Raw genomic sequence first — 270,855 nt, 5'->3', positions numbered from 1 at the left:
TGAAGCATAAGAATATAGATACAAAAGTAGGCCAAACAGCCCCCAAGCCTCTTCTACCATCAATGATATTGTTGCTCTGTATCCAAACTCCATCTTGTCTCTATGTCCCTTTTACACTCTTGTCAATCTTGGATTTAAAGTTATTAATTGAGCTAGCATGTACTGGTTTTTGTGAGCGACTTTACACCTCTCATACTATTTGGGTAAATTCCTAACCCTCTCCTGAATGGCCTAATACTTTCCTTCAAAACCCCAAAAGACACAATTAAATAATTCCTTCTGCATCTTTGTTGATAATCTAAATCTTGGAGTTCTGGTGAACAAATGTTTCAAGGCTTTATGTAAACCGCATTCCCTGCTTGCAAGCCCTGATCTCATACCATATATAGAACATTAAAATCATTACATTCAGTTGCATCTCGTCTGAAATTCTCACCGTAGAGTGTGATATACAAGACAAATATTTATCAAGCTGAATTAATCTTTTCCCCCTACAGTCAAAATTACTAAAGAGAGAGGTGACTTTGCAGGTTGTCGATATGAAATTGGCATAATTTAGAATAAAATGTATAATTCAACCCATGCTGTTTCAATAATATTTAAAAATTGGGTGATACATATTCAGATAATGCTACAATTATGAACTGTCACAATTCAAACATTCTTCATGCTATATTCATGCTGCCCCTCGGCAACATCATCTGAAGACAAAGTCAATATCTAGGCCCTTTGGAAATGGTCTGCGAGAAGGAAAGACTGGTAATATGGCAGGGGATGGTGTTGCCAGGGTAGGTGTGGAGAGGAGGACTAATGCTTTAAGTGACCAATCGGGTGCCCTTGGTGGACTTTTTGTCTGCATTGGGGGGTGGGGTTTGGGGGAGGGGAGCACCGCCATGTGGGGAGACAACCCAGTGAAACCTGGTAGCCTCTCACAGGATTTTCCTTTATGGGGATTCCATGGTCCAGGGAGACCCACCCTCCAATGGCATTATTTACCCCATCCACTACTTCTCCACCACTACTACCTCAAATCCCATTTATCCATCAGTCCTGTGCTTATTGGCCTACATAGGCTTTTGGGTAAGTAACACCTCGATTTAAAAATTCTCACTCTTGTTTTCAAATACCTCTATGGCCTCGACCTTCCCAATCTCTGCAATTTCCTTCAGCCCTACAACTCGCCAGGACATATGTGCTCCTGAAATTCTGGCCCCTTGATCATCACAATTTTATTCCATCATCTGTGGCCATACATTCAGATAGCTGCCTAGGCTCTATGCTCTGGAATTTCTCCTTTAAATTCCTCTAATTCCCTATCATTCTCACATTATTTAAAAGGCTCTTTAAAACCTAGCTGGGTGACAAAGCTTTGGGTATCTGGCTGATATGCCATCAATGAACACAAGACGAGCAATGAACGTAACTGAGGCTCTAATAAACTAAACAGAAAGCTTCCTGGCCTCGGATCCTGAACTGGGGCAGAGGTGGAGACCAGCCACCTTTATACCGAGCCCAAGGGGAGGCGGAGCCAGCAGGCAGTGGGTTAGCAGATTACATATAATACAGTGGCAGTTTACCACAATACACATATTATATACTACAGTGGTTCTGAGCCCGCAGGGACAAGCCCAGGCATGTAGCAATACAACAGTACAATACAGTGGTTTACCACATTCACCTCCTGTTAAAAAAGAGTCCGGCGGGGGTGAAGTGGACTTAAAGATCAAGTCTGTCGGGGGCCTTGACCTTCTGCCGTGATCGCCTCAGTCCGGGCTGTGGTGTGGGCACCGGTGTCGAGACCTGCGCATCCGGGAGTGTGTCGTCCTCTTCTTCACCCAGTTGTTGAGTCGGTGGAGGTGGGGCGGTGTGCGGGCAGGGGTGGTGGTGACGGTCGCCAGTGGGCCTGCGGGTGCCAGACCTTGAAGTAGCCGAGAAGTCGGTGTAGGGTTGGGGGTGGTGGTGATGGTCGCTGGGGAACCTGCAGGTGCCAAATCCCGAAGGGAGACTGTGTCCTGTCGCCCGTCATGATGTGCCACGTAGGCATATTGTGGATTGGCATGGAGGAGCAGGACTTTCTCGATGAGGGGATCTGATTAATGGTTCCTTGCATGCTTCAGAAGGAGGTCGGCGCTGGGACTGTCAGCCAGGATGGGAGCAGGACCCTGGAGGTGGACTTCCTGGGGTAGGCAAACATACATTCGTGGGGGGTCTCTTTGGTAGCAGTGCACAGAAGCGACTAGATGGACTGGAGCACATCGAGGAGGACCTCCTGCCAGCAGCAGACTGGGAGACGTCTAGGCCACAGGGCCAGGAGGACAGCCTTCCAGACCGTCGCGTCTCCCTCTCCACCTGTCTGTTGCCCCGGGGGTTGTAGCTGGTCGTCCTGCTCGAGACGATGCCCTTGCTCAGCAGGAACTGACCCAATCCGTCGCTCATGAAGGATGAACCCCGATTGCTGTGGATGTATGTGGGGAACCCGAACAAGGTGAAGATATTGTGCAGGGCCTTGATGACGGCGGCAGAGGTCATGTCAGGGCATGGGATGAGAAAGGGGAATCTTGAGTATTCGTCAACAATGTTGAGGAAGTACGCACTACGATCAGTGGAGGGGAGGGGCCCTTTGAAGTTGATGCTGCGGCGCTCAAAGGGGAAAGAGGCCTTTACCAGGCGCGTTCTGTCTGGCCAATAGAAGTGCGGTTTGCACTCCGCGCAGACCTGGCAGTCCCTGGTCACGGTCCTGACCTCCTCGATGGAATAAGGCAGGTTGCAAGCCTGGAGAAAATGAAAAAAACGGATGACCCCCGGGTGACAGAGGTCATTGTGGAGGGCGGAAGTAGATTTACTTGTGCGCTGGCACGTGTACCATGGGATAGGGCATCTGTAGGCTCATTGAGCTTCCCCGGTCGGTACAAGATCTCGTAATTTTAGGTGGAGAGCTCGATCCTCTACCTCAGAATCTTGTTGTTCTTGATTTTGCCTCGCTGTGTATTGTTAAACATGAAGGCAACTGAACGCTGGTCAGTGAACAGGGTGAATCGCCTGCCGGCCAGGTAATGCCTCCAATGTCGCACAGCTTCTACAATGGCTTGGACTTCCTTTTCGATGGAGGAGTGTCGTATTTCGGAGGCCTGGAAGGTACGGGAGAAAAAAAACCACGGGCCTTCCCGCCTGGTTGAGGGTAGTGGCCAGAGCAAAATCCGACACATCACCTTCCACCTGGAACGGAATGGACTCGTCCACAGCGTGCATCGCGGCTTTGGTGTATTTAATAAGTGGACGGGCCTTGTCCGAATAAATAGGGACCCACTGGGCATAGTAAGAGAAGAACCCCAGGCATCTCTTCAGGGCCTTGTGGCAGTGGGGGCAGCGGGAGTTCCATGAGGGAGCACATGCGGTTGGGGTCGGGCCCTAGGACTCCATTTTCCACAACGTAGCCAAGGATGTCTAGGTGGGTTGTGCGGAAAAGGCATTTTTCTTTATCGTAGGTGAGGTTCAGGAGTTTAGCGATGTGGAGGAAGTGCCGGAGGTTTTCGTCATGGTCCTGCTGGTCATGGCCGCAGATGGTGACATTATGTAAGTACGGGAACGTGGTCCGCAGCCGTACTGGTCAACCATTTGGTCCATTTTTCGCTGGAAGACCGAGACCCCAGTGGCGACTCCGAAATGAACCCTGAGGAAGTGGTAGAGGCGGCCATCTGCCTCGAAGGCAGTGTATTGGAGGTCCTCCGGGCTTGCGGACTTCAAGTCAACTGTGAAGAAGACTCAATACTGCGCAATCTGGTTGACCATGTCAGATATGTGGGGGAGGGGGTACGCATTTTGCTGTGTGCACTGGTTAATGGTCTGACTGTAGTCGATGACCATCCAGTGTTTCTTCCCAGTCTTGACGACAACCACTTGGGTTCTCCAGGGGCTGGTACTAGCCTCAATGATCCCCTTTCGTAGGAGTCGCTGGACCTCCGACCGGATAAAGGCCCTGTCCCGGGCATTGTATCGTCTGCTCCTAGTGGCGACGGGCTTACAGTCTGGGGTAGCGAAGAGCGAGTGTGGAGGGACCTTAATTGTCGCGAGGCTACAGACGGTGCGGGGGGGGCGCAGGGGTCCACCGAACGTTAAAGTAAGACTTAGGAGGAGGTACTGGAAGTCAAGCCCCAGTAATAGGGCAGCGCAGAGATGCTTGAAGTTAGTGTACTCGACGCCTTGAACAGTAAGAGTCGTGACACAGTACCCCCGATTTCTACTGAATGTGATCCGGAAGCCAGGGAGATTTTCTGGGGCGCAGGTAAAATTGGGAGGGAGCAGCGCCTCACTGTATCTGGTTGTATGAAGCTGTATGTGCTCCCAGAGTTGAAAAGGCAGGCCGTCTCGTGCCTGTTGATCTGGACGGTCATCGTAGATTTTGGGAGGTGATGAGGCCGGGACTGGTCGAGCGTGATGGAGGCGAGCTTCGGAAGGTGATTCCGAAGTGAGGACACCCACAATAGACCCCACCGAGGGGAACAAGACATGGGCCAGAGAACCTATCACTGACATTGCTAATGGCAGCCTTTGGTACCCCTGCTGACAGCAATGGATGATGCGGATAGAGGGTCCCCACATCACAGGCCAAGTACCACTCACTGATGGGGGCAGGGATGCAGTGAGGATGTCAACAGATTGAAGGGGCTGGATGTGGGGTGAGGGTTGAGTTGGGGCGGGGCAGCATGTGGAGGATGGTGCAGCCATACAATTCACTCTGACCATGTAACCTGGTACCTTTGGGTGGTCAAGGGAATATTCATCTTGCTAACATTCTCCATCTCTGGTAGGGATGTCCAATATAGCCCCAAAAGGATATTGTGCATTGTGCTGGCCTGCTGCATCCTGCACAACCTTGCGTAGCAGAGGAATCGCATGCTGGAAGAGGAGGAAGAACGGCAGGCTCCATCTGACAAGGAGGATGTACAGGAGCATCTGGGCGTGGACCCCAAGCAGGCAGAGCAGGCCACCCAATGTGTGCTCCAGGGCCACAGCACAAGAGACAACCTCATCAACTCCTGATTTGCCTACTCTGTCGAGGAAGTACAGACAGTCACTAGGGACTGCCAGGTCTGTGCGGAGAGCAAGTCGCACTTCTACCGGCCAGACCTTGCGCGCCTGGTGAAGGCCTCCCGCCCCTTGGAACGCCTCAGCGTGGATTTCAAAGGGCCCCTTCCCTCCACCGACCGAAAAACGTATATTCTCAGTGTGGTCGATGAGTACTCCAGGTTCCCCTTCGCCATCCCATGCCACGATATCACGTCTGCCACCGTCATCAAGGCTCTCAACACTATCTTCGCTCTGTTTGGTTTCCCCGCCTACATCCATAGTGACAGGGGATCCTCATTCATAAGTGATGAGCTGCGTCAGTTCCTGCTCATCAGGGGTATCACCTCCAGCAGGACGACCAGCTACAACCCCCGGGGGAACGGGCAGGTAGAGAGGGAGAACGGGACGGTTTGGAGGGCCGTCCAGCTGGCCGCACGGTCTAGGACCCTCCCAGCCTCCCGCTGGCAGGATTTCCTCCCTGATGCACTACACTCCATCCGGTCACTACTGTGCACCGCTATGAATAACACACCCCAAGAATGTCTTTTTTCCTTCCCCAGGAAGTCAACATCCGGAGTGTCGCTCCCGACTTGGCTCGCAGCTCCAGGACCGGTCCTGCTCCGTAGGCATGTCCGATTCCACAAGGCGGACCCGTTGGTGGACAGGGTACACTTGCTCCATGCCAACCCCCAGTATACCTATGTAGCGTACCCCGACGGCCGCCAAGATACTGTCTCCCTCAGGGACCTGGCACCAGCAGGTTCCACCCATACACACTTCCCCGGCCAGGCACCATCCTCCCCTCCCCCGGCGCTTCCAACATTAACCCCACCAGGACCATCCCTCCTTCCCCTGCCCACGCAAGAGGATGAAGAGGATTTCGGCACGCTCCCAGAGTCACCCAACATCAGACCAGCACCGAAGTCACCAGCATCGACATCGCCGCCACTGTTACGTCACTCCCAGCGGAACGTCAAGGCACCAGACCGGTTGAGCCTCTAACTGGCACCGGACTTTCAAAATACATTTTTTTTCTTCTCTTTCTAATAAAACACTGTACATAATTTTCACTACTGTACATAGTTCTACACCACCCCCGCCGGACTAATTTTTAATAGGGAGTGAATGTGCTAAACCACTGTTACACCCGTATTAGGTGATGTAAGGTAGGACCTGTACTATAGGTTCGCCGGTAGCCCCTGCCTGCTGTCTCCACCCAGGAAGAGGAGTATAAATATGCGTGTCCTCCATTCCACTGCCATTTCGCCAGCTGCTGTAGGAGGCCATGCATCTTACTGCAATAAAGCCACAGTTGTACCCAATCTGAGTCTTTGTACAATTGATCGCGCATCAAAGGGATATGGTGGGGTTTTGTTGGCCACCAGGAGATTGGTGAGTGATGTGAGGAGTGAGGGGCAGGTGTGATGCCAGGGGCACAGAGGTGGTAACTCAACCAAGCAGCCTACAAAGATCATTCATCTTCTTCCTACATTGGGTGCGGTCCTCTTGGTGATGCTGCCTGCCCTGACAGCCTCTTCCCATGTGCTGTTCATGGGGGTGGGTTTCAGTTGACACACCACCTGGGATGGGACCTCCTGTCCTCCACAGCATCCAGCATTCTGCCCACCTCAGATTCCTGGAATTGGGGTGCAAGTCGTCTTGCAGCCATTTTCTTGGCTGGAATGAGTGTGTGGTGAAGCGCTTGTAAGCAGCTCGAGCGTGTCAGGCTCTTTAGCTTCAATTCTGGCCCCAGCCAATTAGACACCAGCGGTGATGGGAATTGCTTCCAATCCACTTTGGCAGAGTGTTAACCCATTTGCATGTCCTGATTCTCAGAACGAATAGCAACCTCAGCAGGAATGCAAATTGTACGAGATACAGTTCTGGTGAGAACACCTAGGGCGTGATTTAACCAAATGGGAACTATGTCACACAGTGAGCGCATTTAGCCCCTTGTTTTCCTGTGCCTGCAGCATCGATAAACACATTATCTAATGTGACTCTGGTTAGATATGGGGCCTCAGTGGGAAACGCGCAGTCGAGTGTCCTGTGTCCCGTGTCCTGCACTGAGGAGCTCCACTCACCAAAACTGAGGAGAAATTTCTTCACCCAGAGAGTGGTGAATCTGTGGAATATGTTACCACAGGAAGTAATTGTATGTGATGCACTATCAATTACACAAAGACGAGAGTAGGATGTAATCGAGGCTTTATTACACTGAGTTTTCAGAGATGGACCTCCACATCAAGCCAGATTGCCTGCAGCTGCATCCTCAAGCAGACAACGCCAAAAAGGACATTGAACATTGGCTAGCCTGTTTCGAAGCGTAGATCAGGTCTGCGCCAGACGCAATTCCAGAAGCACAGAAGCTCCAGATCCTTTACACGTGGCTGAGCTCCAATGCCTTTCCACTCGTCCAGGACGCGCCAACCTACGGTGAGGCTATGGCGCTACTGAAGGAAAACTACGATCAGCGGACTAACAAAATCTACGCCAGACACCTCCTCTCCACGTGGCGCAGCTTCCCGGTGAGTCAATGGAAGATTTCTGGCGCGGCCTTCTTGCCATAGCTAGAGACTGTGACTGTGAGGCCATTTCGGCCATGGAACACTCGGATTTGCTGATGAGAGACGCATTTGTTACGGGTATAGGGTCTGACTACATCCGCCAGCACCTCCTAGAAGGGGCCACGCTCAACCTCGCGGCGACCAAAAAGCTAGCGCTCTCACTTACGGTCGCATCACGCAACATTCAGGCCTATGCCCCCGACCGCGCGGCCCACCTCTCCTGTGCATCGTGGACTCCGCAGACGGCCGCCCCATCATGGACCCCATCAGCGACCACCCTTAGCCAGCCCACGCCTGTGCGCGCAGCAGCCAACCAATCCCAGGGGTGTCAAATGCTACTTCTGTGGGCAGTCAAAACACCCCTGACAGCGCTGACCGGCATGGAGCGCCCTCTGCATGGTCTGTGGTAAGAAGGGCCATTTTGCTGCAGTGTGCCAGGCCTGCTCAATCGCCGCTATTGTCCCGGCACCCCTCACGTGCGGCCAGTGGACGCCGCCACCTTGCTCAATTCGCAACACGTGCGGCCAGTGGGCGCCGCCATCTTGTTCCTCCCAAAACCAACGGGCGCCTCCATCTTGCCTTCCTCACGAAACGTGTAGCCTCAGGGGGCCGCCATCTTGCCTCCCCCACGACACTTGAAGCTCGTGGGCGCCGCCATCTTGCCCGACTCAGGACCCCTGCCCGTCGGGCACCTCATCAGGCCACTCATCATCTGCAACCACCGATGACCAGCCATGTCTCGCCTCGGTCACGATTCACCAGTCTTGACCACACAACCTCGCGACTGCTTCAACTAAAGTGAAGGTCAATGGACACGAGATCTCCTGACTGCTGGACTCCGGGAGCACTGAAAGCTTCATTCACCCCAATACGGTAAGGCGCTGCTCCCTCGCGGTACACCCTGCTAATCATAGAATCTCCCTGCCTTCCGGATCCCACTCCGTGGTGATCCAGGGGTACTGCATCGCCACTCTCTGTGATGAACGGTATTAATAACTGCTGTAAACGGTACCTGACCTTTAATACCTTGCCCCTTTAAGATGCTTGGAACCCTGGGGGACTCCGCCTCTGGCTACACCCCCAGGAAACGGTATATAGGATAAGGCTCCATGTGGTGAGCACACTTCTCTCGGATGCTGTTCAGTTCTCTGCAGATTAAAGCCTTTTGATTACCGACCTCGCTCTTGCGTCGTAATTGAGGGTGCCTCACTCTCACTGTCCAGGGCGTGGAGTCCAGCAGCTTCCACCTCTATGTCCTCCCCAACCTCTGCGCTGCCTTGCTACTCGGCCTGGACTTCCACTGCAACTTCCAGAGCCTAACCCTGAAATTCGGCGGGCCCCTACCACCCCTTACTGTGTGCAGCCTCGTGACCCTCAAGGTCGACCCACCTTCCCTTTTTGCATACCTAACCCCGGATTGCAAACCCGTCGCCACCAGGAGCAGACGATACAACGCCCAGGATAGGACCTTCATCAGGTCTGAAGTCCAGCGGCTGCTTCGGGAAGGCATCATCAAAGCCAGCAACAGCCCCTGGAGAGCCCAAGTGGTCGTAGTCAAAACTGGGGAGAAAAATAGGATGGTTGTGGACTACAGTTAGACAATCAATCGGTACATGCAGCTCGACGCGTACCCAGGTCTTCTCAAAAGTGGACCTGCGGCCACGATCAGCAGGACAATCACGACAACCTCTGTCACCCAGGAGTAACCCGTTTTTTCCATTTCATCAAGGCCCGCAACCTGCCCTACTCCATTGAGGAAGTCAGGGCGATCACCAGAGACTGCCAGGTCTGTACCACAGTATATTTTCAAGAAGCAGTTAGATATAACACTTAGCGCGAAGGGAACCAAACGATATGGGGGAAAGCGGGATTAGGCTATTGAGTTGGATGATCAGCCGTGATCATAATGAATGGTGGAGTGAGCTTGAAGAACCGAAGGGCCGAATGGTCTCCTCCTGATCTTATTTTTTCTGAGTCTTTTCTATGTTTCTATGCCCTTGGTACAACTCTCCACTGTCCGCCCGGGTGATCCTGCATACATGGTGGCCATTCCATCTCACGGTCCCATTGAAACCCTAGGGTGGCGGAAGTGAGAACTGGGACCGGGAAGGGTGGCAAGAGGGGAGGAGGGGTCGGAGTGGGAGGGGGCGGGACCAGGTATTGAGGAGGTGAACGGTGGCTGCCTTGGGGATCCTGGCCCATGCCCACCTCCAATGCCCATGTCCCACAGCAGTGGACTCCCACCTCCTCTGCTCCCAGCCCAGCCCATCCCTCATTCCCTTCAGATACAGCATTGAGGCAGATTGGAATATTGATGCGCAGGTGTTTATTGTGCTATTTACAGGTATTATGTCCCAGTTCCTATCGCTAACCTATATGCTTCACCTGTGCCAACGTAACTGATGTCCAACTTTCTGGTTGGCTCCATCTAGGTGGTTCCCAATCCAGAATCCATCGTCAGGAGTGGATGCGGCCCGCTGTGTTTCCCGACCTGTGACCTGGGACTGTGCCATGTCACCGAGGGAACCGCGCCATGTCACTCAATGACTGTGCCAGGTCCCTCTGTGTCTAGTTAAGGTCAGTGATGCACTATCAATTACGACGAGAGTAGAGAGTATTCGAGGCTTTATTACACAGAGATGTGTGGCCTCCTACAGCTGCTGCCGAAATGGCTATAGCTCGGTGAGCACACACATTTATACTCCGCCTCCTGGTACAGGGGCCTTCCCGTAATACCCTCATATGCAGTGCAGTATATACAATATAATACAACAGCTAGGGGCTGTTTAGCACAGGGCTAAATCGTTGGCTTTGAAAGCTGACCACGGCAGGCCAGCAGCACAGTTCAATTCCCGTAACAGCCTCCCCAAACAGGCGCCGGAATGTGGCAACTAGGGGCTTTTCTCAGTAACTTCATTTGAAGCCTACTTGTGACAATAAGGGATTTTCATTTCATTTTTCATTTCAGTGGTGACTACCACATTTACCCCCTGTTAAAAATGAGTCCAGCAGGGCTGATGGAAAACTATTTACATACAGATTGTCAGTAAAATTTCAGAGGAGGTTACAAATTTAGACGATCGGGCACCTTGATCCGTCATTGAGAGTGCCGCAGTGTTGGTGGCAACTCAGGCGTCAAATCGGTCATCGGTGACTCCGGGAGTGTGTCGACATCCTCTTCATCCCCGGGTGGGACCAAGGGGAGGACGGATTGTCCTGGAGCGGGGGCTGTGGCGGGATGGGCCAGGCAAGGGAGGGTGGTGTCTGGGCGGGGCGGGGGGTGGGGGGGGGGGTGGGTGTTTGCGGGGACCCATCTGGTGCCAGGTCCCAAAGGGAGTCTGTGTCTTGACGGCCATCGGGGTACGCTACGTAGGCGTACTGCGGGTTCGCGTGGAGTAGCTGTGCCCTCTCAACCAATGGGTCCGCCTTGTGTAGCCGCACATGTTTACGGAGGAGAACGGGTCCTGGAGCTGCCAGCCATGTTGGGAGCGAAACCCCGGAGGTGGACTTCCTAGGGAAGGCAAAGAGACGTTCATGGGGCGTTTTGTTAGTCGCAGTACACAGGAGCGACCGAATGGAGTGAAGGGCATTAGGGGGGACCTCCTGCCAGCGGGAGGCCAGGAGGGTTCTGGACCGTAGGGCCAGCTGGACAGCCTTCCAGACCATCCCATTCTCCCGCTCCACCTGCCCGATTCCCCAGGGGTTGTAGCTGGTCGTCCTGCTCGAGGCAATGCCCCTGTTGAGCAGGTACTGGCACAGCTCATCACTCATGAATGAGGATCTCCTGTCACTGTCGACGTAGGCGGGGAAACCGAACAGAGCGAAGATGGTGTTAAGGGCTTTGTTGACGGTGGCTGACATCATGTTGGGGCATGGGAGGGCGAAGGGGAATCTCGAGTACTCGTCGACCACATTGAGGTAATATGTGTTGCAGTCAGTGGAGGTGAGGGGCCCTTTGAAGTCCACGCTGAGGACCATGGGAGGCCTGGCCTTCACCAGGAGCGCGCGGTCTGGCCGGCAGAAGTATGGTTTACACTCCGCGCAGACCTGGCAGTCTCTGGTGATAGCCCTGACTTCCTCGATGGAGTAGGGCAGATTGAGGGTCTTTATGAAGTGATAAAAGCAAGTGACCCCTGGGTGACAGATATCGTCGTGCAGGGTGCGGAGCAGGTCTACTTGTGCGCTGGCACATGTACTTTGGGATAGGGCATCGGGGGGCTCATTGAGCTTCCCCGGGCAATACAAAATCTCATGGTTACAGGTGGAGAGCTCGAACCTCCACCTCAAGATCTTATCGTTTTTGATCTTGCCCCGCTGTGTATAATTGAACATGAAGGCAACCGACCGTTGGTCAGTGAGGAGAGTGAATCTCCTGCCGGCCAGGTAATGCCTCCAATGTCGCACAGCTTCTACGATGGCCTCGGCCTCCTTTTCAACGGAGGAGTGCAGAATTTCGGAGGCATGGAGGGTGCGGGAAAAGAAGGCCACGGGCCTGCCTGCTTGGTTGAGGGTGGCGGCCAGAGCGATGTCTGATGCATTGCTCTCGACTTGAAAGGGGAGCGTCTCATCGACCGCGTGCATCGCGGCCTTGGCGATGTCGGCCATGATACGGTTGAAGGCCTGTGAGCCTCGTCATCAGTCGGAAAACGGTGGATTGAATCAGTGGGCGGGCCTTGTCCGCATAGTTTGGGACCCACTGGGCGTAGCACGAAAAGAATGGCAGGCATCATTTGAGGACCTTGGGGCAGAGGGGAAGGGGGACTTCCATGATGGGGTGCATGCGATCGGGATTGAGCCCCAGAACTCCGTTCTGATCCACATAGCTGAGGATGGCTAATCGGTCCGTGCTGAACACACACTTCTCCTTTTTATAGGTTAGGTTAAGGAGTTTGGCGGTGTGGAGAAATTTGGAAAGGTTGGTGTTGTGGTCCTGCTGGTCGTGGCCGCAGATGGTGACGTTATCCAGTACGGGAAGGTGGCCCGCAGTCCGTACCGGTCAACCATTCGGTCCATCTCCCGTTAGAAGACCGAGACCCTGTTAGTGATGCCGAATGGAACCCTAAGGAAATGATAAAGGCGGCCGTCCGCTTCGAATGTGGTGTAATGGTGGTCCGACTTGCAAATGGGGAACTGGTGGTAGGCAGGTTTCAGGTCTACTGTCGAGAAGACCCGGTACTGTGCAATCTGATTGACCATATCAGATGTGCAAGGGAGGGGGTATGCGTTGAGCTGCGTGTACCGATTGATGATCTGACTGTAGTCAACGACCATTCTGTTTTTCTCTCCAGTTTGTACCACTACGACTTGGGCTCTCCAGGGGCTGTTGCTGGCCTCGATAATACCTTCCTGTAGCAGCCGCTGGACCTCAGACCTGATGATGGTCCTGTCCTGGGCACTGTACCGTCTGCTCCTGGTGGCAGCAGGTTTGCAATCCGGGGTGAGATTCGCAAACAGGGAAGGTGGGTTCACATTAAGGGCTGTGAGGCCGCATCCAGTAAGGGGTGGTAGGGGCCCACCAAATTTCAAGGTTGGGCTCTGGAGGTTGCACTGGAAGTCCACGGGCTGCACGTGTCCTGAGCCAGACAAGATGGCGGCGCCCACGGGCCGCACGTGTGAGGTGAGCAAGGTGGCGAGGAAAATGGCAGCGCCCACGGGCCGCACGTGTTGTGAGGAGAGCAATATGGCAGCGCCCACAGGCTGCACGTAGTCTGCGTTGAGGAAGATGGCGGTGCCCGGGGGTCGCACATGGGGGGCGCCGGGAAAACGGCGGCGACCGAGTGGACCTGGCACACAGCAGCAAAATGTCCTTTCTTACCGCAGGCCTTGCAGAGCGCGCTCCGTGCCAGACAGCATTGTCGGGGTGTTTTGACTGTCCGCATAAGTAGCACGTGGGTCCCCCGGGATTGTTTGGTTGCCGCACGGCGCAGGCCTGGGGATGGCTGGGGGCGGTCGCTGACGGGGTGCACGGTAGGTCGTTCGCTGGTGGGCCCACAATGTCCAGGAGGGGTGGGCCGCGTGGTCGGGGGCATACGCTTGAATATTGCGCGAGGCGACCGTGTGCAAGAGCGCTAGTTTCTTGGTCGCCGCGAGGTCGAGGGTAGCCCCTTCTGAGAGTTGCTGGTGGATGTAAGCCAACTCTATGCCTGTAACGAACGTGTCCCTGAGTAGCAAGTCCGAATGTTCAGAGGCTGAGACGGCCTGACAATCGCAGTCTCTCACTAGGATTTGGAGGGCACGCCAGAAATCCTCCACAGACTCACCGGGGAGTTGATGCCGCGTGGCGAGGAGGTGCCTGGTGTCGATCTTGTTGGTCTGCTGCGTGTAGTCCTCCTTCAGTAGCATCATGGCCTCAGCGTATGTTGGCACGTCCCGGATGAGGGGGAAGATGTCCGAGCTCAGGCGCGTGTAGAGGATCTGGAGCTTCTGTGCCTCAGAGGGTGGGTCAGTCGCAGATCCTATGTCTGCCTCGAAGCAGGCTAGCCAATGTGCGAAGGCCGACTTGGCGTTGTTTGTTTGAGGGTGCAGCTGCAGGCGATCAGGCTTGATGCGGAGATCCATCGTTTTAAAATCTCTGTGTAATAAATTGATGCACTATCAATTATGACGAGATGAGAGTAGGGAGTAATCGAGGCTTTATTACACAGAGATGCGTGGCCTCCTACAGCTGCTGCCAAAATGGCTGCAGTTCGGAGAGCACACACATTTATACTCCACCCACTGGGCGGAGCCAGCAGGCAGGGATCTACCCCCGTACCTGTAGTACAGGGGCCTTACCCCGTAATACCCTCGTATGCAGTGCAGTATATACAATATAATACAGCAGTGGTAACTACCACAGTCAGCCAGTGCCAGGCCAATACCCTCAACACCCGCAGCCATGGCCTGGGTGGTACGCATGGTTGGCACTGCCTCCTCCCTCTGCAAGCGGTTGGACTCCTCCAACTTCACTTGCAGGTGCTGGATGGTTGCTGACACCCCCTCATGCAGCCCCCAACTCTGTGCCTGCATCTCCAACATTGATGGGACCGCCCTTTCCAGAATCCCGAGATCTGTCTGGACAGCAGCTAGTCCCTGGGGTTGGACCGCCCTCCGACCTTCCACCCCCTCGGCAGTTCCTACCTCCAACTGCTGTACTGTGCATGTTTGTGGTGTGCATCAGATAGTGCCCCAGGAGCCTCTTCACTAACATGCCGGTAGCATTGTGGTTAGCACTGTGGCTTCACAGCGCCAGGGTCCCAGGTTCAATTCCCTGCTGGGTTACTGCCTGTGCAGAGTCTGCACGTTCTCCCCGTGTCTGCGTGGGTTTCCTCCGGGCGCTCCGGTTTCCTCCCACAGTCCAAAGACGTGCAGGTTAGGTGGATTGGCCATGATAAATTGCCCTTAGTGTCCAAAAAGGTTAGCAGGGGTTATTGGGATAGGGGGGATAAGGTGGAAGTGAGGGCTTAAGTGGGTTGGTGTAGACTCTATGGGCCGAATGGCCTCCTTCTGCACTGTATGTTCTATGTCTATATATATGTTATGCCCAACTGAAGTGAGTGTCTTTGGAGTACCTCATCGCCAGATGAGTCTCGGGGTTGTGACAAGAGCGGGGGTTGCCAGATGGTCCCAGTTCATCGCAAGGCACAAGTCAAGACATGTGGTTAAGCCACGGTTGAGGGTGATGGGGTGGTGTGGTGGTGGGGAAATGGGGCTGGTGGGGAGGGGCGGGGGGTGGGAGTGGTGGGAGGATCAGGACCTAGGGGAGGCAGGAATAGTGGGGACGTGGGGTGGTGGGGTAGCTGGGCCGGGGGCGCCACATGTGCCATAGGGACAGCGTAATCCTTGTGGGGTTCACTTGCTTCCCCGAACCCGACCTCTACTTTGGCGATTGCCGGCTTTCCGTGCCAACTGATTAGGTCCAACACCTGCGACAGTGAGGGGTTTCAGGTCCGATGGGCCCCCTCTGATTTTCTCTCTTTCCTAGTGTTTGCAGCCCATCTTGTACTTGGGGGGACAGATAATGCACAGCGTGAGATACTTAGATGCAGCATAGGGAGTCTGCGGCTAGTGGCCTGTATGTGCAGGGCTGCTGGCCATGGCAGGTGGTCTGGAGGTTGGCATGTGGTGCAGGGTGGAGTGCGCACGGACTGTCGGCGGGTAGGGTTTGATCATTCTTTAAGGGGGTGGAGGCAGGGGCTGAGGCGGGGGTGGGAGGGTACTATGGGTGTGTGGCATGGGGATTGGTGCCAAGGTCATAATAGTGGTGGTGGTTCACCCTGGCTAACCTGGAGGGTTGCTCACCCTCACCCAGCAGTGTTTGCTGGTCCGCCTGGTGGGGCCACGTGGGCAGGTGAGGGTATGGGTGTAGGGGGTATATGCAGGCAGGTGGGTTTTGATTGGCCTCTATGGGAGCGGGGGTGTGATGTGAGGAGTAAGGGAGAGGAGTGATGCCAGCCAGGGGAACAGAGGTGGTGACTCACCTGAGCTGTCCTGAGGAATACATTCATCTTCCTACACTGCATGCTGGTTCTCTTGGTGAAGCCACCTCCTCCCAGGACTGGGCTGGTGCCATTGCACGGAGTTGGTGACTCCGTTGTACAGCTGAGGATGTTGTACAGCTTCTTCCTGCTTTGCTGTCCAGTCCTGGCGGTGATGCCCACGACGTTCATGGCCTCTGCCACTTGTGCCGTGCTCAGGCCCGGTTTGTGTCGACGGGTTCTTTTCCATCCGGGGGAACATGGTGTCCCACCTCTCCTCCATAGCGTCCAATAATGCCCCAAACTCCACTTCTGCAACTCTCAGTGCTGTTCTTTGGGGTGGCACCTTCTTGGCTGGACTGAGTGTGTGTGGAGAGTAGGGTATTTATGTGTGGCTGCAACTTGTCAAGCTATCGAGTGCCATTCCGACCATGGTGAATTAGACGCCATTGTTTGTTGGAATCACATTGATTCCATGTGGGGCCAGTGCCAGCCCATCAACCAATCCTTCATTGTTCCGGAACCGCCACCACTTTCCTGAACGTAGAACGTAGAACACCACTGATTCGGTCCCTGCTGCACTTAGTCTCCCAAATGGAAAATCCTGGCCGAAGTGTTGATGCCGGGACTGAATTGCGTGATTTCTGCATTTCCATTAGGGGCGCTGTTTGTGGAGAAATTCAGGACATGCTAATGGGCCAGCACTCTGCCAACATGAATCTAGAGCAATTCCCATTCCTGCTGGTGTCTGATTAGCTGGGAATGTCTGGTCTCAGACATTAACAGGATGCTGATACAGTGGAGGAGAGGTGAGGCACCCTCTTCCCCAGGGTGAGCAGAACGCTCCAGCCCGCTATTGCGAACCAGTCCTGGGAGGAGGTGGCTGAGTGCTGCCAGCTTCACCAGGAGAACCAGCATGCAGTGTAGGAAGATGAATGTCCTCCTCAGGACAGCTCGGGTGAGTCACCACCTCTGTTCCTCTGGCTGGCATCACTCCTCTCCCTTACTCCTCACATCACGCCCCCGCTCTCATAGAGGCCTACATCACCTCACATCCCACCCTATACCAAATCCCGACACCTGGATTGTCCTCTTTGGCCAGGTGCCTCGCACACACATGCCACTAGCTCGGGCAGCACGGTAGCACTGTGGTTAGCACTGTTGTTTCACAGCTCCAGGGATCCAGGTGCGATACCCAGCTTGGGTCACTGACTGTGGAGTCGGTATGTTCTCCCTGTGTCTGCGTGGGTTTCCTCCAGGTGTTCCGGTTTCCTCCCACAAGTCCTGAAAGACGTGCTGTTAGGTAATTTGGACGTTCTGAATTCTCCCTCAGTGTACCTGAACAGGTGCCGGAATGTGGAAACTAGGGGCTTTTCACAGTAACTTCATTGCAGTGTTAATGTAAAGCCTACTTGTAACAATAAAGATTATTATTATTAAAAGCTGCAGCGCTCCCATGGAACTTGCCTTCATGCTTCTCACCATGTCCATCATGTGTCTCCTTGGAAAAGGCAGCCCACAATCACCGGGAGCAGGAGAAGACTCCGGAGGGGGAGACGCTGATATCAGGGCTCACATCTCCGCGGAGCAGAGCGAGCTGGACCTAGCTGGTGTAGTTCAGGAGAGGGTTATGTCAGATGTGCAGATCAGTATGTGTCAATCAAGTGAGCCCCTAATGCCAGGTTGATGTCTATGTCCCTATAGCAAGTGAGACACCTCTCTCCCCTTCCCTACAGCATGTGAGTTATCTCTCTCCCCACTCCACTCTCCCACAGGCCACTCTTTCCCAAGATTGGTGGCACAATGTCAACAAGGAGGTCAGAGGTGTTTGGACGCCTGTCAGCAGAAAGCGTGCTTTCAGTAATAGCGTCTAAAGTTGAAGCTCCTCTTGGGTTGCAGCCTGACACACAAGACGGAAATGAAGAATTGGCACCTCAAACAGGAACAGTATCTGAAATGGTTATACTTTCTTATTCCCTATTTGTGGCACAGTGGTATGTACTGCTGCCTCACAGTGCCAGGGACCCAGGTTAAATTCCGGCCTTGGAAAACGATCTGTGTGGAGTTTGCACGTGCTCCCATGTCTTTGTGGGTTTCTTGCGGGTGCTCCAGATTCCTCCCACAATCCAAAGATCTGCGGGTTTGTTGATTGGCCATGCTTAATTGCCGTTAGTGTCCAGGGATATGAAGGTTAGGATATGGGGTTATAGAGTAGGATGGACATGGGTAGGGTGCTCATTCGAAGGGTTGGTGCAGACTTGATTGGCCAAAAGGCCTCCTTCTGCACTGTAGGGGTTCTATTATCTCACCATGTGTCTGTTTTTTTCCTGCAGGATCATCAACAGACCAGGCTGGCCCATCTGGGGTACCTTGCCGACAGCAAGATCCACAGTATACCCTGGACTGGCACTGAGTTCTCATCATTGCTGTCACCTGCAGCATCCACCATCACAGAGACCATCACCTCGGTCGGACGTTTTAGTGATGAGGCTCCTGGGTTACCTTCAGGTGTGAACGTCACAAATGCTGCAGCACATCAGTTGGAGGTATGGACTCCCGAGGGAGCGGACAGTCGGAGGGCTGCCCAAGCCCAGGAAGCAGCTGCAGTTAGGACAGGTATCACGCTTCTGGGAAGTATGATTCCATTACAGGTGGAGATACAGACGCACAGGCAGGATTTACAGGAGGGGGCGTCAGCAACGTTCCAACGCTTGCAGGTGCAGCTGGACGAGTCCAACTGCTTTCAGGTGCAGGAGATGATGCCACCAATGCATGGTAACCAGGCCTACACTGAACGGATGGCATCCACGGTAGAAAACCTGGGACAAGACGTCAGAGCCATGGGTCAAGACATCCAAAGCTAGGGCTGCACGGCGGTGCAGTGGTTAGCACTGCTGCCTCACGGTGCCGAGGTGCCAGGTTCGATTCCGGCCCTGTGTCACTGTCCGTGTAGAGTTTGCATATTCTCCTCATGTTTGCATGGGTTTCACCCCCACAACTCAAAGATGTGCAGGTTCGGTGGATTGGCCACGCTAAATTGCCCTTTAATTGGAAAAAATTAATTGGGTACTCTCAATTTATTAAAAAAATAAAAAAAATACATCGAAAGCTTGCAGCACACTGTGTTCAGGACAGGGGAACCCAGTCACAGGCAGACATGTATCAGGCCCACATGGACATTGCTGCGGTGCTCCAGCTTGGCCCATTCACAAAGGGTCATGGCTGACGGCATCAAGAGCATTGGCCAGCCATTGACTGAGCTGGGCGAGTCAGAGAGGGACATGACTCACTTACGTACGAATGTGTCCCAGTCTCAGTGCTCCATTGTTGAGGGATTCAAGACCATAATTCAGATGAGGGTGGGCCAGGTGATGAAGCCTAAGGAGCTCACTCCGGCTTCAGCACCGTCCTATGGAGTAGCCCAGGTTTCATCGAACATCCCGAGGGAGGAGGAAATGAAGGGAACTATGCTGGTGCCACCCGCAGGGGAGGTGCTGTAGCTCCAGAGTGCTTTCAAATTCCCCACACCTGAGACTGCCGCATGTCATGTACAGCGACCTGAACAGGGTGGCACCTCGTCACCTGTCCCACCTGAAGGTGGGCCGGGCCCACAGAGCTCCAGGCATCTTAGGGTCAGAAGGCAAGATGCACAGCAGGCAGCCTCCACGTTTGATGTGCTGTCTGGTGTCATACCAGAGAAGAAGAAGTAGGCCACGTAAAATAAGGAAGTTAGACTGGAGTTAAGTTGGCATAGGTGCAGCACATAGGTGAGAGGTAGGGGTCAGGGCACAACAATTTTAAAAATATATATATTTTTATTAAGGCATTTATATAAACAGTAATCATATAAACACGAGCATGAACAAACAGGAACATCATCATAAATAAGATGTCCAAAGATGTGCGGGTTAGGTGGATTGGCCATGCTAAATTGCCCGTAGTGTCCTAATAGTAAGGTTAAGGGGGGAGTTGTTGGGTTACGGGTATAGGGTGGATACGTGGGTTTGAGTAGGGTGATCATTGCTCGGCACAACATCGAGGGCCGAAGGGCCTGTTCTGTGCTGTACTGTTCTATAAAAAATTCTAAGAAGCTAATCAACACCCAAACCTCCTTGTCCTTCCCACCTCCTGTCCTGCCTTCCCCATTTAACTCCTTTATCCCCCACCCCTCTGCTGGCACCCCAATCCTCCTTGAAGAAGTTGATGACCGGTTTCCACCTATGACAAACCCATCGACCAACCCTCTCAAGACGAGCTTGATATTTTTCCAACCTCAGGAATTCTGCCAGGTCGCTCACCCACATCCCCGCTTTCGGTGGCTCCGTGTCTCTCCACCCAAACAAAGTCCATCTCTGGGCTATCAGGGAAGCAAATGCCAGGACCTCAGCCTCTCTCGCGTCCTGGACTCCCAAAGGTGGCAAACTGGGAAAGGACGGCACCTGCTTCCTCATGAAGTCCCAAACCTGTAAGTAATTCAACCCATTCCTTCTGGGCAACTCATATTCTTGCTCCAGGTCCACTAAACTTGCAAAGCTACCCCCCTCACAAAAAGGTCCTCAAACTGCTCGATCCCTGCCTGCCGCCAACCATGAAACCTCACATCCAGCCCTCCCCCGGTGTAAATGTCACAGATCGGTGCCCACACCAAGTCTCCTCCAACCTCATATGCTGCCCCCATACCCTCCGGGCCGCCGCCACCACCGGGCTCACGGAGTACCTGGCCGGTGAGAACGGTAGCGGTGCCAACAACAATGCACCTAAACCCATTCGCCTACGTGAGGTTGACTCAATCCGCCCCCACGCTGACCCCTCCCCCCATTACCCACTTCTTTAACATAGCTATATTAACTGCCCAATAATCATTAATTATATTTGGCAAGGCCAGCCTTCCCCCACCCTCACCCCTGCTCCAACAACACCTTCTTAACCCACGGGGTTTTCCCCACCCACACAAACTTCTAATCAAACCTTCTTGAAAAATGATTTAGAGATGAAGATCGGGAAGCTCTGAAAAACAAGTAAGAGCCCTTGGCAGAACCGCCATTTTCACTGTGTGCACCCGCCCCGCCAGCGACAATAGGAACACATCCCACCTCTTAAAATCTCCCCTCATCTGCTCCACCAAACGAGCCAGATTCAGCTTATGCAGCTGCACCCATCCCTGCACCACCTTGATGCCCAAGTATCTGAAGCTCACCCCCACCACCTGGAAAGCCGACTCTCCCAACATCCTCTCTTGCCCCCGGCCTCGATCGGGAACACCTCACTCTTCCGCATATTTAACGTGTATCCGTAAAACCGTCCAATCTCCTCCATGACAATCATGATTCCCCCAATGCCCCCCAATAGTTCAGAGATATACAGCAACAGGTCATCTTCATACAGTGAGATCCTGTGCTCAGCACCCCCTTCCCCCCAACCGCTAATCCCACCCCGACTCCTCGATGCTCTAAGCGCTATTGGCTGAGGCTCTATTGCCAAGGCAAAAAGCAACGGGGAGAGTGGGCACCCCTGCCTTGTCCCACGATGTAACCCAAAGTACCCCAAGCTCACATGATTCATCTGCACACACTCGCTGCTGATGCCTTGTACAGTAGCCGGACCCAGTACACAAACCCCTGCAGGAACCCAAACTGTCCTACCACTTCCCACAGATACTGCCACTCCACCCGAGCCTTCTCTGCATCCAATGCCATGACACTCCACGTCCTGTCCCTCCGGGACATCATTATCACATTCAATAGCCTCCTAATATTTGCCGACAATTGCCTCCCCTTTATAAACCCAGTCTGGTCTTCCCCTATCACCCCGGTACACGGTTCTCAATACACGAGGCCAGGATCTTCGCCAGCAACGTAGCATCCACAATAACGATGACAATATGGGGCTGTATGATCCACACTGCTCTGGATCTACATCTTCCATCAGTATCAGGAATATGGACGCCTGCGATAATGTAGGGGGGAGCTCCCCCTTTCCCTCATTATATGCCCCCACCAGCCGGGGCCTCAGCTCCCCCCCACAAACTTCTTATAAAATTCTACAGGGAATCCATCCATCCATCCATGCCCGGGGCCTTCCCTGTCTGCATTGCCCCCACACTCTCCATCTCCTCTACCAGTCCAATGGGGCCACAGCCCCTCCACCAGGTCCTCATCCACCTTGGGGAACTTCAACCCATCTAGGAATCGTTGCATTCCCTACCCCCTCCCCCCTCCCCGGACCTCCTGCATAACTCCTCAATTGTCCCATTAACCCCCACCACATGCAGTACCATTCTTCCCATTCTGTCATTCACCCTTCCAATCTCCCTCGCCATCTCCTGCTTCCTAAATTGGTGGGTCAGCTTCCTACTTGCCTTCTCCCCATACTCATTCACTGCCCCCTGACCCTCCGCAGCTGCCCTACTGCCTTCCCCGTGGACTCCATCTGGAGCTTCTGTCTCTCCTTCAGCAACCCTGCCACTGGGACCTCTGAGTACCTCCTGACCAACCGCAAAATCTCATCCATCAGCCGTGCCATCTCTGCTCGTTCCTCCATTTCCCTATGCGCCTGGATCGAGCTGAACTCCCCCCTAACCATTGCCTTGAGCACCTCCCATAGCGTAGCGGCCGAGACTTCCTCTGTATAATTCAGTTCCACATACCACCTGATGTTAGCCCTCACCCGCTTACACACTTCCTCATCCACCACAAATCCCACATTCAACCTCCACTATAGGGGCTGTGCCTCCCCTCGGTTCACTCGCAAATCTACCCTGTGTGGTGTGTAGTCTGAACCCACATTCACCGAGTACTCCAAGTCGATCACCCCCACCATCAATATCTAGTCCACCACGAAAAATTCAATCTGGGAATACACCCAGTTCACATGGGAGAAGTACGAGAACTCCTTCACCCTCCGCCTCCCAAACCTCCATGGTGCATCCCCTCCATATGTTCCATGAACCCCTTCAGCTCCTTCGCCACCGCCGTCACCCTCCCCGACCTCAGGCTCGACCTGTCCAAACCTGGCTCAATCATCGTGTTAAAGTTCCCCCACCCCATAATAAACTGGTGCGAGTCCAGGTCTGGGATCTTCTCCAACACCCGCCTCATAAACTCCACATCATCCCAGTTTGGGGAATTAACGTGAACCAAAACCATTGGCATCCCCTCCAGCTTCCCACTTCCTATTATGAACCTCTCCCCCAAATCAGTCACAATGTTCCCCACCTCGAACGCCACCCACTTGTTTACCATTGTCTACCCCATCGTCTCCATGTCCAACCCTGAGTCAAGATCTGCCCTACCCATGCTTTCCTTAACCTTGTCTGATCCCCGATCTTCTGATGTGTTTCTTGTAAAAACTCCATGCCCACCTTCAAGCTCAAGTGCGCGAACACGCTCGACTATTTGATTGGCCCATTCAGCCCTCTCACATTCCATGTGACCAGCCTGATTAAGGGGCTCCCCCCCCCCCCCCTCCCCTGCCAATCAATCATACCATTTTTTGGGCCAGATCCAAGCCCGTGTCACACAACCTTCCAGGCCCACCTTTGGATGCCCATCTCCTTTTCTTGCTGTGTCACAGCAGCCACACCATTGTCAGCAGCCACCTTCCCAGCCAAAACAACAACCCCATCCCCCTCCACCTGGCCATCCCCCACTGCTCTCCCGTTAGCTACCCCGCCCAGCTAGCCTGGGCCACTGAACCTCCGAACTCCCACAGAAAAACAGAAAAAAGATAAATTCTGACTCCTGGAGCTATTCTGCAGATCCTCCACCTTCCCCTTTAGCCCCTTCTGAGTCTCCTGCATCACATACATGCCTAAATTTCTCTTTACAAATTGCAGAACCTCTCACGTTTCCACATTATATTTAATTTGCCACTTTATTGCCCACTCTCCTAGCTTGTCCAAATCCTTCTGCAGTCCCCTTGCTTCCTTAATAGTACCTAGTCCTGAACAGATCCTGTCTCATCTGCAAACTTAGCAACAGTGCCTTCAATTCCTTCTTCCAGATCATTAATGTATATTGTGAAAAGTTGTGGTCTCAGCACCGACCCCTGAGGCACACCACTAGTCACTGGCTGCCATCCTGAAAAAGACCCCTTTATCCCCACTCTCTGCTTTCTGCCAGTCAGCCAATCTTCTATCCATGCCAGGATCTTACCCTTAACACCATGAGCTCTTAACTTATTTAACAGTCTCCTATAAGGCACCTTGTCAAAGGCCTTCTGGAAATCTAAATAAATCACGTCCACTGGTTCTCCTTTTTTTAATTTGCTTGTTACTTTCTCAAAGAACTCTAACAGATTTGTCAGACATGAGCTCCCTTTGACAAAGCCGTTCTGGCTCGCCGGCCTATAGTTTCCTGGATTATCCCTTCTATCTTTCTGAAACAGCGGTAGCTATTCTCCAGTCCTCTGGTATCTCACCTGTAACCAATGAGAATACAAAGATGTCCGCCAAGGCCCCAGAAATTTCCTCCCTTGCTTCCCTCAGTACTCTGGGGTAAAGCGTATCCGGCCCAGGAGACCTATCTTCATGTCTTTTAAAACACCCAATACCTCCTCCTTTTTGATGTCAACATGACCCAGACAGTCCACACACCCTACCCAAGAATCATCTTCCACAAAGTCCTTTTCTTATGGTGAACACTGATGCAAGTACTTATTTGGTACCTCACCCATTTCCTCTGGCTCAACACATAGATTTTCCCCACTGTCCTTAAGTGGGCCAATCCTTTCCCTGACCACCCTCTTGCTGTTTACATATTAATAAAAAGCGTTGGGATTCATGTTAATCCTACTTGCCAAGGACCTTTCATGACCCCTCCTAGCCCTCCTAATTTCCCGCTTAAGTACCTTCCTACTTTCTTCATACTCCTCAAGGGTTTCGACGGTCCCTTCTAGACCTTACAAAAGCCTCCTTTTTCTTTTTGACAAGGTACGCAATATCCTTCCTTATCCAAGGCCCCCTAAACTTCCCATGCTTATCCTTTGTTCTCTCAGGAATGTGACGTTCCTGAATCCTAATCAACTGTTGCTTGAAAGATTCCCCCATGTCCGGTGTTGATTTACCCTCCAACAGCCACACCCCACCAAATTCTTCAATCCCTTTCTAATGTTATCGTAATTTGCCTTTCCCCAGTTTAGCACCTTAACACGAGGGTGACCCTCATCCCTATCTAAAAGTACCCTAAAATGTACGGAATTGTGGTCACTACTTCCAAAGTGTTCCCCAACTGAAACCTCGATCACCTGCTCAGGCTCATTCCCCAATACCAGGTCCAGTACTGGTATGTAAATCCTAAAATAAAAGCAAATGCTAAAGATGCTGGAATCTGAAACTGAAACAGAAATGTTGAAAAACCTCAGCAGGTCTGATAGCATTTGTGGAGGGATACAATAGAATTAACGTTTCAAGTTTATAAGATTCTTTTTCAGATAGCCAACCTAGCCAACCACAGGGTTAACATTTCCACAGTTCAACAGTGACAACAGTTCAAGAGTATTTAATTGGTAGTCAGATGCTTTGGAACATCCAGAGGTCACAAGCATGCTATACTAGAGCAAGTTCTTTCCTTAGTTCTTTCATTTGACTCCGATCTACTTTACCCATTATTCACATAGTTGGAAAGACCATCAACAATGTGAAAGTTGACTGATTTCATTTTCCATAGAACCCCGACAGTGCAGAATGAGACCATTCTGTCCATCGAGTCTGCACTGACCTTCCAAAAGAGCATTCTACCTCGGCCCACTCCCCTGCCCTATCCCCATAATCCTGTGCATTGATCATGGCCAATATACTTGACTTGTACATCTTTGGACACTAAGGGGCAATTTAGCATGGCCAATCCATTTAACCTGTGCATCTTTAGACTGTGAAAGGAAACCGGAGCACCTGGAGGAAACCCACGCAGACTAGGGGAGAAAGTGTAAACACCATACAGACAGTTACCCAAGGTCGGAATCGAACTCGGGATCACAGTGAGGCAGTTATATAGGTATCTGGAATTCAGCACAGAGCACATATGGAATCTCATTGTTATGTTCTTGTTGCATGGCCTGATTTATTACAAGAACACTTGTAGTTAAAGCTGTAAACAATTATTAACATTATTGTGCATAAACTATATACAAGATAACAGATGAACAAGGAGGAGCATGGTGGTGCAGTGGCTAGCAATGGGACTGCAGCGCTGAGGACCCAGGTTCGAATCCTGGCTCTGGGTCACTGTCCGAGTGGCATTTTCACATTCTCCCCGTGTCTGCGTGGGTTTTGGCCCCACAACCCTAAAGAGGTGCAGGTTAGGTGGATTGGCCATGCTAAATTGCCCCTTAATTGGGAAAACAAAATAATTGGGTACTCTAAATTTATAAAATAATTTTTTAAAAAAAGACAATAGATGAACAACCGTAAGATCATGCACAGGCATTCTCTCTCCAGCTTCCTCCAGCCAGTCTGAGGTCAGCTGACTTTAACATTCACTTATTTACTAGTGAGACTCCTAGTGGTCAGTTGTGAATTACAACACAACTATGCTATCATTGCACTCATAAAAGACCTTTGACAAAAAGTCATCCAGACTCAAAACATTAGCTTCTTTCTCTCTCCACAGATACTGTCAGACCTGCTAAGATTATCCAGTATTTCCAGTATTCAGTATTGGCAGCACAGTAGCCCAAGCCAAGTGGATAGCACTGTGGCTTCACAGTGCCAGGGTCCTAGGTTCGATTCCCCGCTGGGTCACTGTCTGTGTGGGGTCTGCATGTTCTCCCAGTGTCTGCGTGGGTTTCCTCCAGGTGCTCCGGTTTCCTCCCTTAGTCCAAAGACGTGCAGGTTAGGTGGATTGGCCATGATAAATTGCCCTTAGTGACCAAAAAGGTTAGGATGGTTTATTGGGTTGCGAGAATGGGATGGAACTGAGGGCTTAAGTGGGTCGGTGCAGACTCAATGGGCCGAATGGCCTCCTTCTGCACTGTGGGTTCTATGTTCTCTGTTCTGATGTGGAGATGCCGGCGTTGGGCTGGGGTGGGCACAGTAAGAAGTCTTACAACACCAGGTTAAAGTCCAACAGGTTTGTTTTGAATCACTAGATTTCGGAGTACTGCTCCTTTCTCAGGTGAATCCAGTATTTTCTGTTGTTGTTATGGAACCTCGGACTTTCCAGATGTATAAATCCTTACTTTAGATATGTGTTGAGACTTTTTAAAGTTTATTAATCTATTTACTAGTTGCAATATATTCAAGGAAAAGTGGCAGCACAGTAGCATAGTGTTTTTTTTTATAAATTTAGATTAGCCAATTATTTTTTTCTAATTAAGGGGCAATTTTAGCATGGCCAATCCACCTACTCTGCACATTTTTGGGTTGTGGGGGCGAAACCCACGCAGACACGGGGAGAATGTGCAAACTCCACACGGACAGTGACCCAGAGCCGGGATCGAACCTGGGACCTCAGCGCCGTGAATCGGTTGTGCTAACCACTAGGCCACCGTGCTGCCCTACAGTAGCATAGTGTTTAGCACAATTGCTCCACACCTCCAGGGTCCCAGGTTCGATTCCCAGCTTGGGTCACTGGCTGCGGACTCTGCACGTTTTCCCTTAGTGTGCATGGGTTTCCTCCGGGTGCTCCAGTTTCCTCCCACAGGCCAAAGATGTGCAGGTTAGGTGGATTGGCCATGCTAAATTGCCCTTGGTGTCCAAATTTTCCCTCAGTGTTGGGTGGGGTTACTGGGTTATGGGGATGGGGTGGAGGTGTGGGCCTGGGTGGGGTGCTCTTTCCAAGAGCCGGTGCAGACTCAATTGGCCAAATGGCCTCCTTCTGCACTGTAAATTCTATGATTATTTCTATGTACCAATCAAGCCCTAACACTGGGGACTTTGCAGGAAGTCGGTCAAGACAATTTAAGAGACTAATGACCCTTAATTGTAAGTATACTTCTGCCTACATGCATGGGTCTCTCATAAAACTAACTGCTAACTGCAAACTTACAGTCTCTGTTCCTATTCTGGTTCCCAATTGTTTCTTCATGGAGGGAGGAATTGGAAACAATCTGGTTTTGAAAGATCTCAGCTGGAACATAAATTAAAGTATTTTGTAACAAGTTATTGAGTGGAACGAAAAGCCAAGTAACAGGAAAAAAAATGACAAAATCACAAAGGATTGTTCCTGTAAAACTGTTAAAACTCAAGTGAACAGTAAATCTATTTTGTTTTTGTAAATATTGGCCAACCCAAGAAATTCTCCAGTTTTGCTTCCAATAGTTCAAGAGCTAATCCTTACCTCAGCTCCTGCAACATCATTACACTGAGGAATCAAACAAAATGACTCTCTCCTGTCTTAGGTGAGGCAACTTGAAGGTCAGGACTCACACCGGGCAACTTTGAAGCTAATTCACTTGTCCCACCTTGCCCACTCCATAAGAGCATCCTTATGCTCAAACTACATCTTTTAACCTCTTTTAACCCTGCTCTCCCTTATGTCTCTCTACTCTGCACCATGTGCATCATGCGGCAGCACAGTGGCACAATGGTCAACACTGCTGCCTCACAGTGCCAGGGACTCAATTCCGGCCTTGTCTGTGTGGAGTTTGCATGTTCTCCACCGTGTCTGTGTGGTTTTCCACCGGGTACCTTCCACAGTCCAAAGATATGCAGCTTAGGTGGATTGCTACAATCCAGGTGGTGGGTGTGATGTGTTTCAAATCAACACTGTGTGCTCACTGAGTGTCTCCACTGGTAAGAGGAAGATCATGTGTGCTGTGTCCTTTTATATGGGTTGGTGTAATGCCCTCCTGTGGTAGTGTCACCTCTGTGTGTATCATGAATGCCCATTGGGGACTTCCGGGTGCGGCTATGACTAGCTAAGTCGCACACTTGGAAGCTCCTGCGACAAAGGTGTTTTCGGGCCAACTGGAGGGCCCCAAAGGTGCAGTAACGACGAATCCCGGTGGGGGAAGGTCCCCTGAGGAGAACTAGACCGATTTTATGGTCGGTACCCGGAGTGGAGCGGCAAGAAAAACGGCAGCAGCTCCCCAAAAAAAGCGGGGGAAGAAAATCAAAATGGCGGCCGGCGGCGCATCGGAGGAATGGAAGAAATGGGCGGAGGAGCAGCAGGCCGCTCTCCTCCATTTTTTCACGGAGCTGAAAGTGGAGCTCTTAGAGTCCATGAACGCGACGACCACCAGGTTGGTGGGAGCCCAGGCGACCCAAGAGGCATCGATCAGAGAGCTGCAGCAGGAGATGACCGCGAGGGAGGAGGAGGCCACAGTCATCGGGGCAAAGGTGGAGGTGCACGAGGCACTCCACATGAAGTGGCAGAGCCGCTTCGAGGAGCTGGACACTCGGATGAGGAGGAAAAATTTGAGGATCCTGGGCCTGGAAGAAGGCCTGGAGGGGTCGGATCTCCCGAGATATGTGGCAGAGATGTTGAGCTCCCTGATGGGGGAAGGGGCCGGTCCGGCGCCCCTGGAACTGGAAGAGGCATACCGGGTCATGGCCAGGAGGCCTAGGGCAAACGAGCCCCCGAGGGCGGTGCTGGTGCGGTTCCAGCGGCTAAGTGATCGAGAGAAAGTCCTGAGGTGGGCAAAAAGGGAGAAAAGCAGCAAGTGGCAGAACTCGACGGTAAGGGTGTACCAGGACTGGAGTGCGGAGGTGGCAAAGCGGCGGGCCCGGTACAACCGGACAAAGGCGGTGCTACACGCGAAAAAGATCAAATTTGGAATGCTGCAGCCGGCGCGCTTGTGGGTCACCGACAAGGACCAACATCATTATTTCGAGTCCCCAGAGGAGGCCTGGACCTTTGTACAAGAGGAAAAGTTGGACACGAACTAAAACCTGGGAGCACCGGCGGTCGTAGCCGCCTGGGGACTCTTGATTGAGCAAGTGGCCCTTTTCTTTTTCAGGCCAGGTCGGAACTGGGTAACAGTTTCGTGGATTGTTTGGGGTGTTTTTCCTCGAACGGTTGACTTTTCTGAATATCTTGAAGGTTTCGAGTTGTTGGGTGTCTCTGTATATTTGAACTGTTGAAATCTCTATTGTGGGTCGTTGGCTTCTTATGGGGTGTTTCTTCCCGTTTCCAATTTCGCTTAGTTATTTACCCCTTTTACCCTTTTCCTCTGGGTGCTTGTTTTTTTGTTCTTTCTTTCTTTTCGGGTTATGGTTATCTGTGGTTATTTATACTGTTTGATGGAGGGTGATGGTTGAGCACACTGTTAGTTGATAGCTAGTTAATTATTTTGTTATTTAAGTATGTAGTTAAGTATTTATGTATCTATTTGCCATTGGGTATTTATATCGTTAAGTTGGGGAGACGGGACGGGGGGGAGTGGGCTGATTATGCGGGTCTTTCTCTGGGGTTTTAAGGGGATCTTTCACGGGCGCAGATGGGGTGAACCGGGAGGAGTCGGAATGTGGCAGGAGCAGCCGGGTCAGCGGAGACCAGCTGACTCTCGGGAGTACGATGTTGGGTACATCGCGGCTAGGAGGGGTCCTAGCCGGGGGGGGGGGGGGGGGGGGAGGGGGGGAGGGGGGGGGGGCTGGGGGGGGACACCGGGTTGCTGCTGGAAAGACCAGGGACGAGAAGGGGAGAGCCGGGGGGGGGGGGGGGGGGGGGGGGGGGGGGGGGGGGGGCCATCGCTATGGGAAGCGGGTCAGAAAAGGAGGGATGACCCGGGGCGAGCAAGGGACAAGACGTGGCTAATCGACAGGGAGTAGGGACGGGTTGCTCAGCGATCCGACTGATCACGTGGAACGTAAGGGGGCTGAATGGGCCTGTTAAAAGATCAAGGGTCTTCTCACACCTGAAGGGACTGAAGGCTGATGTAGCAATGCTGCAGGAGACTCATTTGAGGGTAGCAGATCAGGTCCGCCTGAGAAGGGGGTGGGTGGGACAGGTGTTCCACTCAGGCTTGGATATCAAGAACCGGGGGGTGGCGATTTTGGTGGGAAAGAGGGTGACGTTTGTGGCGGCAGAGGTGGTGGCAGATAAGGAGGGCAGGTATGTGATGGTGAGGGGTAGGTTGCAGGGAGAGAATGTGGTACTGGTAAATGTGTATGCCCCGAACTGGGACGACGCGGGTTTTATGAGGCGCCTGCTGGGCCTCATCCCGGGACTGGAGGCAGGGGGCCTGATCATGGGAGGGGACTTTAATACGGTGTTAGACCCTGGGCTGGATAGATCGAGTTCCAGGACGAATAGGAGGCCGGCAGCGGCAGAGGTGTTAAGGGGGTTCATGGAGCAGATGGGAGGGGTAGACCCATGGAGATTTGGTAGGCCTAGGGCGAGGGAGTATTCTTTTTTCTCCCACGTCCACAGAGTGTACTCTAGGATAGACTTTTTCGTATTGAACAGGGGGCTGATACCGAGAGTGCAGGACACGGAGTACTCGGCCATTGCGATATCGGACCATGCACCACATTGGGTGGACGTGGAAATGGGGGAGGCGCGGGATCAACGCCCGTTGTGGCGCCTGGATGTAGGGCTGTTGGCGGACGAAGAGGTGTGCAGAAGGGTGAGAACGGGCATTGAGAACTATCTGGGTACGAATGACACAGGTGAGGTGCAGGTGGGGACGGTCTGGGAGGCCTTGAAAGCAGTGATTAGAGGAGAGCTGATCTCCATAAGGGCACACAGAGAGAGGAAGGAGAGGCAGGAAAGGGAGAGGCTGGTGGGGGAGCTCCTAGAAGTAGATAGGAAATATGCGGCGGCACCAGAGGAGGGGCTATTAAGGGAGCGGCGTAGCTTGCAGGCCAAGTTCGACCTACTGACCACTAGGAAGGCGGAAACGCAGTGGAGAAGGGCGCAGGGTGCGGCGTATGAGTACGGGGAAAAGGCGAGCAGGATGCTGGCACACCAGCTTCGTAAGCGAGATGCAGCCAGAGAGATTGGGGGAGTGAGAGAGAGGGGTGGGGACGTAGTGCAGAAGGGGCAAGAGGTGAATAGGGTCTTTAGGGACTTCTATAGGGAATTGTATAGGTCGGAACCGCCGAAGAGGAGAGGGGGAATGAAGAACTTTCTCGACAAATTGGGGTTCCCAAAGGTACAGGAGGAGCTGGTAGAAGGGTTGGGGGCGCCGATAGAGCTGCAGGAGCTAATTAAAGGGATAGGCCAGATGCAGGCGGGGAAGGCGCCGGGGCCGGATGGGTTCCCGGTGGAGTTTTACAGGAAATTTGTGGACTTGGTGGGTCCAGTGCTGGTGAGAGCCTTTAATGAGGCGCGCGAGGGGGGGGTTCTGCCCCCAACAATGTCGCAGGCCCTGATCTCCTTGATTTTCAAGCGGGACAAGGACCCGGTCCAGTGCGGGTCCTACAGGCCCATCTCCCTCCTAAATGTTGACGCCAAGCTGTTAGCAAAGGTCCTGGCAACCAGGATAGAGGACTGTGTGCCAGGGGTAATCCATGAAGACCAGACGGGGTTCGTGAAGGAACGCCAACTTAACACAAATGTCCGGAGATTGTTAAATGTGATCATGATGCCAGCAGTGGAGGGGGAGGCGGAGATAGTGGTAGCGCTGGACGCGGAGAAGGCATTTGACAGGGTGGAGTGGGAATACTTGTGGGAGACGTTGGAAAGGTTTGGGTTTGGGGAGGGATTTATCAAGTGGGTAAAACTGCTCTATTCAGCTCCGATGGCGAGTGTGGTAACAAACGGGAGGAGGTCAGAATATTTTGGGCTCCATCGAGGTACTAGGCAGGGATGTCCCCTATCCCCCTTACTCTTTGCATTAGCGATTGAGCCGTTGGCGATGGCACTGAGGGGTTCAGGGGGGTGGAGAGGACTGACAAGGGGAGGGGAGGAACATAGGGTCTCGCTCTATGCGGATGATTTGTTGTTGTATGTGGCAGACCCGGAGGGGGGAATGCCGGAGGTAATGGGGATACTAGCGGAGTTCGGGGACTTTTCGGGGTATAAATTAAATCTGGGGAAAAGTGAGGTCTTTGTAATACACCCGGGGGACCAAGGGGAGGGAATTGGGAGGCTCCCCTTCAAAAGAGCAGTTAAAAGTTTTAGGTACTTGGGGGTGCAGGTGGCAAAGAACTGGGGGACCCTCCACAAGTTGAACTTTTCCAGACTGGTGGAACAGATGGAGGAGGAGTTTAAGAGGTGGGACATGGTGCCGCTGTCGCTGGCAGGGAGGGTGCAGTCAGTTAAAATGACGGTCCTCCCGAGGTTCTTGTTTTTGTTCCAGTGTCTGCCCATCTTCCTCCCCAGGGCCTTTTTCAAGAAGGTAACGAGTAGTATCATGGGGTATGTGTGGGCACATGGCACCCCGAGAGTTAGAAGGGTCTTTTTGGAGCGGAGTAGGGATAGTGGAGGGCTGGCGTTACCCAACCTTTCAGGATATTACTGGGCGGCAAATACATCGATGGTACGAAAGTGGATGATGGAAGGGGAGGGGGCAGCCTGGAAGCGCATGGAGAGGGCGTCCTGCGGCAACATAAGCTTAGGGGCACTGGTAACGGCACCATGGCCGCTCCCTCCCACGAGGTATACCACGAGCCCGGTGGTGGCGGCCACCCTCAAGATCTGGGGGCAGTGGAGGCGACACAGGGGGGAAGTGGGAGGTCTGATAGGGGCACCATTAAGAGGGAACCACAGATTTGCACCGGGAAATACAGGAGGGGGATTCCAGAGCTGGCAGAGGGCGGGTATTAGACAACTGAGGGACTTGTTTATAGAGGGGAGGTTTGCGAGCTTGGGAGAGCTGGAGGAGAAATTTGGGCTCCCCCCGGGGAACACGTTCAGGTACCTCCAAGTGAAGGCATTTGCCAGACGACAGGTAGAGGGGTTCCCCGTGCTTCCCGACAGGGGGGTGAGTGATAGGGTGCTATCAGGGGTCTGGGTCGGGGAGGGGAAGATCTCGGACATCTATAAGATTATGCAGGAGGTGGAGGAGGTACCAGTAGTGGAGCTGAAAGATAAGTGGGAGTTAGAGCTGGGGGAACAGATAGAGGATGGGACATGGGCAGACGCCCTGGAGAGGGTCAACTCGTCGTCGCCATGTGCGAGACTAAGTCTCATTCAATTTAAGGTACTGCATAGAGCCCACATGACGGGGACAAGGATGAGTCGGTTTTTCGGGGGTGAAGACAGGTGTATTAGATGTTCGGGAAGCCCTGCGAATCATGCACATATGTTTTGGGCATGTCCGGCACTGGAGGAGTTCTGGAAGGGGGTGGCAGGGACGGTGTCGAGAGTGGTGGGGTCCAGGGTCAAGCCAGGATGGGGACTTGCGATCTTCGGGGTTGGGGTGGAGCCGGGGGTACAGGAGGCGAGGGAGGCTGGAATATTAGCCTTTGCGTCCTTGGTGGCTCGGAGGAGGATCTTGATTCAGTGGAGGGACGAAAGGCCTCCAAGTGTTAACACCTGGTTAAACGACATGGCAAACTTCATCCAATTGGAAAGGATCAAATTCGCCCTGAGAGGGTCGGTGCAGGGGTTTTTCAGGCGATGGCAACCCTTCCTGGACCTCTTAGATCAGAGATAGAAACTGAGGTCGTGACAGCAGCAACCCGGGGGGGGGGGGGAGGGCGGGGGGGGGGGGGGGGGGGGGGGGGGGGGGGAGGGGGGGACAACAACGAAGGAAGTACGGTAGCGGTGGTGGCACGGGCAAGGCCTGCCCGAGGACACTGCCAGAAATGATAAGTTGGTCTGACTGTCGGTTCGCCGGCGGGGGTGGGGGGGGGGGGGTGGGGGGGACGCGCGCGTAGGGGGGTGGGGGGGACTTTTTTTGTGTTAAGTAGGGGGGTTTGACTTTGTTTGGATATAATTTAAATTTAAATGTAGGGGGGGTTAAAATGTTTGTATTTTGAAAAATTTCTTCAATAAAAATTATTTAAAAAAAAAATGAATGCCCATTGGTCGTGTGCTATCTTATTGACCTATTGGTTGACTGTCTGTGTGTCATATCTCTGGTGCTCCCTCTAGTGTCTATCTAGTCTACGTGTATTTACATTAACCCCTTGTGTATTTACAGTGATGCATATCACCACATTCACGTAGCCTGATCTATATCATGTTCCTCCTACGACACCTTCTCAAAAGTCTCTGAAAGTCCATGCATACCATAGCTTCAGCTTTACATATGTCTACACTCTCTGGTATTTCTTCAAATAATTCAGTGAGGTTTGTTTTTAATTCTCTGGCACTGTTCTTTTCTTAGTGAATTTGACATTTAAATTTCAGCTTCGCAATCTCATTTCCAGTTACTGTGAGTGTCCACAGGTATGATCCATCTGGACCTGTGGAGTTGTCCCTTTTTAAACTTGATTATCATCTCCTTTCTTTCCATCTGATCAGTTATAATATCCATCTTGATTTCTTCTACTTTTCCATTTTCTCTTCTGAAAACAGATGCAAAGTGCATTTTGAATATCACTGTCATTTCAGGATCATCTCTTGTGAGTTTATTTTTCTCATCATTTAATGGCCCTATCCTTCACTTAATTCTTCTTTTGTCACTTGTGTGTACATAAGATGCCATACAAATACTGTGGTTACAAGTGCAGATCAGAGGTTACGAATCATGTGGCGAGCAATTCACCTCCCGACTCCCCACCACTTACAACGCACAAGTCAGGGGTGTGATCCACTTTCCTGGATGCGGCAGCTCCAACAACGTTCAAGAAGCTCAACACCATTCAGAACAAACCAGTTTGCTTAATTGGCATCCCTTCCACATGCATTCACTCCCTCCACCACCCGACAAACAGTGGTGGCTGTGTGCACCATTTAAAAGATGCACAGCAGGAACTCATCAAGGCTCCTTAGGCAGCACTTTCCAAATCCACAGCCACTGCCATCCAAACGTTTTGGACACTAACGGGCAATTTATCACGGTCAATCCACCTAAGGGCAGCACAGTGGTTAGCACTGTTACTTCACAGAGCCAGGGTCCCAGGTTCAATTCCCGGCTTAGGTCACTGTCTGTGCGGAGTCTGCACGTTCTCCCCATGTCTGTCTGGGTTTCCTCCGGGTGATCCGGTTTCCTCCCACAAGTCCCGAAAGACGTGCTGTTAAGTCATTTGGACATTCTGAATTCTCCCCCAGTGTACTCGAACATGTGCTGTAGTGTGGAGACTAGGAGATTTTCACAGTAACTTCAGTGTAGTGTTAATGTTAGCCTACTTGTGAAAATAATAAAGATTAAAATTTAACTTGCACATCTTTGGACTATGGGAAGAAAGCAACACAGACACGGGGAGACGCACAAACTCCACACAGACAGGCACCCCAGACTCAGATTGAATTGAGGCCTCTGGCACTGTGATGCAGCAGTGCCGCTCACTTCTCATACTTTAAAAAAAAATTCATTCATGGGTCTTTTACTGCTATTGCCTTTATATTATTTACGATTAACATAAAAATCCCACTATCCCTTCCTCTGTTCCTAAACAAAATGTAATTTACAGTATTTTAAGTAAAATTCCAGATGGCCATAGGCTGCTTCCCTCTTTGAGGGATTTAACTTGAAGATTACCACACCTCAGGTCATGAGCAAGGTTGAGAAGAAGGGCCTTCATGAATAACCTTTGCTAATACAGGAATTGAACACGTGCTGTTGGCCTTGCTCTGCATCACAAACCAGCTGTCCAGCCAACTGAGTTAACACCCTATCCTATCCCAGCCTGTTTGAAATCTGTGTTTGGATTTTCTGTTACATCTATTCCTCAGTTCATTTAGGTATTTATATCTGTTGTTGCTCATGGCTGTCCTCAAGTGGATGATTGTGGAACAGCTGTTTTAGTCACTTCAATCTTATTCCACATAATACTGTGAGGTGTCAATGATAATTAATTTTTGAAACAAGCTAAAATTGCATGTCCTACCCAAATATGTTTTGGGAAGTCTATGCCGTCAACAACAAACCAACTCCAATGTTAAATGGGCATCATTCTGACTGATACAGAGAGTGGAAGGGTAAACACACTTTTATACCGTCAATTCACTGTGAGACCGTGAGAACGAGTGAACATGAGGCTTTATTAACCATGAACTTGCCTGCCAGAGTCGGCTGTACAAATGAGTGCCACCCACGGGTGGCCGGTCTATATATGGCCCCGATGAGGGCGGAGCCAGAGGCCGCAGATGGTAAAATGGGCAGGCACGCAGCCACATTGCGGGGTTTGTGGGCCTGCGAGTCTATGGGTCAGGCCTGGTGCGTTTTCGATTTCTGGGCTTTAGGTCGGCCCAGACAGACTCTGGCGAAGTGTCCCTTTAACCCACAGTCGCTGCACGCCGCTGTGCGGGCTGCGCAACACTGCCGGGGGTGTTGACCCTGGCCGCAGATGTAGCACTGCGGTTCACCGGGCTGGATTGGCAGCCGCGCGGCACAGGCCTGTCACGTAGTCGAGTTCGATGGGGGGCCGCGACGATGGTGTCCATGAGGGGTTTGCCAGGCCAGCGGGGAATGCACTGAGGCTCTGGTAGGCCACCTCTAACGAGGTAACTAGCTTTACCGTGTCCTACAGGTCAGAGGTCCCGTTTTCCAGCAAGCGCTGCCTGATGTAATTCGATCGCACCCCAGCCACGTAGGTGTCCCGGATCTGTAGGTTCATGTGTTCCTCCGCTGTCACATCCCGATAGCTGCAGTTCATCGTGAGTAGGGTCCAGGTTTCCAGGTACTCGTCTAGCGATTCCCCGGCGCATTGGCGGCGAGTAGTGAGAAGGTGTCGGGAGAAAACCTCATTTACGGGCTTCACAAAATGCGCCTTGAGGGTTGCGACCGCCGCCTCGTACGTGGCAGCTTTCTCGATCATCACGGAGATTCGATGGCTCACCTGAGCGTGCAGGAGTCGCAGCATGAGGGTTTCAGTAGGAGGCGTTGTGGAGGAGTCGAGGTAGGCCTTGAAGCAGCGAATCCAATGTTCGAAGATCTCCTTGGCATCTGACGCGCGTGCGTCGAGTTCGAGCTTATCTGGCTTTAGAGCGGCTTCCATGGTGCTGTTGATGGATAATAAATTGTTATACCGTCAATTCACTGCGAGACCGTGAGAACGAGTGAACATTCGGCTTTATTATCCATGAACTCGCCTGCCAGAGTCGGCTGTACAAATGAGTGCCACCCACAGGTGGCCAGTCTATATATCGCCCCGATGAGGGCGGAGCCAGAGGCGGAGGCCACCTGGCTTCCAGTACGGTACCTGGAAGTAGCCCGTATCATCACTTCCAGGTCATAGGTCACATCATTATACAGACAGCTCATGCAGCAGGTGAATACATTCACCACACACACACACTCGTGAGGTATTGATCTGCAGTCAGCTCGATTGTACATTGTAGCGGATCTTCCATGTCATCTCCCTCCAGTCAGGATAATGTCCATTCCTGTAATCTCAATGCATGAACACAGTCTATCCTGAATATATCTTTTACCACATCAAAGGTGCACTGAAGCTACAATGAATACCCCTCCCCTCCAACTATCATTCTTTGGTCCACAGTGCTCTGGATTTCATCTGAGATGGTTACGACATCTTGGGCTACTGAGCGGTCAATTCCAGCCACAAATGCCCCCCCCGTGTCTCAACATAAGGGAATTAATCAACAATTCATATATTTCCCTGAGACCTGTAACCCTTGACTGCTCCAAGGACTTACAGGCACCAGAGTTGCAAATTAAACATTTAAAAAAATGTTTATTTATAACAAGAGCAGAGATACAATGCAATGGAAATAATGGTCTACTAATCTAACTATTCCCTAAACCCTGTCCACCCTTCACCCAGACACACACAAGACAGGCACATGGTGGGTGCATAGGAAAGGTTCAAAGTCACAGGGATTAAACTGGGGATGAGAGATGAGTATGTTCATTGCTGTGGCTGTGGTCTTTGTAGATGATGATCTCCGAACGTGAAGTGTTGCAAACCACCGGTTGGCTTGGGTTGTTTAGTATCTACCTGCATTTAGAACTCTCAGGATGTAAGACTTCTCTGGAGTCATCTTCACTGCCACTGACCAGGGCTTTCACAGAGAAGATTCCCCTCAGACCTGTGCAATTCTAACTTGTATCCACCAGATGGACTATCAGCCGCACTGAGTCAAACTGAAGTTCTCAACATGGGAATTTAAAAGAGTGTTTTTAAACCACTGGCCTTGTCTGCAGCTGCTGCTGGACTACACTTACTTGGGTCAATCTGACTGCAGAGAGAGAAAGGTCTTTACTTTGCATCTTCCGACAGAGACCCATCAGATCAGAGAGATCATGTGTTATTCCTTCCAGCATCTTAATCGAACCGAAAACTAACTTTGAAAAAAAGTCACACAGAGAATACCTACCAGCTCATCATCATCGGCAGACAGAGAATCCCGCCCAGAACTGGAAGTCAGAACTGGAACCTCATTTCCCTCTATCCATCCCTCTCATCTCCAGAGATAAGGGCTAATGTAGAGTTCTTCCCCAATAGCATAGCTACTGCCACAAGATTCTGCACCCAGCCAATCTCAGGTCAGACCAAGGATAATCTTAGTTCTTTTTGCTTTGTGCTGCCATGTGTGTTGTTATGGGAGAGACGTTTTCAGAACCTCAAAATGTATCATGGAGTTCAATCAACCTCCCCCTTTAATGTATTGTTGCTTTTGAAGCACACAGCTTGGTCTCCAGGTGTGGTATTACAATTATGGACATGTGGGTTTTTAAACACAAAACAATGTTTATTCGATGAATTCAACTTAACCTTTTAAATAAACATTGGATCCCTCAACACCCCTTACTTCAAAGATAATCCTGAAAATAATACAACACTAAATAATCCTTCAAAATGTTCCTTCAAGCCTCCAAAAGACTTCACCTTTAACAACAGAAACACCATCAGGTTAACGACATTATTATTATGAGTTTAAATCACCCAAATGATTCAGAGATAGTCTTTCATGGCAGAGATCACAGCAGATCCAGCTTATTGCAAACACAGACACACTCAACTCTTTTTCTTCATGCAGCTCTCAGCAAACCAGCCAGGCACTTTTCAGCTGCTCTCTCTCAATCTGAAAGTAAAAGCAGAAGTGAGCTCAGCTCCCCCCGACCCTCTGACATCACATCAGTAATATGAGCTGCTTTATTTCTTAAAGGTACATTGCTTAAACATGCATTTCGTAAAGGTACTCTCACATGACTGTGTTGACACCTACCTAATCACAGAGGAATTTGATTTGATTTAGATTTATTGTCACATGTACCGAGGCACAGTGAAAAGTATTATTCTGGGTACAGTCCAGACTAATCATTCCATGCATGAAAAAACATAGGACTTACATAAATACACAATGTAAATGCATAGGCACAAGCATCAGATGAGCATACGGAGTGTAAGATACTTAGTAGAGAAGATGTGTGAAGAGATCAGTTCAGTCCATAAGAAAGTTATTTAGGAGTCTGGTAGCAGCGGGGAAGAAGCTGTTTTTGAACCTGTTCTTGCATATTCTCAGACTTTTGTATCTTCTGCCCGATGAAAGAAGTTGGAAGAGAGAATAACCCGGGTGGGAGGGGTCTTTGATTATACTGCCCGCTTTCCCCAGGCAGCGGGTGGTGTAGACAGAGTCAATGGATGGGAGGCGGGTTTGTGTGATGGACTGGGCTGTGTTCACAGCTCTCTGAAGCTTCTTACTCTCTTGGGCCGAGGAGTTGCCATACCAGTCATCACAGATTTAAAGCTAATTTTAGTAATGGTGATCACAAAGCTATCATCGATTGTTGTAAAAACACACCCAGCCCGGTTCACTCATGTTCTTCGGAGAAGGAAATCTGCCATCTTTACTTGCTCTGGCCTACATGTGACTCCAGATCCAAAGGAATGTGGTTGACTCTTAACTGCCATCTGAAATGACATTGCAAGCAACTCAGTTCAAGGGCAATTAGGGATGGGCAACAAATGCTGGCATTGCCAGTGATACCCGGATCCCAGAAAAATAATCAATTTTTAAAAAGAGGTCACCATAAACAAATTCAAACTCATCCTCACCAGTTAATCATGCCCAGTATCTTCTTGCAGGGGCTACTTAATGGTCATCAGAAGCTGCTACCCTGGGCGGAATTCTCCGACCCCCCGCAGGGTCGGAGAATCGCCTGGGGCCTTCGTAAATCCCGCCCCCGCCGTGGCTGGAATTCTCCGCCACCCGGGAGCCGGCGGGGGTGGGAATCACGGCACGCCGCTCGGCGTGCTTCCCGCGGCGATTCTCCGGCCCGCGATGGGCTGAAGTCCCGCTGCTGTCAGGCCTCTCCCACCGACGTGGTTTAAACCACCTCTGGTGCCGGCGGGAGCAGGCGGTGCGAGCGAGCCCCGGGGTCCTGGGGGGGGGGGGGGGGGGGGGCGTGGGGCGATCTGACCCTGGGGGGTGCTCCCAGGTGGCCTGGCCTGCGATCGGGGCCCACCGATCGGCGGGCGGGCCTGTGCCGTGGGGGCACTCTTTTTCTTCCGCTGCCGCCACGGCCTCCACCATGACGGAGGCGGAAGAGACCCCCTCCTCCGCGCATGCGCCAGTGGTGACGTCAGCGGCCGTTGACGCTCCGGCGCATGCGCGGACTCACGCCGACCGGCGAAGGCCTTTCGGTCAGCCCCAACGCCGGTCGGCGGGGCGCCAAAGGCCGTTGGCGCCGGTCGGCAGAGCGGGAGGCACTCCGGCGCGAGCCTAGCCCCTAAAGGTGCGGAGAATTCTGCACCTTTGGGGAGGCCCGATGCCGGAGTGGTTCTCGCCACTCCGGTACGCCGGGACCCCCCGCCACGGCCTCTACCATGGCGGAGGCGGAAGAGACCCCCTCCTCCGCGCATGCGCCAGTGGTGACGCATGTGCGGACTCACGCCGACCGGCGAAGGCCTTTCGGCCAGCCCCGACGCCGGTCGGCGGGGCACCAAAGGCCGTTGGCGCCGGTCGGCAGAGCGGGAGGCACTCCGGCGCGAGCCTAGCCCCTAAAGGTGCGGAGAATTCTGCACCTTTGGGGAGGCCCGACGCCGGAGTGGTTCTCGCCACTCCCCTACGTTGGGACCCCCCGCCCCGCCGGGTAGGGGAGAATCCCGGCCCCTATCTGATTTTCCTATACTTTATCACTGCAGGCTTTATTTGTGTCCTTGTGACTGCATATTCCATCAATATAGATGGAATATGCCCAGTTACATACTCCTTAGAAGTGAATGTCACACTTCAGATTTAAAACACCCTTATAAAAATGGAGAAAAAAAGTGAAGTAATTCTTTGTTCTTTCACTGAAATATATGGTGCCGGATTCTTCGTTTTGGGGACTAACTCCCCATGCCGGTATGAAAACGGTGGTCTTTTAAGCCAGAAAAACTGCGTCAAAAGGCCACCGATTACCCATTTTGCTGGGGCTAGCAGGGAAGCAGTGTTGAGCTCGCAGCTCTAGCTGACGATATGGCCCCTAGCTCTTCCGGTTTGGAGGCCGCACATGCGCATGGCAGACTCAGTCCGCGGACCTGGATCGCTAAAGTAGTGCCCCCCCTAGGCGACACGCACACCCTGGACCGCCTGCCCACAGAGCCCCCAGCCCCGAATGAAGCTTCCCCTTTCGGCGATCGGCCCTCCCCGACTGTGGCGGCTCCGGACTGAGTCCGCAGCCATCGCGCGATGTTCCCGAGAAGCTGGGACCATGAGAGTCCCACACCATCGGGAATTCGGTCGGTCGGGGACGGAACATTGTGGGGCGGGCCTAAGGCAATGACCTGAGGCAGTGGATAATCGGCGCGGTGTACTCCTAGAGTGTGCCGATTTTCAGGGGCGGAGAATTGAAAAACTGGCGCCGCTCCCAATTTTGGTGTCAAAACGGATACTCCGCCCCATCGCCAATAGCGATTCCGGCATTGGGGCGCAGAGAATCCAGTCCAAAGAACTTCCAAACAATGGTTGCTTGTTTCACGTTTCTCTTTTTAATTCCTGTCCTGCGCAAAATTACAAACTTTTGGTTTTGAGCTGACACCCCCCACTGCTGCAAGCTGCTATGTGGACTGTCTGGCAGGCACCTTTAATTCAGTGTGCTCTGTGGTATAGCCCATGATGTCATTTAGATGGACTCAGCTACCATTCAATCACCTCTTTTAATGTTCCAGACCTTTTCACATTTTCACTGGTGATTGGTCAAACATTTCAGAATGTTCTGGCGAACACAGGGAAGCCATTTTGAAAAATAGGTTTCACTTTTGTTGCTTCGACCTGGAAGGCAGTACAAAGTACATCTCTCTCTCAGCTCTCAGCTTGGCGATTTGAACTGATTCCAGCCAGGCATGTGGACATTACTCCTGTTTAAAAGCCTGCAGGCAATAGTCAGTCTGTGAGAATTTAAAATCTCGTTTGCAATGGCTGGTGATGTAAAACACTCTATCGGCTAACGCAAGCAATTAAAATACCCTCCAGCCTGTCTGTGAATGTTGCACTTCTGAGTAAAAGGCTGGGGAACTGAAACTGACCTTTCTCAGCTGATGACCTGTGGTTAAAGACGTAACGGTGGCGGCGATGTCGGTGCTGGTGTCACCAACGTAGGTGCTGGCGGTGGTGGTGCTGGCCTGCTGTCAGATGACCCCGGGAGCGTGCCAAAATCTTCTTGCGTGGGCAGGGGACGGAGGGATGGACCTGGTGGGGATAATGTTGGGCGTGCCGGGGGAGGGGAGGGTGGCGCATGGGTGGGGAAGTGTGTTTGGTTGGAACCTGAAAGTGCCAGGTCCCTGAGGGAGCCTGTACCGTGGCAGCCGTCGGGGAACTCCATGTAGGCATACTGGTGGTTGGCGTGGAGCAAGTGTACGCTGTCCACCAACGGGTCCGCCATGTGGAGTCGCACGTGCATACGGAGCACGACCGGTCCTGGAGCTGCGAGCCAAGTCGGGATCGACACCCCGGATGTGGAGTTCCTGGGGAAGGTAAAAACACGTTCATGGAGTGTGTTATTCGTAGCGGTGCACAGTAGTGACCGGATGGAGTGTAGTGCATCAGGGAGGACCTCCTGCCAGCGGGAGGCTGGGAGGTTCCTGGACCGTAGGGCCAGCTGGACGGCCCTCCAAACCATGCCGTTCCCCCTCTCTACCTGCCTGTTCCCCGGGGGTTGTAGCTGGTCATCCTGCTGGAGGCGATACCCCTGCTGAGCAGGAACTGACGCAGCTCATCACTCATGAATGAGGATTCCCTGTCACTGTGGATATAGGCGGAGAAACCGAACAGAGCGAAGATTGTGTTCAGGGCCTTGATGACGGTAGCAGACATCATATCAGGGCATGGGATGGCGAAGGGGAAACTGGAGTACTCATCGACCACACTGAGAATATTCATGTTGCGGTTGGTGGAGGGGAGGGGCCCTTTGAAATCCACTCTGAGGCGTTCAAATGGGCGGGAGGTTTTCACCAGGCGCGCATTGTCCAGCTAGTAGAAGTGCGGCTTGCACTCCGCACAGACCTGGCAGTCTCTGGTGACTGTCCGTACTTCCTCGATGGAGTAGGGCAGGTTGCGGGCCTTGACGAGGTGGTACAGTCGTGTGACCCCCGGGTGACAAAGGCTGTCGTGCAGGGCCTGGAGTTGGTCTACTTGTGCGCTGGCACATGTACCTCGGGAGAGGGCATCTGGGGGCTCGTTGAGCTTGCCAGGGCGATACAAAATCTGGTAATTATAGGTGGAGAGCTCGATTCTCCACCGCAAGATTTTATCGTTTTCGAACTTGCCCCCCTGCGTGTTATTGAACATGAAGGCTAACGACCGTTGGTCAGTGAGGAGAGTGAATCTCCTGCCGGCCAGGTAATGCCTCCAATGCCGCACAGCTTCAACGATGGCCTGGGCCTCTTTTTCGACGGATGAGTGCCGAAGTTCAGAGGCATGAAGGGTGCGAGAAAAAAATGCATCCCGGCGTTGGCTATGTCTGCTCTGATACGGGCGAAGGCCTGTTGTGCCTCGGCCGTGAGGGGAAATTGAGTGGACTGTATGAGTGGGCGGGCCTTGTCCGCATAGTTTGGGACCCACTGGGCATAGTACGAAAAGAACCCCAGGCAGTGTTTGGGTGCCTTGGGGCAGTGGGGGAGGGGAAGCTCCATGAGGGGGCGCATGCGGTCGGGATCGGGCCCCAGAAGTCCGTTCTGGATTACATAGCCGAGGATGGCTAAGCGGGTTGTGCTGACCACACACTTCTCTTTATTATACGTAAGGTTGAGAAGAGTGGCGGTGCGGAGGAATTTAGCGGGTTGGCATCGTGGTCCTGCTGATCATGGCCGCAGATGGTGACATTATCTAAGTACGGAAACGTGGCCCCCAAACCGTACCGGTCGACCATTCGGTCCATCTCCCTTTGGAAGACCGAGACCCCGTTAGTGACGCCAAAGGGAACCCCAAGAAAGTGATAGAGCCGACCGTCCACCTCGAACGCAGTGTATGGATGGTCTGATTTACGGATGGGGAGCTGGTGGTAGGCGGATTTCAGGTCAATTGTTGAGAAGACCCGGTACTGCGCAATCTGATTGACCATATCAGATATGCGTGGGAGGGGGTACGCGTCGAGCTGCATGTACCGATTGATGATCTGGCTGTAGTCCACGACCATCCTGTGTTTCTCCCCAGTTTTAATTACAACCACTTGGGCTCTCCAGGGGCTGTTGCTGGCCTCGATGATACTCTCCTGAAGCAGCCGCTGGACCTCGGACCTGATTAAGGCCTTGTCCTGGGTGTTGTACCGTCTGCTCCTGGTGGCAATGGGTTTGCAATCCAAAGTTAAATTGGCAAAGAGGGAGGGGGGGGGGGGGGCAAACTTTAGGGTCACGAGGCCGCAAACGGTGAATGGAGGTAGGGGCCTGCCGAATTTGAGGGTGAGGCTCTGGAGGTTGCACTGAAAATCCAGGCCCAACAATAGTGCAGCGCAGAGATTAGGAAGGATGTAGAGATGGAAACCGCTGAATTCTATGCCCTGGACAGTGAGAGTGACTGTGCAGAACCCTCGGATCGGGACAGAGTGGGATCCGGAGGCCAGGGAGATCCCTTGATTGGTGGGTTGGACCTCGAGGCAGCAGTGCCTTACCGTATCCGGGTGTAAGAAGCGTTCGGTGCTCCCAGAGTCCAGCAGGCAAGAGGTCACGTGGCCGTTGATTTTCACCGTTGTTGAAGCGGTGGCCAGGTTGTGTGGACGAGACTGGCCCAGCGTCATCGAGGCGAGCTGCGGGTGATCGTCAGAGGTTTCAGACGGAGATCGTTGGCGGCCCAGGGCGTGGGATGTCGTTGGCATTCCTGCCCCGTGGGGAAGACAAGATGACGGCGTCCGGAGGCCCTGCGGGGAACAAAATGGCGGCGCCCATGGGGCACACATTGCGGGGACAGGAGAAGATGGCGGCACCATGGGCCGCACGTTAGTGGCACTGGGCAAGATGGCTGCGCCCATGGGCCGCACGTGGCCAGGAGGAGAAGATGGCGGCGCCCATTGGCAAGGGGGCGGGGGCGATAGTGGTGGCTGTGCGGGCCTGGCACACTGCGGCGAAGTGGCCATTTTTGTTACAAGACTTGTAAGTGGCGGCGCGGGCCGGGCAGCGTTGGCGGGGGTGCTTCTGTTGGCCGCAGAAGTAGCAGCTGGACCCCCGGGGTGCGCGGATTGGCGTGCGGCGCAGGCGTATTGGCTAGGCAGGTCCCCAGCTGGGGGGGTCGCTTGCGGGGTCCAGGAGGGACAGGAGGGGTGGGCCGCGCGGCGAGTAGGGTAGACCTGGACGTTACGGGAGGCGGCCGTCATGGAGAGTGTTAATGTTTTTGTCTCCGCTAGGTCGAGCGATGGTCCCTTCCAGCAGTTGTTGTCAGATGAGGTCCGACCCATAAGACCATAAGACCATAAGTCATAGGAGTGGAAGTAAGGCCATTCGGCCCATCGAGTCCACTCCGCCATTCAATCATGGCTGATGGGCATTTCAACTCCACCTACCAGCATTCTCCCCTTTACGAACGAGGAGATTAGAATGTTCGGGTGGCCGTAATGGCCTGACAGTCTCAGTCCCGTACGAGTGGGATTAGGGCCCACCAGAAGTCTTCGATGGACTCACCAGGAAGTTGAGAGCGAGTGGTGAGTACGTGCCTAGCAAAGAGCGTGTTTGCTTTCTGCACGTAGTTCTCTTTTGGGAGTGCCATGGCTTCCGCGTAATTCGGGGCATCCTGGATCAACGGGAACATTCTTGAGCTCAACCTGGAATACAGGACCTGTATCTTCTGAGCCTCCATCGGTGTGGGGGTCACTGTGTTGATGTAAGCCTCAAAGCAAGCTAGCCAGTGATTAAAGTCCTTTCTGGCGCTGGGCGAGTGCGGATCCAGCTGCAGGCGATCAGGTTTGATTCTGATATCCACCTTGTTGAAAATCTGACTGCAATAAATTGATGCACGATCAATTGCACAAAGACTCAGATTGGGTACAACTACGGCTTTATTGCAGTCAGATGCGTGGCCTTCTGCTGCAGCTGGCGAAATTGCAGATCAATGGAGGACACGCATAATTATACAACTCCCAGTGGGCGGAGTCAGCCAGCAGGGGCTACCGGCGAACCTGGAGTACAGGTCAGCGCCGGCCCTAGGGTTGCTGGCGCCCCGGGCAAGCTGAACTTCGGCGCCCTTGGGGGGGGCGGGGCCGAGGGGGGGGCGGGGCCGAGGGGGGGGGGACGAGGGGGGGGGCGAGGGGGGCGGGGCCGAGGGGGGGGCGGGGCCGAGGGGGGGCGGGGCAGGGGGACCCAAGGGGGGGGCGGACCCAAGGGGGGCGGAACCGAGGGGGGGGGCGGACCCGAGGGGGGCGGACCCGAGGGGGTGGGCGGACCGAGGGGGGGTGGGGGGGCGGACCCGAGGGGGGGGCGGACCCGAGGGGGGGGCGGGGGGCAGACCCGAGGGGGGGCGGGGGGCGGACCAAGGGGGGGGCGGACCGGGGGGGGGCGGACCCGAGGGGGAGGCGGGGGGAGTGGACCGAGCCGGGGGGGCGGACCCGAGGGGGGGGGGGAACAGAGGGGGGGCGGACTCGAGGGGGGGCGGGGGGGAGCAGACCGAGCCGGGGGGGCGGACCCGAGGGGGGGGCGGACCCGAGGGGGGGGGCGGACCGAGGGGGGGGGCGGACTGAGGGGGGGGCGGACCCGAGGGGGGGGCGGGGGGAGCGGACCGAGCCGGGGGGGCGGACCCGAGGGGGGGCGGACCCGAGGGGGGGCGCGGACCCGAGGGGGGGCGGGGGGGCGGGGGGGCGGACCGAGGTGGGGCGGACCCGAGGGAGGGGCGGACCCGAGGGGGGGGCGGACCAGAGGGCGGGGGCGGGGGGGCGGAACCGAGGGGGGGCGGGGTGCGGACCGAGGGGGGGGGCGGACGAGGGCGGGGGCGGACCGACGGGGGGGGCGGGAACGAGGGGGGGTGGGGGGAGCGGACCGAGCCCGGGGGGGGGCGGACCCGAGGGGGGGCGGACCCGAGGGGGGGCCGGACCGAGGGGGGGGGGGGGGAGCGACAGAAGCGGGGGGGGCGACCCGAGGGGGGCGGGGGGGCGGACCCGAGGGGGGGGCGGACCCGAGGGGGGGCGGGGGCGGACCCGAGGCGGGGCGGGGGGCGGACCGAGGGGGGGGCGGACCGAGGGGGGGGGCGGACCGAGGGGGGGGCAGACCGAGGGGGGGGCGGGGGGGGAGCAGACCGAGCCGGGGGGGGCGGACCCGAGGTGGGGGCGGACCCGAGGGGGGGCGGACCTGAGGGGCGGGGGCGGACCCTAGGGGGGGCGGGGGGGCGGACCCGACGGGGGGGCGGACCCGAGAGGGGGGGGGGGGGCAGAACGAGGGGGGGAGGGCGGACCGAGGGGGGGGCGGGGGGCAGACCGAGGGGGTGGGCGGACCGAGGGGGGGGGCGGACGACGGGGGGCGGACCGAGGGGGGGTGCGGACCGAGGGGGGGGCGGACCCGAGTGGGGGGCGGGGGGGAGCGGACCGAGCCGGGGGGGGCGGACCCGAGGGGGGGGGGGGCGGACCGGGGGGGGGGGCGGACCCGAGCGGGGGTGGGGGGGCGGACCCGAGGGGGGGCGGACTCGAGGGGGGGGCGGAGACCCGAGGGGGGGGGCGGACCCGAGGGGGGGCGGGGGGGGCGGACCCGAGGGGGGCGGGGGGGCGGACCGAGGGGGGGCGGACCGAGGGGGGGGGGCGGACCGAGGGGGGGGGGAGGACGAGGGGGGGGCGGGGTGGGAGCGGACCGAGCCGGGGGGGGCGGACCCGAGGTGGGGGCGGACCCGAGGGGGGGCGGACCTGAGGGGCGGGGGCGGACCCGAGGGGGGGCGGGGGGGGGCGGACCCGACGGGGGTGGCGGACCGAGGGGGGGGGGCGGGACCGAGGGGGGGGGCGGACCGAGGGGGGGGCGGACCGGGGGGGGCGGACCCGAGGGGGAGGCGGGGGGGAGTGGACCGAGCCGGGGGGACGGACCCGAGGGGGGGGCGGACCAGAGGGGGGGGCGGACCCGAGGGGGGCGGGGGGGCGGACCGAGGGGGGGCGGACCCGAGGGGGGGCGGACCCGAGGGGGGGCGGACCGTGGGGGGGGGCAGACCGTGGGGCGGGCAGACCGAGGGGGGGGGCGGACCGAGGGGGGGGCGGACCCGAGGGGGGGGCGGGGGGGGCGGACCGAGCCGGGGGGGCGGACCCGAGGGGGGGGGGGCGGACCTGAGGGGGGGGGCGGACCGGGGGGGGGTGGGGGGGCGGACCCGAGGGGGGCGGGACCGAGGGGGGGGCGGACTCCGAGGGGGGGGTGGACCCGAGGGGGGGCGGGGGGGCGGATCCGAGGGGGAGCGGGGGGCGGACCGAGGGGGGGGGCGGACTGAGGGGGGGGCGGACCGAGGGGGGGCGGACCGAGGGGGGGGCGGGGGGAGCGGACCGAGCCGGGGGGGGGGGGCGGAAACCGAGGTGGGGGCGCGGACCGAGGGGGGCGGACCTGAGGGGCGGGGGCGGACCGAGGGGGGGCGGGGGGGCGGAACCCGACGGGGGGGCGGGACCCGAGGGGGGGCGGGGGGCAGGACCGAGGGGGGGGGCGGACGAGGGGGGGGGCGGACCGAGGGGGGGGCGGAACGAGGGTGGGCGGACCGAGGGGGGGCCGGACCCGAGGGGGAGGCGGGGGGAGGGACGAGCCGGGGGGGCGGACCCGAGGGGGGGGGCGGACCAGAGGGGGGGCGGACCCGAGGGGGGGCGGGGGGGCGGACCCGAGGGGGGGCGGACCCGAGGGGGGGGCGGACCGAGGGTGGGGCGGACCGAGGGGGGGCGGGGGTGCGGACCCGAAGGGGGGGCGGGGGGCGGACCGAGGGCGGGGGCTGACCGAGGGGGGGGCGGACGAGGGGGGGGCGGACCGAGGGGGGGGCGGACCGAGGGGGGGGCGGACCCGAGGGGGGGGGCGGGGGGGCGGACCCGAGGGGGGGCGGACCCGAGGTGGGGGCGGGGGGCGGACTCGATGGGGGGGCGGGGGGCGGGACCGAGGGGGGGGGGGCGGACCGATGGGGGGGCGGACCGAGAGGGGGGGGGGCCGACCGAGGGGGGGGCGGACCGAGGGGGGGGGCGGACGGGGGGAGGTGGCGGGGGGAGCGGACCGAGCGGGGGGGCGGACCCGAGGGGGGGGGGCGGACCAGAGGGGGGGGCGGACCCGAGGGGGGGCGGGGGGGCGGACCCGAGGGGGGGCGGACCCGAGGGGGGGCGGACCCGAGGGGGGGGCGGACCCGAGGGTGGGGCGGACCCGAGGGGGGGCGGGGGTGCGGACCCGAAGGGGGGGCGGGGGGCGGACCGAGGGCGGGGGCTGACCGAGGGGGGGGCGGACCGAGGGGGGGGGCGGACCGAGGGGGGGGCGGACCGAGGGGGGGGGCGGACCCGAGGGGGGGGCGGGGGGGGCGGACCCGAGGGGGGGCGGACCCGAGGTGGGGGCGGGGGGCGGACTCGATGGGGGGGCGGGGGGCGGACCGAGGGGGGGGGGGCGGACCGATGGGGGGGCGGACCGAGGGGGGGGGGGCGGACCGAGGGGGGGGCGGACCGAGGGGGGGGGCGGACCGGGGGGAGGTGGCGGGGGGAGCGGACCAAGCCGGGGGGGGCGGACCGAGCGGGGGGGGGCCGCCCTGGGGGAGGGCGGCCACCGCGCATGCGCTGGTTGGCACCGGCCCAACTGCGCATGCGCGGGACCCGAGTCTCTGGCGCCCCCCTAGCACATGGCGCCCCGGGCGACTGCCCGAGTTGCCGGTGCCTTGAGCCGGCCCTGGTACAGGTCCTACCTTACATCCCCTAATACAGGTGTACAGTGTTTCACCACAATGGTTAGACTGGTAGGGGTCCTAGAAATGCAAGTGACTCTCTGGAGAGTAATCTACCACCTCTATGCTCTAGTTGAAGACAACCATTAGGAAAGGCAAGCAGATTGACACTTTACATCCTTGGAAGCTCACAAACCACAAAAACCATAACCTCAGTAGAGAAGATCCTCAAATCTCTCATACATCTTAATCCCTGTTATTTTTTAACCCTTCTTCCCCCCTCTACTGTGTATCTACCTTGTGTGTGTCTGGGTGGAGGGTGGGATGGAGTTTTATGAATAGTTAGACCAGCAGACCATTGAAATGAAAAATGAAATGAAAATCGCTTATTGTCACGAGTAGGCTTCATTGAAGTTACTGTGAAAAGCCCCTAGTCGCCACATTCCGGCGCCTGTCCAGGGAGGCTGGTACGGGAATTGAACCGTGCTGCTGGCCTGCTTGGTCTGCTTTAAAGCCAGCGATTTAGCCCAGTGAGCTAAACCAGCCCCATTGTTTTATTATTTCCATTTTACACATAGAACATAGAACAGTACAGCACAGAACAGGCCCTTCGGCCCTCGATGTTGTGCCGAGCCATGATCACCCTACTCAAACCCACGTATCCACCATATACCCGTAACCCAATAACCCCCCCCCCCAACCTTCGTTTTAGGACACTGCGGGCAATTTAGCATGGCCAATCCACCTAACCCGCACATCTTTGGACTGTGGGAGGAAACCGGAGCACCCGGAGGAAACCCACGCACACAGGGGGAGGATGTGCAGACTCCGCACAGACAGTGACCCAAGCCGGGAATCGAACCTGGGACCCTGGAACTGTGAAGCATTTATGCTAACCACCATGCTACCGTGCTGCCCTCAGTTTTCTTAATGTTTAACTTTTACATAGGGGGCAGCCCGGGGCCGGGCCGGAGAATCCCCGCGACCGGCGCGAATCGCACTGCGCTGCCCGATGTGGTTGGCGCGCACCGTTCGGGGGCCACTCTACACAGCCGGCCCGCCGATTCTCGACCCGGGATGGGACGAGCGGCTGTCGTAAAGATGCCAAGTCCCACCGGCGCCGTGCACACCTACTCTCAGTCGGCGGGAACCCGGCATGGAAGGGTCGGGGGGCCTGGGGGGGTGGGGGGGGTGGGGACTCCAATGTGGTCTGGCCCGCGATCAGGGCCCACCGATTGGCAGGCCGGCCTCTCTCGCCGGCCTACTTTATACTGCTCTGGCCCCTGTAGTCCTGCGCCATGTTGCATCGGGGCCAGCGCGTTGAAGGAAGCCACTACGCATGCGGGCATTGGCGCCGGTGCCACTGTGCATGCGCGGATCCCGCGATGGCCAGTTCTCAACAGGATCAGCAGCTGGAGGGACGTGGATCGCTCCAGTGCCGTGCTGGCCCCCTGTTGGGGCCAGAATTGCTGACCCTGAGGCCGTGTTGACGCTGTCGAGAAACATAACGGCATTTCCGACGGCGTCAACACTTAGCCTCAGGATCACAGAATCCCGCCCCTGGTGCCAGTAACTCATTGGAGCAGTCAAGGATTAAAGGTCTCAGGAAAATACATAAATTATTGGTGAATACATTTATTTTTTTTGTTTTTTTTTATAAATTTAGATAACCCAATTATTTTTTCCAATTAAGGGGCAATTTAGTGTGGCCAATCTACCTACTCTGCACATTTTTGGGTTGTGGGGGCGAAACCCACACAGACACGGGGAGAATGTGCAAACTCCACACGGACAGTGACCCAGAGCCGGGATCGAACCTGGGACCTCAGCGCCGTGAGGCAGTTGTGCTAACCACTAGGCCACCATGCTGTCCTTGGTGAATACATTTATGTTAGGACTCTGGGATTGGTGGGGCTGGAATTGACCGTGCATTCAGCCAGGGTGTCGTAACAGAAGGGAAAACAAGAATGAGTCGGAGGAGCTGATGTGTTATCACCAGCTGCCAAGTTACATTGACAGAATTATCTTTTGTTCAGCTGAGCATAAATTCCATGGCTGCAACAATTAGACCTTTATGTCTTCATCATGACAACCCAACTGACACTCACCTTTAATTCAGCAGTATTGATTTTGGAAGTGCAATTCTCAACCTGACAATTGGGTCGCAAATTATCCATTTGCCATGTGCACTGCTCCGAGAGACATACTCATTCCCCTTGTCGATTCTAGTATTTCAATCTCAGGTGTGGCAAACTGCAACTTAGTCAACCATTTCATCAGGAACAGGGTCATAAAAGCATAATTCTAACTCGAGGAAAGGAGTGGAATATCAGTTCACAGTATCAAATGTTTGCTCAGATTACCACATCAAATTGTTAAATCTATGCGAGGAGCTGGTCAATAAGTTTTTTTTTTGTCATTTTCAAATCTGTTTTTTGGAGTTTGTGAAAGTTGGCTGGTCATCACGAGGAGAAATGAACAAGGGGAAGCCTGCTCTCAAATGCTGCATTGGACTTGTAGCTGCAAGGTCCCTGACTTAATATTCCACCAAATCTTCCTGTGATAGGTTTTGTTTTAACTCAGCAATTAGAGTTAGAAAGAAAAGCTCACAGTTCAAAACAGAAAAGGGCAACATGGTGGCATGGTGGTTAGCACTGCTGCTTCACAATGCCAGGTACCCAGGTTGAACTCCGGCCTTGGGTCACTATCTGTGTGGAGATTGTGCGTTCTCCCCATGTCTGCGTGGGTTTCCTCCAGGGTGCTTTGGTTTCCTCCCACAGTTCAAAGATGTGCAGGTTAGGTGGATTGGCCATGATAAATTGCCCCTTAGTATCCAGGGATGTGCAGGTTAGGTTATCGGGTTACTGGGATAGGGTGGGTGGATGGGTAATTGGACATGTGTAGAGTGCTCTTTTGAAGGGTCGGTGCATACCCAATGGGCCAAATGGCCTTCTTCTGCATTGTAGAAAGTCTAGGATTCTAAAGGAGAAGAGGTGAGACATTCAGAATAAAGTAAGTGCAGTAAGACCTCTCATCCATTATTAACGACCTGAAGATTATAGGAAGATTGCAACACAATTGTTCAAATATTGAGATCCTGGAGAAAAAGGAATAAGGTGGCAATGAGATAATGTTACATATTCAACATGCAGAAAGTGGTAGAGGTTTGGGTATAGTACAGATGGTAGGTATTTGGGAGCTTGGAGGAGAATGGATAAGACACAAAAGACGAGGTTATGTCAAAGAGTCTGATATTGGGACAAGCCCCAATATCATATATTTAGAGCTTTTTCCAAGAGTACCATAAAATTGTACCTAAATAATGCAGAGTTTTGAATTCTGGCAGCTTTTTGTGTTACAGAAGCAGTCTATGGCTGGTTTAGCTTAGTGGGCTAGACAGCTGGTTTGTAATGCAGAACAAGGCCAGCAGCATGGGTTCAATTCCCATACCAGCTGAGAATTCTGAATTTGTGTGCTCAAACAGGCACTGGAATATGGTGACTAGGGGCTTTTCACAGTACCTTCATTGCAATGTCAATGTAAGTCTACTTGTGATAATAAAAAGATTATTATTATTATGTATTTCTAACAGGAAAGATTGCATTTAGTACAATAGAGGAAACAACTTTAGATTGAAATGAGTGAGTGAGAAACAGTGAAAAAAAGAGTTTCACGCAATCTGAATGAAGTTAGTGAGAAGATTAGTGAGAATTAAGGATGAGTGCAGGAAGCCAAATGTCTGAGCAGAGAACAAAATGGGAGACAAGAACAGATCCTTGCGAGACAACTGAATTAATGGGAATTGAAGTCAGAGCCAGCAATAACAGCAGAGAGCAATAAAAGGAAGTTATATAACTAAGTTTATAGTCTGAGGGAAAGGTCACTTCAAAAGATTCTTGGAGATAGCCAAGACAATGATAAATAATTCACCCAAATGTCATGAGTTGAGTTAATGGATCAGATCACACAACAGGATGACTCATGCAAATGTCATGACAAATACAATGCAGATGATCATGGAATAATCAGGAACTTTCAAGTTAATGGATAATTTGATCATTGTTAGCAAATATAATACAAACTTCCCACGGGTCAATATTACACCTGTATAAATGCAATGAGAAAGGTTTTAGAAAAACCGAACACCAGTAATGTTTCAAAACCAAAGTTGGTGGACTAAAATAAAGTTAATTTTGGAGCCACACATTTGAGAATGGAGAGGCTATCCCAGTTCACAACCCAGAATAACCAATAGCTCCTTGGTCATCCTGGGTCAGTACGAATGTCATCTTTTTGTGTCAGTCAACATAAAAGTATTGAGGTAAATCACAAACTATTATCTTGCAGAAAGGAGGATCACTTACATTGTAATTGGTAATTTGAAAGTCTGATATGTTGTGCTAAGGGTTTGGGGTTTTTGAGCTGCCATTGTGTATCAATAAAATTTACATCTTGAGTGTTCTAATGGGAAATCTCTTTACATTTATTGGGAGAAGTAAAAGAGATGTAGAGGAAGGATGCGTGGGAGACGAGGTATGAAGCCACATCACCCTTATCACATAAAACCTACATATCTAGACATAGATGCATTCAGCTGAATGTGTCATAGAAGTTGTACCTTTTTAGACCATTCACTATAGAGGCTGTGATAGGGTTATGTCACATGCTGGAACCTGAGCTCCAGTCAAATAGGGTTGGAGCTGTTTGTGTCTGTCAAAGTCCTCACAACACAACTCAACAATTATCTCTGAAGATCATTTCAAAGTGTTATGAATAACTTTAGCTAATGGTGTCAAATCGTGCTGTCATAAAATTACAGTTTTTCTTGCATAGAAAGAGGCCATTTAGTCCATCAAGTTCATTCTAGCTCTGTAGAGCAATCCAGTCATTTAGTCCCATTTCACTAATCCATCTCCATAGACTGACATATTTATATTGTTCAAGTGCCTGTCCAGTTTCCATTTGAAATCATTGATCTTCTCGTGGACAGCAAGTTACAGATCATTATTACTGGCTGTGTACAAACATTTTTCCTCAGATCTTCCCATGTCTCTTGCTCAAAAAATTGAATCTCTGTCCCCCAGTCCTTGTACCATCACCTAAAGGGAGCATTTTTCCCTTGTCTGCTTTGTCCAGCCAGGTTATAATGTTGTACACCTCTCGCAAACCTCCCTCAATCTCCTCTGCTCCAAGGGTCATTACTCCAGCTTCTTCAATCTACCCTTGTAGCTAAAATCCCTCATCACTGGAACCATTCTGGTAAATATTCTCTGCAACCTCTCGAGGATTTTCACAATTTCAAGATCTTGGCAAAAGACATTCAGCTAAATTCTGTGTCTGCCTATTCATGTGTAATCTCCTCCACATCTTCACCAAACCAAGAAAAAATAATCAGAATAGTGGACTCAACCAAATGTTATTTCCTTAAACATGGAGTGAATTCTTTCTACTCTTGTTTTTGCTCCAGTCTATCATTTGTGCAATCACAGCAATGTGGCTGACACTTAAATCCCCTCAGGGAAGGGCAATGAATGCTGGCTCAGCCAGTGACGCCCATAATCCATGAACGAATAAAAGAAAATCAAGCGAGGTACTGCAACTTTTTTTCGGATATTGATGGAGTTGACTGTCCTTAATTGTGCTGAGCTGGTAAGATTACGAGATTGCAAATCTGCCCTTGATTGTTCCACAGATGTAAACAGTAGACTCTTCCAAATAAAATCACAAGTGAGTCAACACGCCCTGTAATCACTGGAATATTCAGAAAACATTTTTCTTTTTAACTATGGCCTTTTGAGATCAGCATCCCAGGGTTACAGCTGAGAATGGATAGAAAGTACCTATACAAAGCTGGTTCCTGCTCCTCCCCGACCACCACTTTATTCTCCTGCTCAGCTGCTCACCGTTCAGCTTTCTCCTGTAACATTATTCCCTTAGAGTTGATGTATCTGAGATAGAGCTGATACAGGTAGTGTGGCTGATGCTGGATTCTGTATGGCATGAGAATTTCCATTCCTATAGTAATGTCCTGGAGTTCAGTGCGGAAATTGAAGAGAATGTGTTAGAATTCATTCATTATACACCCATTGAGTTAGAGTTGCACATGAAATGGTACTGAGGATATTGAGCTTTGGCTTGGGTCAGTAGGAATTAGGGGAGGAGGAAGGAAGGTGCAGTGTGATAGTTGGAAGGGATATGAGAGTAAAGGACTTGCCTTTACATCGGATGTCTCCAAAGAACTTCAAAACAAATTAATTGTGGTCTTTTAAATGTTGCTTCATAGATAAGGTATGGCACCAGTAGTCAGCCTGTGGGTAGCTTTCATCTCTTTCAATCCCTGCTCTTTCAAATAAAAGCAAGATGCAGATGCTGGAATGTGAAACCAAAGAGAAAATGCTGGAAAATCTCAGCAGATCTGAAAGGAGAGAAAAGAACAAATGTTTCGAGTCCAGATGACCCTTTGTCAAAGCTAAGAGGCATAGAAAGTGGAACATATTTATACTGTAGGGTGAGGGAATGAAAGATGAGTCATAGCTACAGAAACCAAGGGAAATTATTACTAATCAAATCAGCTACATTTTCCTCCAAATCGTTTATGTGCACTACAAACAACAGAGGCCCCAGCAAAGATACCTGTGGAAGATCACTAGTCACAACCTTCCACTCCAAAAAACACTCTTCTACTGCTACGTTCTGCTTCCTGTGACCGAGCCAGTTCTGTATTCATCTTACCACCTCACCTCTGATCCCGTGTGACTTCACGTTTTGTACCAGTCTGCCACGAGGCAGCTTGTCAAAGGCTTTACTTGTAAACAACATCCACTCCCCTCCCCATATCAATCATTTTTGTCACCTCCTCAAAAAACTTGATCAAGTTAGTGAGGCACGACCTCCTATTCACGGAACCATGCGGTCTATCGCTAATAAGCCCATTTGTTTCCAAATGGGTATAAATCCTATCCCCAAGAATTCTCTCCAATAATTTACCTACTACCAACGTGAGACTCACCGGCCTATAGTTTCCTGGATCATCCCGGCTATCTTTCTTAAACAACAGTACCACATTAGCTATTCTCCAGTCCTCTGGAATCTCACCTGTAGCCAGTGAGGATACAAAGATGTCAGTCAAGGCCCCAGCAATACCCTCCCTTGTTTCCCTCAGTATTCTGGGGTAAATTCCACTCATCCCAGGAGACGTATAAACCTTAATGTCTTTTAAAACACCCAATACCTCCTCCTTTTTCATGTCAACATGACAGACAATCCACACAGCCTAGCCAAGAATCATCTTCCACAAAGTCCTTTTCTTTGGTAAATACTGGTGCAAAGTAATCATTTAATACCTCGCGCATTTCCTCTGGCTCAACACATAGATTCCCCTCACCATCCTTATGTGGTCCAATCTTTACCCTGGCCACCCGCTTGCTTTTTACATATGAATAAAAAGCTTTGCGATTCACCTTAATCCTACTTGTGAAGGACTTTTCATGACCACTCCTAGTCCTCCTAATTTCCCGCTTCAGTACCTTCCTACTTTCTTTATACTGCTCAAGGATTTCGACTGTCCTCATCCTTCCAGACCGTACACAAGGCTCTTTTATCTTTTAGACGAAGTTCACAATATCGTTCGTTATCCAAGACTCTCTAAATTCCCATACTTATCCTTCGTTCTCTCAGGAATGTGACTTTCCCCAATCCTAATCAACTGTTGCTTGAAAGACTCCCACATGTCCGATGTTGATTTACCCTCCAACAGCTGCACCCAATCCAAATTCTTCAATTCCTGTCTAATGTTATCATAATTTGTCTTTCCCCAGTTTAGCACCTTAAAGCGAGGGTTACCCTCATCCCTATCCAAAAGTACCATAAGACGTACTGAATTGGCCTCTGCAATAGACTAGCAAGCCACTTAGTTCAAGGGTAATTCGGGATGGATATAAAATGCTGACCTTTCCAGTGATCTCCACATCCTTTAAAATAATAAAGGAACAAAAAAGATGGAGCTGATGATCTCATAGGCGTTTTCTCTTTAACCTCTGGTCTCTAACATTTTCTCCATTGCATACAACTTTTTTATACTTTCCAGATGGTATGGTGACTATTGTGAAATTGTAACAATGCCAATGCTGACAATTGCCGGAATTCTACTGTCGTTGCAATTCACTTTTTCCCGGGGTTCCCGGCAGGGTGGGATGGTTTCAATGGGAAATCCCATTGACAAGCGGTGGGAAGATAGCCCAATGACATGTACCTTGAAGAAGCTGCATAGCGATATCACTATGCCAGCACTGGAGGATAAACAGTACAGTCTCCGTGTTAGATGTTCACTATTGCCTGTGATCCCCACTGCAGATGTTTACTGCTGCCTGTACTCTGTGTCAGTAAGACTCCATACTTACCTCATGAGCCAGGCATAGAATCAAATAATCAGCCAAGGTCTGTGCAAAGCTGTATATAGTTGTTGCTAGCAATAAACTTCATGTAATTGTGTTGAACCAGGACCCTTGTCATTCTCAATAGCATGTTTAGCATAAATAGGGTACAGACAGATCCCTTGAGGTCTATATCGAGACCTCAACATATATGGAGGCAGTTGAATGTTAAGAGACCCTAATAATGTTGTATGATCCTCTGATTTCCTGTTTTGTTCCGCTGGGGGTGGAGGGGTTAGATATCACTTCTAGCCTGGATATAAAATTGGTTGTAAATTATAATACAGCCTGTCCCTGTTTCCTTGCTAACTTCAGTGGAAATGAAACGAAAATTACTCCCAGAGAATTTTATACAGGTGAATAATACTGTGAAAGGGCAAATTGATGTCAAATGCTGGCTAATAGTTTCAACCAAAAACATGGCACATTATTTACTTGGAATGAGCAGCAGCATGGGTGGTCAGATGTTGAGTAGGATTCAAGAGGGTTGTGCGGAGTTGGAAAGTTCCTGGTCTGCTCGATGTTATGGTGAGGTGATGGGTTTACTGTCAGGGCAGAGCAGACACACAGGAAGGAGGTCCATCTGTTTTGATAATTCATCAGTTTCAAGCAAAGTCCACATAATATTCCTTTCAACTGACAGATGTCCCGCAGATGTTTACTTGTCCAAAATGCAAAATCAAAGCACACTTCTTCTTGCCATTAGTGAAGAGGGCAGGACACGTCAGAACTGCAGATAGCCCTCAGTAACTCGGCAGCAGGTTGGGCACACTTATCATGAAGATTAAGGGGATTTGTGCGATCAGTTCTGAGTCTTATGGACATAAAGCATTTGTCCTCTGGGCAACCAAAAGTTTCTTGCATAATGTCTGGGAATACGTTCCAGGAAATTGCTTCATTAAGCAGGATATAAAGCATTTATCCCCTATTCCAACTAAATCCCTGTTTTTCAGACTACAGCATGAGTTTGATAGTGAATCTTTCAGTTGGACTTGATTGATATTTCGAAGAGATTCCTTCTAAATCCATCATATCATCTTAATGCCATGACTGTGAATTTCCACTCTGAGGAATTGACACTACTAATCCTATTTAGTCAGTGTTTGAAACCTGGATGGCCTTTGGGCCTGTCAAAAAGTTCAAAATAACTGGAATGCTGTGCTTTTTAAGAGCATGAACCATAATTGATAACAGATGGTTAAAGGAATGTGTTGAAGTAAATTAGAGATGGTGGACATCCTGCCAGATCTCTCTGAATGAACAGCAATGTGTAACTTTTTAATTGGACAGTAAACAGATTAAAATCAGGTCGAAGGAAACTTTTAGATAAAACTTTGGTTTTCTCACATTTCAGGTGCAAGATTCATGCCGTCTCTCATTTGTGTGATTTTAACGTTCAGCTGAGCACAGCCTGCGCTGCTGGCTGGCTGAATACTCAAGTAGGCTAGCACATGTTTCAGCTCGTCTGCACCTCTTAACAGGGAGCATTGCCTCTTTAAGGGAGCTGCAGTCATTAATGGAAAGCGGTTGCTGACTGCCTCTGGTACAATTAGCTTCAAGCAGAAACTGAACAAGTGGAGCAACAGCCAAGAGAGAGGGCTCCAAAGTTCATTGATTCGGCGCTTGAGGCCTTTGTGATGGAGGATGACATGAGGAGAGAGGCTATGTTTCTGCGGTGGGGGAGGGGCGATGGAGGAGTCAGGACAGGGCGCCCTCAAGGAGCACCGAGAGCAGGTAGCAAGAGAGCTGAATTCAAAGAACAAAGAACAAAGAAAAGTACAGCACAGGAACAGGCCCTTCGGCCCTCCAAGCCTGCGCCGACCATGCTGCCCGTTTAAACTAAAATCTTCTACATTTCCGGGGTCCGTATCCCTCTATTCCCAGCCTATTCATGTATTTGTCAAGATGCCCCATAAGCATCACTATCGTCCCTGCTTCCACCACCTCCTCCGCCAGCGAGTTTCAGGCACCCACTACCCTCTGTGTAAAAAACTTACCTCGTACATCTCCTCTAAACCTTGCCCCTCACATCTTAAACCTATGTCCCTAGTAATTGACGCCACTACCCTGGGAAAAAGTCTCTGGCTATCTACTCTGTCTATGCCCCTCATCATTTTGTAGACCTCTATCAGGTCACCCCTCGACCTCCTTCCCAGAGTCGTGGCCTGAGGATCTGGCAGCAGTGCCTCAAGAAGTTCAATGACCTCAACATGGTGGCGAATTTCAGTGAATGCATCTTCACATGGCCCCCCATAACCTCCACACAGTCAGCCTCAAGGGTTGTGCAATCCACCACATTCCCGTTCACTGAGTATCTTTAAGACAGAGATAGGTTCTTGATTAATAATGCGAACAGGGGTTACAGGGAGATGGCAGGAGACTTTGGACGCGAAACATATCAGTCATGATTGAATAATGGAGCAGAATCGATGGACGGAATGGTCTAATTCTGTTCCTGTATCTTATGACACTAAGATGAGTGGTAAAGCGAAAAGTGCAGAGGATACTGGAAGTCTGCAGAGGGATTTGGATAGGTTAAGTGAATGGGCTAGGGTCTGGCAGATGGAATACAATGTTGACAAATGTGAGGTTATCCATTTTGGTAGGAATAACAGCAAACGGGATTATTATTTAAACAATAAAATATTAAAGCATGCCGTTGTTCAGAGAGACTTGGGTGTGCTAGTGCATGAGTCACAGAAGGTTGGTTTACAAGTGCAACAGGTGATTAAGAAGGCAAATGGAATTTTGTCCTTCATTGCTAGAGGGATGGAGTTTAAGACTAGGGAGGTTATGTTGCAATTGTATAAGGTGTTAGTGAGGCCACACCTGGAGTATTGTGTTCAGTTTTGGTCTCCTTACTTGAGAAAGGACGTACTGGCGCTGGAGGGTGTGCAGAGGAGATTCACTAGGTTAACCCCAGAGCTGAAGGGGTTGGATTATGAGGAGAGGTGAGTAGACTGGGACTGTACTCATTGGAATTTAGAAGGATGAGGGGGGATCTTATAGAAACATTTAAAATTATGAAGGGAATAGATAGGATAGATGCGGGCAGGTTGTTTCCACTGGCGGGTGACAGCAGAACTAGGGGACATAGCCTCAAAATAAGGGGAAGTAGATTTAGGACTGAGTTTAGGAGGAACTTCTTCACCCAAAGGGTTGTGAATCTATGGAATTCCTTGCCCAGTGAAGCAGTTGAGGCTCCTTCATTACATGTTTTTAAGGTAAAGATAGATAGTTTTTTGAAGAATAAAGGGATTAAGGGTTATGGTGTTCGGGCCGGAAAGTGGAGCTGAGTCCACAAAAGATCAGCCATGATCTAATTGAATGGTGGAGCAGGCTCGAGGGGCCAGATGGCCTACTCCTGCTCCTAGTTCTTATGTTCTTATGATCTTATGGGCTTATTCTCCCATCACCAGTCCCTAGCAAATAGGCATTCTGTTTGAGCTGCAAGTAGAAAAATACTTTTCACTGTACCTCGGTACACGTGACAATAAACAAATCCAATCCAATTTAATCCAGTCCAAGGCTATGGGCAAAGTGCTGAAAGATGGGATTAGAATAGATGGGTGGTTGTCTTTGACCGATGCAGATGCGATGGGCCGAAGGGCCTTTTCTATGCTGTAGATCTCTATGATTCTATGACTCTATGACACTACCTCAGGTTTAACATTCAGATGCCTGACTTTACTCTCACACATTTCCAATGATGTAATGCTCATACCCAACTCCCACAATCTCCCCGTATCTCCAGCTGGACACAGTACTCAAACACAGTGCAATGTAATCACTAACATTCCTCTTGCTCATTCTTGTATAACAGGGTCAATTGAAGGTGCAAGGGATGTAAACATCTCTTTAGCCCTCTGGAAGGACTAGTTCCCTAGATTATGGAGATGGAACAATGCATCTCATTGTACAAAGCATTGCTAGAAATATTGAGGATGGTGGTATGTTCCGGCTTATGTTCATTCTGAACTCCCACATCATCCTGCTGTCTGGAATGAGATTAAAGCTGCTTATAAAGCGACTAAGGACCTCTTGCTTTTTACTTCAAATCTCTATTTACCCCATCTCAATATGCCCATTCGGCTTTTCTGCTTTCCGACACCAGCCACCTCCCAGAAGCCTAGCGGGGAGGTGGCAAGAGGAATACCACAGCGCTGCTGAAGATGCACTTAATTGGATACTCAGCCAGTAACTCAGATGCTGACATTGCATGATGAACATTAGAAGATGGTATAGGGTGAGGATCTTTTTCTGGTAATTGGGCTGCAGCCAGGGCAGGGGGACAGGATCATTCATTAACTAGCTCAGCTGAGGGCAACATTGCACATGAATTTTGCTGCAGGTAAGGATTTTGATTCATCAGCGCTTGCATACACGAGAATGCTGATGAACATGCATACTAAGAAATATGGCACATTGGCAGACCTGTCAGACAGTTCCTTTTCACTGTCATGGGACAGGGAGAAGTCCAGTTTCAATGTGGCACAGGGCATTTGCAGACTCTGGAGTTCATCCTTTCCTTTGACTAAGTGGTGACCAACACCACAGCAGCATATGTGGGCCCATCCACAATGCAGCACTGGTAACTGCTGCCTCAACATACACTGCAGCATGGGCAATAGTCACCCAATGACTAAGAATTGCAGTGGAAGCATGGTCAGCACCGTGGCACAGTGGTTAGCACTGCTGCCTCTCTGCGCCAGGGACCCGTGTTTGAATCTGCCTTGGGCGGCTGTCTATGTGCATTTTGCACGCTCCCCCCATGTCTGCATGGGTTTCCACCGGGCGCTCCAATTTCCACCCACAGTCCAAAGATGCGCATTTTAGGTGGATTAGCCATCTTAAATTGCCCCTTAGGGCAAGATGTGCAGGTTAGCAGGGGTTGCGGGTTACAAGAGATAGGGAGGGGGAGTGGGCCTAAGTATGGTGCTCTTTCGATGGTCAGTGCAGACCCGATGGGCTGAATGGTCTCCTTCTATACTGTAGGGATTCTACGACTTCTATGATAGTTATCTTGGGACCATTGCCTGTGGTGAGTCTGGCTCAGAATACTGTGGACCTCAATGCTCTAATTGTCACACAGGCTCTTGTGGAAACACAGTGATCTGTCTGGCAATGGATCACTGAGATTGCTGAGATATCAGTCTGGGGGAATGGCAGAGATACTGTGGTACATGAACCTGTTTTCCTTTCTCAGGACTACAGCATTTGCATTGTTCCCACTATTGCCACTCCACCAAGGCCCTTCTTGTTGCCTGTCAGCCAGTCAGCCTAGAGTCTCAAGGTTCAGAATTGATAGTGGATTACAAATGCAGCAACATTTCTTGGAAAATCAAACAACTCACCACAACCCCTTTAAAAAGAGCTCCACAGTACTTCCAACAAAGTTTGAAAGAGCAGAAGTAAGTCACCTGTGTGTTTGATATCTGGTCCAACGAATAGAATTAGTGGGAGGTTCCCTGTGCAAATCAATGCATGTTCAGCTGTGATTGGCCAACACAATGTAATTTTCAGAAATGTGTAGTAAACTAGCCAGGAAGACTGTTTAATGTCATGATCTGCACATGTCAAAGACCTCTGGTACATACATCACACGCCCATGCTAATATTCTTCCCAGCATAGGACACCACAGGGACTGTGTCACTGGTACAACGCAGGCTAGTCTGAGGTCCAGGCACCATGGCAGTTTGGAGCCTAATCTTTCAGCCCAATTCTATATACATGACCAAAATTTTAAATCACGTTCCAAGGATTGACCTATTTCCCTCATAGACTCTAATTCTTTTTAATCACATTTTAAACATTATCTAAACAGTTTTAAAGTGAAATATTGGAAAAACTCCTCCCAATAGAAAGTCAAGGCATTACAATAAGTTATTGTGCATGACAATCGGGGGCTGTATTCTCCCCTACCCGGCCGGGCGGGGGGTCCCGGCGGGATGGAGTGCCGTGAACCACGCCGGTGTCGGGCCGCCCAAAAGGTGCGGATTTCTCCGCACCTTTAGGGGCCAAGCTCTCACCTTGAGGGGCTAGGCCCACGCCGGAGTGGTTGGTGCCCCGCTGGCCGGCGGGGAAGGCCTTTGGCGCCATGCGCCACGTCCGCACATGCGCCGGAGCGTCAGTGGCTGCTGATGTCATCCCCACGCATGTGCAGGGGAGGGGGTCACTTATGTGTCGGCCATCGTGAAGGCTATGGCCAACGAGGAAGGAAAAGAGTGCCCCCACGGCACAGGCCCGCCCGCGGATCAGTGGGCCCCAATCGCTGGCCAGGCCACTGTGGATTAACCCCCCGGGGCCAGATGACCCCCCCCCCCCCAGCAGAACCCCGAACCCGCGCACGCCGCCAGTCCCGCCGGTAAAGGAGGTGATTTGATTCACGCCGGCGGGACCGGCATTACAGCAGCGGGACTTGGCCCATCGCGGGTCGGAGAATCGTCGGGGCGGGGGGGGGGGGGGGGGGGGGGGGGGGGGCGTACACCGACCGGCACGGCGCAATTCCTGCCCCCGCCGAATATCCGGTGCCGGAGAATTCGGGCGGGATTCACGCCACCCCCCCGGCGATTCTCCGACCCGGCAGGGGTCGGAGAATCCAGCCCCTGGTTGTGAAGCTGATGGTTGGTGCAGGAGAGTAGGAGCAAATGGCGAGATAAAAGAGTGTTTTGTGTAAAATGTGATCATTCTCTTTTCAGATGGCACTGTAAAATATCCATCTGAGCCAAATGTAGGGGCCAAAGGCTACAGGATCCAACCTAAAGACGGAAGCTTGCAGGAACTAACTGTAGGACAGTTCCTAAATAAAAGCAAATTCCTGCGGATGCTGGAATCTGAAAACAGAGAGAAAATGCTGGAAAATCTCAGCAGGTCTGGCAGCATCTGTCGGGAGAGAAAAGAGCTAACGATTTGAGTCCAGATGACACAAAGGTTAGCTCTTTTATCTCCCTACAGATGCTGCCGGACCAGCTGAGATTTTCCAGCATTTTCCCTTTGGTTGTAGGACAGTCACACCTCTCCACACAACCTCCTGTCTTTGTAATTAGTGGAGGTAAGATACCAGTTTCTATCTCCTACTCTGACCATTGGGATAATGTAGTGCTGAGGGTGGTAAGTAAATAAGCCTCAGGTTCAATTGCTGAGCTGTACTGCTCTAAATTTTAAAAAATAGTTCTGTCAATTGGGTATTGCTGGCAGGATTAGAATTTACTAACCAACCCTGGTTGCCCTCTGTGGCATCAATCCTTCTTTTTGAACAACTGCAGACATTGTGGTGAAGGGAATCCCACGGTTCGACAGTTCCGGTATTTTGCCCCAAAGACAAGGGGCAGGAATCTCCTTTGGCCGAACCTGGAATCAGGAAATGCATTTGTGTGGAAATCACTTTTGGCACCAAAATCATGTCAGGTGCCGCTCTCACGCCAAATTGCAACTCTCTGGTGCACGACAGTAATGTCAATGCTTTCCACTCCACACGTACAGTAAACACTGTTGGCATATCATTAACATGCCGGGGCCTCCGTGATTCTCTACCTCCACCGGGGGGAATTCCCGATGGTAAGGTTCACTTGTGCTTTTAAAAATTGAGAAACAGGCACCGTGGCTGATGAGAGAGAGAGAGAGGAGGTAAGACACGGCGAGGCCCAACCATGGGCTGCCATGCTGCACTCGACAGACTGGGGGGGGGGGGGGAGGTCCTGCCAGGGACGGAAGGCAGGGGTGACCAGGGGGAGGGCCGAGGAGCCGGGGTGACCTCCCATGGGACTGGGCTGTGTCCAGGCCCAGACCTGCATTGCCACGGTCTGCAGGGCAGCCATCTTTCTGTGCACCCCACTGATTATCCACCTTGGCTCTTGGCTCTGCAGAGTGACACCGGCCGTATAATTGTTTCCACCCCACCACACCACAGCCCACTCTCTGCTATGCCCCCCACCCCCAATTGGCCACAAATCACCGGCGGGGCATCACACGGCCCATCCAAGGGCAAACCCCAGACTAGCTCTTAAATAGGGGGGCATCAGACAGGGGCCGCGGAGCATACCATTGGCAAAAGCAGTGCTAGCCAACGATATCCCTGGCAGCAGGGACAGACACCAGGGCCAGAGCTCGCCGGGCACCGACGAGGCCAGGGGTCTAAGAATGGGGGAGTGGGAACAGGCAGGACAGGGCCTTTAGTGCCAACCGGAGCCACTGTGTAGCCCATCAGACCTGGTTGGGCACAGGGGTATGCACCATGCTAACATGTCAGCCTTTCACCCCCTGCAGACAATGGATATTGGAATATGGCCAGCAATATTGGCCTTCCTTCGAGTCGGAGCAGACATGGGGGAAGCACTGTGGTCGTACAAGCTGAAGGAGGAGGTGGAAGCTGCAGCAGCGCATCCTGCCACAGAGTAACAGGAGACAGCCGCTGAGGATGGAGAGCCAGCCGGCAACTGGCTGAGGAGCAGGAGGAGGAGGATGTGTAAAGGAGGCACCACATGAGGCCTCCTGTGTACTGGCAGCGCCTGTCATTCGAGAACCTGCCGAGCCGGGCATGCCATCAAAGACTCTGGCTGAGCAGGGAGACAGTGCAACATATCTGCCAGATGATGGCACACCTGGCACCGTGGGGGAATGGGGTAGACACCCACTCCATCAAGGAGATGGTTTCTCTGAACTTTTATGCCATGGGCTCCTTCCAGACGGTAAGTGGGGACCTGTCTATGGTCTCAGAGCTCGCTGCACAGGTGCATCCGTGCTGTCATGGAGGCTCTATATGCTCAGTACAATACAATGCACAATACATCCATTTCAATGTTGACCAAGCCCACCAGGATACAATCGCCAAGATGCCCCAGGTCCAACGGGTGATTGACGGGATGCATGTTGCCCTGCCGCACCTGCAGATAACAGGCCGCTCTACACAAACTGAAAGGAGTTCCACTCGGTGAACGTGCAGCTGGTGTGTGCCCATCAGATGCGCATCATACACGTCTGCGCCCGAAACCCGGGCTGAATGCAAAACGCCTTCATCTAGGCACAGTCAACAATTCCTGGTCTCTTCAAGGTGCCACCCCCCACCCGTCTCATGCGTGCCAGGGGTTGTCCACTATCCGCAGGCCACAGATCGACGTGGAGATCCACTATAACAACGCCAGTGCAGCGACCAGGAGCGTGAATGAGTGGTACTTCGGCCAATGCGGTTCAGGTGCCTGGACTGCTCTGGAGAGGCTATCCAATATGGCTGGGAGCGTCGGCCACATCATGGTGGCCTGCTGCATCCTCCACAGCACCATGCAACATAGGGGTAACGTGCTGGAGGAGGAGAATGTATGCTGTTACCGTAGGAAATTGCTATGTGTGTCAGAATTGATATAATAATAATAAAGATATCTCAAGTATTATAACAGCACAGGTCAAGGGAAAACTAGGCAAGGAGTTAAAATGTTGGACCTTAAAGAAAAGCCTCCTGCACTGGAGATAATTCAATCATCTCACATGGCATTAGGATAAGAAAGGGGAACCACGTCACAGAAATCATGGCTTCAGCCTGTCTGTAGAGATTCATTGTCAAGCCCAGTGTAGGGGATTAAAAACACATGAACACCCCATCCAGAAGTTCAGGGTAAAGGAGATATGTTGAACAGATTCCAGGAGATTGCAAAGAAGCATTGTTTTAGCTGATCGTTTTCCCATTAAAGTGACCAGAAAATATGCATACTGATCACCTTGTATTGTTCCGACTGAATTGATGATGTCAATACCTACTTGTAAATCTGAAAGAACCTTAAATATATATGCGTGTAATTCTGACTATGATCAGAGCTGACTTTTGCGAGTTAAGGCTAGCTGCAAAATCTTGTCTCTCCTGTGTGCACACAACAATTTTGAACAAACGCAATTTTTACAACTCCACGCAGTCGAGAAAAGACTCTAAGCTTTACTTCCCTCCAACATTTGGCATAGTTGGGCAGGATATCAGCACAGGACGACTAGCAACTATGTGGCTCCAAATCAGATGAGTGTCTTTTATGTACCACCCATAGTTAGGGAGCGATTTCACGTTGATCGTTGGCCGACCGTAGTTGCGATTCCTAAGAACGAAGCAGAGGAAAAGTCTGACCGCCTGAGGTGGAGTAAAAATCGTTGGGGGAGACCGGGGTGTGGGATCAGGTAGTTAAGTTAAGGAAAACTTGTCAAGGAACTTGCTTTGGAGTTTGTAGTTCCCGGTCATAGGCAAAAACCCACAAGACGAAATACCAGGGGAGAGAAAGTTAGAAGGATCTCACCTAGTATGAGAAAGGAATAGCGGCAGGAGTAACCGCGAGAGTGTAGAGCTGCGGAGGAGGAACCCCACAGGAGTGGTGTGTGTGTGTGAGAGTGAACGGCAGAGATGGCCGGATCCGATAAAGCAGGCAGCAGGAGCAAGGCAGAGCAATATAGGTGGGGGCCTGAGGGATCGATCGTAGAGATGAAAGTAACCCACAAATAGTAAGTTAATTGCAAAGATGAGGGAGAAAGGATACCCAGATGCACCCGCGGCTGAGCAGAAGGCCTGGTGGGCAGGCCAAACCAAGAATAAATATGTGAAGGGGGTAATAATATGATAACCATCAATTCAGTCGAGTCGGTTGTTATCGAAGACCAGTGGTTTTAATCAAATAGAAATGTGCCAACCAGTAGCTCCTCCTGCACTGAGAGCCTGTCCCAGATCAACTAGTTATATACCTCCTCAGAGGGGCGGAGCCACACACGGAGCCAACAGCAGCATCAATGCAACAACAGCAATAACTAGCAATGGAACAACAGTAACAGTGAGTATATACAATAATAGTGACAACGATAATAACAGCAAAGGGTCAACAGTGAATATATACGATAGCCATACGTGGCTCGCCACATAATTGCAACTGCGATGTTAAGGAACCTAGGGAGTAAAGAATTGCAGGAGGCAAAAGTAGCAGCTGTAAGATGCGCGCAGAAAGGGGACAGGAGAAAGCTGCAGGGCAGATTTGTGGGGACGGTTACCCCGACCGCACCACGTGTCATGGAGGAGAGTGACTATGAGGATGACTGGGACAGTTTGAAGGAGGGAATGTATGAGGATTATGCATCCTCCCTCCTTATGAGGAAAAGGATGAAGTATGGACCACTTGGGCAGCACGATAGCACTGTGGCTTCACAGCGCCAGGGTCCCAGTTTCGCTTCCCTGCTGGGTCATTGTCTGTGCGGAGTCTGCCCTTTCTCCCCGTGTCTTCATGGGTTTCCTCCGGGTGCTCCGGTTTCCACCCACAGTCCAAAGATGTGCAGGTTTGGTGGATTGGCCATGATAAATTGCACTTAGTGACCAAAAAGATTAGGAGGGGTTATTGGGTTATGGGGATAGGGTGGAAGTGAGGGCTTAAGTGGGTCGGTGCAGACTCGATGGGCCGAGTGCCCTCCTTCTGCACTGTATGTTCTATGTTCAATGTATGTTCACTGGCTGTAGCCCCAGTGCATGTAGTGAGGAAAACGGTGGAGGGGCAAACCACTGAACAGCATATTCAAACTCCCTGCACAACTGGGGAAAAACAAATAATCCTGAATGAACTGCCCTCTCTAAAATGACAGGATGATAATGGCTCTTTTTGGGATAAACTGGATGACTTACGGGAGGCTCATGGGTTAACCAATGATGATATCCATTTATTGTTAAGGGCAAAGATTCCCGCACCGTATGGGCAAGCATGCCACAACCATATAGGGATCGCACGTGGGTCACGTAGAGGGAAGGGGGAAACAAAGATGCCTGCTTTGCAACCTTTAGAATGGCAGTGCAAACTGCCCAGGGAGAGGTAGCCCAAATTGGACATTGATCACCTTACTTAAACAGGGAACAAAGGAAAGGGTTGAGGATTAGAAAGAGAAGAAATTTGAGGCATTTAAGCATCATTCAGGGACAGTAGCCCCCAGTAGAGATGAAAAAATATTTTTAGAATGTTAACGGATGGAATGGGTCCGCACCTAATTAGGGTCGTAGATATGGGACTTCCGGTAAGGAGCGACTTTAATCAGGTCTTAGCATGGGCCATGAAGGCAGAGGCTAACATAGGAAAGGGGTCCATGGTGAGCTCCGCAGGAAAATTAGAAGGAGGAAGGCAGTGCTACATCTGCAGGAAAGAAGGGCCTTTCGCAAGGGAGTGTAAAAGCAAGAGCCTAAGCAATGACCCCTGATGTGTCCGAATTGCAGAACAACAGGACACGAGCAGGAAAATTGCTGGGCAAAGGGAGGGGACAAGGAAGGTCAGGGACCCAAAGCCCTAAAGGACAGTGGAGGGTCGAGTGCACCAGGATCGATAATACAGGTTTCAGCGGAGGATTTTTAAAAAAAATGTTTTTTTAAAAATTTAGATTAGCCAATTATTTTTTCCAATTAAGGGGCAATTTAGCGTGGCCAATCCACCTACTCTGCACATTTTTGGGTTGTGGGGGCGAAACCCACGCAGACACGGGGAGAACGTGCAAACTCCACACGGACAGTGACCCAGAGCCGGGATCGAACCTGGGACCTCAGCGCCGTGAGGCGGTTGTGCTAACCACTAGGCCACCGTGCTGCCCCTCAGTGGAGGATTTAGCAAAAATGTTCGCACCCTAATTCAATGACACGTTTCAGCCTTCACTGGCGAAGAAAGGGACTCCCGGATATTTGTTGATGCGCTGTTAGGGGGCAGCCATGCACAATATTGATAGCTACCGGGGCTGCAATATCCATCACTGATATAGATTTACCATTAACCGGTCACACAACCCAGATCAGTTAGGTGGGGGATGGGGTCCATGTAGCCACATTAAGCAAACCACCCTTTTGGAAATCAGGGATTTTACTGTAAGAATCCAAATCTACATATGTAAGACTGCTGAGTGTGGTGAATGTGATTCACACTGGATTGTAATCTGTATATACATGTGTCTGTATTGTAAGTGCAGTTGCACTACCTGTCCTCCAGGGGGAGTAGCTCTGGGAATGCTCGAGTTGTATGGGGCTTCTCCCTTGGCTCTGCCCAGGACTCCTCCCCCAGAAGCTCCTGTATAAAAGCTTAGTGCCACATGGTCAGCCGGCCAGTTCACCGACAGTTCAATGGCTAACCGGCTGGCTCTGTTGTGAGTATATTAAAACCGCTATTCTAATCCTACAAGCACGTGTCTGTAGAATTGTTGGTTCCAACAATTTAATATACTCAGGAAACAGCCGAAGAAATCATGGAAGCAGCCCTCAATCCCGGACGCCTAGAACTCGACCCAGAGGATGCAGAGGCTAAGGAAATTTTTTCCCACTGGCTGAGATGTTTTAAAGCCTACCTGGCAGAAGCCAGCACCTCCAGAACAATGGAGGAACAAAAACTCAGCCTACTGCACGCGAGGGTAAGCCACAGAATATCCACACAGCTAAATCCGGCCGGTTCTTACACCTGGCAATATTGAACAAAATGTACGTTAGGCCCATTAACGAGGTTTATGCACGCCACGTGTTTATGACCCGCCGTCAGCGGCATACAGAAACGCTAGCCGAGTTTGTAAGGGAATTGAACAATCTTTCCAATGACTGTAATTATCAAGCCGTTACCGCGGCGGAACATAGGGAGCTTGCTGTGCGGGACGTTTTCGTGGCGGGCCTTAGGTCTAACTATGTGCGCCAAAGACTGCTAGAAAAGGGGGCCCAGGACTTAGACACTACTGTGGAGGCTGCTACCACTATGGAAGTTTCCTTCCGCAGCCTCACCTTGTTTCCCGCGGACCCCGCGACCTCATCGTGAACCCCGACCAACAGTCCCCCCAAACCTGTGCCGCACGGCCCCCCAGCTACCAGCCTCTAACCCTCCCACGGCTCAAAGCACCTGTTCCCTGAATTCACAGGCCTGCAGGCCCCAAAATGCTGCAGCCTGTATGCCGACTCCGCCCCGACCCGACATGTGTGACTCATGGGGGCGGCAATCTTGGTAATCCTCCTCCATGCGGCCGGCCAAGTGCGACTCATGGGGGCGGCCATCTTGGGATCCATCCCCTTCAAACTCTGAAACTCACCTCGACGACTACGAACTCAGAGGGCAGTCATCACGGGGCCACTCCAGCTCAGCTGATCAAGCCGCCGACTACCCGCAACTCAGCGCAGTCACCCTGGATCAATCCCGCCCCAAGCACCTACGAAGTTCGATGGCGGAGGTCCAGATCAATGGGTACAGCACGCCATGCCTCTTTGACTCCGGGAGCACCGAGAGCTTTATACATCCAGAGCTGATAAGACGCTGTTCGCTTTCTATTTTTCCGGTGAGCCAAACTATCGCCCTCGCTTCGGGCTCCCACTCAGTCCAAATCCAAAGACGCACCGTTGCTACGCTCACAATTCGAGGCGCTATTTATTCTAAATTTAAACTTTATGTCCTGCCTGACCTCTGCGCACCACTCTTATTAGGCCTGGATTTCCAGTGCAACCTCAAGAGCCTCACCCTCAGCTTCGGCAAGCCCCTGCCCCCACTCACTATCTGCAGCCTAGCCACGCTGCGTGTCTCCCCCCCTCCTCCCTTCGCCAATCTCACTCCAGATTGCAAGCCAGTAGCTACTCGCAGCAGGCGATACAGCCTACAGGATAGGGTCTTTATCTGATCGGAGGTTCGACGGCTGCTCAGTGAGGGGATCATAGAGGCCAGTAATAGTCCCTGGAGAGCTCAGGTGGTGGTCGTCAAGACCAGGGAAACATTTCGCATGGTCGTCGACTATAGCCAGACCATAAATCGCTTTACGCTCCTAGATGCGTATCCCCTCCCCAGAATTGCAGACATGGTTAATCAGATCGCCCAATATTGGATATTTTCCACGGTGGATCTGAAGTCTGCATACCACCAGCTCCCAATCCGCCCGGAGGACCGCCACTACATGGCATTCGAGGCCGATGGCCGCCTCTTCCATTTCCTCCGGGTCCCTTTCGGCGTCACTAACGGGGTTTCGGTGTTCCAACGAGCAATGGACCGAATGGTAGACCAGTACGGGCTGCGGGCCACGTTTCCGTATCTGGACAATGTTACCATCTGCGGCTATGACCAGCAGGACCACGACGCCAACCTCCACCATTTTCTCCAAACGGCACAGAAATTAAATCTCACTTATAACAAGGAGAAATGCGTTTTCCGCACAAACAGACTGGCCATCCTCGGCTACGTTGTGGAGAACGGAGTCCTGGGCCCAGACCCGGACCGCATGCGCCCCCTCTTAGAACTCCCCCTCCCTCATTGCCCCAAGGCCCTCAAATGGTGCTTGGGGTTTTTCTCATACTACGCCCAGTGGATCCCTCAATATGCGGACAAAGCCCGCCCACTCTTTAAGGCCACACGATTTCCCTGTCAGCTGAGGCGCGCCAGGCCTTCAGCTGCATCAAGATGGACATCGCCAAAGCGGCCATGCGGGCGGTGGATGAATCCACCCCATTCCAGGTAGAGAGCGACGCCTCAGAGGTAGCTCTAGCAGCCACATAAAATCAGGCAGGGAGGCCCGTTGCATTTTTCTCCCGTACCCTATCCGCTTCAGAACTCCGACACTCCTCAGTCAAGAAGGAAGCACAAGCCATCGTGGAGGCTATTCGTCACTGGAGGCACTACCTCGCAGGTAGGAGGTTCACCCTCATCACCGACCAACGATCGGTTGCCTTTATGTTTGACAACTCGCAAAGGGGCAAAATAAAAAGTGATAAAATCCTTCGGTGGAGGATCGAACTCTCCACCTACAGTTACGATATTAAATATCGACCGGGGAAGCTCAACGAGCCCTCGGATGCCCTATCCCGCGGGACATGCGCCAGCGTGCAGATCAGCCGTCTGAAAGCCATCCATGTTGATCTCTGCCATCCAGGGGTCACCCGGCTCGCCCACTACATCAGAGCCCGAAACCTGCCTTTCTCCAACGAGGAGGTAAAAGCGGTCACCAGGGACTGCCCGATCTATGCAGAGTGCAAACCGCACTTCTATAGACCAGACAGGGCCCACCTGGTCAAGGCTTCTAGGCCCTTTGAACGCCTTGCGATCGATTTCAAAGGGCCACTCCCCTCTACTAACAAGAACATTTATTTCCTCAACATCATCGACGAGTTCTCCCGATTCCCTTTTGCCATTCCATGCCCTGATATGACCTCCCACACAGTCATTAGGGCCCTGCATATGTCTTCACCCTGTTCGGTTTCCCCAGCTACGTGCACAGCGACCGGGGTTCGTCCTTTATGAGCGACAAGCTGCGTCAGTAACTGCTCGACAAGGGCATCGCCTCGAGCAGGACTACCAGTTACAACCCCAGGGGGAACGGGCAGGTGGAGATGGAGAACGCGACGGTCTGGAAGACCGTCCTGCTGACCCTCCGGTCTAGAAAACTCCAAGTCTCCCAATGGCAAGAAGTCCTCCCAGACGCGCTCCATGCAATCAGATCCCTCCTCTTTACAGCTACAAATCAAACCCCTCACGAGCGACTCTTCATTTTTTCTAGGGGCACTACCACGGGAGCCTCACTTCCGGCATGGCTGAGGACACCAGGCCCGGTCCTCCTGAGGAAACACGTCAGGGGGCACAAAACTGACCCCCTTATTGAAAAGGTGCACCTCCTCCATTCCAACCCCCAGTACGCATTCGTGGAGTTCCCGGACGGTCGCCAGGACACAGTATCCCTTCGGGACCTGGCACCCGCTGGATCCAGCCCCCCCCACCCCTGCTGAGGAACCCCTTACCCCGTTCCCTATGCTGCCGCCCCCTCGCGCCCCTGAATCTGCAAGCTCACCCCACCGGTTCCACGAGCCAGAACCAGCCCACCCCCAGCGCCCCCAGTCTCCGGTCGAGCCAGAGGTGTATAAAGTTCGGATGGGACCCGCCCCGGAGTCTGCCATCGTACCCCAGCTCTCAACACCCACCCAGCCACCGCAAGAGGCTGCAACCCCGGTGCTCCACAGATCGAAAAGAACAATTCATCCACTGGACAGACTAAATCTGTGAGCCACCACCCCCGCTGGACTCGATTTTTCACAGGGGGTGAATGTGGTGAATGTGATTCACACCGGATTGTAATCTGTATATACATGTGTCTGTATTGTAAGTGCAGTTGCACTGCCTGTCCTCCAGGGGGAGTAGCTCTGGGAATGCTCGAGTTGTATGGGGCTTCTCCCTTGGCTCTGCCCAGGACTCCTCCCCCGGAAGCTCCTGTATAAAAGCTCAGTGCCACATGGTCAGCGGCCAGTTCACCGAAAGTTCAATGGCTAACCGGCTGGCTCTGTTGTGAGTATGTTAAAACCGCTATTCTAATCCTACAAGCACGTGTCCGTAGAATTGTTGGTTCCAACACTGAGGGAATTATATTAGGGATAGATTGGCTAGAGCGATTAGGAGCAGTAATAAATGCTAAAGCACAGGCCATTGAGTGGAAAGGGCCATACAATGTAGGTCGGTGGGGAAGGAAGGCCTGGCATCGCATCCACAGCATGGCTTCAGTCACCATTGACTGGATGCAGCAGGGGATGTGGGGAATAATAGCACAGGCATACCCAGCAGTATGGGCCAGAAACAAGCAAGATTGTGGGAGCCTGGAGGTGACTTCAGTCACCATCACAGGAGACCCACACCCACCATATAAACAGTATCCCATAAAACGGGAAGCAACCGAGGCAGTAAGGGAGACAGCAAGAATTAGAAGCTCAGGGGATAGTAAAAGAGACCCATTCATCCACTAACTCCCCAATTTGACCGGTGAAGAAGCCAGATGTTCGAACTGACTGACGGTAGATTACACCAGTTTAAACAAGCACGGGGTAAGGGAATACCCCCTTGTGACAAATCTGACCACTATTTGGAATAACCTTCACCCAAAACAGAATGTGTTCTCAGTATTAGATATAGCCCACGGGATCTGATCTATTACAGTGTGGGAAAAGCATCAGGACCTAGCTTTTACCGTAGGGGAAAAACAGTATACTTGGGCTAGGCTACCCCAAGGCTTTCACAATAGCCCAGCCATTTTTCATAGGCATATGGCCGAGGTGGTCGCCCAAGTTAATCATAGTGGGACACAGAGTACCATACTACAGTATGTAGATGACGTCCTAATAGCTTCAGTAGGGGGTTGGTTAGTAGGCATATGGGAGACAGTGGGAATAGGGATAATCCTGTGTACATGTGCTGTACTGATATGGGCAACAGCTACGTGCTGCAAGAAAAGAAAGGCAGTGGAAAAGCCAATTGCCCCTCAGTACATCCCAATGTCATTCGTCCGAGACAGGAGAGAGGAGGAGGAAGGAGCTTCTGAATTTACAGCCATGTAGTTCAGGACACGTTCTGTGGAACCGGAGGGCTGGTCCTCGACTCTGAGCATTTCTTCACTCCGACAAATGCCAGGCCTCATCCAACAAGGAAGATGCGGGGAAGGGCAAGGATGGACAGGACATGGGGCCCAGGCAGGCACGGGAGGCCACACAACATATGTGCCAGAGCTAACACGCAGGGGACACACTGATTGCCTCCAGATTCACCGACAAGGCAGGGCACTGACACCACATCCCCCCCCCCCCCCCACCCCAGCCCCACGGCCACCCCCCCACCCCTCCCCCCTCTGAAAACCTATGGGGTGCGGGTTCTGGGTTGGCAGCAATAGCGGGACACCGGAGCGGTCAGTGTTAGCTAAGGAGCCTCTTCGCTAAAGTGCCGAACCGAGGTGAGTGTCTCTGGGCTGGCAGAGGGTTTTGGAGACAGCTGTGACGGGAAGTCAGTGTCATCATCGGACTAAGCTCCGTGTGTCCTGGGTTTTGGGTTGATGGCTCTTGTCCGTTTCGGTGTCCTAATCACTGCTCGACACTTGGGGCTGTGGCTGAGTTTGGGTGTGGGGGACATCAAAAGGGTCCGCTCCATCACCAGCGGCTCCAGCAAGACACAAGACAAGATGCATGAATAGACCGCGAGCGGTGGGCAGCCGATAGTGAGGGGGTGGTGTGGGTGTGAGGGTGGTGCGAGGGTGGTATGGGGGTGAGGGTGGTGTTGGGGGTGAACTGCAATTCAGCGCGACCTCGCTTCCTTACCCGACGCCGATCTCCACCCCAACGACTGCCCTTTCCTCAGACCAGCCGACCGCTGCCTTTGCTCTCTGTTCTGTTGCAGTGAGGAGCTGCTGGTCAGGCGGTCACCTTCCAGTATTTTCCCGCTCCTGATGGTTATGGGCAGCCTTCTCCGGGGGGTTGGAGGGGGTGGGTTCAGGAAACAGAAAATGCACAGTGTAAGACAATCAAAAGCCTGCAGTCCAGAGGGTGGGTAGCTGGTGTCTTCAGTGGACATGGTACGAAGCCATGGCGGCCGCAATGGGGGATGGCATTTGGTGCATGGTGGCCCTCCGGATGGGCAGGGATAAGGTCACCGGTGTGTGGAACGGCGAGTTGGTACACTCGGGGCACAGTGGTGCCCACTCACCCCGGCCGACCTGAGGAGGTCTTGCAGAAATGTTCGCCAGTCCAGATGGTGTCGGTGATGGCGCTCACAGCCTCTGCCACCTGCACCCAGGCATGGCGAAGGGCGGCAGGTGGCAGCCTCCTTCCTGGGCTTCAGTACAGGGACTCCTGCCTCTCCTCCATGGCGTCTAGCAGGGCCTCAAGCTCGGTATCTGTTAAATGGGTTAGCGCTCTCCTAAGCTACTATCTTGATGGCTGGGATGGTGTGTTTGGGGAGTGAAGTGTCTTTATGTGGCTACAGCTTGTTGTCCTCTTGAGTCCTTTGAATCTGGCAAATCCCGCACCGTTACTCATTGAAACCAATTGTGTTCCACGTGGCACTGGTGCTAGCCTGTTAATGGTTGTTGACTCGCTCCAGGTGTGGCTCCAGTTTTGCTGTCATAGAAGTCCACTAATCCTGCCCCGGTGTCAACACTTAGTCTCAGGAACGTCGAATTTTACAGAAAGGGAAGTGGACCCAATTGAAGATGTAGGCGGGATTCTCTCAGCCCGGGGACGCGCCGCAGAATCCCCCGACCGGCACGAATCGCACCAAGCTGTCCTGACGCCAGCATGCGATTCTCCGCTCTACCATTTGGCCGATTGTGTCTGCACTGACCCTCTGAAAGGGTACTCCACCCAAGCTCACTACACTGCTCTATCCCAGTAACCTCTAAACCTAACCTACAGGTCTTTGGAAATTAAGCAGCAATTTATCATGGCCAATCCACCTAACCTTCACATCTTTGGACTGTGGGAGGAAAACAGAACATGTGGAGGAAACCCACTCAGACATGGGGAGTGATGCGCGATCAATAACCACAGTAACGAAGGAGTAGTCCGAATTGAAGGCTTTAATCTACAAGATGTTTCCCCAGCAGCTTGAGTACAGAAAGAACGATGACTGCTGGGAAACACGGGTTCTTATACTCCGCCTCATTGGGCGGAGCTACCTTCGTCTCGACCAATGTGAAAGCAACACTTGGGCCATTGAGCAGCAAGCCTTCTCCACCAATAGCAGCTCACACGCCCAGGTACCGTATTACCTCTAGTCATACTACCACATTCACCCCTTGTTGTGAAAGGAACCGGGGGGGGGAGAGGTGCTCGTTGAGAAGCCGGGGAGGGGGGAGGGGGCATCCAGCCAGGGCTGGTGGTCCGATGCGGGTGGGACAAGATACTGGTAGTATGACTAGTGATATGGTATTATACTTCTCCAAAGGTGGCTTCCCACTGGCCCGTAACTCTGTACAGAGATGTGTTATCACACGGCAAATTATTTACAGAGTCATAAAAAAAAGGTCCATTAAAAGTTCATATCGACTCGATCAGATGATCAGGGGCCTTGGACGTCCTCTGCGACCTGCGGAGTTTCGTCGGAGATGTTGGAGATGCGGGCGTCCATGACTCTGGGAGCGATGATCCGGTCCACATGGAGGTTTCCACATGCCTAGACGGAGCTGGTGAAGGCCGGGCTGTGGGGGATGCGTCTAGTCCTCTAGGCAGCGTGGGTGAGGGGGTTGGCGGGTCAGGGAAGGGAGCGCCTGCGGGGAGCAGTTGCAAGGGGGTGGGTGGGGCTGGTGCCGGGGGCGATGGCGGGGATCCGGCGGGCGCCAGGTCCCGTAGGGAGACCGTGTCCTGTCGGCCGTCGGGGTACTCCACATACGCATATTGCGGGTTAGCGTGGAGCAGCTGGACCCTCTCGATCAAAGGGTCCGATTTGTGCGCCTGCACGTGTTTCCGGAGCAGGATGGACCTGGGGACTGCCAGCCAGGTCAGGAGCGGGATCCCTGAGGAAGACAGGGGAAGACAAGAAGACGTTCATGAGGCGTTTGATTTGTAGACGTGCAAAGTAGCGACCGGATGGAGTGGAGGGCGTCTGGGAGGACCTCCTGCCAGCGGGTGACTGGGAGATTTCTGGATCGTAGGGCCAGTAGGATGGTCTTCCAGACCGTCCCGTTCTCCCTCTCGGCCTGTCCATTACCCCAGAGGTTAACTGGTCGTCCTGCTTGAGGCAATGCCCTTACTGAGCAGGAATTGACGCAGTTCGTCACTCATAAAGGAGGACCCCCTATCACTGTGTATGGAAGCGGGGAATCCGAACAGGGAGAAAATGCTGTGGAGGGCTTTTATGATGGTGGGTGTGGTCATGTTGGGGCAGGGGATGGCGAACGGGAAGCGGGGTAGAGAGGGTGCGGGGTCGAGACTGGTCCAGAGTGTCTGAAGCGAGTCGTGGCAGATAGTCGGAGTCGTCATTGGGCGGTGCGTAGTCACCCGCGGGGTCCTCGGAGCCAATCCAAGATGGTGGCACCCATCGGTCGCACATGGTGGGGGGTGGACAAAATGGCGGCACCCGTCCCCTGCACGTTGCATCGGAAGCACAAGATGGCGGTGCCCGGAGGCCGCACATGGCGTTGGGGGATGGGGGCAGAGAGGTTCGCGTGCCGCACAGGGCCCTTGGAGAGAGAGGAGGAGGAGTCCTGCGGTCGCTGCCCGGGACTGCAGCGACCGCCTTGGCCTGGCAGACGGACAAAAAGTGGCCATTCTTTCCGCAGCCCTTGCAATTTGCCGATGGGGCTGGGAAACGTTGCCGGGGGTGTTTCGCCTGGCCGCAAAAATAACAGTGGGGCCCAGCGGGTTTTTCGGGGCATCCTGCGGGCAGGCCTGGGGGGAGTCCGAGTCCGTGGGGGAGAAAGAGGCTGAATTCCACATTGCCCAGGAGGCCACCGTGCGGTCGGGGGCGTATGAGCGGGCGTTTCTGTTTGTGACATCTAGGGAGGTAGCGAGGAACCGTGCCCCCGTGAGGCTCAAGGTTTCCCTTTCTAATAGTCTCTGGCGGATCTGTGGGGACTGCATGCCTGAAAAAAAAGCGTCTCGGATGAGGAGTTCAGTGTGCTCACTAGCCGACACTTGTGGGTAGCCGCAGTTCCTCCACAGTACGAGGAGAGCACGGTAAAAATTGTCCAACGACTCACCAGGTATCTGCTGCCTCGTGGCCAGTAAGTGACGAGCGTAAACTTGATTTACCGGCCAGATGAAGTGTCCTTTGAGCAGTTCCATGGCTGCGTCGTAGTCGGTCGTGTCCTCGATGAGCGTGTAGATGGCGGTGCCGACGCACGAGTGGAGAATGTGTAGCTTCTGCTCCCTTGTCGGTAGGTTTTCAGCCGTACTGAGGTAGCTGTTGAAACAAGCCAGCCAGTGCTTGAATGTGGCTGCTGCATTAGCTGCATGGGGGCTGAGTCGTAGACACTCCGGTTTGATGCAGAGCTCCATCCTTGAAAATCTTGTAGATTAAATTGATGCACGATCAATAACCACAGAAACGAAGGAGTAGTCCGAATTGAAGGCTTTAATCTACAAGATGTTTCCCCAGCAGCTTGAGTACAGAAAGAATGATGGCTGCTGGGAAACACGGGTTCTTATACTCCGCCTCATTGGGCGGAGCTACCTTCATCTTGACCAATGAGAAAGCACCACTTGGGCCAATGAGCAGCGAGCCTTCTCCACCAATAGCAGCTTACACTTCCAGATACCGTAGTACCTCTAGTCATACTACCACAGGGAGAATGTGAAAACTCTGCACAGTCACCCGAGGCTGGAATATAACCTGGGTCCCTGGTGCTGTGAGGCAGCAGTACTAACCACTCTTCCACCGTGCCGCCCCCTATACCACAATGCCACCCAGTCCTCTATAACGCCTTCGGTGCTTGATCATAACTCCTATGACATGCTCTTGTCTCTCCCTGCATCCACGTGACTGAAATCAAACCGCAATGCAAAATTTCCTACTCTATCTGGTTCTCTTCCAAATTCTCAAAACTGTGCAACTTTGGAAACCCCAAGATTGAGGATGTCACTAACATTTTTGCATTTATCTGGATTTCAATGTTTTTTGTGTCCCATAAATGAACATTTCTGTTCACAACCAACTTATTGGCATTGTGCTTTATCCCCCAGTCTGATGGAATTACTCTGTTTGCTAGTAACCATGCATTCAGAGAAAAATATCATCCAACTTCAGCTATTAAGATGCACTAGATTGCAAAACAGCAATTTATCATCTCTTGGTAGCAAGTGAATGAGGTCAACACATGTCTACAATTAAGAAATAACTTTGCAACTGAAAGCCGAAACAATGTGCGTGAAAATTATCCAGCTCTGAGACTTTTCAAACTTTAGTGATAGTATTTCGAACCAATGACAAGCACAAATTATAGAAGCTCCTCTTAAATTTAACTTCATGATTTTGGTGATTCTGTCATCGAAACACAACACCCCGTCCTCATACGTTGTCCTCTAAACATTTCAAATTAAATTTTGATTGTACCAAAGTTTTTCAAGTAATTTCTAAACATAATCTTTGAAAACAACCTCCAATGTGCTTTAAAAATAGGGAACCTTGGTGTGATGTTACTATTGATCAGTACTGCTGAATGCAAATCTGAATAATTTTTATGCTCTGCTTCCTGGAGTGGCTCAGAGTGGTGGACTGGTGAGTGCATAAAGTAATAACATTTTTACAAAGTACTTTGAAAAACAAAGATTTCCATATTTGAATGGTGATCTTTGGAGATGTATATCTCAGTTGGCTAGATGAATGGCATATGATTCAGAGTAAAGCCAACAGTGTAATCTCCTTTCTGGCTGAGGTAGACCAGGGTCCTGCATCCTCTCCCTGCTTCCCTGAGAGTGGAAGGCAATGCCAAACAACCCATGCCAAAAACGTCCAAGAAAAACAGCTCAGGATTAAGCATCAGTGGACAACGAGCCTGCCTTCAAGCGAAGTGCTACTATTCAAATAGGTCAATCGATAATATGCTAAATTTTAAGAATTATGTACTGAATCTTGCTTTGCTGCTGTTTGGTTTTTGTTGATATCTGGAGTCACATTAATTTTCAAGTATTAAAATGGGGATATATTTTGGGAAACAATGACCCAAACGCAGCCTGCATCTTGTAAATAATAGCACTGTGGTCAGTGCGTGAGCTGAATGTGTGTTTAAATATAATGGACAATGGATATTGCAGTGGAGGCCTTGGTGTAAGCCATGGAGAGGAAGAGAAACATGCTGTATGTGCAGGGGGACAAGATGTGTTAATTGTATTTAATTGAATGTTCATGCAGGTGGTGGGCATGAACTGGAGATTCATTTGTGATTCTTTTAATAGGAACAGTTAATTGGTTGCACCCAAAAAAATATTATTAGCAACAGACAGAAAATATGATTGTAGGGTTAGGAGATGCAGGCTTGTAATGTTGAACTCTGTGAATAAATGCTTATAAAAGTATGTAAGGCGTGGCTGTAGTTCTATCCTTCACGCCTGGTTTCCTGGAGTATGACATGATAGCAGATGAAAGTCACAGACCTGAAATGTTAACTCTATTCTCTATCCACAGATGCTGCCTGACTGGTGAGTATTTCACCGTGGTACAGTGGTTAGCCTCACAGAGCCAGGGACCCGGATTCAATCCTGGCCCTGTGTGACTGTATGGAGCTTGCACGTTCTCCCCGTTTCTGCGTGGGTGTCCTCCAGGTGCTCCGGTTTCCTTCCACAGTCCAAAGATATGGAGGTCAGGTAAACTTGCCATACTAAATTGCCCCTTAGTGTCCAAAGATATTCAGGTTAGGTAGATTGGCCATAATCAATGTACAGGATTAGAAGGATAGGACAGGGGAGTGAACCTAGGTTGAGTGCTCTTTTGGACGGTCAGTGCAGACTTGATGGGCTGAATGGCCTCCTTCTACATTATAGGGATTCTATGGAGAATTTCATGTTCTTATCTCAGATTTCCAACAGATACAGTGGGTGGTATTCTCTGACCCCGGGGCAGGAGAATCGGCGCCATTGGCGCCGGCACGGTTGGTGCGACGCCGGTTGGGACCGTTTTACGTGGCCTCCCTGGCGATTCTCCGTACGGGATATGCTGAGTGGCCGCTGTGATAGTCCGAGTCCTGACGGCGCCGTTAACATGTGATCTTACCCGGCAGGACCTCGGCATCCATCCTGCGGGCGGCGGCCTGGTGTGGGGGGGGGGATCCAGCCCCAGGTGGGCCTCCACCGTGGCTTGGCCCGCAATCGGAGCCTACCGATCGGTAGGCTGGCTTCTCCTGGTGGGTTCCTATGTTCCTCCGCGCCGGGCCCCTGTAGCTCTACACCGTGTTGCGTCGGGGCCGGCACGGAGAAGGAACCTAGCACGCATGCGCAAGTTTGCACCGGTCGCAGTGCGCATGCTCAGTCCTGCGGCGCCCATTTGACGGCAGTATTGGCAGTTGGAGCTGCGTGAGTTATTCCAGTGCCATGCTGGTCCCCTGCAGGGCTCAGGATCGCTGCTCCTGGGGGCCTGTTGGCGCCATCGTAAAACGCGATAGTGTTTACAATGGCGTCAACACCTAGCCTAAGGATCAGAGAATCCCATCCAGTATTTTGCTTTGGTGTTGTGGTAGCAGGTGTTGGTTGTCTAAAGGTGAAGTTTGAACACCAAGAAATATTTTTCAGGCAGAAAATGACCATTCTAGTGGTCATTGGGGAAAACGACAAAAAGCAAGTGCTAAATGTCATGTTATAATTAGAACATAGAACGATACAGCGCAGTACAGGCCCTTCGGCCCTCGATGTTGCACCGACATGGAAAAAATCTAAAGGCCATCTAACCTACACTATGCCCTTATCATCCATATGCTTATCCAATAAATTTTTAAATGCCCTCAATGTTGGCGAGTTCACTACTGTTGCAGGTAGGCCATTCCACGGCCTCACCACTCTTTGCGTAAAAAACCCAACTCTGACCTCTGTCCTATATCTATTACCCCTCAATTTAAGGCTATGTCCCCTCGTGCTAGCTACCTCCATCCGCGGGAGAAGGCTCTCGCTGTCCACCCTATCTAACCCTCTGATCATTTTGTATGCCTCTATTAAGTCACCTCTTAACCTTCTTCTCTCTAACGAAAACAACCTCAAGTCCATCAGCCTTTCCTCATAAGATTTTCCCTCCATACCAGGCAACATCCTGGTAAATCTCCTCTGCACCCGTTCCAAAGCTTCCACGTCCTTCCTATAATGAGGCGACCAGAACTGTACGCAATACTCCAAATGCGGCCGTACTAGAGTTTTGTACAACTGCAACATGACCTCATGGCTCCGGAACTCAATCCCTCTACCAATAAAGGCCAACACACCATAGGCCTTCTTCACAACCCTATCAACCTGGGTGGCAACTTTCAGGGATCTATGTACATGGACACTGAGATCCCTCTGCTCATCCACACTACCAAGAATTTTACCATTAGCCAAATATTCCGCATTCCTGTTATTCTTTCCAAAGTGAATCACCTCACACTTCTCCACATTAAACTCCATTTGCCACCTCTCAGTCCAGCTCTGCAGCTTATCTATGTCCCTCTGTAACCTGCAACATCCTTCCGCACTGTCTACAACTCCACCGACTTTAGTGTCGTCTGCAAATTTACTCACCCATCCCTCTGCGCCCTCCTCTAGGTCATTTATAAAAATGACAAACAGCAACGGCCCCAGAACAGATCCTTGTGGTACGCCACTTGTAACTGAACTCCATTCTGAACATTTCCCATCAACTACCACTCTCTGTCTTCTTTCAACTAGCCAATTTCTGACCCACATCTCTAAATCACCCTCAATCCCCAGCCTCCGTATTTTCTGCAATAGCCGACCGTGGGAACCTCATCAAACGCTTTACTGAAATCCATATACACCACATCAACTGCTCTACCCTCGTCTACCTGTTCAGTCACCTTCTCAAAGAACTCGATAAAGTTTGTGAGGCATGACCTACCCTTCACAAAACCATGCTGACTGTCCCGAGGATGTTCTTGGTGTCAGGCCACATTAAAAAAAAAATCATTTATGGGTTAGGCCAGGATTGGGCAAACTACGGCCCACGCCAAAGGTCTTTATGCGGCCCACCAAGATCAAGTCATTAAAAAAAACTTTTTTAAAAAACATTTTTTTTTTTAATTTTAAGGTTAATGGGGGGGGGGGGGGCTGTTGGGTTACTGGTATAGGGTGGATACGTTGACTTGAGTAGGGTGATCATTGCTCGGCACAACATGTGTTTCATGTGAAGTTTCTACTTTAAAATATTAATTAATAAAAATTAATTGCTTTTTTCTTTAAAAACCTTTTATTTGGCTATTTTAAATATTAATTATTTTACTTAATATACTATGCGGCCCCTTAAAATTGTGAATTTCTGAATGTGGCCCTTGCACGGAAAAGTTTGCCCACCCCTGGGTTAGGCCATTACCATCTAGAAGGACAAGAGCAGCAAATTCCTGGGAACCCCACTTCCTGGAGGTTCTCCTCCAAGCCACTCACCACCCTGATCTGGAAATATATCACCGTTCCTTCACTGTCGCTGGATCAAAATCCTGGAGCTCCCTGGCTAACAGCATATTGGGTGTGTCTACAGCTGAAGGACTGCAGCAGTCCAAGAAGGCAACTCACCTTCTGAAGGGCAATAAATGCTGGCTTAACCAGCGACGCCCATATCCCGTAAATGAATAAAAAAAGAAGTGCTGTCAACCTTGGTGAGTTACTGCAGTGCATCTCGTCATGAGAAGTTGAAGAATAAAGTGGACATGATAATCTCCCTTCCAAAGAAAAACATGATTTGGTCTTGGCATTGTTACTGCCAACAAAAATTATAATAATAATATAATAATAATTGCTTATTGTCACAAGTAGGCTTCGATGAAATTACTGTGAAAAGCCCCTAGTCGCCACATTCCGGCACCTATTTGGGGAGGTCGGTATGGGAATTGAACCCACGCTGCTGGCATTGTTCTGCATTACAAGCCAGCTGTTTAGCCCACTATGCTAAACCAAAATCATAAGCCAGGTATTTTGTGAGAAGGTTGACCATCAGTTGGATAGCGTTGAAAGTTAAACCTTCTAACCGATTTCTTGGCTGGAATCTGCAAGAAACATGGGGCGGGATTTTCTGTTGGCTGGCGCCACAATCGGTAAAGGCGATTGGGCGGAGAATTGGTTCCGACGCCAAAATCGCGGCAGGCGGAGATTTGACGCCAAATTCGAATTCTTCATCACCTCAACCAAGCCGTCAATGCATACAGGAATGCATGTCCAGAAAACTCCGTTTGCATGTCATTAGTGAGCCCAATCCAGGATTCTCCGGGACCTTTGTGATTCTCCGCCTTCGATGGGCATAAAAAGCAAGAGGATAGTCAGGGAAAGGGTTGGCCCACTGAAGGATAGGCAAAGGAATCTATGTGTGGAGCCAGAGGAAATGGGCGAGGTACTAAATGAATACTTTGCATCAGTATTCACCAAAGAGAAGGAATTGGTGGATGTTGAGTCTGGAGAAGGGTGTGTAGATAACCTGGGTCATATTGAGATTCAAAAAGACGAGGCGTTGGGCGTCTTGAAAAATATTAATGCAGATAAGTCCCCAGGGCCCGATGGGATCTACCCCAGAATACTGAAGGAGGCTAGAGAGGAAATTGCTGAGTCCTTGACAAAAATCTTTGGATCCTCACTGTCTTCAGGTGATGTCCCGGAGGACTGGAGAATAGCCAATGTTGTTCCTTTGTTTAAGAAGGGTAGCAAGGATAATCCAGGGAATTACAGGCCGGTGAGCCTTATGTCAGTGGTAGGGAAATTACTGGAGAGAATTCTTTGAGACAGGATCTACTCCCATTTGGAAGCAAATGGACATATTAGTGAGAGGCAGCATGGTTTTGTGAAGGGGAGGTCGTGTCTCACGAACTTGATAGAGTTTTTCGAAGAGGTCACAAAGATGATTGATGCAGGTAGGGCAGTGGATGTTGTCTATATGGACTTCAGTAAGGCCTTTGACAAGGTCCCTCATGGTAGACTGGCACAAAAGATGAAGTCACACGGGATCATGGGTGAGCTGGCAAGGTGGATACAGAACTGGCTCGGTCATAGAAGGCAGAGAGTAGCAATGGAAGGGTGCTTTTCTAATTGGAGAGCTGTGACTAGTGGTGTTCCACAGGGATCAGTGCTGGGACCTTTGCTGTTCGTAGTATATATAAATGATTTGGAGGAAAATGTAACTAGTCTGATTAGTAAGTTTGCAGACGACACAAAGGTTGGTGGAATTGCGGATAGCGATGAGGACTGTCAGAGGATCCAGCAGGATTTAGATTGTTTGGAGACTTGGGCGGAGAGATGGCAGATGGAGTTTAATCCGGACAAATGTGAGGTAATGCATTTTGGAAGGTCTAATGCAGGTAGGGAATATACAGTGAATGGTAGAACCCTAAAGAGTATTGAAAGTCAGAGATATCTAGGTGTACAGGTCTACAGGTCACTGAAAGGGGCAACACAGGTGGAGAAGGTAGTCAAGAAGGCATACAACATTCTTGCCTTCATTGACTGGGGCATTGAGTGCAAGAATTGGCAAGCCATGTTGCAGCTGTAAAGAACGTTAGTTAGGCCACACTTGGAGTATAGTGTTCAATTCTGGTCGCCACACTACCAGAAGGAACTGGAGGCTTTAGAGAGGGTGCAGAAGAGATTTACCAGGATATCGCCTGGGATGGAGGGCATTAGTTATGAGGAGTGGTTGAATAAACTCGGTTTGTTCTCACTGGAACGACAGAGGTTGAGGGGCGACCTGATAGAGGTCTACAAAATTATGAGGGGCATAGACAGAGTGGATTGTCAGAGGCTTTTCCCCAGGGTAGAGGGGTCAATGCGGGGCCTCACGGTAGCATGGTGGCTAGCATCAATGCTTCACAGCTCCAGGGTCCCAGGTTCGATTCCCGGCTGGGTCACTGTCTGTGTGGAGTCTGCACGTCCTCCCCGTGTGTGCGTGGGTTTCCTCCGGGTGCTCCGGTTTCCTCCCACAGTCCAAAGATGTGCGGGTTAGGTGGATTGGCCATGCTAAATTGCCCGTAGTGTAAGGTTAGTGGGGGGGATTGTTGGGTTACGGGTATGTGGGTTTAAGTAGGGTGATCATTGCTCGGCACAACATCGAGGGCCGAAGGGCCTGTTCTGTGCTGTACTGTTCTATGTTCTATGTTCTATGTTCTAATTACTAGGGGGCATAGGTTTAAGGTGCGAGGGGCAAGGATTAGTGTAGATGTACGAGGCAAGTTTTTTAATCAGAGGGTAGTGGGTGCCTGGAACTCGCTGCCGGAGGAGATGGTGGAAGCAGGGACGATAGTGACATTTAAGGGGCATCTTGACAAATACATGAATAGGATGGGAATAGAGGGATACAGACCCAGGAAGTGTAGAAGATTGTAGTTTAGGCGGGCAGCACGGTCGGCACGAGCTTGGAGGGCCGAAGGGATGTTCCTGTGCTGTACCTTTCTTTGTTCTTTGTTCCGGATGGAGCGGTTCACTTGTACTTTGAAAAATCGTGAAACCGGCGTGGTGGCTGTTGAGGGAGAGAGAGAGAGGAGGTCGGAGCCCGGAGAGGAGCGACTGTGGGCTGCTGGGATGGGGGTGTGCTGTTAGGGCCAGGGAAGAGGGGTGATGGGGGAACAGGCTGGTGGCCGGGTGACCCCCTCACAGGACTGGGGCGGTGTCCAGGCACGGTCTACCAACATGCTGGTTGCTGCAGCCCAGTGGGATGCCCTACGGTTGTACAAGTGGGGGCTGCTCGAGGAGGAGTAGGAAGCAGCAGCAGTGGGGCGGGCAGCAACTGTGGATTCAGCTGAGGGGCAGGTAGCAGCTCAGCCACCCAGGTTGGAGGGCCGGCTGCCCAACAGGCCGAGGAGATCCCAAGAAGGAGCCTCATGAGGCCCCATTTCTACCGGCATCGCCTGTCATTCGAGGACCTGCCAGACCGGGCATGCCGTCGAAGACTCCAGCTGAGCAGAGAGAAATTGCGACATATATGACAGATGATGGCACACCTGGCACCACGGGGGTATAGGGGAGGACACCTTCTCCCAGTGACTGTCAAGGTGGCGGTAGCCCTGACCATTTATGCAGCGGAGTCCTTCAAGGCGCTGAGTGGGGACCTGTCTGGGATTTCACAGACCTCGGTGCACAGGTGCATCCGTGCCGACACGGAGGCCCTATATGCAAAGGCGGATCATTACATCCATTTCAATGTGGACCGAGCCCACCAAGATGCTCAGGCAGCGGGTTTGCTGCCATCGACGGGGTGCCCCGGGTCCAGGGGGTGATGGACGGGATGTCTGCAGGTGACAGGCCACTCTACACAAACCAAAAGGAATTCCACTCATAGATCATAGAATTTACCGTGCAGAAGGAGGCCACTCAGCCCAGCAAGTTTGCATCATCCCCTGGAAAGAGCATCCCTCTCAAGCCCAGCCTATCCTCATAACCCCGTAACCCAACACAACCAGTTTGGACACTAAGGGCAATTTATCATGGCCAATCCACCTGACCTGCACATCTTTGGACTGTGGGAGGAAACCGGAGCACCTGGAGGAATCTCATGCAGACATGGGGAGAACGTGCAGACTCTGCACAGACAGTGACCCAAGCTGGGAATCGAACCTGGGACCCTGGAGCTGGTAGGGGTAATATTACTGAAATAAAAACTTAATAAAAAATAGCCCACATTGGGAAAAATGAATATTGAAGATTGCAAGAATAACTTGAAGGAACGCCAGATAAACCCCTACTTGATAAAAAATATAAAATAACTTACTTACACTTCAATAGGCTATGTTCATTAGTCAATACTACTGTCGCCTATGCAGCTTCAGAAGAGGAGACAATCCACTGTCCAGTGTTCACACCAGCAAGCAACTGAGACAACTGTTGAAACTTAGAAGTTTGGTCCGACTATAGTAAGACATTAAGAATGGTCCCACGACTAAAGTTAACATGTCCAGTTTGATTCCAGTGTAGTGTTACAAGTCGCAACCCTTTGAGTTTACCGATCATGGCTTATCACTTCAATATCTTTGACCTCATGATTCACGGTCAAAGGTGCCGCTTCTCATTTTCGGTGACCTCATGACCCTATGTACTGCTTGATATCCTTTAAAGTTGCCCACCATCTCAAATCACGAACTGTAACTTTATTTTTAAATTCACACACTCTTGCTGAAAACGTGGATTTCCAACTATGTCCGACCCGGGTGAACCAGCCCCACCCCCCCCCAACTCCTTTTCACATCCGTTTAACACTGCTTCGTTCCTTCATACACTGAGTGATTATTTGTTTGTTTCTTTATTGCATTTTTATTTGGTATTGCTTTTTTTAAAAACAATTATATTTTATTAAGTTAGAATACAAATCTCAGGAAAGAAGTAGGAGATTTATTTATCTAATTAATTATAATTTTTAAGGGCCCTTCAGAGATTCACGGGCACCTTCTTGGCTCTCCGGGCCCCGGACCGATGTACCGGCTGAACCAAGACTACTGCTTGATATCCTTTGAAGTTGCCGACCATCTCAAATCACGAATTGTAACTTTATCTTTAAATTCACACACTCTTGCTGAAAACATGGAATTTCCTTAATTATGCTCGACCCTGGCCCCCCTATTCCATATCCTTCCACTACCTCCCCTGCTTCGTTCCTTTTCATGCACTGCTTATTTGTGTCCTGTTCTCTTTTTTTTCTTATTCCTTTTTATTACTAAAACAGTTGTCTGTGTTTGTTTCTTTATTGCATTTTTATTTGATATAGGGGACCCACTTCATCAGGGGCCCACTTGCCATCGGGCAAGCTGACACCCTGGCCAGTCCGCCACTGCACGGGAGAGGAGTGTAAAAGTCTGGCCAGAGTATATATTAGTCCATGAAATAAAGGCCACAGAACAGTCTGACAACAGAACTAGATGCAGAAATCCTCAAGACCATCTGTTTTGGTGGCTGCTAATATTACTTCTTTTAAATTTAGGGTACCCAATTCATTTTTTCCAATTAAGGGGCAATTTAGCGTGGCCAATCCACCTATCCTGCATATCTTTGAGTTGTGGGGGTGAAACCCACACAGACACGGGGAGAATGTGCAATCTCCACACGGACAATGACCCAGAGCTGGGATCGAACCTGTGACCTCGGCGCCGTGAGACAGCGGCTGCTCATAATCCTGAGGATAAACTAATACGGGAATCAAAACAAAAAAAAAAGTTAGCTGGATGGAGAACATTTGGAGTTTATTCTGAAGTGTTAGATAAGGAGCAATTTTATCATAGAGGTAGATTTGTCCTGAAAATGTCCATGCAGATAGGACTTAGAAGGCTAAAGCAAAGCTAGTTGCTTTTAAAGAGCAACTGGACAACACAGATGTCAGAGTGGATTATCCCACAGCTGGAAATGTAATCTTAAAAATATTTTTGAACTCTTTTGGCCACATATTCATACAAATGTAGATCTATCAACATAAAAGTCACATTGCTGCAGGGCAATATTTTTCAGAGAAGTGTTTCTGAAACTGCCACAGAAGCAGCAGATGCAAAAGGAAAACCATGGAAACTAAACAAATGTATCTATGGCCTGAATGTTGCCTCCAGGGAATGCTTTATTTGGTGATAGCTGTTTTGCTGTTTTGCTGAAATTAGGTTGAGCTTAATGAAAAGCAGATTGCCGAATTCTTTGAGACAGGATCTACTCCCATTTGGAAGCAAGTGGACTTTTAGCGAGAGGCAGCACGGTTTGAGAAGGGGAGACCATGTCTCACGAACTTGATAGAGTTTTTCGAGGAGGTCACAAAGATGATTGATGCAGGTATGGCAGTGGATGTTGTCTACATGGACTTCAGTAAGGCCTTTGACAAGGTTCCTCATGGCAGACTGGTACAAAAGGTGAAGTCACACGGGATCAGTGGTAAGCTGGCAAGATGGATACAGAACTGGCTAGGTCAGAGAAGGCAGAGAGTAGCAATGGAAGGGTACTTTTTTGATTGGAGGGCTGTGACTAGTGGTGTTCCACAGGGTTCAGTGCTGATTTGGAGGAAAATGTAACTGGTCTGATTAGTAAGTTTGCGGAAGACACAAAGGTTGATGGAATTACAAGGATGCTGGCTTGTATGGAGGGCATTAGCTATGATGAGAGGTTGAATAAACTCGGTTTGTTCTCATTGGAATGAAGGAGGTTGAGGGGTGACCTGATAGAGGTCTACAAAATTATGAGGTGCATAGACAAAATGGATAGTCAGAGACTTTTTTCTAGGGTAGAGGGGTCAATTACTAGCGGGCATAGCTTTAAGGTGCGAGGGACAAGGCTTAGAGAGATGTACGAGGCAAGTTTTTTACACAGAGGGTGGTGGGTGCCTGGAACTTGCTGCCAGAGGAGGCGGTGGAAGCAGGGACAATAGTGACGTTCAAGGGGCATCTTGACAATTACATGAATAGGATGGGATACGGACCCCGGAAGTGTAGAAGATTTTAGTTTAGTCAGGCAGCATGGTCGGCACAGGCTTGGAGGGCTGAAGGGTCTGTTCCTGTGCTGTACTTTTCTTTGTTCTTTGAATGTTTATTGGTGTCATAACGAAAGACTTTCAGGCATCTTCATGATGCCTGTTGATAGTTTTTTGTGGAAATTTGACAAAAGTATAAAGGTACTCTTGGTAATAGTGACCATAAAGCCATTGTCAACTGCTGTAACAATACATCCCGTTCACTGATGCCCTTTAGGGAAGGAAATCTGCCTTCCTTACCTGGTCTGGTCTACATGTGACTCCAGACCCACAGCAATGTAGATGTCTCTTTGAAATGGCTTAGCCACCAAGTTGTACTAAACTTAACCAAAGCCCACAAAAAGGAATGAAACCAGATGGATCACCAGCCCTGAGTATGCTGAAATGTCCTCCTGACTAAAATCCAGAATTTGGAGAGCTGTGAACCATCAGCAGCAGCAGAATTGTAGACAACCAAAGGCTGAAATCTCATGGGCCACTCGACCACTACCATAAAACCAGGGGATTAACCCAAGCTCAATGAAGAGTGTAGGAGAGCATGCCAGGTGCATACATAAAACTGAGGTGTCAACCTGGTGAAGCTACAACACAGGACACAAGCATGTCAAACAACAGAAGCAGCAAGTGACAGACAGAGCTAAGTGATTCCACAACTAGCGGATCACATCTAATTTCTGCAATCCTGCCACATCCAGCCGTGAATGGTGGTAAACAATTGAACAACTCACTGGAGAGGAGGCTTCACAATATCTCCATCCTCAATGATGGAGGAGCAAAGCACATCAGTGCAGGAGACAAAGCTGAAGCATTTGTACCAATCTTCAGCCAGAAATGCCGAGTAAATCTTCAGCCTCCCCCTGAGCTCCTCAGGATTGCAGATGCTGGTCTTCAACCAAGTTCATTCACTCCACATGATATGAAGAAACGGCTGAAGGCACTGACTACTGCAAAAGTTATAGACTCTGAATACATTCTGGCAATAGTCCTGAAGACTTGTGCTCCAGAACTAGCTGCGCCCCTGGCCTAGCTGTTGCAATGCAGCTAAAACATTGGCATATTTCCAGCAATGTGGAAGACTGCCCAGATATGTCCTATCCACAAAAAGCAGGAGAAATCCAATGCAGTCAATTGCCACCCCATCAGTCTATGCTCTTGATTTATCAGCAAAGTGATGGAAAGTGTTGCCAATAGTGCTATGAAGAGGCACATATTAAGCAATAAACTGCTTGCTGACAATCAATTTGGGTTCCATCAGGTCCATTCAGCTCCTGACCTCATTGCAGTCTTTGTTCAATCATGGACAAAAAAGCTGAACGCCAGAGATGAGGCGAGAATATCTCTTCCTGACATCAAGGCTGGATTTGACAAATTTTGGCATCAAGGAGCCTTAGCAAAACTAGAGTCAATGGGAATCAGGGAAAGATTTTACTGGTTGGATTTATCGCTAGCACAAAGGAAGATGGTTGTGGTTGTTGGAGACCAATCATGTCAGACCCACGGTATCATTGTAGGAGCTCCTCAGGGCAGTGTCGTGGGGCCAACCATCATTGCTTCAGCAATGATTTTCCCTCTATCATATAGTTAGAAGCAGGGATGTTCTCTGATGATTACATAATGTTCAATACCATTTGCAACTCCTCAGATACTGATAGAGTCCATGTCAATATACAGCAAAACCGAGTCAACATTCAGGCTTGGGCTGATAAATGGTAAGTATTTTACATGTCACACAAGTGCCAGGCAATGACAATCTCCAACAAGATAAAATTAAACCATTTTCCTTTGACATCCAATGACATTACTATCATTGAACCCCCACTACCAACATTCTTGGGGTTACAATTGACCAGAAACTGAACTGGACTAGTCATATAAATACTAATTTAATGACTCCCCAAAGCTTGCCCACAATTTCCAAGGTACAGGTCAGGAGTGTGATGGAATACTCTCCACTTGACTGGATAAGTGCAGCTCCAAAAACATGCATGAAGCTCAGCGCCGTCTATGACAAAGTAGTGCATTTGATTGGTATCTTATCCACTGCCTGAAACATTCCCTCCCTCCACCACGAATGAACACTGGCAGAAATGCCGTTTGTACCATCTACAAGATACACTGCAGCCACTCACTGAAGGCCTCCTCAACATAACATTCCAACCCACAGCCTCTACCACCTGGAAGGACTCTTCTTCAAAGCTCTGAAGAGTCATACAGACTCCAAACATTAATTGTGTTTCTCTGTCCACAGGTGCTGCCAAACATGCTGAAGTTTTTGCAGCATTTTCTGTTATTTCAGATTTCCAGCATCCACAATATTGTGCTTTTATTTTAGCCACCAAGTAGTGTTTTCTCTGAGGAAAAATGTTTGGAATATTGTCTCAGATTGGGTTAAATATCTGTTCTTTGTCTGACAGAATAGTCTCCTCTATTCTGTCAGACAGCGGCAGACACCATCATAGCTTCTGTCTGCTTTGGAAGATTGGACTCAGTCAGCTCCCACCCCTGACAGCATCCAGTGTCTCTGATTAGGCAGCGAGCTTGATGCTGGCCTAATTAGGCATCTTCATATGAAGCTAGCTTTGTCTGAAATGCACTGAGTCAGGACCCAGATTTATCTGAGCACAGGTTGGTGACCACAGATTGAAAATTATGGTTGGTAGTTCCGGCTGACTGCATTGCTTGTTTTGTAAAATAAATGCTTTGCTACCCTTCCTTCAATTAATTCTTAATGAAAAATTGAACAAGAAATGTTCCAATGTAGAATCAACATCTTGGGGTTACCATTGATTGGAAACTGAACTGGACTAGCTATATTAATACTGTGGCTACCAGAGCAGATCAAAGGCTAGGAATCCAACAGCGAGTAACTCACCTTCTGACCCCCTAAAGCCTGTCCTCCATCTACAAGGGACAAGTCAGGAGTGTAATGGAATACGCTCTACTTGCCTGGATGAGTTTAGCTCCAACAACACTCAAGAAACTCGACACCATCCAGGACAAAGCAGCCCGCTTGATTGCTCTCCCTTCCACAACATTCAAACCCTCCACCACCGACGAACAGCAGCAGCTGTGTGTACCATCTAAAAGATTCACTGCAGTAACTCGCCAACGTTGCTCAGACAGCACCCTCCAAACCCACAACCGCTACCATCTAGAAGGACAAGAGCAGCAGATTCCTGGGATCACCACCACCACCTAGAGTTTCTCCTCCAAGTCACCCACCACCCTGACTTGGAAATATATTGCATTTCCTTCACTGTCGCTGGGGCAAAATCTTGGAACTCCTTTCCTAACAGCACAGCGGCTGTACCTACACCTCAGGGACTGTAGCGGTTCAAGAAGGCAGCTCACCACCTAATTCTGAAGGGCAACTAGGGGTGGGTGTTGCTACCTTTATTTGCAAACCACAAGCAGCGAGTATGTTTCTTGTATTAACCAAATGACCACACAACCAGTATGTTAGTTCAAAAGACAGTTTATTATTAAACACAAGACTTATCTCTCTGTGCAATGATACACGCGGCTACATATTAAACTACACTGAGCAACTAAGATGACCTTCACTTAGCTTCTGGATGACCGGCTCTGTGCAGGTAGATAAGGCCTTTATCTGAGTCCCCACGTGTGTCGGCTAGATATTGTCAGGTTCGTCTCGGCTGCGGCTCGTCTCTCTCAGGTAGCAATCGTTGCTCTTGAATTTGGCTAGTCGTTATGCTGCGATTGGTGTGGGCACAGGCTGGTCCCAAAAGAGATTGATCCCTAGTGCGCAGGGCCTCTTATCCTTCTTCTCTTTCGCGCCCATTTGGGCGGGGTTAACACAGAATCCAATGGATCGATGGGGTCTAGATCACTCGAATAGATACTGGCCAATTAGGGGCGGATACTTTGATGGCTGAGTGGGTCCCAGTCATTATTGTTCCAAGTGCGTAGGCCTTTCCAAATATGGGAAGGTGGCACCGGGGAGCCTGCTACTGTTGCTATTCCTTAATTTGAGTCTATTGTCCTGGGGAAATCAGTGATTGACCTTTAACAGGTGCAAGTTTCAGTTCGGTCTGGTTTTCCTTTGCTCAATACGCAGAGGCTGTGTATTGTCTGTGTCCCGACTTGACCACAATTCCCTTTATCATTTGCGGGTGGCCAATTTAGATGCCCACATATCCTTCCTCTTGATCCTGAACGCGAAGCGTGGTGGATCACAGACTCGAGCCCATGTCTACCTTGTTGTGCCAGTCACCTGTCAGTCAGTTCTGGTCCTACTCTACTCTGTCCTAGAAATTCATTGCATAGCTTTACCTAATTCATTATGATTACATACAGTTTTCAAAATTAAATCCATTGCTCATTATTATCTCATTTTAAATTAAATTCATACACACTGTTCATTTCTAACTATCTCTAAGCTAACCTACTGTCATGCTGCTTGCTCACATATTAAAGAACTTTATTTACAACACAAAATTTAAAGCAGCAGCACCTCAGTCATTCTACCTGTCCTTATCTTTAATATAAAGGCACAAATGGCTCATTTCAGCAGCAGTTGTTACATTTGATTATAAGTTGACGTTCTTAGGATACCTTTTTTATTGAATTCCAAAAAGGGGGAGTCCGGACCGTGTATATCTGAGGGTGGGAGGCTTTTGCTTTCCATTTATGGAGTTGGAATGTGAGGATGAAAATGTATATTACTGCAATCAGGAGGAGGATCTCCACTATGCAGGAAAGGGGGTTCCATTTTGCAAAGTTTTCCCACCAGGCAGGGGTTTTGGTCATGATCTCTAACAGTTGCTGGGTGGTGTCCTGACTGAAGGTGGTCTGTCGGGTGCTGGTGTTTGGGGCTGGCTTGTGTCCTAGTTAATTCTGTGCAATACCAAGTTACCTTTCGTGGGTGTCCCGGGGCAGTTTTGTCCGACTCCTAATGTGTTCCCTGAGCTTCTCCTCAAACATCCAATTTTGGGACACCCTTCATTCATAAATTCCCACCAATTCCTTTTCCAGTTGTGCTGATCTAACATGTAGATGTGTTCCCATTGGGCCTTTTGTACATTGCCCTTTGATTGTTACACCCAAATAGGATGCTTCTGTTGGGTTTTACCCATAAAATACTGTCTTCATATTCCCCTGCACTTGGTGGTGCGTACCACAGTTGTCCAGCATGGAGTAAGCCCATGTTTTGTTGCGCTCGGAGTTCAGTTAATCCAGTGATGATCATTGCGAGGAATAGGAAGTCCTGGATTCATTCTATCGGTTGACTGTCTTCCGTGTATTTCTGTGTATTCCCAGGGAATCAAGCATGGTATTTTGTTATTATCCTTGGTTAACATCTGTATTTATTAGTTTTTCTCTCTTAATTCCAATTTACACTTTATGATTGTCACCATGTGCGACTCCTCCGTTTTATTTTCAAAGAATTTTGGAGAGAAAACCAGAAATGGAAATTAAAGTGCAGAATTTGATTGTTCAAGTATCTCACAGCGTGTGTGGTCGTGTTTAGAGTGGGCGGACACTTTCTTCGACCAGTCTCCATCTTAATCACAACCATGGGAGGTTGAGGCTTTGCTTAACTAGCCGAATTTTAGGGCGGCCAATTTGATAAAGTTTTGTCCCGGGGCACAGAGGGATTCCATGCATAGCAGCAGTAATCAGCAACCATTGTGTATAACGTGTGAATAGCAGATGGGAGTGACCAAAGGGGTCTAGAGAAAGGTGGAAGAGAGAAGGGTTTAGAGTGCGGACCGTTGTGGAACACATTCTTGATCCCACAACCAGAGGGGAGAGAGTCAGGTTGGACTTGAAGATTAAGTCCTGCCCAAGGCAATGAAGCGTGCAGAAAAGCATTCCAGCGAATTTGAATAAAGAACAAAGAAAAGTACAGCACAGGAAGAGACCCTTTGGCCCTCCAAGCCTGTGCCGACCATGCTGCCCATCTAAACTAAAATCTTCCACACTTCCTGCGTCCGTATCCCTCTATTCCAAACCTATTCATGTATTTGTCAAGATGCCCCTTAAATGTCACTATCGTCCCTGCTTCCACCACCTCCTCCGGCAGCGTGTTCCAGGCACCCACTACCCTCTGATTAAAAAAGCTTGCCTCGTACATCTCCTCTAAACCTTGCCGCTCGCACCTTAAACCTATGCCTCTTAGTAATTGACCCCTCCACCCAGGGAAAATGCCTCTGACTATCCACTCTGTCTATACCTCTCATAATTTTGTACACCTCTATCAGGTCGCCCCTCAACCTCCGTCGTTCCAGTGAGAACAAACCGAGTTTATTCAACCGCTCCTCATAGCTAATGCCCTCCATACCAGGAAACATTCTGGTAAATCTCTTGTGTACCCTCTCTAAAGCCTCCAAATCCTTCTGGTAGTGTGGCGACCAGAATTGAACACTATACTCCAAATGTGGCCTAACTAAGGTTCTTTGCAGCTGCAACATGACTTGCCAATTCTTATACTCAATGCCCCGGTCAATGAAGGCAAGCCTGCTGATGTACCATCAATTGGACACGAATTGAGATGAAGATCCAAACATTAGGCTTTAATCGACTAGTTGTGTGCCCGGCAGTCGACTTACAGAGAAAGACCGACTGCCGGGTCCTACGGGTTCTTATACCCCGCCTTGTAGGCGGGACTACTTGCCTCCCGACTAATCGGTGAGCAATCACATGACTCGTCACAACCAACCAGCCGAGAGGCACATGACCAGCCTGAGCCATTGGGCAGCGAGTGTTCTGCACCAATGGCAGATAGGTACCGTAAACCTCCTAGTCATATCACCACATTCACCCCTTGTGGAGAAAGAAGCTGGGGGGGGGGGAGGGAGTAGGAAGGTGGGGGGCGTGCTGTAGAACTGGTGATATGACTAGAGCTTGTGAGGTGTACCAAGGTAATTGGTGTCTGCCCACTGGCTCGCGACGATTGTGCAAAACAATGAACAGTATACAAGTAAAACGAGAGAAAACAAATGTGCAACATGTACATTGGAACTCTGAATGACACGAGGAGTCTGATAAAAGTCCAGTGGAACATCAGATCGACACGATCAGTCTGTCGGGCGCCCTCGATGTTCTGATGGACCGTCGAAGCGGTGCAGGTGACGTCGGGCCAGTGACCGTCCTTGACTCCGGGAGCGGCGGTTGTGATCCTGTGCCCATACCCCTGGTCAGTGCCAGTGAAACTCTGGCTGGGGGAGCGGGTTCCTGTGCACTGGGTTGCGGGGGCGTCGGGGGGAATGGGGACTGGGAGGAGGGCGTTGGTGTGGGGGGTTGAGGCCGCACGCCGGCGGGTGCCAGGTCTCGAATGGAGACCGTGTCCAGCCGACCGTTGGGATACTCCACGTACGCATACTGTGGGTTAGCATGGAGTAACTGGACTCGTTCAACCAACGGGTCGGACTTGTGCACCCGCACATGCTTCCGGAGCAGGATGGGCCCGGGGGCGGCCAGCCAGGTCGGGAGTGGGGATCCTGCGGACGACTTTCTAGGGAAAACAAGAAGACGTTCGTGAGGTGTTTGGTTTGTGGTAGCGCAGAGGAGAGACCGAATTGAATGGAGGCCATCGGGGATGACTTCTTGCCAGTGGGAGATAGGGAGATCTCTGGACCATAGGGCCAGTAGGACGGTCTTCCAGACTGTGCCATTCTCCCGCTTAACCTGCCCGTTACCCCGAGGGTTATAACTGGTCGTCCTGCTAGAGGCGATGCTCCTGCAGTTTGTCGCTCATAACAGAGGACCCCCGGTCGCTGTGGATGTACGCGGGGTAACCGAACAGGGAGAAAATGGAGAGGAGGGCCTTGATGACGGTTGTTGTGGTCATGTCAGGGCAGGGGATGGCGAAAGGGAAGCGGGAGTACTCGTCGGTCACACTTAAGAAATAGGTGTTGCGATTGTTGGAGGGGAGGGGACCCTTGAAGTCCATACTAAGACGTTCAAAAGGGCGAGACGCCTTTACTAAATGCGCTTGCTCGGGGTGGTAAAAGTGTGGTTTGCACTCTGCGCAAATGTGGCAGTCGCTGGTCACGGACCTGAACTCCTCGATGGAGTAGGGCAGGTTGCGGGTCTTGATAAAGTGGTAGAAGCGGGTTACCCCTGGATGGCAGAGGTCCGCATGGAGGGCGCGGAGACAGTCAATCTGCGCGCTGGTGCAGGTACCGCGGGGCAGGACATCAGGAGGCTTGTTGAGCTTCCCAGGACGATACAAGATATCATAGTTGTACGTGGGCAACTCGATCCTCCACCGCAAGATCTTGTCGTTCTTGATCTTGCGCCTCTGTGCATTATCGAACATAAAGGCCACTGACCGCTGGTCTGTGAGGAGGTTGAACCTCCTGCCGGCCAGATAGTGCCTCCAGTATCGCACAGCTTCAACTATGGCCTGTGCCTCCTTTTCCACCGAGGAATGGCGGAGTTCAGAAGCGTGTAGGGTCAGGGAGAAGAAGGCCACGGGTCTGCCCGCTTGGTTCAGGGTGGCCGCCAGAGCTACATCAGACGCGTCGCTCTCACCTGGAATGGGAGGGACTCATCGATAGCATGCATTGTGGCCTTTGCGATATCCGCTTTGATGCAGCTAAAGGCCTGGCGGGCCTCCATCGACAGTGGAAAAGTATTTGATTGGATGAGGGGGCGGGATTTGTCAGCGTAATTCGGGACCCACTGGGCGTAATAGGAAAAGAAGCTCAGACAGCGTTTGAGGGATTTGAGGGAGTTGGGGAGAGGGAGTTCCATCAGGGGGCGCATGCGTTCGGGGTCGTTACGCATTACGTAGCCGAGGATGGCTAGACGGTCGGTGCTAAACACGCACTTATCCTTATTGTAAGTGAGGTTAAGGAGTTTTGCGGTACGGAGGAATTTTTGGACGTTGGTGTCGTGATCCTGCTGGTCGTGGCTGCAGATGGTGACATTATCAAGATATGGAAATGTCGCCCGTAAGTTGTATTGGTCAACCATTCGGTCCATCTCCCATTGGAAGACCGAGACTCCATTTGTGACACCGAATGGAACCCTAAGAAAATAATAGAGGCGCCCATCTGCCTCGAACGCGGTGTACTTGCGGTCACACGCGTGGATGGGAAGCTGGTGATAGGCGGACTAAAGATCCACCGTGGAGAAGACTTTGTACTTCGTGATCCTGTTAATCAGGTCGGAGATACGGGGGAGAGGATACGCGTCCAGCTGCGTAAACCCGTTGATGGTCTGACTGTAGTCAATGACCATTCGGTTTTTCTCCCCAGTCCGAATTACCAGCACTTGGGCTCGCCAGGGACTGTTGCTGGCCTCGATGACTCCTTCCTTCAATAGCCTCTGGATCTCAGACCTCTTGAAGGTCCGGTCCTGGGCACTGTATCGTCTGCTCCTAGTGGTGACTGGTTTGCAATCCGGGGTGAGGTTCGCAAATAAGGAAGGGTGGTCCACTTTGAGGGACGCAAGGCTGCAGACAGTAAGTGGGTGAATAGGGCCGCCGAATTTGAAAGTCAAGCTCTGCAGGTTGGACTGGAAATCCAGTCCTAAGAGTGCCGGTGCGCAGAGGCGGGGGAGGAAAAGGAGTTTGCAGTTTTTAAAAACTCTCCCTTGGACCGTGAGGTCCGCTACGCAGCACCCGGTGATGTGGACGGAGTGCAAACCTGAGGCTAGAGCTATCTTATGCTTGACTGGGTGAATGGGGAGCGCGCAGCGTCTTACCGTATCAGGGTGGACAAAACTTTCTGTGCTCCCGGAATCTAGTAGGCAGCTAGTTTCGTGTCCATTGAGAAGTAACTGTGTCGTTGCCGTAGAGAGCGTGCGTGGTCGCGACTGGTCGAGAGTCACTGCAGCGAGTCGTGGCAGTAGATCTGGGTCATCTTCATTTGCAGAGTAGTCACTGGTGGGGTCTTCTGTGTTGGGCCAAAATAGCGGCGGGGGTGATTTGCTAGGCCACAGAAATAACAGTGGGGCCCCGTGAGCTTATCAGGGTGCCCCGCAGCGCAGGCCTGGAGGGGGTCGGAGTTGGCGGGGGACAAGGGGGTTGCATGCCACGTTGTCCAAGGGGCTGCTGTGCGGCCGGGGGCATATGCGCGGGCGTTTCGGTCGGCAACCTCCAGGGAGGATGCGAGGGTCCGTGCCTCAGCGAGGCTAAGGTGTCTTTCTCTAGCAACCTCTGCCGAATTGCAGAGGGTTGCATGTCTGCAACAAAGGCATCACGGATTAACAGTTCTGTGTGCTCTGCCGCAGTAACTTGTGGGCAGGCGCAATTTCTCCCCAGGACAACGAGGGCCCGATAAAATTCGTCAAGGGACTCACTGGGAAACTGTTGCCTTGTAGGTAGGAGATACCGTGTGTAAACTTGGTTAACAGGCTTGAGGAAATGTACTTTGAGAAAGTCCATGGCCGCGTCATAATCTCGTTCGTCCTCAATCATCGAGTGGGCGGTGCCCACGCACGAGTGGGGGATGTGAAGTTTCTGCTCCTTGGTGGGCTGGCTGTCTGTGGTGGAGAGGTAGCTGTTGAAACCCGCCAGCCAGTGTTTAAAAGTTGCTGACGCGTTTGTAGCGTGCGGGCTGATGCGGAGGCAGTCTGGTTTGATCCATAGCTCCATTTTAAACTTCTAGTCGATTAAATTGATGTACCATCAATTGGACACGAGTCGAGATGAAGATCCAAACATTAGGCTTTAATCGACTAGTTGTGTGACCGGCAGTCGACTTACAGAGAAAGGCCGACTGCCGGGTCCTACGGGTTCTTATGCCTCGCCTCGTAGGCGGGACTACTTGCCTCCCGACCAATCGGTGAGCAATCACATGACTAGTCTCAACCAACCAGCCGAGAGGCACATGACCGGCCTGAGCCAATGGGCAGCGAGTGTTCTGCACCAATGGCAGATAGGTACTGTAAACCTCCTAGTCATATCACCACACATGCCGTATGCCTTCTTGACTACCTTCTCCACCCGTGTTGCCCCTTTCAGTGACCTGTGGACCTGTACACCAAGATCTCTATGACTGTCAATAATCTCGAGCGTTCTACCATTCACTGTATATTCCCTACCTGCATTAGACCTTCCAAAATGCATTACCTCACATTTGTCTGGATTAAACTCCATCTGTCATCTCTCCGCCCAAGTCTCCAAATGATCTAAATCCTGCTGTATTCTCTGACAGTCCTCATCGCTATCCGCAATTCCACCAACCTTTGTGTCGTCTGCAAACCTACTAATCAGACTAGTTACATTTTCCTCCAAATCATTTATGTATACTATGAAAAGCAAAGGTCCCAGCACTGATCCCTGCGGAACACCACTAGTCATGGCCCTCCAATCAGAAAAGCACCCTTCTATTGCTACTCTCTGCCTTCTATGCCCTAGCCAGTTCTGTATCCATCTTGCCAGCTCACCCCTGATCCCGTGTGACTTCACCTTCTGTACCAGTCTGCCATGAGGGACCTTGTCAAAGGCCTTACTGAAGTCCATATAGGCAACATCCACTGCCCTACCTGCATCAATCATCTTTGTGACCTCTTCAAAAAACTCTATCAATTTAGTGTGACACGACCTCCCCTTCACAAAACCATGCGGCCTCTCGCTAATACATCCATTTGCTTCCAAATGGGAGTAGATCCTGTCTCAAAGACTTCTCTCCAGTAATTTGAGGGTGACATGGGGTGCATATGGGCCGCTACAGGTGATAAATGTGTGGGATCCCCAGGTAGGGCGGGGGAAATTTCATTATTCCACTACACAAGCTTGACTTGACCAGTTTTTGGAATCCTCATGTCGGGTGGGAATTGATGCCATATCTTCCTACCTAGGTGACCATGATGAACGGGAAGAGTTTGTATCATGTGAAATCTTTCTCCATGGGGATAGCAAGGCTGTGCCCACAGATTGTGTCTTTGACTGCCATTAGTCAATATACTGCGTCTTTGACTGTATAAACAAATTCTTATGCGATGTGATATGAGGCCGACAGGAATTAAAACCATGCATTAAAAAGAGAGGTGAGGAAGAATAAGAATAAGAATGAGGGCAGGCTCCATCAGAAATTGCACACCTTACTTCTTAGTAGGCATCCGCTTGTCTTCATCTGTTCACCTCAGATATTTGCGTACATCAATTGTTCCGTTAAATCATTTCCCAGAAGAGGCTCATTGTCTGAATCATCTGTACCTCCTGGCTGCCAGACTCGCGTCTGCAGGTTCATACTGTTACTCTGAGTGTTTGCAGCGTGGGCCCATGAATTGTCTGAACAGTCATGTCGTACCAATCGGTGGGAAGGGTAGTGGTGCCATAGTGGAGGATTGGGGTTGTGGCGTGTCGGAGGGTAGTCATGGTCTGGGGTCCTAGAAGTGGAAGCAATGCTGCGTGGGGAGGGCAGAAAGCCAGAGGGGGGTGCCAGGCGGGCATAGGGCCTAATTTAACCAAGTCGTTACTCTGGGGAGAGTCAAGCCAACCATGTGTCTCAAGTAGGTCCGGCAGATCGGTGTCCTGTAGGGGATCTAGAACAGTGGGGAGGTCGCTGTCTGCAGAGCAATCGAGCAAGTCATCAGGGTTATTAGTTAAATCCAGTAGGTCATCATCCAAGTCTAGTTCAAGTGCAAAGTCTGCATGTATGGGCGGAGTTAATGGAGGGTGTCGTCATGAGGGGTGAGTGGTTGGATCGGGGACGGGGCGTAATCTTCAGTGGGTGTGGTGTCTTCATTCCCATTGCCAAGGTGACATGGTGAGCATGGTTACGTTGGGCTCCATAGTCTTTGAGTTGGTTGATGTGGAACCAACCAGTCTTACCGTTAGGGTATGCTATTTTATAAATGGAGGGGATTACTTTGTCAGAAATGGAGTAGGGGCCTGCGAATTTAGGGGATAGGAAGGACCTTAGGTTGTACAACGAGATCATAACTTGCTGGACGACTGTACATTCTATGGGGTGGATGTTTTTGTCAAAGCTGGCTTTTCTCTGCCTTTTTCTGGCGCCTAGTCGGTCAGCAACAGCCAGTTGTGCCGCTTTAATGTTTTCTGTGACCTGTTGCATTTTCATGGGTGAAAGCGGTTACTGTGGGATTGGCCAAATCGAGTCCTCGTGAATATTCAATACCTTTCATGGGTCTCCCAGTCATGAGTGTGTGTGGGGCGGGGGGGGGGGGGGGGGGGGGGTGGGGGGGGGGGGGGGGGGGGTGCCGGGGGGGGTGCCGGGGGGGGGGGGTGGGGTGGGGGGGGTGAAACCTGTGGAACTGGAAACCGTGTTTCTGATGAACATGAGGGTGAAGGGAAGTGCTGCAACCCAAGTGGGGTTGTTCTGCTGCACCGTTTTCCTTATAGTCGTTTTTAAAGTGCGGTTCATGCGCTCTGCTCTGCTGCTGGACTGGGGGTGGTATGCTATGTGAAATTTCTGTCTAATGCCAAATATTGTCATTACGTTCTGCAATACTCTGCTATGATGTGGGAACCTTGATCCGACTCAATGCTGCGTTGAAGACCCCAGCACGTAAATATCTGATAGGTCAAGATTTTAGCGGTGGCCTTTGCTGTGTTGGAACGAGTGGGAAATGCCTCAACCCACTTAGTGAATGTATCGATAATGACCAGAACACATTTAAAACTATTTCTGAAGGGGGGAGGGGACCAATGTAATCGATTTGAAGATTTGTCCAGGGGCCCTCTACAGGTTGGGTGTGTCTTAATTGTTCCTTCTTTGGACAATGATCCGGATTGTTTTGAGAACAAATGAGGCAATTCTCCACATAATGGGTGACATCGCTTTTCAATTCAGGCCAGCAACACAGAGATTTTAAATGGGCAATGGTAGTGTCTATTCCCTGATGTCCGTCATGGAACTGGTATATTAACTAGTTTCTGTCCTGGATGGGGACCACATAAATTCTGTCCTTTAAAACTATGCCATTCTGTATAGTGAGTATGCCCTTCCATTTATCATAAGGGATAAGGGGCTGGGTGGATGCTGTTCAAAACCTGTTTAAGGGACTCGTCTGCCTACTGTGTTTGGGATAAATCTTCAATATTGGTTTGGGATACCTGGAATATATGCATCTGCTCGCCTTCGGGTGGTCGCCAGAAGTGACCATTGCGGGCTCCAGCTTTAGCTGAGGCGTCTGCCTTGAGATTACCGGGTGGGGAGGTGTGATGGCGAATTTTTACTTTAATGATGCCATATGTGCGGCCGGCTGCTTCTTTAAGGATGTGGTTCAGTACAGGGGCGGAGGGTAGGGCTTTTCCGTTGGCGGACAAAAAACCACGAGCTTCCCATAGGGGGAGGAATTTGGTTAAACTGTTACAAACATACAGGCTGTCTGAGTGTATGTCTGAAGGTATTGAAAAAGAGTCTGGGTGGTCAATTACATAGGCTATGGCTGCGAGCTCTGCTGCCTGGGCTCCTAAATGTCCTGGCAATTTTAAAGATATCTCTTTTAGTGAACGTCCCTTTGAATCCTCCATATAAATCCCGCATCCAGTGATCCTAACACCATCCTCTACAGTGGAGGAGCCATCCACATAGAATTTAAATATGTCCCCTGAGTTTTGGGAACCAGGGGCGGGATTCTGTGATCCTGAAGCTAAGTGTTGACACCGTCGGAAAGGCCGTCGTGTTTCTCGACGGCGGCAACACGGCCCCAAGATCAGCAATTCTGGCCCCTACAGGGGGCCAGCAGGGCGCTGAAGCCGTTCACGCCGTTCCAGCTGCTGATCTGGCTATGGAATGGGTGCTGGGGGATGGGCGCATGCGCAGTGGGTCCGGCACAAACTCACGCATGCGCAGTCCCACCAGCGCGATTTCCACACATGCGCGATGTCTCCCTTGTCCGCGCCGGCCCCGACCCAACATGGCGCAGCAGTACAGGGGCTGCCGTGAAATAAAGGAAGCCAGGACACAGAGAGACCGGCCCGCCGATCGATGGGTCCCGATCGCGGGCCAGGCCACATCGAAGGCCACCCCTGGGGTCGGACCCGACCCGTCAACGCCGAGGTCACGCCGGCTCAGAGCAGGTTAGAACGGTGCCAGCGGGACTCGTTTTTTTTTTACGGCTGCTTGGCCCATCCGGGCCGGAGAATCGCGGGAAGGGACGCGTAGAACGGCCCCCGATAGGTGCCGCGCTGACCATGCCGGACCCAATGGCGCCGATTCTCTGCAGAGAATTGCGTCCGGGTGCCGGGGCGGCGTGGTGCGATTCGCACGGCCCCCTGGCGATTCTCTGACCCGGCGCGGGGTCGTAGAATCCCGTCCCTGTTTCTTGCTGCCTGCATGTGGCAGTAGTGACTTGGGAATAAAGGGTCCTGTGTGGTGTTTGGCTGTAATGACCTGACACTCATGTGGGGTCCCTGCATATTGCAAATTGTCTGCTAAGAATGTATGGATCTTGGTCTGCTTTACGGAGATGTCCCTGCCTTGCAGTAAAAGTGTCCAGCGAGCTGCTCTTACCTGACTAACTGAACCGTCCTTTAGTCTGCCCTCTAACAAAAGTTGAGTGGGGGTGCGCTCGGTGAGAATAGTGACTGGGTTGAGGCCTGTAATGTATGCAAAATATTGAACTGCCCAAAAGACTGCAAGCAGGAGTTGTTCACAACCAGAATATCCCTGTTCTACGGGGTCGAAAACTCTGGAAGCATAGGCCACTGGTCCTAATCGGTCGTGGCGTTCCTGTAGGAGTACTGCTGATAGCGTTTAGTCATTGGTTGCTACTTCTATGGCATATGGCAAGTTAGGGTCGGGACTTGTAAAGCAGGGGCTGTTCCTAAGCACAGGGCTAAACAGCTGGCTTTTAAAGCAGACCAAGCAGGCCAAGCAGCGTGGGTTCAATTCCCGTTACAGCCTCCCCAAACAGGCGGCAGAATGTGGCGACTAGGGACATTTCACAGTAACTTTATTTGAAGCCCACTTGTGACAATAAGCGATTTTCATTTCAGTTTTTTCAGATCATTAATGGCGTCTGTGTGCTGTGGAAGCCAATTCCAGGGTGTGTTCTTTTTCAAGAGCTCTGAGAGTGGGGCGGCTTTGGTGGAAACCCATCTATGTGATTCTTAGAGTACCCACTAAACCTAGGAATGAACGGAGTGCACTTACATTATGGGGCAGGGGCAATTTGACTACATAGAACATACAGAACATACAGTGTAGAAGGAAGCCATTCGGCCCATCGAGTCTGCACCGACCCAATTAAGCCCTCACTTCCACCCTTTCCCCGTAACCCAATAATCCCTTCTAACCTTTTTGGTCACTGAGGGCAATTTATCATGGCCAATCCACCTAACCTGCACGTCTTTGGACTGTGCGAGGTTACCGGAGCACCCGGAGGAAATCCACGCAAACACGGGGAAAACGCGCAGACTCCGCACAGACAATAGCCCAGCGGGGAATCGAACCTGGGACCATGGCACTGTACCCTGGTGCTGCTAAACCACAGTGCTATCCACTTGTGCTACCGCACTGCCCACATGGACTATGGACTATTCGCTTCTGTTCAATCTCTCTTTTGCCATGTGTGATAATCGTCCCTAAATAGAATACCTTTTCCCTCATTATTTGAGCCTTTTAGAGGTTTACTTTACATCTGATGGACTGGAGCAGGGCTAGCAATTCGGCGAGCGGAGTCACGTGCTCTTCCTTGGTGTCTGTTAGCAGGAGCAGGTCGTCTACATATTTAACTAGACATTCGGGGCGTGAGATTTAGAGAGACCAGCAGCTATCTGTCTGTGGACAATGGAGGGGGAGTTATGGAATCCTTGTGGGAAACACGTCCATGTGTACTGCTGACCTTGAAACGTGAACGCAGATTTATATTGGCAAGCTTGGTCTAGGGGAATGGACCAGAAACCATTGCTAATGTCCAGCACGGTGAAATATCTTGCTTGCACTCCCTGTTTAAGCATGGTCATGGGACTCGTCACAACGGTAGGGGCTGTGAAAGGGGTAACTATTTAATTCACGATAGTCAATTGTGAGTCACCATGAGCCGCCTGGTTTCTTTATTGGCCAAATCGGGGCATTGTTAGTGGAAGCAACGGATCAAATAACTCCTGTTTAAATCGACTGCTGAAGACTTTTGAAATCTCACTCTCAGCCTGCTGGGGGAAACCGTACTGCCTCTGAGGTTTGGGCTCGGGACCTGAAATCATAACTGAACTGGTTATCTACCACAATCATGCTTGTGGTGTGTGAAAGTGTCTTTGTGTTTGGCTAGAACTTCCCTAATGGTCGCGTCAGTGCTAATTGCTGAGGAATTAAACCAATAGTCCACTATTGAGCATATACCGTGTGCATCATTTCCTACTGATAGCGTTGTGGGGGCCATTGTTGCTTTAGACATCTGCCATACACACATATTTACGGGAAAAAGGAAAACTTATTGGAGTTCATGAAATCCATATTGAGAATGTGTTCTGTGGTTGGGGGTAGATCGACTAAAATGACAGGTGGCTTGATGGCTATGGTTTCAACATGAACAGGTATAGGGGCTGTAATGTATCCTTCCTGCATGTGCCCAGTGAATCCACTTAGTGTAATGGTGTCTGTAATTGGCCAGGGGGTTTCTAGGAATAGGGTTGAGGAATTTAGAGTGGTTTGGGAACTTCCTGTGTCCGAGATTAAATCGACGGAATGTCCCCGGACGTTATCTGTGACTACTGGTCTTCCGACATTATCCCAGCGCGTGTCACAGACCCAAGTTGGAGACGCTGGACACCGTCAATCGAGGGAGTTATATGCGAGTTATCTGAGTGGGAGTTTACGGCATGCATGGGGCGCGAGTTAACTTATAGCTGGCGTGGCTGGTGATCGTGATCTGGTCTATTGTTTATGGGCAGGGGGTTGGGTTGTTCCTGTGGTCTCTGGTATCGGTAATTGGGTGGGGAATTTTGTCTACAATTGCGGGCGAAGTGTACCGTTTGTCCACTCATGCTGTGTGGGGTGAACCTTGTGCTCTGGGATACTGTTCTCTGGGGTACTATTCCTCTCTCCTGACGCCATTTATCCATGCGGGTTCCTGGCTAGGTCTAACTGGGTGCATGGTGCCTTCTAATCCGTTCTGTTCTATCTGTTCCTGTAGTGACTGTTCCCATGCCCTAGAGAGGTGTCTGAGTACCCATGCCTCATTGTGTGTGTGATCTGCCAGGTCATAGTTTGCACAAGCCCTTTTACCTGCTTCTGTTGCATGCAAAACTAACGTGTGGGACCATTTAGTGGTTTCCTCAGCAATGAGTTTGGCGCGGTTTAATTTCCCAAAAACTACCTTGAAATGCATCTAGAGGCGACCGGCAAAGTCTGTCGGGGGCTCTCCCTTCTTCTGCCTACACTTGTTCAAACCCTGTACTGGATCCCCTTTATTATACCCGATAGCAGCTAATATTGAGTCCCTCATTTCGTCTAGGGTTTCCCCTCCTACATTTTGGGGGTCAGGTAAAGCTGATCTCATGGACTGTCTAAGGCTCATTATGATTAATTTTGCTTCCTCCCTCTCATCTAAACCACACATAACCTTTTGTTGGCGCACCTCCTCAAAGAAGCTATGCGGGTCTGCAGTGGGCTCGAATGGTGTGATCTTATTGCAGGCATCCCTTAACTGGGTTATCGTGAGTGGGGTCATGTAGGTGATAGCTGGACCTATATGATCCCTCACCCTTCTTTCTGTAGTGACCGGATTCATGGGTGCCGGGGCGTTTTCACTGCTCGTATGGGTTGGTGTGACCTGTTCAGTTGGGCCTGCTGGTGCTTTTCTTTTTGGGGATGGGTGGCGGTTGCTTTCCACCTTCAATTCTGTCTACGCGTATGTTCGTGCTTTCTTTTTACACTGCCCAATCAGCCATCACTTCCTCCTCTTTCCATCCTGTCCCAAAGGCACACATGAGGTAATTTTGAACTGAAAGTAGTGATTGGAATTTTTCTATCTCTCGCTGGCACTTGGTGTAGTCAGCGGTACCTTGCCTTTGCTCCTTAGTGGCCTGGTGGAGCGCTCTTAAAGCTGCCTGTAAATCGGCACATTTGTTCATTAATTGAGTGACCTTTTGTTCAGTCTCCTCTCTTACCTGGACCACACGTTGTGTGTCTTGTCAGACTGGGTTTGGAAACTGCTAAGGTGTACTATACAGGACTGGTGGGCGCATTTAACATCGGCGATTTCCCTGTCCTTAGCGGCTAACATCTCCCGGAGTTCCTCATTGTTTCTCTGATTCTCTTTCTCCTGCTCTTTTAACTGACCATGGAGTGTCTGTACAACCTCCTCGGTTCCTCGTAACGGTGCCAAGCAACACACTATTGCCATTGGCTTTCTAAATTTCACTGCATTCTTCTTGTAAATCTCACATAGATTCTTCCACCAAGTTTGTCCTGTTTTTCCTGCACCTGTCTCAGTGTGTGCACACAAATTCGACCAAAGGGGCCATCCTTTCCCCTTCAAATACTTCCTCAACACATCCTCCCATATGGGGCACTGCTCTGATTTAACAACTACTGTAACCTCGGTTGCTACTGCAGATTCATCATCTTCTCTACCAATTACACTGCCATTTCGTCTCTACTTCTAATTTGGAGCAGGGGGAATAAGGAGTCGATCGAACAATGGGTACAGCTTAAGGCTGTATTCCGGTTCACAATCCCTCGATATTTGCATGCAAGCCTGACGGGTTTACCTTACCCTTCCCTGTTAGTTACGCATGCACACTTAGTTAGTGCACACTTCCGAAATTCGGTTATTTGGCCAATACGAAACTTGCTCTTGCGGTTCGTTTTCCCTTTTCCAATTTAATTCAAAGTTATGGGCTCTTTCTCGGAGTAACAAAATAATTTCTAATCGAGGTCCGGTCAGAGTTGCCAATAATGTTGCTAACTTTATTTGCAAACCACAAGCAGCGAGTATGTTTCTTGTATTGACCAAATGACCGCACAACCAGTATGTTAGTTCAAAAGACAGTTTATTATTAACCGCAAGACTGATCTCTCTGTGCAATGATACACGCAGCTACGCATTAAACTACACCGAGCAACTAAGATGACCTTCACTTAACTTCTGGATGACCGGCTCTGTGCAGGTAGATAAGGCCTTTATGTGAGTCCCCACGTGTGTCGGCTGGAAATCGTCAGGTTTGTCTCGGCTGCGGCTCATCTCTCAGATAGCGATCGTGGGTCTTGAACTTGGCTAGTCGTTATGCTGCGATTGTTGTGGGCACAGGCTGGTCCCAAAAGAGATTGATCCCTAGTGCGCAGGGCCTCTTATCCTTCTTCTCTTTCGCGCCCATTTGGGCGGGGTTAGCACAGGATCCAATGGATCGATGGGGTCTAGATCACTCTAATCGATACTGGCCAATTAGGGGCGGATACTTTGATGGCTGGGCGGGTCCTAGTCATTATTGTTCCAAGTGCGTAGGCCTTTCCAAATATGGGGAGGTGGCACCGGGGAGTCTGCTACTGTTGCTATTCCTTGATTGACCCTTAGCAGGTGCAAGTTTCAGTTTGGTCTGGTTTTCCTTTGCTCAACATAGAGGCTATGTACTGTCTGTATCCCGACTTGACCACAATTCCCTTTACCCTTTGCGGGCTGCCGTTTTAGATGGCCACATGGGCAATAAATACTGGCCTAACCAGTGACGTCCACATCCTGCAAATTAGTTTTTTTTAAATGATAATTATTGTGGATAAAGCTAATTGAGCATTAGTTGAAATGCAACCCAGCTGATGGTACTTTGTGAGGGGCCTAAGGGCTTCCAAACATATTATTGTATGCTAACAATTATAATTATTGTCTGGGGGATCATTGTTTTGTTCTATTTTATTATATTGTCCAGTTTATGGCATGATAAGGAATAGAACAGTTTGTCCATTTGCACCGAGTGTCATTCTGACCTGATGATTCAATAATCTGCGGGTCAAATACAGGTTAAATTCCTGCTTCTCTGTTGCTACAAGAGAGTGAGATTGATCTTCAAGTCCCAGGACCGTACAAAATAAATTAATTTATTCACTCATCCAGTGGAACGTCGGGGCCTTAAGGATGGCCGCAAAAGTTTAAAGGGGTGGGACAATGAAAAACCCAAACCAGCAGGTTAAACAGCCTCTCTGGAAGAGTGGTGCTTTTCTTTTTTTAAATCCGGAAACTCACTACTGCTAGAAACTGGATGTTGCCTGTTAGTGAACCATTGGCATCCATTGCAGGTTCTGTAAATATGTTGATGCTGCTGTGCCATGGCCACACCAACTAGAATTTGCCTTAGAGGGATCTGGTGAAAGGTCCTGTGGAACCAAGCAATATGTGTACAAACAAGGAAAACAAGTGTGGCATGCAGAATTCTGATATAGAAATAAAATGGGGCCCAGCTTGACTGTGAGGCTTAACCAATGTCACTTGTCCCTTATAGTTTCTATAAATATATAAAACAAAAAAGAGTGGCTAAGGTAAAAATTGGTCCTTTAGAGCATGAGAAGGAAGTTTTAATAATGGGAGATGAGGAAATGGCTGAGGAACTGAACAGGTTTTTTGGGTCGGTCTTCACAGTGGAAGACACAAATAACATGCCAGTGACTGATAGAAATGAGGCTGTGACAGGTGAGGACCTTGAGAGGATTGTTATCACTAAGGAGGTAGTGATGGGCAAGCTAATGGGGCTAAAGGTAGACAAGTCTCCTGGCCCTGATGGAATGCATCCCAGAGTGCTAAAAGAGATGGCTAGGGAAATTGCAAATGCACTAGTGATAATTTACCGAAATTCACTAGACTCTGGGGTGGTCCCGGTAGATTGGAAATTAGCAAACGTGACACCACTGTTAAAAAAGGAGGTAGGCAGAGAGAAGGTAATTATAGGCCAGTGAGCTTAACTTCAGTATTAGGGAAGGTGCTGGAATCTATCATCAAGGAATTTTTTGAGGACATTACCAGAGCAGTAGATAACGGGGAGCCAATGGATGTGATATCTGGATTTCCAGAAAGCCTTTGACAAGGTGCCACACAAAAGGTTGCTGTATAAGATAAAGATGCATGGCATTAAGGGTAAAGTAGTAGCATGGATAGAGGATTGGTTAATTAATAGAAAGCAAAGAGTGGGGATTAATGGGTGTTTCTCTGGTTGGCAATCAGTAGCTAGTGGTGTCCCTCAGGGATCCGTGTTGGTCCCACAATTGTTCACAATTTACATAGATGATTTGGAGTTGGGGACCAAGTGCAATGTGTCCAAGTTTGCAGACGACACTAAGATGAGTGGTAAAGCGAAAAGTGCAGAGGATACTGGAAGTCTGCAGAGGGATTTGGATAGGTTAAGTGAATGGGCTAGGGTCTGGCAGATGAAATACAATGTTGACAAATGTGAGGTTATCCATTTTGGTAGGAATAACAGCAAACTGGATTATTATTTACATGATAAAATATTAAAGCATGCTGCTGTGCAGAAAGACCTGGGTGTGCTAATGCATGAGTCACAGAAAGTTGGTTTACAGTTGCAACAGGTGATTAAGAAGGCGAATGGAATTTTGTCCTTCATTGCTAGAGAGATGGAGTTTAAGACTAGGGAGATTATGCTGCAATTGTATAAGGTGTTAGTGAGGCCACACCTGGAGTATTGTCTTCAGTTTTGGTCTCCTTACTTGAGAAACGACGTACTAGCGCTGGAGGGTGTGCAGAGGAGATTCACTAGGTTAATCCCAGAGCTGAAGGGGTTGGATTACGAGGAGAGGTTGAGTAGACTGGGACTGTACTCGTTGGAATTTAGAAGGATGAGGGGGGATCTTATAGAAACATATAAAATTATGAAGGGAATAGATAGGATAGATGCGGGCAGGTTGTTTCCACTGGCGGGTGAAAGCAGAACTCGGGGGCATAGCCTCAAAATAAGGGGAAGTAGATTTAGGATTGAGTTTAGGAGGAACTTTTTCACCCAAAGGGTTGTGAATCTATGGAATTCCTTGCCCATTGAAGCAATGGAGGCTCCTTCATTAAATGTTTTTAAGGTAAAGATAGATGGTTTTTTGAAGAATAATGGGATTAAGGGTTATGGTGTTTGGGCCGGAAAGTGGAGCTGAGTCCACAAAAGATCAGCCATGATCTCATTGAATGGAGGAGCAGGCTCGAGGGGCCAGATGGCCTACTCCTGCTCCTAGTTCTTATGTTCTTATGGTGGAAACCGGGTACTTAATTTTGTGGTTGGAAAACAGTCATAGATCACTTTGGATAGACAGTCATTACAAAATGTAAACTTATTTTTTATTCAAACAGTATAAAATAAAGATCTTTCTTAACAGTACCAAACTGTCCTTTAAAACAGTTCCTTAAACTAGTGCCTAAACTGCTACTCTGCAATCAATGGTGACAGATTTTAATGGGGGAGTCTCTCCTCATCTGCTCTGAGGGTTATTAGAGGAAATCTGTGTGCAGAACTAGCTGGTAACTAATTGTATAAAATGTATATAGCGATATCTACTCCTGCTGAAGTTCAGGAAAGCCAAACAAGAGCAGGATGTGGAGATGCCGGCGTTGAACTGGGGTGAGCACAGTAAGAAGTCTTACAACACTAGGTTAAAGTCCAACAGGTTTGTTTCAAACACTAGCTTAACCTGAGGAAGGAGCAGTGCTCCGAAAGCTAATGTTTGAAACAAACATGTTGGACTTTAACCTGGTGTTGTAAGACTTCTTACTGAAACAAGAGCAGGGTTCAGGAACAAAATTTAATGGTTGTGAGAGAATGTCCAATGTTTTCTATGTAATCGCCAGATCTTCAGGTTATTATATGAGAGTATGGCAGAGGAAAGTTGGCCCCAATGTATCACGGGGAGCAGCCATGGAAAGGGCAAGAGTTAAAGCATAAAGTTTTACTTGGCACCGGGAGGCAGGCAGGGAGGTGGGTCTTCAAGAGGTGAATATCCATTTACTGAATTAGGCAACAGAATTCATCCTGATGTTTCACAATTGTTGCATTGTGAAACAATAGCTCAGCATCAACATTGGTTTCCACTCAAAAACAGAAAATGCTGGACAATCTCAGCCGGTCTGACAGCATCTGTAGAGAGAGAACGAAGCTAACATTTCAAGTCTGGATGATTCTTTGTCAAAGCTGGAGATAATTAGAATGAGAAATAGGATCGTTCCGACTGACCCTTCTGGATTGTCTCCCTTTCTCCCTGCCTCCCCAACTGGAGAAAAACCCAGCTTCAATCAGCATCACTTGCTCTTAATTCACTCTGAAGCTAGTCCTAGCTGTGTCTTAAAGGGACCTGCATGTTCTAAGTGGAAAGAGATTGGAGGAGAGATCAGAAGTAGCAACCAGACTGCAAGCTCGTTGATCAGTGTTTGAGGGTGTGGGGTGGTTCTCCGTGTTTGAGAGTTTCTATGTTCACTAAAATTCAACACACATAACTTAAATGGGATTTGAGACTCAGTATTAAATATAAACAGTTCCATGCAGGCTATGTTTTTTCAATTAAATAATGTTTTATGTCCACAGGCTAAAGATACAAGTCGTTCCCTGGTGATGCAATTCTCTGGTCCAGCGAGTAGCGCACCCTATCCATGGGGTTCCTGGCGGCGGGGGTGGCCTCAATTGAAATTTCTATTGACAGCAGCAGGAGCAGGGAATACTGCTGCTAGCGAATGGTGCACTGCCTCCCACTGCCGAGAAACACGTGGCTGGGAGGTTGGAGAATCTCACTCATAGTATTTTAACCAATGTCCCTTTTACTGTGCAACAAATAAGGACTACCTATTTATGGAAATGAAAAATGGTCATCTTTTGTGAAAGCCCCAATAACTGTTTCAGTAACTGAAAGTGATAAACCTTTTTCACCATATTGTTACAGCACCCCGGGTGAGTCCATGGTCAACTCCAGCCCCACAGGCCCCAAAGTCCCAACATAAATGAATTAGCCAATAATTTGTATATTTTCCTGAGATTTCTGACTTTTCATGGGCAGCATGGTGGCACAGTGGTTAGCACTGCTGCCTCGCAGCTCCAAGGACCCGGGTTCAATTCCGGCCTTGGGTGACTGTTTGTGTGGATTTTGCAATTCCTCCCTGTATCTGTGTGGGTTTCCTCCAGGGTGCACTGGTTTCCTCCCACAGTCCAAAGATATGCAGGTTAGGTGGGGTTATGGGATTCCAGAGTGACCCTATGCCATATGCATGCTATAAAGACAGCAACTAGGGCACCGGACACTTAGATAATGTGCCTACTCTTGTGGGACAACTGACATTCCTCTTCCATGTGTCCAAAGGAGAAGAGCCTAAAACATTAAACACTGTGGTGCATCACACTTCTCACCAACATGACACCCATGAGAGCAGGCAGGGCAAAATGGCAGCCATTCCATCAGTATGGTGAGGCTGGAATTCAAGAAAGTGGGTAGCCTCATAAGTAGGCACACGGGAGCCTTAGGCAAGCATGACAAATGCTGTTCCTCTGATCCTCACTGGAGAAACATCGATCTGATCATCAGTCAATTCTGGAGGCTTGCGCTTGGAGGGGCAACAATTGTTGATTTTTGTGTTCTGTCTCACATGTCATTTACAAGAATGGAGAGTTGCAATTTTTGGGGGTCATCTCTCCAGGAGGAGAAGATTCAGAGAGTGTATTCCACTGCAGCCTGTGCAGATGATCTCATGTCAGTGCATTTGAGCTCATGATTCGATTCAGGGTCACAATCTGATGAGAGCATTCCACAGGTGCCAGTCCAGCTGTCGGATGCTGTGATAGCCAAAGCCAATGAGTGTGGGAGGCTGGGCACCGGGCTCATGATGCCTTTGGAGTTGTCAGTACGGCAGTAGTGTGAAGATCTGACAGAAATGCCAGCGGCTTTGCAGATCCTGCCTTGGACATCCAGACCATTTCCCTCTTGTATACAATTTGACCTTAGTGTAGGGCCTTAAGCAGACCTGGGTCTGAAAGGCCTGACTTCAGACTGCAGCACCTCAGCCTGGGATGTAGCAGTCCGGACTAGCTGAGAAATGGCAGAGTAGCTGGAGTGAGAGCAGAAAAGCTGCAAGTTTGTGTTTCCTGGAACTGCTCTTCCAGTGTGATCCCTCAGCAATTCTACTCATCTGTTGTAGAACAGTTTCATGTGTTCACCCGGCAGCCTTATTGAACAGTGAGATCCAAAAGCGCGATGGTAACTGTTTGAACTCCCAATGCAACATTCAGATTTTTGATGCTGCCATGAAACTGTAACATTGGCCATCACACATAACATCATGGTCAGTTCCACAGAGGATGATGATAGAGGTTATCACACATTCCATTTTTGGAAAGATTTTTCAAAATCTGAGTAAAACCTGGGGCAAAATTTTACCCTCCCCCATTGGTGGGCTTGCATACTTGGGGCCGCATACAATTATCCAGTAGGCCTCCCCATTACCTTCCCGCCTGCCAACCCCACCCGACCCGTCAGGAATTTTACAGTGGATGGATAAGGTCTAGTGAAGTCAGCCCACCTTTGCCTCAATGGAGGCCCTTAAGATTGATATTAATAACATTTAAAGGCAGTTCCTTGACTGCCCTCAATTTCGAGGCTGGTGGGACAGGTTCAGAAGGCCCCGCAGATCTCCCTGCTCGGTCCTCAGGGAGGAAGAAGGGGCCCCTCACTTAATGGCCTCCTTTCTACATTGGGTGAGCCCCCCCACAACATATGTCCCCCATGGGGGCTTCCTCACCTTGAACAAATCCATCAATACCCCTACCCGTCTTTTCCATCCCCACTAAATGCTTACGGCACAGAAGGAGGCCATTTGCTCCTTACAGGGTAGATATTCATTCACACCCCATAGGCTCTGTGTGGGCTATTACACCCAAGATCCCATAATCTTTGCTAACTACTCTCACAATATGAGCTGCCACCGCCCCTCCACATCCTCCCACCCCACTACCATACTCTCCCACCCTCAAGTCCTGGCAAGGTGGCACAGCATCATGACAGTGGGAAGATAATAAGCATGCCACCTTCACATTCCCACATTGCTATAAAGGGTTCCCACCTCCCTCCATGTCTCCAGAGGGTTGGAAAAATTCTGCCCTACGTTTTAGGTCAATACCTTTCATCTGAACCTGTAGCCATCTAAGGTGGCCACCTGAAAAGGACCATGGTAATTAAGGCCAAGCCAGGACTCAGATAGATACACAGCCTATGTTACCTAAAACACAGGTAACCAGACCTGACCGAAACCCCTGTTCGTTTGCATTTTAATGGCCCATTTCCCAGGACAATAGAACTCCAATCAAGCAACTGGTACAGCCACAGACTGATCGGCGCCACTCCACTTACTCAGAAAGCCCAACTGCCAAGGTCAATGACCGCTAAGGACCCGCCCAGCTACCAAGGCACCCGCCCCTTTATTGGCCGAAATCGAAGAGAGTGATAAGAGCCCTGTCGAACTATTGGGTCCAAGGTTAAGGACCACCCCAAAGAGCACAAAATCCCAGAGGGATAAAAGAGAGCGCAGCCATGTGTTCTGTCTCTTTTGGATCCGGCCTGTACCTAACCCAATTGCAGCAGGAATAGTCAGCTAAGTTCAAGACCAATGATCGCTACCTGACGGATGAGCCCAGCAGAGACAGAGCCACTTTCTTCGAACCAGCCAAGTGAAATCCAGATAAAGGCCTTTATCCATTTGCTCAGTGCCAGTCACCCTGAAGTTAAGTATGGGTTATTGTCGCTGATAGGTGTAGCTTAACTCGTATTAGATAATGTGTTTGCATGTCGACATAACTCTTGTGTATGTAAATAAACCATCTTTTGAACTAGCTAACTGGTTGTGTGGTCATTTGATCGATATAAGGGGAGACTTGTGGTTCACCGAGATAAATAAGTAGAGCAACAAACCCTTTACACATTTTTCTTAGAATGCATTTACCGAGATGCACATTGCAAACATTCACCTCATTACTCAATAAACAGTTTCAGACTATTCCTTTTTTTTTTTTTTTTTTTAAATTTTTATTGAAAGAGTTTTTCCATACAAACATTTACCCCTACTAATTTTTTTAATTATTTACAACACAATCCCTCTAGGCAAATGTCCCTCCCTCGCCCGCCCTCTCGCGCGCACCAGTCCTCCCCCCCCCCCCCCCCCCCCCAGGCAACCTTAACAAACAAGGCAGCCTACAGTTTCAGACATGAGCAGCGAGCAGACTTGCCCGCGTTACAGTCGTGCATGTCCCCCCACGACCCTTGCTGCCCCCCCCCTCCCCTCCCCCGCCTCCCTCCCCCCCCCCCCTCCCCTCCCCCCCCCCCCCTCCCTCCCCCCCCCCTCTCCCGGGTTGCTGCTGCCACGACCCCGAACGTCTACCTCTGATCTAAAAAGTCAAGGAAAGGTTGCCACCGCCTGGAGAATCCCTGTACCGACCCTCTCAGGGCAAATTTGATCCTTTCTAGCTGAATATAGCTAGCCATATCGTTAATCCAAGTTTCAACGCTTGGAGGCCTCGCGTCCTTCCATTGAATTAATATCCTTCGTCGAGCCACTAGGGACGCAAAGGCCAGTATTCCGGCCTCCCTAGCCTCCTGTACCCCCGGTTCTACCCCGACCCCAAAGATCGCAAGCCCCCATCCTGGTTTGACCCTGGACCCCACCACCTCCGACACCGTCCTTGCCACCCCCTTCCAGAACCCTTCCAGCACCGGACATGCCCAGAACATATGCACATGGTTCGCTGGGCTTCCCAGACATCTGACACACCTGTCCTCACCCCCAAAGAACCGGCTCATCCTTGTCCCCGTCATGTGAGCTCTATGCAGCACCTTAAATTGAATGAGGCTCAGCCTCGCACACGAGGAGGAAGAATTGACCTTCTCCAGTGCATCCGCCCACGTCCCGTCTTCTATCTGCTCTCCCAGCTCCCCTTCCCACTTGGCTTTCAGCTCCTCCCCTGATGCTTCTTCCGCCTCCTGCATTATCTTGTAGATGTCTGATATCTTCCCCCCTCCAACCCAGACCCCCGAGAGCACCCTATCACTCGCCCCCTTACTGGGGAGCAGGGGAAACCCCTCCACCTGCCGCCTAGCAAATGCCTTCACTTGTAAATATCTGAACATGTTTCCCGGGGGGAGCTCAAACTTCTCCTCCAGCCCTCCCAGGCTCGCAAACCTCCCCTCTATAAACAGGTCCTTCAGCTGCCGTATGCCCACCCTGTACCAGCTCTGAAATCCCCCGTCGATGTTCCCCGGGATGAATCTATGGTTCCCTCTTATTGGCGCCTCCAACAGACCTCCCATTTCCCCCCTATGTCGCCTCCACTGCCCCCATATCTTGAGGGTGGCCGCCACCACCGGGCTCGTGGTGTACCTCGTGGGGGGGAGCGGCCATGGTGCCGTTACTAGGGCCCCCAGGCTTGTGTTGCCACAGGACGCCCTCTCCATTCGTTTCCAAGCTGCCCCCTCCCCTTCCACCATCCACTTGCGCACCATTGACACATTTGCCGCCCAGTAGTACCCCGAAAGATTGGGTAGTGCCAGCCCTCCACTGTCCCTACTCCGCTCCAAAAAGACCCTCCTCACCCTTGGGGTGCCATGCGCCCACACGTAGCTCATGATGCTACTCGTCACCTTTTTGAAGAAGGCCCTAGTGAGGAAGATGGGCAAGCACTGAAATAAAAACAAGAACCTTGGGAGGACCGTCATTTTGATTGACTGCACCCTCCCCGCCAGCGACAACGGTACCATGTCCCACCTCTTAAATTCCTCCTCCATCTGTTCCACCAGCCTGGAAAAGTTCAACTTGTGGAGGGTCCCCCAGTTCCTTGCCACCTGCACCCCTAAGTACCTAAAGCTCTTTCCTGCTCGCTTGAAGGGGAGTCTCCCAATACCCTCTCCCTGGTCCCCCGGGTGTATCACAAAAACCTCGCTTTTGCCCAAATTTAGTTTGTACCCTGAAAAATCCCCAAACTCTGCTAATAGTTCCATTATCTCCGGCATTCCCCCTTCTGGGTCTGCCACGTACAGCAGTAGATCATCCGCATACAGCGATACTCGATGTTCCTCCCCTCCCCTAGTCAGTCCTCTCCACCCCCCTGAACCCCTCAGTGCCATCGCCAACGGTTCAATCGCCAGTGCGAAAAGTAGGGGGGACAGAGGACATCCCTGCCTGGTCCCTCGGTGGAGCCCGAAATACTCCGACCTCCTCCCGTTTGTCACTACACTCGCCGTCGGGGCCGAGTAGAGCAACTTCACCCACTTAATAAACCCTTCCCCAAACCCAAACCGTTCCAACGTCTCCCACAGGTACTCCCACTCCACCCTATCGAATGCCTTCTCCGCGTCCAGCGCTACCACTATCTCAGCCTCCCCCTCCACTGCCGGCATCATAATTACATTCAGCAATCTCCGCACGTTCGTGTTGAGCTGCCGCCCCTTCACGAACCCCGTCTGGTCCTCATGGATTACCCCTGGCACACAATCCTCTATTCTAGCTGCCAGGATCTTTGCCAGCAACTTGGCATCCACGTTCAGAAGCGAGATAGGCCTGTAGGACCCGCACTGCACGGGGTCTTTATCCCGCTTCAATATCAGGGAGATCAGTGCCTGCGACATTGTCGGCGGCAGAACCCCCCCCTCTCGCGCCTCATTAAAGGCTCGTACCAGTACCGGTCCCACCAAGTCCACATTTTTCTTATAGAATTCCACCGGGAACCCATCTGGCCCCGGCGCCTTCCCCGCTTGCATCTGACCTATTCCCTTGACTAGCTCCTCTAGCCCTATTGGCGCCCCCAGCCCTTCTACCAGCCCCTCCTGGACCCTTGGGAACCTCAATTTATTTAGGAAGTCCTCCATTCCCCCTCTCCTCGTCGGCGGCTCAGACCGATACAACTCCTTGTAAAAATCCCTGAAGACCCCGTTCACTTCTTGCCCCTTCTGCACTACCTTCCCGCCCCTCTCCTTCACTCCCCCAATCTCCCTAGCCGCATCTCGTTTGCGAAGCTGGTGTGCCAGCATCCTGCTCGCTTTTTCCCCATACTCATAGACCGCGCCCTGTGCCCTTCTCCACTGCGTCTCTGCCTTCCTGGTGGTCAGCAGGTCGAACTTGACCTGCAGGCTGCGCCGTTCTCCCAGCAGCCCCTCCTCTGGTGCCTCCGCATATCTCCTATCCACTTCCAATAGCTCCCCCACCAGCCTCTCCCTCTCCTGCCTCTCCTTTCTTTCTCTGTGCGCCCTTATGGAGATCAGCTCTCCCCTGATCACTGCCTTCAGGGCCTCCCAGACCATCCCCACCTGCACCTCACCCGTGTCATTCAAGTCCAGATAGCTCTCGATGCTCTTCCGGACCCTTTTACACACCTCGTCGTCCGCTAACAGCCCCACATCCAGCCGCCACAGCGGGCGCTGGTCCCGCGCCTCCCCCATTTCCACATCCACCCAATGTGGTGCATGATCAGAGATCGCAATGGCCGAGTACTCAGCTTCCCGTACCCTCGGGATCAGCCCCCTGCTCAACACGAAGAAATCGATTCTGGAGTACACTCTATGGACGTGGGAGAAAAAGGAATACTCCCTCGCCCTCGGCCTACCAAACCTCCATGGGTCTACTCCTCCCATCTGCTCCATGTACCCCCTCAGCACTTCTGCCGCTGCCGGCCTCCTATTGGTCCTTGAACTCGATCTGTCTAGCCCGGGGTCCAGCACTGTGTTAAAGTCCCCCCCCATGATCAAGCCCCCTGCCTCCAGTCCCGGAATGAGGCCCAATAGGCGCCTCATAAAACCCGCGTCATCCCAGTTCGGGGCATATACGTTGACCATCACCACTTTCTCCCCCTGCAGCTTACCCTTCACCATCACATACCTACCCTCCTTATCCGCCACCACCTCCTCCGCCACGAACGACACCCTCTTTCCCACCAGAATCGCCACCCCCCGGTTCTTTGCGTCCAATCCAGAGTGGAACACCTGTCCCACCCACCCCCTTCTCAGGCGAACCTGGTCCACTACCTTCAAATGGGTCTCCTGTAACATTGCTACATCAGCCTTCAGTCCCTTCAGGTGTGAGAATACCCTTGATCTCTTGACCGGCCCATTCAACCCCCTCACGTTCCAAGTGATCAGCCGGGTCGCGGGACGACCCGCCCCCCTCCCCTGCCGATTAGCCATGTCCTGTTCCCTGCTCGCCCCGGGTCGACCCTCCCCTTCTGACCCGCTCCCCATGGCGCTGTCTCCCTCCCCCCACCTCTCCAGTCCTCCACTTCCCGTTTCTGGTCTTTTCAGCAGCAACCCGGTGTCCCTCCCTAACCCCCCCCCCCCCCCCCCCCCCCCCCCCCAGGCTAGGACCCCTCCTAGCCGCGATGTACCCTCCATCGTACTCCCGTAAGTCAGCTGGTTCACGCTGACCCGGCTGCTCCTGCCACACTCCGACTCCTCCTGGCTCGGGGGGGGGGCCTCCCCCCCCTTGCCACTCCTCCCTGGCCCCGCTCCAGCGCGGGAAAGGTCGCCATTGCTAGCCACGCCCCGCACTCCTCCCCTCCCCCTCCTCTGCCCCGCGCGCGGGAAAACAGAGGAAAGCCCGCGCCTTCGCCCTGCCACACCCCACCCCGCCATCTTCAGTTCCACCCCCGTCCCCGTCCATGCCTGTAAAGGACCCCCCCTAGGAGCCCATATCCCCGATCTGCTCTCCCCCCCGTCCCGCCTCCCCAACTTAACATTATAAATAACAGATAAATAACAAATAACATTGTACTTAACAGTCGCCCTCTACCAAACAGCATAAATAACCATAAATAACCATGAATAACCACAATAACAATAACTAAGGGAAGTTGGCAAAGGGGGAAAAAACATCAGAAGAAAAACCACAGCAAGAGTTCAAAATCCAAACAAAGAATTCAGCTGAAAGTACCCGAGCGGCTACGGCCGCCAAGTATCCCCTGGGTCTAATTTGAGTCCAGTTTCTCTTCCTGTACAAAGGCCCACGCCTCCTCTGGGGACTCAAAATAGTGGTGTTGGTTCTTGTAGGTGACCCACAAGCGCGCTGGCTGCAGCATTCCAAACCTGATCCGTTTTGCATGTAGCACCGCCTTCGTCCGGTTGTACCGGGCCCGCCGCTTTGCCACCTCCGCACTCCAGTCCTGGTAGACCCTCACCGTCGAATTCTCCCACTTGCTGCTCCTTTCCCTCTTGGCCCACTCCAGCACTCTCTCACGGTCGCTGAGTCGCTGGAACCGCACCAGCACCGCCCTCGGGGGCTCATTTGCGCTTGGCCTCCTAGCCATGACCCTGTAGGCCTCTTCCAGCTCCAGGGGCGAAGGGACGGCCCCTGCCCCCATCAGGGAGCTCAGCATTTCTGCTACATATCCCGGGAGGTCTGACCCCTCCAGGCCTTCTGCCAGGCCCAAGATCCTCAGGTTCTTCCGCCTCATTCGGGGATCCAGCTCCTCAAAACGGCTCTGCCATTTCAGGTGGAGTGCCTCGTGCACCTCTACCTTTCCCACGAGGACCGTGGCCTCCTCCTCCCTCGCAGTCATCTCCTGTTGCAGCTCCCGAATCGACGCCTCTTGGGTCGCCTGGGCTCCCATCAGCCTGGTGGTCGTCGCATTCATTGACTCCAAGAGCTCCATTTTCAGCTCCGTAAAGAAGCGCAGGAGAGCGGCCTGCTGCTCCTCCGCCCATTTCCTCCATTCCTCGGGTGCACCACCGGCCGCCATTTTGGTCTTCTTCCCCCGCTTTTTTTTGGGAGCTGCTGTTGCTTTCTTTACCACCCCACTCCGGGTACCGACCATAAAGTTGGTCTGGTTCTCTTCAGGGAGCCTTCCCCCACCGGGATTTGTCCTTACAGCGCCGTTGGGGCCCTCCAATCGGCCCGAAAACACCTTTGTAGCAGGAGCAGCCAAACGTGCGACTTAGCTGGTCATAGCCGCAACCGGAAGTCGTTTCAGACTATTCCTAAGGGTACAAGTGAATCTCCAGTTAATGCCCACCACATGCATCCAATTAAATACAACCAATGTACAATTAACAATCATCTTTCTCTCTTTGAATAAAAATTAAATTTCAAAACATTGGTAGTACAAGGGTCTAACAGATGGGATAGGCTAATAAATGGTGATGTACCACTGACACTATAGTCAGTTATCTGTTAGATTCTTGAGAGAGAGGTTGGAATCATGCCTTGGAGCTCCATGCCTACACTGTAACCTATTTAGATGTACTACTAACAAACAAGTATTAAACAGAAACCAGGGTATGTCTACACTCTAAGAACCCAGCCCTATCTTCAGGAGTCCAAGGCAGAAGGACTCAATCTCAGAAAACAAATTAAATCATAAACTTCCTTATTCAGTGCTACAGTGAGATCACTGTGCCACCATGTCGCACCTCTTTTGTTGGAGATGGTCATTGCCTGGCACTTGTGTGATGTGAATGTTAATTGCCACTGATCCGCTGAAGCCTGAATGTTGTCAAGACCTTACTCCATTTGGACATGGACTGCTTCTGTACCTGAGGAATCATGAATGTACTGAACATTGTGCAAATTGTGTAATGATCAGTGAACATCCCTACTTCTGACCTGATGGAAGGAAGATTATTGATACAGTAGCTGAAGATTGTTGGGAACTCCTGCAGTGATGTCCTAGAATTGAGATAATTAACCTCTGACGACCACAATTATCTTCCTATGTGCTAGGTATGACTCCAACCAGTGTAGAGTTTTTTCCTGATTCCCATTAACTTCAATTTTGCCAGGGCTCCTTGATGTCTTACTAAGTCAAATGCTGTCTTACTATCAAGTACAGCCATACTCACCTCACCTCGCTCTTTTTTCCATGTTTGGACCAAGGCTGTAATGAGGTCAGGAACTGAATGGCCCTGACGGAAACTAACCTGAGAATCAGTGAGCAGATCATGCTGATTACATGTCGCTTGATAGCACAGTCAACGACACTTTGCTGATGATCGAAGAATAGACTGATGCGGCAGTAATAGACTGGATGGATTAGTTCTGCTTATTCTGCAATTTTCCACATTGTTGGGTAAATGTGGTTGTAGCTGTATTAGAACAGATTGGTAGGGGTTTGACTAGTTCAGTAGCAGACGTCTTCAGTATTATTGCCGGAATATTGTCAGGACCATAGCCTTTGCAGTATCCAGTGCCTTGAACCATTTCTTGATATCACGTGGAGTGAAATGATTTGGCTAAAAACTGACATTTGTGATGCTGGGGCTCTCCGGGGGAGGCCGAGATGGATCATCCACTCAGCCCTTCAGGCTGAAGATTGTTGCAAATGTTTCAGCCTTATCCTTGGCGCTGATGTGCTGGGCGCCTCTGTCCTTGAGGGTGGGGATATTTGTGGAGCCTTCTCCTCCAGTGAGTTGTTTAATTGTCCACCGCCATTGACAACTGAAAGTGGCAGGACAGCAGAGCTTTGATTTGATTCACTGGTTATGGTATTGTTCACCTCTCTTTACTGCATGCTGCATCCAGTGTTTGTATTGTAACTTCACCAGGTATCTCTGAAGCTATACTCGTCATTGAATCAGGCTTGATGTTAATGGTAGAGTGCAGGATATGCCGATAATTGTGATTATGGTTGAGTAGAATTCTGCTGCTACTAATGGCCCTCAGGATGCCCAGTTTTGAGTTTCCAGATTTGTTTAAAATTTAACCCATTTATCACACTGGCAGTGCCCGACAACCAGATGGAGGCTGCTCAGAATGTGGAAGCAGACCTAATTCTGCTCCTATATCTTATGAACAAGGATTGTGCAGTGGTCAATCCTACCAATAGTGTCATAGACTGGTACCCCTGAGACAGGTAGCTTGGTAACAGTGAGGTTAGGAAAGGTTTCCCTTCTTGTTTGTTCCCTCACCACCTGCTGCAGACCAAGTCTAGCAGCTATATCCAACAGAGCTCAGATTGTTTAGCCAGTAGTGGTGCTTGATGATGAAAACATGAAGCTTTTTGAGGACCTATTTTAAAAATACATGAACTGTTGTTTAGTAGTCCAGAGCTTGATTATTGCTGAAAAAATACATTTTGTTGAAGCTTTTCGTCTTACACTCATCAGGACTATCGGGACAAAACTAATGACAGGGGGAACAACAATTTTATACTGTATAAGAATAGTGCTGATTGGTTGGCTGGTGGACTCTGAATGGTAGAGGCATTGCCATGGAGAATGGATCAGCTGATGGTGACTGACTGTTAACCGCCAAGCATTGGTTGAAATTTAAAATAGGCAGCTTGATTGATCCCCTGAGGAATGAACCAGCAAATTGTTATCACTTATTTTGTTCATTGAAACAGGTGCACTGTATGTACATGTGTGTTCTGTTTGCACAGAACAGAATCCTGTGTATTAATAAATACATTATACCAGTATTACTGATTTCAATTTTAGTTTAAAGTGATGGGAGGGATTGAGTCTATGATGTTGACAGATGTTTTGTGGAACCAGTCTAAAGATGTGCAGCTTAGGTGGAGTGGCCATGCTAAATTGCCCTTAGTGTCCAAAAAGGTGAGGTGGGGTTACTGGGTTACAGGGGTAACGGGGATAGGGTGGAGGCGTGGGGCCTCTTTCCAAGGGCCGCTGCAGACTCGATGGGCTGAATGGCCTCCTTCTGCACTGTAAATTCTATGATTAATTCTATGAAAGCAGTTCTACTCCTTCAAATCTGCAAAAGACAATGGGGTAGATTTTGCTGCAAACTACAATGTTGAGGCTATCAGCATTCACTGCTGTTATTGTGCAAATTGAACAGTAACTTTTTTGTGTTTCAAAACTGAACAGTTTGGCTGTTATTGTGCAGCTCCTGGAGGAGCAGGTTGCTAATCTAACAAACTTTACTCAATAAAGGAGGGAGGCAGAAAGCAGGAACCTACAAGGCAGTTATCCTAATATCTGTCATTGGGAAAGTGCTAATCTCCATTATTAAGGAGGTTGTCGCAGGATACTTTTCAAACCACAATGTGACCAGGCAGAGCCAACATGGCTTTGCAAAAGGGAAATTGCGTTTAACTTATTGATTAGAGGTTTCAATAAATTAGCATTCAAGGTGAATAAAAATAAATCAGTAAATGTGATGTCCTTGGAATTCCAAATACCATTCGATTGGATGCCACATCCATGATTACTACACAAGACAAGAGCACAGCTGTAGGGGGGTAACATATTAGCATGAATAAAAGATTGGTTTGTTAACAGAAAGCAGACAGTATGGATAAATGGGTATTTTTCGGACTGGCAAGCTGCAACTAGCAGAATGCCACAGCGATCAGTGCTGGTTCCTCAACTATTTACAATCGCTATTGTAATTATTGACTTGGATGAAGCGACCGAATGTCTGGTCACTAAATTTCCACATGACACCAAGATAGGTGGGAAAGTAAGTCGTCAAGAGGCGGTGGGGAGTGTGCAAAGAGATATAGACAGGTTAAGTGAATGGGCAAAGAATTGGCAGATAGAGTATTAAGTAGATAAATGTGAACCTGTCATTTTAACAAGAAGAATAGAGGGTGGGATTCTCCAACAATGGGGCTATGTCCCCACGCCGGTTTGAAAAGTGGCGACAACCACTCCGGCGTCAAGACTCCCCAATAATGGGGACTGCTCCCCTTCCTAGGGGGCTAGGTGAGCGCCGGAGTGGGACCCGCAGCTCCAGCAGGTGCGGAACGGCCGGCAGGAGTTCGCCCATGCACGGAACGGCCGGTGTGATTCCGCGCATGCACGGGGCTTCCCTTCTCTGCACCGACCCTCGGGCAATATGATGGAGCCCCACAGGGGCCTGGCATGGAGAAACATAGGCCCCCACTGAATCAGCCTGCCTGCCGATCAGTAGACCCCGATCGCGGGCCAGGCCACTGTGGGGGCTCCCCCCAGAGTCGGATCTCCCTGCCCCCACCTCCAGGACAGCCCCCGCAGACACACCTTCCAGGTTCCGCCGTGTGGGACCTGAGTAACCCACGCCGGCAGCCACTCGGCGCGTTGGGGCCCAGAGAATCGCCGGGGAGGGGCACTTTCAATGGCCCCCGACTAACGCGGTGGAAATCCCACGGGCGCCTGAGAATCGGCGGGGGAGAATCGGGAAGCTGGCGTTGGGGGGTGGGGCGCGATTCTCGTGTCCCCCCGGGTAATCTCTGACCTGACGCGCGGTCAGAGAATCCCGGCCAGAAAAACAGTATACTATTTAAATGGAGAGAGATTGCAGAACTCAGTGGTACAGAGGGGTCTGGTGTCCTGTACCTGAATCACAAAAAGCTATCTGCAGATACAAGTGATTAGGAAGACAAATTAAGGGCGGAATTCTCCAACCCTCCGCGCTGGAATCGCGCCCGGCGCAGGGGGAAGAGAATAGCCGTTCATGCCGGAAATGCGGCACGACGCCGCTTCCGCGATTCTTCGCAGACCCACCAGGCATGCGTGCGGTGACCCGGCGCCGGTTGGGGGCCGTTAAAAGCTGCCCCCACGGCGATTCTCCACGCTCGACGGGCTGAGTGTCCGCTGAATCCCGCTGGCGTGGTTCATATGTGGTACCATCCGGCGGGACCTCGGCATTCTGGCTGTGGGGGCCATCCTGGTGGCAGGCGGGGGAATCCGACTCCGGGGAGGGGGGCCTCCATGGTGGCCAGGCCCATGATAGGGGGCTACTGAACGGCGGGTGCACTCATTGCAGGCAGGGTGGGCCTATGTTCCTCCGCGCCGGGCCCCTGTAGGGCTCCGCCATGTTGTACGGGGGCCGGCGCAAAGACAGCACCCGCGCACATGCACAACCCATGGCTGGCCGCCATGAGCTACTGGCGGGGCTCTGCTAGCCTCCTGGAAAACAGAGAATCACCCTGGACCTTTGAAGAAAAAGTCCTGGGTGATTCTCGCCCGTTTTCCGGTGGGCGTGGGTACTTAGTCCCCAGAAGGGAACACCCTATCCTAAATGTTTGTACTTATTGCAAGAGGAATGGAGGGCCGGATTCTGTGATCCTGAGGCTAAGTGTTGATGCCGTCGGAAATGCTGTCGCTCCGACTGCTGATCCCGGCGTGAACTGGGTGCTGCGGGATCCGCGCATGCGCAGTGGCACTGGCACCAACGCACACATGTGCAGTGGCTTCCTTCAATGCGCCAGCCCCGACACAACATGGCGCAGGACTACAGGGGGCGGTGCTGAGGAAAAGAGGCCCTCAGCCAGAGAGGCTGGCCCAACGATCGGTGGGCCTCAATCGTGGGCCAGGCCACATCGGAGCGCCTTCCCCTCCTCCCCCACAGGCCGCCCACCCAGACCCTTCCACGCTGAGTTCCCGCCGGCTGTGAGCAGGTATGGACGGCGCCAACGTTTTCACAACGGCCGCTCGGCCCATTTGGGCCGAGAATCGGTGGGCTGGCCGCGTAGAGTGGCCCCCGACCGGCGCCGCGCCATCCATGCCGGCGCCAATGGCGCCGATTCTCCGCTCTGCCAATGATTACAGGTTAGGTGGATTGGCCATGATAAATTGCCCCTTAGTGTCCAAAGATATGTAGGTTAGGTGGGATTACGGGGTTCCAGGGATAGGTTGGGGGGGTGGGCCTGCGTGGAGTGCTCTTTTGGAGAGTTGGTGCAGGCCCGATGGGCCAAATGGCCTCATTCTTCACTATAGGAATTCTATGATTCAATGGTGAATATTGGAGCAGGCTCCAGAGCCCAATCATCTACTCCTGCTTCGAAGTTCTCCGTGCCTATGAGTGTAAAATAAATAGAAGGATACGATGACAGTGTTTAGTGAGAAGAATACGAGGCTTGTGTGAAGCCTGTGCCTGCATAGGCATGTTGGATTGTTTCTCTGTTTCTCTGCTATAGACTTGCTGACACTCAACACAACTGGATGGAAAGGATAAAAATACTAATATTAGAAGGCTTCGTGACAGGAAATTTAATTTTGAATGTTAGACACATGGGACTGTATTGCAAAATCTATAGACACTTTTTGAGTAGCACCAAATGTTGAAGAATTAATTTACCCGGATCAGTTCCAAATTGGTACAGGTTCAACCTTTTCTATTTACATAGTATGAATGTTATGATTAATTATTCTACCTTGGATAAGTTTCAGAATTCTACAATTTAATTCTAAACAAGTGTTCTGATTTGAATTAGTAGAAGAAGTTAGATTGATTCACCTAACCAAACAGTATTTTGATTTACATAGAATATACAGTGCAGAAGGAGGCCATTCGACCCATCGAGTCTGCACCGACCCACTTAAGCCATCATTTCCACCCTATCCCCATAACCAAATAACCCCATCTAACCTTTTTGGTCACGAAGGACAATTTATCAAGGCCAATCCACCTAACCTGCACGTCTTTGGACTGTGTGAAGAAACCAGAGCACCCGGAGGAAACCCACACAGACACGGGGAGAACGTGCAGACTCCGCACAGACAGTGACCCAGCAAGGAATCGAACCTGGGACCCTGGCGCTGTGAAGCCACCGTGCTATCCACTTGTGCTACCATGCTGATTTACCTCATCCTCAGTGCCAATATTTCAAAATATCCCTCACCAAATTCTTATTAAGAACATAAGAACATAAGAACATAAGAACTAGGAGCAGGAGTAGGCCATCTGGCCCCTCGAGCCTGCTCCGCCATTCAATTAGATCATGGCTGATCTTTTGTGGACTCAGCTCCACTTTCCGGCCCGAACACCATAACCCTTAATTCCTTTATTCTTCAAAAAACTATCTATCTTTACCTTAAAAACATGTAATGAAGGAGCCTCAACTGCTTCACTGGGCAAGGAATTCCATAGATTCACAACCCTTTGGGTGAAGAAGTTCCTCCTAAACTCAGTTCTAAATCTACTTCCCCTTATTTTGAGGCTATGCCCCCTAGTTCTGCTGTCACCCGCCAGTGGAAACAACCTGCCCGCATCTATCCTATCTATTCCCTTCATAATTTTAAATGTTTCTATAAGATCCCCCCTCATCCTTCTAAATTCCAACGAGTACAGTCCCAGTCTACTCAACCTCTCCTCATAATCCAACCCCTTCAGCTCTGGGATTAACCTAGTGAATCTCCTCTGCACACCCTCCAGCGCCAGTACGTCCTTTCTCAAGTAAGGAGACCAAAACTGAACACAATACTCCAGGTGTGGCCTCACTAACACCTTATACAATTGCAACATAACCTCCCTAGTCTTAAACTCCATCCCTCTAGCAATGAAGGACAAACTGTGTTACACACTGTTATTCAGAAGATGTTGCAAAGCACTGGTGGGTTCTCTGCAGCAGCAACTCAAGATGTATTTCTCAAGGTTGAGATATCCAGGTAAATGCTCAAAGGCCAGATTTCAAGGATAGTAAAGAATTAGGTTGAAGATTAAATGAATTGGATGTGGTGAATGTGTAACCACTATAATTCACACTGTACATTACTGTGTCCCTGTGGCCTCCATCTGTGAGCCGTTGCGCGGCTCTGCCCACAGGGGGGGATAAGGAGCATGTACAGGGCTCCGCCCTCGGCTCCACCCCCTTCAGGAAGTATAAGTGCTGCAGTCCTGCGAGTCCGCCTTCAGTTCAGCATAGTTGCAGGCAGGCTCAGTTGTAAGCCGATTAAAGCCACAGTTTACTCCAACTCATGTCGACCATCATTGGAATTAGTGATTAGATTACACAAAGACAGATTTAAAAGGCCCAATGACTCACAGAAGGATATTTTCAGGGTGAAGCCATAATAATCAGAGCCGCGAGTGGAATGAATTAGAACTGCATTCTGTCTTAGTTGTGATTCAATATTATAAGGATATAGGGAGGGGGAAAGCAGAGGGGGAAACTAGTCCGACTCTAAGTCAAAAGGGACAATAAGAGAAGTACTTAAAGCAATGGACTGAGGCAAGTCATATAATTTTGTTCTGTTGTAACTCAGTTTAAATTGTGGATATCGATGATGGGTAAATGGGGATTCTTTAGGGATTAGCGTTTCTGTGAGTTGATTTCCTCAGACCTTTTTCTGAACGGTATTTTGCCAAAAATAGCCAATTGTAAAGTATCTTAAAATGGTTGTATGTGATGACATCACTGTTCCAAGCCAGAATGAAGACGATTGGTAAAATGGAGCCTGCTCAGCTTTGAGGAGTGGAACTAAATTACATCCATTATTTGTATATAGTTAAACTCCATTCATTGCATTTTGCTGGAGAGGTAATTCTTTTATTGTCAGGAGACTTTATAAAGCTTTGGTCATGAGTTCTGTTTGCTCAGTGAGTGAGTTGAAGCTCATTTCAATAGACTGCTTATGAATTATACATTGTTTTCTAGAAAATAGAATTACAGAATCATACAGTACAGAAGAGGCCCTTCATCCCAGGCAGTGCATTCCAGATTCCTACCACCCTCTGGGCGGCATGGTGGCCCAGTGATTAGCACTGCTGCCTCGTTGTGCCAGGGACCTGTGTTCGATTCCAACCTTGGGTGACTGCCTGTGTGGAGTTTGTACATTTTCCCCGTGTCTGCATGGGTTTCCTCTGGGTGCTCCTCTCAGGTTAGGTAGATTGGCCATGCTAAATTGCATCTTAATGTCCAAAGCTTGGGTGGGGTTGTGGGGAATTGGGCCTAGATGGGGGTCTTTCGAAGGGTTGGTGCAGACTCGATGGGCCGAATGGCCTACTTCGGCACTGTAGGGATTCCATGATTCTACGATTCTATCTCTGGATGAAGAACTGTTTCCTCACTGTCTTTCATGTTATAATTATGCTCCCTTGTTATTAACCTTTTAACTAAGGGGAACAGCTGCATTCTATCCACCCTGCCCATGCCCCTCATACTCTTATTCGCCTCAATCAGATCCCCTCTCAGCCTCTCTGTTCCAAAGAAAGCAACCCAATCTTATCCCGTCTCTCTTCATAGCTAAATATGCTCCATCCCAGGCAATAACCTGGTGAATCTCCTCCGCACCCTGTCTAGTACAATTACATCCTTCCTATTATGTGGTGACCAGAACTGAACACAGTACTCCAGCCATGGCCTAACTAAAATTCTGCTCAGCTCCAACATAACCTCCCTGCTCTAATAACCTCCGCCATGACTGATAAAGTCAAGTGTCCTGAATGCCTTCTTAACTACTCTGTTCACCTGCCCTGCCAATCTCAGCAAGCACCCCGAGATCCCACTGTTCCTGTGAGCTTCTGAGTGTCTTGCCATTCATTAAGTAGTCCCTTGTCTTGTTACTCCTTCCAATGTGCATTACCTCACACTTTTTAGGGTTAAATTTCATCTGCACTGATCTGACCAATCGGTCTACATATCCTCCTATAAACTAAGACCTTTTTCTTTACTGTTAACCACCCAGCCAAGCTTCATGACACATGCAATCTTACTTATCATCCTCCCCACATTTTCTTCCATATTGTTTATATATACATCACAAACAATAAGGACCGAGCACTGATCCCTGTGGTATGCCACCGGGCACCTGCCTCCAGTCACACAAACACCTTCCATCACCACCCTCTGTCTCCTACCACTAAACCAGTTTTGGCTTCAATTTGCCACATTATTCTGGATACCATGTGGTTTACCTTCTTTACCAGTCTCCTGTGTGGGACCTTGCCAAAAGCTTGGCTGATATCCATATAAATTACATCAATTGCACTACCCTCATCTACATGCCTGGTCACCTCCTCAAAAAATGTGATCAAATATTGTTAAGCATGAACTCACTACGACAAAGCCATAGCGACTGCCTCTAATCAAACCTTGCCTCTCTAAGTGGAGATCGATTCTGTCCTTCCAAATTTTTTCCAATTGTTTCCCTACCACTGATGTGCCACTCATTGTAATTCCCTGGTTTATCTCTCCCACCCTTCTTGAAAGTGAAACCACATTAGCTGTTGTCCAGTCCTACGGAGTCACGTGTGGCCAGAGAAGAATTAAAAACTTGGGTCAGAGCTTCTGTAATTTCCACCCTCGTCTCCTACAGCAGTCTGGGATGAAACTCACCTGGACCTGGGGATTTTGCCACTTTTAAGTCTGCCAAAACCTCCAGTATCTCCTTTCTCTCTATGTCAAACTGCTCAAGAACCTCACAGTCGCTTTGTTTGAATTCTGCACCTACATCCTCCTTCTCTAAACTGAAGGGGCTGGATTCTCCGTGCGCCATATTTCTGTTTCACACCACCAGCGGGATGCTCCGTTACGCCGGCTGGTCAATAGGGTTTTCCATTGTGGGGCAGCCCCACACCGTCGGGAAACCCCCGGGCTGCCGGCAAAATGGAGCATCCAGGATGTTGCCTGCGCTGGAGAGTTTTAGTTATGGAGAGAGATTGGATAGACTTGGATCATTTCCCTTGGGGCAGAGGAGACTGAGAGAGGACATGATTAAAAAGTATAAAATTATGAGGGGCATAGATAGAATTGACAGGAAGAAACTTTTCCCCTTGGTAGAGGGTTCAATGCCCAGGGAGCATAGATTTAAGGTAAGGGCCAGGAGGTTTAGAGGGGATGTGAGGTTTAGAGGGTAGTGGGAGTTTGGAATTCACTGTCTGCAAAGGTGGTGGAGGAGAGGCCCTCATAACATTTAAGAAGTATTTTGATGTGCACTTGTGATCCTAGGGCATACAAGGCTATGGGTCCTGGAATATGGGATTAGAATAGTTAGGTGGTTGTTTTTGACCAACCCAGGCATGATGGGCTGAAGGGCCTTTTCTGTGTGTATGATTCTTTGACTCTATGACTATGAGCTTGCGGACCTGCTCACTGTTGCCACTTATGAGCGGAAGACTGCACACAGCCTTATTTCCTTCTCATTTAAAAGGCGGCAGCAGCCACCATTCTCAAGAACAATGGTTGTACCTGCCATTGGGCATTTCTACCGTGATCAGGACCACCGCTGGAATACCGCAACCCGCACTTTGAAAAACCCTGCTCTAAACCCTTTACAATGTGACTATCTCATTTAATGTTGGGAAAGCTGAAATCTCCCAATATATTTTCTCTATTATTGTTTTTACACACCTCAGTGAATTGTCGACATATCTGCTCCTCAATTGCCCACTGGCTATTTGGTGGTCTGGAATACGCTACCAGCAATGTGACTGCCCCTTTTTTATTCCTAAACACTAACTACAAAGACTCATTCAAAGATCCTTCCAAGATATCATCCCTCCTTAATGCAGTAACAGACTCCTTCATTAATAATGCAACATCACCTCCTCTTTTATACCCTCCCCTGTTCTGCCTGAAGATCCTACACCGTGTAATGTTGAGCTGCCAGTCCTGCCCACCCTATAACCTATGATGACAAAAACATCATAACTCCACTTGTGTCATGAGAATGTCGCTTTAAGAAATGTTTGGCTGTGGGTGGAGCTGGGCTGTCTGTCAGCTTTTTACTTTTGTTTTAGGCTGTTTGCTGCAGGGTGTGTTTTAGTTTCGTTTTCAGTGTTGGAGCTGAAGCCAAACAGAGCAGGTGTACTGTTGATCTCTCTGCCATGAAAAGATTGTCTCTTGATTATTTGGTGAATTCAGAATTATCATAGAATTTTTGATTATCATAGAATTTACAGTGCAGAAGGAGGCCATTCGGCCCATCGAGTCTGCACCGGCTCTTGGAAAGAGCACCCTACCCAAGGTCAACACCTCCACCCTATCCCCATAACCCAGTAACCCATCCAACACTAAGGGCAATTTTGGACACTAAGGGCAATTTATCATGGCCAATCCACCTAACCTGCACATCTTTGGACTGTGGGAGGAAACCGGAGCACCTGGAGGAAACCCATGCACACACGGGGAGGATGTGCAGATTCCGCACAGACAGTGACCCAAGCCGGAATCGAACCTGGGACCCTGGAGCTGTGAAGCAATTGTGCTATCCACAATGCTACCGTGCTGCCCTTAATTATAAATGTTCTGAGTAGTGACTTTAACCTACGTGCTTCTGTTAAAGGTTATGTTTTTATAAGTCTTCTGGATGTTAAAAGGACAGCATATGCATTACTTAGTGTTGTATTCTTTGAGGGTTGTATTTGAATTGCTGGTTGCTAAGATGTTCATGGTATGTTTTAAAAAGGTTAACTTGAGTTCATACAATAAACGTTGTTTTGCTTTGAAAAATACTTTTCCATTTCTGCTGTACCATATCAGTAGAGTGGGCCGTGTGCTCCCCATACCACAATCTATTAAAAGTTGTGGGTCAGGTGAATTCCATGCTACACTTTGGGGTTCTCTAAACCCTGGTCCATAACAATTGTCAGAAACACCCTTAACTCATTTGTCTGATCTATGAAACGTTACAAGGGAGAAAATCCAGCCTCGTCTTATTCCCATGAAACTCTGTGTCCCTACTGCGTAAACACTCTGTCCCCTCCCCCTGCTGAACTAGTTCAAACTCCTCCCAACACCACAAGCAAACCCACCCACAAGGATGTTGGTCCCTTTCAGGTTCAGGTGCAGGCCGTCCTGCTTCTTTATACAGGTCCCACCTTCTCCAGAAATGATCCCAGTGATCCAGGAATCTAAACCCCAACGTCCTGCACCAGCTCTTGAGCCACACATTCATCTGCCCATGTCCCATATTTCTGTATTTGCTAGCACGTGGGAGTAATCCAGAGTTTACAATCTTTGAGGACCTGCTCTTCCATCAATTGCCCAGCTCCCTAAATTCTAGATACAAGGCCTAGTCCCCCATTCTACCTATATCATTGGTACCAAAGTGTATCACCTCCGTCTTCAGGATGCCCTGCAGCTACTCAGTGATATCCTTGACCCTGGCAACAGGGAGGTAACACACCATCCTGGAGTCATGTCTACAGCCACAGAAACACCTGTCTGCTCCCCTAACTAATGAATCCCCTATCGCTATCACTCCTGCTTTTTATTTTTCCCCTCATGTACCGTCAAGCCATTTGTGCTTCCAGAAGCTCGACTCTGTCTGCACAACCTTGAGAAACCAGCCCTCATCAGCTTCCAAAATGGAAAACTGGTTTGTGAGTGGGATCCCAGGTGACTGCTGCACTATCTGCCTGTTTCTTTTTGACTGTCTGGTGGTTACCATTCCCTTTTTTCCTCAAGTCTCTCAAAACGTGCAATCCACGTAACTCTCAGCCTCACAAGTGTGCCATAGTGTCTCCAGCCGCCGCGCAATCTCTGAAACCCGGAAATCAATTTTTTGCATTCGGGAGCTCTTCCTACAAAACGTGGTCATCTAGTATGTCGGCAGGGTGCATGACGTCCCACATATGACACACGTTCCGCTCATCTGACCTCATCTGCCATCACTCAAACTTGGACTTACTGAGTCTTACGCGCTAACTTCTCTTAGTCTCTGATCTTTTACTTATCCCTGGTGCTTCTCAGTTAATCCCTTAAGAATCTTCCAGCTTTTTGGGTCTTGGTTTGCACTGCCGCTTCTGGCCTGTGAAAATAGTTAGGGAAAAAATAATAAGAATAATCTTTATTGTCACAGGTAGGCTTACATTAACATTGCAATGAAGTTACTGTGAAAACCCCCTGGTTGCCACACTCCGGCACCTGTTCGGGTACACTGAGGGAGAATTCAGAATGTCCAACTTGCTTAACAAGCACGTCTTTTGAGATTTGTGGGAGGAAGCCGGAGCACCTGGAGGAAACCCATGCAGGCACAGGGAGAACGTGCAGATTCTGCAGACAGTGACCCAAGCCGGGAATCTGGGACCCTGGAGCTGTGAAGCAACTGTGCTAGCCACTGTGCTACCGTAAGACAACAGAAAAAGAATCCCTGCTGTAAATCATGCCTCACCACCAGCTCTGATTGGTACAACCTAACTCATTGTCTGGCACGTACTGCCAATGCGTCATATTATAATCTCTTTTCTTTAACTAGAATGGTTCAACTTCAACAGATTAAGTGTTCAGTGGAATCTTGTTGAGGTGTTGGAGGTCTAGCCTTCTGGCTCGAGTGCTGAGGAGAGCCTGCACAGTCTCTTCATGGGAAACCCTGCTGAACCACAAGCCAATCAGGCAGTGACAAGGCCACAGGTAGGCCTAAATCAAGACATGCCTAGTGTAAGCTGCTGCTCAATCAGAGGCTGGCATCTCTTCTATTCCACCTCACCCCTGGAGTCCCAGGATCAGGAGCGACCACAAGGTTGGGGGTGGGGTGAGTGATGTACCATCAATTGGACTCGAGACACGATTAAGATCCGAACTGTGGCTTTAATCAGCTAGTTGTTAGCCCGGTGGTCGACTACAGAGTAAGGCCGACCGCCGGGAACTCTGGATACTTATACCCCGCCTCGGAGGCGGGGTCTACTTGCCTCTCGACCAATTGGTGAGCAGTCACATGACTAGTCCCAGCCAATCAGACAAGAGGCACATGACCAGCCAGAGCCAAAGGGAAACCCATGCTCTGCACCAATGGCAGTGCTCACATTCATACCACCACAGTGGGTGATGGGCAGTCTGTGTGTGGGGGTGATGGGGAGACTGGTCTGGGAATTGGAAGCATGGGCAGGGATGGTGGCTCTCGGTACACCCCTCATCCCTTGCCCTCGATGTCCTGTCCCTCAATCAGGCATGGATTGTCTTTGACCGAGGGAGCTGCCACCAACCCACTCCTTTCACTTCCCAGGTAACAAGCAGCCTCTGTAAATTCACCTGTTGTGCACACTGCATGGTGACCACCTGCCTGTAGCTGGGTTAATCCCAGTGGCGGTGGAATTAAGCCCTTAAATGGTCATGAATCGGGAGCAGGCCGGATAGGTAAACCAGGGCTTTCCTGCCCAAAATGTAATTCTAGTGGAGGTGGAAATGTAGCAGGATTCCGGTATGTCACCACCTCCCCTAAGTAAATGCCCTTCTCGCCTCCAAGCCAGACACCAGCGAGAGCGAAAGGTTCTTCTCATCAACACAGTTTCTACTCACTGCCTGACCTGATGAGAATTTCCATCATTTTCAGTTGTTATTTTATAGAAGCTGCCCTTTCTAAAGTGTCAAATAGCAAAAAACAGAGTAGAGCCGATATTTTGTGGGTAAATGTTATATTATCGTATTCATGGGTGTGAAAATTTACAGCTGGTAAATTCACATTTCATTCTTGCATTATACCGAGAGTTGAAATTATACAAGGTAAAAATTTAACTTTGTATCTCTTTCTCATTTCTGCATGGCAGTCAGTCAACTATTTAAGCTCAGAACTGATTGCATCTGTACTCATTCGGGAAAAATGTCGATAGCGATTTCCATCGGCCTACCACCATACACATTGAAAGCTGGAGCAGTGGGCAGGAAACATGTTGAAAACTACCACCCACTGGCTGATGAGCCCTGCTTGAATCAAATTTTGAGTGGGTCCCGGATCAAAAGTTCGCTGTGGATCGGGAGTTCTAAATGACAGTTTATATCAACAAAGTGTATAATATAGGCAAAACATCTTATCATAAGGTCTGCACGGCCTGTAATTGGCACCACCACCCGAAATTCTTCTGTACAATCCTCATTGCCCAGCCAGCATGGCAATATCAATTTATGTGCTGCTCACTTTGATGCTTCCAGTCACTGCATTCTCATCTTCTTCCCTAGCGAGTAGTGAGATCTGTGGTGATATGCATCACTGTTAATACACAAGGGGTTAATGTAAATACACTAAGACTAAGTAAACACTAGAGGGAGCACCAGAGACATCACGACACGCAGACATAAAGCTAATGAACACATAGAATAGGACACGGCCAATGGGCAGTCAAGACACCCAGAGGTGACACTACCACAAGGGGGCAACCCATATAAAAGGGCAGGGCACACATGCCCTTTCTCTTTCCACAGGCGACATTCAGAGATAAGCACAAGGGCAGATCAGAAGCATCACACCCACGGCATGGATTAGAGCAGACTGGTTAGTTAGATTGAGTTACTACAGCAAGATTAGCAGGAGAGTCGAACTCAAGTCGGAGAATTGTTAACTGTTCAATAAATGTGTTAAATCTATCTCCAAGTCTGAACCTTCCTTTGACACAGCATACATCAAGGAAGCAGCTTCTGCTACATGAAGAAGCATAACACAAGATCCAGTTGGCAAACTGTGCCACATTACTAAGTTTCCCCGATCACTGATGGCATAAGCACACCCTGTATGTCACACAGTGATTGCGTTTATGTTCCAGTGATTTGATTTGATTTGACTCTTGGAACAATGAGCATTGCAAAACATTCCATTCTAAGTTGTAGCTTGAATATGTGCCTAATGGAAATGGGAGGGTGTACAAATGTAATGTAAGATCTGTAGCTGTGTGTCAGTGGAACAGATGTACAATGCATTTCTGATGGGAATTACTAAAGATTACGAAAATATGTTTGGTTATCTGTTTCATTAGATTTGCTTTGTCATGAAACTCACCTTCAAAATTTTTGAAAGCTTCACATGCCTTCCTTACACCCCTCATGAAACTGCCCAGCAGGCTAACAGTTGGTTCTTGCAATTTTTTTTTTTGAGGGGAGAGGAGAGTGCAATGTGCAGGCTGAAGCTAACGTCAGGAGCATGCAAATTTAATGCTGCCAAGGGGAGAGCAGGATTAAACCGGCTACAAGCAGGCCGGTTGCCAAGCAGTGTGCATGGCAGGTGAACCAACATGAACTGCCTGTCACCTGGGGAGGATGGACGAGTGGATAGTGCTCTCGCCAGCTTTAAAGCTCATCAGGAGTCCTGATAGAATCTTCCCATCTCACATGGCACCTTGGTTCATCTCTTAAAGTGAAGCTGCTTCGAATAACAACTTCAAGACTTTAGTAATGGAGGTGGACAGAGGAGAGAAGCTATGACTCCGGAAGGGGCCAAGAGGTCCTCAAGGATCATCCTCAGAAGGGATTGGCAGCAGATGGCCAGGGGTCAATCCCTGGTATGTGGACCAGAGGGCCTACAGCAGAGACATAAGGGAGTGGATTCTCCGCTTCCCTTGTCACATGTTTCTCGATGTTGCACATTCACTGGCGGCGGGATTCTCTACTCCCACAGAATTCCGGCCAAGAAATCTAATGATCACCCGTGTCTGATATCTTTGCAAGACATTTCAGAACATAGAACACACAGTGCAGAAGGAGGCCATTCGGCTCATAGAGTCTGCACCGACCCACTTAAGCCCTCACTTCCACCCTATCCCCGTAACCCAGTAACCCCTCCTAACCTTTTTGGTCACTAAGGGAAATTTATCATGGCCAATCATCTGAACCTACACGTCTTTGGACTGTGGGAGGAAACTGGAGCACCCGGAGGAAACCCACACAGACACGGGTAGAACATGCAGACTCTGCACAGACAGTGACCCAGCGGGGAATTGAACCTGGGACCCTGTGCTGGCACAGTGCTAGCCACTTGTGCTACCGTGCTGTCCAAAGGACGGGACAGGAGATAGGAGATTTCCTGTCCAAAACACAAACCTCTCACACTACTCAGTGTATTCAACACTCATCACTCAGCTAGCATCAGTCTCTGGCACTCAGAATTCACGTGTAATATTCAGACTCTCCATCTCAGCCTTACACAACTTACAATGATGTCAGCTCCATATCCACCTCCTGCTACTTCCACATACCTGGAGCTATTTGGGCACATCACCCAAACACAGTACAACACTATTACATACATTCCAGCTTCCTTCTTGCTGCAGATGGTACACAATAGAAAGGAGCAGAGTAGAACCAGGACACAGATGTCTGCCTCTCCCCTGAGGAAATGGTTCTGTACATTATGGTGCTGAATGTTACACAGCCCATGGTATCCAGCGTTGCTGCTAACATCAGATATGATGGTAGTTATGTTCCTGCGTTATGCCCTCTCTCAACTCCCAGCTTTGACATGAAAGGGCAGCGGAGGATGATGTGATCTTGCACATCTTCGTTTTCAACCCACCGCCTTTCAAACCAAAGGCTGCTGGTGCCAGCTTCCACCTAAGCTGTCACTGCCTTTATTCTTTCAAATATCAATTCAAGTTGTACCATCAAATAATTGTCACTTTCAGCGACCAACGTGCTTATTGAGAACTGGAAGAGGAAATGTAGGAAATGCATGCAGCATTTGAATTGATATTTGAAAGGCTAAAGGCAGTGACAGCTTAGGTGGAACCTGTCACCAGCAGTCTTTGACTCTGATGAAACTGGTTTTGTATTTTCCAGTTCTGATTTTAGCTTGGGGTGGAATTTGGGCAAGAGGTTGTAGCTTTTAAATAGTTTTGGCATTGGCAGCATGAGACCCAGACAATTTTATCACTTACTCAGCTCCATATGGTTCCCAGTCAATTGTACATCCTCTCCTAGATCTTATCAAGCTGGTATGGATTGTCCCTCACTCTGGCACCAGAAGAAAAATATACCATGTGATACTCTCAATTCTGCTTACAAAAGACTGATTTCTCCCCCTAATTATTATACACCTTACAAGCACCACATGACAATTCTTCTGCTCCACGTTGCACAAGCGTGTTCTCACAGAGAGGGCATGAGAGACGCAACGCGAAGAAAATTAAAAAGTTGGAAATTTGGGAAGGGTGAGAATCCGCATCAGAGGCGGGAGGATCTGCTGCTTTGGCTCCAAAACTTGTATTGGTTCATATAAGCTTGGGACAATAAATGCTTCAAATATATTTCCTGCTCAGAGTGGAGAAAAAAAACTCAGAAAATAATAAGGAAATATAACTAATCAAGATTAAGATATGGCAGGACAAGCTGTGACCATGGATTTTAGGGTGTGGGAGTTTGTGGATGGCAAAAATGTCCTGAGCAAACACATCTGGGGTAGATGTCTTTGTCTCGAATCTTTCTGGTATGGAGTCATTACGCTGGAGTGCGAGTTGGAGCCACCCTGATGTACAGAGAGCGGAGCAGTATCTGGACAGTTAGCTCTTGATTTTGATTATATGTTACAGAGAGGGTCAGGTTTGGAAGAGATTGGTGTGTACAGAGCAAAGGGGAATCAGGTGAGATAGGGAATGAGGAGAGCCTCCACCTATCACTGGCCCTCTGTCCAGCTCTTACTGCTACAACACCCCCCCCCCCCACCCCCCCATCACAACAGGATAAACTTCATCCTATTTTCAATTGTCTCTAGCTCTGACAAAGAGTCAAGCAGACTCGAAATGTTAGGAAATAGAAAATAGAAGCAGGAAGAGGCCATTTGGCCCTTCGATCCTGCTCCGCCATTCATAATGATCATGACTGATCATTAAGTTCAATACCTTGATCCCGCCTTCCCCCCTTATCCCTTGATTCCTTTTGCCCCAAGAGCTATATCAAATTCCTTTTTGAAATTACACTGTTTTTGTCTCAATTTCTTCCTGTGGCAGTGAATTCCTCAGATTCACCACTTTCTGAGTGAAGAAATTTTATATAATCCTGACAGTGCAGAAGGAGGCCATTTGGCCCATCTATTCTGCACCGGCCCTTGGAAAGAACACCCTACCTAGGCCCACGTCCCCAGCCCATCCCCATATCCCCATCTAATCTTTTGGCCACTAATGGGCAATTTAGCATGGCCAATTCACCTAACCTGCACATCTTTGGGCTGTGGGAGGAAACCGGAGCACCCAGAGGAAACCCACACAGACACTGGGAGAATGTGCCCACCATCCGGAACATTAACTGTGTTCTCTTTCCACAGATGCTGTCAGACCTGCTGAGATTTTCCAGCATTTTCTGTTTTGTGTTAGAGAATGAGGATTGGCAGAAAATGATCCTCTTCAATGGATACAATGTACTTGTGACCTGTGAGGATGGGAGTAATGAATGACAGAAGGACACCGAGAATGCAAACCAGGAACCCTGAAGGAAAAGGAGGGTCATGTGGTACTTGTAAAGGATTTAATAACTAGGAGGGCAGATACCATTCTTTGTAAGCAGAATTGGGAATATCACAGGGTGTACTGTCTTCCTGGTTCCAGGGTGAGGGATGTCCTAAATCAGCTTGAAAGAATTTGTGAGAGGGAGGTGAGGGGCAGGGGAGGATCTAAAAAGCAAGACATCAGCGGTTGTAACCCCAGATTATTACCAGAGCTATTTACAAATTGTTATAGGGATAGGAGGGTAAACAGGACACCTTGGATGGAGAAGGAGGTAGAAGGTAGAAATGATGAAGAAACAACAAAGGAGGGTATATAATGCATTGCTGGTGAATTCTTCCGCCAGAATTCTCCCCCCCCCCCCCCCACTCAGCCCTAGTGCCAGGTTTCCCCACTAGGGACGCAGCGAGCTATTGGCCACTGGTGGGATCTTCTGGTCCCACTGAAGTCAATGGCAATTTGTATGGCTCGCCAACTCCGTTGTTGGGCAACCCACCGTGGGAGGGTTGCTTCGGCGGGATCAGTCAGAAAATCCCACCCTTCCAAGTGAGAACCAGTTCAAATGCGATAGGTTGAGAAGAGAAGTGAAGAGGAAAATAGTATTGGCAAAGAGAGAATCCGAGGAGAGAATGACAGTCAACATGAAAGGTAACCCAAAAATGTTCTCCCAGCATGTAAATAGGAAGGGGGTCGGAAGAGGTGGATGGGTCCTTGTAGGAATAAAGAGGATGATATATATTTGAGACTTAAGAGAAGGCTGGAATATTAATGAATTCTCTGCAATAGTGTTTGCTCAGGAAAGCAAATCTGAAAAGATATCAGTCGAAATGGAGGTGGTGGAGGAAATCCATAGTCTGAAAATTGAGAGGGAGAATATGCTTGCGCCGTCGGGAACTCGGTCCATCGGTTAAAGAGGATCGTGAGTAGGCCGGCCGATGAGGCAGCAACGGCCTTGCGACTGCACGTGGCATGCGTCGTGATGACACCGGTTTGGAGGGGTTGGAGAATCGCAAACCGGTGCCCATGGGCAATGTCACCCCCCACACACGTGGACACTACCTCACACCTCCCCAAGTGAGGATGCCTTTCTATGGGGTCCCTGGGGCCTCCCCTCTTCAGAGGCACCTACTTACCTGCTCTGCAACCCCCACACTTCAAACTCATCCTCCATGCTCCTTTCAGCTGTATGGCCCCCTTCAGGCCCTGACCCTTGGCAGAGCCACCCTTGCACCTGGGCACCCTTGCAGTGCTCCTGCCAACTTGCTAGTGCCCCGTGGAAGCTTGGCAATGCCAGGGTGGCAGTGCCAAGATGCCAGCTGGGCAGTTGCAAGGTGCCCGAGTTCCAGGGGGAGGACCAGGGAGCCACCCTGCACTATCCCTGGCCACCCAGGGGTTTCAGGTGGACTGGGAATTACTCAATAACCTTATAAAGCGGATGAGCCCTTGATTGTTATGGGCGACACGGGAGCACAGTGTTTAGTACAGTTGCTTCACAGTGGACCATGGTTCAATTCCAGGCTTGGGTCACTGTCTGTGTGGAGTCTGCATGTTTTCCTCGTGTCTGCATGTGTTTTCTCCGGGTGCTCCAGTTTCCTCCTCCCACGTGCTTGTTAGGTGAATTGGACATTCTGAATTCTCCCTCTGTGTATCCAAACAGGCGCTGGAGTGTGGCAACTAGGGAATTTTCACAGTAACTTCATTGCAGTGTTAATGTAAGCTTACTATTGACACTAATAAAGATTATTATTATTTGGAAGGAGTGGTGTGGGAAAGAGGGGTTCCATTTCATTGGACACTGACATCAGCACTGTGACAAGAAGCAACTGTACCATTGGAATGGCTCCACCTGAACGAGGTTCCTGACAAAAAGGATAAAATGAGTGGTCACAAATAATTTAAATGCTTAATTGGGTGGGGAAGTAGAACTTGGTGGAAAAAGTAGCATGAATAATAGTTCAATGATAAACAAGAAACGAGTGGAATAAATGTCAGAAATTGTGCTTTAGACAAAACTACAAAATGCAAAGCGATTGAAAAGGGGAGAAAAATAAGAAATGTGTGCATAAAACATTTCTTGAATGTGTCTCAGAATGTTTTCAGCAGAAATATGCAGGTGAGAGATAACACAAAACTAAAAGAAAATATTAAAAATGCATTTTCTAGCAGATGGGAAACATACAATGAGCAGCAAAGGTGATGATACAGATTGTTAGAGTTACAGAAAGGGAGTGTTAAAATAAACTTGCAAGGGATACCAAAACCAACACAAAACATTTTTAAATCACTTATCATAGAATCATAAAATTTACAGTGCAGAAGTATTCCATTCGGCCCATCGAGTCTACATCGGCCCCTGAAAGAGCACCTTACCTAAACCCACACCTCCACCCTATCCCCTAACCCAGCAACCCCACCAAATATTTGGACACTACAGGGCATTTTAGTGTGACCAATCCACCTAACCCGCACATTTTTGGACTGTGGGAGGAAACTGGAGGAAACCCACGCAGACACGGGTAGAATGTGCAGACTCCGCACAGGCAGCAACCCAAGCCGGGAATCGAACCTGGGCCCCGGCACTTTGAAACAACAGTGCTAACCACTGTGCTACCGTGCCGCACCCTTCTCGGCTTCTCGATCTTCTGGCTATGATCAAGCATGAGATCAGGTTTAATGCCTGTTCTTGTCAGCTTGGATCTGATACATCTCTCTTGTGGCGACCATGAATTAAATTCAGTTTGATTTTGAATTGGTTTTTGGAGCAAGTTAGGAGATGGATTAGGAGTTTGCCTCTGTCCATTCTGCATTTTGTCTATGAGAACTATGAGAAAGGAATAAAATTTAACATCGTATTTGGGTCAGAAATGCAAGCAAAATAACAGTAAAGAAGAATCTGATGTCACGAAGTCTGACAAATCCCCAGGACCAGGTGGTTTCCATCTGGAGTTTAAAGGGAGATGGTGATATGACTGCCGACGCCTAAACTATAATCTTCCGAAGTTCTCTCAATATCAAAACTTTTCCCATGGATTGTCAAATTAATCATGTCATTCAGTTATTTCAGAAAGGTGAGAGGGAAATATAAACCAATGAGGAAATGACCAGAGTTTATAATTAATGGGGTGACTGAATACCTTGAGGATTTCCAGCTGATCATAGAAAACCAGCATGGATTTGTAAAGCGTTGGCCTGTGAATCTGGTTTAAATGTTTTGAACAGGTGACTAAAGTGACAGCCAAAGAAAGGAAAATAGAAATTATTTATATGGACTTCCAAAAGACAAGAGACTGCTAACTGAAGTGGGAGCTCATAGAATTGACTGCAAATTTGGTGACTGGTAAGTGGTAAGGGACAGAGAGTAGGGACAATGGCAGAATTGGCAGAATGTGACTAGTGGCATCCCGCAAGGATCTGGGTTGGGTTCTCAATCATTCATTTCCAATGATTTAGATGATGGGCTAGTAGACCAGTGCATCCAAATTTGATGTTGACACAGAGGTCTCAGTGTTATAAACAGTGTAGAAGGAAGCATGACATTACAAATAAAAGTTGACAAATTAAGCCAATGGGTAACATTGTGGCCAATGGATTTCAACGAAGGCAATTGCGCGGTCTTGTAAAAAAAAATTAAATTAGCACTCTCCGAAGGGTAAGAATCTAGAAAACAGTGGAAATATCAAATGAGATTTTGGGAACCAGCTACATGGGTCATTGAAATGTCATGAACAGTTACCTAAAATAGTCAAAAAGGCTAAAGGAAGGGCAGCACGGTGGCGCAGTGGGTTAGCCCTGTTGCCTCACGACACTGAGATCCCATGTTTAATCCCAGCCCTGGGGGACTATCCGCATGGAGTTTGTACATTTTCCCTGTGTTTGCGTGGGTTTCTCCCCCACAACCCAAAAGATGTGCAGGGTCGGTGAATTTGCCATGCTCAATTGCCCCTTAATTGGAAAAATGAATTAGGTACTCCAAATTTATATTTTAAAAAAAGGCAAAAGGAAAGTCTGTCTTTCAAAAAATCAGGGCATCGTTTTTAAACAGAGCTCTGATTGAAAAGAAATAAAAATTTAAAAAAGGATCCTCCCTGAGATCACAGACACCCCTGCCACAGACACAGGGCTCCCTCCCTTTCCCAGGATACCCCCCTCCCATGGACACGCCCCCTCCCACAGAGACCACTTCAAGTCACCTGCTACTGCCGCCATAGCTGTCTTGACTTAAGTGGGGAAGGAAGGATCAGTTGAGAAACTAGAGAGCCAAAATCATTCAGACCATGAGTGGAAATGTCTATTATTGGTAAACTAGACCCATTTAACTAAGGGACTGAGGATTGGAGTTGGAACATTGAATGGCTCCCCTATTTTTTAGTGCGAATGAGATCACAGGTGAGGACAAACAGAAGGTGACATTTCTGACAGTTTGCGGGCTACAAACATATGACTTTTGTGTGTCCCCAATGAGTTGAGGGCCGTTCAAGTGTCCCAGTACAAGGGGCAATTTAGCACGTCCAATCCACCTACTCTGTACATCTTTGGGTTGTCGGGGTGAGCCCCACGCAGACAAGGGTAGAAAGTGCAAACTACACATGGACAGTTACCCGGGGCCGGGATCGAACCTGGGTCCTTGGTGTTATAATGCAGCCGTGCTAACCACTGCTCCACCATGCCGCATCTTACATTTGTTGTTGTGCACCTCAATCCCCCATTCCACGACAGGGGTCACACCCGCTGAAGTTGTTGTCTCATAACATTTGTATGTAGATTTTTGGAGTAGTGTAATAAGGGACTTCAGCGGGAGGAATGTGGTAGAGTGGTCCCTTCATGGGGGTGGGTTCTGAGACCATGTGACTAACTCCGTGCCAATCGCACAGGAGTGCGTGAACCTTGGCCAATAGGTATTTTGTGCGGGGCCCTGGCAGCAGGACCGCAGGGAGTGTTGTCCAGGGAGCCGAAGTGTTAAGACCTGTTGTATAGTGTTCTGTGCCTGTTACCAAACTGCCTTTGCCTTTCATCAATAAATCCCTTTCTTAACTACTTGGAAGCTCCCAGTGTATGTCTCGAGCCACCACAGGATTATTGGTCATCTTGCCTTCATAGGGGCAGCATGGTAGCATTGTGGATAGCACACATGTTTCACAGCTCCAGGGTCCCAGGTTCGAATCCCGACTTGGGTCACTGTCTGTGTGGAGTCTGCACGTTCTCCCCATGTGTGCGTAGGTTTCCTCCGGGTGCTCCGGTTTCCTCCCACAGTCCAAAGATGTGCAGGTTAGGTGGATTGGCCGTGATAAATTGCCCTTAGGGTCCAAATTGCCCTTAGTGTTAGGTGGGGTTACTGGGTTATGGGGATAGGGTGGAGGTATGGGCTTGGGTAGGGTGCTCTTTCCAAGAGCCGGTGCAGACTCGATGGGCCAAATGGCCTCCTTCTGCACTGTAAATTCTATGAAATAAAGGGCAGGATTGTTCATGCCTATGGCATGTCTTACAGTGCCAGAGACGGTCTGGCCTGCAGTGGAATCTTCCAATCCCGGTGCTGTCAACAGGGTTTCCTGTTGTCTGCACTCTCCACAGCCAGAAAACCCATGGCGGGGGGTCACCGTCAGTGAGACTGGAAGATCTCGCTGGCTCGAACGACCGGAATGTCCCACCCAAAGTTTTAACACAGCTTTTGGATCCCTTACTTCCATTAATCTCTCCTATTAGGAAAGAACAAAGAACAAAGAACAAAGAAAATTACAGCACAGGAACAGGCTCTTCGGCCCTCCCAGCCTGCGCCGATCCAGATCCTTTATCTAAACCTGTCTCCTATTTTCCAAGGTCTACTTCCCGCCCATTCATATACCTGTCTAGATGCTTCTTAAATGATGCTATCGTGCCCGCCTGAAAGGTACTTCCTTTCATAAAATAGCCCCTGTTGTCAACAGTATATTTTTAAAAAAGCACCTCACTGGTTTCCCTTGTTAATCTCTTCCTCCTCAACAATTTGCAGCAGTCAGGAAGGGAGCAGGATGTCAGCAGGTACGTCTCTGGGGAGAGCAGGATGTCAGCAGGTACGTCTCCGGGGAGTGTTTAACTGCCTGACTGTTCAGCTTCCATGGGGCAACCTGTGTTAAAATATTTCCTTCAGTATTCATCGTGATCAATACTTATTTCACCCCTAGCTTTGGCACTAGTTAGTTGCACATTGGACAGTGGACAAATTAAACTTTGAAGCATTTTCCATTTGAATGCCTGATAACATAATTCTAAAATCCAAAACAAGGAGGAAGGAATCAAGGAAAGTAAAAGCAAGAGAGGGGATATGTTTAATCTGTTGAACACGGAGTACCATTGCCTTAATGCAGAACAATAAAAATAATGGTATTTTTTCACATTTGGCAGATATCAGTAGAACATTTAGTCTCGCAACTACACATTCCTAACAGACTACTTGCTGCATAACAAATAGCTCAATTCTGGATACGGGAAGACAGGCAAAGGCAGTAAGAGGTGCAAACGATCAAAACAGCCAAAAAAACAGGAAAAATGAATTCTGTCAGAACCTATAAGTATTGCAAGCATTCCCAAAATATCTACCAATGAGTGGATGGATTCTCGCACTCAACTCATTACATGCCTCTTGTGCCGAGTTAAATAGAAAAGAATTACAAATAATATTGTTCAAACGATAAGAAGCAGCACTGACTCGACATCCTTCACCAGAAGAGTTTAGCAGATATACATCTTCTTATTTACTTCATTAAAGCTGTCATGACGGTAAGTGGCTATTTCACAGATCTAACTGTACAGCAGGAAGTAATTTCTTTAAGAAGCAGCAAAGATTCAAGAATGTTTGTTATTTTGTCGTGTAAGATTTTACTGAGCTTTCGTTTTTTTCAAAAACATATCAGCATTACCTGAGATCGTATTTTAAAAAGCTAGGAACCATTTAGACTGATTGTAAGCAATTTAACTATTTAGTTTTACAATTGCTATTTCACCTTTCTGCAGCTAATATAATACATTTGCTCCAAAATACCTTGGAAGAAAAGATTATAATTTTGTAAAGATTAGTCATAAGTGGCAAAATTCTCCGCGGACCGTCGTGACGCCGATTTCCGGCGAGCAAAAGCGGTGCAGATGACTCCGGCGTCGGGGCCTTCTTTTAGGCCGCTAATCTCCGTTCCCGGAGGGGCCAGCATCGGACCGACGCCATACGCGTCATTTTAATGCGCTGCAGAAGTGGCGCATTGAGAGAGAGAGGACGGGTACCAACGTGGGGAGAGGAGGAGAGGGAGGGGGGAGGAGAGGGAGGGGGGAGGAGCGGGAGGGGGGGAGGAGACGGAGGGAGGAGGAGAGGGAGGGGGGAGGGGGGAGGAGAGGGAGAGGGAGGGGGAGGGGGGATGAGAGGGAGGGGGAGGGGGAGGAGAGGGAGGGGGAGGGGGGAGGGGGGAGGAGAGGGAGGGGGAGGGGGAGGAGAGGGAGGGGGAGGGGGAGGAGAGGGAGGGGGAGGAGAGGGAGGAGGGAGGGGAGGAGAGGGAGGAGGGAGGGGGGAGGAGAGGGAGGAGGGAGGGGGAGGAGAGGGAGGAGGGAGGGGGAGGAGAGGGAGGAGGGAGGAGAGGGAGGGGGAGGAGGGAGGATAGGGAGTGGGAGGGGGGAGGAGAGGGAGGGGGAGGGGGAGGAGAGGGAGGGGAGGAGAGGGAGGGGGAGGAGAGGGAGGGGGAGGAGAGGGAGGGGGAAGGGGGGAGGAGAGGGAGGGGGAAGGGGAGGAGAGGGAGGGGGGAAGGGGGAGGAGAGGGAGGGGGAAGGGGGAGGAGAGGGAGGGGAAGGGGAGGAGAGGGAGGGGGAAGGGGAGGAGCGGGGGGAAAGGGGGGAGGGGGGAAGGGGGAGGAGAGGGAGGGGGAAGGGGGAGAGGGGGGGAGGAGAGGGGGGAGGAGAGGGAGGGGGAAGGGGGGAGGAGAGGGAGGGGGGAAGGGGGGAGGAGAGGGAGGGGGGAAGGGGGGAGGAGAGAGGGGGAAGGGGGGAGGAGAGAGGGGGAAGGGGGAGGAGAGGGAGGGGGAAGGGGGAGGAAAGGAAGGGGAAGGGGGGAGGAGAGGGGGGGGAAGGGGGGAGGGGGGAGGTGAGGGAGGGGGGAAAGGGGGAAGGGAAGGGGGAGGAGAGGAAGGGGAGGAGAGGAAGGGGGAGGAGGGGGGAGGGGGAGGAGGGGGGAGGGAGGGGGAGGGAGGGGGAGGGGGAGGGACGGGGAGGGAGGGGGAGGGGAAGGGAGGGGGGAGGGGGATGGAAGGGGGAGGGGGAGGGAGGGGGGAGGGGGAGGGATGGGGAGGAGGGGGGAGGGAGGGAGGGGGTGGGAGGGGGGGAGGGAGGGAGGGTGGAGGTAGGGAGGGGGGAGGAGAGGGGGTGAGGAGAGGGGGGAGGAGAGGGGGAGGAGAGGGGGAGGGGGGGAGGAGGGGGGGGGAGGAGGAGGGGGGAGGAGAGGGGGGAGGAGGGGGGAGAGGGGGAGAGGGGGGGTGCGTGTTTACCGACCTTCAGAGTGAGGGGGTGTGGGTACCGGCCTTCAGAGGGAGGGGGAGGGGGGTGTGGGTACCGGCCGTCAAAGGGAGGGGGAGGGGGGTGTGTGTACCGGCATGAGAGAGAGGGGGGGACGGCGTTGGAGGGGGGTAGGGGTGGTGGTGAGGGGGGTAGGGGTGGTGGTGAGGGGGGTAGGGGTGGTGGTGAGGGGGGTAGGGGTGGTGGTGAGGGGGGTAGGAGTGATGAGGGGGGTAGGGGTGGTGAGGGGGGTAGGGGCGTTGGAGGGGGGTAGGGGTGGTGGGGAGGGGGTAGGGGTGGTGGGAGGGGGATAGGGGTGGTGGGGTGGGGGCAGAGGGGGGGGCGCCGCTGCCCCCAACCCCCCCCCACCCCTATCCCTACCCCCACCTCTACCCCCCCACCCCTACCCACCCCCACCACCCCTACCCCCCTCCCCAGCACCCCTACCCCCTCACCACCACCCCTACCCCTCTCACCAGCACCCCTACCCCCCTCACCACCACCCCTATCCCCCTCACCACCACCCCTACCTCCCTCCCCACCACCCCTACCCCCCTCCAACACCACCCCCCCCATCTCTCTCAACGCCGGTACCCCCTCTCTCTCTCAACGCCGCAACCCCCCCCTGTCATCGCCGCACCCCCCCCCTCAACGCCGCACCCCCCCCCTCAACGCCGCATCCCCCCCCCCCCCCCCAAGACACTCTCTCTCCCCCCCTTTCCCCCACCCCCAAACGCCGGTACTCTCTCTCTCTCTCCACCCCCCCCCCCCCCGCAAACGCCGGGACACTCTCTCTCTTCCCCCCCCCCCCCTCCCCCGCACTCGCCCTAGGTCACTGATGATTGACGCCGTATTAAAGCTACTCTGTTTTTCGCCGACGTGACCCATGGCCACGTCGGCGGGACTCCGGCTCATCCGGGCCGGAGATTTGGTGAAAGTAAAAATATAATGAAATCCCGCCGGCGCCAGCTGTTCTCAGAGGCTGCCGGCGGGATTTGCACAACGTCGGTTTTTGGCCGGTCGGAGATTTAAAAACCCGGCGGGAGCGGGAATAACACCGCCGCTGGCCAATTCTCCGACCCTGCGTGGGGTCGGAGAATTTCGCCCCAGGTTTCTAAATTAAAATACTTTTTAAATGTTGTGTCTCTGACTAAAATTATTTCAGATATAATTATTTCCTCGATTTGACCAGATTAGTTCTAGCTAAGACAGTGGTTGGGTAACGGCTCCTTGGATTCTTAATGCTCCATGAGACTGCAGAAGGGATTATTTTCCTTTATCTCAATGGGAAATTATGTGAAATCCTCATTTTAATAATAATAATCCTTATTAGTGTCACAAGTAGGCTTACATGCATACTGCAATGAAGTTACTGTGAAAAGACCCTACTTGCCACATTCCGGCACCTGTTCGGGTACACTGAGAGAGAATTCAGAATGTCTAATTCATCTAACAAGCATGTCTTTTGGGACTTGTGGGAGGAAACTGGAGCACCCGGAGGAAACCCACGCAGGCACGGGGAGAGCGTGCAGACTCCGCACCCTTGACATGTCTGACAACCGTACCTCAAGATGCTCAGGGTATTTAATTTGAATTACTGCACACATTTGGGCCATAACTTCCCCCAAACAAAACACTTTTGCATGAATGGACCATTTCCAGACTGTTAAATGTTGACAACCAATTAGCGTTGGTAGGTGGGCAGTGGACAGGGGAGAACCAAGCAGAGTGGCTGAATGGGGCTGGCAGGTCCACTGAGTGCTGTTCAGGTATTTGGAGAAGGAGCTGGTGGCTCAAGCTGGAAGGTCGATACTGATGCTGCAAACAGCAGCCACATCCTGACTCTCAACACAATTCATTTGAGCTGTCTGCAGGGAAATGTTTCCAGATAAAAACACTTTGCAGTTCATGTGCTGCAAATATGATTTGGCTCTTTCAAAGTCTTCTCAGCGTGCACATGGACACAGAGGTGATCAGGAGGCACTTTGGCCTCCTGTTCACCTCTTGTCTTCTGAGAGACGACAAGCTGTCCTGGTGTCATTAGATAGGTCCCCTTATCCCCCAAGAGCTTATTGAATAAGCGCATTTACTTCAGCAGCTTTTCCCCGGCGGCTTTTCAAATATGCCGGTTATGGTTCCGGGCACCTCATTGGCGGGCCGCATAAAAACCTTTGTCGGGCCGCATGCGGCCCGCGGGCCATAGTTTTCCCACCCCTGTTCTACGCCCTCCTCTAGATCATTTATAAAAATGACAAACAGCAGTGGCCCCAAAATAGATCCTTGTGGTACACCACTAGTAACTGGACTCCAGTCTGAACATTTCCCATCAACCACCACCCTTTGTCTTCTTCCAGCTAGCCAATTTCTGATCCAAACTGCAAAATCACCCTGAATCCCATGCCTCCGTATTTTCTGCAATTGCCTACCGTGGGGAACCTTATCAAACACTTTACTGAAATCCATATACACCACATCAACTGCTTTACCCTCATCCACCTGTTTGGTCACCTTCTCAAAGAACTCAATAAGGTTTGTGAGGCACGACCTACCCTTCACAAAACCGTGTTGACTATCTCTAATCAAATTATTCCTTTCCAGATAATTATACACCCTATCTCTTATAAACCTTTCCAATACTTTTCCCACAACAGAAGTAAGGCTCACTGGTATATAGTTACCGGGGTTGTCTCTACTCCCCTTCTTGAACAAGGGGACAACATTTGTGATCCTCCAGTCTTCTGTCACTATTCATGTAGACAATGACAACATAAAGATCAAGGCCAAAGGCTCAGCAATCTCCTCCCTAGCTTCCCAGAGAATCCTAGGATAAATACCATCCGGCCCAGGGGACTTATCTATTTTCACACTTTCCAGAATTGCTAACACCTCCTCCTTATGAACCTCAAGCCCTTCTAGTCTAGTAGCCTGTATCTCAGTATTCTCCTCGACAACATTGTCTTTTTCCTGTGTGAATACTGACGAAAAATATTCATTTAGCACCCCTCCTATCTCCTCGGACTCCACGTACATCTTCCCACTACTGTCTTTGACTGGCCCTATTCTTACCCTAGTCATTCTTTTATTCCTGACATATCTATAGAAAGCTTTAGGGTTATCCTTGATCCTACCTGCCAAAGACTTCTCATGTCCCCTCCTGGCTCTTCTTAGTTCTCCCTTTAGGTCCTTCCTTGCTAACTTGTAACTCTCGAGCGCCCTAACTGAACCTTCACGTCTCATCTTTACATAAGCCTCCTTCTTCCTCTTGATAAGTGATTCAACTACTTTAGTAAACCATGGTTCCCTCGCTCGACTACTTCCTCCCTGCCTGACAGGTACATACTTATCAAGGACACGCAGTAGTTGTTCCTTGAACAAGCTCCACATTTCAATTGTGCCCATCCCCTGCAGTTTCCCTCCCCATCCGATGCATCCGAAGTCTTGCCTCATCGTATCATAATTGCCTTTCCCCCAGCTATAACCCTTGCCCTGCGGTATATACCTCTCCCTTTCCATCGCAAAAGTAAATGTAATTGAATTGTGGTCACTATCACCAAAGTGCTCACCTACCTCCAACTCTAACACCTGTCCTGGTTCATTACCCAGTACCAAATCCAATATGGCCTCGCCTCTCGTTGGCCTAGCTACATACTGTGTCAGGAAACCCTCCTGCACACATTGGACAAAAACGGACCCATCTAAATTACTCGAACTATAGCGTTTCCAGTCAATATTTGGAAAGTTAAAGTCTCCTATAACAACTACCCTGTTACTTTCGCTCCTATCCAGAATCATCTTTGCAATCCCTTCCTCTACATCTCTGGAACTTTTTGGAGGCCTATAGAAAACTCCTAACAGGGTGACCGCTCCTTTCCTGTTTCTAATCTCAGCCCATACTACCTCAGTAGACGAGTCCTCATCAAATGTCCTTTCTGCCAACGTAATACTGTCCTTGACTAACAAGAGATGGGTGTCTTAGTGTACATGGTTCTACCATGCCAACCTCTGGATCCATGTGTGTTCCTGTTTCCGCGGGCAACCACAGCCCCTGCCCGCCTGCCCCATTGACCGCCCATAACTCCCTCTGACCGTGGAGGCTTCTGACCGCGAAGCTGAAAGCTACAGGTAATAATTGGCAATTGTACTTAAGTGAGCATTTCCAACACTCCAAGTGGGTAGGCGTGGATAGGCGTGTCAAGCAGCATGTGGGAGCTATTGCCTGACATCCCAGCAGCCAACATCCGAACCCCCAGGGACTGGGCCCCAGCACCTGGAACATTCAGCACCCAGAGCGTGGGTGTGTGCACCGAGGAGAGGACCAGCGCCTGGTACAGGTAACGTTACATACATGTGTCTGGGGTGCAAGGTGTGGGGGTCTGGTGAGTAGGGGCCCCACTGTGGCCATGGGTTCATGGGTAGGGCTGTCAGGTAGGCGGGGGGAGGGAAGAGGGTTCCAAGACCTCGTGTCTGAATAGATGGGGCAATGGGTCATGGGAATGCTGCTCGGCCTGAATTGCAGAAAAAAGTGCCAGAGATGTCATATTGGTTGAGGTCAACGATATTTATTATATAACAAATGTGTCCCCAACTGCCCCAAACCCCGATGGTGCCCCCTTCTCAACCCCCCCCCCCTCACCCAACCACTCCTTACCTCCTCCCCACATCCTTCTCCCCCCGTGCCCTCTCGCTGATCCTCAACCTACTTTTTGCTCTACTGCTGAACATATGTGTGCCCCCATGATGCACATCAGAGGTGGAGGCAGCCTACCACCTACTGCGCCCTATGTCATTCGATGACGCTGGAGGGTGTCCTCTGGGGGCTCTGAGGCTGGAGGGTCCGGGACGTTCTCAGGAGGGCCTCGGCAATGCCAACCTGAGACTGGGATATATGCCCCACAGCGCCTCATCATGGTCCACCTGCTACTGGGTCATGCCTCCCAGTGACTGGGGCAAGCTGTTGAGGTGCTGAGCTGTGGCTGTCACTGACTGAGCCACACCTTGGGCATTTCCACTCATGCTGCCGACGTCGTGCTCCAGGCTCTCCACTGCAGTCACGCATTGCTGGTGCCATCTCCTGCTCCACAGCCTCTAGGCCTCCTCCAATCAGCTATGGATCTGCTGGAGGGTCGCTGACACCCCCCTCGGTATCTTAAGGCCACATTCTACCATCTGCATCAGCTCCAGGTAAACCTGGTCCAGAGGCTTAGCATCTGACAGGGACCCAGCTGGGTCCTGGAATCCAGCAGACCTCCGACTGCTGTCTCACCTGGGAGTTCCTGCCTCCACTGATGTACATCAGCAACTGTGTGGTGTCACCAGAATGTGCCCCAGAAGTCTGACCACTATCTTTGGGGGTGAAAGCTGCGACACTTTGACGGTGGTCCCCTCTGGCTCTCCTTGGCTCAGATTGGGCCATGGAGGGGAGGTGGTGGAATGAGGAGAATGGCATTGGGGAGTGTGGTGATCCTCATTCATGAGTGATGAGCTGCGTCAGTTCCTGCTCAGCAGGGGTATTGCCTCCAGCAGGACAACCAGCTACAACCCCCCTGGAAATGGGCAGGTAGAGAGGGAGAACGGGATGGTTTGGAGGGCTGTCCAGTTGGCCCCATGGTCCAGAAACCTCCCAGCCGCTCGCTGGTAGGAGGTCCTCTCCATCCGGTCACTACTGTGCACTGACACAAATAACACACCCCATGAACGTGTTTTTACCTTCTCCGGGAAGTCCACATCCGGGGTGTCTCTCCCAACTTGGCTCGCAGCTCCAGGACCGGTCCTGCTCCGTAGGCACGTCCGACTCCACAAGGCGGACCCCTTGGTGGACAGGGTACACTTGCTCCACGCCAACCCCCAGTATGCCTACGTGGAGTTCCCCGACGGCCGCCAAGATACTGTCTCCCTCCGGGACCTGGCACCGTCAGGTTCCAGCCAAACACACTTCCCCACCCATGCGCCACCCTCCCCTCCACCAGCTACCAACATTAACCCCACCAGGTCCATCCCTCCTTTCCCTGTCCACGCAAGAAGACAAAGAGGATTTTGGCACGCTCCCGGGATCATCCGACTACTGGCCAGCACCAACACCGCCAGCACCAACGTCGGTGACACCAGCACCGACATCGCCGCCACCGTTACGTCGCTCCCAGCGAATCGTCAAAGCACCGGATCGACTGAACCTCTGACGGGCACCGGACCTTCAAAATGGACATTTTTGTCCTTCCCCACTCATTCTGTAAGATACTGTACATAATTCGTAACATTGTATATAGTTCCACACCACCCCCGCCGGACTCATTTTTAACAGGGGGTGAATGTGGTGAACCACTGTACACCTGTATTAGGGGATGTAAGGTAGGACCTATACTACAGGCTCGCCGGTAGCCCCTGCCCGCTGGCTCCGCCCACTAGGAGCTGTATAAATATGCATGTCGTCCATTGATCTGCCATTTCACCAGCTGCAGTAGGAGGCCACGCATCTGACTGCAATAAAGCCACAGTTGTACCCAATCTGAGTCTTTGTGCAATTGATCGTGCAACAGGGAGGTCGAGGCCCAACTCACCCATGCGGCCCGATGGAAGTCGCTGACCTCCTTCCGGCACTGGGTGCCGGGCCTCCTGCTCACACTCCCCGAGCTCACGGCTGTGGCAGCTTCCTGCCAGGCAGCACTAGCTGCCCTGTGGCTGACCCTCTGAGACCTTTCCATCTGGCCTCTACCACGTTCAGTAATCTGCCCACGTCGGCGTCCCCGAATCGTGGGGCTGGTCTCCTCGGCGGCAGGGCTGCAAGCTGTGTGGGGGTGACTGTACAGGATTGGTTTAAGTGCTTCTCTCCATTGTTAGTGGGGGTGGGCGGCAGGTATATTCCCAGCGAATCAGCCGGCTGGACCAGCGTTTGTGGCGTGAAGCCCATGGGGCCTCGTTAAGCGGACCCATTATCGTTTTATAGCTGTGACAGCTTCGCCGGGCCGTGCGTCGGGAAGCTCTCGGATGTTTCTGCTCGCTACCACACTTAGAAACCTTTTGGTCAAATCTGTCCATTGTGTTTCTGTTTCTGCTTTACACAAACTCACCAATCTCACATCAGCCCTGGTAGATTTTACATAGGTTTGGTTTATTTGAAGATGGATCACAGATGGCTCAGCGGACATCTCATTTATGGAGCCAGTAACTATTAGTCACAAGGGTAACACAGCTGCAATTCCTACACACACAATACCAGCTACTGGTTACATGCTGCTTTATAGCTGGTTACTTACTTTTCTCCACATTCCCTGAAAATAATAATCACGGCATGCCCTGTTTTGCACCCAAGATACAATTACGTACTTTAAGAGTAGAAATACCTGCACAGTTGGGCGATTCTGAAAACTATTCATACAAAACATAGATCTCTGTTTCAGAGATAGAGGCCGGGATTCTCCCCTACCCGGTGGGGCGGGGGTTCCCGGCGGGATGGAGTGGCGTGAACCACTCCGGCGTCGGGCCGTCCCAAATGTGTGGAGAATTCCGCACCTTTAGGGGCCAAGCCCTAACCTTGAGGGGCGAGGCCCACGCCGGAGTGGTTGGCGCCCCGCCGACTGGCGGGAAAGGCCTTTGGCGCCACGCCAGCCGGGGCCAAAGGGAATTTGCCGGTCAGCGGGAGTCCGCGCATGCGCCAGAGGGTGAGCGGCTGCTGACGTCACCCGCGCGCATGCGCAGGGGAGGGGGTCACTTCCGCGTCCGCCATCGTGAAGGCTATGGCAAACGCGGAAGGAAAAGAGTGCCGCCACGGCACAGGCCCGCCCGCCGATCGGTGGGCCCCGATCGCGAGCCAGGCCACCGTGGGGGCACCCCCCCGGGGCCAGATCGCCCCGCGCCCTCCCCAGGATCCCGGAGCCCGCTCGCGCCGCCTGGTCCCGCCAGTAAGTTAGGTGGATTTGATTCCCACCGGCGGGATCGGCATGACAGCAGCGGGACTTCGGCCCATCGCAGGCCGGAGAATCACCGGGGGAGGGGGGGTGGGGGACGCCGACAGGCGCGGCGCGATTCCCGCCCCCGCCGAATCTCTGGTGCCGGAGACTTCGGGAGACGGTGGGGGCAGGATTCACGCTGGCCCCCGTCGATTCTCCGACCCGGCAGGGGCTAGGAGAATCCCGCCCAGAGTCTGTATAATGTTCATGTGGCTTGTTAATCCTCCTGGATCTCATGATGGTCTGACCTTCCTTAGGTATTGTTGAACTGTGGGTGCGTTGTCATCCTGTGTGTTATCAGAATGATATTCCGCAATTTCACTTTCTGAGTTTGGATGTGTCTTCGATGCAGTTGGAGGCCAGAGTGTTATCCGGTTGTACTTCTTTCTTGTTATGGCAGGCTCTTTTCTCCTGTTAATATGGAAGAACATCTCCTTCTGGATCCTTACACGGCGCAACATCAGCTCCAGGGAGCCAGCTGTGAACTGAATGACAGTTTTGTCACGTTGAAAATCCATTAGTACAGTTGCTTCCACGACTCATTCACTTTGACCACCGTCCAACATTCCTTTAAATAATTCTGCTGAAATCTACTCATGTGGGTCACCTCCCTGCCCACTTTGGCCAATTATTTGGGAAACCCACAAGTCAGCTGCAAAGGCAATGACTCAGTTAAAAAGCTAACGACAGACATATTGAAGCTATTTCCAAGCTGTTAAATGCTCTCCACCATGACTCAAAATTTGCATATTCTCTGTCCCAAAATGTTGTTTTCTGTATATTCAGCACTTGAAGAGGCAGATAAGATTCAGTGACAGATTCGGACAATCTTCTTCTGACTGGCCACACTGGTGAAAATATGGTCCAGGTAGTAATTTCCACCACTGCCTGATTGTTTTTGGAATACGAAAGTAAAGCTGAACTGCAGTGTGCTGAACCAATGGACAGCTGATACCTCATCTGGCAGCAGCTGCTGAGGACCACCCCTTCCAGTAAACACTGATTGAGAATTTGCAGCCCAGAAGCACTTAATTTTCTACCTATTTCCATTAATGACAAAACATCAGGAGCTGCGAGCTATTGAATTCAGTAGCTAGGGGAGGGGGCTGACAAGGTACTACCCGGGAAGTACCCTGCATGAGCCTCCCCCCCCCCCCCCAGAATGCTGTACTCACCTGAGCTCCCCTGGTAGTTCTGCTCGCCAGGTGCACACCTTCAGAGACCAGTCGGGCTTCATGCTGTTCTGCCGTCAAGCTGCCGTGGATGGATTATTTGACAGGGGGAATGATTCCGGCGTCCGGGCCTGATAATTACAAGGTAATGTATTCAAATGAGGTTGAAGGTCACTGACGGGGGGAATGGGACAAAGCATCATGGCTACATGCCAGTACAAAACGTGACTTTGCACTTCTCGCGATATTTTCCACTTCAATCGCGGGACCCACTTGACATGAACAGGAACGGAAAATCCTGCGCTCCGAAAACTAGTGATTCAAAACAAACCTGTGGACTTTAACTTGGTGTTGTAAGACTTCTTACTGTGCCAACTCCAGTCCAATGCCGGTGATGCACGATCAATTGCACAAAGATGAGAGTTGGATACAACTGAGGCTTTATTGCTCTAAGATGTGCGGCCTCCCACAGCAGCTGGCGAAATGGCTGCTATACGGAGGACACACATATTTATACTCTGCCTACTGGGCGGAGCCAGCAGGCAGGGACTACCGATGTACTTGTAGTACAGGTCCTACCATACATCACCTAATATGGGTGCAACAGTGGTTTACCACATTCACCCCCTGTTACAATTGGGTCTGGCGGGGTGGTGAGGAACTATACACAACAAATGAGTTATACCTTTGCAATATTGGAGAGAACAAAATTGTCTTTTGATGTCCAGTGGACCAGTTAGAGATTTAACCGGTCCAGGGCCTTGATATGCCGCTGGGAGTGACGCAGTGGTGGCGGCGATGCCGATGCTGGTCTGATCTTCAGTGACTCTGGGAGCGTGCCAAAATCCTTTTGATACTTGGGCGTGGGCAGGGGGAGGACGGATGGTCCCGAGTGGGTTGCTGCTGGGAGCGCCGGGGGAGGGGAGGGAGGCGCCGGGCCGAAGGGGTGTGTGTGTGTGTGTGGAACCTGCTGGTGCCAGGTTCCTGAGGGAGACAGTATCTTGGCGGCCGTCGGGGTACGCCACGTAGGCATACTGGGGTTCCGCATGGAGCATCTGCACCCTCTCCACCAACGGGTCCGCCTTGTGGAGTCGGGCGTGCCTACGGAGCAGGACGGCTCCTGGAGCTGCAAGCCAAGTCGGGAGCGACTCCCTGGATGTGGACTTCCTGGGGAAGTCAAAAATACGTTCATGGGGTGTGTTGTTAGTGGCGGTGCACAGTAGTGACCAAATGGAGTGGAGTGTATCAGGGAGGACCACCTGCCAGCGGGAGGCCGGGAGGTTCCTTGACCATGGGGCCAGCTGGACGGCCCTCCATACTGTCCCGTTCTCCCTCTCTACCTGTCCATTTCCCCGCGGGTTATAGCTGGTCGTCCTGCTGGAGGCGATACCCCTGCTGAGCAGGAACTGACGTAGCTCATCGCTCATGAATGAGGATCTCCTGTCACTGTGGATGTAGGCGGGGAAACCGAACAGAGCGAAGATTGTGTTGAGGGCTTTGATGACGGTGGCAGACGTCATGTCGGGACTCCCGGGTGACAAAGACTGTCGTACAGGGCCCGGAGTTGGTCTACTTGTGCGCTGGCATATGGATCTCGGGATAGGGCGTTTGGGGGCTCGTTGAGCTTGCCGAGGCGATACAAAATCTCGTAATTGTGGGTGGAGAGCTCGAACCTCCACCTCAAGATCTTATCAGTCTTGATCTTGCCCCGCTGTGTGTTGTTGAACATGAAGGCTACCGACCGTTGGTCAGTGAGGAGAGTGAATCTCCTGCCGGCCAGGTAATGCCTCCAATGCTGCACAGCTTCAACGACAACTTGGGCCTCTTTTTCGATGGATGAGTGCCAAATTTCTGAGGCATGACGGGTGCGGGAAAAGAATGCCACGGGTCTGCCTGCCTGATTGAGGGTAGCAGCTAGGGCGACGTCTGATGCGTCGCTCTCTACTTGAAAGGGCAGTGTCTCGTCTACTGCGTGCATTCCGGCCTTGGCGATATTGGCTCTGATGCAGACGAAGGCCTGTTGTGCCTCGGCCATCAGGAGAAATGGGTGGGCTGTATGAGTGGGCGCGCCTTGTCCGCATAGTTTGGGACCCACTGGGCGTAGTATGAAAAGAACCCCAGTATGCCTACAGGCCTTGGGACAGTGGGGGAGGGGAAGCTCCATGAGAGGGCGCATGCGGTCAGGATCGGGCCCCAGAACACAGTCCAAAGATGTGCGGGTTAGGTGGATTGGCCATGCTAAATTGCCCGTAGTGTAAGGTTAATGGGGGGATTGTTGGGTTACGGGTATACGGGTTACGTGGGTTTAAGTAGGGTGATCATTGTTCGGCACAACATCGAGGGCCGAAGGGCCTGTTCTGTGCTGTACTGTTCTATGTTCTATGTTCTATAACCGGCGTGAGCGGGCACAGCCATCTGGAGTCATGCCAGACCTCAGATACCTGATGCCCTTTGCTGAAAGGGCCCTTGAGCTGGCCGGCGCTGAGCAAAACCAAAAGTGAGAACCCTCAAGACACGCAGTCATAGTTCAAGCCTCACGTGAGTAAGCTTTCTTCCATCACTTATCCCTGAGATGCACTAATCCATCTCCTTTTCCTTGTAGGACAATCAGTTGACCGACCCGAACTATCCTCGGTCCCTCTGGATACCACAGATACGAGCAGCTCTGAGGAAGACAATTTAGAAACAAGCATCAAGGAGGCATCCCAGTTGTCACCCGTATCCACCACCAGCGCAGATAGTCTCATGTCGGTGGGATTAAGTAATAGGCAGGCTTCTCGGTCAGGCACTGGTGATCACCTCATCACTGAAGATCCACAACAGGCAGGGGCAGGACGTCCCAGGGATCCAGCACTCAGAGGGATACTGGAGCCCAGGACTCTGCTGAGCCCCTGGCCAATGACATGCCCCTTGGTCTGGTCATCCTAGAGCTGCAGCGTCACGAGCATCAAGAAGGGATACCAGGGACTGTCAGGCTGACCGGAGGAGTTGCCAGCACCTTCTGTCTGAGTAGATAATGCCATCACTCCAATGCAACAAGATCAAAACTGTGAGGATGGCATCGACAGTGGAGACCTTAACCCAGGGCATGCACGCCATGGTGGGTGATGCCCACTCCGTTGTTCAGCCCAAGACCTACATGGCTGAGGGTGTGAATTTCATGGTGCAGGACTTCAACTGCATGGTACAGGCACTAGTGGGAATTCACGACTGTCGGCTCCAGAGGATGGTGGGGCTTCTGGATCTCACTCCAGCTGCCCCTCTATCCCACGGAGGAGCACAAGGGCCCCCAGATACCAGAAGGTTAGACGATCAGCAGGAGCGCAGCACGGGACCTTCCACCCATGAAACACTGAAGCCTATCTGACACCCCGCTTCCTGCGAGTGACACACCTCTAGCCCCACGCACCGAGAAGGGCAAAACTGATACACCCGTGCGGGATGCCCGCCTAGGTAATCGCAGGCACCAGGATATGTAAGGCAGCAGACCACCTCAACCTCAGCTGTGGATTCTGCGAATACATCTAGATGTAGTGGGAGGGTGAGGAAGAGTAAGAAATTATAGCCACCTAGTGGGTATGGTTGTACCTAGGCACAAGTAGATAAAAATCACCATAGTAATAGAGCTCTTGTATTAAGCACACCTTGGTTCACCTACAGATCCTCCATCTTGTCATTTCATGGCACCATGCTCTGTAAACAGCCGCTCACACTCAACACTTCATCCCTACAGAATCAGAATCACAGCACTATGTGTCTGCATTTCCTATACTGATTACTAAGTAAGGAAGCACAGCTGCTGGACATGCCCACCCCTGGACCCACTCCTCAACCCCTCCATCCACAGAAGATGACACCAACCGCTAGCATCACTGCTCAGGCACCACGACCTGGATTCTCCGGTTGCCGACTACACAATCGCGTTCGGCAATCAGCCAAAGAATCAGAGTTCCCAACTAAATCGGGGGCGCCGCTGTTTTCGCCTGAGGCCCGCCCCCCGATGCTCCGCCTCCGACTGGCCGAGTTCCCAACGGCATAGGTCGTGCGTGGTCTCATCCCTCCGGAACACGGTGTAGCGGCTGCGGACTCAGTCCAGCGCCGCCGCAGTTGGGGCAGGGCCGATCTGCGAGCAGGGGGGACTTTATTAGGGGCTGGAGGTACTGTTAGGGGGGTGGTCCGGGACGTGCGAGCCGGCCAAAGGGGGGACACTATTTCACTGGCTGGGTCCACGAGCGGCCTCCACCATGTAGCACGGTGCAGCCCCTGCAGTCCGCCGCCGTGCGCATGCAGCGTGGGAACGGTGATGTTTTACACCAGAAAGATCTGGGGAATCTGTGGCCGTTTTACGCCAATTTTTCTGGTGTAAAACACCACCGTTCCCACGCTGGAGTGGGGACATAGCCCTAGAATCGGAGAATCTATCCCCACATGTCTACCAGGCTTCTCCAGTGATGAGGAGGCCAAGGTCTGACAAAGTGTTGAGAGATTGCCCACCTCAAATGTAAGTTGGATGGAAAAAAACAGGAACACCTGACCTCGGAGGGGCCTGTAGTAGATAAGGTAAATCATCCAGCATTTCTGAACCTCATGATAAGGCCATTCATTGGAAGGATGCGTCAGTTCATTGTCAGGTAGAAGTCAGACAAACCGCCGAGGATGAGAGGAGCATCGCGCTCTGTCCACTATGCAAGTCAGCATCATTCTCCTCCAGCATGCAGCCAATGGCTCTAGCGCCCTGACCATGAATGTAGGAACCATTACAAGGACTTCCCACTGGCACCTCAGTGGTGAGTTGATGTCACACACATGATGGGAGAGCTCTTCACTCCCTGGTTCTGGTCAACCCGAACTACGCAGCTTTGAGGGAATCCATAATCCTACGCCCCATGTAGGCCCTGGCTATCATCAGAGGTCCTTTCTCTTCTTTCTCCGTGGGTTGCCCCTCACCTCCCTCATATGAGGTGATGTGGCACTCCTCCATCTCCTTCTGGTCTCTTCACTGCAGCACCAGGAAATGGAGAGCAGAGCAGACCACAATGTTGCAGGACACCCACTGGGGGCCATACTGGAGGCTACCCCAACCAGTCAAGACACCAGAATCACATCTTGAATAGCCCAATTGCCTATTCGACCAACACGTGCGTTGATACATGAGACTCGTTAAGCGAGTCTCAGCGGATGTTTGTGGCAACAGCAGTGGTGTCATCAGCCACATCCTGAGAGAGTTCTCCCTGCCCCCAAGGAGCCACCCCTCCAGCCACTGTTCTCCCTCAATGACGGCTGGGATCTGCGAGCATCCCAAGATGCTCCCCAGGAAACGGGCACACACCTGCGTAGTGCCGCATCATGGTGGTCTCAAACGAGTTGGACATTTAGGGAGTTGGATCCCTTGCGGATCATGAATGGTGCCGCCTGCCACCATGAGACTGCAGGGCCACGTTGGGCGTAGTCAGTGTATCCTGCACCTGGGGCATATCTACTAAGTGGTCAAAACCTATGGACCTGAGGTCCTGGCACGCCTGGTCCCGGCTCAGGTTGATGTACATTTGTGCTCTCCGGACAAGCCACAGGCCCAGCCTACCCTCCTCTGCAGGATGCTGGTCCGGGCCATGTGCTGCTGGTTAACAGCAATGAGTAGAATTGCCAACTCAACTGGCTCCATGTTTCTCCAGAATCATTCACTGAAAAAAAGAGAACATCAAAACTGAATGATGAGGATTCTAGACTGTGGACTCTCAGTCCTACCCGCTTCTGGGACATCCACCCATGTGCTTCCCCCTCAGTGAGTTCCTCTCCACTAAGCCTCACAGTCATAGAATCTCTACAGTGTAGAAGGAGGCATTTGGCCCAACGAGTCTGCACCGACCCTCTGAAAGAGCTCCCTCCCTCACAACCCCATAAGCCCACCTAATCTTTGGACACTGAGGGGCAATTTAGCATGGCCAATCAACCTGAACTGCACATCTTTGGACTGTGGGAGAAAACCGGAGCACCTGGAGGACACCCACGCAGACACAGAGAATGTACAAACTCCACACAGGCAGTCACCCAAGATCGGACTTGAACCCAGGTCGCTGGCACTGTGACGCAGCAGTGCTCACCTCTGTGCCATCACGCCGCCCTCACTCCCTTCCCTTTCACACAATAGCCACTTCCCCACAGTTGTCTCTCTCAACTCTGTCTGGGTGAAACACGTCGACACTCAAGAGTCTCAGTGGTACCTGACCCTTGACCATTCATTCCCTGCAACCCCTGACCATCCCCCCCCCCCCCCCCCCCCCCCCACTAACCCCTGACCATTCTTCCTCCTCCCCCCATCAATCCCAGTGTTAGGTGATAGGGCAGTTGTGGGCATGCATTGGATAAGCGATTGCTCCTCATGAGGAATGTCATTGATGCCCCCTGTCATGACCTTGAACGTGGTGAGTGTTGAGAGACATCACCATCATGACTTGCGTAGGGATTCACATTGATGTAATCTGTTTAATGCTCGAGGTCAACGCTTCCAAACTGAGCGACAAATTAAAGGCACAGCCCCTTAAAGGGAAAAACAAATCACCAATGAAACTTAGAACATCAAACAAAATATGATTAAGGGGGTCGAAAAGGCCGGTCCCTATGGTGCCCACCTGGCATGGAAGGCCTCGAGGTTTAGAAAAGGGCTCCAACAATTTTGATTAAACCAAATAAACTAAATTGAATAAACTGAGGGACAAAATAAAAGGCGCAAATATAGGGATACTGCCTTAAACAAAAACAAATCGCAAATGAAACTTAAAACATCAAACCAAACTGTGATTAAATAGGTGGCTAAAGCACCTTAGACCCTGTGGGGCCCATTGGGCATGGAAGGCCTTGATTGTGAGCGTGGACACTGCTTGCTCCCTTTCTGGAGACACCTGGCTGTATAATTATAGCCAGGGTAGAGGGGCAGACAGTTCGATTGGACGACCTCCTTAGTCGTCCACTGCCTGGGCTGGTTTATGTCAAGTTTGGCCAGGCCACGGAGCAGGTTCATGAGGAGGTCCTCCTCCCTCCCTGTCCCTCTCCGCACAGGGTATCCATTGGTCAGTAGTATGTGGCTGATGAGCAAACAACACTGCAAAAAAACGTTTTTCAAAAAACTTAAAAGGGGTGCAGCCTGAAACAACCTTGATAAGCATGGTCCACAGATACCACAAGGCCACAAAAAAGGCAGGCATCTTGGGAATCCATGAATTAATGCAGTCTGTTAGAGCCCTCAAAGCAAAAGCAATAGAGCATTCCATGCCATCGTCCCATCTGTGGGCCAGCATCTCCATAATGCCATCGGGGGAGACATCACATATCAAGACTAGCGGTCGAGTTAGATTATAATGAGTGAGGAGTTGCGAGGATGACAGACGCTTCTTCACCACACCGAATGCTTCTTGTAAGGCAACGCAAATCCAGTTCTGGATCTTCTGTAGCAGTATGTGGAGGGGCGCCAACAGAGAGTTGAGATGAGTTTTCCATAATAATTCACCAGGCCCAAAAATGACCAGAGTTCAGTGGCGTTCCTTGGAGTTGGGCCACTTCTATGGCCTGAACTTTCTCCTCCACAGGGTGAAGGCTATCTTTGCTCAGCCTGTACCCCAAGTACATTACTGACTTTTCCCTGAACACACACTTGCTCCGTTTTAGCCGGGTACCCACTTACCATCTGAGCACCTCCTGCGGGTTGTCCATGTGCTCCTTATCAGTGGCACCTGTGATGAGCACATCATTTAAGTATACAGTTACCTTCGGCAGACCTTGAAAAATACCTTCCATCACTCGTAGAAAGATTGTCAGAGCTGACAAGACTGCAAACGGGAGGTGGGTGTACTCAAATAACCTTCTATGGGTGTTAATAGTTACATATTTCCTGGATGCGGAGTCCAGTTTCACCTGTAAATAGACATGGTTCATGTTGAGCTTTGAAATGGGTGGCATGGCAGCACAATGGTCACAACGCCAGGGTCCCGGGTTTGATTCCCGGCTTACACCGCTGTCTGTGCAGAGTCTGCACATTCTCCCTGTGTCTGTGAAGGTTTCCTCCAGGTGCTCCTGTTTCCTCCCACAAGTCCCGAAAGACGTGCTGTTAGGAAATTTGGACATACTGAACTCTTCCTCCGTGTACCCGAACAGGCACTTATCACAGTAACTTCATTGCAGTGTTAATGTAAGCATATTTGCGGCAATAAAGATTATTATTATTAAAGGAACACCCTTCAGCCAGTTCCGCTTATAAATCTTCCACCCTGGGCATTGGGTAATGGTCCAGGTGTGAAGCCCTGTTCACCATGAGCTGATAGTCTCCACAGAGTCGGTCAGACTTGTCAGTGGGTGCGGCTAACTCTGCAAACTATACTGGGCATATGATTCTCAGATCCTTTAGACACTGCATTCTGTATCAACTTTGGTGACTAAGGCATAGAGAACAGGCATTGCCCTAAAATATCTGGGTTGAGCCTCTGAGTCTATGTAAATACAAGACTTAGGCCCCTTTATCCTGCCAGACCCTCCTGGAGCACTTCCGGGTATTTGTCCAGTACATCATTGAAGTTTCTGGTGTCCATCTGGAAAATTTGTTTCCAGTTAAATTGGAGGACATGCAACCAGTCATGCCTCAGGTCCAAGCCCTGTGCCATGGCCAAGAGAAGCCTGATAGATTGATGTCTATATATAACTGGAGTCAGGGTGGTCTACACGATACTCTGAGCTTCACCTGTATAGTTGCCAATCTCGCCTTGGTGTCTTGCAGTGTTAGTGGTAAGTTCTCTGCACAAAGCCGGCGAAAGGTCTGTGGTCCACAATGGAGAGAGAAGCTCCAATGTCCATCTCCATCACCAGAGGATGCCCAATTACCTGCAAAGTGACCCGGATTTGTGTCATCCTTTGGGACCCTGACGAACTTCAGCTGCATCATACCATCTTCTTCTGGAGGAGCCACGTGCAAGGCCCGGGCTAATGGTGCCCTCGGTGGTTGCACTGGGTGGTGTTCTCTTTGCCAGTTCCCTGACCACCACATGCTCTCCGTCTACACATCTGGCAATTTGGTCAGCTCTTCAGATCGTGCTTGGGGGAGGTACCCCACAGGTATGCAGTGGCTCCTGGGTACTGGGTCCAACTGTGGAATTGCACCTTGGTTTACCTTGAGAGAGAGAGAGATGATCTCGTCAGTCTGGCACTTCCTCCTGATGCTGCTGGAGTCCGATACGGAGAGTGGGTCAAACTATGACCCATAGTCCATAGAGCCCTGAAGCTCCTTTATGCCTTTCTCTATTTTCACAGGATAGTGTCACACTGATGGCCCCTTTCAAATATAAAGTGGGCTCTGCTAACAGGTTCCCGTAAGTGGCTGTATTATTTATTCCTCAAACAAGCCTACCCTCAACATCTCCAAAAGGGATGGCCCAAAACTCACAGCGCCGCTTAAGACAGGTCAAAAAGTCACTTACTGATCCATCCAAATACAGCACAGCTGTATATAACCTATGAAGTTGCATTATAATGGAAGATTTTGGATCATAATGTTCAGCCACTAACTCATCGAACGATTTGCAGTCTGGTGCAGTTGGGTAAATTAAGCTCTTTATAATTCTGAAGGTTGGAGCTCAGCAGGTGGTAGGGGGGGTCACTTTTTGATGGCCTTCCCCCAAGATACCATTGGCCTGAAAGAAGTACCTCATATGTTCTGCTTATTGGCTCCAATCTTCCAGAGCTGTGTCGAAGGCCTCTAGCTTGCCAAATAAGGATATTTCCAAACTTTACATCCTCGTGTTCCTGCACGGTAGTTGTTCTGGGTGGTTGTGCATTTTAACACGCTAGGCCAAAGTCTCCTATGTCCTCATCGGCAGTTTAATGACCAAGGAGGCCAGTGGTAGGAAGGAAAGGATTTATTTTACTTTTAACAATAATCTGCTCATGGCAGTAGCTATCTACAATTACAGTCCTCTTGGGACAACCAACATGCGCTCCCTGCTTGGCCAACTTTTATGCTCAGTTCGAAGAACCCCAGCTGGGTGAGAGTCGAATTTCTGAGACCCATTTTGTTTTTCAGGCAAAAATTTCAGGGATCGCCTTTTATATAGGTCTTGTTTTCAAAGGGCTTATTTTCAACTACAGGGTAAGGGGGGAAACCATCACTGAGATTTACTGAAACACCAATTGGCACTCTCACCATCTGGTATGTCTATGAACAGTCCAAAACCATAGAACCTTCCTTGGCTTCCAAACAGGGTGTGAGGCTTCCATCAGTCTATGAAGATTCCTTTCTTCAGCATCATGAACATTGAACCGGACATGGTGCTCTTAATCTTTCAGGGAACATGCCACCTGGTTCCGGATTGATCCACTTTTGCTGCGCTCATTGGATGTTAGGAGCGGAACAATGGTGCTCCCACCAAAATCCCACAGAGGCATAAAGCCTGAGCCCAATCCCTGATATACTTTCATCAGGCTGTACTCCCACGTCAGGGACCCTCACCAGCAACCCCCAGCCTGGGTGAGGAAGTAATGGTATCGACTGGGTCTGCAGTTTCAATGTTGCTCAGAGGTGAGGGGAAGCAAAGGAAAGGGAAGGGCCATGTCATTGGAAAATGTCATGTTTGCAGTATTTCAATGAACATTGTCCAAATACTGTTTAATGAATAATTAATTGAAGTATATCACAAATTAAGGACATTTTGATCAAAAGTTGGGAGTGACCTTCACACGAGATCAACTATTATTCGAGTATATGATGCTTATCAGTATCCTGACACTGTCTGCATTCACGTTTTAAATTTAGCGTCTGTAACTAACCTCTCCTGAAACATCAATGTTAACAGGAGGCACTTTAACTTTGTCCTGTATTTTACTTTGGACGCTGCTTATGAATTTGAATGAGTAGGACAGCAATGGTTCTGTTGCTGCCCACTTAGTTATCTGTTCATGCCACATTTTTATGTAATGGATCCTGAAGCCTCACCACAAGAGCTCACAGTGCATGCATGAGGCTTCACTGAGAGCCCATAAATCCATTGCTTTTGTTGAAACACCTGAGCCTTAGGGTAAAACATTGCTTGATTCACAGCTCTGGCTCTCTGGTCTTTGCTGTCAATTTCACACTATTTACACGTGGTGAAGTGATTGCAAAGGCTTGTGTTTCTATTATTGACACTTTAAAGGGTCTGGATGATTGACACTTGTATTGACTTTAGTAAAATTGCTTTTTTTAAACATAGTAGAAAGTAATGAATGTTATTTTAAAGTCATACAAATGTATGAAATAGGCACAGAAGTAGGCCATTTTGCCCTTCAGACGTCCTCGGCCAGTCAATAAGATCACAGTTGATCTGTTTGTGTTGAGCTCCACATTTCCCATTGATTGTTTACAGTGTGACAATGGGCAGTGAAGTGCCATAGCTTGGTCTTGGAGGCACGAGGGGTCATGGGGGTAGGCAAAGTGCCATCCATAGCCTAGCATAGGGGAGCATGTTTGGGGGATCATTGGGGGTGTGTGGAGTATCATAGCTTGTTTTAAGGGACATGATGGGTGAATTGGGGTGTGTATGAAGTGCCATAGCTTGTCATGGGGGCACAAGGGGCCAGGGGGGAGGTGAGGAACGTACCTTGTCATGGGGGCATGAGGTGCCAAGGGGAGAGTGGGGGCCTTAAACTGGCATAAGAAAGACCTATTGAAGTCATGTTTTAATTGCTCCTGCAATCTAGGGTTCATGACTCTTCTGAGCAGACTGTGAACTGGGACTCTTTCAAAAGCTGGCTAGACTCCACAAAAGTTATTGAGTTGTTCATGTCCATCCCCACAATGAAGCCAGCCAGGTCGGGAGTGCCGGATGAGATCTTCTGACCTGAACCAGCCTGTACCCCTTAAAGGCACAACCAATAATTAGATAGCCCAAATTGCGACCATTTTCCAAGTCATCCCGACTCAGTAAAAATCCAGCTCTTTACCCCAGTTGCTTTGTTAAATTTTGGGCCCTCTAGGTTTCCCCATCGCACCCTCTCACACCCTACTCCCAATGCCCCATCCAAGCTAACTCATGCCAACCCCCCATCCACCTACCCCAATAGCCCCTAAACCCTCCATGTCAACTTATAGCTCTTCCATGCCCATTCAGTACAGTCTGTACTGAACCAATAACAAAGGCAATTATGGAAATGTTTTAAAAACAGCCATTCATTGCTTTCTTTAAAACCTGCTCTAACAACCCTAAAAATGTGTCAACCAACCAGACCTTTAAAGCATCAACAGCAGAAGCTGTAAGCACTTGGCACCTCTTTATCTTGTGTTAATAAACCTAGAGCCAATGACAAAATAGATCACAGAAAAATAGCTTGCAACTTCTCAATCAAGCAATGTTTCCCCTACGTACCTATTTCAACAAAGGGAACCTTCATGGAAGTCTGGGCTCTCAGCCTCATTATGTATGCATGCTTTCTTAAGATGAGGCCAGTTTGAGGCTTGTGGCATGATCATACTCAAGTATAAGGTTGAAGGAGACCTGGTTTTCCATCTTTGCAATCTGAAGGCCTGTTAAGAAAACAACAACATTGCTAATAAACCTGCTGACAAGGTTGGAAATGTTAGAGTTGAACCTGAGAGAATGGAGAGCTTCAAGTTCGGGGAAGTGTTAGGTTAAAGTGAGTCTGGCCTAACTGGTCTTTGATTATGTTTATACTCTGCACAAACCTCCTCCAATGTGTCTCCTCCAACCAGGTCCTCCTCTGTTTCATATGGCTCTATTCCCTTCTCCCTTGTGTAAGTATCAAACCTGCTCTTAAGTGCATTAATGCTATCTGCGCCAACAATGAGTTTCACAATCGCATCACTCTCAAAGAGAATTGCCTTCAAAATGATTTATTTGATCTGTCAGTGACTTCTGTATCTTATGTTTATGTCCTCTTCATAATCATGTACAACAAAATAAACAAAATGGTTGCCTTTTGGCAAAAGTTGTAAGTTTTATATTAACAATTTTCCTGTTTGTTCCAGGCCCTGTAGAAAGTGTATGGTAACAACAATGAAAATGCACCGCTCTGTGTTCCAGTTGGCCGTGCTTGGTCTAGTCCTCTCGTACTCCGTGACTCAAACACAGCAGGGTAAGGAGTCACTAAAATTAAAGTCAAGCATGAGTTACTATCTGGCCTTGACATGTGAAGAGTAAACATGATGAAAGACTGTGAAACTGGTCAGTGGTATATTGCCATCTGATAATAATGAAGAGATTCAAATTAAATAAGCAGCAACATAAATGTAAAACATAGGGGTCAATTCTTCAATACTTGTACATTGGTGATTGAGGTTCTGCAGATAAAGGTGTTGGGAGGCCCTCCCGCAATTCTCCCACGCCGCGTGTATCTTTTGAATGTTAAACAGTCTGGTTGGTTGTGGCTAAACTGAAGAATAGCTGTAGAATTGTCCAATTCACAACCTGCTCGAACCCTGACTTCAGCTTTCTATCCTGTTTAACTTTATTACACTCACACAACTCTGCACCTTGCCTCTTCTGTTCTCCCCTCTGTTACAGCTCTCCTTTGTTCTACAGTAGTTTTAGCTTTTCTGACTGTCTGCTCTCACAGGGGATTTTTTTGTATCCTAACTTCCTTCCTGTTGATATATATTGCTTCCAGGTCAACGGTCGCCATGTCACATGGATTTCTTATCATCTAAGGAAATTACAATTAATCCCATTACAATTGGTGGAAACTCTGAACAACCCTTTTATTCCAACGATTGCTGTCCTGACATTTTAATGAAGTTTCAGATTTACCGTACTGTATTTCTTTCGGATCAAAGATTGTCACATCTAACCAATCAAAATCTTTCCATCTATTCTATAATATTCCCTTAATGTACTGGAGATTTCAAACTTACCTACATTCTGGGGGACAATTTAACCCTAATTTGTATATTTTTGCCTTGTAATTTAATCCTGCTGCCTTGGTCCTTACATGCTGTCTGTAAACATATTTTCTGTGTTAATACTCATTAATTATGCTGGGTGGTGGAATCCGCCCACATGGAGAGTGCTCAGGTGCTACAATGCCTTAAAAAGGAAGATGTCTAAAAGAGAGGGGAAATGCTCCAAATAATTTCTTTACATTTTAAAAATCCTCTAACCAAACTGTGGATCACCAGCTGCAGCAATGCCCAGCATAAGCACGTCTTCCTCCAACTTTGACAATAAAGCTAGGCCCAGGCTGTATTTCCACCCAATCTCCTGGTGCTCCTGGGTCAGTGGTCATTGAGACCCCACACTCCCATTGTTATTTTACTGTGGTGGTTGTCCAGAGGCAAGTAGTCATGCTGCTTGCTCAGAGTGCGTGCATGGAACCATCTGACATCAGGGGCGAAATTCTCTCATAATGGAGCTATGTCCCCACGCCCGTGAGAAAACAGGCGCGAATCACTCGGGACTTTCCTGGAGAAAGTCCAGAGTGATTCTCTGTTTTGAAGAGGACGTGTATGGCCTCGGAGTGCTCCGCGCAGCTCCGGCTGCCGATACGGGGCCCTAAATTTCCGGCCGCAGGTCAGCAGAACAAGGTGGACCCACACAGTGGGTCGGCCTCAACAATATAGCCCCCCCCCCAGATCGCACGCGCCCACCGATCGGTGGCCCACGATCGCAAGCTTGCCCGACCTGGAGGACCCCCCCGGTGACTGATCCCCCCCCTGCCAGGACAGTTGCAGGCACAGAAACTCCGAGTGCCCGCCAGGTGAACCCATGAATGAACTAAGCCGGCGAGAACTCGGGCAGTTGGAGAATCGCCGCAGGGGCCACTTTCAATGGCCCCTACCAGCGCCGCGTTGACCGCACACGTGCAATTGCCGGTGAAGGCATTGGAACCGATCACGGATCTGATGCTCCATTCTCTCCCCCCCCCCCCCCACCAAGCACGATTGCAGCGCGGAGGCTCGGAGAATCCCGGCCCAGGGTCTCGCCATCTATGGCTTTTTTGTTTTACGTTGTTATATCAAAGCACTGTAGCAGAAAAAAAGCCACGGTTCTTTGACATGTACAAATGCGGAGTAGAAAGTCAAAGTTATGACACAATTGGGGAGACAGTGTGCAGTAATTGCAGACTCAGACAAGATTTTGCCCTGCATCATTTTTACTGCCAGAAGTGCATCATGGTATTACATCCATCTGCTGTGGCCACATCCTATTCTGGTTGCTCAGGTTATTCAGGGCAGGCTGTGAGTGATTAGATTGTGTCCTGGGAGCTTGCTCCTGGATGAGAGGGTCATACTCTATCGGCTGCTGCAGCTTAAAGAACCAGGGCATCAACGTAGCACTGGGGCATAAGAAATATGAGGAGCCCCCATGTTTACAGTCTCCTGCTCAGAAGTTCCTTTGGTTCAAATAACGGAAGGATGCGACGAGCCATATGGGACTAAAGGAAGGAGACCAACTAAGGCATTGCTCCAAGTACAGTGAAAGGAAGTGCCTTGGCAGTTATCATAGAATTCATAGAATCATAGAATTTACAGTGCAGAAGGCGGCCATTTGTCCCATCGAGTCTGCACCGGCCCTTGGAAGAGCACCCCACTTAAGCCCCACGCCTCCACCCTATCCCCGCAACCCAGTAACTCCACCCCAGTTAGAATCATTGCCAATGAACCCACACAGCAACTCAATGGTGAAGAAAGTTTGATGAAGCCATGGGGCTAACTAAGGTAAGAGAAAAACTCTGAACTTCTAACAATGCGCAGCAATAGGCTTTTTTAACGTGTGCAGTCACCTTTCGTTCTATGGTTGAACCCTTAACATCAGACGTATGCATGAGGCAACACAAGACCCTTTATATCCTCTTCCTTTTCTTGTACGTATTCTGTCATTCAGCGCCTAACATATATGGAAGCAATAAATCCTAACTAGCATCCTATCTGGCTGCATCACAGCCTGGTATGGCAACTGCTCGGCCCAGGACCGCAAGAAACTTCAGAGAGCTGTGAACACTGCCCAGTCCATTACACAAAACTGCCTCCCATCCATTGACTCCATCTACACCTCCCGCTGCCTGGGGAAAGCGGGCAGCATAATCAAAGACCCCTCCCACCTGGGTTATTCTCTCTTCCAACCTCTTCCATCGGGCAGGAGATACAGAAGTCTGAGAACACGCACGAACAGACTCAAAAACAGCTTCTTCCCCGCTTCTTCTAAATGACCCTCTTATGGACTGACCTCATTAACACTACACCCCTGTACGCTTCATCCGATGCCGATGTTTATGTAGTTACATTGTATACCTTGTGTTGCCCTATTATGTATTTTCTTTTATTCCCTTTTCTTCCCACGTACTTAATGATCTGTTGAACTGCTTGCAGAAAAATACTTTTCACTGTACCTCGGTACATGTGACAATAAACAAATCCAATCCAATCCAATCCAAATATATCATCCCTGTTAAGGAATGCTCATTGTCATCTGGGCCGCCTTACAGTATTTGTTTTTCTTTTAATAAAGAAGAAAGAGACCCATAACCAATGGCAGATCAGTTTCATGGGACTGAAGGCAGGAGTCTAAACAAAGATTTGCTCCCAATATAACAAAAGTAAGTGGCCTTGGCCACAGATATTGGTATACAGCTCCAGGCACATTTTGGCTAATGGTACATTTTCCTGACCTCATGCTGCATATCAAAGGACAACTATAAAAATCTTGGGAAGACACATAAGAGAAGCAAAGTAGAATCTTACCCCTGTGGCAATACTTTGAACTATATCGCTGTTCCATCACAATCGCTGGGTCAAAATCCTGGAACTCCCTTCCTAACAGCACTGTGGGTGTATCTACACCACAGCGGTTCAAGAAAGAAGCTCACCATCAATGTCTCAAAGGCAATTGTGGGTAGGTAATAAATGCTGGCCTAACCAGTGATACTCACATCCTGTGAATGACTAAAAAAAATGCTATATTCATGAACTTTCTTCTCTGAAAGTGACAACAGCAGCTTGAAGCACCCATCCAAAGATTGTCCACTCTGTGTAAACAACATTTCAATGGTGCTGTGGTGGCAGCTGCCCTTGACCACATTCAACCGATAGTTTGTCCATTTGTAAGATCTGTGGTATATAGCAGGACTTCAGTGATGTCTGGCAGCCACTGAATGGGAATGCGCATGATTTTTTAAATTGTATGAAGTAGTTTTATGCATGCTGCACATTAAACAGAAGGATGTAGTAAAATCTACTCCACTGAGGGTTCAGTGAAATGTACACCAGTGGATACAGACACGGGGGCATAATGAGTTCATTATGCATCATCCTTAGAAGTGAACTGATAAATTCACATGTTACTGTGCTTTAGAAAAGAGGAAAATAGCACAGCAAAAATCTATTCTTTAATCTATTTAGTTACAGTATTTATTTGAAAGCCTTATTTGTAAGGTCATCGGGTGAGTTGTTAAAACATACATAGAAAAATAAGGCTCTTTTCTTGTTTGAGCTGTGTACATGTTGCAGAAGTATAAACTGATCATTCTACAGCAAGGCCTGAATGGAGAGTAAACCATTTCTCCCTGGGGACAGAGCCAGGGCAATGCCACGAGGAAGAGCCAGGGCAATGCCAGGGGGATGAGCCAGGGCAATGCCAGGGTACTAGCAGCAGTGGCAGGGGACAGTCACAAGCTCAGTGCCCATTGCAGCACCAGAGCAGCCAGGGCAGTGCCAGGGCTAGTACCAGGGGCAGTTCCATGAGGCAGTACCCAGGGCAGTTCCAGGGGCAGTACCCAGGGCAGTGCCAGGGGGCAGCACCTGAGGGCAGTACCCACAGAAATTCCAGGGGGCAGTGCTAGGGCAGTACCGGGTTCATATCCACAAGGCAGTGCCAGGGGACAGTTACAAGGAGACAATTACAAGGAGCAGTACCCAGAGCAGTGCCAGGGGGCAGTATCATGGGGGAAGTGCCAGGGGGCAGTACTCACAGTGATGCCAGGGGGCAGTGCCAGGGGGCAGATCCAAGAAGCAGTGTCAGGGGACAGTTGCAAGGAGACAGTTACAAGGGACAGTACCCAGGGCAGTGCCAGGGCAGAGCCAGAGCAGAACCAGGGAGCAGTACTTGGTCATGATCTGCACCCCCTGAATGTTGCACTCACCTGAGCTTCCCTGGGAGATCTGCATGCCAGGTTCACTACTTAGGAGACCAGCCCTGATTCACACCTGTCTTTGCTCAACTGCCGTGGATGGATATTGTGACGGGCGGGGATTATTCAGGCACAGGGCCTGATAATGATATGATAATGTTTCAAATAAGGTGTCAGGAAATGTGCCCCGTCACTGATGGGGGAAGGGACAATTGCATCATGTGATTACGCCAACATAATTCACAACTTTGCAGTTCTTGCGATATTTTCTTCTCCCGGTGTCAACCTGCCAAACACGAATGATTTTGAATCGGGTAATCAATAAAATCAGTCGGGGCACCATTTCTGCAGGTGAAATGCGACCTCAGTTCCTGTGGGTTTTGCACATTTGAAATAATGGATTCAGTGTTCTCCTGCAGGGCTCCCTAGAGACAGGCCAAACTGCTTCAGGCACCGACAAGTGCCTCTTGACATCTGCTATGGCCAACAGTTGTATGCAACAGTTTGGTCACAGAACAATGGAATTATAGATCAGAAGTCAGTTTCTGTTCTTTCAGCTTGCTCTTAGCCAGGCAGGGTTGATGGTCAGTAATAGCACTGCCATTACCCTTTGCAGTTCACTGAGCATATTCATATGCCATTGACTGCAAATCAATCTGATTTTCTAGCCCAGAGTTACTGCCAGTTGACCAAAGTGTACCGGGGGCCTTGCATTCAGGACAGAGTTTCGCAAATTCGACCTGTTCATTTTCGGTTCGTGCACTGGTGAAATATGTGGAAGGGTCCAGTTTGGAGAGCAAGACATTCCTGACATGAACTTAAAATATGTCACCGGAGCAAAGAACATCTGGCCGCAGGCACCTTCCAGCGCATTGTGAAGGAGAAATCAATCAGTGTAATACTGTAACTTCATCCACAGAGGGCAGCATTCACTTCCATTTTCAAAATGATCTGGTTTCAGACAATTCTGGATAGCAGGATTTTAAACTGACCAGCCTGTAGTTACTAGCAGCGTCTTTACCCCCATTCTTTTTTTAAAATAAATTTACACCCAATTCATTTTTTCCAGTTAAGCGGCAATTTACCGTGGCCAACCCACCTCGCTTGCACATTTTTGGTTTGTGGGGGCGAAACCCACGCAAACACAGGAAGAATGTGCAAACTCCACACGGACAGTGACCCAGTACCGGGATCGAACCTGGGACCTCGGTGCCGTGAGGCCGCCGTGCTAACCCACTGCGCTATCGTGCTGCCCATTTATCCTCATTCTTGAATGATGGTGTTATATTTACCACTCTTCAAGCCTGATTGAAGGATTAGAAGACTGTAGCAAGCTCTTCCATTATCTCCACCCCCCACTTCTTTTATAATAATAATCACTTATTGTCACACGTAGGCTTCAATGAAGTTACTGTGAAAAGCCCATAGTCACCACATACCGGCACCTGTTCGGGGAGGCCGGTACGGGAATTGTACCCACACTGCTGGCATTGTTCTGTATTACAAGCCAGCTGTTTAGCCCACTGTGCTAAACCAGACCCTCACCAGACCCAGTTTCAGCAAACTGGAGTGCAAATAATGTGACTGTCCAATCTAAGCATAGCCAACCTTTCCAGTGCTTCCTACCTATCAATTTTCACCCCATCCATTATCACTACCCTCTCTGCTACTTCTGATACTTTGTCAGCATCCTATTCCCCAGTAAACACAAATACACTTTAGGTATTCCACCCTTGTTTTGTGCCTCTAAACATGTATCATTCTTTGGCTGCGATTCTCCGCAACCACGATGGGTGGGAGAATAGCGGGAGGTCTGTTCCCGCACCTCCCGCTATTCTCCCACCCACCCCCCCAAAATGGCGTGTCTGGTTTTGCGACACGCCGCTCGGAGAAACGCGGGCCGCCATTTTTCACGGCAGCCCGTAATTCTCCGACCCGGATGGGCCGAGCGGCCTGCCGTTCCCGACCTGTTCGCGACGGCGGCAACCACACCTGGTCGCTGCCATCGTGAACATGGCGCGCCAGGTAAGTGGGGGGCCTAGGGGGGGCCGATCGGGGATCGAGCACCACGACCGTGCTCGGGAGGGGACTGGCCTGCGATCGGTGCCCACCGATCGTCGGGCCGGCATCTCAAGGGGACGCACTCTTTCCCCTCAGCCGCCCCACAAGATCAAGCCGCCACATCTTGCGGGGTGGCTGAGGGGGAAAGACGGCAACCGCGCATGCACGGGTTTGAGCTGTCCAACCCGCGCAAGCACGGCTGAAGTCATTAGGCTCCGCCGCGGCGTCATTCTTGGCGCGCCGGGCCTTGAAGCCGAGTTTCCCGGTACGGCCTGCCTATCCCCCTGGGTAGGGGAGAATAGGGGGCCGGGAGAGGCTTCCGACGCCGTCGTGAACCTCTCCAGGTTTCACGACGGTGTCGGGCCTTGCGGAGAATTCCACCCTTTGTCTATAAAATGATCCACCCCACCTTTTATTACCTACATACGAGTAGGTAGAAGATTTTCAGCTGCCTTTTATGTTAACCACCATTCTATTCTCAGATTCTGTCTTTGAAGTATTATTTTCCTCTTCCTTTCCCTCTCAATTATTCTATTTGGTTTGTTTATTGTTTAAAGTATACATCTGACATGTATCATACGCACTCTTCATTGCTGCATCATATTCTCTATCTCTGTCCACATCCAAATAGCTCTGATTCCCCTAGCCTTTGTCCTTGCTGGAAAGTGCCCAGCCTATACATGAAACATCTCCTGCTTAAAGATGTTGTGTTAATCTTTTCCTGTCAGTCTTTGCTTCCATGCTACCAAGACTGACTTCCCTCTCATCCAACTGAACTAACCCTCTTCCAATTTTAGAATTTCTTCTTTAAATTGTTCCTTCACTTCTCCATTACAATTATGCAACCCCCTCATGAGGACTTTCCTTGCCGGATTGATGCTCTGTAACTCAAAAACTGAAAAATAAATTGTTTTCATAGAATCATAGAATCCATACAACACAGAAGAAGGCCATTTGGCCTATTGAGTCTACATAGACTCTCTGAAAGAGCACCCTACAAAGGCCCGCTCCCTCGCCCCATCACTATAAACTCATAATCCCAACTTTGGACACAAAAGGACAATTAAAAAATGGCCAATTCACCTCAGCTGCACATCGTTGGATGGGGGAGTCGGTTTAGCTCAAAGGGCTGGACAGCTAGAACAAAGAACAAAAAAAAATTACGATGTGGAGATGCCGGCTTTGGACTGGGGTGAGCACAGTAAGAAGTCTTACAACACCAGGTTAAAGTCCAACATGTTTGTTTCAAACACTAGCTTTCGGAGAACTGCTCCTTCAACTGAGGAAGGAGCAGTGCTCTGAAAGCTAGTGTTTGAAACAAACATGTTGGACTTTAACCTGGTGTTGTAAGACTTCTTATAAAGAAAATTACAGCACAGGAACAGGCCCTTCAGCCCTCCAAGCCTACACCGACCATGCTGCCCGTCTGAACTAAAGTCTTCTGCCCTTTCAGAGACCATGGCCGGGATTCTCCCCTACCCGGAGGGGCAGGGGGTCCCGGCGTGTTGTAGTGGCGTGAACCACTCCGGCGTCAACCTGCCCCAAAGGTGCAGAAGTCTCCGCACCTTTAGGGGTCAAGCCCTCACATTGGTTCCCGCTCCGCAGGCTGGTGTGAATGGCCTTTGGCGCCATGCTAGCCAGGGCTGAAAGGGCTTCGTCGGCCGGCGTAAGTCCACGCATGCGCTGGAGCGTTGGCGGCTGCTGACGTCATCCCGGTGCATGCGCAGGGAAGGGGGTCTCTTCCGCCTCCGCCATGGTGAAGACCATGGCGAAGGTGGAAGAAAAAGAGTGCCCCCATGGCACAGGCCCGCCCGCCGATCGGTGGGCCCCGATCGCGGGCCAGGCCACCGTGGGGGCATCCCCGGGGTCAGATCGCCCCACGCCCCCCCACCAGGACCCCAGCGCCCGCCCGCGACTCCTGCACCCGCCGGTAAGGTAGGTGGTTTAATCCACACCAGCGGGAGAGGCTTGTCAGCGGCGGAATGTCGGCCCATCGCGGGCCAGAGAATCCCGCCCCGATTCCCGCCCCGCCGAATCTCGGGTGGTGGAGAATTTGGGACACGGCGTGGGCAGGATTGACGCCGGCCCCGGGCAATTCTCCAACCTGGCGGGGGTCGGAGAATCCTGCCCCATATCCCTCTATTTTCATCCTATTCATGTATTTGTCAAGATGCCCCTATCAATTTCCTGCTGTATCCTTTGACGGTCCTCATCGCTATCTGCAATTCCATCAACCTTTGTGTCTTCTGCAAAGTTATTAATCAAACCAGCTACATTTTCCTCCAAACCATTGAGAAATATTACAGACAGCAAGGGTTCCAGCATTTATCACAGAGGAATTTTGCTAGTCATAGCCCTCTGATTCAGAAATGCGCCCTTCCCTCTGTCTTCTATGACCGGGCCAGTTCTGTATCCATCTTGCCAGCTCACCTCTGATCCAGTGTGACTTTACCTTCTATACCACTCTGCCATGAGGGATCTTGTTAAAGGCCTTACTGAAGTCCATATAAACAACATCCACTGCTCTAACCTCATCAATCAACTTTGTCACTTCCCCAAAAAATGCAACCAAGTTAGTGAGATACGACCTCCCCTTTACAAAACCATGTTGCCTCTTGCTAATACGTCCACTTATTTTCAAGTGGGAGTAAATCCTGTCTCGAAGAATCCTCTCCAATAATTTCCCTACCACTGACGTAAGGCTCACCGGCCTGCAATTACCTGGATTATCCTTGCTATCCTTCTTAAACAAAGGAACAACATTGGCTGTTCTCCGATCCTCTGGGACCTGCCCAGTAGCCAGTGAATGTACAAAGATTTCTCTCAAGGTCCCAGCAATTTCCTCCCTTGCCTCTCTCAGTATTCTGGGGTACATCCCTTCAGGCCCTGGGGATTTGTCTACCTTAATGTTTTTCTTGACCCCCAATACCTCCTCCATTTTAATCTCAACATGACCCAAACTATCTGCACACCCTTCCCCAAACTCATCATCCACCAAGTCCTTATTTTTGGTGAATACTGATGCAAAGTATTCATGTTATACTTCGTACATTTCCTCTGGCTCCCGCATAGATTCCCTCCCCTGTCTTTGAGTGGGCCAACCCTCTCCCTGGCTACCCTCTTGCTCTTTATATATGCATAAAAAGCCTTGGGATTTTCCTTAATCCTGCTGGTCAATGACTTTTCGTGACCCCTTTTAGCCCTCCAGACGCCTTGCTTAAGTTTCTTTCTACTTTGCTTGTATTCCACACTTGCTTCGTGTGTTCCCAGCTTCCTAGCCTTGACAAATGCTTCCTTTTTCTTTTTGACTAGGCTCACAATATCTCTCATTATCCAAGGTTCCCCATATACTATACTTTGCTATGCTTATCCTTCATCCTCACAGTCAGTCCTGAATTTCTATCAACTTACACTTGAAAACCTCTCACATGCCAGATGTTGATTTGCCTTCAAACATCTGTCCCCAATCTATATTCTTCAGTTCCTGCCTAATATTGTTGTAATTTGCCTTCCCCCCAATTTAGCACCTTCACCTGAGGGCTACACTTATCTTTATCCATCAGTACCTTAAAGCTTAGTGAATTGTCACTGTTCCCGAACTGCTCCCCCTCTGAAATATCAACCACCTGGCTGGGCTCATTCCCCAATACCAGGTCCAGTATGGCCCATTCCCTCATGCGACTATCTACATATTGCATCAAGAAATCCTCCTGAATATCCCTTACAAACTCTGCCCCATCTACGCTACCAGCGAGTCAAATGAGTCCCAGTCAATCTAGGCGAAGTTAAAATCATCCACTTCAACAACCTTGCTACTTTTACACCTTGCTGAAATCTGCCTACATATCTTCTCTTCTATCTCCCACTGGCTGTTGGGAGGCCAAGAGTAAACCCCCAACATTGTGACAACACCCCTCCTATTTCTGAGCTCTATCCACATTGCCTCTCTGTATGAGCCCTCGAGGTATCCTCCCGCAGTATAGCTGTGATATTCTCCTTAACCAGTAGTGCAACTCCCTCACCCCTTTTACATCCCCCTCTATACCACCTGAAACATCTGTATCCTGGAACGTTAAGATGCCAATCCTGTCCTTCCCTTAACCAAGTCTCTGTAATGGCAATAATATCATAGTTCCAAGTACTATAATAATAATCTTTATTAATGTCACAAGTAGGCTTACCTTAACACTGCAATGATGTTACTGTGAAAATCCTCTAGTCGCCACACTTTGGCGCCTGTTTGGGTACACTGAGGGAGAATTCAGAATGTCCAAATTACAAGTCTTTTGGGACTTGTGGGAGGAAACCGGAGTACCCGGAAGAAACTCATGCAGACATGGGGAGAATATGCTGACTCCGCACAGACAGTGACCCAAAGTGGGAATCGAACCCGGGTCCCTGGTGTTGTGAAGCAACAGTGCTAACTACTAACTAATCCAAATTTTAAGATCATCTGCCTTACCTCTTCCACTTCTCTCATTCAAGCAAATGCACTTCAGTCCACCAGACCCTCTTTGATCAGTAACCACACCCTGCCTGCTCTTTCTCTAAGTCTTATTGGCCCTACTCTCTCGTTTCCCTTCAGTTAATTTACCTTTGCTTTGGTTCCCACCCCTCTGCCAAACTAGTTTAAATCTCCCTGTGTGACACTAGCAAAACTCTCAGCCAGAATATATTTGCCCCTCCAGTTTAGATGCAACCCATCCTTCTGGTACAGGTCCCACCTGCCCCGGAAGAGATCTCAATAGTCGAGATATCTGAAACCCTCCCTCCTACATCAGCTGTTTAGCCATGTATTGAGCTGTACAATCGTCCTATTTCTAGCCTCACTGGCACGTGGCACAGGGAGTAATCCTGAGATTACAATCCTAGAGGTCCTGCTGTTTAACTTTCTACGTAACTCCCTAAACTGCTGCTACAGGACCTCGTCACTCTTCCTGCCCATGTTGGTAGTACGAATGTGTACCATGGCCTTTGGCTGTTCACCCTCTACTTTCAGACTGATTTCTGCCTGTTCAGAGACATCCTGGACCCTGGCACCAGGGAGGCAACATAACATCCTACATTCTCTTTCACGTCCACAGAAGTGCCTATCTGTACCCTTAAGTCTAAGTATAGAGTCCCGTGTATCTATTGCTCTAGTGCTCTTTGTCCCTCCCTGCGTCACAACAGAGTCAGCCGTGGTGCCACATCTCTGGCTGTTGCTGTAAATTTCAATCCCACTCTGGCTGCCTCACTCAGGCCGTCTCCCACTTCACTTGCACAAAGGTTACTCAGTGTGTGCTTATGCCGCTCTCTCATATAGAGCTCAGTTGGGCTGAGATGATTCACATACTAGTTAGGCTTCAAACAGAAGAATCCAATTTATACCTTTTGCCTCCAATCAGACTTCAGGTGGTTGACAGATAACTGCCACTCAACTATTTGGGTGGGGCAGCTTCTTTTTACCAACTAACTAGACCACTAAACTTCTAACTGAATAAAAAACAGGAAAATTAGATTTACCACTTACCCCTTTAATTACCACACTGCTCCACATTTCCAAATTTCAATCCCATTGTGGTTGCCTCACTCAGGCTGTCTCCCACTTAGCATGCGCAAAGCTAGTTTGTGATGCAGAGCATGGCCAATAGCACTGGTTCAATTCCTGTTCCAGATTAGGTTATTCATGATAGCTTACCTTGCCCCTCGCCTGAGGTGTGATGATCCTCAGGTTAAATCACCACCAGTCGCTCTCCCCTTCAAGCAGCCTATGGTCATCTGGGCTATGGCGATTTTACTTATTTACTTACACCTTTGGACTGTGGGAGGAAACTGGAGCACATGGAGGGAACCCTCACGGACATATGGAGAATTTTCAAACTCGGCACAGCCACCCAAGGCTGAAATTGAACCCGGTCCCTGGCGTTGTGAGGTAGCAGTGCTAACCACTGGGCCACCATACCATTATTTTGTTCAAAGATTCCATCTTATTGACGAGGCTTCAGGATAATCTAGGCCAAAGATGAGAGAATGAAAAGAGGACACGGAGGTAGTGAACACATCAAGAACAGCGATCCAGTCCAATCTTAGGCTCAGGAATGGAACAGCCACATTCTGAGAGATATCTAAGTTGGACATCACAGGAAGACAGATAAGTGATTGGTTGGTGAATATGCTGCTTTTTTATCTTAAAACCCTGAGTCATTTTATTCGTAATTGTCAGGTTTTATTGATAAGTGGTTTTATGAGCTGCAGTAAATGTTATTAGGACTAGCAGTGTTTATTAATTATAAACTAATTAAGAAATTAAATTAATTAACACATAACAAAGATGGCACAGCAGTTGATGTGTTGCAACTGACTGCAGAATGTGGGAGCTCCTGGTTACTGGTGTGATTCTGGGAAAACATGCCTGCTGCTTGTGGAGCTTCAGCTTAGAGTCACTAAGCTGGAGATTGAGCTGCAGACACTGCGATGCATCAGAGAGGGAAAAGTTACCTGGACAATTTGTACCAGGAGGCAGTCGCACCCCTTCTGGTTTGGTTAGGGATAGGAAGGTGTGACTGTTAGTGAGGCAGATATGGGAAAAAAAGATAGAAGTGGAGAAGCCTCGGCCTTTGCAATTGACTCACATGTTCAAGGTTCTTGAAATCTGTAAGCATGAAAGTGGTGGCTGCAGGGTGGATGAGAAAACTGTCAACAGCACCAAGAAGCCATTCATATTGTGGGGTGGGGTAGGTGTGGGGGCAATTAATAGGATTGTAGGGGAGGATATCATCAGGGGGATAGACACAGCTCTCTGCAGCCAAGAGTGGGAATCCAGATGTCTGCTGCTGTCCAGTTCAAGGGTTTGGGACATCAGCTCTGGGCTGAAGAGGAACTTGCATTGGGAGAGAGGATCAATTATGGTCCTCACAGATACCAATAACACAGGTAGGACCATGCAATAGGCTCTGCTGAGGGCATATGAGCAGCTAGGGTCTAAATTAAAAAGCAGAACTTCAAAGGCAATAATTTCTGGATTTCTACATGAGCCAAGAGCAAATTGGCAAATGGTGGATAAGATTAGAGAGTAAAATGCGTCACTCAAATATTGGTGTGGGAGAAATGAGTTTTGATTCATGGGGCACTGACACTAGTACTGGGAAAAGGGGAAGCTGTATCATTGGGAGGGTCTTCACCTGAACCAGTGCTCTTGGCAAGTCAGATAAACTGAAGGATTTCAGACAGCTTGTGGCTGGCACAGACTCAATGGGCCAAAGAGCCTTTTCTATGCTGTAGATCTCTAATACTCTATGAGTACACCCTTGTTCAAAAAGGTTGTAAGGATAGACCCAGCAATCGCAGACCAATCAGTTTAACTTCAGTGGTGGGTAAGCTTCTATAAACAGTTATTCAGGATATAATTAATAGTTGCGTGGAAAAATATGGGTTGATTAGGAAGAGCCAGCATGGATTTCTAAAGGGAAAATTGTGTTTATCAAACTTGCTGACATTTTTTTGAGGCAGTAACAGAAAGAGTCAATGAGGGTAATGCTGCTGGACTTTCAGAAGGGATTTAATACAATGTCACACAACAGACTTGTTAGAAAGTTTAATTAGGTCATTGATTAAAAGGGACAGTGGCAACATGGATACATAATTGGCTGAACAATAGCAAATAGCACGTAGAGCAGGGGTGGGCAAACTTTTCCGTGCAAGGGCCGCATTCAGAAATTCACAATTCACAAAGGGCCGCATAGTATATTAAGTAAAATAATTACTTCACCCGGTTATGATTCTGGGCGCCTCATATAGAACATAGAACAGTACAGCACAGAACAGGCCCTTCGGCCCTCGACGTTGTGCCAAGCAATGATCACCCTACTCAAGTCAACGTATCCACCCTATACCAGTAAGTAACCCAACAGCCCCCCCCACCCATTAACCTTTTAAAAAAAAAAATTAAAAAAAAAAAAAAAATTTTAAAAAAATTTTTTTTTTTTTTTTTTTAATGACTTGGTGGGCCGCAGAAATACCTTTGGCGGGCCGCATGCGGCCCGCGGGCCGTAGTTTGCCCACCCCTGACGTAGAGAGTAATGGACGAAGGATATTTTTCAGGTTGGAGGAAGGTTTGTACTGGAGTAGTGGTGTTCTTCAGGGGTCAATATTGGAACCCTTTTTTTCCTGATATATGTTAACGGTCTAGATCTTGGTGAACAGAGGACAATATCAAAGTTTGCGCATGATACAAATGTTGGAAACATTGTAAACTGTGAAGAGGGCAATGTAGAACTTAAAAAGGACAGAGGAAGGCAGATGTGGGCAGATAGGTGGTAGATGAAGTTCAATGCAGTGTAGTGTGAGGTGATGCATTTTGGCAGAAGAACATGACAAGACAATGGGCACGATTCAGCAGACTGAAATGAAAGTGCGCTGTTGGGTGCATTTAGCTGAGAAACACCCCGCAATCCAATGGCACTCTGTCATTTCTTTTGGCCTTGGGGAGATTCTACCCATTTAGGCCCCACTTAGACGGATTTCCTGCTGCAGGAAGAGGTCCTCACAGATCAGGGTGCTCTTTTGTTCAGCACAGCCGCTCTGCACCCTCCCTCAGGCCCACCCTCCAGCATCATTGACCACCCGCTCACGCTCCCCCCTCCCACCCACCGAAGCTTGGGGAGGATCCCGGGAAACATCCCTCACTCCCCCTACTTGGAAAACCCTCTGGACCTAACCCCTGGCAGTGCCAACCTGGCACCTGGGCATCCTGGCATTGACTGCCTGGCACCTAGGGTGGTATTGCCATGGTGCCATTTGGCACAGTCAGGGTGCCAGGGTGGCAGTGCCAGGTGCCCATGGGCCAGGGGGAGTGCCAGGGTGTCACCCTGCCCTGTCCCAACTACTTGGGGTCTCCAATGGCCTAGAAGACGCCCCCAGGTACCATTAAGACTGGTTCACATTTGACAGTGAGTCCTGTGCGCTGGGTGAATCCTTCTGTTAGGCTCATTTAAATATTCAGATCTGGATCTCGCCCAGTGAGAGCGAGATCCAGATCCAACTGAATGGAACAAGTCGGGTGACTTGCAATCGGCTCGACACAGAGCCGGTTATAGGGCTCACGCCCGATTCACCCATTGCACCTGGCTCCGTGCCGGGGCAACGGGGTCACTGAATCTTGCTCAATATAAAATAAGGGGTACAACTCTTAAAGGGGTGAAGGTATAGAGGGACCAGGGAGTATAAGTGCATAGACCTTTGAAGGTGGAAGTATAGGTGGAGAGAGCAGTAAATAAATCGTACAGTATTCTGGGCATTATTATTAGAGTATAGAGTACAAGAGCATGAAAGCTATGCTGATGGCTGAACGTATACAAGTCACTAGTTCGGCCTCAGCTGGAGTACTGTGTACAGTTCTGGGCATCACACTATAGGAAGAATGTGAATGCATTGGACAGAATGCAATAGAAGTTTACAAGAATGGTTCCAGGGATGAGAAATTCAGATATGAGGAAAGTTTGGAGAGGTTGGGACTGTTCCCCTTGGAGAGAAGAAGGTTGAGAGGAGGTTTGAGAGAGTTGTTCAAAATCGTGAGCGAGCTGAACAGAGTAGATAGGGAGAAACTGTTCCTGCTCATAAACAGATCAAGAACGAGAAGGTACGAATTGAAAATGATTTGTAAAAGAAGCAAATGCGATGTGATAAAAAGCATTTTACACAATGATTGGTTCGGGTCTGGAATGCACTGCGTGGAAGTGTGGCAGAGGCAGATTCAACCGAGGCATTCAAGACGGCATTAGTTGATGATTTGAATAGAAACAATGTGCAGGAGTACAGGGAAAAGGCAGGGGAATGGCACTAAGTCATGATGCTCATTTGGAGAGCCGGTCAGACATAATGGACCGAATAGCCTCCTTCTGCAATGTAACAATTCTGTGATTCTGAGTTGTAAAACTAAGGAGGTAGAGACAATGTTTAATTAACTAGTGAAGGATCATGTTTGGGAGATGTAATAAATTAAATAGAGAAGACAAGACAAAAGAATAAGGCAGGAATAAGGGAAGTGATAATTATAGTATGGCAGGAAGGAACGGAATTTACAAATCTGAGTGCACCAACAGATAGTGTTAAAGTTGACCAGAATGATAAAAGACTGAATAAAAGGCTTTATATTGGAGCACATGTAGGATGTGTAACGAAACAGAAGAACTGACAGCTATTATGATTCCAGTTGATGTTACTACTGGACCGGAAGCTCCCAGAATGGAACTCTGGCTCAAAAGATCATAACTTTTACTTGTGGATGAACAGAATCACAGACCTGCCAGAAAAATACATTTATTATAGTTGAAAAGTTTGACTATAATGCAATACTCCCTCACTCTCATTTATCTTCACAAATATACAGAGATTTTAAGGATAACACATTCCAAAGTATGTCTTACACTACAATGTTCTCAGTAAACACACAGCCCCTGTAACCCAACAGGCTAACTGTAGTCAGACCTACTCTGAAACCCAGGGGCAGATGTCACCTAATCAGACTTTTATGGATTACTCCTCAAATTACTCCTAGCTGATTGTCACATGAGGGTTTCCAAACTCCACTCTCAAAATACAAGCTTCAGAATCTTCTTACAAATAATGCTTTCTCTCTGCTGCTTTCAGCAGGCTTCCACCTCCAAGATTTCCAACTCTCCTATCAGTATTACATTGTCTTGAATAGCCACGAGCATTCTTGTTTTTTTCACACAATCTCTCAGGTACTCAGTCGCAAACCAAATATTATTGCTCCAAAGACTGGAATAGGGACATCAACCTTACAATTGCTTCAGGTATCTGGCTTTTCCCTTGCCAATTTCACCCAGGACTTCGCTTTCAACTCTTTCTGTTTTTAACTTCTGCAGCTAGTACCCTGCTCAAATTCAACTTTCTGTTTTCCATTTCCTTTTCAACTTTCATGGAAAACTCTCTTTTCATTACCTAGTTTCTGGAACTAGCGGTGCTTTAGTTTCTGGAACTTTGTTGGCCATTACTCCACATAATGGCTTTCCTGCTTTGAGTAGAGCACTGGGAGTTGTTCACTCTCTCGCTGCCAAGCTCCAACTGGTTTGAATTCAGTTGTACGCAATCACTAAAGTGACCACTGGTTGTTGAACAATATCTCACCCTTTCTCCAAGCTCATGTTTACATTTCATGTGGTAACCTCTCTGAGCACGATACTGACAATGTTAAAATTAAACCACAATTCCCCATACATTCAAAGACCTTTGCTTCGCATGAATCTAACTAGAGTTTTACCCTTTCTTATACAGCAATTCTAAATTAAACTTACTTCAACTTATACCTTGTTTCTAATATCCAACAATACAAACATAGACCACGTAAAACTACCTTTGCTTCCCGACACAGCTCAAGTAACAATAAATATGTATGATCTGATGGCCATGACAGAGGCGTTACTGCAGGCCGTCATAAACTGGGACATCAATACTCAAGGGTACATGACATTCAGCAAGAAGTTAGGTAAAGGGGTAGCGGGAGCTCTACTAATCAAGGATGACATTGGTACAATAGAGAGAGATACCTTAGTTTTGGAGATCATGATGTAGAAACAGTTTGGATATAGATGAAAAATAGTTAAGGGGTGGAATTTTCCAGTCCTTCCCGCCAAGGGGATTTCTGGTCCAGCTGAAGGTGATCCCCCCCCCCAATGGGTTGCCTGGCGGAGGGTTGGGAGAGCCATACAAAATGGCGCAGGCATCGGCGGGATCTTCCAATCCTGCTCGTAGAGAATGGTCTGCCTCCACTGCCAGAAAATATGCCATGGGGGGAGCCAGAAAATCCTGTCAAAGTTAAGAAGTCACTTGTGCTAGTTATTCATATTCCCCGCTAACAATAACCACACTGTTGAATGGGATATATAGAAATGAATAATGTGGGCTTGTGAAAAAGATACAGCAATATTCATGGGTGATTTTAATTTACATTTAGATTGAACAAATCAGAATGGCAAAGGTATGGATAAGTTCATAGAGTATTTTGGGGACATTTTCCTGGAGCAGCACATTATAGCATCAACTAGAGAGCAGGCTGGTAATGTGCAATGAGACAAGATTAATTAATACCACATAAAGAAGGTGCCACTAGGTAGCAGTGATCATAATATAATTGAGTTTAAGGGAGAGAGAAATGGATCTAAGTCTAGTGTTTTAAACGTAAATAAGGAAACAGTGGATGAAGTGAACAAATATTTTGACTGGAACTTTATGGCTGTTCATGCCAGTGGACTGTTCCCCCCCACATCCCATCCCCACTGTGGGTTGCCCAGTAGCAAGGGGTGCATTCAACAGGAAACCCCATTAACAATGATCAATCAGAAGATCCTGCCACTGGCTTGTGTGGGTTGCAATGGGTTGCGTGGACAATTCCATCCCAAGTGTCTGTTTTCACTGTGGTGAATACAAATGACATCCCTAAAATGATGGTGAATCAAGAAGAGGGGGAAGGAGCTGAAAAGAGTTACAATTACCAGGAAAAGGGTACTGAGAAATTTATTAAACAGTTTAATGCTGAACGTCCCCCGGTCATTATGAATTTTACCCTTGGGTCTGAAAGAAAGTGGCTGCTGATATGGCAGATAGGTTGGTTTTAAATTTCCAAAATTTCCTAGATTATGGAAAAGCCCCATCAGATTGGAAAATATTCAAGCAAGAAGGGAGATAGGAAGCAGAAAACTTCAGGTCTGATAGCTTAATATTTGTCAAAGGGCAATTTCTGGAATCAATTGTTTTTGTTTTATTAATTTAGAGTACCCAATTAATTTTTTCAATTAAGGGGCAATTTAGCGTGGCCAATCCACCTACCCTGCACATCTTTGGGTTGTGGGGGTGAAACCCACGCAAACATGGGGAGAACGTGCAAACTCCACACAGACAGTGACCCAGAGCCGGGATCGAACCTGGGACCTCGGCGCCGTGAGGCATCAGGGATAATCCACTGTGCCACCGTGCTGCCCCTGGAATCAATTGTTAAGGAGGTTATAGCAAGGCACTGAAAAAAATCTAAATGCAATTACGCAGAGTCAGCAGGTTTTATAAAAGTGAAATAGTGTTTGACTAATTTATTGGAGTTCTTTAAAGAAGTAACAAGCAACATGGAGAAAGATGAACCTGTGGATTTGCTTAGATTTCCAAAAGACATTTGACAAGATAATACATCAAAGGTTACTACGCGAAATAAGAGTTCATGATATTGGGAGGGAAGGGGTAACATAGTAACGTGGAGAATAAATTGGTTAGCTAACAGGCAGTAGAGTATATTAAAAATTCAGAGTATTACTTAAATGGAGAACACCTGCAGAGTCCCGAGGGATTTAAGTGTTTTCGTACTTGAGTCACAATAAGTTACTGTTCAAGAGCTGCATGCAATCAAAAGGCTAATGGAATACTATCCTTTATTATGAGAGGAAGTGAACATAAAAAAGGATGGCATGTTTTAGTTATTCAGGGTATTGGTGAGCGTGCACCTCAAACACTGTGCAGTTTGGGCCTTTTTTTGAGGAAGGATGTAAATGCATTGGAGGCAGTTCAGAGGTGGTTTACTAGATTGATACTGGAAGTAGTGGGTTGTCTTATGAAGAAAGGTTGGAGAAGCTGAGCTTGTTTCCACTAGAGTTTAGGAGAGTGAGGGGGTGACTTAATTGAAGGGAATAAGATCTTGAACTGTATTGACAAGGTGGATGTTGAAAGCATGTTTCCTCTTGTGGGTGAGTCCAGAAATAGGGGGCACTGTTTTAAAATTAGGGGTTGTGGGACAGAAATAAGGAGAATATCTTTCACTCAGAGGGTTGTGTGACTCTAGAACTCTCCGTCTCAGACGTCAGTGGAACCAGGCTCACTGAGCATTTTTAAGGTGGAGGTAGATAAATTCTTGTTGGCCAAGGGGATCAAAGGTTATAGGAGGTAGATGGGAATGTGGAACTCAGTACAAACAGATCAGCCATGATCTTATTGAATGGTGGAGCACGCAGATGGGGCCAAATAGCCTACTTCTGCTCCTATTGTGTATGTTCATATATGCTCATATGTTCATAGGGTAATCATAAATGGGTCATATCCTGTTTGGCAAGATGAAACGAGTGGAGTGCCACAAATTAGTGCAGAGGCTTCAACTAGTTATAATTTATCTCTTTGACTTCGATGAAAGGACCAAATGTATGGTTGCTAACTTTGATGATGACACAAAGATAGGTAGGAAAGTCAGTAGTGAAGAGAACATAGGGGACGGGATTCTCTCAGCTCAGGCCTGCGGTCAGGCCTACCGATCGGCGGGCCGGCCTCGCCTGGTGGGGGCCTCTTTTACTCCGCGCCGGCCCCTGGTAGCCCTACGCCATGTTGCATCGGGGCCGGCGTGGAGAAGAAAGCTACCGCGCATGCACACATTTGCGGCGGTCGCAGTGTGCATGCGCGCATTCGCTCAGGTCGCAGCACGCATGTGCAGACCCTCTGTGCACTTTTGACGCCGGTATCGACAGCAGGAGCGGCGTGAGTCGCTCCAGTGCTGTGCTGGCCTTCTGTAAGGCAGAGGATCGCTACACATAGCGGTCCAATTATGCCATTGTTAAACTATCCAGTTCTTACGACGGCGTCAACACTCTGCCGTTAGAAGGGAGAATCCTGCCCATGGAGCCTAAAAAGCATCATCGATATTTTAAGTGGGCAAAGATTTGGCAGGTGGAGTAAAGCCTGGGGAAATGCAAATGTGTCCATTTTGACAGGAAGAATAGAAAAGCAGTATATTATTTGAATGGAGATTCCAGAACTCTGAGGTACAGACAGTACTACGTGCCCTGGTACATAAATCACAAAAGGTTTGTTTGCAAATTCAGTGCGTACTTTGTGGAAGAGATGAGTATGAAGGGCACAGTTTCAGAAAAAGAGTTTCCCATTTAAGATAGAGATCAGCGGAGGCAGGGTCTTTGAATATTTTTAAGGCCGAGCTGGATAGATTCTTGACAATGAAGGTGTTTAAGGTTATCGAGGGTAGGCAGTATGTAGAGTTGAGGCCTGCAGCTAAGATAATCCACAACCTTCCAAAGCAACTCCCAAATTCTGAAAGAAAAAGTCAACTCCACCTTATCCCCCAATGTGAAGTGACCCTTTAAAAAAAATGCAGGATGCAGATCTGCATCTTTACCAAAAAATGGGTCGGCACGTTGGCACAGTGGTTGGCACTGTTGCTTCACAGCTCCAAGGTCCCAGGTTTGATTCCCGGCTTGGGTCACTGTCTGTGCAGCGTCTGCATGTTCTCCTTGTGTCTGCGTGGATTTCCTGCGGGTGCTCCGGTTTCCTCCCACAGTCCAAAGATGTGTAGGTTAGGTGGCTTGGCTATGCTAAATTGCCCTTAGTGTCCAAATAATGGTTAGGTGGGGTTACTGGGTTACGGGGATAGGGTGGAGGTGTGGGTTTAAGTTGGGTGGTCCTTCAAAGGGCTGAATGGCCTCCTTCTGCACTGTAAATTCTATGATTCTACTCAGGTCGTGCTGGGAGTACATCCTATCCGTGTATCCCACTTCATTGAAATCCATCCATTAGTTTTTGAGGTATATTGTTTACAGGCAAACAGACTAACAGGGGCAGAAACATCACCTCTGGCTACTTTTAGAGGTTGAGGTAAATTATGCACAAGGTCATCAGAATCCTCAGACACAGCTCAAATAGGACCTCTGTAGCTAACACTCTCAGTTAGAATTATACCCTGGGCCCTGAAATGAAATGATCCTCCAGCTATATAATCCCAATCCCTGCTTTCCCTACTAGATCCTCTGTAATAGTACAAGTTCTTCAGGGAATTTTTCAATTTAGACAGAATTGATATTTCCACAAAACACTTCCAAGTTCATCATACTTATCGGAGCACTGTGACCAAAGCTTTCCACTTTGACAAGCCAACATCACTAATGCTATTTTCAATATTTGAAGCCTAATGTCATTTGGACTTGTCAAAACATCTCAAAATAACTAGAATGCTGCATTTTCATGAGTGGTAACAGATGTTTGAAGCAGCATGTATAATAAACCAAAAATGTTGATTCTTTCTGGCTGAACTGTGATTTTACTTTTAAATTGTATATAATGTTTCTGTGAAAATGCACCCAATCTGACAGGTTAAAACAAGATCACTACTAGTTGTGACAATTTTGATGATGCATTGTTTACTGACATTCAACGCGGATTCTCTGGTCACATTGTGTTCTGGTTCAAATGTAACAAGGCCGATGAATAGCGGGAGAGGCCAAAAATGAGATCTACAGCAAACAGTTTGAAATGAATGAAAATGAAAATCGCTTATTGTCACGAGTAGGCTTCAATGAAGTTACTGTGAAAAGCCCCTAGTCGCCACATTCCGGCGCCTGTCCGGGCAGGCTGGTACGGGAATCGAACCGTGCTGCCGGCCTGCTTGGTCTGCTTTAAAAGCCAGCGATTTAGCCTTGTGAGCTAAACCAGCCCCAGTTTATGATGAAACCGGCTCGTTCCCATAGTTGAAATTGGGATCTCGCTATAGCGTGGCGCGAAGCCATTTATCCCCACTGAAGCTCCATTTCCAAAGAATTAACGAGAGCGACCCCATATCCAACGGCCTCCCATCATTCAGCGGCCTCCCCAGCAAGTGCTCATGCTGGGACCGATTAGTACTCCTTTTGAAAAACACGAACCTGGCGGAAGGGCTTCTGTGGGGAGCTGAGGAAGTGAGTAGCCATCTCTGCTCACAGGAAAAGAGCCCGGGGGCACTGGACGTGCCACCCCAGTGCTCGCTGGAGGTGTGGGACCCTCCGCAGGGGTTGGTCACCATGAGAGTGTAAGCGGGAAGTACTGAGGAGGCGGTGGGGGCAATCGTGGGGCAACCGCTCATTGCACCACCATGCCAACCCCTCGATCATATGTAACGGTTCCCCGGCCAACCTTAGCCTTGCTTATCTTTCCCACTGATCACCCATAACCCCCACTGCTGAGGCCTCTGGCAGCACAGCTGAAGGCTTTTGCTGATAGAGAATTGCCAGTCGTTGTGAAGTGAGCACTTCATACATGCCAAGTGGATTCCCGTGTGTGGGCGGGCCATGTAACATGTGAGAGTCATTGCCTAGCATCCCAATGACACCCTGATCCCTGGACACTGCGCTTGAACACTACGGGAGGCAACACCACACACGCAATATCCAAACACCCAGTGGATGGGACACAGCTCCGGGGTCATGTCCGCGGCTGGATGGTGGGTGGGCACCAAAGGAAGGAGGGGGATGCGTGGAGAGATAGGCAAAGGGTTCGGAGGTCAGCCCACATTGTGGAAGAAATTGACAGGTGTCATAATGGTTGTGCTTAAAGGAGTTTAATGTGCTGTACAATACCCCACTCCCAACTGTGCCAGCCCACCACCCCCCAACCCCTAACCTCCATCCCCACCCCCTACGTACACCCCACCCCATTCCCTGTCCCCTGGTGCCCTCAGTGATCCTCAACTTATCTGGCCCTCATAGCTCTACCACTACGTCTAGGTGTTTTCCCAGGATACACATCTGAGGTGGAGGCTGCCAGCTACCTACCTCATCCCGTGGCCGTTGATGCCCCTGGCGGACGTCCTTTGGAGCTCTGGGGCTGGAGGGCTCCGGCTCACTTCTAGGCAGCACATATACACCCCTCAGGGCCCTGGGGTCCACTTTGGGATGGAGGGGTAGCCCCGGCTGCTCCTGCATCATCTGGCTCTGCCAGCTGGTGGTTCCCCATAGTCCGCACCATCGTGTCACCGCCCTCGGCGATGCTCCTCAGTGACTGGGACATAATGTGCAGTGCCTCAGCTGTGCCCATCTGCGATTGGGACAAGCTCCGCAGTGCCTTGCCCAAGGTCGGCCTAGTGCAGGGTGACATCCTCCAGCAAGACGTTCATTCTGCCGAGGCCCTCAGCAATGGCCGTCACCGACTGCGCGACGCCTTGGATACCTTCACTCATGGTGCTGACATTATGCACCAGGCTCTCCACGGCAGTCACCACCCTAGCAGTGTTGGCCTCGGTGCCACGCCTTACCGATGCCATTCCCTACATCCGTAGACCCTGGAATGTCTCCAAGTGGCTATGGGTCTGCTGATCGATGCTGTTATCTCCTTCTGAATGTCCCGGCCTCTCCCTATCGTCTCCATCAGTTCTGGGTAACCCACTTCCACAGGCTCCGCATCAGGCTGGGACCCAATTGGGTCCTGGTATCCAGCAGCCTTCCGACTGCTGTCTTGCTGGGGGGTTCCTGCCTCCACCTGATGTACATCATCAGCAGCTGTGTGGTGCTCACCAGATTGTGCCCCAGAAGCCTGACCACTAACATTTCCACATAACAATTCACACCTCTTTAACCTGGGATTATCCCTCTCTCTGGATCTGTAATGATTTGATTACCCGCAAATGCTCGCATTCCAAGCATTGTCTGGCATCTCTGATTTTGTCTATATAAATGTTCCTGGAACATACCTCTCCATTCACCTGAGGAAAGAGCAGTGCTCCGAAAGCTCGTGTTTGAAACAAACCTGTTGGACTTTAACCTGGTGTTGTAAGACTTCTTACTGTGCTCACCCCAGTCCAACGCCGGCATCTCCACATCATGACTAACATTTCCCGCCAAGGTATGTGTATCTGCACTGATGGAGAGTGAGAATGGCATCTGGGCCGCAACCACGGTTGCATACTCTGAGCTCTCCTCCAAGATGTTCTCCTTGGAGTTAGGAGAGGGAGACGTCCGGGATGGGCTGGATTCATCGGTTGAAAACCTGCGGGAGAATGAACATGTGGTCAGTGGGAGGGATTCGTCAGTCAGTAAGGCAATAACAACTCACCTTTGACAGGTTCCCCTAGTGTAACCCGATGGTTCCTCATCTCTGCGGCATACGCCAGCCTCCGCGTGGGTGACAATCTGTCCTCGGTCACCTCCCGGGCCTGCTCCTTAAAGGAGGTGAGGATTCGTATGTCCAGCACCCCACCGTCAGTCTGGGTCCTCTCCCGCTGATTGTGGGAGAGCTTTTCCTGCAGAGAGGGCATCGTTAGCCACACAATTGTGGCTTGTCAAGTGGCCTCGCTAGGCCGAGCACCGGAGGCTTGCGGCAATTCCCACTCGCGACCACACTTGGAAATTTTTCCGGAGAATTTGGCCCTCAATGTCTGGTCCAATACATGTAGAACCAGATAGAAGTTTATCATCTGCACTTCTGAGAAAATACCCGAGCCAGCACATTCTGGCATTGTGCTTGCTTTGATTGAGTTCAAAGTTGCAGTCAGGGTCGGTTCCACATATATAGGTTTTCTTCATAACTCCAATGTATTAAGTTCTAGCTGTAGTTTTATTTTTCTTTCAGCACTCAGGTCAAAGTAGCTCTGCTCATAATTGCCTTTGTTATCATGCTTCTGAGATTACTCTGCACATCATTTTACTATCCAGTCATAGCAGCCTTCGCCGACAGTAGTGACATTCCTGACCTCTTTATCTTTACAGATTATAGCCATAGAGACACTACGGCACAAAAAGAGGCCATAATATCCAGCAAATGCTCTCTGTGAAGCAATAGAGCCAGTGCCATCCATCCACTCAATCCTGGTAGCCCTGCAAATCTGATTCCCTCAAGTGTCATTCCAATTTCCTTTTGAAATCATTTACCATTTACGCTTCCATCATCCGCGTATGCAGTGAGTTACAGGTCATTACCACTTACAAGCACACAAACAAACAAACTAGGACCAGGCGCAGGCCATTCGGCCCTGTGGTAACTTGACCACACAAAAGTATCAAAGTAACAGTCCCGCATGGATTCAGAAAGTAGCAGCAGCGATACACAGCTATACACAGGTCCCTCGTGGCAATAATAAAAAACCAGTGCAAGCCCATGCTACCAATGATGTTACTCATGCATGCACACTTGCGAAAGACGTATGTATTTATTGAAATCAGAAGATGCTTCTCTAACACTTCGCTATTTGATAAGACCACGGCTAACCTGATTGTGGCCTCAATTCCACTTTCCAGGCTACCCCTATACCCTTTGACCCCCTTGTCAATTAATAATCTACCTAACTGAGCCTTAAATATTTAATGACCCTGTCTCCACTGCTATCTGGGGAAGATAATTCCATGGACCAACAACCTTTCAAAAGAAAACATTTCCTCTCATCTCCAGCTTAAATGCGAGATCCTTTATTTTTAAACTGCGGCCCCTAGTTCTAGCCTCTCCCACAAGGGGAAACATCGGCCGGGATTCTCCCCTACCCGGCGGGGCGGGGGTCCCGACGTGTTGGAGTGGTGTGAACCACTCCGGCGTCAGGCCGCCCCAAATGTGCGGAAGTCTCCGCACCTTTAGGGGCCAAACCCTCACATTGGGAGGCTAGGCCCACGCCGGAACGGTCCCTGCTCCGCCAGCTGGCATGAACGGCCTTTGGCGCCACGCCAGCTGGGGTCGAAAGGACTTCGCTGGCCGGCGTAAGTCCGCGCATGCGCCGGAGCATCAGTGGCTGCTGACATCATACTGGCGCATGCGCAGGGGAGGGGGTCTCTTCCGCCTCCGCCATGGGTGAAAACCACAGCGAAGGCGGAAGAAAAAGAGTGCCCCCACGGCACAGGCCCGCCGGCCGGTCGGTGGGCCCCGATCGCGGGCCAGGCCGCCGTGGGGGCACCCCCCCCGGGGTCAGATCGCCCCCCCCCAGGACTCCTGCGCCGCCTGCTCCCGCCGGTAAGGTAGGTGGTTTAATCCATGCCAGCAGGAGAGGCTTGTCAGCGGCGGGACTTCGGCCCATTGCGGGCCTGAGAATCGCCACGGGGGGTCCGCCGAATCCCGGGTAGCGGAGAATTCGGGACACGGCGGGGGCGGGATTGACGCCGGCCCCGGGCGATTCTCTGACCCGGCGGGAGGTCGGAAAATCCCGGCCATCGTCTTTGTATCCACTCTTTCAATCCCCACAGGATCTTATATATTTCAGTAAGATCTCCTTTCATTATTCTAAACTACAACGGCTACATGGCGAGCCTGTCCATCCTTTTCCCTGGCATTCAAAGTATCATCCTGCATCATTGGCTTTGTCTATATATGTGTTTGTCTAACCTACCTCTTTACTCACCTGGTGAAGGACGACGCTCCGAAAGCAAGTGATTCCAAGCAAACCTGTTGGACTTTAACTGGTGTTGTAAGACTTCTTACTGCAACCTTTCCTCAGAAGATAGCCCCTTCATCCTCAGGCATTAGTCGAGTGAGCCGTCTCTTTACTGCTCCAATGCTACTATATCTTTTCTCAAGAAAGGAGTACAAAAATCGAAACAATACTGCAGATGTGATCTTCCCCAAGCCCCATAAAATTGCAACAGCACATTTGTACTTTTATATTCCATTCCCCTTGCAATAAACAGCAACATTCCATTTGCCATCCTAATCACTTGCTGTATGTATTAAAGTTTTGTGATTCATATACCAGAATACCCAGATCTCTCTGTACTGCAGAGCTTTGCAATCTTTCTCCATTTAAATAATAACTGCTTTTCTATTTCCATAAGTGTGGACGAGTTTGCATTTTCCCACATCATACTCAATCTGCAAATTTGTGCCAATTCACTTAACCGAGCTATATCCCACTGAAAATGAAAATGAGAATGAAATGAAATGAAAATCGCTTATTGTCACAAATAGGCTTCAAATGAAGTTACTGTGAAAAGCCCCTAGTCGCCACATCCCGGCGCCTGTTAGGGGAGGCTGGTACGGGAATTGAACCCACGCTGCTGGCCTGCGTCTGCTTTACAAGCCAGCTATTTAGCACACTGTGCTAAACCAGCCCTGAAGAGGGTGTAGACCCCTCCTCACAATTGAGTTTTCTCCCTATCTTTAAGTCAGCAATGGCGACACGGCAATAAAGTGGTTAGCATCGTTGCTTCATAGCGATAGGGACCCGGGTTCGATTCCCAGTTTGGTCACTGTCTGTGCGGAATCTGCATATTCTCCCTGTGCCTGTGTGGGTTTCCTCCGGATGCTCCAGTTTGAATTATAGCATTTACAGTGCAGAAGGAGGCCATTCAGCCCATCAAGTCTGCACCGGCCCCTAGAAAGAGCACCCAACTTAAGCCCATGCCTCTACCCTATCCCAGTAACCCCACCTAACCTGTTGGACACTGAGGGGTAATTTAGCATGGCCAATCCACCTAGCCTGCACATCTTTGGGCTTTGGGAGGAAACCGGAGAACCCAGAAGAAATCTACATAGACACGGGGCAAAAGTGCAAACTCCACACAGTCACCTGAGGCCGGAATTGAACCCAGGACCCTTGCGCTGTGAGGCAGCAAGTGTAAACATATTTTAACAATTATACTTCTCTTGTCTCACTTTGCTTATCTTTGACAGAAGATTCTAGAGGTCCTGGAAAGAAAACAGCTTATTACCTAATCAAATTTAAACTTATTTTGATGTTAAAAACTCTTAACTCCATTAAGCTAATTTTGTACAAGAATTGCATACTGCTTCCTAGCCACAGAATTCTGCAAGGAAGCCTTTATCTTCTCAGCTTGTCTAGTCCTAACCTTTCTTGACCCTTTCATACTGTTTTATCAATAATGCTTCCCTTGAAATGTATTTTGTCCTTTCTTACAAACTCACCATTCTACACAAACTTTCTTCTTCCTCCATTATGTTGAATTCAGGGCTAAGTCTACCACATCTTCTCTGAACTATTCTTTCCTATGTTTTGAACACATTTGAACTCATTTTCACCTCAATCTACCATTTCTCTTACAATCTATAAGATGTATTTAGTTTTCTTTCTTATTATTAGTTCTGTGCATTACTATCAACATCCTGTGGGCTATCATTGACCAGAAACTGAATTGGATCAGCCATATAAATACAGTAGCTACAAGAGTTGGCCAGAGGCTGGGAATTCTGCAGCGAGTAACTCACCTCCTTTCTCTCCAAAGCCTGTCCACCATCTACAAGGTGCTAGTTAGTAGTGTGAATGAGAACTCTCCTCTTGCCTGGATTAGTGCAGCTGCAGCAACACTCAAAAAGCTCAACACCATCCATGATAAAGACGTCCATTTGCTCGGCAGCCTATAAACCACCTTAAACACTCAGACCCTCCAACACTGATGCACCGTAGCAGCAGTGTGTACCAAATAAACAATGCGTTGCAGCAACTCGCCAAGACTCTTTCGAACACGTTCCAAACCTGTGGCATCTACCACACAGAAGAACATGGGCAATCAGCACGTGGGTACACAACCACCTGCAATTTCCCTCAAGCCACACACCATCTTGACCTGCCGTTCCTTCACTGACAGATGATCAATATCCTGCAGCTCCCTTACTAACAGCACTGTGGGAGTACTTACACCTGAATGATTGCAGTAATTCAACAAGGCGGCTCACCATTTTAGGGATGAGTTACAAAAGCTCGCCTTGTCAACAGAGCCACCATCCATGAAATAATTTTTTTTTTAAACTTCTAAGCTTTTATCTTAAATAGATTTTTCTGTAAAGCGTGATGTGTTTCCCTATATTACCACAGTGATAGCATGGCAAAGCTTGACTGTATTATTGATTTTGAAGTACACTGGGACATTCTAAGGATATGTTATATAAATATAACAGCAGGGTATACAGCAGGGGCAGCAGGGTAGCATGGTGGGGGGCAGCAGGGTAGCATGGTGGTTAGCATAAATGCTTCACAGCTCCAGGGTCCCAGGTTCGATTCCCGGCTGGGTCACTGTCTGTGTGGAGTCTGCACCTCCTCCCCCTGTGTTCGTGGGTTTTCTCCGGGTGCTCCGGTTTCCTCCCACAGTCCAAAGATGTGCGGGTTAGGTGGATTGGCCATGCTAAATTGCCCGTAGTGTCCTAATGAAAGTAAGGTTAAGGGGGGTGTTGTTGGGTTACGGGTATAGGGTGGATACGTGGGTTTGAGTAGGGTGATCATGGCTCGGCACAACATCGAGGGCCGAAGGGCCTGTTCTGTGCTGCACTGTTCTATGTTCTATGTTCTAAATACAAGTTTTTCCTTTTTACTGTACTGTTTTACTTTATCTGTTTTAACATGTTCATATTTTATCTTTCTCTTTAAAGTGCAGGGATCCGCTGACCTAATTTTCCTAATTGATGGATCAGGACATTTGGGAAGTAATGAATTTCAGCTCATCCAGTCTTTCATCGTAAATTTCATTCAAGATCTCAATATTGGCCCTGATGCCATCCAAATTGGCTTGGTGCAGTACAGTAACACCCCCAGTACGGAGTTCTATTTAAACACGTATCCCACAAAAAGAGGAGTCCTCAATGCCATGAAAAATCTTTGGCAGAAAGGTGGAGACCAAGCCAACACTGGAAAGGCTCTTCAGTTTCTGATTGACAATCAATTCATTCCATCGGCTGGGAGCAGGGCAGAGGAGGGGGTTCCTCAGGTGATGGTCCTCATGACTTCACGACAGTCCACTGATGATGTCAAACGGGGAGTGTTCTCAATAAAGAAGCGTGGCACGTTTACATTTGTTGTTGGGGTGAAAGATGCCGATGCGGCCGAAGCCCAACTGATAGCTACCGATCCTTCATTTGTTATGCTCATTCCCGACTTCCAAGGCATGGCTACCGCAAGACAAGGGTTGATGTCACTGTTTTCATTAGTGGCCACCAAACAATTGGTGATTGAGGTGGGAGAACCGAAGGCTGAAGGTGCGTAGCTTCCATCTTTTGTAAAAACTTGTTTTATTGCATATATAATTATATAAATGGCATTCAACAAAATTGATGACATTTTCCCTGGTCAAACAGCTTTCCTATAACACAGTATTTCGCTTTGGAAAGACTTTGGCCTTTTCAAAGATACTTTGACAAAGTTTGCACTGCTGCCTTATAGCTGCCTTTATTCTGACTTTGGGTGACTGTAGGATTTTGCATATTATCCCATTGTATACATGGAATTCTCTGGGTGCTCCAATTTCCTCCCACAGTCCAACGATGTGGGGCGCGATTCTCCGCAAATTCAGAGAGTCGTGAAGGCTGCCGTGAAACCGGCCGTGTTTGACGGCAGCCTCCGCGCCATCGACCGGGAACCGATTCTGCTCCCCGGTCGGGGTTAGCATCGCGCGGCCGTGAACTCCGGCATGGCGGGCTTAACGAATTTCGCTAAGCCCGCGCGCCAAAGTTAGCGACGGCTGACGCGTATGATGACGTCAGCCGCTCATGCGCGGATTGGACGACTCCAACCCGCGCATGCGCGGATGACGTCATCACGCATATGCGTGAAACCCGCACATGCGCGGGCCATTATGCCCCTCAGAAGCCCTGCGGACGGATCCATCGGGGCGGCGGAGTAAGAAAGAGTGCGCGGGGTAAGTACCCACTGCCCGCGATCGGTGGGCACCGATCACGGGCCCATGGGACCCTTGGCATGGCCGTGGTGCGGCCGTGCCAATCGGTGCCATGGTTCCCCAGAACGGCACTTTACGGCCGTTTTTACGAACGGTGAGAGCAGGTGTGTTTTTAGTTCGTAAAAACGACCGTAAAGGCCTTGGAAATCGGCCCATCGGCCAGGGGAGAATCGCTGCTCGCCGTAAAAAAACGGCGAGCAGCGATTCGTGTCGGGGGGCGGCCGTGGGGGGGGGGGGAGAATAGCGAATAGCGGGAGGGCGTCGGACAGCGTGGCCGTAAAAATTTGCGCCGCCCGCTATTCTCCGACGCGTCGTGAGTCCGGAGAATCGCGCCCGTGCAGGTTAGTTGGACTGGCCATGCTATATTGCCACTTTGTGTCGAAACGATTAGGTGTGGTTACGGGGACAGGACGGGACATGGACGGAGGTAAGGTGCTCTTTCAAATGGTTGCCATGGACCCGATGGGCTGAATGGCCTCCATCTGCACTGTTGGGATTCTATGATATCTCTCGTGATTAGGTTGTTTGGGCTTAGGCTACCCAAAACTTTGAGCCTAGACTTTCTACTCGACTAAATTTGGACAAGTTGTCGTGAAATTAAAACAAAGTGCTCCACCGGCCAGGCAGCATGTATGTGACAGACAGTTTATATTTCAGGCAGGTGACCTCTGGTCGGAACATGTTTCTCCCTCCACATGGGCTGATATGTCTGACTTGCTGAGTATTTCCAACATTTTCTGTTTATATTTCAGATTTGTGGATCCGTAGTATTTTTCCCTTATATTAATGCTTTCCACTATTCTGCACACTGTTTGCCAAAAAAAGGGTATTTATTCCCATTTAGAGACAATTCAGTAGCAGATTTCTATCTGCTATGTAGTGATGGACGTAAACATTGCTACTGCTTTATGTATAATCTACAATTATGAGTTGACCCTTTTATTGCTCTTTGTTAGACTCATTTATTTTCTATGCTGAAGATTGTCTAATTTTGTGTTTTATGTATGTTTATTTATTAAATAAGTAACAATTTATTTAAGCACTGAATATAAATTGTGAAAAACAAATTTTCAAATGCTTTGGTATTTATCATTGTGAAAATTGATTTTAAATTTCATACCCCTGAGCGTGTTAGACCCGATCATTTACAGCTATCATTTGGAAAATCACATCGGGCATATGCTTAAATGAAATGCCACTTCTTTTCTCCCAGAATGGAAAGCTGTGGGCTGGGGTTTTACATTTTGCAGATGACTCAAAGATTGGTGGGAAGGCAAGTGGTGAGGAGCAGCACGGTAGCATTGTGGATAGCACAATCGCTTCACAGCTCCAGGGTCCCAGGTTCAATTCCGGCTCAGGTCACTGTCTGTGCGGAGTCTGCACATCCTCCCCGTGTGTGCGTGGGTTTCCTCCCTTTGTGTCCAAAATTGCCCTTTGTGTCCAAAATTGCCCTTAGTGTTGGGTGGGGTTGCTGGGTTATGGGGATAGGGTGGAGGTGTTGACCTTGGGTAGGGTGCTCTTTCCAAGAGCCGGTGCAGACTCGATGGACTGAATGGCCTCCTTCTGCACTGTAAATTCTATGATTCTATGACACGAGGGATATAGATGGTGATGTGGGTGGAATATAATGTAGGATACGTGAAGTTCTGCACTTTGGTAGGAAGAATAAAGGAGTTGAATATTATTTAAATATAGAAAGCTGGAGCACAGAGTGCATAAATCACAAAGAGTTAGCATGCAAGTTCATTAGATATACAATCTGTACAATTCTCTGTTGTGAGTCATGATTAGCCATGGTTCAATCAGTTCAATATTGTTCTAACCCTTTACATGAAAATAATCCTTCACTTTATGCTGCTAACTACAAATACAAATTTATTATTTTGGATGATGCAATGACTTCAAACACGCATTTCAACTAACCTAAAGTTATTTTGCAGTTCAAATCAGCAAGAGGGACATTGTATTCCTGATCGACGGCAGTTCCAATGTGGGAAGAGCTAACTTTTTGCAAATAGGCAAACTTATCATGAGTATAACTGACAAATTTGTAATTGGACCAGACTCTGTTCAGGTTGCTGTGGTACAGTACAGTGATGTTCCAAGAACTGAATTTTACTTAAATACCCACGCAACACAATCTGCTTTACAAACTGCTCTGCAAAGCCTGAGTTTGAGAGGTGGTTGGACACTTAACACTGGTGCAGCTCTGGATTACACCTCCAAAAACCACTTCACCAGAGCTGCCGGAAGTAGGAAGGAGGACAGTGTTCCCCAGTTTTTGGTGCTGATCACTGGCGGAAGGTCTAAGGATGAGGTCAAGCACCCTGCAGACACCCTGAAGCGAGCGGCTATAATGACCTTTGCCGTTGGAGCCGGGGATGTAGATCCAGCACAGTTACACGAGATTGCGATTGACCCCAGTTTAGAATTCCATGTTGATGATTTCCATTCTCTACAAGAGTTACAAGAACGATTGATGACACCCCTGTCAACATTGGCTGGTGTAACCATAGTTTATGAGAAACCAACTGTTCCAGTTAAAAAAGGTATCCACTATTTTAGCAACTACTCTGGGTTTGGGTGTTTTAAATAACTATTATTGAACACAGTGTTGAGAAATGTAATTATTGTGCAAAAACTTATTCTATGTTAAAGTATTCAGATTTGCTCAAATAAAACAGCACTGGGGGAAAATGCATTCCATATAAAGTGCTTACTAATTTTTGCTCTCAATTGCCATCGTGCGTTTAAACTACTTTTAATAAGCGATTATCAATGGTAGGTTTCCTGGAGTAAGGTTCCCCTAGAGAAAGATATTTCATTCACATCAATCACGCAATATGGCGCATTTAAAAGACAATAAATTGCTGTGTGATAATTGTTGCCAATCAATGTGTACATTCAACATAAGGCAGCACGGTGGCACAGTGGTTAGCACTGCTGCCTCACAGTGCCAGGTGCCCGGATTCAATTCCAGCCATGGGAGACTGTGTGGAATTTGCATGTTCTTCCCGTGTCTGCCTGGGTTTCCTCCAGGTGCTCTGGTTTCCTCCCACAGTCCAAAGATGTGCAGGTTAGACTGAGACAACGCTAAATTGCACTTTAGTGTTCAAAGATGTGCAGGTTAGGTGGATTGGCTATGATCAATGTGCAGTGTGTTACGTGGTTAGGATGAGGTGTGAGCCTCGGCAGAGTGCTCTTTCGGAGGATGCAGACTCGTTGGACTGAATGGCCTCCTTCTGCATTGCAGGCATTCTATGCACATATTTGACATCAGTTGGACTTTGGTCTGATTCAAGAAATATTTAAGTGAATCAGCATTTCAATTTTATGTTGTGCAAGCCTTTTTAACAAGATTAGGACTTTCTTGTTTATTCATTTACTGGTTGAGCTGTATCAAGTAGCTGAAAGTAGGCCAGTTTATATGAAAAATTGGTCCTTCCACCTCTCCTACAATGGTGCCTGTTGCATTTCCACAGACACCTCACCGAATGAAGAATCATTAATAGTCACCTCAGATAAGTTCCTAGAGGGAGTAGGGAGAGGCCAGTGGGAAAGGGCTTGATTGCAATCAGCAGCGACCGCCAGGCTTCTTACTAACCGTAATGTCTGTCATCTGTCTGTCTCTCCCTGTTTAATAACAGTTCTGTTTCTCCTAACAAATGCATTAAACTGTGATATACGAAAACCTTGGCCATCATCATTATTTGGGCTCTGCCCAAAGACAACTCCTTGGCTCATAACGGTAAAAGCTTCGATTATTCTCACAATCTAACAGAAACACTCAGAAAAATGAAAATAGCAGGTTACATTTCTGAAAGGTAGCTTACCGAAATAGAAGAAAATAAATAACAGCTGAGAGAAAGACTCCAGGGTTCTTTCTGACTCATGAGGTTCCATTTTAACCCAGAGTGGGAATGGGGCAGGCGGGGATGAGGTGAGAGGCAACTGCATCAGCAGTGAGAAGCCAGGTGATTTAAACTTCTGGATTTCATGTGTCTGCCCAAAAAGGTTTGAAACAACTCATGATCTGTGGGCATAGAACATAGAACGATACAGCGCAGTACAGGCCCTTCGACCCACGATGTTGCACCGACATGGGAAGTCAAAAACTAAAGGCCATCTAACCTACACTATGCCATTATCATCCATATGCTTATCCAATAAACTTTTAAATGCCCTCAATGTTGGCGAGGTCACTACTGTTGCAGGTAGGGCATTCCACGGCCTCACCACTCTTTGCGTAAAAAACCTACCTCTGACGTCTGTCCTATATCTATTACCCCTCAATTTAAGGCTATGTCCCCTCGTGCTAGCCACCTCCATCCGCGGGAGAAGGCTCTCACTGTCCACCCTATCTAACCCTCTGATCATTTTGTATGCCTCTATTAAGTCACCTCTTAACCTTCTTCTCTCTAACGAAAACAACCTCAAGTCCATCAGCCTTTCCTCATAAGATTTTCCCTCCATACCAGGCAACATCCTGGTAAATCTCCTCTGCACCCGTTCCAAAGCTTCCACGTCTATCCTATAATGAGGCGACCAGAACTGTACGTGTGATGATATGATCTGCATACTCGTCTGCCATTGGGCCAGAACGTCGGCTTACCATTGGCCCTGGTCGGTCATGTGCCTCTCGACCGATTGGCCGAGAGGCTGAGTTAACCACGCCTCTATCAACGAGGTATAAATGCTCAGAAGCCTGACGATCGTTCCTTTCCACTGTAGACGATCGCCAGGCTGTGTTCTAGTTAATTAAAGCCTGACATTGGTAAATCACTCGCCTCGCGTGCAATCGATGGTGCATCAATTTAATTAACTACAACTTTGAAGATGGAGTTCCGCATCAAGCCCGAATGCCTCCGCATCAGCCCGCAAACTCCGAACTCTACAGAACTTTTCAAACTCTGGCTGACTTGCCTCGAAGGGTTCCTGGCATCTACAACCACCCCCCCCCACCGGGGCACAGAAGCTGCACGTCCTCCACTCCAGCGTGGGTATTGCCGCTTACTCAATAATCGAAGACAAAACAGATTATGATGACGCTATACGGAAGCTAAAAGGACAATTCCTCAAACCGATCAACAGGGTATTCGCTCGACATCTGCTGGCCACCAGAAAGCAGGTCCCCGGTGAGTCTCTAGACCAATACGCCCGGGCCCTCTGTGCCCTGGGGAGAGGTTGCGCCTGTGAAGCGGTGTCCGCTACAGAGCACATGGAGCTACTCGTCAGAGATGCTTACGTGGCTGGGATGCTGTCCCCCGTGATCCGCCAGCGGATGCTGGAAAGAGACGAACTCAGTTTAACGGAGACACTGACTCTCTCCGCCTCCCTGGAGGTCGCAGATCAAAGCGCTCGCACCTATGACCCTGGCCAGGCCGCCTCCTGGCACGCTTCCCACCAGCTACCCATCGCTCCCGGCCTCCCTCAGGCTTGTGCCGCGGGGCGCCCCGATAAATCCGCGGGGCCCCGCTGCTACTTTTGTGGGTACGCTAAGCACCCTCGCTCGCGCTGCCCAGCCCGCTCCGCCCTCTGTAAGAGCTGCGGGAAGAAGGGCCACTACTCCACGGTCTGCCAGGCCAAATCGCTGGCTGCAGCGCTTCTGGAAGCTGCACAGCACTCTCCCCCCCTCCCCCAGGCCTCTGCAAACGGCCTGTGTGCCTCCCTCTCTCCCCCAGGGCCGCCCCAGCTGCTCCCGACTCGCGCCCCGCCGGCCGACATGCGCACCTCCCCGGCCCCTCCAGGCCTCTGCCTGCCCGCCGCGCACGTTTCTCCCCCCCGCCCCCGGGCCCCGGCGCCCGACCGGCTCGCCTCTCCGGGCCCCCCTGGTCCCTGCCTGCCCGCAGCGGCCCTGCTTCCCTCGCTCCCGGACCCCGGCTCCCCCCACCCCCTCTGCTCATCCACACTGCCAAGAATTTTACCATTAGCCAAATATTCCGCATTCCTGTTTTTCTTTCCAAAGTGAATCACCTCACACTTCTCTACATTAAACTCCATTTGCCACCTCTCAGCCAAGCTCTGCAGCTTATCTATGTCCCTCTGTAACCTGCAACATCCTTCCACACTGTCTACAACTCCACCGACTTTAGTGTCGTCTGCAAATTTACTCACCCAACCTTCTGTGCCCTCCTCTATGTCATTTATAAAAATGACAAACAGCAACGGCCCCAGAACAGATCCTTGTGGTACGCCACTCGTAACTGAACTCCATTATGAACATTTGCCATCAACCACCACCCTCTGTCTTCTTTCAACTAGCCAATTTCTGATCCACATCTCTAAATCACCCTCGATCCCCAGCCTCCGTATTTTCTGCAATAGCCGACCGTGGGGAACCTTATCAAACGCTTTACTGAAATCCATATACACCACATCAACTGCTCTACCCTCGTCTACCTGTTCAGTTATGCCGTTTCCATTGGAGTTGGTGCTGGTCTGAACTGAAAGGGCAGCACAGTAGCACAAGTGGCTTCACAGCACCGGGGTCCCAGGTTTGATTCCCTGCTGGGTCACTGTCCGTGCAGAGTCTGTACGTTCTCCCGGTGACTGGGTGGGTTTCCTTCGGGTGCTCCGGTTTCCTCCCACAGTCCAAAGATGTGCAGGTTAGGTGGATTGGCCATGATAAATTGCCCTTTGAACCAAAAAAGGTTAGGAGGGGTTATTGCCTTACGGAGATAGCGTGGAAGTGAGGGCTTAAGTGGGTCGGTGCAGACTCGATGGGCTGAATGGCCTCCTTCTGCACTGTATGTTCTATGTTCTATGTATGTAAGGACAGCTGCTAGCAGTCCATAAAATCATCAGACATGGGAGCAGGAGTAGGATGCACAGCCCATTGAGTCTGCTTCTCCATTCAATTAGATCATGACTGATCCGATATGATAATCCTCAATTCCACTACCCCACCTTATCCAGAACCAGGGGCAGAATTCTCCCCAGGGGTCGGGGAATTGCCCGGGACCGGCGTAAATCCCGCCCCCGCCGTGGCCGGAATTCTCCGGCACCCTGAAATCGGTGGGGGCGGGAATCGCGCGCGCTGGTCGGCGGGCCTCCCGCGGCGATTCTCCGGCCCGCGATGGGCCGAAGTCCTGCTACTGTCAGGCCTCTCCCGCCGACGTGGTTTAAACCACCTCTGGTGCCGGCGGGAGCAGGTGGCGCGAGCGGACCCCGGTGTCCTGGGGGGGGGGGGCGGTGGGGGGGGGGGGGGTCGCGGGGCGATCTGACCCTGGGGGCTGCTGCCACGGTGGCCTGGTCCGCGGTCGGGGCCCACCGATCGGCGGGCGGGCCTGTCCCGTGGGGCACTCTTTTTCTCCCGCCGCCACCACGGCCTCCACCATGGTGGAGGTGGAAGAGATCTCCTCCACCGCGCATGCGCCGGGGTGACGTCAGCAGCTGCTGACACTCCGGCGCATGCACGGACTCACGCCGACCGGCAAAGGCATTTCGGCCAGCCGTGGTGCCGGTTGGCGGGGCGCCAAAGACTGTTCGCGTCGGTCGGCGGGGGCGCCAACCACTCCGGCGTGGGCCTAGCCCCTAATGGTGCGGATATTCCGCACCTTTGGGGAAGCCCGACGCCGGAGTGGATCTCGCCACTTCGGTACGCAGGGACCCCCCCGCCCCGCCGGATGGGGCAGAATCCCGGCCCAGGTGTCACAATCTGTGGATGCAAGGTAGACCATTTAGGACTGAGATGAGGGGAAATGTTTTCACCCAGAGTGGTCGGCCTGTTGAGTTTGCCACCATAGATAGCTGTTGAGGCCAAAACACTGTGTATTTTCATTTTTTTTAACAAACAATTTTATTGAGGTATTTTAGACATATAGAAAAAGTGACATTGTACAGTACAAGAAAAAAGAAGTCAAGACACAAATTACATATTAAATATAGTGCAAACCACGGCTCTGTTCATGCACGGACCTGCCTCAATATCCCCCTACTCCACTCTACTCTACCCTTCCCCCCCCCCCCGCTGATGCTTACTCCTCTGCGAAGAAGCAGTTAGATTTAGCTCTTGATGCAGAGGGGATCAAAGGTTATCAGGGGAAGGCAGGATTAGGCTATGTAAATTAGATGATCAGCCATGATCATAACAAATGGTGGGGCAGGCTTGAAGGGCCGAATGGCCTACTCCTGCTCCTGTTTTCTATGTTTCTATGTAACCCTTGATTCCCTTACTGATTAAAAATCTGTCTATCTCAACCTTGAACATACTTAATGACCAAGCCTGTGCAGCCCTCTGCAATTTCTCCCCATTGCTGTTTTGTTCTGGGATTATCCCCTCTGGCCTTAGATTCTCCCACAGGAGGAAACAACCTCTCAGCATCTACCCTGTCAAGCCCCCTGTGTACCCTGTATGTCTTAATAAGGTTGCTTCTCATTCTTCTGAACTCCAATGAGCACAGGCCCAACTTCCTCAGCCTCTTCTCAAAGGAAAATCCCTGTATACCCAGGATCAACCTTGTGAACCTTCTCAGGACTGCCTCCAATGCTAATTTATCTTTCCTTCGATAAGGGGACCAAAACTGTTCACAGTTTTCCAGATGCGGTCTAACTAGTGCCTTGTATTGTTTTATCAAAACTTCCCTATTTTTATGCTCGTTGTGAAGGCCAACATGACATTTGCTTCCCAATTACCTGCTGAACTTACATGCTAGCTTTTTGTGATTCATGCACATGGACAGCCAAATCCCTCTGTACTGTAGATTTCTGCAAACTTTTTCCATTTAAATAATATTCAGCTTCTTTATTCTTCCACCAAAGTGCATAAATTCATAATTTCTTTCATTATATTTAATCTGTCAAGTTTTTTCCCACTAACTTAACCTGTCTATACCCCTCTGTAGACACTTTATGTCATCCTCATCACTTGTCTCTCCACCTATTTTTGTGTCTTCCGCAAACTTAGCAATAATATATTCGCTTCCCCCATCCAAGTCATTCATTTATATATTGTAAATAATTTTAGCCCCAACATTGATCCCTGTGACATTCCACTAGATACAGGTTGCGATCTGGAAGATGCGCCTCTTATCTCAACTCTCTGTCTTCTATTCAATAGCCAATTCTCTATCCATGCTAATATACTACCCTCAACACCATAAGTTCTTGTTTTATTAAGCAGCCTTTTATGTGGTACTTTATTCAACATGTTTTGGAAATGCAAGTATATTACATCTATTGATTTCTCTTTATTTATCCTGCTTGTTACTACCTCAAAGAAGTCTAATAAGATTGTCAGGTATGATTTCCCCTTCATGAAGCTATGTTGAATTTGCTTGATTGTATTGGCCCATAACCTCCTCAGAATCGAAATCTCTGGCAGATTGCCACTCTTGACAGACTTACCAATGTTAATATTCCAAAACCCCTGACCTGCCCAAGCTTCCTCACTCAGGCTGGGTGAGATAGGAGCAGTGAAGTGTGCCCTTGGCTGCAAGGGTGAGGAGTAACTGGGGCACAGATAGGAAAGAAGCACCCTCTTTTTATGGCTCTAATTGCCATAAAGGAAGTGTTTAAAGGGACAGTTTATGGGTAAGTGGTTCAGAAAATGGAGTGAGGGGTGCAGACAATGGGGAGGGGGAGCAGACTGGAGAGAATGAAGATGTTGGAAAGGGTAGGTTGATGTCGGGAGGGGCTGGGCCAGAGGGGGTGGTCGAACTGGATGTGGGAGGGGGTGGGGGTCGAATCTGAGAGGGTTTGGACTGGGTCACCCCGGGATGGGGGACCGGACCAGGAGGTGCCAATAGGAGGCGAGACCAGACTGCGCCGGGGGTGTGGGTGTTCATGTAAGATCATCCGGCAGGGGAAGGGGTATGGGTCTCGCCAGGGGTGGGGTTGTGTCGGGGGGGGGATCAGGTTGGGTGGAGAGGGAGGTCAGGTCAGGCCGGGATGGTGTGATGTGTCCTCTTGGGGGTTGTGCGTGTGGATGTTTTCTGTGCGAGGCTGGGTCGGGGTTTTCAAATAGTTACTCTGGAGTTAGAAGTGATGTTTTTCCTCTCACTCTTTCAGAGTAACTATCAGGATAAAACTGGTAGAACCATCCAAAGTTAGCAATTAAATTGCTTCTGTTGGGTGGTTCCCAGCCCAGCATAATTGTCCAGAGAAAGTTAGCACTTCTGGGCAATTGCCCGGTAAACCCTGATGTGGGAACTTCCGAAAGTGATCTCCACTGCAGAATTGGGGTACACCCTAAATGCGGCAGTGGGGAACCAGGGTGTTATGGGCCATTAAATATTTCTAAATGCTCTGCTATTACAACCTTTATAATACTCTTAACATTTTCCCAGTCACAGCTCTTAAGCTAACTGGCCCATAGTTACCAGTTTTTTTTGTCTCTCTCCTTTTCTGAATAAGGGTATTACATTGGCAATTTTCCAATCCTCTGGGACTTTTTCAGAATTTAAGGATCCTTGGAAGATTCCTACCAGTATATCCATAATTCTGTAGCTACTGCCTTTAATATCCTAGGATGCAACCCATCAGGGGACTTAGCGGCATTTAGCTCCATTCGATATCCTAGTATTCTTTTCTCTACTGTTAGATATTGCATTTATTTTCTCCCTACCTTTGCCCTTTTCTTACTTAGTATTTTAGGAATGCTATTAGTGTCTTCTACTGTAAAGGCTGCGCAGAATATTTATTTAACTCCTCTGCCATTTCCTGGTTTCCCATTATTATTTCCCAGTCTCATTCTCTGAGGGGCTTATATTCACTTTGGCCTCTCTCTTCCTTTCCATATATTTAAAGAAGCTCTTTCTGTCTGTTTCTATATTACCTGCTCATTTACCCTCATAGTTTATCTTCTCCTTATACTTTATCTTCTCCTTCTTTAATGTTTTGGCCATCTTTTGTTGGTTTTTATAACTTTCCCATTTCTCTGACTTACCACGAATCTTTGCAACATGGGGCTGGTTTAGCACAGTGGACTAAACAGCTGGCTTGTAATGCAGAACAAGGCGGCAGCGCGGATTCAATTCCCGTACCGACCTCTCCAAACAGGCGCCACAATGTGGCGACTAGGGGCTTTTCAAAGTAACTTCATTAAAGCCACTTGTGACAATAAGTGATTATTATTAGCATTGTATGTTTTTCTTTCAGTTTAATACTATCCGTAACTTTCTTGGTTTACCATGGTTTATCTATCCCCTTCCTCAATGGAATATATCTTTGTCGTGAGTCATAAACTATTTTCATAAATGTCTGCCATTGATGATCAACCGTCTCTTCTGTTAAACTCCTTTCCCAGTCCACTCCAGCAATTCTGCCCTCATGCCTTTGTAATTACCCTTATTTAAGTTTAGCACAGTTGTTTCTGACCCAGGTTTCTCACTCTCAAACTGAATGTTAAATTCTACCATACTGTTTCCCAGGGGATCTTTTGCTCTGAGATTGTTTATCCAACCTGCCTCATTACACATTACCACAGGCAAAACAGCTTAATTCCTGGTTGAATCCACAACATACTGTTCTAGGAAACTCCTGAACATAAGAACATAAGAACTAGGAGCAGGAGTAGGCCATCTGGCCCCTCGAGCCTGCTCCGCCATTCAATTAGATCATGGCTGATCTTTTGTGGACTCAGCTCCACTTTCCGGCCCGAACACCATAACCCTTAATCCCTTTATTCTTCAAAAAACTATCTATCTTTACCTTAAAAACATTTCATGAAGGAGCCTCAACTGCTTCACTGGGCAAGGAATTCCATAGATTCACAACCCTTTGGGTGAAGAAGTTCCTCCTAAACTCAGTCCTAAATCTACTTCCCCTTATTTTGAGGCTATGTCCCCTAGTTCTGCTTTCACCCGCCAGTGGAAACAACCTGCCCACATCTACCCTATCTATTCCCTTCATAATTTTAAATGTTTCTATAAGATCCCCCCAATCCTTCTAAATTCCAATGAGTACAGTCCCAGTCTACTCAACCTCTCCTCATAATCCAACCCCTTCAGCTCTGGGATTAACCTAGTGAATCTCCTCTGCACACCCTCCAGTGCCAGTATGTCCTTTCTCAAGTAAGGAGACCAAAACTGAACACAATACTCCAGATGTAGCCTCACTAACACCTTATACAATTGCAACATAACCTCCCTAGTCTTAAACTCCATCTCTCTAGCAATGAAGGACAAAATTCCATTTGCCTTCTTAATCACCTGTTGCACCTGTAAACCAACTTTCTGTGTCTCATGCACTAGCACACCCAGGTCTCTCTGCACAGCGCATGCTTTAATATTTTATCGTTTAAATAATAATCCCGTTTTCTATTATTCCTACCAAAATGAATAACCTCACATTTGTCAACATTGTATTCCATCTGCCAGACCCTAGCCCATTCACTTAACCTATCCAAATCCCTCTGCAGACTTCCAGTATCCTCTGCACTTTTTGCTTTACCACTCATCTTAGTGTCATCTGCAAACTTGGACACATTGCCCTTGGTCCCCAACTCCAAATCATCTATGTAAATTGTGAACAATTGTGGGCCCAACACGGATCCCTGAGGGACACCACTATCTACTGATTGCCAACCCGAGAAACACCCATTAATCCCCACTCTTTGCTTTCTATTAATTAATCAATCTTCTATCCATGCTACTACTTTACCCTTAATGCCATGCATCTTTATTTTATTCAGCAACCTTTTGTGTGGCACCTTGTCAAAGGCTTTCTGGAAATCCAGATATACCACATCCATTGGCTCCCCGTTATCTACTACACTGGTAATGTCCTCAAAACATTCCACTAAATTAGTTAGGCATGACCTGCTCTTTATGAGCCCATGCTGCGTCTGCCCAATGGGACAATTTCTATCCAGATGCCTCGCAATTTCTTCCTTGATGATAGATTCCAGCATCTTCCCTACTACCGAAGTTAAGCTTACTGGCCTATAATTCCCTGCTCTCTGCCTACCTCCTTTTTTAAACAGTGGTGTCACGTTTGCTAATTTCCAATCCACCGGGACCACCCCAGAGTCTAGTGAATTTTGGTAAATCATCTTTAGTGCATCTGCAATTTCCTTAGCCATCACTTTTAACACTCTGAGATGCATTCCATCAGGGCCAGGAGACATGTCTACCTTTAGCCCCATTAGCTTGCCTATCACTACCTCCTTAGTGATAACAATCCTCTCAAGGTCATCACCTGTCATAGCCTCATTTCTATCAGTCACTGGCATGTTATTTGTGTCTTCCACTGTGAAGACCGACCTAAAAAACCTGTTCAGTTCCTCAGCCATTTCCTCATCTCTCATTATTAAATCTCCCTTCTCATCCTCTAAAGGGCCAATATTTCCCTTAGCCACTCTTTTTTGTTTTATATATTTGTAAAAACTTTTACTGTCTGTTTTTATATTCTGAGCAAGTTTATTCTCATACTCTATCTTACTCTTCTTTATAGCTTTTTTAGTAGCTTTCTGTTGCCCCCTAACGATTTCCCAGTCCTCTAGTCTCCCACCAATCTTTGCCACTTTATATGCTTTTTCCTTCAATTTGATACTCTCGCTTATTTCCTTAGATAGCCACGGTCGATTTTCCCTCTTTCTACCGTCCTTCCTTTTTGTTGGTATAACCTTTGCTAAGCACTGTGAAAAATCGCTTGGAAGGTTCTCCACTGTTCCTCAACTGTTCCACCATAAAGTCTTTGCTCCCAGTCTACCTTAGCTAGTTCTTCTCTCATCCCCTTGTAATCTCCTTTGTTTAAACACAAAACACTAGTATTTGATTTTACTTTCTCACCCTCCATCTGTATTTTAAATTCCACCATATTGTGATCGCTCCTTCCGAGAGGATCCCTAACTATGAGATCATGAATCAATCCTGTCTCATTATACAGGACAAGATCTAGGACCGCTTGTTCCCTCGTAGGTTCCATTACATACTGTTCTAGGACACTATCGCGGATACATTCTATAAACTCCTCCTCAAGGTTGCCTTGACCGACCTGGTTAAACCAATCGACATGTAGATTAAAATCCCCCATGATAACTGCTGTACGACTTCTACATGCACCAGTTATAAATTATTCCTGATGGCTACCTGCCAATTTGATTTTCCAAATCCACTTGAAGATGAAAGTCATCCATGATTAATGTTGCCTTTTTAACAATTCCTCATTATTTCCTGATTGATTCTCTATCCTAAAGTATAGCTACTGTTTGGTGGTCCAGAGACTACTTCCACCAGTGGGGGGGAGGGGGGGGGGAGAGGCCGGCTCGCCGGTGGGCCCTGATCGTGAGCCAGACCCCATCGGAGGCCCGCCCCGCTGATGGAGCCCCCTTCCCCCCCCTCCCCCCCACAGGCGCCCCCCCGACCGTTCGCGCAGAGTTCCCGCCGGCAGCCACCAGGGGTGAACGGTGCCGGCAGGACTCTGTCATATCCGCGCGGCCACTCGGCCCATGCGGGCCAGAGAATCGGCATTCCAGCGGCCCGCAACCGGAGTCGCGCCAAACGTGCCGGTGCAAATGGCACTGATTCTCTGCACCTCGGAGAATCGTGCGCCGGCGTCGGGGTGTTGTGGCACGGTTGCGCCGATTCTCCGGCCCGGCACGGGGCTCGAAGAATCGCCCCCATAGCGTCTACATCCTCCAATTCAAGATAATCATACTTGCAATCGTACTTATTTAATCTTGAACAAAGCTAGCCCAGCACCTTTCCTTCCTGCCTGTCCTTACGAAAAGTCACAAACTTTGAATATTTAGTTCCCAGCTTTGATCTCCTTGTAATCACGTCTCTGTGATTGGATCCAAAATTGACTGAGTAGCAGGAAGCAGAGGTTGATGGTCAAGAGATGTTTTTCTGACTGGAAGCCTGTGTCCAGTGGAGTCCTGTAGGGATTAGTGTTGTGGCCCCAGCTGTTTGTGGTTTATGTAAGTGATTTAGACTTGAATGTATGAGAGTTTGCGGATTATACAAAAAGTGATGGGGAGACAAATAATGAGGAGGAAGGATAGCCTTCGATTACAGCAGGATATAGACAGGCTGGTCAGATGGGTTGATTAGTGGCTGTTGGATTCAACAATTATAGAGGGAGGTCCTTTAAAATATTAGCTACAATGATTCTTGAAAATTACTGAATTTGCAGAAATATGAGTAAGTTATAATCGTTTGAATAATGTCCATGACTGTCTCAAATGTTACGAATAATGTACTACTCGTCCGATATGATATGATATGAAAGGTACATTCGACAAGCTTGAAACAATATTGTAACTGAGACCAGACGTGACGTCGAGAGTTTGAACGTGGGACAAAACTCATGGGACAATTAATTAATTTGGAGTAATTGATTAATGCCTGATTAATCAATCGGCTGTTAAGTGATTGACACTTTTCTGAACAAATCAAGAGGGTCTCAGCTGAGAATGAGAACCAATGAAACTAAGTAAGGGGCTAAACCCAGATAAGGGGCGGGAATCTCCGTGCCCCCCCCCCCCCCCCCACCCCACCCCCCCCGCAGGGACGGAGAATCGCGTGAATCCTGCCGCGCCGCTGGCTGCCGAATACTCCGGTGCCGGTTTTCGGGCGGGGATGGGGATCGCGGTGCGTCGGTCGGGGGCTGTTGGCAGCGGCCTCCCCAGCAATTCTCCGGGCCCCGATGGGCCGAGCAGCCACCCATTTCCGGCCAGTCCCGCCATTGTGAAATGGACATTGTCCATCCTGGTGGGACCTGCCTTGTCGGCTGTCTAGCGGGGTCCTCGGGGGATGCGGGGGGGGGGGGTGCACGGAGGGATCCGGTCCCGGGGTGTCCCCCATGGTGGCCTGGCCCGCGATCGGGGCCCACCGATCTGCGGGTGGGCCTGTGCCGTGGGGGCACTTTCTCCCTCCGCGCCGGCCTCTGTAAGACTCCGCCATGGCCGGTGCGGAGAAGAAACTCCCTGCGAATGCGCAGGAAACACGCCGGAGGTTCTGCGCATGTGACAGAACACGCTGGCCGTCCTGCGCACGCAGCAACACACGCAGCAGCCCTTCAGTGCCGGTTGGCGTGGCGCCAACCCCTCTAGCGCCGACCTAGCCCCTGGAAGTGTGCAGGATTCCGCAACTTTCGGGCGGACCGACGCCAGAGTGGTTTGCGCCGCTCTTGGTGCCGGGACGGGCCGTCCCGTCAATTGCGGGAGAATCCCGCCCCTCGATTCCCTTAAGAATGTGATCCATCTAACTGATTAGCAGAGAAATTATAGCCTTCGGAGAATAAACATTAGTTTTAAAGGCCTTTGTTGAAATGACTTTTAATTTTGTGAATCTGACATCACTTTTATCTTGAAGTTTTTGTTTCTACTTGTTGGTGCCTCAAGGACATTTCGAGAGACACGGGATAAAGCATTTTCAATTAAGTTTGTGTGAATGTCCCAAAATGTATTCTTAAGAAATAAACTTTGCTTTACACTCATTCAACCGGACTAACTTATCTATGAGAGAGAGGAATAAGATGAACCTTACTGTGGCAAATGGAATTCAATCTGGATAAGTGTGAGGTGTTGCAATTGAGCAGAACAAACAAAGCGAGGGAATACATGATAAACTGCAGGACCTGGAAATCACCGAGGATCAGAGGGATCTTGGTGTGCATGTACACTGGTACCTTAAGGTAGCAGGTGGATACAGTGGTTAAGAAGGCATATGGTATACTTGCCTTTATTAGCAGAGGCATAGAGTTTAAGAGCCGGGTGGCTATGCTGGAACTTTAGAAAGTGTTGGTTAGGCCCCAGCTGGAGTATTGTGTGCTGTTCTGGAATCAACATTATAGCAGGAATGTGACAGCACTGGTAAGGATGCAGAGGAGACTTACTGGGATGTTGCCTGAGCTGGAGAATTTTAGCTATGAAGAGAGATTGGATAGACTGGACTTGTTTTCCGTTAAATGAGGGGGGTCATGATTAAGATGTATAAAATTATGAGGGGCATAGATAGAATAGACAGGAAAAAACTTTTCCCCTTGATGGAGGGTTCAGTGACCGGGGGCATAGATTTAAAGTAAGTGGCAGGAGGTTTAGAGGGGATGTGAGGAAAATCCTTTTTACCCAGAGGGTGGTGGGGGTTTGTAAATCACAGCCTCAATGTGTGGTGGAGGCAGAGATCCTCATAACATGGAAGAAGTATTTGGATGTGTACTTGCGATGCCAAGACATACAAGGTTATGGGCCAAGTGCTAGAAAATGGGATTAGAATAGTTAGCTGGTTGTTTTTGACTGGCGCAGAAACATTGAGCCTTGGGGCCTTTTCTGTGCTGTGGATCTCTATGACTCTATAATATCTTTAAGTTCATCCCCATAAACATCAATTTGTGCCGTTAAATAATTTAGTTTGTGCTGAATACTATGTGCACTTAAGTAAAGAACCATTTATTTTGTCTTTTTACCCTTTATTCCCTCTTTGACCCTAATTGTTGCTGTTTTATTTTGTTTGTACACTCTGTTCCTTCCTGTCACACTCTGGGTATAATTAATGCCGCAATATCCTTTTACCTTATAAGCCCCTACTCCCAGAACAAATCGAGTGAGTCCCGTGTTTTGGGAAGGTCTAGTTGTATTTGGGAACAAGGGTGGGATGAGGTGGTGTCTCTTTTGGCCTCATCTTCTCTTCTTGCTCACTTTATCTGGCGGGAAAGCTGCACTGCCGTTGGACTTTGCTCTGTTTAAAGAAGCATTCTGCTGACCTGAGGCCTGCTCAGAAATGCAAGTTGGAATTGAACACTTTGAGAATGGGCCGAAGTCAAATAATAATGTGAAACAGCTAAAGAGATGCCCTGTTTTCCAGTTAGTGTTACACTGGATCTGAGAATGTGATCTAACAGCTACAAGAGGTTAGTTCTGATGATGGTTTGGCGAGGCATTGGTACTTTTAAGTCCCTGCTTGCTTGGACTCCATTGAGTGAGTTGAGTTAAAATCAGGTCCTGTGGTAGGAGTCAGCAGAAAACCATTGATGGAATACAGATCTGCTGAATATAAAGTGCATGAGGTCAGAAGAAATAGCAGCTTTCCCCAAAATACCAATAGACTTCAAGTCATAGCGTAGATGACAAATGATTTAATTCTTGAGTAAATTAACATGAGCAACACTTGTCTACCTGACAGTGCCTAAAATGTTGAGACTTTTAGAATTATCTCTGTACCTTCAGAGGTAAATCCAAGGTCTTTTTCAAATCTAATATGCAGAGCAAACTGCGCTTTTATTTTACAGAACTTCCAAATATGTGTTACTAAATGACAATAATTGTGTATTTCATTTGGTAATCATAACAGAAATGGACAAGAGAGATATCGTGTTCCTTGTTGATGGATCACATAATGTTGGAAGAAGAAATTTAGCTGCTATCCGTGACTTTATTACAAGAATAGTTACTGCGTTTGACATTGGAAGTGATGGGGTGCGAATAGGCCTGGTACAGTACAGTGATGTTGCAGAAGTCGAATTCTTTCTAAACACCTACTCATCAAAAAATGAAGTTCTCTCTCATGTAAGAAGACTCACGCAAAGAGGTGGCGCAGTTCTCAAGACTGGAAAAGCACTGAACTATGTACTTAAATACCTTTTTACCAAATATTCAGGAAGCAGACAAGAGGAAGGTGTTCCCCAGTTTCTGGTACTTATTACTGGTGGAAAATCGAGAGATGATGTGAAACTGCCATCTGATGCCCTGTTACAAGCTGGTGTTACAACGTTAGTCATTGGAGTGCAGAATGTGATCAAACAGCTACAGGAGGTTAGTTCAGACCCCAGTTTAGCTTTTGGAGTGAAAGAGTTCCCTTATCTCCCAGATATCCAGCAGGAAGTACTTTTACCTTTGTCAACACTAACTGGTGTGAGGAAAGCTACTGAACGGCTGACAGACCCAACAACCGAAGGTAACTGCATTTTGAATGACAATGTTTTGACTAATTTGTCTTATACTGCGATGCATTTATCAGAAAAACTTGGCTTTGAACAATCTTCTCTCCTCTCTGAATACGCGAACATCATTTATATTTATTTTCACCCCAGCATTATAGAAAAGCAATGTTATTTTTTCTGGACAGTAAGAATTCTCACAACACCAGGTTAAAGTCCAACAGGTTTGTTTCAAATCACTTGCTTTCAGAGCACTGCTCCTTCCTCAGGTGAATGAAGAGGTAGGTTCCAGAAATATATATATATATATAGACAAAGTCAAAGATGCAAGACAATGCTTTGAATGCGAGCGTTTGCAGCTAATTAAGTCTTTACAGATCCAGAGAGTGGGGTAATCCCAGGTCAAAGAGATCTCTTTTTCTAGAGAGATTGTTACATGAGTTTATCAGAAGATTATAGTATCACAGCATGGTGCACTCTGAAATGCACACAGAAGCAAGTTACAAAATGCCTTTATGTTGGTTTCCTTGTACAATAGCAGCACACAACAGTTTTTTTTTTACCTTTTTCCATTTTTATTGCTCTCCTGTAGGCGAAGGAGGCAATTATGGCTTTGTGTGGTTGTGTAAAATGGGTGATGGTGATTCATTCACTCTCACCCATTTCACACTATCACACAAAATCAAAATTACTCCTGCACAGTCCTGCTGAGATTCTGTTTGCCCCCTGTTCGATACATTTTCATGGGTTTTCATGTTGCAATGAATCATGTGTGAATCTGGATAGTCCATGCCAGTCAGCTACCTATCTGGTAAACACATCAAAGCACAGCTCCGACCTGCCCTCACCTGATCCTCACATATATGTACATTCCATTATGAGTTATTGCACCAGGGGCAGGAATTTTGGCTGCTTTTTCTCAGCTCTAACCTAGCATTGCTGAGCCAATTGTAGTCAGCCATTACTGTAACTAATCAAGATCAATGAACACAACACAGAGCAGATTTGGAATCCTAAACCTTCCTGAACCCTGGGTTTCATGTGGTGCATTTTCCATCTTGAACGATTCAAATGGATAACATTTTGGTTTGCCAGTGATTAACTGGGGGATAGTTTCTGTAACACAGCAATCAATCAGATTAATGGTTACTTCTGGAGTAGTGGAGAGTGTCCTAAGATTCCTCAGCTGATTCATTGAATGCCTCTCCTTTATAAATCTGGTTTGGTATTGAGTATGTATTATTTGGCAAACATCTACCAATATCCAACAATGGAAGAAGTGAAGCCCCTCACAATTATTAAAAAACACTAACTCACTCTACTTTTCATCTGAAATATTTCATCCACAAGTCCACAAAAATGGTTGAAGTACACATGTTGCAGGAATGAGCACTGAGATCGAGATCACAAGCTCACGTGCTCTGTTACTCAGTTTTTATTTACAGATCAGAAATGTAATTAGCCACATATCAATTCCCAATTAACCTGACATTCCTAGTGATGAATATATTGGAGAAGACTGGTTTAGTGTCTACTTGGGCAATTACTCTTGTTCCTTGTAACGATAACATCATATTTGCTGTATTGGAGTTTTCCCACAGCAAGAACAGTAGAACCTTGGGAAAGAATTACATTCCTGAAATATGAATGGCTCATTTTTCATAGATAGAAGCAAGGTTGTGTCATCCAGGAGGGAGAACACCAGTCTGCACCTTTGATTATCACAGCAAAAGTAAAACAACAGACTCATGATTATCACAGCAAAAGTAAAACAATTATCCTTTTCCACCTGCAAGCCCCAACCCCCTGCTGCATCCGTTACAGTTTGTTTTCTTTCTGCCCAGATTGTGGTCTGAACCTATTTGTGCTGTTTGCATCAAAAGGCTTTCGCCGCAACTTATTCTATCCTAGAATCATTGGCAGAATGAGCGGAGCATGGTCATAGCTTATGCAGCAGTAAATCTACACTCTCAAAATGCAGACCTCAGAATGCAAAGTGGGATGGCACGGTGGCACAGTGGTTAGGTGGCACAGTGCCTCACAGCACCCGAGACCCGGGTTCAATTCTGGTGTTGGGTGACTGTTGGAGTTTGCCCTTTCTCCCCCTTGTCTGCGTGTGTTTCCTCCAGGTGCTTTGGTTTCTTCCCACAGTCCAAAGATGTGCAGGTTAGGTGGATTGGCCATGCTAAATTGCCCTTTAATGTCTAGGGATGTATAGGTTAGGTGAGTTATAGCGTTAGGGCAGGGGAGTTGGCCCAGGTAGGGTGCTCTTTCAGAGGGTCAGTGCAGACTTGATGGGCCGAATAGCTTCCTTCCGCACTATAGGGATTCTATGATAATTAAGGCTGGAACAGATTGGATAGGATTGGGTGTGGGTAGTAAGGTTCGCTGATCGACGTATCTCAAATTTTGCCGAAAGTGTCACACAATTTCACTGGCAATAGCAATTTGGAACAATGAAAAGATGCAGTCTGTGATTCAGTGAGGTACATAAACGTATATCAACTTGAAAACTCAATAGAGCATTACTCCTAAAGTCTCTTTATAATCTGTCATGTACCATCAATTGGACTCAAGACACGATTAGGATCCGAACTATGGCTTTAATCAGCTAGTTGTTAGCCCGGTGGTCAACTACAGAGAAAGGCCGACCGCCGGGAACTCTGGGTACTTATACCCCGCCTCGGAGGCGGGGTCTAATTGCCTCTCGACCAATTAGTGAGCAGTCACATGACTAGTCCCAGCCAATCGGATGAGAGGCACATGACCAGACAGAGCCAATGGGAAATCCATGCTCTGCACCAATGGCAGTGCTCACATTCATACCACCACAATCTGTAAAGATCCTGCATTTCATTTATAGAGATTATAAATACTTGTTTGTATTTTCTGTGTTTACTTGTAACAGAAACTGAGAAGAAAGATATTGTGTTCTTAATTGATGGATCATTTCATACTGGAGACACAAATTTACCAGCTATTCGTGCCTTTGTCACAAGAATAATTGAGACCTTTGATATTGGAAGTGATCGAGTGCGAGTCGGCCTGGTACAGTATAGTGATATTGCAGAACCTGAGTTCTTTCTAAACACCTACTCATCAAAGGATGACCTTATCTCTGAAGTAAACAGACTCCGACTGAGAGGCGGTACTGTGCTCAACACTGGAGCAGCACTGAATTATGTCCATAAATATATTTTTACAAAATATTCAGGAAGCAGGAAAGAGGAAGGTGTGCCGCAGTTCCTGATATTACTTACTGGTGGAAGATCAAGAGATGATATCAAAAAGCCATCAAATACTCTGCTACGATCTGGTGTGATGACTTTAGTCATCGGCGCTGAGAATGCCATAAAAGAACAACTACAACAGATTGCTTTGGCGCCCAGCTTGGTTTACACTTTGGATGAATTTACTTCTCTTCCAGAGATACAACAGGATCTGCTGTTACCATTGTCAACTCTAACTGGTGTACAGAAAATCGTGTCTGAAATGCCGACAGTGAAGACTACTGAAGGTATGACTTGGCAGTTTGATGAAAATACTTTGCAATGTTATAAATGAATAGGAATCCTTAGGTTGCGAACAGGTTCTACTCACAGAACACCTCTTTGTTATTCAGTTGCAAACAACAAATTATATTGCCATCCATCCACTAAGTGTGTATAATTTTCGAGAGATTGTAAGAGGGTTTTGTCAACTGATCATGGTGTCACACCATGGTCCTTGCAAAACTGCATGAAAAAGGCAAGTTACAAGTGTCAATAGATGAGGGATTTTATATAATACATGTGTGTAAATCTGCTCTTCAGTCCTGTAGATTGTGGGGCAGATTCAGTGCGATCAGTGCTTTGAGGTGAGATTCTGCAACTGTTGATTGAAATTGATCAGTTAGTGAATATAACGTGAAGCTGCTTTGCCAGTTTTTCTTATGCAAAGGGGCTGCTGTAATTATCAGGTCTATCCGAAAGCAGCTGTTCTTAAAGGGACTGCTTCACTTCAAGGCAGCTATGTTCTGGCTCCAGGAAATTACTAAATTAGCAATGGAAAAGAGATGTGGGAAAATGGCCAGGACTAGCCATTTTATTGAAAAAAGTTTTAGTATTCTGTTGCAAGAAGTATTGCAGAGGACAGTAGCCACTCTGCTACATGGAAGCAAGATGGCAGGAGGTAACTCAACCAGTCAGTGCCTTCTCCACAGAATGTGCCATGGGGTAAATGAAGATCATTTTCTTCAGGCTGAGGAAAGATTAAGTCTGACTACAATCTGTCGACTTAAATTAAGTCTTTGTGCTTAACATGTAGGTCACAAAGCTGCATTTCAAACATGGTGGAGCATCAACAAACAAACATGAGAAGCATTGAGACAACCTTTCAGACTCTTTACATCTAGAATCATAGAAGCACACAGCACAGAAGGAGTCGAGTTGTGCCTGTCTCAGATCTTTCAAAAAACTATCTAATTCCTGTATCACACTCCTCTGCTCCTCCTCCATAGCCATAAAACAATATTGAAAGGTTACGGCTTAGAAAGAGACCATTCCGCCCATCATGCTTGCTCCAGCTGAAGAAACTAGCCGCCCATTCTAATCCCACTTTCCTGCACCTTGCGGGTCACATCCAGGTGTAGATCCAAGGTAGAGCAGTTGATGTTGTATACATGGATTTTAGAAAGGCATTTGAAAAGGTTCCCCATGGTCGGCTCATGAAAAAGTAAGGAGGTGTGGGATCGAGGGAAATTTTGCCAATTAGATAAGTATCTGGCTATCACATAGAAGACAGAGGGTGGTGGTGGATGGAAAATTTTCAGACTGGAGACCAGTTACCAGCGGTGTACCACAGGGATCAGTGCTGGGTCCTCTGCTATTTGTGATTTTTAATCAATGACTTGGAGGAGGGGGCTGAAGGGTGGGTCAGTAAATTTGCTGATGACACCAAGATTGGCGGAGTAGTGGATGAGGTGAAGGGCTGTTGTAGGCTGCAAAGAGACATTGATAGGATGCAGAGCTGGGCCGAAAAATGGCAGATGGAGTTTAACCCTGATAAGTGCGAGGTGATTCATTTTGGTAGAAAAAATTTGAATGCGGATTACAGGGTCAACAGCAGGGTTCTGAAGAATGTGGAGGAAAAGAGAGATCTTGGGGTTCATGTCCACAGATCTCTGAAGGTTGCCACTCAAGTGGATAGAGCCATGCAAAAGGCCTATAGTGTGTTAGCTTTTATTAACAGGGGGCTTGAGTTTAAGAGCCGCAGGATTATGCTGCAACTATACATGACCCTAATAAGACTACATTTGGAGTATTGTGTGCAGTTCTGGTCACCTCATTATAGGAAGGATGTGGAAGCATTGGAAAGGGTGCAAAGGAGATTTACCAGAATGCTGCCTGGTTTGCAGGATAGATCTTATGAGGAAAGGTTGAGGGAGCTAGGGCTTTTCTCTTTGGAGTGGAGGAGGATGAGAAGCGACTTAATAGAGGTTTATAAGATGATGAGGGGGATAGGTAGAGTGGACGTTCAGAAACTATTTCCTCGGGTGGATGTAGCTGTTACAAGGGGGCATAATTATAAGGTTCAGGGTGGGAGATATCGGAGGGATGTCCGAGGTAGATTCTTTACTCAGAGAGTGGTTAGGGTGTGGAATGGACTGCCTGCTGTGATAGTGGAGTCGGACACTTTAGGAACTTTCAAGCGGTTATTGGATAGGCACATGGAGCACACCAGAATAACAGTGAGTGGGATAGCTTGATTTTGGTTTCGGACAATGCTCGGCACAACATCAAGGGCCGAAGGCCTGTTCTGTGCTGTACTGTTCTATGTCTATGTCAGGAGGGAGCGCTTTAGATTTCTGGGATACTGGGACTGGCTCTGGGGGAAATGTCACCTGTGCAATCCGGACATGTTGCACCTGAACAGAGCTGGGACTGAATACCTTGTGTTTTACTGGTGTTGGTGGGAGGGCTTTAAACTAACACGGCAGGGGTGTCGGAATCAAGAGGAAATATTAGAGAGGAATCCCAGGATGCACAAAATGTTGGGAGGGAAGAAAACACTAGTATAGAGAATAGTAAGTTAAAAAGTGAAGTCGGAATAAGGGAACAAGAAACAACGTCTAAATCAGGGTTATTCCCGGCCCTCGGTCACTGTCCGTGTGGAGCTTGCACATTCTCCCCGTGTCTGCGTGGGTTTCACCCCCACAACCAAAAGATGTGCAAGTTAGGTGGATTCGCCACGCTAAATTGCCCCTTAACTGGAAAAAATAATTGGGCACTCTAAATTTTAAAAAAATATCAGGGTTATGTGCATGTATGTGAATACTTGGAGTATAGCAACTAAGGTTATTGAGTGACAGGCTCAGATTACATTGTGGAAATACAGGGCACAATTCTGCCAAAAACGTTCAAAGTGTGGTCTCCAGCGGGAAACGAAGTGTGGTTCCCACTGGGTAGTTTAGTGCAATCCAGATCGCAATCCAATCACACTGAGAAATGTTATTTTGAGGGTGAGGTGAACTGTGCCCCGAATGAGGTGTATGGGACCTGAAGATGCCAGCAGGTCCAGCTCCTCAGAGATCAGGGCACATTTTAAAAGGATAAACCAATCATAGATGAACGCTCCATGTCCTCTCCCCCTCCCACTTTGCCATCAACCCCCTTCCCCTTCACGTCAGCTACGGCCATCCCCCAATTGCCAGTAACAGCGCTCCCCTCCCCCCTCCAGATGAACAGCACCCTGCCATGGGGCATAAAATGCTCCCCGTTGAGGCTCTTCCTCCCCTCAGGCCCCGCCCCTTGGCAGTGCCAACTGGAACTTTGGCAGTGCCAAACTCACTTTCTCAAATTGTCACTGCCAGAGTGCCGGGATGTCTCCAACCATCCACGGGCTACAATGGCCAGGAAGGCCCTGGCATGGTCATCATATCTGCTCTCCATTTGTGGAGACCAGCAGTGATTTATGCCGGCTTCATGCGGCGCGGCAGGTAGGAGATTTGCAGGAGCTGGGAAAATCTGGTTCATAACAGATCCTGCATATCCAAATGAGGATTTAAATATGATAATCTGGTTCAAGCCCAGTGAGACAGTGAAACAGAATACACCAGCTGGAGTGGGCCAGGAGCTTTGGAAACTGTTTGGTGAGCGACACAAATTCAGTTTCGGTCCTCTCCTGGAATCCTCCAACATAACAGGATTTTCATCCGGTGTAATGCAGCCAGAGAATCACCTCCATGATGTTGTGACAATAACAGAGTCCTGGCTCAAGGAAGTGCAAAACCAGGTGTTAAATATCCCTCGTTGTGGGCAGCACGGTGGCGCAGTGATAGCACTGCAGTCTCATGGTGCTGATGTCCCAGGTTCAATCCTGGCTCTGGGTCACTGTCTGTGTGGAGTTTGCACATTCTCCCCGTGTTTGCGTGGGTTTCGCCCCCACAACCCAAAGATGTGCAGGATAGGTGGATTGGCCACACTAAATTGCCCCTTAATTGGAAAAAATGAATTGGGTGCTCTAAATTTTTAAAAAATATATCCCTCGTTGTAAGGTATTCAGAAAGGATAGGAAAGGAAGCAAATTGGTAGTATTGTTGAAGGAGAGTATTGCAGTGCTGGAGAAAGAAGATGTCCCGTGGTATCAAGGACAGAATCAATTTGGTTAGAGCTAAGGGACAAAAAAGACGTAATAACATTATTTGGTGCAGTTTATAGACCATCAACTAGTGAAAAGGAAATGGAGGAACAAATCTGCTGGAAACTACAGAGTGATCAAACATTATAGAGCCGTTATAATGGGAGACTTTCATTATCCAAATGACAGTGGTAGAGGAAAGGGCGGAGAGGGACAAATGTACTTAGTTTGGCGTTTCGGAACATTTTCTACAGCAGTTTGTGTCCACTGCAACAAAAAAAGCTGCACTGTTGAGTTTTCTTGGAAATAAGGTGAGCCAAGTAGATAAGTGGGGGAACATTTAGGAGGCACTGGTCATTGCATCGTAAGGTGTACGATGATGATAGAAAAGGAAAATAGGCAATCCAGAGTAATTAACTGGGGGAGAGCTGACTTCAATGGGGAAAGAACAGTGCTGGGCCGGTTAGACTGGAACAAAAGATTGGTGGGAAAAACTGTAGCTGAACAATGGGCTACCTTCAAAGCAGGAATGGTTTAAAAGAGAAAGTTAGGGCAAACAATTCCAGAGCTGCATGGATGAAAAAGGCGATAGAAATAAAGATAAGGAAGAAAACATTTGTTTATGACAGATTGCAGAGGGAAAATACAGTTGAGAATCAAGAGAGATACAGAAAGTTTAGAGGGGAAGTGAAAAGGCTCATTAGAGATGTGAAGAGAGATTATGGGAAAAGACCGGCAGCCTTTATAAAGGGAATTCTAAAGTCTTCTATCGGCACATGAATAGTAAAATGGTGGTAAAAGGAGTAAGGTCAATGAGGGATTTAAAAGTGAATTTCCACATTGGGGCTGAGGGCATGACTGAGAAATAAATACTCTGCATCCATCTTTGCCAAGGAGGTAGATCCAACCCAGGACCCAGACAAGGAAACATGTTAGAAGGGTACAAAATGGATACAAAGAAAGTGTTGTGTAGACTGTTTGTACTGAAAGTTGACAGGTCACCAGGGCTGGATGAGATATATCCAAGGATATTGAAGAAAGTGAGAATGGAAATTGAAGGGGCTCTAAGTTTTTTCTAGACTCCGAGGAGGTGCCAGAGGATTGGAAAATTGCAAATGTTACACCCTTGTTCAAAAAAGATGGTCAGTATAGCTCCAGCAATTACAGTTTATCTTGCGTGGTGGGCAAGTTTCTAGAAAGGTAGCAGATAAAGTTCAACGCGGTGAAGTGTGAAGTGATGCAATTTGGTAGGAAGAGAGTGAAGAGGCAATATGAAATAAGGGGTAAAATTCCAAAAGGGGTGCAGGGGCAGAGGGGGTTGGGTACATATTTACATAGATTATTGAAGGTGGAAGGACAGGTGGAGAGAGAGAGCTTAATAAAACATATAGTATTCTCGACTTTATTAAATGGAGTGCTCTTTCCAAGGGCCGGTGTAGACTCGATGGGCTGAATGGCCTCCTTCTGCACTGAAAATTCTATGATTCCTCCTCCCCAATGTTCAATGGTAACCAACTCTCGGAAGTGCATAATAAACAGGCCCCATGAATTGTGAGACCCTTCCTTCATCCCCTCAGCTGAGACTTCACCTTCCCGAGAATCAAAGAAATTCAAGTAGGTCCCACACCCCGCCAAGCCGTGTCACAGGATTGAGAAGCTGACCTCCACCCCAACAGGACCTGCCTCTGGGCAATCAGCGAGGCGGAGGCTAACATTTGCCCTCGCACCCATCTGCCGCCCGAGCTGGTCCGATCCCTCAAAAAGCTTCTGGGATCCCTTGTTCCAAGTTCACGAGCACTACCCCTGAGATGGCCCTGAAAAACCTCCCTCCAACAAACCCCTCACATTCCACGCAACTATCCTAATGGGGGGTCTCTCACCCCCACACGCCCCTCCTAACCACCATCCTCATAACTCCAGGACCTGCCATTGGGTTTGGCCAGCCCCGTCCCATTGTTACCATCAAGCCCTTCCCCCTCCCCAGAATCCTCCCATCCACCTCCTCTCAAAAACACCTCACCCAGGATCGGACCCCTCCCCCAACTTTTCACACCTCCTAGGCCCATCGAAACCTGTTCTACCAGGCTCTGATGGCCGCAGCCCCTCCCCCCACCACACTCCTATTCACTGGCCAGCTTGAGGTAGTCAATGTGGAGGCGCCTGCCCAGGCCTCACTCCCTCCAATCCCCTCCCCCCTGCCTGGTCCTAGGAAAACAAAGAAATCCCCTTCAACACACAACCCCAGTGTAAACACACAAACCCCAAAGAACCATCATTGCAAAAGAAAATCCCAACTCTTACCTTGCCCATATAGGCAACTTCAACTCATTTAGCACATATAACAAGTGCAGTAGTGAGAAATAGAGCTAAATACCCTCTTCCACTCCCTTTACCCTCAGCCCAAGACCAATCCTCAGTCCCATTTCTCACTTCTGCCCCAGTCCTTCTGCCTTCACAAACACCTCCGCCGCTCCCATCATCTCGAAATAAAAGTCTTTGGAGTGGTAGGTCACTCTCAACTTAGCTGGGTACACTATGACGAACTGAACACTGCTGTTATGCAGTGCCGTCTTCATTCGGTCAAAGGCTGTCCACCTCCTCACCAACTCCACAGTAAAGTCTTGGTATATACATATACCAGCTCCAGTCCACTGCACCTCACGGTTCTGCTTTGCCCAACACAAGACGCTCTCCTTCGTGCGGTACCTACGGAAACAAATAATCACTGCTCTTGGTGGCTCATTCCCCTTTGGTTTAGGCCTCCATGCCCTATGAGCCTGATCCAATTTGTGCTGAGAGGGATCTTCCTCCTCCCCCAACAGCTCCGCCAACATCTTGGCAAAGTACTCCGTCGGCCTCAGGCCCTTCACTTCTTCGGGCAGGCCCACGATCCTCAGATTTTGCCGCCTAGATCTGTTTTCCAGGTCCTCCGCTTTGGCTCACAGGCCCTTGTTGGCCTCCACCACCCTCTGCTGCTCCCCACCCATCGAAGTGAGTTGATCATTGTGTTGCGACAAGGCCTCTCCCACTTCCTTCAGTTTTTCACCCAGATCCCGCAACTCGGCCGATGTCCTCAACACTGCCGCCTTCACTGGGGCAATCGCCTCCTCCACCAGCGCCATCAATGCTGCCATCATCTCCTTCCTCATCACCTCCATGTGCTTTGCAAACTGTTTTTCAAGTTCCACAACCATCACCTTGGTCATCTTTTCTGCCATGAATGGTGCGGCCCCACGTAGCAACCGAGCCTCCGCCACCCTTCCAGATGCTGAGCCGACCCTTCCACTTAACGGTGAACTGTCACTCGCCCCCTTTTTCTGAGCGGCTTTCCTTTGGGGTTTGGACATCCTACTTCCTTATGTCTTCCTGCACTTATTTAACCAAAAATTGCCCCAGGACCGGGTATTCAATTCTAAAAAAAATCAAGCCTCGAGGAGGAGCCATCCAACGTGCGACCTCCTCCTACATACTGCCACCAGAAGTCCACTTCATTGTCAATGTTGCAGGATAATAACACTGGTCGATTATAGATATGGAAGTTCTGGAGTCTCATGCAAATGCCTTTGCTGCTTTAAGCTCTCCTCTTTTGCTTTAGCTAAACTCCAAATATCCCACCCAATTTGTCCTTTCTTTTTCCTTTGTCCTCAGGGTTTTCAAATTCTGGATGGTTATATCAAATCCACTTCAAATCTACTTCTTCTGCAAAACTGTAGAATTCCTTGCCTCCTCTAGCCTTATCTTACTCCTATCCATTGGATTTGAAAGCCCAGGGCTGCATGGTGGCGCAGTGGGTTAGCACTGTGGCCTCACAGCGCCAACGTCCCAGGTTCAATCCCAGCTCTGGGTCACTCTTCGTGTGGAGTTTGCGCTTTCTCCCCGTGTTTGCATGGGTTACGCCCCCACAACCCAAAAATGTGCAAGCTAGGTGAATTGGCCACGCTAAATTGCCCCTTAATTGGAAAAAATGAATTGGGTACTCTAAATTTTTTTTAAAATAAAGGGTTTGAAAGCCAAGTTTGACATTATCTAATCACTATTATTTAATTAATTTATATTTCTGTCCAAGGCTTCTCATAATGTGGGTCTTTACTCATCACCAAGGCACACAACCTGAAATCATAGAATCGTAGAATCACTGCAGGGCAGAAGGAAGCTACTCAACGCATCGAACCTGCACTGGCCCTCTGAAAGAACACCCCACCTAGGCCCAATCCTCCACCCTATCCCTGTAACCCCACCAAGGAGCAATTTAGCATGGCAAATCCACCTAACCTGCACATCTTTGATCTGTGGGAGGAAACTGGAGCACCCAGAGGAAACCCACACAGACACGGGAAGAATGTGCAAACTCCACATCGACGGTTAATGAGGTCAGAATCAAACCCGGGTCTCTGGTGCTGTGAGGCAGCCGTGCTAACCACTGGGCTACCATGCATATTAAGCATTTATCAGGAGAGGGGGAAGCAATAGCAGTACATTTTTAAAAAATGCATCTTAACTCTAAACTATTGATTGTTGTCTTGGTAGAGATCATTGATACCCGGAAACGAGACATCGTGTTCCTGATTGATGGTTCGACAAAAGTTGGTTCTTCATTTTCTTCTGTACGTGAATTTCTTCTCGGTGTAATTGGACAGCTCAATGTTGGTTTGAACAGCAATCGCATTGCAGTGGTACAATATAGCACGGACCCAACAGTCGAATTTCTTTTGAACACCTATTCAAGTAAAAGTGAGGTTTTGGATGCAGTGGGAAATCTGGAACCTAAAGGTGGAAGAACGCTGAATACTGGGGCTGCGCTGAACTATGTCAACAGGAATGTCTTCACCGCAGCTTCTGGAAGTAGACGAGATTCTGGTGTGCCACAACTGTTGGTGCTTCTCATTTCTGGAAAGTCAAATGACAATGTTAAAAAGGCGGCAGAGGCACTAAAAAAAGCTGCTATTGTCACGTTTGTAATCGGGGCAATGGATGCAGATGGCAAAGAATTACAGGACATTGCGTATTCTTCCAATTTGTTGTTTGCTATTCAAGACTTCCAGTCTCTTCCAGATATCCAGGCTCAAGTGTTACAGCCACTGAAAACGCTGATTGTTGAAATTATTAAAATGCCATCCAGTGTCACTGAAGGTACATGGGTTTGAATAATTTCCAGTTTTTTTTTAACCTTCAATGTTAAATATGTGAAGTAATTTCGAGAATCGATGGCTCACCCAGTGAGCATGTTGCTGCATGTAGACTAAAACACACAGATCAGCAAGGTTGCAGGTTTGAGTGGTAGCTCTCAGTTAATTAAAGATGAAAATTGTGAGCGTTTCCACTTCAGTTGTCCCTAACCTGTTGTTGGAAAGTGTCACCAATGAGAATGGAATTTCATGGTCTCCACTCACACATGAAGAATCACTATTTGAATAAGTTATACCAGGGAGCTAGTCTGGGGCTTGCTTCAGTCTCTTCTTGAATCCCTTAATTGGTGAGATTTATTCGAATAAACACAGTTGTGAAAGTTTCAGTGAGAGACGCTCTCGGCACTGTCTTCCCAGAGAATGAAGAAACTGCAGTAATTGAGATAAGTAGTGAGAGAGCAAAAAATTCACTGAGAATAAAAGAGAACTAAAAATTACAGGGAGGAAGGAAATGTTTTAGTAAGTATTGAGGAACAAAGGAGTAAACATAGCAGGGAAGAAAGGTAAATGCGCAGAAAGGGGCAAAAGTAAAAAATAAATACAACAGGAAATAAAAGAAATACTGAGAAAAGAATTGAAAATGAATTAGAGGGAATAACTACATGAGGGAGGCAAAAAAGACAATGAGAAAGAAGTAATTAGTGATACAGAGAAACAGTGAAATGAACTTCTATTGAGTAACAGAGTGAGACACAAAGAAAGGGAAGAGAGTGAAGGCGGGCAAAATAAAAATAAAGAGGGGAGTGAGAATGAAGTTACGCTTCTGTAATATATTACATCTACGTATAACTGGATGGGTGTGAATAAGAATAGTTTGGCAGCATAAGGAAAATACTCCAATAAGCATGTGTACAAGATGATTATTTCAGCAATGCTGTGGCCTAGGCTGGAAGGGACAAAGAGAGTCACAATTGTTGTTGGGGAAGAAGGAATAGAGTCCTACTTGGTGGCTGGAGTTGGGATGCTGAGTGGTGAAGGGAGGGCTGAAGAGACTTCTGAGAGGGAATAGAGAAAGACAGCAGGACATCCCTGGTGTGACAGAGAGTGGTTTGTGAGGAAACTATTTGGGGAAGGAGTAAGAGAGAGTGTTAAAATAGAAGAATGAGAGAAGAAAATAGATACTTCAGCAATCTTTTTACATGCTGGCTGCTGATGGGAGATTTACAATTGGAGCTTCGCAGGTCATTATTATAAAACAATATGATTAACATCATATGTGGGCAACACGGTAGCATGGTGGGTAGCATAAATGCTTCACAGCTCCAGGATCCCAGGTTCGATTCCCGGCTGGGTCACTGTCTGTGCGGAGTCTGCACGTCCTCCCCGTGTGTGCGTGGGTTTCCTCCGGGTGCTCCAGTTTCCTCCCACAGTCCAAAGATGTGCGGGTTAGGTGGATTGGCCATGCTAAATTGCCCGTAGTGTCCTAAAAGGTAAAGGTTGGGGGGGGGGGGGTTGTTGGGTTACGGGTATAGGGTGGATACGTGGGTTTGAGTAGGGTGATCATTGTTCAGCACAACATTGAGGGCCGAAGGGCCTGTTCTGTGCTGTACTGTTCTATCTATCTATCAAAGAAAATGCACCAATATTCATACTATTTATTGGATAATCTTAGTAATAATTATTCTTCCTTATTTATTGCAGGCAACAAGAGAGATGTTGTGTTCCTAATCGATGGTTCTTACCATGTGGGAACGTTTTTTTATTTAATTCGTGACCTTATTATTAATTTAATTCCGAACTTTAATCTTGCAAAGGACAAAGATCAAATTTCAGTGGTACAATACAGTGACAATGCAAGAATTGAATTTCCACTAAATGCTTACACAAGTAACGAACAGGTCTTGGCTGCAACCAGAAAGCTTCGGCTTAAAGGCGGGAGAAAACTTAAGACAGGCTTTGCTCTGGACTTTGTCAGGAGGAATGTCTTCAGCAGATCCGGAGGGGGCAGGCAACACTTGGGAATCTCGCAAATTTTGGTGCTCATCACTACTGGAAAGTCACAGGATGATGTAAAGCGTCCATCAGAGGAGCTAAAGCAGGCTGGTATTGTGCCATTCACTGTTGGTATCGGGGATGTAGACAGAAGTGAACTCAATCAAATCGCATATTCACCAAAACTGGCTTTTCAGGTGGACGACTATTGGGGTCTTTCAGATCTGGACTTGCATCTGCTCAGTATTTCAGAGAATGAAGAAAGTGTCCCAACGCCACCTATTTCTGGATCAGGTAAGCAAGAACTTTTGAAAATTAAGAATAGTTTGCTCCATTTGAACAAGGATTATGAACTGCTCATTATCAATTTGGAAGATAAACATTAGGATTGAACACAGCAGAGACCGTCTTTGAAGGGAGTGCTGTAACATTAATTCAGCAGTGCCCTTGGCTCTGGAGTCACAGAATACTACCTAGTGAGGTAATTTCCATTCCTGTCATCTGGAGCTAAGTATCTGCGGTAAACCACATTATTGCATTATATGTATTGTATTGTATTGTGCATGCCTGGGCTTGTCCAGGCTGGCTCCACCTGTGTCTCATCCCCTCGGGCTTCTGTATAAAGGTGGCAAGTCTCCGCTTCCAGACACAGTTTGGGTCCAGAGGCAGGAGGCTTGCTGTTTAGTGTATTAAAGCCTCAGTTACGTTCATTACTCGTTGTGTGTTATTGATTGTGAATCAATTTAACACACTAAACTCCTAAAGATGAATTCATCACTCAAGCCTGATCGCTTGGAACTGGACCCACAAGCAGCCAACGCTACAGAAATGTTTGAACACTGGCTAAGCTGCTTCAAAGCGTACCTCGCATCCTTCAACGAAGACTTCACAGACCTTCAGAAGAAGCAGGTCCTCCATGCAAGGGTGAGCCCAAGAGTCTTTCTCCTATTCAGGGACGCCCCCTCGTATCTGGAGGCAATAACGCTGCTAAAAGGACAATATGTGAAATCCGTTAACCAGGTATATGCTAGGCACCTCCTCGCCACGTGACGGCAACGCCGAGGGGAATCACTCACAGAATTCCTGCGAGCGTTGCGCATCCTATGCCGGAACTGTGACTGCCGGGCGATATCGGCTACCCAGCATGCGGAGCTGCTGATCAGTAATTATTAGAAGGGGGGACACTTGGCCTCCCAGAGACAGTACAACTCTCCAACTTGCTGGAGGTGGCCTCCCAGAACATGGGGGCCTACACCTCTGACCGCACTGCACCCTCGTGGGCCTCGTGGGCATAGCCATCAACCGACCCGAGTGCGACACAAGCCTGTGCCGCGCAGCGGCCCGCCAACGCCGGAGGCCCAAGGTGCTACTTCTATGGCCAGGGTACTCACCCCAGACAATGCTGCCTGGCACAGAACACAACTTAGAACGGCTGTGGGAAGAAGGGCCACTTTGCAAATGACTGCCAGGCCTGATCCCGCTTAAATCATCTGGGTCCAGCATCGCTGCCTGCTGCCTGTCAGGGCCGCCCCCAGCAGTCGCACCACCCACCATGTGCGACCCGTGGGCGTCGCCTTCTTCGCTGCCATCTTTAATTTCGGCTGCCATGTGCGACCCACGGGGGCCGCCATCTTGGATGCCATCACCGCTGCCACACGGAACTCATGGGGGCCACCATCTTAGGACCATTCAGCAGCTTCCCAGGAGCCCAGCTCCCCCGACCGTATGCTGGCCGCTGCTACCTCCGACTGGCCTACCAACCGCCTTCCGACACTCGCCTCCGTAACACTCGACCATTCCTGGCCTCACCACTTCGCGAAGTCCACGATGACCGTCCGGATCAACGGGCACGAGACGGCCTGCCTTTTCGACTCCGGGAGCACAGACAGCTTCATGCACCCAGATACGGTAAGGCGCTGCTCACTCCCCATCCTACCCGCGACCCAGAAAATCTCCCTGGCTTCGGGATCCCACGCAGTGGTGAACTGGGGGTACTGTGTCGTGACCCTCACTGTGCAAGGTCTAGAGTACACCAACTTTAAGCTCTATGTCCTCCCCCATCTCTGCGCTGCCCTGTTACTGGGGCTTGACTTCCAGTTCCCTCTCCAGAGCCTTACCATAAAGTTCAGCTGGGCGGCACGGTGGCACAGTGGTTAGCATTGCTGCCTACAGTGCTGAGGACCCGGGTTCGAATCCCGGCCCTGGGTCACTGTCCGTGTGGAGTTTGCACATTCTCCCCGTGTCTGCGTGAGTTTCACCCCCACAACCCAAAGATGTGCAGGTTAGGTGGATTGGCCACATCAAATTGCCCCTTAATTGAAAAAAATAAATTGGGTACTCTAAAATAAAAAAAAGAAAGTTCTGCGGACCCCTGCCCCCCCCCCCCCCCCCCCCCCCCCCCCCCCCCGTCCCCCCAGCACCTGTAGCCTCGCGACCCTTAAGGTCACCCTACCCTCCCTCTTCGCAAACCTCTCCCCGGACTGTAAGCCCGTCGCTACCAGAAGCAGACGCTACAGTGCCCAGGACAGGGCCTGTATCAGGTCGGAGGTCCAGCGACTCCTGCAAGAGGGGATCATTGAGGCTAGTAACAGCCCCTGGAGGGCCCAAGTGGTGGTCATCAAAACTGGGGAGAAGCACCGGATAGTCATCGTATACAGTCAGACCATTAACCAGTACATGCAGCTCGATGCGTACCCACTTCCCAGCATATCTGACATTGTCAATCAGATTGTACAGTATCGAGTCTTCTCCACAGTCGACTTGATGTCCGCGTACCACCAGCTCCCTATTCGCCCGGAGGACCGCCAATACATGGCATTCAAGGCAGATGGCCGCCTCTACCACTTCTTCCGGGTCCCCTTCGGCGTTACCAATGGGGTCTTGGTCTTCCAAAGAGAAATGGACCGAATGGTTGACCAATACATACTGCGGGCCACGTTCCCGTACCTAGACAATGTCACCATCTGCAGCCATGACCAGCAGGACCATGACGAGAACCTCCGGCACTTCCTCCACGCCGCTAAACTCCTGAACCTAACCTATAATAGAGAGAAATGCGTCTTCCACACAACCCGCCTAGTCATTCTCAGCTATATCATGGAACAGGGAGACCTAGGCCCCGAACCTGAATGCGCCCCCTCCTGGAACTCCCCCTCCCCCACTGCCCCAAGGCCCTGAAGAGATGCCTGGGGTTCTTGTCGTACTATGCCCAGTGGGTCCCCAACTATGTGGACAAGGCCCGTCCACTGATCAAATCCACCATTTTTCCACTGACGGCTGAGGCTTGACTGGCCTTTAATCGCAGCAAGGCAGATATTGACAAAGTCGCGATGCACGCTGTGGACGAGTCCATCCCATTCCAAGTGGAGAGCAGTGCGTCGGACTTTGCTCTGGCTGCTACACTCAACCAGGCGGGCAGGCCAGTGGCTTTCTTCTCCCGTACCCTCCATGCCTCCGAAATTTGACACTCCTCTGTCGAAAAGGAAGCCCAAGCCATCGTAGAAACTGTGAGACATGGAGGCATTACCTGGCCGGCATGCGATTCACTCTCCTCACTGACTAACGGTCGGTTGCCTTCATGTTCAATAAAACACAGCGGGGCAAGATCAAGAATGACAAGATTCTGAGGTGGAGGATCGAGCTCTTCACCTACAATTACGAGACCTTGTATCGACCGGGAAGCTCAATGAGCCCCCAGATGCCCTCTCCCATGGTACATGTGCCAGCGCACAGGTAGACCGACTCCGGGCCCTCCACAATGACCTCCGTCACCAACGGGTCACCCGTTCTTTCCACTTCATCAAGGCTCGCAACCTGCCTTTCTTCATCGAGGAGGTCAGGTCTGTAACCAGGGACTGCCAGGTCTGTGCGGAGTGCAAACTGCACTTCTATCGGCCAGACAGAGCACATCTGGTAAAGGCCTCTCGCCCCTTTGAGCGCCTCAGTATAGATTTCAAAGGGCCCCTCCCCTCCACTGACCGTAACGTATACTTCCTCACCACTGTTGACGAGTACTCAAAATTTCCCTTTGCCATCCCCTGCTCTGACATGACCTCTGCCTCGGTTATCAAGGCCCTGCACAATCTTTTCACCCTGTTCGGGTTCCCCGCCTACATCCACAATGACCGGGGCTCCTCCTTTATGAGCAACAAGTTGCGTCAGTTCCTGCTCAGCAAAGGCAACGCCTCCAGCAGGACGACCAGCTATAACCCCCGGGAAAACGGACAGGTGGCGAGGGAGAACACGACGGTCTGGAAGGCCTTCCTTCTGGCCCTACGGTCGAGAGGACTCCCAGTCTCCAGCTGGCAGGAGGTCATCTCCGACGTGCTCCACTCCATCCAGTCGCTCCTATGTACAGCCACCAACGAGACTCCTCATGAATGTATGTTTGCCTTCCCCAGGAAGTCCACCTCCAGGGTCTCGCTTCTGTCTTGGCTGACAGTCCCAGGGCCCGTCCTTCTCCAGCAGCATGCGAGGAGCAATAAAACCGATCCCCTCGTTGAGAAGGTCCTGCTGCTCCATGCAAACCCCAATATGCCTACGTGGCACGCCAGGACAGACGGCAGGACATGGTCTCCCTTCGGGATGTGGCTCCTGCAGGCTCCCCGGAGACCATCACCACCACCCCCCACCCTACACCGTCTTCCCCCACCTCCGCCCACCTCCCTCACAAACTGACACTGGCAGGCCCACCGGCGACAAGCACCACCACCCCAGCCCACACAACCCACCCCCCCCTTTTGCCGACTCAACATCTAGGTGAAGAAGAAGAAGACAACACGCTCCCAGATGCGCAGATCTCGACGCCAGCACCCATGCCACAGCCGGGACTGAGGGGGTCACGGCGGAAGGTCAAGGCCCCCGACAGACCACTTCACCCCCTCCGGATTATTTTTTAAACAGGGAGTGAATATGGTAAACCACGTTATTGCATTATATGTATTGTATTGTATTGTGCATGCCGGGGCTTGTCCAGGCTGGCTCCACCTGTGCCTCCTCTCCTCGGGTTTCTGTATAAAGGTGGTAAGTCTCCGCTTCCGGACCCAGTTCGGGTCCAGAGGCCAAGAAGCTTGCTGTTTAGTGTATTAAAGCCTCAGTTACGTTCATCACTCATCGTGTGTTATTGATGGTGTACCAATGTCACTGCTTCATAATGTCTGTGATTGCAGTAATTTTGTTCTGCCTATGAGTGTGCTGGATTCAACCAGTGATGCAGTTTACGTATGAGTGGTCAAATTACAGCGACTGCATGTGTTCCAATGTTTTGAAATATTGTTGCTGGTGTTAGAACAGTACAGCACAGAACAGGCCCTTCGGCCCTCAATGTTGTGCCAAGCCATGATCACCCTACTCAAACCCACGTATCCACCCTATACCCGTAACCCAACAACCCCCCCCTTAACCTTACTTTTATTAGGACACTACGGAGAATTTAGCATGGCCAATCCACCTAACCCGCACATCTTTGGACTGTGGGAGGAAACCGGAGCACCCGGAGGAAACCCACGCACACAGGGGGAGGACGTGCAGACTCCACACAGACAGTGACCCAGCCGGGAATCGAACCTGGGACCCTGGAGCTGTGAAGCATTTATGCTAACCACCATGCTACCCTGCTGCCCCAGCAGGGGCAGTTCTAAACTTCACATCCCTCCCCAGTGTTTAATATACACAATTTCAGAACAAAGCAGCTGAAGACACAGGGAATGCACACCTAGTTGTAACAAAAGAAAGGAAGGTTTATTTACAAGGTTTAAGGTACACTGTCCCCAGTGTTACCCAACCAGGTCTGAGGAGGTCTGCCCCAAACTGACTAACCTTATACTGAATGTTAATTGAGCTTCTCCTGTCCCCTTACCGGGGAAGCCGTATTCTGCAAGGACACAGGGAAGACAATTGTTTCCACCCTGTAAGTCCCATGCGGGTACAGGTTATGACAGCAGTGCCATCAAAATGGGGCAGCATTTTTCAGTAAAGGTTCTCTTTCATTAGTATCAGTATGCAGTGGTAAAACTTGAGCTAGAAAACAAATTAAGAAGAGAAAAACATTCACAACACTTTATATGTATATATATTTTACTTATAAATTTAGAATATCCAATTATTTTTTTTTCAATTACCGTCCAATTTAGTGTGGCCAATCCACCTAACCTGCACATCTTTGGATTGTGGGGGTTAAACCCACGCAGACACGGGGAAAATGTGCAAACTCCATTCGGACAGTAACCCAAAGCCGGGATTGAACCTAAGTGCCGTAGGGAGCAGTGCTAACCACTGTTCCACCGTGCTGCCCAACTTTATAATATAGTAAGATCTGCAGCAGATAAACAAGTTATTTTGCCTAACTTGAGTTGGGAAGAAGAGTAGGGCATTTAGCCTCTTGAGCGTGCTCAATTAAAAAATTGTTAATCTGTGACAAGCACACTTGGTTTTCCTCAAATTTCTTAATGCTCTGGTTAACAGAAACCTATTAGTCGCAGATTTAAAGTGAGCAATAGCCCAACAGCAACAGCTGCTTGTGAAAGAGTTCCAAACTTCTACCACCCTTGACATGTAGAAATATTTCTTAACTTCACTTGTGAAAGGTCTGTGCCTGACTTTTAGACCAAATCCCTAATCCTAGTTTCCCAAGTAACAGAAGTAGTCACTTCTTTCCATCCTTTCAGGTCCTCTCAATTACTTGAAAAGTTTGTTCAAATCCCCATTAATATGGGCCATAGCACCATGGAGCAGGATGCTGTCCAAAGTTGGGAGGTGGAGGAGGAGGAATATAATGTAGGAATTTTACAGAGTGAAGGACATCTCAAACACACTTGAAAGGATATTGATGATTGAGGAGAACAATTTAGTCATTATGATCCACGATGGGACCAACAATTTAGGGAAGAATAGACAAGAGGTTCTGTTTGGAGAGTACGGGGAACGAGGAGCTAAATAAAAGAGAAGGACATCAACAGTCATAATCTCCAGTTCATTATTTGGGCAGCACGGTAGCATAAGTGGATAGCACTGTGGCTTCACAGCACCAGAGTCCCAGGTTCGATTCCCCGCTGGGTCACTGTCTGTGCGGAATCTGCATGTTCTCCCTGTGTCTGTGTGGGTTTCCTCTGGGTGCTCCAGCTTCCTGCCACAGTCCAAAGACGTTCAGGTTAGGTGGAGTGGCCATGTTAAATTGCCCTTCGTGTCCAGAAAGGTTAGAAGGTGTTATTGGGTTATGGGGATAGGGTGGAAGTGAGGGCTTAAGTGGGTTGGTGCAGACGCGATGGGCCGAATGGCCTCCTTGTGCACTGTTTGCTCTATGTGTCTATTATCTGAGCCCTGTGCAAATTGGTAAGAGGGACAGTGTTGTGGGAAAGAGGTGCTCCATTTCATGGGATAATGGCATGAGTACTGGGACAGGAAGGAACTGTACCACCGGGACAGGTGCACCTGAACCAGGCTGGGAACAGGTCCTATGGAAAGGATAAATAGGGCGGTCACCAGGAATTTAGAATGGGAATTTGTGGCAGGACTCAGCTAGAAAAGTTGATATTTCTCAAAAATAAGTGAAAGAGATTATAGGCGCGATTCTCCCAAAATGTCCCCCAGCGAAAACATTTAGCTATGTGTTTCCCAGCATACACAATGCCAAGAAACACATGGCTGTTCAATGCAATTCGCGTTGTATAAGGGGCCTGAACAGGGAACACACGGTCAAGGCCGCACATAATCCGTTTGTACAGTGGAGCTCCCCAGTGTAGCAGGAGATTGGGTTGTCATTTTTAAATGGCATCCCAATCTCCAAGGACCCCCAAAGCAATCCCCGACTCCCCGGGCATTCCCAGTCCAATCACACACAAATGCCAGCTTGGCACTGCATATGCCACCTGGGCACCTACAGGTTAGCAAACACACAACATTACCTCAGTGCTAGGCTGGCACTGTCAGAGTGCCCAAGTGGCACCAGCAGTGCCAGGGCACCACCCTGCCCAAAGGGGCCTCCGATCCTCTGGAAGACCCCCACAAGTGCCATTCTGGTCTGGTCCCCATTTGCAGGGACCAGTGGTGAGCAACACTCGCCCGAGGTCTCTGAGACAAACGGGATGAATCCCAAAGCCGCAAGTGCCGTGGGAATCTGCACATTAGAGTGAGGCTAGCTGTCTTGCTCTAATATGCAGATTTGCCAAAAAGTGTTCCCACCCACAATGGTTGGGATTTACATTGCAACGTCTTGCGAGGTCACGATAGATTTCGCGAGGCGGTGCGAGCTGGATAGATTCCGGGATCGGGGTCTCCCAGCTTTTATCGGCCACACTGCTTTCCTGGTGCAGCGTGGCCGTTGGATTGCGCCCTATGTTTTAAACATTACAGCTAAAGAGAAAATAAAGTAGTTAAACTTGGAGATGGAAATATGAAAATGTGATTCAGGGCAAACATTGTTAAGATAACTTCCTTGTTCTTGTACTCCATGGGCGATACTCCAGCTTCGTTATGCTCTCGCTCAAGGAAAACAAGGCCGGTGAATAGCGGGTGAGGCAGGAAATGAGAACCACGCCAGGCACCAAACAGTTTGTGATGCAACTGGCCCTCTCCCATAGGTGAAATCGAGATCTCACCATAATGTTGTAAGGAACCAATTATCACACGTTAACCTCTATTTACATGCAATTAATGGGAGCCACCCCTTATCCAAAGGCCTCCCGTCATTCAGCAGCATCCCCAACAAGGGATCACGCTGGCACCAATTAGTACTCCTTTTGAAAAACATGAACCTGGCGGAAGGGTTTCTGTGGGGAGCCGAGGAGGTGAGTAGCCATCTTTGCTCTCAGTCAAAGAGCCCGGGGGCACTGGGCTTACCGCCCAAGTGCTCAACGGGGTTGGGGGATCCTCAGCTGGGGACCCACCACAGGGGTGGGTGCCATGGGGGGGGGGGGCACTGGGGAGGCAAGCGGGGTGGCAACTGCATGCGGCTCCAACATGCCAATCCCTGGATCGTGTGTACCCGTTCCAGGGACAACTCTTGTCCCTACCCGTCTGCTCACCGACCACCCATAACCCCCACAGACTGCCGAGGCCTCTGGCCATGCAGCTGAAGGCTTGTATGGAATTGCCAATCAATATTATGTGAGCACTTCACACAGCCCAAGTGGATTCCCATGGGTAGGCAGGCCATGTAGCATTTGGGCGTCAAGGCCTAGCATCCCAATCACACCTTGATGCATGGGCACTCTGCTAGAACACTGCGGGAGGCAACATCACACTTACAGCAGCCAACATCTGAACACCCAAGGATGGGGCAGAGCTCCGGGGACATGTCCACAGCTGGAGGGTGGTTGAGTGCCATGGGGCAGGGGGTTGCCTAGAGATATGGACAAAGGGTTCGGAGGTTGGCGAGAATTGTGAAAGAAAAGGACTGGCATCAAACTGGTTGTGCACAAAGGTGTTTTTATTTATTTAAAACATTTTTAGCGTACCAATTCATTTTTTCCAATTAAGGGACAATTTAGCGTGGCCAATCCACCTACTCTGCACATCTTTGGGTTCAGTAAGAAGTCTTACAACACCAGGTTAAACTCCAACAGGTTTGTTTCAAACACTAGCTTTTGGAGAACTGTTCCTTCCTCAGGTGAATGAAGAGCTATGTTCCAGAAACATATATATAGACAAATTCAAAGATGCCAGACAATGCTTAGAATGCGAGCATTTGCAGGTAATTAAGTCTTTACAGATCCAGAGATAGGGGTAACCCCAGGTTAAAGAGTTGTGAATTGTCTCAAGCTAGGACAGTTGGTAGGATTTCGCAAGCCCAGGCCAGATAGTGGGGGATGAATGCAATGCAACATGAATCCCCCCGGTTGAGGCCGTACTCATGTGTGTGGAACTTGGCTGTAAGTTTCTGCTCGGCGATTCTGCGTTGTCGTGCGACCTGACGGCTGCCTTAGAGAACGCTTACCCGGAGATCAGAGGCTGAATGCCCTTGACTGCTGAAGTGTTCCCCAACTGGAAGGGAACATTCCTACCTGATGATTGTCACGCGATGTCCGTTCATTCGCTGTCGCAGTGTCTGCCTGGTCTCACTAATGTACCACTGCAGGAAAGGATGTCCTGAAGCGTGGAACTCGGGGGAGCTGGTGGTAACCATCGCCACTCCATGGGACGGGTCCAGGTTGGCACCTGACGCTTCCTCCTTCGATCAGTACCCATAGGGCCCTGGAGTTCACCTTGGGATGGAGACCCTGCTGGTTCAAGTCCCAGTTGCCACTGCATCATCTGGTTTTGCCAGCCCTGGCAGCTCCCTGATGCCTGCACTATCGCGTTGATGCCCCATGCTATGCTCCTCAGTGACTGGGCCATGCTCTGCAGTGCCTCGGCAATGCCCACCTGCGACTGGTACAAGCTCCACAGCACCTTGGCTATTCCCATCTGAGAATGAGACATGTCCCACAGAACCTCATCAAGGTCAGCTTGGAACTGTGTGACATCCCCCAGCAAGGCTGACATTCTATCGAGACCCTCAACCAATTGCCGTCACCGACTGTACGACAAATTGGACACCTTCACTCATGGTGCCGACATCGTGCACCAGGCTCTCCTCTGCGGTCACCACCCTAGCAGTGTTGGCCTCAGTACCAAGCATTGCTGGTGACAGCTCTAGCGCCTGTAACCTCTAGGTCTCCTCCAAGCGGCTATGGATCTGCTGGAATGATGCTGACATCTCCCCCTGAATGTCGTGGCTGCTCTCTATCATCTATATAGGCTCCTGGATGACCTCTTCTACAAGCTCAGCGACAGGCTGGGACCCAGCTGGATCCTGGGATCCTTCCTCCACCTAATGTGCATCAGCAGCTGTGTGGTGCTCGTGCCCCAAAGGCCTGTCCACTGACATGTCCCACAGATGTGTGTGTATCTGTGCTGGTTGATAGCTGTGCAGCGACTGTTACAATGGCATACTCGGGACTCTCCTCTGAGATGATCTCCTGGGAGTCAGGAGAGGGGCTCACCCGGGATGGGCCGGCACCATTGACTGGAAGACTTGGGGGAGAATGGACATGTGGACAGTGGGCGGGATGGGACAGTGAGTAAGGCAATAACAACTCAAGTGTGCCAGATCCCGGTGGAGCCCTGTGCTTCCTCACCACTGCGGAGTCCACCAGCCTCCACGTTAGTGATCTCCCTGTCCTTGGCCACACCAGTCACCTCCTCGAAGGTGGTGAGGATTCTAATGTCTGGGCCCTCTCCCGGCGATTCTGGGAGAGCTTTTCCTGAGGAGACACTGAAGGGGCATCGTTTGTCACACATGTGGTTCATTGTAGTGGAGGGGGGTTTTAAAGGAAGGTTAGGGGGGTTGGGGAGAGGGAGTGGTGTGAAGGAACAGTTGGGGGTGGTTGAAGGGGGAGGGGGTGGGAGGGTTGGGGTTTGCATGGAGAGTTGGGGTGGATGCTCCCGTGGGGGCAAAAAGGTCTCGGGGAGTGGGTAGGGACATTGGTGTCTACTCACTCGTGCTGCCCCGGTGTAGGTTGTTGACCTTTTTCCTGCACTGCAGGCCAGTTCTCCTGGTCAGACTCCTGGCGCTCACACCCACCGCCACCTTGTCCCAGGCAGCTCTGGCGTCCCTATGACTGACTCTCTTGGATCCTCGGGGGAATGGGACATTCCTCCTGGCCTCCACAGCATCTCCCGGCCTCTCTAGGTCTGCATCCCTGAATCTTGGAGCTGGCTGGGGTTGGCTGAGCAAGAGCAGCTTAAGTGCTGCTCAACCTTGTTAGTGAGGGGCTGGCAAATCAGCTGGCAAGCCATAATTTGTGGCGGGAAACCCTTGAGACCTCAATAAGTGGACCAATTAACATTGAATAGCGTTGCCGGCCTCATTGGGCCGATGGGCTGGGAAGCTTGCAGTAGTTCCTGCTCGCTACAACACTTAGAAATCATTCTAGAGGATCGCGTCCTATGTCCCCATTGATAAAACCCAGGATGCTGTATGCCTTGTTGACCAACCTTTCCTTCCACTTTCAATGGTTTGTATACAAATAACACAGGTCCCTTTGCTTCTGCGTGTCTCTCAGTGCTCTTCCTACCAAAATGAATCACTTCACACTTACAAAGAACAAACAACAGTATAGCACAGGAAGAGGACCTTTGGCCCTCCAAGCCTGCGCGGATAATGATGCTTGTCTAAATGAAACCTTCTGCACTTCTGGTCCAAATCCCTCTTGTCCGATCCTATTCATGTATTCGTCAAGATGCCTCTTAAACGCCGCTATCGTATCTGCTTCCATCACCTCCCCCGGCAGTGCCTTCCAGGCACTATATTAAGTTTCATCAGCCACTTGTCTGCCCACTCCACTAAAGTCAATGCCCTTTGGATGTTCTATATCATCTTCTTCACAATTTACAGTACTTCCATGTTTCCCATTGCCCGGCCAAGTTGGTTTAAACCCTCCCCAACAGCAAAACACCCTGTGAAAACATTGGCCTTGGTTCTGTTCAGGTGCAAACTGTCCAGCCTGTACAAGTCCTATTTCCACCAGAACCTATCCCATTGTCCCAGGAATCTAAGCCCTCCTTCCTGCACCATGCCTCCAGCCAAACATTCAACTGCCTTGTCCTTCTATTTCTATAATCATCAGCACATGGCATTGGGAGGTGAATCGGTGCCTATAGGATTACAGAAAAGAGCGAAAAAATAATATAGCTCCTCCAGCAATTATTAGATTTGTTTGGATTTGTTTTGCTATTGTTACATAAAAATATTTCAAGGGTGCCTACTTTCACTTGTTACAGCTGTTGATAAAAGAGATGTCATCTTCCTTATCGATGGTTCTGCTAAAATTGGAAAAGGATTTCCAACCGTTCGTCAGTTTATGGCTAAATTGGTTGAAAAATTTGATGTGGGAGAGGGGAAAGTTCAATTTGGTGTTGTACAGTTCAGTGAGACACCAAGAACTGAATTCCTCCTAAATACTCACTCAACCAAGAAGGCAATTCTGGCTGCAATCAAGAAACTCAAAATAAAGCGTGGCAAAAAAATCAACATTGGCCGTGCACTGGACCATGTCATAACGAATGTGTTCACAAGCTCCGCAGGAAGTCGGCTGGACAGTGCTGTTCCACAGATTCTGTTGCTTCTCACTTCAGGGAGGTCCCGTGATGATATTTCACAGCAGACGGAAAAATTAAGGAAACTGGGTATCGTTCTGTTCGGGATAGGCCTGAAGGAAGCTGATCGAACAGTGCTGGAGCCGATGGCATACTCCGCCAGCTTGGTTTTTCCCGTGAGGAGCTTCCAAGGTTTGATGGATATTCAGAATCGACTCCAATCGATAATGAAATCTGTGGCGATTGAAGTTGTTGAAACACCAGTTGAAGGTATTTGCCCAATTTTCTTTTCTGGCTTGCAGTAGGGTGGAATTATTCAATTGGGTAAAAGGCATAAATAACAGAAAGATATTTGTGCTGGCACATGTTTGAGCTGTGTTGCTTACTGCCCCATGATGGAACCAAGACAGTTTAACTTCAAGCTGTGATCACAACCAGATTGCTATAAATGCTTTAGGATCTCTGGGGTGGCAGCAGAAAAAGATTGCTATCTAGTGAGTAAAGTAGAAATTATCCCCACTCAGTAATATGCCTTGGGCAGAATTCTCACACAGCTGGAGAGGCTCTCAGTTTGCACAAAATGTCAGCAGAGGCCCCCATCCTGAAGTGCTGCCCTTGATATCCCAGACTTCACCACTTTTACATGGTTGTGGGCGGTTGGGGGGGGGGGGGGGGGAATAATCAAATTGCACATTCATGCTTCACAGCTCATGTGTGATTTTGATGAGGTAGGCTAAGTGCAGCCTACTTGGGTGTTCCCCACTGAGGCCAAGACCTACCCAGATGGGCGTTAGATAGTGGGTGTTCCTCGGTACTCCGAGCGTCGGAAACACCCAACTAATCTCGCACTATGGGACTCTGTCCCCATTCGGATAGAACCTGCCATTATAAACCATTGTTACATTCTGTGGTTTATTACATTAATTCATATAAGCCCCAGTCTGACACCTGTGTATTTATTTATTTTAGTATTGTGTGCTCAGTTAAACATATAACATGATTGAGAAAAAAACCTACAAAGAAGATCTAAACGTTAGGAAAATGTGTCATGTCAAAGGAAGACTTTCTTGTAGCTACACTTGGTTGTTTGAAACCTCGGCTACATTACAATCCAAATGGAAACACTGAAAGTAAAACTTTGACAATGGACTGTAATGTCCCTTCCTGAGAACCCAAGGCCCTGTTCCAGGAGGAAAGATAATTTGTCTTTCCTTTTTGATTCTGGGTTCTGTCTTCCCCTCTTCACTTGTCCACAGACTGTGGATACCCAGTAGACCACCAATATAGTAATGATGCTTCAACTGCACACCCTGCATTCAATATTTGAGTTCTTGGCAAAGGTCGTGCACTCTGAAAAATCAAAATGTGTGTTTTTTCTTGTTCTCTCAGGCATCAGAGCTGAGTTTGATGCTGGCTCAATGGTTGATGTTGATACAGCTCAATGTTGATGTTGATACAGCTCTGCCACAGGAGCTGGGCATTTCCCATTGTCAATGGTGAAAGTTGTGCCGATCTTAGAAAAGGAAAACACTTTGAACAGAAGCCTAGGCAAAGGAAATGTATGCGTTTCTACCAAAAATATTCTTTAATTTCTTTTTCCCCCAACTTCTATGAAATGAAAATCGCTTATTGTCACGAGTAGGCTTCAATGAAGTTACTGTGAAAAGCCCCTAGTCGCCACATTCCGGCGCATGTCCAGGGAGGCTGGTACGGGAATTGAACCGTGCTGCTGGCCTGCTTTAAAAGCCAACGATTTAGCCCAGTGAGCTTAACCAGCCCCTGCCGATGCTGTTTATTTCCAACACATTCTCTTCTTGTTTGATGGATTTGGAGCAACCCTGGCTTATCACATTGGGGGATATGCTGTGCAAGAACCTTTCAACCACTTTAATGAGGCTTTCAGCATTGCATATAACATATTTTAAGTGATCCAGTTCCTTTTCTTTTTTCCACAGATTTCTAACTTTGCAGATGGTGGAACCTATGGATTTATTGCCTTGTAATTTGCAACTTGCAAGCTCATCTTCTACCATCAAGCATACAAAATGATTAGTGAGAAAGAAATTGACTCATGACTCTAACAGGAAATCAACCAAAAGGATGATCTTGATTTTTAGCCACCATTTTGATGATTTCTTGCCTTTCTGAGAGGCCACCACTTGGTCCTAAAAAAACTATCTACAATAATTGAAAATTTTTGGTCTGCATGATTTTTTGTTGCATGAGATTAATTGGCTTTAGTATGAACACAATGTTAGGAACTCATATACTGTGCTATAATTGATCCCATTATGTTTGATTTGATGCAATGTTTTAATTCACGTGTATCAGCTAATGAACATTATTGTTGATTGTTTAAATACAAAAGTTGAAGCAGAAGTTATAGTGAGTGTCGCAATTAAGGAAACCTTATAAACATGCATCTATACATTAAATCACTAAGTGTGTTTTACTCCTTTCTCAATTGCATCTTTGAAATGAAACACTTTTGCTTGAAACAGCAGTTCCAAAGAAGAGTCAAATTGGAGTTGAGACTTTTTCTCCACACTCCCTGGCAGACCTGTGTTTTTCCAACATTTTCACTTTATTTTATTTCAGTATTGCTTTAGGATTTAGCTCATTGGCGATTTGAGGTTAACAATGATTTCAGTTGAAATAAATAATTGTGCCAGCATCATTTGGTCCCTAGATTTGAACCCAGCCCAGAGAATCAGTATATAAATCCATAGAATCCCTACAGTGCAGAAAGTCCATTTAGTCCATTGAGTCTGCGTCAATCCGCTGTCAGATTATAAGGCTCACTCTCCTGTCCTATCCCCGTCACACCATGCATTGATTATGGCCAATCCACCCAATCTGTACATTTTTGGACTATGGGAGGAAGCTGGAGCACCCAGAGGAAACCCATATATACACAGGGGAACGTGCAAACTCCACACAGTCACCCAACATTGGAATTGTACCCAGATCCCTGGCGCTGTGAGGCAGCAATTCTCACCATCTGCTCCCTCTGCTGCCCGTATGGTTTAACTACTGAATTATCTATTAAAAAATAAAAGGGGCTGCATGGTTGCCTCACAGCACCAGAGTCCCAGATTCGATTCCCAGATTGGGTCACCATCTGTGTGGAGTTTGCATGTTCTCCCCGTGTCTGCATGAGTTTCCTCCGGGTGCTCCAATTTCCTCCCACAAAGGCGTTCTGTTAGGTAATTTGGACATTCTGAATTCTCCCTCCGTGAACCCGAACAGGCGCTGGAATGTGACGATTAGGGACTTTTCACGGTAACGTCATTGCAGTGTTAAATATAAGCCTACTTGTGACAATAAAGATTATAAATTACAGGCGAAGAGCATTGAAGATTGGAGGCTATTGCAACTAAGCAGTTGATCTCCTCTATTAGAGAACAGAGAAAGCATGGATAATGGAAATGGCACTTTAATCAGTGGCAGGGGTTTTGCTTTTCCTGGACTTAACAACCCTTAATAAAAGGATTCCCCTCACTATTCCCCTGCCAACATAGTCCAAGAAACAAAAACAATTAAGAAAGTATTGAAATTGAGCAAATTATTTGGGTTTTAATTGCCATATTAATGGTTCTATATATTGTAGTTTGAAGCCTCTCATATAGCACCCTGAGCAACATCAGAAGCATTCACGATTACCCTGCTGATTTAGTCACAAACAGGGGCCGACATAATCCCAAGCCCCCACCAATTCGGGGCTGAACTCCAAGCAATTCAATTATCTGGTCTCTTTCTGTGTCTGTGGTGCCCAAATGGTGAAATTCAGGCTATGATTCAGATCCAGACTCCAAAAAGGAAAAGTTAATGGCAATGTTTATTGTTCGCTTTGTAAAGAAGATCACTGGAAGTAGGCCAGTGCTGTTTCTGGATGTGACCCCAGCACTCCCTGAACCTGGCAGCAGTTGTTGGATTTCCTGGCGGCTTGGGTAGATTTATGGGGAAGATGTAATGTTAGTGGGGGCCATGATCTTAACCCTGAGAAATCCATGGGGACAGTGCAGTTGATTCCTGCAAAATCATCGCTAATCCACAGGATTTCTGGTCCTCAACAAATTAGTCCCTGAAATGATGTGGAATGGCAAAAACTATTATTTATATGGCATATTTAACAAAATAAAATATCTGAAGATGCTTAGAACATAGAACATAGAAAAATACAGCACAGAACAGGCCCTGCAGCCCACGATATTGTGCCGAACCTTTGTCCTAGATTAATCATAGATTATCATAGAATTTACACTGCAGAAGGAGGTTATTCGGCCCATCGATTCTGCATCGGCTCTTGGAAAGAGCACCCTACCCGAGGTCAACACCTCCACCCTATCCCCATAACCCAGTAACCCCACCCGACACAAAGGACAATTTTGGACACTAAGGGCAATTTATCATGGCCAATCCACCTAACCTGCACATCTTTGGACTGTGGGAGGAAACCGGAACACCCGGAGGAAACCTACGCACACACGGGGAGGATGTGCAGACTCCGCACAGATAGTGACCCAAGCCGGAATCGAACCTGGGACCCTGGAGCTGTGAAGCAATGCTATCCACCGTGCTGCCCTTAGGAACAAATTAACCTGCACTCCATTATTCTACCATAATCCATGTACCTATCCAATAGCCGCTTGAAGGTCCCTAATGTTTCCGACTCAACTACTTCCACAGGCAGTGCATTCCATGCCCCAACTACTCTCTGGGTAAAGAACTTAGCTCTGACATTCCCCCCCTATATCTTCCATCATTCACCTTAAATTCATGTCCCCTTGTAATGGTTTGTTCCACCCGGGGAAAAAGTCTCTGACTGTCTACTCTATCTATTCCCCTGATCATCTTATAAACCTCTATCAAGTCGCCCCTCATCCTTCTCCATTCTAATGAGAAAAGGCCGAGCACCCTCAACCTTTCCTCGTAAGACCAACTCTCCATTCCAGGCAACATCCTGATAAATCTCCTTTGCACCATTTCCAAAGCTTCCACATCCTTCCTAAAATGAGGCGACCAGAACTGCACACAGTACTCCAAATGTGGCCTTACCAAGGTTTTGTACAGCTGCATCATCACCTCACGGCTCTTAAATTCAATCCCTCTGCTAACGAACGCTAGCACACCAGCTCTATCCACTTGAGTGCCAACTTTCAAAGATCTATGAACGTAGACCCAACATCTCTCTGCTCCTACACATTACCAAGAACCCTACCGTTAACCCTGTATTCCGCATTCATATTTGTCCTTCCAAAGTGGACAACCTCGCACTTGTCAGGGTTAAACTCCATCTACCACTTCTCAGCCCAGCTCTGCATCCTATCTATGTCCCTTTTCAGACGACAACAGCCCTCCTCACTATCCACAACTCCACCAATCGTTGTATCATCTGCAAATTTACTGACCCACCCTTCAACTCCCTCATCCAAGTCATTAATGAAAATCACAAACGGCAGAGGACCCAGAACTGATCCCTGCGGTACACCACTGGTAACTGGGCTCCAGGCTGAATATTTGCCATCCACCACCACTCTGACTTCTATTGGTTAGCAAGTTCATTATCCAACTGGCCACATTTTCCACTATCCCATGCCTCCTTACTTTCTGCATAAGCCTACCATAGGGAACCTTATCAAATGCCTTACTAAAATCCATGTACACTACATCCACTGCTTTACCTTCATCCACATGCCTGGTCACTTCCTCAAAGAATTCAATAAGATAAGACCTACCCCTCACAAATCCGTGCTGACTATCCCTAATCAAGCAGTGTCTTTCCAGATGCTCAGAAATCCTATCCCTCAGTACCCTTTCCATTACTTTACCTACCGCCGAAGTAAGACTAACTGGCCTGTAATTCCCAGGGTTATCCCTATTCCCTTTTTTGAACAGGGGCACGACATTCGCCACTCTCCAATCCCCTGGTACCACCCATGTTGACAGTGAGGATGAAAAGATCATTGCCAACGTCTCTGCAATTTCATTTCTTGCTTACCATAGAATCCTTGGATATATCCCGTCAGGCCCGGGGGACTTGTCTATCCTCAAATTTATCAAAATGCCCAACACATCTTCCTTCCTAACAAGTATCTCATCGAGCTTACCAGTCTGTTTCACACTGTCCTCTCCAACAATATGGCCCCTCTCGTTTGTAAATACTGAAGAAAAGTACTCGTTCAAGACCTCTCCTAGCTCTTCAGACTCAATACACAATCTCCCGCTACTGTCCTTGATCGGACCTACCCTCGCTCTAGTCATTCTCATCTTTCTCACATATGTGTAAAAGGCCTTGGGGTTTTCCTTGATCCTACCCACCAAAGATTTTTCATGCCCTCTCTTAGCTCTCCTAATCCCTTTCTTCACTTCCCTCCTGGCTATCTTGTATCCCTCCTGCGCCCTGTCTGAACCTTGTTTCCTCAGCCTTATACAAGTCTCCTTCTTCCTCTTAACAAGACATTCAACCTCTCTTGTCAACCATGGTTCCCTCACTTGACCATCTCTTCCCTGCCTAACAGGGGCATACATATCAAAGACACGTAGTACCTGTTCCTTGAACAAGTTCCACATTTCACTTGTGTCCTTCCCTGACAGCCTATGTCCCCAACTTATGCACTTCAATTCTTGTCTGACAGCATTGTATTTAGCCTCCCCCAATTGTAAACCTTTCCCTGTTGCACACACCTATCCCTCGCCATTACTAAAGTGAAAGTCACAGAATTGTGGTCTCTACTTCCAAAATGCTCCCCTACTAACAAATCTATCACTTGCCCTGGTTCATTACCAAGTACCAAATCTAATATGGCCTCCCCTCTGGTCGGACAATCTACATACTGTGTTAGAAAAGCTTCCTGGACACACTGCACAAACACCACCCCATCCAGACTATTTGATCGAAAGAGTTTCCACTCAATATTTGGGAAGTTGAAGTCACCCATGACTACTACCCTGTGACTTCTGCACCTTTCCAAAATCTGTTTCCCAATATGTTCCTCCACATCTCTGCTGCTATTGGGGGACCTGTAGAAAACTCTCAACAAGGTGACTGCTCCTTTCCTATTTCTGACTGCAACCCATACTAGTTCAGTCGGCAGATCCTCCACGAACTGCCTTTCTGCAGCTGTTATACTATCTCTAATTAACAATGCCAACCCCCCCACCCCTCCCACTTTTACCATCCTCCACAATCTTGTTGAAACATCTATAACCAGGGACCTCCAACAACCGTTTCTGACCCTCTTCTATCCAAGCTTCCGTGATGGCAACCACATCGTAGTCCCAAGTACCGATCCATGCGTTAAGTTCATCCACCTTATTCCTGATGCTTCTTGCGTTGAAGTATACACACTTCAACCCATCTCCCTGACTGCAAGTACTCTCCTTTGTTAGTGTTACCTTCCCCACTGCCTCAGTACTGACGGAACCATCAATTCTATGGACACGTGCTTGAAGGATTAGAATAGCGGTTTTAATATACTTACAACAGAGCCAGCCTGTTAGCCGTTGAACTTTTGATGAACTGGCTGGCTGGCCCTGTGGCACAGATCTTTATACAGCAGCTCCAGGGGGAGGAGTTCTGGGCGGAGCCAAGGGGGGAGCCCAGTACAAACTCTCGAGTACTCCCAGAGCTACTCCCCCTGGTGGTCAGGTAGTGCAACTGCACTTACAATATCGGTACATATATATAACAGGAACAGAGTGACATTGGTAACTTATAACACCGTGTGAATCTCATTCACCACAGTCACCCCCTGTGAAAAAAAATCAAGTCCGGCGGGGTTGGTGGCTCACAGAGTTAGTCTGTCCGGTGGACGAATTGTTCGTTGCAATCTGCGGAGCACCGGGGTTGCAGCCTCTTGCGGTGGCTGGGTGGGTGTTGAGAGCTGGGGTACGATGGCAGACTCCGGGGCGGGTCTCGTCCAAACTTCATACACCTCTGGCTCGACCGGCGACTGGGGGCGGGCTGGTGCTGGCGCGTGGAACAGGTGGGGCGAGCTTGCGGGATCGGGGGCGCGAGGGGGCGGCAGCATAGGGAACTGGGTAAGGGGTTCCTCAGTGGGGGTGGGGGGGGGGGGCTGGATCCAGCGGGTGCCAGGTCCCGAAGGGATACTGTGTCCTGGCGACCGTCCGGGAACTCCACGAATGCGTACTGGGAGTTGGAATGGAGGAGGCGCACCTTTTCAACAAGGGGGTCGGTTTTGTGTGCCCTGACCTGCTTTCTCAGGAGAACTGGGCCTGGTGTCCTCAGCCACGCCGTAAGTGAGACCCCCGTGGTAGTGCCCCTAGAAAAAATGAAGAGCCGCTCGTGAGAATTTTGATTTGTCGCTGTACAGAGGAGAGATCTAATTGCGTGGAGCGCGTCTGGGAGGACTTCTTGCCATTGGGAGACTTGGAGTTTTCTAGACCGGAGGGTGAGTAGGACGGTCTTCCAGACCGTCGCGATCTCCCTCTCCACCTGCCCGTTCCCCCTGGGGTTGTAGCTGGTAGTCCTGCTCGAGGCGAGGCCCTTGTCGAGCAGGTACTGACGCAGCTCGTCGCTCATAAAGGGCGAACCCCTGTCACTGTGCACATAGCTGGGGAACCCAAACAGGGTGAAGAACTATGCAGGGCCCTAATGACTGTGTGGGAGGTCATGTCGGGGCACGGAATGGCAAAAGGGAATCGGGAGAACTCGTCTATGATGTTGAGGAAATAAATGTTCTTGTTAGTGGAGAGGAGTGGCCCTTTGAAATCGATCGTAAGGCATTCAAAGGGCCTAGAAGCCTTGAGCAGGTGGGCCCTGTCTGGTCTATAGAAGTACGGTTTGCACTCTGCACAGATCGGGCAGTCCCTGGTGACCGCTTTTACCTCCTCGTTGGAGAAAGGCAGGTTTCGGGCTCTGATGTAGTGGGCGAGCCGGGTGACTCCTGGATGGCAGAGGTAATTGTGGATGGCTTTCAGACGGCTGATCTGCGCGCTGGCGCATGTCCCGCGGGATAGGGCATCCGAGGGCTCGTTGAGCTTCCCCGGTCGATATTTAATATCATAACTATAGGTGGAGAGTTCGATCCTCCACCGAAGGATTTTATCATTTTTTTATTTTGCCCCTTTGCGAGTTGTCAAACATAAAGGCAACCGATCGTTGGTCGGTGATGAGGGTGAACCTCCTACCTGCGAGGTAGTGCCTCCAGTGACGAATAGCCTCCACGATGGCTTGTGTTTCCTTCTCGACTGAGGAGTGTCGGAGTTCTGAAGCGGATAGGGTACGGGAGAAAAATGCAATGGGCCTCCCTGCCTGATTTAAGGTGGCTCCTAGAGCTACCTCTGAGGCGTCGCTCTCAACCTGAATGGGAGTGGATTCATCCACCGCCCACATGGCTGCTTTGGTGATGTCCTCCTTGATGCAGCTGAAGGCCTGGCGCGCCTCAGCTGACAGGGAAAATCGTGTGCCCTTAAAGAGTGGGCGGGCTGTGTCCGTTCTCCACGACGTAGCCGAGGATGGCCAGTCTGTTTGTGCGGAAAATGCATTTCTCCTTGTTATAAGTGAGATTTAATTTCTGTGCCGTTTGGAGAAAATGGTGGAGGTTGGCGTCGTGGTCCTGCTGGTCATAGCCGCAGATGGTAACATTGTCCAGATACGGAAACGTGGCCCGCAGCCCGTACTGGTCTACCATTCGGTCCATTGCTCGTTGGAACACCGAAACCCCGTTATTGACGCCGAAGGGAACCCGGAGGAAATGGAAGAGGCGGCCATCGGCCTCGAACGTCGTGTAGTGGCGGTCCTCCGGGCGGATTGGGAGCTGGTGGTATGCAGACTTCAGATCCACTGTGGAAAATAGCCGATATTGGGCGATCTGGTTAACCATGTCTGCAATTCTGGGGAGGGGATACGCGTCTAGGAGCGTAAAGCGATTTATGGTCTGACTATAGTCGATGACCATGCAAAATGTTTCCCCGGTCTTGACGACCACCATCTGAGCTTTCCAGGGTCTATTACTGGCCTCTATGATCCCTTCACTGAGCAGCCGTCGGACCTCCGATCAGATAAAGACCCTATACTGTAGGCTGTATCGCCTGCTGCGAGTAGCTACTGGTTTGCAATCTGGAGTGAGATTGGCGAAGAGAGGAGGGGGGGGAGACACGCAGCGTGGCTAGGCTGCAGATAGTGAGTGGGGGCAGGGGCCTGCCGAAGCTGAGGGTGAGGCTCTTGAGGTTGCACTGGAAATCCAGGCCTAATAAGAGTGGTGCGCAGAGGTCAGGCAGGACATAAAGTTTAAATTTTGAATAACTAGCGCCTCGAATTGTGAACGTAGCGACGGTGCGTCCTTGGATTTGGACTGAGTGGGAGCCCGAAGCGAGGGCGATAGTTTGGCTCACAGGAAAAATAAGAAGCGAACAGCGTCTTACCAGCTCTGGGTGTATGAAGCTCTCGGTGCTCCCAGAGTCAAAGAGGCATGGCGTGCTGTACCCATTGATCTGGACCTCCGCCATCGAACTTCGTAGGTGCTTGGGGCGGGATTGATCTAGGGTGACCGCGTTGAGTTGCGGGCCGCGTGATGGGTGCCCAGGGAAGTCGTAGTCTTCCGAGTGGGCGTCCGGTCGAGTAGTTGCCGGTACGTTTTGGCGAGCCTGATGCAGGATCGCTGCGCTGAGTTGCGGGCCGCGTGATGAGTGCCCGGGGAAGTCGTAGTCTTCTGATGAGCTATCTGAGCATGGAGATGTAGATGGGGCCCGTGGATCGCACGTGGTGAGCGGCAAGGAAGATGGCGTCCAAGATGACGGCCCCCATGAGCCGCACGTGGCCGGTCGCATGGTGGGGGTTTGCCAAGATGGCGGCCCCCATGGATCGCACGTGGCGGGAGGAGGCGGAGTCGGGGCGTAGGCCACAGCGTTTCGGGCCCCGTGGGCCTGCTGGTGCTGGGAGCGATTTGTTCTCTCTACTGGGGAGTTAGAAACTGGGGCCCTTTTCGCGAGGCACACTCTGGCATAGTGGCCTTTCTTCCCGCAGCTGCTGCAGGTCGTAGATCGGGCTGGGCAGTGCTGCCGCGGGTGCTGGCTTTGTCCACAGAAATGGCAGGCTGGGGCAGCTGAGTAGCTGGCTGGGGCAGCTGAGTAGCTGGCTGGAGCAGCAGAGTAACTTAACTGGCTTGGACAGCGCGGTAGCTGGGGTCCGTGCGGCACAGTCCTGGGGGAGTTGTTCGTCGGGGGCCCATGATGAGGTCGCGGGGTCCGCGGGAAACGAGGTGAGCTGCGGAAGGGGACTTCCATAGTGGTAGCAGCCTCCACAGTAGTATCTAAGTCCTGGGCCCCCTTTTCTCGCAGTCTTTGGCGCACATAGTTCGATCTGAGGCCCGCTACGAAAACATCCCGCACAGCAAGCTCCCTATGTTCAGCCAAGGTAATGGCTTGATAATTACAGTCAGTAGAAAGATTGTTCAGTTCACGTACAAATTCGGCTAGAGTTTCTGTAGGCCGCTGACGTTGAGTCGTAAACACGTGGCGTGCATAAACCTCGTTAATGGGCCTAACGTACATTTTGTCCAATATCGCCAGCGCTGCGGTGTAAGAACCGGCCGGATTTAGCTGTGTGGAGATTCTGTGGCTTACCCTCGCGTGCAGTAGGCTGAGCTTTTGTTCCTCCATTGTTTCAGCGGTGCTGGCTTCTGCCAGGTCGGCCTTAAAACATCTCAGCCAGTGGGAGAAAATTTCTTTAGCCTCTGCATCCTGCATCCTGAGTTCTAGGCATCCGGGCTTGAGGGCTGCTTCCATGATTTACTTCGACTGTTTCGTAAGTATATTAAATTGATGGAACCATCAATTCTACAGACACGTGCTTGTCGGATTAGAATAGCGGTTTTAATATACTTACAACAGAGTCAGCCTGTTAGCCGTTGAACTTTCAATGAACTTGAAAGCCGGTTGGCTCTGTGGCACGGATCTTTATACAGCAGCTCCAGGGGGAGGAGTTCTGGGCGGAGCCAAGGGGGGAGCCCAGTACAAACTCTCGAGTACTCCCAGAGCTACTCCCCCTGGTGGTCAGGTAGTGCAACTGCACCTACAATATTGGTACATATATATAATGGGAACAGAGTGCCATTGGCAACTTATAACACCGTGTGAATTTCATTTACCACAACTACATGCTTTGGCGTCCTGAATATCGGCTTCCTTAGTTGCTGGACTACAAATCCGGTTCCCATTCCCCTGCCAAATTAGTTTAAACCCTCCCGAAGAGTACTAGAAAACCTCCCTCGCAGGATATTGGTGCCCCTCTGGTTCAGATGCAACCCGTCCTGCTTGTACAGGGCCCACCTTCCCCAGAATGCGCTCCAATTATCCAAATACCTGAAGCCCTCCCTCCTACACCATTCCTGCAGCCACGTGTCCAACTGCACTCTCTCCCTATTCCTAGCCTCACTATCACGTGATACCGGCAACAAACCAGAAATGACAACTCTGTCTGTCCTGACTTTTAACTTCCAGCCTAACTCCCTAAACTTGTTTATTACCTCCACACCCCTTTTCCTACCTATGTCGTTGATACCAATGCGCACCACAACTTCTGGCTGCTCACCCTCCTCCTACAGGATCCTGAAGACACGATCTGAGACATCACTGGCCCTGGCACCCGGGAGGCAACATACCTTCCGGGAGTCTCGCTCGCGACCACAGAATCTCCTATCTATTCCCCTAACCATTGACTCTCCTATTACTATTGCTTTTCTATTCTCCCCCCTTCCCTTCTGAGCCCCAGAGCCAGACTCAGTGCCAGAGACCTGGCCGCTAGGGCCTCCCCCGGTAGGTCATCCCCCCCCAACAGCATCCAAAACGGTATACTTGTTTTGAACGGGAACGGCCACTAGGGATCCCTGCACTGTCTGCCTGTTCATTTTCTTTCTCCTGACTGTAGCCCAGCTACTCTTGTCCAGTACCTTGGATGTGGCTAC

At 49.6% G+C, this 270,855-nt stretch overlaps 1 protein-coding gene across 3 annotated transcripts; it reads left to right on the top strand.

The window, feature by feature from the left end:
• Window positions 1-154,595: 154,595 nt before the first annotated feature.
• LOC119960832 (collagen alpha-3(VI) chain) lies at window positions 154,596-260,384 on the top strand. 3 transcript variants are annotated; one of them, XM_038788422.1, is made up of 10 exons: window positions 154,597-154,895; window positions 178,760-178,866; window positions 209,998-210,600; window positions 213,239-213,847; window positions 229,532-230,134; window positions 233,026-233,634; window positions 242,262-242,864; window positions 244,562-245,146; window positions 257,612-258,196; window positions 259,882-260,384. In XM_038788422.1, exons 2-10 carry the CDS (start codon window positions 178,776-178,778, stop codon window positions 259,887-259,889), a joined length of 4,296 nt encoding a protein of 1,431 aa, XP_038644350.1. In that variant the 5' UTR covers window positions 154,597-154,895; window positions 178,760-178,775; the 3' UTR covers window positions 259,890-260,384. The 3 variants fall into 3 exon arrangements, with proteins under 3 accessions (XP_038644358.1, XP_038644350.1, XP_038644366.1); XM_038788430.1 differs by lacking the exon at window positions 244,562-245,146 and having other exon boundaries at window positions 154,596-154,895; XM_038788438.1 differs by lacking the exon at window positions 213,239-213,847 and having other exon boundaries at window positions 154,599-154,895.
• The last annotated feature ends 10,471 nt before the right edge of the window (window positions 260,385-270,855 follow it).

The sequence above is a fragment of the Scyliorhinus canicula genome, chromosome 2 (assembly GCF_902713615.1).
Source record: "Scyliorhinus canicula chromosome 2, sScyCan1.1, whole genome shotgun sequence".
NCBI lineage: Eukaryota > Metazoa > Chordata > Chondrichthyes > Carcharhiniformes > Scyliorhinidae > Scyliorhinus > Scyliorhinus canicula.
This window is presented reverse-complemented; position numbering and strand designations above follow the sequence as displayed.

Coding starts and splice junctions, on each gene's coding strand:
- LOC119960832 (XM_038788422.1), top strand. CDS start 178,776: ATGGTAACAACAATGAAAATGCACCGCTCTGTGTTCCAGTTGGCCGTG. Junction 178,867..209,997: donor CGTGACTCAAACACAGCAGG/GTAAGGAGTCAC, acceptor TTCTCTTTAAAG/TGCAGGGATCCGCTGACCTA. Junction 230,135..233,025: donor GACAGACCCAACAACCGAAG/GTAACTGCATTT, acceptor TACTTGTAACAG/AAACTGAGAAGAAAGATATT.